The sequence below is a fragment of the Squalius cephalus genome, assembly GCF_949319135.1.
Source record: "Squalius cephalus genome assembly, chromosome: 21".
NCBI lineage: Eukaryota > Metazoa > Chordata > Actinopteri > Cypriniformes > Leuciscidae > Squalius > Squalius cephalus.
In genome coordinates, this window is record NC_137142.1 from 17,838,662 (window position 1) to 18,122,456 (window position 283,795).

Here is a 283,795-nt window from a genome sequence, read left to right on the forward strand (position 1 = left end):
TGTTGTACGACCTTAAAGTGTTTTTATATTGTTGTGTGTTGTTTTAATAGATTATCAAGTACAGAAACAATACCAAAATGTTGCTACTGTAGGAGAATGACTTATACACTTCAATTTTAAACGGTTATCTCGGGAAAATATTATTACCGTTATCACTATACGCGCTGCCATCTTGCCAACAACATCTCGTTCGTTCTGACATATCGTGCGGTTCTGTGTGATTTGGACAACTTCAAGTTACGCCCCCTATTTTTTTAAATACTTGCAGGTTCGTCACATCATTGTATCTTTATATAAAAAGGGACTATTTAGATTCTATCCCACTGAGTTGGAACAATTTATTATATCTGCTACTTCGGTTAAGGGGAAGATATCTCACTTGTATAAAATTTTGTCTGAAAGCTCCCAGAATTCTTTTTCTTCTTTGAAAACAAACTGGGAATTAGAGTTTAAAAGGAAGTTCAGTGAAAAAGAATGGTTAATTTTGTGCACTGAACTGACCTCACCTTTGACTACACATATTACACTGTAAAAAGTGAATAGTAGGATCAACTTAAAAAAAATTACTTCAATTGGCAACACCTAAAGAAATTAAGTTTTCTCAACTTAAATTATCACGTTTTATCGTGAAAAATCTGATAATTTAAGTTGAGAACTTAATTTCTTTAGGTGTTACCAATTGAAGTAATTGTTTTAAGTTGATCCAACTGTTCACTTTTTACAGTGTAACGTTAAAGAAACTAATTATAAATTTCTGTATAAATATTATATAACTCCAGTGAAGCTTAATACATTTTATGATACAAATTCTCCTATGTGTAGAAAATGTGGAAAGGAATTAGGAACATTTATGCATTTATTTTGGTATTGCAAAGCTGTTTACTCTTTTTGGGAGAAGATTCATAAAGTAATTCAAGATATTTGTAACTGTATACTTTTGAGTTATGCCCTATGTTATATCTGTTGAATTATGATGTGGAAAATAAGTTTCCCTATACAAAAAGATGTGTTTACAATGTTTTCTTATTTCGCTAAAAAATGTATACTCACTACATGGATTTCCCAGTCAGGACCCACTTTGGGTCAATGGCTGGAGCAGATAATAGACTTGTAACCTATTGAAGAATTAACAAATAAACGGCATTTAAGACTGCAAGATTTCCAATCCACATGGTCCTTAGTATTGAATTATATAGAGACTATAAAATTGATAAACCCACATTGAATAAGGGTTAACCCACAGACTGTGGTAGTGTAGATTTTATTTATATTTATTTTCATTTATTTTTATATTCATTTTTTTCCCTCTCTTTATATGTCTTATATAAGTCGATATATTTAGCAGTATTGTCTTTACTGTTTGATGTGTTGTTTTTGGGTTGTGTGTGTAATATGTGCTAAATTGTGAATAATAATAATAAAAAGTTACGCCCCCTGTAAGTTACGCCCCTCTCTTGCAGTCCGCAGACAGACCCATTCTGCAAGGCTGCTGCCATGTGTACATAAGTTGGAAGCTTTGGAACTTGCAGGGGAATGGAAGCTTATCTGCAAAGGGAATTTGATATATGCTATACTTTGGAGCTTCTAACTGTGGCTTGAGATATCTCGTAAACCGTGAAGTGGAATAAAGCTTAATGAATACATTTTTATTTCTGACTTGCATGTGATCAACGCTACACTGAACTGCCTCGTTATTTAAACCATGTTCCTGACTTCCCTGCGACGATGCTTTGGCTACTTTTGTGCTTCGCGGATGCTCTTGTTGTGGGTAAGACTTACATTTAATTAATAGAAATCGCAGGACGTTATAATAAACAAGTACAATTACTTTAAAAAAAAAAACAACAACAAAAAAACTTTTAGATGGGCTACTCGTGCTATCTTTGTGGGTGAAATAGCGCCGTTTTTAATAATAGCCTAATTTAAAAAAAAAACAAATATGGTCGGTTTTACTCCATGAAGATTGAAATATATTGTCTTCACACTCTTTGTTTTCATAGTTTTAAACGTAATAATTTATAAAAAATAAAGTATATTTTTAAGTAGCTATACTTTATCTAGGAAGTAGCCTATACTAGAAGTGTACTTCAATTCAATACTACTTAGGACTAAATTGGCCCACTTTTTAATACAAGTATACTTTTAAGTATACTTTAAGTGTAACAGTAGTAAACTTTGAGTACACAACTAGTTTACAACTTAAATTTTTCGTTTCTACCCAACTATACTAAAAGTGAACTTATAGGTAGGGTATACTGATAGTCAAATACTTGTAGCACAGTTTATAAAAGTACACTTTGAAGTTACTCTCAGTAAACTACTAGTTTAGTAGTTTTATATTGCAAATATACTTGTAAGTTTTCTTTAAGGGAACATAACATCATACTTATAGTTTACTATTTATATATTATTTTTGCACTTTACTATTATGTTTCTATTAAGGTATTATTTTTTTTATTCTTGAAATATACCTTTAACTGTACTTAAACTGCATTTAAAAAACATTTTATTCTAGCTTCATGTTCCTTTATCAACACTTGAATGTGGGGAAGTTTAATACACAAATAAATAAGCAACATTTTCAAAAAAAAAAAAAAAAAAAGAAGCTGAGAAAGTTGTATTTTTGTCAAAGACTACCTCCGGATCGGATTTAGAATGATGATCAGAACATAGATGGAGTAGATCGAGCCCAACACCCCCAAACCTTCACAATCATTAACCCTTTCTGGGTCTACATTTCATTCAGTAACGTTATATGCTGTTTAATGTTTAAGGATAGCGTTATTTTACATTTGCTTAAGCAATCTTCTATCACTTGTTTCTGCTTCTTCACCTGTGTTTTGATCTGGAGATTTTGGCTGGGAAAGACTGAGTAAAGATTCCTATGTACACTTCCAGTGGACTAGCCTACACAATTCAGATACTCAGAATTAGGAACATATCTCTTTCTTTATAATCAGTATTTTCAAACAATGTAAGTCTATGAGACAGTATGTAAAACTGTGAAAAAAGGATTTAATAGGCTACTCATTTTAAAGGGTAACTCTCTGCAAAAATTAACCTAGGCTCATTTTGTTAATCTAGAGTCAAACTTTTGTGTAAAAGCATAATTAGAATGGAAACGCCACTTAAGATTGACCGTATTTTTGTTTTAGGTAAAAATGCCTTTTGAATGGGAGTGCATGGGGCACTTCTAGGATAGCATCAAAATCGCTATTTTTAAAACACTAAGAAGGCTCGACACAACATAAAACTGTGCTTGAAGTATCACAAGGGGCTCTATGCATGAACTTCAGCATTGACTACATTGTTTGTGTACACAAAGTTTACTAAAAAGAAAGGTTTTGTACGACTCACTTTATCAGTTAGTGTTTCCGGCGGCTGGAATTTTGTCAGTATGGAAACAAGCTTTTGGAGCTTTCCATCTTTACTCTCCTCATGTTACGTTGCATTCGGAGATCGACTTTTGACTGACAAAATTCCAGTAACTGATAAAGTGAGTCGTACAAAACCTTTCTTTTTAGTAAACTTTGTGTACACAAACAATGTAGTCAATGCTCAAATTCGTGTGTAGAGTCCCTGGTGATACTTAAAGCACAGTTTTATGTTGTGTGGAGCCTTCTTAGCATCAAAATCGCTATTTTTAAAACACTATCATAGAATTGCCCCATGCACTCCGTTTCAAAAGGCATTTTGACCTAAAACGAAAATACGGTCAATCTTAAAAGTGGCGTTTTCATTCTAATTATGCTTTTACACGAAAGTTTGACTCGTGTAGATTAACAAAAAGAGCCTAGGTTCAATTTTGGTGGGAGTTACCCTTTTAAAGAGTAAACACAACTACAAGCCAAGCATACTTGGAATACTTAATTATACTTAAGTATATCTCGATCTAAAGATAATTATAGGCCAAATATACTTAGACTTTTCTGTCAGTATAAGTCAAGTATACTTAAAGTGCAATTTTAAGTATATTTCTGAGAACTGAAAGTATACTTTCTTATTTTTTAGTTTAAAGGAAGTATAATAATAGCACACTTCTTTTTTTCAAACTTCTTTTTCATAAGGGCCATGGAAGTGTTTTTTCACTAAATTTGTTTTTGTGATGCTAAGATGTTAAGTAGTTAAGACTGCACATTCCTTCAAAATAGGAAGGAAGACTTGATTTCTCATGATAATGACTCCTTTAATCTAAATATTTGTATTACCCAGCAGTGTTTCTTCAAACAACTCTAAATTCTTCTTCCTGCCTCTTTCCAGCCTCATTTGAAGTGATTGCCACTGATAAGCATCTGCTGGCAGTCCGGGGTGGTTCACCTGTACTGGGCTGTGAGTTCACACCTGATCCTGACCTCTCCAACTTGGTGGTTACCTGGCAACGATCGGAGGACTCACAGGTTGCCCACAGTTTCTATTATCAGCAGGACCAATTGGGCAGACAGAGTCCAGAATTCCACAATCGGACGTCATTATTTATTTCAGAGCTTCATAAAGGAAATGCCTCTCTTAGAATTGCAAAAGTTAGACCAAAGGATGCAGGCCAGTACCTGTGCATAGTGAGCAATGCAAAGGGAACAGGAAAAGCCTTGATGAAAGTGACCTATGGAGGTATGTGTGTGATGAATATTGGAGTGAATGTGTTGTACAATATCCTGTACAATTTCCAGAATCTCCCAACTTTTGTTGAATTTTGTTGATCATATTCGTTTTCTCTACAGAAATGAGAGCTAAACAGTCTTTTTTTTTTATGGTTTTGGAAAAGTTATTCCAGTGATTAATGTAAGTTTTGGAACTGAGAACTGGTTCCTATTCAGAATCAGTTCCATTGTAAAAAAAACAAAATAAAATAAAAATAATTATATATACTGTATATAGCCAACCGAATGACTGTTCCTGCATATGCATTCTTCCATCTATGTGGACGGATCACCCTACGAAAATGCTCAGTGATTCATTCCTGTACTTTTCTTTAACACTGCTACTGAATTTAAAGTATTTACTGAATTTACTGACCTCCAATTCTAGTGTAGTCTAAGAATTGATTTTATGAATTGATTCATTTACATTTGATACAGAGTAAACATAAACAAATTAGCTATTCATCTTCCTGTTTAATTTTATCTTGAAATTTATTTTTGTTTGAGGATTAGGTATCCTGAGAATTGAGAATATGTCAGCAGTGGTTTTCTGTGTTTTGCCGTATCATGTTTTCATGGTCATGAAAAGCCTTGAAATATAAAAAGTGTGATTTCCCGTGAACAGTGTCCTCGCTATGATTTGCTGTAAAATAAATTATATAAGCTAGAAATTACTTTAGTGATTAAAACAATCAATATTCTTTTTACATTTTACTTCAGTCTATTTCAATACAACACAGCTGATTATGTGTTTCTTTCTCAGCTCTTTACTCTGAGCCCAGGTTAAGCATCCACGTAAACTCCTCTGCATTGACAGTGCAGTTTGAGACGGAGGGATTCCCCAAACCTGAGGTGATCTGGCTGGACGAAGATGGCCAAAACCTCAACTATCACCTGGAGCTCCTCGACCAGACAGAAGATGGGCTTTATTTAGTTAAGAGCAGCTATGAGGCCCAGAAGCCGGCGGTTAATGTCACATTTACACTGAAGAACCACCTCCTGAACCAGAACCTTCAGAGACCTGTGTTCCTCAGCTATGGTATGACTTTCTGTGTGCAAAGTGTGTGTGAGGCGGTGGCGGTTAGAGGAATGTTATCCGTTACTCTATGCATTTAAGGCATGTTTGACTTGTCTCAAGTGATTTGTTGGCATAATTTTCATTGTATTTAACAACACAGAACTCCTTTGTCTAGATTAGGTTGGATCCACACCACAAATAAATAAGGAAATAGTAGAACAGTGATTCAATTGATTCATCTACAGACTTGACTTTTCCAGTTAAAAAACTGATGTAAGACCATTGGAATTGCATAGCTGATAAAAAAACGTAATTAATGAGAAAGGTGTGCAAAACGGTTTGAGTCATAGAGGTTGACAGATTGAGAGATTGCGCATAATCGCCCACTTTTGCCTAATGTAGAAGAACCCAAAGCAAACTACATTTATCTATTAAGTCTTTTAAAGAGGCTTGGATGTTGGTAAATAAGCTGAATTAAGCTGCTGAGCTGTTTACTAAGATGATTAATTTTGGCTGCACCCCTTATTCATAACCCAGAAGGTAATTAACAGCTATTTAAATGTATTTAAACTGAGAATGATTCAGTGTTTTTTGTGGACAAAAAATGGTTTGTCAAGATTAAGATCAGACTTACTATAATTGTATAAGCTGTTCATGGATCGGCACACACAGGGTTTGGAAACACTTAATTATAGCAGTGGGTTTTCCCTCAAATATTATTAAAATCTTTCAAAGAAGCATTGTGTTGCTTGATTACATCTTACATGTAATCATGGAAGCCATTTGCCATTGTTGGGCATTTTATTGGCAAACACTGATTTTGTCTCAATTTACTTTATTATAAGACTGTAATCTCTAACTTAACTTAACTCTAACTGTACATGAGTGGCCTGTTTTTCCCTTGTTAAATATTTGTGCAGAAGCCTCTGTAACCTAGATACAACTACATTTTCCATTAGTGGAGCTCCAGAGAATTTCTACTTTAACGGACATACATTTCTAAAGGTTAACTAGTGGACAGAACACAGATGGCATTTTAAACAAACAAAACAAAAAAATCAACTGTAAATTCAGTGCGTCACATTGTGATTACAGAATGCGAACAACATCATTTAGTTAATTCACAAATATACTAGCATAAATGTTTTTGGTTAGTTGTCTTGTCATCTGAATGACTAATTGTACACCTCCAATATATCCATATATTGAATTTCAGGGTTTGAAAGCTTTTTGAAGGCTTTTTATTATTAATCTTAAATGCTTTTTATTATATTGTGAGATATGTATAATATCCATCTCAATCTGGATTTAACAGTGCATTTGACACATTCTGAAGCACTTACCACATTAAGCAAAGCTTCTTTTTCTGTTTCAGATAAGGACACAACTGCAAATCAAGGCACCATCGCTCTTGTCCTGTCCGTGGTTTGCGTTTTTCTGATCATTGCTATAATTTGGTTTGTGCGTAGACGAAAAAAGCGGGGACCTTCAGCTGTGAACCATGTCAATTAATGATTCTGATTTGAAGCTGCGCCTAATGCTTTGCAAACATGTTTCGACTTGTTGCATTGCTGTGCTCATACATCACTAGCCATGTGGAACACAAAAGCAGAGCAAATGTCTGTTCAGTGTACATGCAATCAAATTCTTCAGTCAACGTCAGTTTTACGCAAGAATGCTTGAATGCTTTACAATTTACACACATGCCAACAAAAAAGAGACTGTAAAGCCCCTTTCACACAGCGATTCCGGAAGATACACGGACAATGTGTCCCGGGATTTGTCCCGTGTTGTGGCGAATTTTGACCCCCCTGCCAAATTATTACCCCCCTCGTTGAAGTCAGTTCCTGATTGCCTAATCCTAACCCTTATGTTTATGTTTAGATACATTCCAGTCAGGTTTTAGGACCTGTCATAGTACAGAATCGGCACTGCTCAAGGTTACTAATGATATATTATTATCGTTTGACTCTGGATCACATGTTGTTCTGGTTTTATTGGATCTGAGCGCTGCCTTTGATACAATAGATCATGAAATTCTTCTCAATCGTCTGGAGTGTTGGGTTGGTGTGCAGGGTATAGCTCTTCAGTGGTTTGCTTCGTATTTAAAAGGCAGGACAGTTGCTGTAAATCTGGGAGACTTCTCTTCCACATTGGACCCTGTAGTTTGTGGTGTCCCTCAGGGGTCGATTTTCGGGCCGTTGCTGTTTTCGATCTACATGCTTCCTTTAATCAGTGTATTTCGAAAGTATAGCATTTCATATCATTGCTATGCAGACGATCTCCAGTTCTACTTTCCTGTGAGGCTAGATAAAACCTGTTCGTTGGACAAAGTGACATTAAACTCTGGCTATCTAGCAGCTTTCTCCAATTAAATGAGAGTAAAACTGAGGTTTTGATTGTAGGCTCTCCCGTCTCATCTAGCTTTCCTGATCATTTGGGTTCTTTATCCCTAAAGCCTGAGAATCATGTAAAGAGTTTAGGGGTAATCATGGACTCATCACTTAACTTTAAGAAACAGATTGGTGCCGTTGTCAAAGGAAGCTTTTTTTAACCTGAGATCAATTGCTAAAGTAAAGCATTTTTTATCCAGTAAGGATTTAGAAATTGTAGTTCATTCTTTTATTACATCTAAGCTTGATTACTGCAATTCTTTATATATCGGTCTCCCCCAGACTCTGCTTGTCCGCCTACAGTTAGTGCAGAATGCAGTGGCAAGGCTTTTAACGGGGGTGCGAAAGAGAGAACATATTACTCCGGTACTGCAATCCCTACATTGGCTTCCGGTCAAATTTAGGATTGATTTTAAAGTTCTCTTGTTTGTTTACAAGGCATTGTCAGGCCTTGCCCCCCAGTACATCAGTGATCTTATAGTTCCTTACTCTCCTTTTAGAGTTCTCAGGTCCTCCGATCAACGACTTTTAAAGGTACCTCGTTGTAATTTAAAATCAAAAGGAGATTTTTCCGTGGTGGGTCCCAAACTCTGGAATAGTCTCCCATTCCATGTGAGGTCAGCTCCATCGATTACAACTTTTAAGTCTTATTTAAAAACTTTTGAATAAAGTACGTTTGTTTTGTTGTATGACTTTCATGTTATTATTTTAGAAAGCACTTTGGGGCAACAACTGTTGTTTAAAAAATGTGCTATATAAATAAAGTTTCTTGCTTGCTTGCTTGCTAACCCCTCCCCCACAACTAATCCTAAACCTACCATACTAGGGGGGTAATAATTTGGCAGGGGTCGAAACTCGGCACAACACCTGTATCAATCCTGGGACGTATTTGCGCTCACACAGAAGACACTCTAGCAATTTAACGGCAATTTCCCATGATCAACACGCTGTGTGAAAGGGGCTTATGAGGGAGTTTATGGGCCGAAAGTCATTTCTTTGTATTCACTGCTTATTTATTTTTATGTTGTGTATTTGTTTTTGTGCTAAATCTGTCATATGAAATTTAACAACAGGGAATTTACTCACACTCTGAATTTTCAATTAAATATTTAATGTTTTAACTACTGCAATAATCATGATACTGTACGGCATGAATAGACAATTGAGTTAATATTGTGCTTACCTTGACATAAGTAATACACAAAAATTCTGCATATCTTGAAGTTTGTACAGGATACTTAGAGCAGTAATGCAAATATGGAGCATTTACCTTTTGTGTAACATGAAAGAGCCGGTTCAGATAGTCATGTTCATACCATCCATTAGTTACAAACCCAAGCCAAACATGATTACAACCTAACCAAGTCTAACCGTTGCACTCTGTCCTTACGCCTTTCAATAATAAGCATCTAGATTCCTTAGAAACCCAGTGTTTACTGTATCAACTGTCCACCTTTTAAGGGATTTTTTTCTGGTGTTGTCATTGTTGACACAGCACTCTCTGTAATCTATAGATTTCTGTGCAACTATATCAATAAATAGGGAGGATACTGCCATGATGACAGCATAGGTGACAGCCTTTTACGCAAGTAGACTGCATAATCATGGACCATAAATAATATTTGTGGTTTTAAGGGTTTGTGAGGATGATAACATGGAAACCAATATGGAAAGCTGATGAGGTTCAAAGGTAGGGTTTTATTGTTTTAAATCGTAAAAGCATCACAACAGCAAAAAGAATGATGCTTATTATTGACAGAGAAATTATTGCTGCCATCTTCCAGCTTTTACCTCCAGCCTCATTTGAAACTGAAAGAAAAAAACAGGAAAGGGATGATCAACAGTGTCATTGTTCAGCTGAAGTCAGTTGAGTGTTGATCCAGTTCAGTTCAATTACTGCAAAGTTCATGTCATCATTTAGCTCAGTTCAGTTTGCATCTGATAGTGTCAATGCAATCAAATCATTACTGGATATAAAGCATCAATTCTACCTCAAACCATAATTAATTCATTATTATTAAGATTATTATTTAGAGGATTTAGCACCAAATTGAAATCAAGCTTCAGATAATACAAGTAATACTTGAAGAAAAAAATCCAAAAAAAAAAAAAATATATGTGATACATTTAATAAATGTTGTTTATTCAGTCCAAAAAGAAAATTTAGTGTCCTCAGAAAAGGTTTTCTTGTGTTTTTGGTTGAGTTTCTTTTACTAAATGTGATCATGATATTTGCATTTAAATCAATGACACAAAGTAACTTGAACGACAGTTAGTCTACTGATCAAACTAGGTTTTCAAACCGAACTAGTTGTACTAGTTGACTGTGTAACATAATCATCGCGAGTAACCTGATGCTGATAGCTGCTTTTTCCCACACATTATTTTTTAGAAGAATTCACAACAACCCAGCTTCTGTTCTTCCTCGTGTTAGCTTATTTGAGTATGGTTAAACATTATATCTATCAACTTTGCATTAATACAACATGTTGCAGTAATTTCATCTGATATTTTTCTCAGTGCATGGTTGAGCAAGTAAAACTTGTGTTAAAACACTATGGGCTGATCAATGTTTCCATTTCTTCTTTGTCTTGGTTGACAGGAAAAACTTGGTTTAAAGAAAATACATTGAGTTAATTACCTCCTTTATAAGTTTATTATCTGATGTCAACTGTTCCTAGCAAAACTGGTTTAAAAATATACTGTTTCATTCTTTTATGGTGATGTGAGAAGTGTTTTTTTCCCCTTGACAGTCAATGGACTATTATTCTTATTAAAATAAACATGACCTCATGCACACTGAACATGTGCCTGCAGAACTGGAATGAATTCACCAAGCCTCTCACATGTCATATTCAATGTCACTTTCACAGAGACTGTGAACATCTTATTTTATACAGCCTTCATTAATTATGGATAAATCATGGCTATTATGGCTATTCCATTTTCATGGTGAACAGGTCTGAATTTTAATATCACAATTTAACTTCACTAACCCCAGTGAATACCTTCTGACATGCACTTAGTTCAGAGTGAAAGAGGGTCTTTACCATAGCTGAGGAACACGGGTCTCTGAAGGTTCTGGTTCAGGAGGTGGTTCTTTAATGTAAATGTGACATTAACCGCCGGATTCTGGGCCTCATAGCTGCTCTTAATTAAATAAAGCCCATCTTCTGTCTGGTCGAGGAGCTCCAGGTGATAGTTGAGGTTTTGGCCATCTTCGTCCAGCCAGATCACCTCAGGTTTGGGGAATCCCTCCGTCTCAAACTGCACTGTCACAGTTGTGAAGTTCACATGGATGTTAAACCTAGGTTCAGAGTAAAGGGCTGAGAAACACAGAGAGTGAGTTTAGTATCCTCAGGAAGCAAAGATACACCAACAGTAACTTTTAGTTGTTTTAAAAACCTCGTAAAGAATGTCCTTTTCTCCATGACTCTGTACTTAATAAGCTGTCTTATATGTTTTACTGTTACAGGCATTTGACTATACAAATCTACACATATTCAAATAGGCTACAGATAATTGTATATACTGTGTATCAGTTAACATACTGAAATCACCATTGAAGTTCAAAACGTTCTTTTCTTTTCCAAGCTTTAATAATAACAAGGCATAAAAAATAATTTCTGTTTATTGTAAGTGCAGCATACCCCCGTAGTCCAGCTCTATCTGAGCTTTTCCCGTCCCTTTAGCATTGCTCACTAGGCACAGGTACTGACCCACATCCTTAGGTCCAACTGAATTTATTCTAAGGGTGGCATTTCCTTTACCAAGCTCTGAAATAAACAATGATGTCCGATTATGGTATTCTGGGCTCTGGCGGTCCAGTTGGTCCTGTTGATAATAGAAGCTGTGGACAACACGTGAGTCCCGTTGCCAGGTAAGCACCAGGCTGGACAAGTCAGGATCTGGTGTAAACTCACAGCCCAGTACAGCTGGATGACCCCGGATCGCCACCAAAAACCTGTCAGGAACATTCACCCTAAAAGAGGCTAAAAGAATGTGTTCTGACTTAAAGTTTAATGTAAGATTTGTTCTCATTTACAAAAACTAAAAATAAAGATTTTGTAGCTTCAGGGTTGAATCAATATCATGACCACCAGTAGCCTAAATTAAATGATAAAAACACTAACAACAGCATGCCACTTAATGGGATCTCACTCAAGGGATTCACTTTAACAAAGTAGAAAACTTTTAACACAAAACTTTTCTCGACATCAATAATCAGATGACAAATTTTTTATCTTTATAGCCTACTTAAGAGTGAAATGACTCTCGACTGTAATAATGATTTAGCCTACTTGTAAAATTAATGATTGTAAGGTTCATAATAATTAAACGTTAAAACATTCGATTATAAATAAGCTTTTCTTACCAGCACCGATGATCCACGCGCAACATAAAAGAAACATCTTTGAGATGAAACCGAAATACAATTTTTTTTTTTTTTTTTTTTTTTGTAGCAATACGTGTCGAAAACTCCGTTCCTGGTGTTATCAGAGGAAGCCTTGTTTCTTCAGACGCTACAAGTAACAAAACAAGGAAATCTGTCCGGTCTAGATCATGCAGGTGACTCAATCATGGTGACTCCAGCTTAGAAAGCATAATTATGTTCACATAGTTTACATTGTACGTTTATTATTTTTAATAATATAAAAATCAATAAATGGGCTTTTGTTAACAGTGCATATTTAGGACATTAACAACAACTGTATGTGTGTTCTGGTTAAATAATTCCACCAACAAGTTTAGTGTGGGCTAATCAAACTGCAACTTCAAACTGCAATGTGATGGAAACAAACCATCGTTAATTTATTAACGCAATAACACATAAAACATGCCTTATATCTTATTTTCCTAGCACAATAAACCAAGTAGCCTACAGCGTTGACTAAATATGCAAATCACTGTAAAATACTTACTAGATGTACCGCATGGCGGTACAAAATATGACCGCCGCTCAGGCCTGCACTGGCTTTCCACAAAAATAAATGACGTGGAGCAATTTGGCTGTATTGCGTGTTTATGTATAGGCTATACCTAAAAAAAAGTAGTAGTATGTGCATGTCTGTGTGTGTTTGTGTATGTGTGTGTCTGTGTGTGTGTGTGTCTGTGCGTGTATGTATGCGTGCGTACATGTGTGTGCGCGTGTGTGTTTGTGTGTGTGTGTCTGTGCATGTGGATTTGTATGTGTGTGTATGGGTGTGTGTCTGTGCGTGTGGATGTCAGTGTGTGTGCATGCTTGCGTTTGTTTGTATTCCTGCATGTGTGTGTGTGACAGTTAGGGTTGCCAACTTCAGAAAAGGAAAATGCGGGACAATCGTGGTTATTTATAGGAAAATGAGGGACACTCAAAATATTTGTACTGTATCACACAGTGTACGTCATTTCAGTGTCTGCAGTTAAGTTTGTGTTTAAAAGGTTATCAGACATAAACACATTTGTATTGCTTAACCTATTTATGTATTCTAAAAATAATTTTAATGTCATACATGAAAAAAGTCACATTACAAACAAACCATAGTTCAAAATAACAGCATTTATCTAAAATAGAAAGCTTTTTTAACATTATACACTAGGCTTACAGTTCAAAAGTTTGGGATTAGTAGGCTAAGATTATTTTTGGGGGGAAAAATAAAGAAAGTAATTGCCTACTTTTATTCAGCAAGGATACATTACATTAATCAAAAGTGACAGTTAAGATAATGTTACAAAAGCTTTCTATGTACTTTCTAAAAGCTTTAAAACATTAATAATAATCAGAAATGTTTTTTGAGCATATTATTCCCTCAGGTAGATTACATGTTTTCTTGCGTGGCTGGATGTTAGACTCATGAACAATAATCACGTTGTTTGCATTCGCCAAAATTGATTAGCCGAAATCAAAACGTGGACAGTGAAAGGAAATTACCGTCAGCGCGAGACGAGTCCCGCTTGAAGCGGAAGCGACCAGACGGCAGAGGATGTTCGCAAATCAAACAATGATTTGTCTCAAAACAGTGATTAAAAAAAGCTGTGATTGGATGATGACAGGTGTCGGTGATCATTCTCAAGTGTCGTGGTCAGCACTGCTGCTGTTGCTGTTGTATCAGTCAGTGGTTTATCAGCTTGTCAAAAAACGGGACACGGGAGGTCACGCACGGGACAAATAAATTAGGCCCAAAATACGGGACGTCCCGCCTAATTCGGGACAGTTGGCAACCTTAGTGACAGTATCAGTATCATCCTAAACCAGCAACCCTTCGCTCAACACCACCATCTACAGGCCGATGAGTGTACAGTCACTAAATGTGCACATAAATGAATTTATTTTATACCCCCCCCCCCCCCCCCCCCCCCCCATGGATGAAATTCTACGAAACTTAGCATACCCCCGGGGACCAAACGAAATTTGTCCGTAAAAGTCTAGTGGGGCTACATGCCCACCAAATTTCATGTTCCCTGGTGTTTCGGTGTCCCTGGTATCGTTGACGAAAAATTCAGTAGATGACGAAAAAAAAAATCCTGTCTTCAGGATTACTAATGCTGCTGTGTTACTAATAATTATGACCGCCGCTAGCATAGCTAGCGAAAGCGGTCATATAGGGATTGTCAAAGGTTTTTTTGTTTTTTTTCCCCGTCATCTACTGAATTTTTCAATATTAATGCAATATTATTCTGCTTTAATCACCCCTATCTTCAGTTGAGATGTTCAGAACTGCACCATATTTCATGTGTATGATTAACTTGACATACTCTGGGGGTATGCTAAGTTTCGTAGAATTTCATCCATGGGGGGGGGTATAAAATAAATTCATTTATGTGCACATTTAGTGACTGTACACTCATCGGCCTGTAGATGGTGGTGTTGAGCGAAGGGTTGCTGGTTTAGGATGATACTGTCACTAAGGTTGCCAACTGTCCCGAATTAGGCGGGACGTCCCATATTTTGGGCCTAATTTATTTGTCCCGTGCGTGACCTCCCGTGTCCCGTTTTTTGACAAGCTGATAAACCACTGACTGATACAACAGCAACAGCAGCAGTGCTGACCACGACACTTGAGAATGATCACCGACACCTGTCATCATCCAATCACAGCTTTTTTTAATCACTGTTTTGAGACAAATCATTGTTTGATTTGCGAACATCCTCTGCCGTCTGGTCGCTTCCGCTTCAAGCCGGACTCGTCTCGCGCTGACGGTAATTTCCTTTCACTGTCCACGTTTTGATTTCGGCTAATCAATTTTGGCGAATGCAAACAACGTGATTATTGTTCATGAGTCTAACATCCAGCCACGCAAGAAAACATGTAACGTTAATCTACCTGAGGGAATAATATGCTCAAAAAACATTTCTGATTATTATTAATGTTTTAAAGCTTTTAGAAAGTACATAGAAAGCTTTTGTAACATTATCTTAACTGTCACTTTTGATTAATGTAATGTATCCTTGCTGAATAAAAGTAGGCAATTACTTTCTTTATTTTTTTTCCCAAAAAATAATCTTACTAACCCCAAACTTTTGAACTGTAAGCCTAGTGTATAATGTTAAAAAAGCTTTCTATTTTAGATAAATGCTGTTATTTTGAACTATGGTTTGTTTGTAATGTGACTTTTTTCATGTATGACATTCAAATTATTTTTAGAATTAAATACATAAATAGGTTAAGCAAAACAAATGTGTTTATGTCTGATAACCTTTTAAACACAAACTTAACTGCAGACACTGAAATGACGTACACTGTGTGATACAGTACAAATATTTTGAGTGTCCCTCATTTTCCTATAAATAACCACGATTGTCCCGCATTTTCCTTTTCTGAAGTTGGCAACCCTAACTGTCACACACACACACATGCAGGAATACAAACAAACGCAAGCATGCACACACACTGACATCCACACGCACAGACACACACACATACAAATCCACATGCACAGACACACACACACAAACACACACACGCATACATACACGCACAGACACACAGACACACACATACACAAACACACACACATACACACACACAGACAGACATGCACATACTAGTACTTTTTTTAGGTATATACATAAACACGCAATACAGCCAAATTACTCCACGTCATTTATTTTTGTGGAAAGCCAGTGCAGGCCTGAGCGGCGGTCATATTTTGTACCGCCATGCGGTACATCTAGTTATTATTAGTTTGACAAGTTAGGATATTAAAAGGATATAAAAAGTTTGACGAGGCAGGATATTGTAGCACAAAACCCTGAAATGTATTAAACATAATACATATTCAATACAACTTACTTATTCAATACAACTTAATACAACCTGATTTAAAACAAATAACAAAATATAACAAAATAACAACAACAACAACAAAAACAGGTGGAGTAAAATAATAATAATAACATTGATCCATCACAGGGAACCGAGGTTACAACAGTAACCGGAGACTTCAACATTGCGTCAGCTTGATGCTGCTGGAACTGTATATAATCCTGCCGTGAGAGGTGAAGATCAGGTACGGTAGGAAATGAAAGAGGCGAGAGGCGTCTAAGCTTACGATACTCCTACATCATAAGTCATACACGCGTCATGGGTTACTCTTGTGGCGCAAGTCGACTTGCGTAGCGTACGGTCGTTTGGCGGAAGCTAGTTATTTTAGATTATAAAGTTATAAACATGGGTATTTTTCGTACAAAAACCCATGGCTTCACTTCAGAAGGCCTTTATTAACCCCCCGGAGCCGTGTGGAGTATTTTTTTATCATGGATGGATGAATTTTTTTGGGCTTCAAATTTCCTCCAGCCATTCACTCCCATTACAAGCTTGGAAGAGCCAGGACATTTTTTAATATAACTCTGATTGTATTTGTCTGAAAGAAGAATTTCATGTACACCTAGGATGGTTTGAGGGTGAGAAAATCATGGGGTAATTAAAATTTTTGGGTGAACTATCCCTTTAATTTTTAGACGAACTGTTCTATAAATGAACATGCATCCCAGGACATTGTGTGAATGATTATTATTATAATATCTTGTATAGTGCCTCTGGCATTTGTATTTATTTCATGGATGCTTTAAGAGAGAACTACTAGTTAATGTAACCCCACCTATATCGTGTCTCCTATCTAATTAATGCTCATTTAACGACTCACACTTTAGTGGACATCACCTCCTCATAGAATGCAGTGTGTGTTTGTTATATTTATCGGAGTATAAATGGACACAAACTGCCAGACCTGTTCTAACCATTCTCCATAAGGGTCATAAAACCTCCCAACAGAGGAATTTCACCTTTCTCATTGGTCAAGCCAACCCTGAAAGGTGTGACTTGTCCTAGGCTTTATAGAGCATCCACACAAGTTCCTCCCTCTCTTCTTGCTTCTGCTGGTCGCTGTGCGTGTGTGAGACCGGAAACCCGGTCTGACCACGCGGTTGCGGGCCGGCAGGCCCAACACATCAAGCCATGTGCAACTTCCTCGACCATGACGGTGTCGAACTAACCATGCAAGTTCATCATATCATACCATTTTACGCATGTCTGTGTGATTGTGTGTATGTTTAGATTAGTTGTTTTCATTATTTAGTTAATAAAACTTGTGCACAATATATGTTTGGTTTTGATTCTCTGCTTGCCGCAAAGTCAATTTAAAGGAAATTTTTTTGTAAATTTGGAGTGCTGTCAGTACAGAGAACAACGACAAAAATCGGTGTTGCCTACACCGTGTTATCCTCTTTTTAAAATTTGCACCCTGTTGACTTCAATGGGGCAAGTTTTAAACCTGCTTTTAGCCTCTTAACATCCTTGATGTGTCATTACAAATGCCCAGCCATGTTGAGTGATTCCTTCAGAGTGAACACGGTGAATCTGACTGCAGTAGATGTGAAAGATATTAATAAAAGTGATGTTAAATTCAGCCAGCGCACATAACTGTATTTTTTTCCTGTTTTCGGTCGAAGTCCACAGTAGTCGATTGTAAAGTTCACGCGCGTGATCATAGGTAACTAAACCTATGCGCGTGAACTCGAACTCCACCAAGAATGCATGTAAATCTCCTATGTGCTTAGCCGAAGCAAGGGCAAAAAGCAAGAGAGAGCTCCTTAACAGCAATAGATGCCAAGGGCTCGAACGGGGGTAGAGAGAGAGCCTTCAGAACCAGCACTAGGTCCCACGGCGGCATGGGGAATCTCCTTGCCCCTCTGAGAAATCTGACCACCAGCGCAGGCCTCCTCATTGATTGCCCGTCAACTGGGGAATGAAACGAGGCAATAGCGGCCACATAAACTTTTAGCTTGGACGGTAGGCTCCCGTTATCCAACCTGTGCTGTAGGAAAGACCCCCCTAAGACCCCTGAAGTAGCATGAAGGCTCCATAACTCCAGGCTGGAGTGCCATATCGCGCAGTTAGCTTGAGACAGCAGGTCCCTCCTGAGGGGAACCCGCCAAGGGGGAGCCACAAGCATCTCTCTCAGGTCCGGACACCAAGGCTGATTTGGCCAGTTCAGGGCGACGAGGATCACCAATGTTCTCTACTCCCTGATTTTGCATAACACCAGAGGCAAAATCTTCACAGGAGGGAATGCGTAAAGTCTGGCTCTCGGCCAACACAATGTCAGAGCGTTCCCCGCTAGCAGAGAATGAGACAGCGAAAAGAACAGTGGGCAGTGTCTGTTCTCGCTCATCGTAAATAAATCCACCTCTGCCCTCCCGAAGTTGTCCCAAATCATCCGTACTTACCCGGGGTGAAGCCCCCACTCTCTGTGGGTAATCCCTCTCCTTGAAAGACTGAAAGACCTGCAGCACCGCCATCATGTTCAGCGCGAATGCCGCTTCGCCAGCGGAGGTGTAAGCCTTGTCATGGAGATGGGTGGTCAGTCTGCACGGCTTGGGCGGTAGGCTGAGATCCACGTCAATCGTGGCCAAGGAAGGGCATAGATGCGCCATTGCGCGGCGATGGTCTCCTCGACGGGGGGCATGCGCACGTAACCGTGGGCTTCCGCCCCGTCCACGTGGGAGAAAATGGCCTGTGTAGTGTGTGGACATGCATGGACTGGGGTGCGCAGACCACGATTTCACCATGTGCTCATGGACATCAGGAAAGAACGGGGTCCTTCTCCTCGAAGCACCCTGCCGGTGGCCTGACTGGAAGTACATGGGGTCGTGCTTATTCCTAGTGGGCTCTTCTGGAGCACTCCATGCGTGGTCGAGCGCCATAAAGAGATAGTTCACCCAAAAATGAAAATTACCCCATGATTTACTCACCCTCAAGTCATCCTAGGTGTATATGACATTCTTATTTCAGACGACTCCACACGGAAATAACCACACGGCTCCGGGGGGTTAATAAAGGCCTTCTGAAGCGAAGCGATGCGTTAGTGTCAGAAAAATATCCATAGTTAAAACTTTATCGACTAAAATAACTAGCTTCCAGCAGACACCGAGTCCTCAGGACGTGCACTGGCACGTCGGCGCAGTGCCCAGTCAGACTCGGAGAAAGCAGCCTCAGGGTCAGGCCCAGACAGGCGATGCAGTATTTGTGTGAGCCTGGCGGGTCGATGGCGCCCGCGCAAAGTCGGCAGAAGGAAGCCGTTGGATGCGGTGAAGAAGTTTGTTCTGTTGTGTCTTCTTCTGTTGCATCTTTGACAGTGTGAAGGAAAAAAGATTATGACACAATGTTGCTTCTTCACATTTTATACTGCCTGAAGGCTCGTCGGTATTTGCATGTGATTCGCATATTTCGCGACAATTGGCCAGTTGTTTTACTGGCATTATCCTATAAGGTTTCAAGAATTTTGGAGAAGGGGAAGAGTTCCCACAGCGTCAAGCTGACACAATGTTGAAGTGACATAAAACTGGTACGTCGTGTGTTAGCTGGAAAGGATTTGCATGCAGATATGATGTTCATTTTATTCAGAAGCAGTTTCATTAACAGTTCATGTTAGTATTGTGTATTCACCTTGATAACTGTTGTTTCCATAACCCCAAACCATGTCATTTTCACTTTGTGTCATTTTGTATATTTATAAAAGACTGTGGTGGCTCATACCAACTTAATTGTATTAACAAAAACTAGTTTGGAACTGCTATTCAATAGCCTTATCCTATAGGCCTACTGTTTCTTCATCAGTATTAGTCATATTCTTACCATTTACGTGTATGTTAAAGTGGGACGGTACTTGTGTGTGTGTCAACAATCTTTGTGAAATAAATTAGTTTTTTTTAAACAATTGTACATATGTATATATATATAGCCTTAAAAAGTAGGTCACGGCTTGATGACCATGGGGAAATATGGGTCCCATGGCCAAACCAGTTGAGAACCACTGCTGTAAGACGAAACTATTGAGGATATACTTCTGCATTGAGCAGTAGCCTAGGCTATTTACCAAAGAATGAGAGGAGTTGATTAAGAAATTGAAAGATATAAGTTTAATCAATTTCAATCTATCAAATCTATTAAGTTGCCTCAACAGTCAAGAATACAGAGAGAAATACTTACTTATCTCAAAATAACAGAATTGGAAAGTAGAATTTAAATGACATTTCCATGGCACAAATTTAAGGATTTTTTTTGTTTTTTTATTTTTTATTTATTTTATTTCCTCATGATTGTTTTGTTTTTCCTTCCGTTGATGCTTCACTCCAGTCCAGTTGGTGGCGGTAATACACCAAAAGTTGGATTATCAACCGCCCTTAAACCAAACCATACAAGAAAAAGGTAGTGCCAGTTTCATTTACTTGAAGAAGAGTAGGATGGTGTCAGCAGGTGAGACTGTCGTGTATGCTGTCCAAAGGTTTAGAGCTGAATTCGGAACTGCATACTAGTAACTTACATTACTCTCGTACTACGTTTACCATTTCTTTCAATGGCGGAATGCGATTCTGAATTCAGCAGTAGTATATCTGTCTTCCACAAGTGTGTCTGCATATATTTATATGGAATCACTATGTTCCGTCTTGTTTATATTATATAAATGTGTTGAATTGTCCATTAAAAAATATCGCATAAACGTTCTCTCCAGGTGAAGTGCTTTGTCTGTTGTTGGTCTCGATATTGTGGGGAGGAACAAACCCCTTCCTGAAAAAAGGCTCAGAGGGCATTGAAGGAGTTCAGAGGGACAACAAACTCCTCCAGTTTTTGGCCGAGATCAAATTCCTTTTTCTTAATCTCAAGGTGTGTAATTATTTTATGCATGTAGTCTGTACCAGAATTTTTGTATACTTTATTATATAATTTGCATATATTATTTATGTTTTAGTATTTGGTGCCATTCTTGTTAAACCAAAGTGGATCAGTAGTTTTCTATTTCACTCTCGCTTCTACAGGTGAGAAATTTCTAGGTATTGACAACTTATGTTAGGATTAGCATATCTTACTATTTCTTCAGTATATATGATTCTCAATCATAATGAGAGAATATTATTGTAGTGTTGAGATTTTAAGTGCTGTTTGTTTTGTAGATCTATCTCTGGCCGTGCCCATGGTGAATTCCCTCACATTTCTGTTCACATTACTAATGGGGAAATTGCTTGGAGAAGAGTTTGGAGGAAAGGGTAAGGTATTAAAGTACCTTTAATAACATCACTCAATATCTCTATACAGGTCTTTCACTCTCTGTCTCTCTGCTCATGTAGGAGCTCTGCTGGGAATGTTACTTGTCATGTCTGGAGTGACTGTGTGCGTCCTGAGTTCTGTCTCTGAGACGGACGGCACAGGGCTTCGTAACACAAGTGACCACTAAAACATGCCACTGGACTGGAAGGTGAATGAGGAGAAAGCTCGGCTCCAGCCATGTTGTCAAACCAATTCTCCTCACTGAAAACTGACACAATATCTGTACTGCTTCCTTTTCTGTATATACCGTGAACCTTTACCAGGAGAAAACGATGTATAACTTAAAATCTTTACTTGAACTGTGTTGGTGAAATCCAAATGTTTTGCACTTTAACTGCAACTGTGGGAAGAGTCACTTTTAAGCGCATGTGGATTGTGGAACATACAAAATGTTTGTACTTATTGTATTATTATCAGAAGTTTATATGGATTAATAATGGAAAAGTGGCTAGTGTTAGAAATACCTTTATTTTAAATATTTTTATATTCAGAGGTCATATTTGGTTAAACATAAGAAATAAAAAAAGCATATTTTTCACTGAATCTCTGCATGCTGAGATCACTGTTACTTTGAAGGGTACATTATTTTAAATGCCATTTTTCACCAAAATAATGTCAATTTTATAGCGTTCTCCATGTTCAGAGCATGTGTGTGGATTGGGAAGGTGTGTCTCTGTGTCCTGCATCATCTTCAGCCTGGAGAGGGCGCTCAGCATCCCTGTCTGTCTGTTCCTCATGGGAACCCAAAGTCTGATACATACACAAAGAGAGCAAGACAAGGTATATAAATGATTAATGTTTACACATAATTCTAATAATTTCTAAATACGCAATCCGATATTAGACTATAAAAAGATGCATTGAGTATTATTGGCTACCACAAGCAATTAGATATCAGGCCTTTACTAGAGATGGCACTACACAACATAATTTGCATTGAAATATTATGCATTAAATATATTTACAACTCATAAACTGACTGGTTCTTGCTGTGTTTCTTCACTTCGTGGGGAATGTTCAGAGACCCTGAGTGATGATGATGATGAAGATCTGAAATGCTGTGTGTCTGACTCCTAAATGGGAACGAAATGAAAGAATTATGCTGACCTGAAGAAAATCTGCATCATTTTATGAGATTATATGATAATCCCTCTTAAAATGATTAAGACTAAGTGAAAACACAAGATGTAAAACTACAAAAAAAAAGTCCATGTTCAATGCACAGTGTCTTACAATGTCATGTTTATTCGCATCAGGCTGAGACTCTATGCTGGACGTGTATCCCTGCTGTGTTTCTCTCCGCAAAGCTGACGTATCGTCCCATGACTCCTTCTCGGACACTACAAACTCTTTCTCTCCGTTTTCACTGGAAAGATCATCTGATGGACTGTGTATTTCACCAGAATGCATCTTAATTGGAACAAATAGTGTTATTTCATGATTGAGTTGTCATTACTATCATGTGCATTTCACACACTCACATGATTTGTACTGGCTGGGTCAAACAGATCTCTTTCAGGAGGCTCTTCATCCTCCACAATATCTGCTTCTCTCTGAAATGAAAACAATTTTAGAAAAGACTAGATGAGATGAGATGGGACAAAAGAGGGGAGAGGTGTACCTGGTCAATGGGAAGCTCTACAGTTGTGTTTTCATCCTCTGCGACCTCTTCAGCACCTCGAACCTCCTCTCTCATACTGTTCTCAGAGGCCTTAAACACACTGTGCTCATCTAACACAATTACACAATATCACAAGAGAGACTGCAACAGGTTAATAAACAAAAAAAGTTACATTTTATTTAGTAAGTATATTTTATTTAATTGTTCAGCATTCACCTGTTGTGGCTTTAGGTGGGGGTCTCTGTGTGTGTGGGTGTCTGCGAACCCTCACAGGTCTGGCGTAGAAAACAGAGTTCTCCTCTCTTTCTCCTCTCTTTCCTCTCCTCTTAACCAGCTGAGGGGAACTCTCTCGCTCCACCTCATCTCCTGTGGACTTCACACGCCTGCCTTCCCTCTGAAAGCAGACACCATTTACACAAGATATGTTCAATATAGTGGGTGAACAATCTGAAGCCTTTTTGGGTTCGGTTGAACGATGACGCTCTACTTTAAAGCACAAAAAATGTGGATTTTAAAAAGTGCATTGTTTACGGTGTATAACAGAGGGGGGAAAAAGGAGAATTAGAAAAACTGAGTATTTGGTTTTTACCTCTGGTGAATTCAGGAGGGTGGAGTCACTGTGGCTGTCCTGAGGAAAAATCTTTCTACTCTTGAGTCGGATCATGATAAAAGAACATTAACGAACTTCAATAGAACAGTTTGTCTTATGAAAATGTATTAATCTGACACACTAAAAATAAACATACAGGGGGGCTCCATACGTAAGTCTGAGACTAAAAAGTTAAAATCTAATTTAAACCTCAAAATATATTTATTATATGATTTTGTAATGATTTGTAATATATTTTTTAATAAAAAAGAAATATTTAAGATATATTTACTTTAACTCCACTATATATTAGTGTAAATAGTACCTTAATTCTTCTCTGTAATCCTCTGTCTCCTGCAAAATGTCTAGAGTGAAGACAAATAGATCCTATTTAACATGATATAATTTATACTTACACTACAAGTCAAATGTATGGGATCAATAAAATTGTAATAATTTTGAAAATAAAGAAATAATACCTTTATTCAGTAAGAATGCATTCATGGATCAAAATAGAAAGTAAAGACATGTATAATGTTACACAGCATTTCTATTTCAAACACTGTTCTTTTGAATGTTCTATATCAAAGAATTCACAGCTGTTTTCAACACTGATAGTAAAAAATGTTTCCTGAGCACAAAATATTATATTAGAATGATTTCTGAAGGATCATGTGACACTGAAGACTGGAGTAATGGCAGCTTTGCAATCACCGGAATAACTTACACTTTCAAATATATTAAAATAGAAAATAGTTATTTTATATTGTAATAATATATCACAATAGTACTTTTTACTGAATTTTTGATCAAATAAATGCAACCTTGGTGAGCATGAGTGACTCCTTTCAAAAATATAAAGTATAAAAATATTTTTTTTATTCAGTAGTGTATGTACAACATTAGAGTATTGTTCATCTCAGTTATCCACCCTCATCACCTGTCCGCGCTGCTGCCTGATGCTTTGTTCAGCAGTATCTCCACATATGGGAGTTTCTTGAACCTCTCTGTTCCAACAGCAACATAGCTTTGCCCAGACTCCAGCTCCTCTGTGGAGGTCACTGTGAAGCCCTCCAGAGTACAGAGCCTGAGAGGTCAACAAAGTGAAATGATTGCAGGAATCTCACCATGTATGAGGACTTGCTTCATACGTTCATCGTAACACATACAGTATGTATATTTTTTATCACCTGCGCACAGCTCCTGTGCGAAGCATGGCCTTTTCCGAAATGAGCCTCAGGATCTGCTCTAGATTTTTCTGCATGGGTCTGGGAATGATCAGACGCAGGGCAGGACTGAGGATGTCCCCGTTCCTAAATACACTGAATACGAGAGGGATAAGGAAGAATAAGTTTCAATTTCTCTGAAAGCATGATAAAAAGTGGTTTAACAGAGTTAAAGCATTATGTTTGTGCATTTAAATGTCTGAGTTCTCACTGTATGATCCAGGGCAGAGTGATGACTTTCCTCCATTTTGCAGACACATTAGGCCTGACCAGTGCTTTAGCCTGTAAAAAGAGTACTTATTATTAATTAACTTAATTAATTATATGTATTATTTTGTCTATAACAACAAGACAATCACAATAATACTATACAAACAATATTTTTTTGTATAGTGACCATTAAACTGTAAACTAATTCTCAGGAAACTAATTTCCCACACAGTCTCTCATCATGTCTCTCATATCACGTTGCATCCCCTTAATTCTCACATAATACAAAAACTGCAAATCAATATTAAATGTCCATTTCTTTATTTGGCAGGTACGTAGCTGTCTAATAAGCAGGATAATATGCAGTCAGTGATTTTCCACCAAAGTAAATCAAATATGTTGTTGATGCTGAGTCAGTGTCCCCTGCTCTCAAGGCTATTATTAACAGTGGTTTTAGCAGCTCTGTGCGCAGCATTAAGGGGTCAGGCTCTTAAACATGTCCTAACAAGCTTTCTGATCCGATAACACTAACAGCGTGTCTCCCCTGGCCTTCTATTGTTGGAAGGGACAATAACACCCCTTTCTCCCTCTCCACCTCTTTATGACACACTTCAGCAAAACATCCACAGCAACAAAACAACAAAAAACACAAACACAACATAACACGCCAGTACACAGACAAACAGGTTTGATTTTTGATGCATAATTACATATATCAACTTTAGAATATTGTACAATTTTGATTCATAGCTTAATTAGATTTAAAAAGCAACAAATCAGTAATAAGTACACAACTGATGTACCTGTGTTGGTTCCACAGCTCTGAACATTGGACCCTTCTTCTGTCCTGTACTCAGATAACTAAACACATACAGAAAAGACAGACAAATACTATGCAGGTTTTAGCCATTTATAATATCAAGCCTGGAATCTAGTTTATTGATGCATGATCCTACTTTAACTCAAAGTATTTATGAAAATTTTGATTTTTTTAAAGATATTTTCATCTTAATTTTGGTTTTAAAGTCCCCCTTAATAACTGTATCCCTTAAAACTCATATTTGATCACCAACATGACAAATTTAAAAGTTGTTTCCTTCATGCCTTAAAATAGCTTGAATGTAACTCTACACCCTTGCCTCATTTAGTATACACGGTTCAATGAATATTTACACTCACATCCACTCACTCACACCAGCGATTTCAAACCGCGATTTTGAGACGGTCTTATATGGTTTGTCTTAATGCACATAAAAAACACCACATAGACATATAAACAACATTAAAAGCTTGATTTTCACCACAGGGGGACTTTAATAATTTTGTTATGTGTTATTAATTCATTTGTTAAGTAGTTATTAATTTGTATATATTTTTTGTATTTTAGTACTTCAACTTATTTAACATTTCATTTATTTCAGTTAGTTGCAACATTTATAAGTTTTGTGTAGGTTTTTTAAGTTTAGCCTAATCTTTTCATCTAATACTTATATTTCATTTAATTTTAAGCTTTGTTTCAATTACTGAAAATTATTTTTAATTTTAGTTTTAGTTAACATTGACTTTGAAGTGTTGAGTCTCAACATCAAATTGTTCCCTTGATGTAAAGGACAGTGTAATTCAGAATATTCTCATTCTAAATGAATTCACACTTACTCCAGTTTCTTAAAGCGCTCAAACCCTGCAGCCACATACTGTGCCCCTTGCTGTAGGTCAGTGAGGTCCGTGACCCGGTGGCCGCAGCGTGGCGTATAGAGAGTTCGAACAGCCAATGGAGCTCCGATACTGAGAGTGATATCATTAAGAAATGCATCCATGTTGGAGATTTGCCTCTGGTTGACCACAAATCTCCTTCCTGATCCAAAAAGACATACACATACACACATATATGAAATGACTCATGTCGTTTTATTTCAGAAATATACACAGTATATATTCAATTCAATATTCTATATACACTCACCTAAAGGATTATTAGGAACACCATACTAATACTGTGTTTGACCCCCTTTCGCCTTCAGAACTGACTTAATTCTACGTGGCATTGATTCAACAAGGTGCTGAAAGCATTCTTTAGAAATGTTGGCCCATATTGATAGGATAGCATCTTGCAGTTGATGGAGATTTGTGGGATGCACATCCAGGGCACGAAGCTCCCGTTCCACCACATCCCAAAGATGCTCTATTGGGTTGAGATCTGGTGACTGTGGGGGCCATTTTAGTACAGTGAACTCATTGTCATGTTCAAGAAACCAATTTGAAATGATTCGAGCTTTGTGACATGGTGCATTATCCTGCTGGAAGTAGCCATCAGAGGATGGGTACATGGTGGTCATAAAGGGATGGACATGGTCAGAAACAATGCTCAGGTAGGCCGTGGCATTTAAACGATGCCCAATTGGCACTAAGGGGCCTAAAGTGTGCCAAGAAAACATCCCCCACACCATTACACCACCACCACCAGCCTGCACAGTGGTAACAAGGCATGATGGATCCATGTTCTCATTCTGTTTATGCCAAATTCTGACTCTACCATCTGAATGTCTCAACAGAAATCGAGACTCATCAGACCAGGCAACATTTTTCCAGTCTTCAACTGTCCAATTTAGGTGAGCTCGTGCAAATTGTAGCCTCTTTTTCCTATTTGTAGTGGAGATGAGTGGTACCCGGTGGGGTCTTCTGCTGTTGTAGCCCATCCGCCTCAAGGTTGTGCGTGTTGTGGCTTCACAAATGCTTTGCTGCATACCTCGGTTGTAACGAGTGGTTATTTCAGTCAAAGTTTCTCTTCTATCAGCTTGAATCAGTCGGCCCATTCTCCTCTGACCTCTAGCATCAACAAGGCATTTTTGCCCACAGGACTGCCGCATACTGGATGTTTTTCCCTTTTCACACCATTCTTTGTAAACCCTAGAAATGGTTGTGCGTGAAAATCCCAGTAACTGAGCAGATTGTGAAATACTCAGACCGGCCCATCTGGTACCAACAACCATGCCATGCTCAAAATTGCTTAAATCACCTTTCTTTCCCATTCTGACATTCAGTTTGGAGTTCAGGAGATTGTCTTGACCAGGACCACACCCCTAAATGCATTGAAGCAACTGCCATGTGATTGGTTGATTAGATAATTGCATTAATGAGAAATTGAACAGGTGTTCCTAATAATCCTTTAGGTGAGTGTATATATATATATATGAAATATATGACACATATATGCAATGACACATGTAGTTTTATTTCAGAAATACTGTATCACAGGGGCTAAAATTAACACTCACTCGCCAAGCACCAAATGCGTGTAAAAATTTGGCATTGGCGAGTATATGAAACGGTGTCAATTGCCAGTTGTCCGGTAACATTTTTATGAATTCTAACGATCCAATGTTACGAAAGTTTAAGCCTTGCCAATTTAAATATTCAAAATTGCCAATTTAAATATTCAAGTGCAAGATGTAAAAAGGAACTCACGCGTTGTGTGGGATATTTAGTGTGCGCTAAAAACCAAAGTGCGCGAATACTGAAATAAGCTCTGTTTTACGTCTTCTTGCACTTGAACGGACATATTCGCACAAAATTATGTAAAAAAATGCCCGTCTCTGTGAGTATATATCCTAGTAAACACAATATGTAATTTCTTTAGTGAAAGTAAAAAGTCGAGAAAGAAAGCGCATGTGTAGTACAATCACACATTGTGTACAGTAACAGTATATTGGATCTGTGCAGGTGTTGAAGTGACAACATCCTAATACATTTCTGCTGCTGTCTTTATGTATTTTTAATGTCAATCAAACAAAAAAGAACCAAGAAATGGTGTCATAAATGGCTGTTTTTGCTAAATCAGTTTAAAGTCGTTATGAAATAAAAATGTACCCTTTTTACTTTGTTAGCACACATTACTAGTCTTGTTGTAAACAATGAATCTGTGTTAAACGTTAAAACACAGAAAAAAATGTGTTTGTCGTGGTAATCTTTAATCGAAATCTGAACATTTGCTTTCTTCCCTAATGACGTCAGTTTGATACCTTGGGTTAAATATCCTTAACCACTCCCCCCCCATCCGTCAGTTTTCTATGAGCGAGGGATGGCGAGGAAGTGAGCTAAAGTGAAACCCCGCCCTCTATTCAATATTCCGTTTCACTTGGAAATACGTCACAAATATAAAAAATATTTCTGGCTGGTAAATTTTCTAAAGTCACCAGCCATTGAGAGTTTAGCTTAGTTTTAGGCCCAGTGTATATATATATATATATATATATATATATATATATATATATATATATATATATGCTTTGACTGTACTGCAATTATACAGAAAACTGTTTTAGAACCTGTTCCAACCTGAAAAGAAGGGGTCTCCATTTCTGTAGACCTTTACACTCTTGACTGGAGGCAGGTGACTAGAGACACCAGTGGATGCCATGACCCTAAACTAGCCACATTAACACACACCTGTAAAATAAACACAAACAGAGATTACCCCCCTAAATACGACACCTTATTTATGCCACCAAAATGTAACCATACATTTGTTAACACAGCTGTAAAAGTACAGATCCAAACCTTATTCATACACAAGAATACACAAATTGATTCATTTAATACAGATCAGAGATGCACTCACATCCTTATGTAAATCCACACACACTCACAAAAAAAAAATACTTACAAAGGAAATTTATATTATCCAGTTGATCACCTGGAAAGAAATATCATCTGGTCTGTTACTTCCAGTTTTTTAGTGTTTATTTCTAATAGTAAACCACTGAGTGTGAGAGACTCAAATACCTCACCCAGACTCCCTCCCTTTCGCACACAGACTGAAGTGAAGTGTTTCCTGGTTGCCATGGGAGCATTACTAACTATGGCGGCGGCCTTTGTGGGGCTTTACAATCAGTAACAACAAGACGGAGAGGGTGAGGGAGAGAGAGAGAGAGAGATAGAGATAGAGAGAGTGTGTGTGTGAGAGAGAGAGAGAGAGAGAGAGAGAGAGAGAGAGAGAGAGAGAGAGAGAGAGAGAGAGAGAGGGCAACAGAAACACTTCAATTTATTAATTACACTTACACCACCAACACCATTTACCTCTATTCCTCAATAAATTCAAATGAATCGCTTACCTGAATTAATAAATAAGTTAAGGAAAAATAAATAAGATTTTTTTCCCCCTCAAACGGCTATATCGAGGGTTGTGTGTGAAGAAGTGTGAAGTGTTTGTTCGTGTCCTCGGAGAATTATGTCCCTTATCATCACTACAGACCAGAGAGCAGAAACCTTTAAACACAGTGACGTAAATAACCTCTGTGGAGTGACAGTGAAGAAAAACTGCCTTTCGTTTACCATTTCCAATATAAATATAAGACAGCAACCCTGAACTTGGAAGTTAAGTCAAATCATGAAGTTAACGTTTATAGGCTACCATAGGCTATTTTCATGCCTTATTATAGTCGGGTTTAGATTAGAGATGGGCGATAAAATAGTTTACATTTTGCGACGATATAAACAATTGAGTGCGGTTAAATCTTAATGTAGCCCACTATATCCAACTTTAAATTTATCGCTGGGCTATAATACTGATTATATTTTGAGACTATATAAAGAATCTGTACAATAGATGCAAATAAATTTTGCATAAAAGCACAACGCCCACTTCTTAACAGAGATGGGGGACTCGAGTCAATGACTTGACTCGAGTCAGACTTAAGTCGCAAATTTTAGGACTTGAGACTTGCTTGACAAATATTAATAAAAGACTTGACTTGACTTTGACTTGATATTCATGACTTGAGACTTGACTCGGACTTGAGGTAAATGACTCGAAATAACTTGTCTTTTTAAAAATAAATATCTGTATTTGAACGCACCGCAACAATCACGTGACGCAGCAGGAACGCTCGCTGTGTGAACAAAAGCCGCATGTAGTGATGACGCTGAAGCGCGGGATCGTTCGCCTGCTGTGAAACGGTATGTAATGCGCAAGTTTATGATAGAATCAGAGAGGGAAAAAAAATGCACAAGCATGGTTTCTCGAGAGAGAAATCGCAGCTCATAAGCAAACTTAAGACGCTGCTGAGACATTAAAGTCACACCGATGTCATGTGTCTTTACGGGATTTTTACGGGTTGTGTGTGAACGCACTCTCTTATTCCGGAAAATCACTGGCAGTGTGAATGAACCAAAATCAAACTAACCCGAGTCAAATCTCGGGTCACTTTATCCGTGTATTTTCCGGAATCTCTGTGTGAAAGGGGCTTTGGTCACACACCCTGACGAAGGCTCATTAGCCGCAACGCATAGGTGTGCAAGTATACTACTTGTCACCTGATTTTAAAATATTAAAGCCATGATGAAATAAAGGCTTTCTATATATATTTAATAATATTCGAGTGCCTTGGATTAATGTTTTTTTTATGATCTGAATAATCCCTTACATACAAAAGCACAGCGAAAAACAAAACATTTCTTGAAAATTAAAATCGGGTTAAAATATGCCATATTCCAGTTTTTCTTACCTGCATACATCCCTTTGTACTGTCTAGTTATATGCTACCAATATAGTCTGCTATCCCAGGGTTGACTTGAATGTTAAAAGAAATATAATAAAAATGTAACTGTAATTTAATAATAATTAATAACACATTGGTACAGAGTCGACCGTTCTCTGGGATCTGTTTTCATGATAATCGAATGTAAAGAGTTTTATCTCTAAAAACTGATTTGCTTATAACGCTAGTATATAGGGCATAGAGTAAGTAAAAAGAAATCGCTAGTTAATACCACTAACAAGCACCCTCATTATGCTACCGTGTTAGTGTGGGGCCATTTTGAGCCTTGTTAGTGGTATTAACTAGCGATTTCTTTTTACTTACTCTATGCCCTATATACTAGCGTTATAAGCTAATCAGTTTTTAGAGATAAAACTCTTTACATTCGATTATCATGAAAACAAATCCCAGAGAACGGTCGACTCGGTTCCCATGTGTTATTACACCCCAGGTTCATTTTGCGCCGGAGTTGTCCTTTAATAGCATAATAGCATGTGTACAGTGTCTAATAATTGGATAGTTTTTGGGGATGCACATAAAAGATTGTAAAAAGACACCTACACACAAAGAAAAAAAAAACATACAGACTATCGAACCGAACCATGCATACACAAATAAACAAAACAAAAATTCAAACTTGCAAGCACAACCATGCACACATGCAAACAAATAATACACTCTTCACTCATACACACGCACACACATTCACTCACAAATATTAATGAATCAATTCACACTCAATCAAATCACCTCTCTCTCTCTCTCTCTCTCTCACACACACACACACACACACACACACACACACACACACACACACACACACACACACACAGAGAAAGTCAAACACAACCATGGACATGCAAACAATACACCTTTCACTCATACACATGCACACACATCATTCACAAATATTAATAAATCACTCACTCACACAGATTAATAATGTACAATAGTCAACCCACCTGATTGACAGGTTTAAGTTTTGTGTCAATTCAATTATTACTGTTTTTTTCTTGTTATTCTTTTGTTAAAAAGGAAAGATCTAACTTGTTGTTAAGGATGTGTTCATGTTCCATAAAGGGGATGCCAGTTTGAAGAATGCCATTTGGTATCATAGGAACCATTATACTTGAATTGTGAATTGTTTAATATCTTTTAATGGTCTACTGCAATGTTTGAGGCATATTTATTTTTCATGCTTTAATGTTGGCCTAATTTCAGTTACATTTACATTTTAGGCTATGTAGTTTGAAATTTTATTTCTTTTTTTAGATTTTTAACCACTCAGCTGTATGTGGAAATGCATATTTAAAAAAAATGTTGCAAATAAAACCATAGTCCACAACTTATGTAGTTTTAACTTATTTTAATATATAAATTCTGTGAAATCATCAAACGTTTGTATGACTTGCCAGTGACTTGTGACCCAAGCTACGACTTGACTTGACTTGCTTGACATAAAGCAGTGACTTGACTTGACTTGACTTGCTTTTCACAAAATTGACTTGGACTTGCTTGAGACTTGAAGGTTAAGACTTGAGACTTACTTGTGACTTGCACATGTGTGACTTACTCCCACCTCTGCTTCTTAATAGCATACTACTATACATATATAAATATACATAACATTGTACGTATTTAGTACCCTGGTGAAGTTTTATCCAAAAACTTGGATAATGGAGATAATGGTCCTTTCAGAATTAAACATTAACGGCTTAATTGTGATACAGGAAAACAAATCTCTCCCCCTTCTCGATATATGTGCAAGTTTTATTTATTTCTGAAATGTCATAATACAAAAATACAATCTCTTCTTTAACACAGACACATTTATGGACAAAACAAACTTATAAATAAACAGATTTACAACAATTCTTAAACATTCTGTAAATGTTACAAAGAAATTACAAAAACATCTCTCAAAATGTTGGTCCACTTCAGCCCTGGTCCAGTATCAGTGTGACACATCCATTCTCTGTTTAAGGGAGAGATACTGCAAAGGAGCAGAGCAGATACATTTTCAGACATATATTTTAAACATTAATGTTAAAAATGATCAACTTTTCTCACTTTCTTTCTGCTACTGATGGCTTGCTGGATCCACAGCAGCTCCATGGCCAAAGTGCTCCGCTGCTGCTTCAGAGAGTCAGGAGTGTGTGCAGTGTCTTTCCAAACCGAATGCAAACTTGGTCCTGCCAAAAACAAAAACATAAAGTCCAGCTGTTTTTTTTTTTGTTGTATTCTTTATTTTTGGGGGGTATTTTGTTGCCAAAGTCTCTTCTCATAGCACCTGTCTGAAATAAGCTGCTGTGGCAAACATCTGAATTCACAGCACTGCAGAGTGTAGTAGAATAATCCGCCAGGTTTTGTCCGACTACGTTCTCTCCTCTGTCGTCCACAGGTGTGGAAGTGTCTCTGCTGGCTGTTTCAGGAGCTTCGTCTCTCTCCGGTACCTGGATTTCAGACTGTGAGAGAGTTTTCTCACCGTCCTCATTTTCTATCTTCTGTTCCCTCTCAGAGTCATCCTGACGGTCATGGCACTGAAACCTGGAGCGTTCATACTGCAGCAATAGGCTTTTCTATAGATTACATTATACACATTCAAATCTATTATTATGCAATGTGAATATTGATACTCAATCGATTAATCATCAGATGAGATGCTTTCGATGGCTAAATAACACAAACAAGACATTATCTGAAAATCTTAAATAAAAGTGATAATGAAACTTTAAGGCATAGCTTCTGTGACATATGTAGTTCTTAAACAGCAGTAGACAGTATGAGAAATGAGTAATGACAGAGAAGCTCACAGTGTCAGTAAAGTGAGGTTTGGGAATGATGTTTCCTCTCCACTGCAAGTGATCCAATCCTCCATCAATCTCTCGCACGATGTCCTCAAACTGAGTCTGAACCAAACTCAGACCTTGCCTCATCACATAACCGCGACACTGAGCCTGGAGAACACAATACACAATGTTAGCTTTACTTTCCTGATACTGGGACTAAACTGAGATCAACTAAACCTCTGCACATGTTAAAAAGCATAATCTACAGAACGTCTGTTGTTGAAAAGTTCATTTAAAGACATGTACTGTTCAAAAGCAAATTTTATTTGTTATCTTAAACGGTTTTTAAAATGTATTGAAAAGAACAGACAAGGTCCTCACAAAAAAAATATATGCTGCAAAAATGAAGATAAACAAATTAATATGAATAACGACTGTAGTGTAAACAAAAATGAACTTGCCTAGTTACTCATCAGACAGACGTTTAAACAAATTATTTATAAAATACATGCACATCAACTTTAGAAACTGAATCAAAATAATAATAATAATACCTGAAATTGAGTTAATATCTGAATCCATGTCTGTTCGTTCATAGCGCCGCTGTTTGAACGGCTGATTGTGCATTTCTTCCCCAACAGGCACAGTGAGGATCAGACAGGATTTCAGCTCGTGACCGCCACCCGCTGTTTGGAAGAGGTTTTGGTAATGGGGTCATTCCTAGAATGCAGTACTTTCATGTCCCTTTGACCCCAACATGTACAGTACCGGTCAAAAGTTTGGATACATTACTGTTTTTAATGTTTTTGAAATCAGTCTTTTATTCTCATCAATCTTGCATTTATTTGATCAAAAATACTGAAGGAAACAGTAATATTGTGAAATATTATTACAATTTAATATAACGGTTTCTATTTTAATATATTTTAAATATACTTTATTTCTGTGATGCAAAGCTGAATTTTTATCAGCCATCACTCCAGTCTTCAGTGTCACTTGATTTAATCATTCTAATATGCTGATTTGATACTCAGTTATTATACATTTTTGGAAAAAGTTGTGCTGCATAATATTTTTTTGGAACGTGATACTTTATGAATAAAAAGTTTAAAAAACAGCATTTATTCAAAATAGAAATCTTTCCTATAATGATATAAATCTTTCACTTTTTATCAATTTAATGCATCCTTGCTGAATAAAAGTATTCATTTCTTTCAAAAAAAAAGAAAGAAAAAAATTACTGACCCCAAACTTTTGAACGGTAAAAATATTTCTGTTTTAAATAAATCCTGAAAAGAGTATCACAGGTTATAAAAATATATTAAGCAGCACAACAGTTTCCAACAATGATGATAATAAATCAGCATATTATAATGATTTCTGAAGGATCATGTGACACTGAAGACTGGAGTAATGATGCTGAAAATTCAGCTTTGCATCACAGGGATAAATTATATATATATATATATATATATATATATAGTAGAAAACCACTATTTTAAATTGTAATAATATTTCAAAATATTAATGTTTTTTCTGTATTTTTGATCAAATAAATGCAGGCTTGATGAGCAAGAGACGTAGTAATGTTAAAAATAGTAATGTTTCCAAAATTTGACTCGTACTGCATACGTTTTAATATATCGTATAAAATATTGAACCACCAATTTAAATGTTTTTTTTTTTTTCTTTAGCACAATTTAATGATAATATAGGTGAATTTAAAAAAAATTTCTTTGGTTTGAGCAAATGTTGTCATTTTGTCACATTTAATGCTTTTATATTTCTAACATATTACAACAAAAAAATATATATCTTTCCCCCCCTTTTTCTATAATCAAAATGCTTCACACAATACTGCATTTCTTGTGTTTGATTTTAACAAATCAAACTGCTTACACTACCTATTACTTGATATAGCAATAGTAAGTCACAAAAAGTCAAAGTGAGTTAATTGTTGCATTAAGTTTTATTACTTAAAGCACACAAATAGAAAATAGTTTCTATGCACTGATAAACAAAAGACATGGACAAAAAGCAAAAGACACAGCTATTTTCTTTTTCAAATAACTAAATAATAAATAATTCGCAGAAAGAATACAAATGTCATTTTTAAATGATTATTTCAAATGCTTTCGACTACAGCCTGTACGTGCAGATGCAGGATGAGATCCTGCCATGAATCAATCCTATATAGACTTCAATTGCAACAGTGCTGATTCTCTATTGAAATAGTTGGAGGTAGGCATAGCGGAGGTCAGCAGTGAAATGTTACTGCATTATGAAAAATATATATAAAATTCAAACGGGTGTTTCTTTTACTTTTCTCTAAACTTGTCCATTTGTTGTGCTGATGTTTTATAAGTGAAACTGGTGTAAAATGAGAAGACTGGCTTTTCATAAGGGGTTGTTGTTAGTAAGCTTGTACACGTATTATGGACGGTGTAACATTTTTTGCAGCAGTTTTGATCCACTGCAGATCTTTATTAGATGTTACTGCACTGCTTTTGTGCTTTGGGCTGGAGACTATACAAATCTACAAGTTTCAAATACAATCTTGTGCTCCATGAAGAAATGGGGGAATTCTCGAGTCAACTCCTCTCTAATTCTAGAATTACCCAAATCTCAACTTTTTTAGAACCTGAAATTTGAAATGCCCGATTCCATTATGTTTTCAATTTAGTTTATACAAAGATAACACACACACACACTCACAAATCCTGTACATTTCCATCAGTTCCATTTAGAATAACAAACAACTTCTATCATTATTGTTCCTATATCAACATAGATATTTAAAACTCTAGTTTACAAACATGGAATATAACATTATATGAAATAACCGTACTTCAATTTTAATGTACAAGCATCTACAAAAAGACTCCATTCCATCATTTCGAGAGTCCCATGAAGACCTTCCGGTAAAACAATCAATGTAATCTAGAGGCTGAGAAGAGGCACTAAGATCAATGATCTCAAGCAGTCCTGAGTGAGTTTATAGCTACTCCACAGCCATTTACAACATCATTCCAGAGAACACCGACCGATAACGAAAAGAAAATCCATTGTGTATGTGCTGATTGACAGATAATCTAAGTGTTAATCTTCTCCTTCACTGCTTTCATGGTTGATCTAATAATTCTAGATCTCGGGTTTCTCAAGTCTGTTCTTGTTTAACTGAGTTAGCCTTTAGCATTGATGAATGAACCTGTGGAATCAACTCATTCAAACCCTAGAGGAAGTACAGTTACTATTTATCCCAATTTAAACACTTCAAAATCATTGGAATTGTTAAATGCAAAGACTAAAATATTTAGACAAACAAGAAGTGCCATTTTTGCTGTTGAATTTCATTCACATGGAGAATGTGCTTTGATGCTGCTGCCGTCACTTAGCATTGCATTAGTCACGATGATGGCGCTCATTAACTTGCAGTTGAGTTGTAGCCATGGCAACTTGGGCTTTGGTCTGCACAGTGATTTGATGGTCGGCTGGGTTTGGTTTCTTGCTTCAGGTGTTGGAGGTCTTGGGTAAGTCTTGATTTTCTGCCAGGTGGAGTTTCTGTCTGGTTAAACAGCATTAAGGAGATATGCACTGCTAATGTACATCTAATGTACAAGGTCTGGAGGTCCTATTACATATAAACATGCTGACTCCAGTATTCTTTCTGCACATGTAATGCATGTACCTATTTGGCTTCCATTGGGACACAACTGACCTAAGATGTTTTGAGAAACACAATCCCTGCACTTACCGAAACTAAAACTAAGTGCTTAGCTGAGAACACTGAGAGCTTTCAGTCCTACACAAACCCTTTATGGATGAACACCATTTTTTTTCCACAATATATTTTACTTGAGAGAGAGAGTTGATTAAGATTAAAAGTCAATAAACATTGTATTTTATAATTCTTGCAATGTACAACACATACAAACCATAGAGTGGAAGGATACATGGAGCTGCTCAATTCTTCCAGCTATATGGGACAAAACAAAGATGCATTTAGAAAATCAATATAATTTGCTGCTTGTGTTTCCTGTGTTTCTTGTGTTCATGGTTCGGTGTTGTATGGTTTCCCCCTGCGTTTCTCCTGGTTCCTGAATGTTTGTGATTAAAGTCTCCTGGAATTATTCCTCGTCGTGCAAGTTTCTAATATACCACGTTACGTAACAATTATTTAAATTGTAAAATATATCATGGTGATATTTGTTATGCTGCTGATTAAAAAATAATACATTAAAAAAGACTAGTACAGTAATGAGAATCAATAATGGGAATTTTTTAAGTAAAATATTGCATTATGGAGAGTGGAGGGGATGTGCTTAATGAAATTACTGTCACAATGCAAAAGTCTTAATAGTCCTAAAACAAGCTTAATGAAAAAAAGTGGGATAAAAAGTACCTGAACTCGGTTTTATACGATTCAAATACACTCTGTTATACTGAGTGAATCATCAGTAATGAAACAGTTCACACTCTCTCTCTCACACACTCTGGGCTCTCTAGCACATACCACTGAGCTGACAGCTAGAAGGGAAATACTATCAATAGTAACTGTCCAGCCCTTCACAGGCTGATGAAAGAATTCAGTCAGAGGGCGACACTTGGACTTGGATAATAATACAAGATTCAGCCACAGGCCTGTATTGAGATACAGGGTATTATTGTGTTCAGTCCTGGAGTATTTGCGTGTGAGAGACGCTCAGAGTGCTTGAATAGTGGAGAGAGAACAAATAGACTGGTGTTCCATATCCAGTCAATCCAGATTCCACTAATGTGTGTGTCTACTATAAAGTACAAATATACATTTGCATGTGAAAGCAGAATAAATGTCCATGGTTTAAGCTTCGGTATGAATGCATAAGAGATTAGGGCTGCACAATTTGGGGGAAAACATATAATTTCATTTCATTCGTTTCCACTTGATCCCACACAAAGCCATATCACTATTTCTGTGTTATTTCAATTAACCGTGCAGCCCTACAAGAGTTGCATGATAAAATGAGGTGAAGTAATGTCTCACGTTAGAAAGCAGGTGTTCAAGATTGCGGTCCGAAGCGTTTTTTCTCTGGTCTTCAGACAGCTCCTCCACATGACTGTCCAGACTGAAATGGAGCCGGGCCAGACGTTCCTGCATCTCCCTCACGTGCTCTAGTTGCTCAAAGGAGCAAACCTTACCTGCAAACACACCGTGTTATACACATAGAAACTGAGATAGTACCTTACAAGACTCGTAAAGCAAATCTATATCAACTCACTGATGAATTAGATGGTGTAAATGTGCCACCCTTACACACCTTTGCATTCCTCAAAAATGTCCCAGCAATTAAGATTCTAATTACAGCCCAAACTATTAAAGCTTCTGAATAAAACCCTAGCGCACATGTGTCATACCGAAAGCCTGCAGTTTTCCAGAGTGAAAGTCGTTGAGCAGGTTGAGCAGTCCTCCCTCCATCTCTCTCACATCGGAGACGTCGGTGAGGAATGAGTGCTGGAGCGGTGAGGAGGACTGGGACACGCGACTAGGTCCGGCGGGCTGAGGAGCTCTGGGCTTCTCTCGGTGAGGCCTGTATCGGTACAAATAGAACCAGAATCACTACTAGACTATTTTGTGGCACAATTTTTAAATGTCGAATAAAACCACTAAAATCAAACTTAGGAGAACAAGCACACAAACCTTGTGTTTTTAGGGGGAACCTCAGGAACGGCAAGAGCTTCTTTAGATGGACCCATTGCCCCCACCGATCTCTTGCACTTTCCCCTGGGTTTGGGGGAGGGAGGATGGGGCAGACCCAATGAGAATGTGGCGCTCTTACTCGCCGGGAGAACGGTGAGCTTTCGAGGGTTGATTGGTGGAGGAGGGGGATGGGGAAGGGACACTTTGGGACTCCTTTTCTTCCTCTTGTCCTCCATGAGGGCACTGGCACTTTCTAAGAGACACAGACAAGAGCTTTCAGCAACTGAGATGTAGGAAATACAACATGATCTGATCCTGCACTCTTAAAGGGATAGGAACCCTAAAATTAAAATGAAGTCAAACATTAAAGGGGGGGTGAAATGCTCATTTTCACTCAATCTCCTGTTAATCTTGAGTACCTATAGAGTAATATTGCATCCTTCATATCTCCAAAAAGTCTTTTGTTTTATTAAATTTTTAACAGAAAGATAGGCTGTACCGAGTCTTTCCGGAAAAAACCGAGCGGCTGGGGGCGGGCCCTGTGGGCGAAGCTTAGCTGTGCTAACGCGCCGAGCTAGTGACAACACACAGAGACATTTGTTCAACAAACAGTTTTACTCACCGTCCGGTTCCAACGCACGACCGCGAACCTTTATCATTGTGACTGCTCGATCCTTAAGCATTAGACGATCTGCAAATCCGTCGATATGGGCTTTGTTCATAAAACAATCATCGTCGAAATGCAGGGAACAACAGTCTTACACAACTCCGTTTATGCTCAGGAAAACAAACTCCATCCACGGGTTCCTTAACGCTGGGTTCTTTGGGAATCTGTGCAGGGTTGTCTTGCCCTGGCAACCAAAAACACACTTCTTTGGTGACATTGACTTCCCAAAAGCCGGGCAGGGCGCTTTGATGGCGAACTGCTTTCACTCTCTTGCTCTGGTCTGCGAGTGCGCGCGCGGCCGCGATCTTACCGGAGAAGTGCCCTTAGGACCCATATAAGGAAATTCCGCCCTATCTTACGTAAGACAGAGCCATACTCGAAAAAAACTTTCCGAAACTTGTGACAAACCGGAAGGAGTATTTTTGGAACAAAAATACTCCTTCAAACGTACAACTTAGTTTTTGAAACTTTGTCCATGTTTAGCATGGGAATCCAACTCTTTACCAGTGTAAAAAACTCAGTATGCATGAAATAGCATTTCACCCCCCCCTTTAATCACCCTTGTGTTGTTCTAATGCCATATTTCTTTTATGAACCACAAAAGGAGAATTTAAGAAAAATTCTAACCCGTGCTTGTTCATATAAAGGCAGTGAATAGCGACCAGCATCAAGCTTTTTAAAAAAGATGCAAATGTATCACAGAAGGTTGCAACACGTGTCATAGGTATTTCAAGTGTTCTGGGAGTATACGATATGAACAACATTATTATTATTTAACAAAAATCCTAACCTTGGCCGTTAGTCTTCAATGCATGGCTACGCGACATGCTCGTTCTGACTCTGTTAGCACAGCAGTTCACTCCGTCTCGCCCCAACAAAAACGGGACAAGAAATACAATCCATCATGTACACTTTCTCTGAGGTGAATATATCCATTGTGTTCAAAATAACAAGAAGTTATCGCATTCACATCTGTCAACAGAGTTCCGACCCCAGAACACATGGAATATACAACAAGTGTTGCATCATGTGATCATTCTGTGATACTTTTGCATTTAAAAAAAAAAGAAGCTTAATGCTGGTCGCTATTCACTGCCATTATATGGACGATTGCAAGTGAGTTTTTAAAAAAAAATTATTATCCTTTTGTAGTCCATAAAAGAAAGAAGGCCATACGGCATTCATCCATACATTCTTCGTTCAGACGAACACAATCGGAGTTATATTAAAAAATGTCCTGGCTCTTCCAAGCTTTATAATGGAAGTGAATGGCTGTTTCTGTTAGGAAGTCCATCAAAGTGCATCCATCAATGATAAAAGTCCTCCACAAGAATAAGTTTAGACGCCTCTCGCGGTTCAAACAAACAGTGCTGGGAAACAAACTCAAGCTCCTCCGACATTTCTCTTTAAAAAAATGTGTTTTGTTTCTTTCCTCTGCGCTCGTCATTACGTTTTGCGTCAGGTCAGGGGTCACTCTTCCACCGTAAATCGATGCGTACGGCCGTCTGCCGGAAGCTAGTGATTTTAGTAGATAAAGTTTTAAATATGGATATTTTTGTGACACTAACGCATCGCTTCACATCAGAAGGCCTTTATTAACCCCCCGGAGCCGTTTGGAGGACTTTTATCATGGATGGATGCACTTTGATGGACTTCAAAACAGAAACAGCCATTCGATGTCAATATGAAGCTTGAAAGAGCCAGGAGATTTTTTAATACAACTCCGATTGTATTCGTCTGAAAGAAGAATGTCATATAGCCTACACCTAGGATGGCTTGAGGGTGAGTAAATCATGGGCTAATTTTCTTTTTTGGGTGAACTATCCCTTTAACGGAACATTCCATTTTGCAAACATTATGGGAACATTACTTTTGAATGTTCTTTGGACATTCTGAAACAAGTAGTAACATTTAAAATGTTAAACGAACATCCAATTAAAACATTTTAAAAAAATGCATGATGAATAGATAGTTAATGATTTTGTGCTAACGCTTTAAGAACATAATTAAAGACTAAACAACTCTGAACAAACATTCTATTAATGTTACTGGAAAAACATTTGTTTATAACTTTGAGAGAACCTTACCAGAACATTCCCTGTTAGCTGGGGAAGAACTATTTTTGGACCTCGCTCCAAATAACCTTTCAGGGAACCATTTATTTTCTAAGTGTGAAAACATTTTAATAGTCTGAAGAACCCTTAAATAACCTTTGCAATGGAAATGTTCCATAGATGTTAAAGGTTCTGCATGGACCATAGATGCCAATAAAACCTTTATTTTTAAGAGTGTGGAGTAAAGTGGAATAGCACATGATGTCAAAAAGGTGAAGGTAGAGTGTGTTATTTCTTTTGAGTCACTGAATGGAATTGCAAAAATATTGTTATATGAAAGAGTGTTACCTGAACATTGCTGTCATCCTAAAGCATTAGCTATCTACTTTTTTAATGGGAAAGGTACATGTTCAGGCTCTCTCTGCTTTGTTTTGGTTGGGAAGGCAAACAAGAGCATTACATAATAATAAGTGCCCCCGCCATAGAGATAAATTAAATAATGTGGGGGGCCCAAATATGAAGGTTTGTCACATGCCTTGAGAGTCCTGTTGGTATCACTGAACTCAAGTCAATTTCAGCTTTGAAGCGAACAGATTTCAATCATTACAGCAGGTCGAAGTGAGAGCCTGCGTTAAACATTTAGCAGTTATTAATGTCTGACCTTGAGCTTCAAACAGATGGAATGGAAAATTCAATGTTTTGAGTGACTGCATGAAACATGCTTGATAAATGTCATTGGTAAATGTATATATGAAAATCGTACTTCTAATCATCCTAACTTTGTGGGGTTGTTTCAACCTCCACCAAAACTATAGATTGGTTCTTATGGATAAAGTAAGCCTCTCTGCCATTCTCCTGTTCTGTTTCTCACCCTGTGTAAAGAAATACCTTGTTATCAAGCTTTTTCTTAGAAATTGCAATTACTCGGATCAGGTTTCTTGCACTCTGGCATCAATTCAACCATCTGTATATAAAAGTAACATGGCAGCTGTAAGAATATCACTGACCTTTTTGAAAATATAAGCAATATTTTGAAGAAAAGCATTAAACTGTAGGCCTATTATTTTATTCCTAATCCTAAACCTAATAGGTTGGAAAAAAGCAATAAATTAATTTCTGACCAATTTGTATGTCCCTGCCAGCCTTAATTCCATATAAATGGTGGATTCTAAATAAGAATCTAGATTTTATAAATAAAAATTCTATATAAAATAGCCTAAATTAATTATGAATATATGAATTGTACATACTTATATTATAGATTCTATATTATAATAGCCATTTAGATGAAAGATTATTCATTGTCAGTAAGTACTAAACAATCTGGGTCAAAATCTCAATTTTAATGAATGCACTTTATATTAGGCTACATTACGTCTTTTTTACGCCATACTCCATTTTTTTTCTTTGCAATTATAGAATTGTAGCCTATGACTTGATATGTTTACCAGTGCGAGATCTACTGCATTTCTCATTTGGGGAAGAGGTTTTACACAGAATGAAAAGGATTTGCACAGGATGCCCCATGAGGCGATGCGCACATCGTCATATATAGCTAAACACAACGATTTACTCACCGGCTGGCGGATAAGGATGGGGCTCTTTGAGCTTTCCAACGCAAATTTAAGACGCCCGTGTTGGTTTTTCCATTCCAATGACATATGATTTATACGCGGTCCGTTTTAAAAGCCGACATCAAGTGCGAGCTGTGTCCAGCGGGAGCTCTCCTTGGTCTCCACTTCCCGACGGCGATTCTGCAACTCGTACTATGGTGAAGCTTGGTTATTAATATTCATGAGATGCGCTTTCGCTATTGGAAGAAGCGTCCTAACTACATAATTAATATTCAAGAGCCGAGCCTCAACAATGGGTACGCTTATGGGCAACGTCAAAACAACAACATTATTATTCATGAGCTAAACCTTCGCCATACTAGGAAAGTGGTCACAATAGGATGCAAGCTAAGCTCTCGTTTAAAGACACAGAGCATCACACTAACTATTAAAACCTCAACCACACAGCTGGCTATTTATACAACGTAGTATAATGGCATATTATTTGTAGTATAATATGCCATTATACTACAAAAATAAATGGCTCTATAATGAATTTCTGCATATTGACCGAAATCTGTAGCCACTGAGACGTGTGTCGCCATCTAAAGGCGAAAGTTGTTTGAATTTAGTATTTTTTTTTCCATGTCATTACATTGTTTTAGATTATAATTAAAAAAAAAGTAAAAAAATATATATATATTTTATTAATATGTTATGCTATGTCCACTTTTTTTTTCATTCACCAATCAATTTGTAGGTTTCATGATTTTTTTATTTAAACAAACCGGTGTATAAAGATGATTCTCAAATATGTTATGAAAAATATAACGGAATGGATTAATATACCATTTTACTTTATGCAATATGTGGGTAAAATGGCCATAAATGTGTAGTCCCATTCAATACAATGTATCGATACACTATCTAATTTGCAAAATAATGTGTTCTTTAGGGCAACATGCAATGAAAAAAGAAGTGTAATACATAATGGGAGAATAATTGGCAACATTTTCACAATAATACCTATTTCATAGGAAGAATATTATATTATATATATTTATGACAAACAGTTTGAAAATTTGTCAGACTCAAATGATAATTTAAAATATGATCCACAAGACTGCTAAATTTGATCACTAAATTAATATCAGCCATTTTTAAAGACCAAGGAGAAGTTGTTGTCGTCATGGTGAAACCTAACATTTGGCATATCTGAAAAGCCCTGATTGTGCCCTTTACAGGACATCCAGACTGTAAAACTGTGACATAAATGGTGTCAGAGAAATTGACTAAAATATAATGTCCACTACAGTGGATGGGTCCCAGAACCTGAGAAATATTATGATGATAAATCTAGGGCTTATTGATTTCAAAATAAATAAAAATATTTGAATTCTAGTAACACATTTGTGTCTGATTATGTCAGATGATTATGACAGCCATGTAAGAAGTGGTGCATTAATAAAAAAACTTCAGAGAAACAGACTTAATATAAAAATATGTTTCCTTTTTATTTCATGGCAAGTCAGAACATAAACAGACCAAAAAAAAAAATGCACTTGTAGAAAAAATAAACAGCTCTCATGCATGTTTTCTGCTCATCTGTGATGACTGACAATAATTTACGCTTGTCTAACTGACTTTCTGATTAGAGGCACTGGCTGAATACGAATATGCTTTTCCCAGAACTATTCTGTCTCTGAGCAGTTTGAAAAAGGCGTAATAATTACTGAATAATATTAGAGCTAATGATATCGTCTGATGCCATTTCTCTGAACACATCAGTGAATATAGCTGGTAGAATATCATTGCGCCTTCCAGGATTATGAGAATGTTCAATATTCGAAGTGGTTTGTTGAAGAAAAACTGTTAGGAGAGAGGGAAAAAAGAAGGGGAACAGTGGTTATTGCAATATTATTCCCATGAAAAAACATAATACATTCTTTGTAATGATATTTCTAATAACATTGACATTCATTCTGTTGAGTCAGCAAACAGAAAAAACGGCTACAGTTTATACTTACATAGAAACGATAATGCGAAACATCTGAGGGAACTGCTACGTTGTAATGGCCCATGGCCTTATAAACATTTTTACTGTGTTTTACTAAAACTCCCTGTGGCCACATGTACTCTTCTGTCCATCTGTAGGGGAAAAAAAAAAAAAAAAAAAGAGATTACTGTCTACAAACAAAAGCAAACACATTGCACCAAAGGTTTATAACACGATTTACCAATATTATATGCAAAAAAAAAATAAAAAAATTAAAAAAAATTATAATAATTAAATGAGAAAATGTTAATTTAGGAAAACAGAAAAGGGTAAAAGTAGTAAAAATAAAAGTAACAAACAAAAGTAAAAAATATAGAAAGCTAAATATGCTCTAGATGTACATTTTGAAAACCAATACATGTTCATGTTTAAAAACATATTGGTTTTCAAATAAATTTAATGAGCTATAAATCTTTGGCAAATTGATGGCAACACCTGAAATCAAATGTTGAAATCAAACACGTTGAAACATGCAACACAATGCAAACATTCTTTTAAGGGTGTGAACAAGAACTGAGCACTTCACTAAAAAGCATTTGGAATCAATCGGTCAGCACTTGCTATACTATTATATTGACCAAAATCCAGCAAAGACGCAAAAAAAGCTCTAACAACCTAAACTTTTGACATTTCTATGACCCCAGCAGTGACCCCAGGTCAGACGTACATGTGTTGGAGGACGTTTGAGCAGAGGGAGGGGTCCACCTTCTGCCAGCAGCCCAGGTGCGCAGCCGCTTTGTGGAGCAGGTCGCAGTAACGGGGAGGCAGTAGGTGCCGCATCAGAATGACAGAAGTACTGACGGACACCAGGATGAACAGCTCACAGGACCAGCGTTTATCGACATACTGAGTGCTCTATACAAACAGAGAAAAATGAAGAAAATAAAAAAATATATATATATTTTTGAGCCAAATGTGTTGGAATGTAAACCAATTCACTCAAACTCTTCAGGCTTAAAGGGAGAGTTCACCCGAAAATTAAACTCACCCTCAAGTTGTTCCAAACATGTATGAATTTCTATTTTCTGCTGAACTCAAAAGATAATATTGACTATTTTTTTTTTTCCATACTATGAAAGTAAATGGGGTCCATCAACTGTTTGGTTACCAACATTCTTCAAAATATTTTCTTTTGTGATCAGCAGAAGAAAAAATTAATTTAGGTTTGAAACAACTTGAGGGTGAGTAAATGATGACAGAATTTACATTTTTGGGTGAACTATCACTTTAAGACAAAATGTGCTGTGCTAGGTATTACAGAGTAACCTACAAACCTGTAATATTCCTTTGAGTATGTATTTAATATAATATATTTTTAATAAATACTTTTATTTAGCAATGACATTAAACTGATTAAAAAAATGACAGTAAAACATTAATAATCTTTCAAAAATGATCTACTTAAAATGAATGCTGTTCTTATGTACTTTCTATTCATCAAAGAATCCTGAAAAAAAACATTAGTTTACATAAAAACAATAATCAGCACAAAGTTTTCAACATTGATGATAATAATAAATGTTTCTTGAGCACCAAATCAGAATATTAGAATGATTTCTGAAAGTAATGATGCTGAAAATTCAGTTTTGCATCACAGGAATAAATTACATTTTAAAATATATTAAAGTTTAAAACAGTTATTTTAAATTATAATAATATTTCACAATTTTAATGTTTTAGCTGTATTTTTAATTCAATAAATGCAGCCTTGTTGAGCATTTGAGACTTACTTAATAAACAGTAAACCATCTTACTGCCCCGAACTTTTGTAGAGTTTTTGAAAGCAATAAACATTATAGGCAAATATAATAGCCATTTATTTGATTATTCATTATTTTTAAGCAGCTTGCAAAGAAAAACGATTTTTCAAAGAACATGTTGACAGATGTTCACACAAAATACATCCAGAGTTATGTCAACAGAACCCATGATGCTAAACCAAAGTTTTGCATTGAGGACAGATTGAAAAGCCATAAAAATAATAGCTGGAAAAATAATTAGCATGTGTTGGTTTAAATAAGAAGAATGATTTTTTTCCCCTTAGGCCAGTGGTTCCTAAACTGGGATACCCATACCCTGGGGGTACGTGAGGCGACAGAGGGGGTAAGCCAACAAAATGCTGAGTTGTACAGTTCATTTAATTCTACCCCAACTTAAAATAACAATAAAACCGAGCATGTATTTCTATCTGGCAAAATGCCGTAAAAGGTCATATACATGACATCCAATTAAATGAAATCCTCTTTTGCGGTCGAAACTGACTGCATCCACACAAGCAGCGAGCATTGCATGCAGAGTGTGCTGTCACAGCAAATCAAGCTACATTACTGCAGCTCTCGACAATGTGCCTTTGTAAAAAATTAACCACGTACTAGTATGGAGAACAAATATAGACAGACTGTGCAAACAGATCGATTTAAGACTCAAACTCTCTGCTATATAGAAAAAAAACCCTTGTGAGTTCTTGTTTTTAATGTTGATATTGTATGAGCAGCAAGAATGCAATTGTTGCCAAATATCCACGCGACTGCAAATGTGACATTGATTTTATACAACAGTTCAACAAACAGAAGTGTAATACTAAGTGATGTACATTTTGTATTGTTTGCTCTGTTTTGCAACAAAAAAATTGTTCCAACGAAAGCCACAGCAGAACTACAACACACAGCGGTGTTTTGTAAGTTAATCTGTGGCTTTGAACGTATTGTGAGTCAATGATTCAATGACCCATTCATAAATAAAGCCACTTGCTTCTTTTCTGAATATATGAATGACTTGATGGCTCACTCATTAAGACTGACTTACTGACTTAAGAATGACTTACTGCCACATACTGGCAGTTTTAGTTTAATATAAGTATCACTTTGATTTTACCATCATTGCACATTTCTCTACTGAGCATTTTATATTTAAAACATTATTTATTTGATAAAGGTATTTATAAAGGCAAAATTGTACTAGAAAATCAATTTAAGGGGGGAAATATTGTCCCTTAAAGACCTCCTGTGGTGAAAATCAAGTTTTTAATGTTGTTTATATGTCTATGTTGTGTTTTTAATATGCTTTAAGACAAACCATGTGCAAATTCATAAGTCAACACCATTGCTGAGTATTTTCTCCTTAAAACTGCAGTTTACCAAAGACAGTCTCAAAAACGCGGTTCGAAACCGCCCCTGTTCTCTTTGTTACAAAAATGGTGAAACCAATCACGTCAATGACAACGTATAGATGGGCTTTAGCATAACATCATCATTACTATGCTAAGAAGCAGGGAGTCTCAAGAGAAGCCAGGTTATCCTGGTATATTTTTCTGTTGATATGAAAAAGCGGGTAAATTTAGCAATATAGCGAGTGAATTAAGTGTATGATGTTATGTTGGACTATATGCCTTTCTCCACTGACGTTCTGAGTTGTTCAAAGCATTTCTGGATGCTGATTTTCAGAAGGAAGCTGTCTGACTCTGAGATAGCGAACGGGAACATGGTTTGTGTAACATTAGCAACACATTAATAATTAGCTGTTTGATAACGCAGTCAAGCAAAAGGCTAATCAACTTATTAAGCGTTATTTGTCCGACATAGAGAGCGATACATAAAACACATTACCATTCTGATACATCGACTTGTAGAAGAGCCTGTATAATTCACTCTTCCACTTCTTCTTCTGAACCAGTTTCTGGTTTAAACATATGTGGCTGAATTAAACCAGTATTTCCACTAGCCATTGTGTACTGTTCACTACAGTAAAGTTGACCAAGTCAAGCGGATCTCTGAGCGGGTGTGAGTGAGTGAAGGCGGAGACTACCATGAATATTCACTGAACCATGTATACTAAATGAAGCAAGGGCGTAGAGTTACATACATTCAAGCTATTTTAAGGCATGAAGAAATTATTTTAAAGGAATTCTTTTTAAATATGTCATTTTTGTGAGCAAAGATTAGTTTTAAGGGATTCAATTATTGACCACAGGGGGACTTTAATGGAAAAGGTGTGGAAGAGAGGGAGTATGAAGAAGGATGTTAAATGCCTCAGGGGGTACACCACTCTACAAAGTTTGGAAACCACTGCCAATCTGATCTGAATGTACTGACTTATTACATATGAATCAACTGTATTCATGAACAAAACCTGTTCTCTCAATTCACACATTATATGCCTTTATGCATATGCACGTGAGTGTACAGAAGACCTGTCAATGCACTCACCTTGACGAACCAAACAGGTACGAACGCTACATAGTAGGCACTTAGCATGGAGCTAACCAACACCTCCTTCATCCTCCAGTTGAAGTCCATCTTCAGGTACTCCACTTCTTTGCGGATGAGGTCAGGAGAGAGACAGCAGGCGTGGGTGGGCATGGGCTGAACATTGTACAGCTGACTGGTGTGCTGTTTCCATGTTTCCTTCAGGACGGAGAGATAGTCCCGCCCCCCACGTCCCAAAGCAGCCCCGCCCACCTCTTTAGAACTCATGCCGCTTAACGGGGACATGGATCCAGCCCTGCGGAAATCACAGCTGAGTCGGAAGAAAGGGATGTACATTCCAAACCTGACGGGGAAAGAAAGAGAAGAGTGTTGAAATATTAAAATATCATAATGGATAGATTTGATTATAAATTCTGACTGTCCACTTTAAAATCAATCAGTCATTCTATCAATCTATCTTTCTATCCATCCATCCATCCATCCATTGTGTGACCAACTTGAACCTGATGTGAAATGCGTGTGGGGAAATATTTCACCTTCACAAGAAATTCAAGACTACATGGATTCTTAAAGAAATTAGATTTTGCCTGCAAAACTTTGCAGAACAGTAAATGTGACAGCACTTTAATAAAACATTAGAATCAATAGCAGTGGATGTGCAGACTTTTACTCACGGATAGCAGAGGAAGAGCAGGCTGAGTACGGAATACGCCTTGAAGAGATAAATGAGTGAACGACACAGACCCCATCCTGCAAGAGTCAGGACGGCAAAACGAGCCGTCACCAGGAAGACAGAGTGTGGGAAGGACAACTTCCCACTTTGTGATGCCTTTGGAGCAAAGAAAGAAGGCAAAAAGTATGATACACTACTCGTTAATTTTTTTTTAAACTATTAAAATGACATACAGATCTAAAATAATGCACATTACCTCTTTTACAATGGCAGCAATTAGCCTGCGTGCCAGCACTATGATGGTGAACACCAACATATTATAGTCAATTAGGTGGAAGTTCTGAGAAAAAAAAGAAAAAAAAAAAATTCGCTTTGTGAAAGAATAAGATTGAATGCTTCTGTGGAGTTTAATTTCTGAGCCTTGAGATGTGACTCACCAGAGAGGTGTGTGAAGGTGGGTGTGATGGAGGGTACCACCACACGGTTTTGTAGATGTTGACGTAATGCACAAACAGTGCTATAAGATGGCACACAAACAGGTGGAGCTCAAACAGGACGTTCCGGTCCATGGAGAGTTCCGGAATCTTACAGTGCTTCAGTGGCACCACCGTCTGAGTGGCCAACGGAGGGCTGGACATTCCCGTTCCGGACCCATTCCTGATGACCACACAGATTTGAAATAGGTGGATTACATAGGAGGAGGATGTTACCAAAGCAATAGAACATGTGTAGCTTTACCCTCACCTGGTCCGTGACCTCACACCCGTCACAGGTGAGCTGGTGGAATGGTTGCCGTTGCCAACGGAGCCTGTCTCACTGCTCAGCGGAGAACGACAATATGTCGTTCTATTCGCTCCTCTTCTTCCTCCTGCCATTCCAGATCCGCCCTTCCCGTCTCAATTGGTTATACTTTAGATACCTGCAGGAAAACAAACCACAACAATAATCTCCAAACACATAGTAACACTAAATGTGACATTAAATCATATCATATAATCATTCACTCTATGCTAAGATTTTTATTTTTATTTTTAAAACAAATGTAATTTTTTTTTACAAAGCCCAGACTTTTGTTGAGAACTAGTGTACGCTTCCATCTTAAAAATCAGAATGAAACATCCAGGATTTTGATTATAAGATATTATAAATGTAATGCCAATCTCGTCATTATTTCATCATACAATTAATTAAGTTCACCATGGTTGTTTTGTGTCAATTCCTCTTTGTAAGTAATTAAATGCTTATTACAAATAAATAATTATTTTTTCTTACTATTTCTGCAGTATTCAGTATGAATTTAATGCTGAGTGTGCACATTAAATACATTTTCTTTGTGGATAAAATATATGGATAACCAACTTCATTTGACAAATTAAACATGCAAAACTTTTTTTTCTTGCACATGATTCAACATATAATGAGATCATATGACAGTAGTATTGCTAGTAATCCTGCTCAAACAGAACCAGAGACAATAGTGGAACACTTGCACTGGCAACTGAATTAATTCATATACCATTGTATATTTACACTTACCTAAAGGATTATTAGGAACACCTGTTCAATTTCTCATTAATGCAATTATCTAATCAACCAATCACATGGCAGTTGCTTCAATGCATTTAGGGGTGTGGTCCTGGTCAAGACAATCTCCTGAACTCCAAACTGAATGTCAGAATGGGAAAGAAAGGTGATTTAAGCAATTTTGAGCATGGCATGGTTGTTGGTGCCAGACGGGCCGGTCTGAGTATTTCACAATCTGCTCAGTTACTGGGATTTTCACGCACAACCATTTCTAGGGTTTACAAAGAATGGTGTGAAAAGGGAAAAACATCCAGTATGCGGCAGTCCTGTGGGCGAAAATGCCTTGTTGATGCTAGAGGTCAGAGGAGAATGGGCCGACTGATTCAAGCTGATAGAAGAGCAACTTTGACTGAAATAACCACTCGTTACAACCGAGGTATGCAGCAAAGCATTTGTGAAGCCACAACATGCACAACCTTGAGGCGGATGGGCTACAACAGCAGAAGACCCCACCGGGTACCACTCATCTCCACTACAAATAGGAAAAAGAGGCTACAATTTGCACGAGCTCACCAAAATTGGACAGTTGAAGACTGGAAAAATGTTGCCTGGTCTGATGAGTCTCGATTTCTGTTGAGACATTCAGATGGTAGAGTCAGAATTTGGCGTAAACAGAATGAGAACATGGATCCATCATGCCTTGTTACCACTGTGCAGGCTGGTGGTAGTGGTGTAATCATGTGGGGGATGTTTTCTTGGCACACTTTAGGCCCCTTAGTGCCAATTGGGCATCATTTAAATGCCACGGCTTACCTGAGCATTGTTTCTGACCATGTCCATCCCTTTATGACCACCATGTACCCATCCTCTGATGGCTACTTCCAGCAGGATAATGCACCATGTCACAAAGCTCGAATCATTTCAAATTGGTTTCTTGAACATGACAATGAGTTCACTGTACTAAAATGGCCCCCACAGTCACCAGATCTCAACCCAATAGAGCATCTTTGGGATGTGGTGGAACGGGAGCTTCGTGCCCTGGATGTGCATCCCACAAATCTCCATCAACTCCAAGATGCTATCCTATCAATATGGGCCAACATTTCTAAAGAATGCTTTCAGCACCTTGTTGAATCAATGCCACGTAGAATTAAGGCAGTTCTGAAGGCGAAAGGGGGTCAAACACAGTATTAGTATGGTGTTCCTAATAATCCTTTAGGTGAGTGTACATGTATACTCCATGAGTCAAAACACTTAATAAAATACCATGGTAAAGTCACGTTTGATTTATTGTCATGTCATTCAAGCTATATAGTGGCACAAAATGTAGTTTTACCAGGTCGGCAGGACAACTTACAGCCTGAGGGAAAAAGCTGTGGCAGTCTTTTGGTGTAGTAGACCAATATGCTGCAATATCGCATTTGTGATTTGTGATAAAACTAGCCTATGTCTGGACTAGTTTTTACTTGTTAGTAGACGCTAGCCAGTCTTTAAAATGTTTTTACTGTTAGTTACCACCAACACTACTGGTCTTGTACCAAATGAAATAACTAATTGTCTGTTCACAAACTCTTCCTCATATTATAAGGTTACTTTCACATGTACAACTTTCATTCTAGATGCATAGTAAAACCTTTTATGGTAGCAATTGTCAAAGCAGTGAGAAGATGCTTGCTGTCACAAGATGTGAAGGCTCAGAAACATGTGCATCGACTTCATGATCTGAACTGAAGGCTTGATGTTAAACCTGAAGATTACTAAAACGCCTTTACAATTTCTGAATCAAAACAATTTGCATTGAGTCTGACTGTACATTATGTTTTGTCATTAAAGGGCTCATTGCACCAGCAGATTTATACCAATACAAACACAGACAACCATACAGAGCTCCATCACCACTGGTCTCATGCACAGTTCACTGACAAAGACCCACATGCATGCAGCTTTATTGGCTTACCAATGCACGTGCCGCGATGGGGTCTGCCTATAGCGAGCCAAAATAATGCATTTGTGTTATGATTAGTATTTTACAGATTTTTTTTCTGCTTACAACGTTGAACAATCTTTCCTGATCGCTCTTGTGTTTTGCAGACCTGCCTTTATTGATAGCCAACTTTTGCGGAAGCGTTGCAGTTAAACACGTAACTTAGGTTAACTTATGTAGTTTTTTTTTAAAACCAAACTGCCATAAAATGCAACAAACATTTCTCAGCTCTGTTTGAGTCTTAACGCACAGAGAAATAAATGCATGCTCGAATATAAGACTGCGGCCTAGCACTGTTGCATTTGCACAATCTAATTTTAAGAAATCGGAAAAATGTCTCTTACCACTTTGAAGCGCGGAGTTTAGTCCGGATAAGGCGACTGTAGGATTTCGGTTGAAACGCACTCAATACTTAGGTACAGAATTAATTACTTTGGATAGTAAAGAGTTTGTTTTATTTCTGACAGTAAACGAGGAGGGCTCATTCTGTTGATGTTGTACCACGCACGCACGCGCAGCGCGAGCAGGGGGAGGAGGCAAGCGTGCGTGCGCGCGCGTGCATGAGTGTTCGGTGTGTGAGATCAAAGCGCATCGCGTGTGTTTGAGGAGCATTTTATGAAGTGTATTTTGTCACAGCCCATACATCGTGTTGCTGCACCTCAAGCACATAGCCTTACACAGAACCGGTTTGGAAGGGTTAATGAATCCAGTGTTTTTATGCATATTTATTGAACATATTTTTTTACTATATTGTACAGTATTAAACAGAACTGAGTCAGGCTATAATATCAACAGACTACTTTTTTTGTTGAGTGTACTTCTCTTCCTAGTTATTGAAATAAAACTATGTATAATGCCAGATTTTAAACAGATATCATTCAGATATTTGTTAGATATTATTCATAAAGTCATTCATACAGTCATTCATTCATTTAGTCAGTGATGTATATTATGCAAAACATTTATTTATATGCAAAACAGTCAAACAAATCTCCCATTATGTAATCTCCTCAGATAAGCTCCTGTTTTCTTTCCCTTGTATATAAAATGTTTTTTTTTTTTTTATATTTTTTATTATAATTATGGCAAATTCCATAAACAAACACTACTGTTCAGATTTTTTGGGGGTCAGTGAGTTTAAAAAGTTTATTGAGCAAGGATGCATTAAATTGTCCAAAAGTGTCATAAAGATTTTTAGCCTACATTGTCTTACAATATTTACAAACAAATTTACTAAAAAAAGAAATGCTGTTCTAATGAAATATTTATTTATAAAAGAATCCTAAAAAATGTATCATGGCTTCCACAAAAATTTTAAGCAGCACAACCATTTTCAACATTGGTAATAATAAATGTTTATTGAGCAGAAAATCATCATAGAATGATTTCTAAAGGATCGTTCATGTGACACTGAAGACTGGAGTAATGATGCTGAAAATTCAGCTCAAATAAATTAAAATAGAAAATGGTATTGTAGCTGTATAATAATATTTCACATTATTACTGTATTACTGTATTTTTGATTAAATAAATGCAGCCTTGGTGAGGACAGCAGACCTTAAAACCATAAAGACTTTAAACATTTGGAAGTTTTCCTAAATAGTCAAGTTAAGTATGTGAATTATTCACGATGTTTTTTTCTGTTAATTTGTCTTCGTATCGTGTTTTTGATTCCCTGTGGCATATTTTTCTGTTTTTCTCCCTTTCGTTTGGTTGTTTGCAATGATATCAGATTATGTTGTTACCTGAGAAAACCACTAGAGGTCACTGTGTGCTGTGTGATGTGTGTTGTAACATACAATGATAGATACAGAAGAAACTGGGCACATGTAGAAATAAAGAAACACTTATTGTTACTGCACTGCAGATTGTTTAATTAAGAAAGTATTAAACAAAACAGTGTCGTTCATTGTTTATTAATAAAGCCTATATAAAAATATCCCTCCTGTGTTCGTTCAAGAGGGCGGGTGTTGCTCGGCTGACGGATCGCTCTGATGTCCAATCAGAGCGCAGAGACCGATGCGCACGGGTGCGCGCCGGAAGAGCGCGGCCGCCGCTGCATTGCCAGTGAGAGCAGCACCAGCACACGGTGACGGGACTGAAATGGCGTAGCGTGCAGTCCACTGCCGCAGCAGCGCAGCGGGGCCAGGCTCACTGAACATTTCAGAGCCTGGCCCGTTGTACTCCAACCAACGAGTATGATAGGGATGACTTTTCGCTCCAGTTCACTCGCTTCCATACCAGCACGAGATCGCCGGAGACGGTAAGTGCACGATAAGCATTGACTTGTACTACAAGAGCTTGGCTTTGTCTAATCTTTGTGTTGCAGTTTCGCATTCCAGCACTTGCGTCACTAGGTAGATGGTCATGCATTGTGCAGGAGTCGAGATGCACATTATTTGATTGTGCATTAATATTCAACTTTTTCCATTCCTTCCATAAGTGCAGTAGAACTAATGGCTACATTGTTAAAGGAAAATGCAGATATTAATTAACCTGCTTTGTCTTATCAAAACAGTGGCCCTCATATGTCATAACAAGGAGAGAAAGGAACAGTCCGGAAAGGAACTCATGACCAGGTAGGTCAGTTTGTGCAGCAGAAATAACACAAGATACTTCCTTTTTGGGATTAGGTATTGACACAGATTTAATTTGATTCAGCTTCAAAAGCTCTTGATATGATTCAATTCTGATTTACATTTGATTCAATTAATTTGGAGAATTATCAGGTTCAGTACGTCAATTTTCAAGTCTCAACTAATTCTGTAAAATACACAAGCAACCCTGGCATTTGGTACATTACTATAATATTATAAGTTATAATAAGACATCACTAACAGGTTCAGTAAAAATATAAAGAATTAATATGTGATATAGTACATATATTTAGCATTTTAGTCCTTTTCTTTCAAGATAACTGACGAGTTATGGACATGAAATGCCTTTCCTGAGGTAAATGTAATGTTATGTGACATAATCATTGTTTCCGTGGTTGAAACAATGATTAAGCGATTACGGTTACGGTTTCTTTAACGTATCTTCTGTCACTCCACATTAAAAAAAAAGAAAGAATTTCATTCATTTGAAAACTGTTTCGTATCAAAAGTAACACAGCACAAAGCATATTGTGATTATTGAATTGGAGGCTTGCAATAAATAATGTTTAGAAAAGTTTTGTTCATGCATCAACAGAAAACAGCATAGACTAAAAGATCAATCTTTGGATTTAATAATCAATATCGGTACATCAAAATAAAAGATAGAGTAATCGATATTGTCATTGTTGGGCTTACTTCCTTGCCTTATCTGATCTGTTGCAGATGAGACCGTCTTGTCTTTGTTCTTCAAATTGCCCTCCATCCCGACAAGTTGACCTTCCTCCAGCGTTATTTCAGGGAAGTGTTTGTTCAGCATATCAACTGTCCCTGGTCTATGAACATATCATCTCTGCACTTTGAAGATGACAACTGAAGTTGTTTTTAATCATGAAAGAACCATAAACTCTTCATGTGTCCAAAAAACTTAAATAACAACATGATTGTGCCACAGTAAAGAACCATCGTCTGGTCATATTTGTTATAAATAAATCCAGTGGAGTATTTATATAGTTGCAGGTTGAATTAAAAGAAAGTGAAAATGGAAAGAGCAAAAGCGCACTTGATTTGCAGGTAAAACAAATGCACGTTTAAAAACTAAATCTTGCAAGAAAGATGAAGTAGCTTCATCCAGCAATTTTTTTTTCTGCAGACTAAGTGCCTAGACACGTCCCAGCTCCTGTCTCTCAATTGACTATTTCCATAACTTAGCTTAGCTTCAAACCTACGAGTAAAGCACTGCTCGGACATTTATTTAGTCTCTGAAAATGAGACGACAAACTGTAGACAGAAAGCTCTCTTAAATGTTTTTTTTTTCCTCTCATCTCTGAACTCATATTGGTGCTTTAGCAAAACCACGAACCATTCTTCATGTTTTCTATGTACTTGTACTGACATACCAAGATAGACAGTGGCACACTGACCCAAGCATAAGCATTATAAATTTCACAGTTAAACCTTTCTAGTGGGGGTGGGGTGCTGGTGAGATGCAGGACATAATGAAATATAATTATTTTACTACCTCAGAAGTTACCACAGCTCAGACCCACACAAGCAAGCGCTCTGATCAAACTATATTCAAATTTCATTTTCTCACTGTTACATAAATATAGTCATTGTCTGTAGCTAAATAGTTTTGGTGGTCTTATTAATAGGTGTAGGATTAGAGACCTTATAGTTCACTGGTTGTATATCTGTCCTCTATGTTCTCCAGGAGAACATGCAGGGCGAGATAAACACGTCACTTTCATCCAGTAACATTCTCATGGTTATCCTTCTCATTAGGCCTGAAGAAAGGCAGAAGAATGGTTACATGTTAGGCCCTGGTCACAAAGGTCGAAAATAGTTGCTAATAGTTTAGTATGTTTTTAATGTAACATCTCAAATAGTTTATAGCAAGTTGGTTTCTGGGTATCTGACACAGCCTGTGCTCGATCCTTAGCTACAGTGCACTGTGAAAATAGGAAATGAACTTCATCTGTAAGGAGAAAATGCACCTAATGTTTGTTTCGTTTGTATAGTAGTTTCTATCATACGGATTGGTAGAAATAAAAGTGTTATGTACGCAGTAAGAAGAATAGTGAGGCCTCAGTGTGGGAAATGTGCAATATTTGTTTATTTCCTTTGTCTTGTTTTGAGGTGAATATGTATATTGTACAAACAAGTGACAAGTTGTTCGCAAAAACAACAAAATCACCAATGTCTTCCATTAAATGATGTATAGTTTCATCCGCTTGCTTTAAGGTGGCGGGATTTGTAGTGCCAGCATAAACGTGGCCATGCATGTACGGTAGCGATGCTTGCTGAGTTTAATAGTCGTAGTGACATTCAGTATATGCTATAATAAAGTCGTTTAGAAAATAAAATTAGGCAGACAAAGATTTAGTTATAGTAACCACCATGGACGCAGCATCCACACCTGGATCGATTTGATTGAGAAGCGACTAGGTGAGTCATTTTCATTTGTTCAGAGTTAGTTTGTTTTAGTTTTTAATTGACAGACACGGTTGTTTATTCATGGGTAATCACTATTAGTTAATAATAATGTGTTGTAGCATGCTGAGGATTAGAACAATGGCGGTTGGTATTGGCGTGCGGCTAGCCATGCTGAAATACATATATGTTTCAAAAGCACTGTGTGAGTTTGTACTGTAAAAAATTAAGTTCTGGGCCCAAAATAGTGATGGATCAAAACGAAGTCTCTAACGGGCAAAAAAAAAAAAAAAAAAAGTCTTGTTAGCTTAGAAGATATGACATGTGTTGAAGAGTTTCATTCAATACCTGTTTCAAGATAAATCCTTGTTATGGAAACAAAGACTTTTACTAAAATGGTACATCCTGAAAGTTTTTTATTTTGTGGACTGGAATAATCAGACACACGGGAGAATACAGTACTCTCTTCCTGATTAGAAAGGGTAACCTAGAACTGTGTTTGTATTCATACCTCTAATATTGCATTTTCCATCAGGTATTATTGTCTCAGACTAGAGCTGTGGGTAGATTATTCCTAGTAGCAGAAACTCTTGATTTTAAAGTAACATGTAGAATATTAAGTGGCATAAAGCAATTATCAAAGCATTGTAATGTAGATAAATACCTCAATGACTGGAATGCAAACTATATTTTTAAATATACTCGAAGATATGCAAGCCATGATGTGTATTAAGTTCATGATTTAGAAGCAATAATCAGTTCATGCATGAATTATAGTGTCAGAACAGTTTAGTGGTGTTTGTGAAATAGAAATCTGTAGCATATTTGTGATAGTGGTAAGTGTTTTATCCAGAACATCCCATCACTCATACGGAACTATATACATTTCATAGAACAAAACAGCCCCATTTTTCACGGACACCAAATAAATATGTGAAGGTAGCACTGAGGGTGTGACAAATATTAATATAAAGAACTAGGCCCTATAATATATATATATATGCAGGGCCTATGCCCTTCTATTGAATTTGCATGTTTACATGCAAACCATTGTGGAACGCACATAAGCTGTATGCTTATTTACAGCTTATTTTCATTGTAAGCAATATGAGCAGTGTTCGGGGTAGTAGTTTGAGACACTGATGATTCATTATATCAGTGAATCCTGGGTAAATAAAATGTACCACAATACATCCACAAAACTGAGGATCCATTTGGGAATTTACATGTATTTTTAATAAGAGTGCAAAAAATAACATTTGCTGATGCATGGTAGAAGTGGATAAGAAATGTTTTGTGCTGCATGCAATAATTGAGCTTGGCTTGAACATATTTATGCAGAAATGTGATAACTAAATCTATGAGTGGACCAATGTTGTGACTTTCTTTTTCAAATGCATGAAATCCCAAAGGTTTATCTCTACTGTAAATTATTCACAGGTGTATTCATTAAGAAATTTTTCTTTTTGGATCTGAATGTTGTATGATGAAAATGAAATTGTTACGAGTCTGTGATTCAAGAGGCAAAGTCGGATACAATAAGTTTCTAGCAAAGCCTTAACAATTGTGAGTTTAAATGGTAAAAAACATAAAAAATAAAATTTGACAACTTATTCTTGTTCAATGCAAATAATCCAGTTTATATGCTTTGCTGACCTGATTTGTGTTGCCGATTTTGCCTCTGAATGTGGAACTCTATACTTAGTCTGATCTATGCACTCCGCATGATTTTGTACAAAATATTAAATTTTAGCAATAAAAAAGCAGCATGGTGCCAATCATAAAATGTGTTTCCTTTCTTCAGTGTTATATTTTTCGGTAGTGTAAGAGATCACAGACATTTTTCCTGCAATATTACATTTTTTATTTATTTATTTTGCATAATATATCTCTGAACAATGTAAATAAATGCAAAATAGTAACCAAGCTAGTTAATATTTCACACATTTTAAGCATTTTTGAAGAACCAAACTCCTATTCAATACATCATACAAATATATAAATACTTTATTACAATATATTATTATATTATCAGGTTAGAATAGTTCTAGTATATTGTTATTATTAATTATAGTAGCTATATTATAGTCTTGTTATATTAATTAGATAAGCTTATTTGGATTGCTTTGGAATTTTGGATCTGGACTGGATTGCTTTTTGATTTGGATTGCCCTTTTGGATTTGTTTGCTTCTTGTGACCTCTTCCTTTTTCCTGGAAATGGAGCCAGCAAGAAAGAGGAAATCCTCCCCTGTCTGAGCTCAACAGAAGCATCAGTATCCTCATTTACACCAGGTGGCACTGGCATTTTTATGTTCCCCTGCATCCTCTGTTCTTTGTGAAAGGATCTTTTCCAAGACTGGAGAGATTTTGTCCGAGAAGAGAAATCGTCTAAACCCCAACAACACTTGAAATAATTCTGTTTCTCAAATAAAAATCTATTGTAATCCTTCCAGACTATTCTGTTGCGGTTTACTTTATTACACTCCCTCCAACATAAGCACTGCACTCAACACAGTGTCATTTTTGTTGTTCATATTGTCACTATCCAAACAATTTATACATATTTTATATTATACACAGCACAGGTAATGGACAAATGTCTGCTCATGTCTTTTTATTATTGCAAATGAAAGGTTACAGACATTAACAGTGAGTAGAAATAAATAAATATTTTTGTTTCTAAAAATATTTTTTATAAACTGGTTCAGAATGAATTAATTTGTCTGCTATTTCTTATCACAGTAGCTTAGGTGTCACTAGTGAGCAATGCTGAATGAAGCTTCGAGTAATGAACCGTTGGCTGAAGCAATGGGATGCGAGGTCTTAGTGGTTCAGGAAGCCTCATTTTGCCATCACTACCGTTGGTTAAATTGTTCTATCCTCTTAATCCAATTGTTATGGCAGCCCCTAACTGAGCATATAATACTTTACGTATTTTACCGTTACAACTATAGAATTACGTCTAGAAACTAGCGTATGTCCTTTCAGCCGGAAGTTGAAGTCCCTCTCAGCCGGAAGTAAGATGACAAAATGAACAGAATGGCGTCACTCTTGTTGTCGTGGAAAATAAGGTGAATACCAGTGAGATGGTCAACATTATGTTATATTTCTGCATTTGGCATTAAGATTATCCACAATATGGATTTGGACTCGCTTAAATATGCGGAATTGCAGCGCCTCGCTAAAGAAGTTGGAATGAAAGCGAATATGAAGGTAAATCGCGTTTACTAAGTAGACTAACTTATAAGTGATGCAGTGCTGTTTGCATGCTCCCAACCCATGTGTAGGCTACTAAATGATCTGCATTATATTCACACACACACACATACATATGAGTGTATATTGGATTTTAACTCTTACTTTGTGACTGTATGTTTTCTATTTTCTAAATGCTTGGTTTTAATTGCTTTTAGGCTGAAAAACTATTGAAAGCTTTAAAAGAGCACTTTTCAAAACAACAAGAGCATACATCGGAAAATGTGAGTAATATCTTTGTTTACTGTTAGCCATAATCTGTTCGAAATGTGAAGATTTGTAATAACAGAAGCAGCACTGCATTGTTTGCAGGGGAATGATGTAGCCGACGCGCACGACGATGCTGTCCCGCCCGTTGACGCGCAAAGCGCGCACACGGCAACGTTTGTGACCGAGCGCCGAGGAAAAGGACGCACTGCCAAGAGAAAGCTCAGTGACTCCCCACCTGTCACTGCTCAGGTATACACGAGCATATGTACAGAAAAGATATTTTATTCTAATTTAAACAACTTTATGTAATTTTGTAATTAATTGTTTTTAATATGTAATATTTAGACTGAAGAAAAGCCGGCACAAGAGGAGAGCCGAAGGGGCTCCAAGAGAAGGAAGGTGTCCTCAGCCAAGAACACACAGACTCTGATTCCACCTGAAATCTCTACTAAAGAGGATACTGTGGAGAAAGCTCTAGAATCTGGGGAAACCAATCCAGACTCTGAAGATGCTTCTACAGAGCCAAGTGTGAAAGGTGAAGCTTGAAGAATTATACTCAATTTCAAGTTACTCGTGGAGAGTAGATATTATCAATCATCCTTTTAATTACAATCTAATAGATAAGGGAGTTGAGGAGGTTATTTATTAGTTTGTGTTTGTACAGTGTATGCGATGATGACTTTTAAAATGTATATCTTGCAGGTGTGGGGAGACGAACCGTGGGTAAAATCCCCTGGTCAAGTCAAGTCAAGTCAGTCAAGGAGCTGAAGGTAACAATTACGTTTTTTTTGTTAATTGAAATAAAATAAAATAGAAATATTAGATGAAAACTGAAATTAAATGAAAATGTAATAATTTTGCTTTGGCAGTTTACTGAAAATATTTGAAATAAGTTTAAGTTGATGCACTAAAATAAACATACAGTGGGGCAAAAAAGTATTTAGTCAGCCTCCAATTGTGCAAGTTCTCCCACTTAAAAAGATGAGAGAGGCCTGTAATTTTCATCATAGGTACACTTCAACTATGAGAGACAAAATGAGGAAAACAAATCCAGAAAATCACACTGTAGGATTTTTAATGAATTAATTGGTAAATTCCTCTGTAAAATAAGTATTTGGTCACCTACAAACAAGCAAGATTTCTGGCTCTCACAGACCTGTAACTACTTCTTTAAGAGGCTCCTCTGTCCTCCACTCGTTACCTGTATTAATGGCACATTTTTTAACTCGTTATCAGTATAAAAGACACCTGTCCACAACCTCAAACAGTCACACTCCAAACTCCACTATGGCCAAGACCAAAGAGCTGTCAAAGGACACCAGAAACAAAATTGTAGACCTGCACCAGGCTGGGAAGACTGGATCTGCAATAGGTAAGCAGCTTGGTGTGAAGAAATCAACTGTGGCAGCAATTATTAGAAAATGGAAGACATACAAGACGACTGATAATCTCCCTCGATCTGGGGCTCCACGCAAGATCTCATCCTGTGGGGTCAAAATGATCATAAGAACGGTGATCAAAAATCCCAGAATCACACGGGGGGACCTAGTGTATGACCTGCAGAGAGCTGGGACCAAAGTAACAAAGGCTACCATCAGTAACACACTACGCCGCCAGGGATTCAAATCATGCAGAGAGCTGGGACCAAAGTAACAAAGGCTACCATCAGTAACACACTACGCCGCCAGGGATTCAAATCCTGCAGTGCCAGACGTGTTTAAGCCAGTACATGTCCAGGCTCGTCTGAAGATAAGTCCTTATTATGGAAACAAAGACTTTTACTAAAATGGTACATCTTGAAAGTGTTTTATTTTGTGGTCTGTAATAATCAGACACAAGGGAGAATACAGTACTCTCTTCCTGATTAGAAAGGGTAACCTAGAACTGTGTTTGTATTCATACCTCTAATATTGCATTTTCCATCAGGTATTATTGTCTCAGACTAGAGCTGTGGGTAGATTATTCCTAGTAGCAGAAACTCTTGATTTTAAAGTAACATGTAGAATATTAAGTGGCATAAAGCAATTATCAAAGCATTGTAATGTAGACATGGGTTGTCAGTTTGGTTTGAAATGTGCTGGGGACAGAGACGCATTCGGAAGTGCATTTTCAGAAGTGCTGGGTACAATGATGCATTTTTTTTCTCTCTCTTTCGCGCAGGTCATGTTTTGAAAGACGATGTCCTGTAGCTTACTAATGTAAGTAAATAAAAATGTATACAAAAATGTGATGTCCGACTCGTTTTATGAAGAAGAAAGCCTTAAAAGCATTAGACATATGACCCACTATTCTGCTTCATAAGTACCATGTTGACAATGACATGACGTGGTTTAATTTACCTAAACAAAGATTACCAAATTTCTCCCTCATATTGCTCCTCATAACCACTGAAAACGGTCAAAAAATTGAACCGAAAGTCAAATTATTATGGACGTTATCTGACATTAAGCATTTCTGCTTCACATTTCAGAAGGGCAGCGGAGCAGCTGTGGGTTGACTCCCCACGGTTCTCATGGGCTTTATATAAGTCCTTAACGTGAAAAAGCTTTACGTGGTTTAATGTACCCAAACAACGATCACCAAATTTTCTCTCTCATATTGCTCCTCATAACCATCTAACCCAAAGTCCAATTATAACGGACGTTATCTGACATTTAAGTGTTCCTGCTTCATTGAGGCTTGTAGGAAAAAGCTTAACGGTTTAATGTAAACGATGATCACTGATCACCAAATTTCTGGTTAGATTTTTTGACAGTTTTAAGTGGTTATGATGAGCAATAATATGCATAATAATATGTACATGAGTAATAATATGTAACACTTAATACCAAAAAAGTGGTGGGTACAAAATGACTCATGACGAAATCTGGGTACGCGTACCCACCGTCCCCACCGAAATCGACGCCTATGAATGTAGATAAATACCTCAATGACTGGAATGCAAACTATATTTTTAAATATACTCGAAGATATGCAAGTCATGATGTGTATTAAAGGTGGTATCAGTGATTTCAGGCCCCCCAAAAAATGATCACATTCATCTAATCTTTCCTAACGATCGGCTAGCTGCCCGCCCCATAAGCATGCCGTCTCTGTAGGCAGCCTAGGCTCTGAGATCTGCACACAAAAACAATTGGTTTCACCAACCACTCAAAACCAAAACAAATAGTGTTCCAACCAATCACCGACAGGGGGAGGGTGTTGTGAGGTTTTGAGCCAGCTTCTTCTTCAGCTCCGACTTCGCGTGCAGCCATGCATGAGCACAAAACCTCACAACACCCTCCCCCTGTCGGTGATTGGTTGGAACACTATTTGTTTTGGTTTTGAGTGGTTGGTGAAACCAATTGTTTTTGTGTGCAGATCTCAGAGCCTAGGCTGCCTACAGAGACCCGTTTTTTTGACGGCATGCTTATGGGGCGGGCAGCTAGCGGATCGTTAGGAAAGATTAGATGAATGTGATTAAAAAAAATTGGGCCTGAAATCACTGATACCACCTTTAAGTTCATGATTTAGAAGCAATAATCAGTTCATGCATGGATTATAGTGTCAGAACAGTTTAGTGGTAGCCTGGGAAAACCCAGACAACTTCCGGCAAATTTAGAGATTTGCTCTGCAAGTAGTCTGGCAAAGAGCTCATTCAAGTCCATTTCCCCATGCCGAGAAATCAAGGCACCAATCAGAAACGTTGAGGCAGGCTTTACACATGACGATCGCTCTGATTGGTTTTAGGTCTACCCTATCCAATTGCGCCCAGAGGCATTTGAGCGACGTCCACTCCGACGTCCGTTGGTGAAGCGCACCAACTTTTAAATGCATTATTATATTCAAATTGCTAACACATGAGGACAGTCTCCATGAAAGACCCACTGGCAGATGAACGTGCTACTACATTTCTCTCCGAAACAGTAGGAAATTAAATTAGATTTAATAGAGGATTTTAACTGTGATAAGATGATTGACAGGGCAGTTTACGTGACAGGATGCACGCGACAGATCCGTCCGATAAAGATGACGTAGTATGTCCCAAAGTTGCCTACTTTTTTGCTACACATTCAAAAGTAAATACATTTTCTTCACAAAAAGAGTACATATGGCGTAGTGTAACAGGCGAATTGGGACGCAGCATATGGCTTTACACATGACGATCTCTGATTGGTTTTAGGAGTTTTAGGTTTATCCAATTGCGCCCAGAGGCATTTGGGCGACGTCCGTTGGTGACGCCCCTTTGGAAATGAGTTATTAAAGGAGCTTTGCCAGACCATAACTCAGTTACTACTGAGAATGGTCTGGTTTTAACCAGGCTAGTTTAGTGGTGTTTGTGAAATAGAAATCTGTAGCATATTTGTGATATTGGTAAGTGTTTTATCCAGAACATCCCATCACTCATACGGAACTATATACATTTCATAGAAAAAAACAGCCCCATTTTTCACGGACACCAAATAAATATGTGAAGGTAGCACTGAGGGTGTGACAAATATTAATATAAAGAACTAGGCCCTATAATATATATATATATGCAGGGCCTATGCCCTTCTATTGAATTTGCATGTTTACATACAAACCATTGTGGAACGCACATAAGCTGTATGCTTATTTACAGCTTATTTTAATTGTCAGCAATATGAGCAGTGTTCTGGGGCCCGTTCTTCGTACGTCGCTAACTCAGTTAGCTGGATTTGATTGTTGACGATTTGGCATGATCTTGGATTGTTTGGTTCTTCGAAGCTCATCCTGGACTTGCTGTCATAGCAACAGGTCTGTAAGCTTAAACCTGCTCGGGAGTTTACATTATTAATTTGTTGGAAACGCACATTTATTTTCGACTTGTCGAAGTCGGGCTTTAAATACAGCACAAACTGTTTGGTAAAACGCAATGTCATTACAATGCACTACACTCGAGAAAAATGTGATCAATAACTCATGGCAAAATATTTACATTAACATAAGTTTATCAGTTTTCACTTTCACAAGTCAAAGCAATTCATCATTACTCAAGATTTAACAGTTGAAATGACTATACGGCCTTAATTTAATGCAGCAAAAATTATTTTACAGTGTAGGCTAGATCTTTTCTTTCAAGAAATCTCAGCCTTTATCTTGGTTGATTTTATAAACAGACAACCATTTATTTAACAGTGCCTTTTATAAAAGAGACTATAATATAACTAAAAATTACCATTATGTAGAATAATTTTGTACTTCACTTTTATTTGTTCCCATGTTTGGTGACTCTGACATTACAATGAACAAAGTAATTATGCAATTATTAAAATACAAAAATATAGGCTAATAAGTGATAAAAACATCTAACATGGCCACTTCTAACGGATTTAATTGTCTGCTACTTTTTGCCAGCCCTCTCTCCTGGCTTTTGTAGACTTTGAGGTGTTCCCTGGCGTTTTGATTAAACATTAAAATTCCGAATAAACTTAGACTATTAGTTCTTGCTCTGCTGAGGAGAAAAACTGAGCGCGCTCTTTGACCACGCTGAGCAGCCAATAGAGCTGGTAAGTCCCGCCCATCCGTAAAACCCCAAGTGGACCTCTAGGTTGAAAAATCGTCAATGCAAGTGAATGGGAGAAAATAATTATTTTCTGGTCCCGTTTGAATTGTGTCATGAATGTGAACATATGTTGTCTGTGAATTTTTTATATAATTTTTCATGTTACGAGTTTGACAGTATATGGTATGATTCTTCGGCTAGCAGTTGTGGAAAAGACATAACTAGAAAGACTACATGTCGCCTATGTGACGTCACCCCATAAAGTTGACTTACCCGTGGTTTTCGCCAACCTCAACGATTTTGTCCTTTCCCTAAAATAAGGCGGTGAAGTGCACCAAAGACACAGCTATGTTTAGCGGGATCCGTGAGCTAGTGTCCGTGTGCGAGTGGTGGTGACGTTTCAAACGCGTCGAAAGCAGCGAAGAGTTGTAGTCCACAAAGTGCTCTCACACAAAGTCTAACCGTATCAAACTTCTACCCGCTAAATTGTAGCATTCTTCACACGAAAGATTATATAAAAAATTCACAGACAACATATGTTCACATTCATGGCACAATTCAAACGGGACCAGAAAATAATTATTTTCTCCCATTCATTTGCATTGACGATTTTTCAACCTAGAGGTCCAGTGAGGTTAGCGGAAGGGGCGGGACTTACCAGCTCTATAGAGCTGGTAACCTTATTAGCTAGATCATGATTAGCACGATGATATCATCTTGGATGTGTAATTTGATCTTGTTCCTAAGTTATTTTTGTATACATTGGTTTACTGGGTACTCTAACCCATAGATATCATAAAGGCTAGATGTCTTAAGGCGGAGTCACTTCCGGCATCACCGGCGGCCATCTTACCACAGGGCTCTGTGAATTAAGGTGAGTGATCAGCACGCACACAAATCCTCTTATCTCGCTGAAGTCTTGACGGATTTACAAACGGTTTGGTTTCTTACAAACGTCATTAACGTGGCTATAATTCTTTCATATGGAAGTCCATTTGTATAATTATTCATATGTATGCAGTATCATAGCTACATCTCTGACGTTTATAACAAACCAAACCGTTTGAAAATCGGTAGAAAATTGAGCAAGTTATGGTTATTTAAAAGTACATGCACCATGTTACGAGTGAGCGAGCGAGCACCCTGTGGCAAGATGGCCGCCGTGTGCGGACGTTGACCTCCATTGGCCAGCAGCGCGGACGAGACATCTAGCCTTTATATGATATCTATGCTCTAACCTGCAAGATGTCCTTTAAGTCATGCACAGATCCTGGCCATTTTGCTTTCACATTTGTGATATGGAAGATTTTAGTCAACTGCCTTTTTTTTTTTTTTGATATAATATTACTATTATCTGTAATATTAATAATCACAATAGTAACTGGGCTGCACATTTACATTGTGAACCCCCTTTCTGTTCACATAATCCCCTTCATTGAGGCCTTGATGGCAGTCTATGGTCTAGCCTAGTCTATGGTACCAATCACGTTAGTGAAGCCTGAGAGACATACTGTAATCGGCATGGTCATGATTGCATGATCTGCATTAAAAACTGAAAAAAAATGCCACACAAAAAACTGTTTTTTAAACCTAAAAGCGCCAGGTAAACTCCGAATGACACGACAGACAGCACTTTCCATCAAGTTCTCCGCATCTCCAATAGTGTAAAGGAAAGAGCCACTTGCAAATAATCTTAGGGCAATGCAAACAGTTTGTGCTGTAGTTAAAGCCCGACTCCGACAAGTCGAAAATAAATGTGCGTTTCCAACAAATTAATAATGTAAACGACAATCTCACGAGTCACGAGAAAAAAATATATAGGCTATATAAAAAAGATATATATGAGATATATATAAAAAATATATATCTCATAAATAAAAAATATATATCTCAGAAAGAAAAAATGTCATATATAAAACGTATATATCTCAGAGTGCACTATCGCAAACTTCCCGTATCGGACTTCCCGTATCACCTCCGCTTATGAAGCCGCAGTCTAATCCTGTTAACATGAAATAAGCCTGCTCCCGAGCAGGTTTAAGCTTGCGCACCTGTTGCTATGACAGCAAGTCCAGGATGAGCGTCGAAGAACGAAACAATCCAAGATCATGCCAAATCGCCAAAAATCAAATCCAGCTGAGTTAGCGGCGTACGAAGAGCGGGCCCCAGATTTGTGTTGCCGATTTTGCCTCTGAATGTGGAACTCTATACTTAGTCTGATCTATGCACTCCGCATGATTTTGTACAAAATATTACATTTTAGCAATAAAAAGCAGCATGGTGCCAATCATAAAATGTGTTTCCTTTCTTCAGTGTTATATTTTTCGGTAGTGTAAGAGATCACAGACATTTTTCCTGCAATATTACAATTTTTATTTATTTATAATATATTTCTGAACAATGTAAATAAAGAAATGGAACATAGTAACCAAGCTAGTTAATATTTCACACATTTTAAGCATTTTTAAAGAACCAAACTCCTATTCAATACATCATACAAATATATAAATACTTTATTACAACACTGTTACAACAAGAAAGCTGTACATATTCCACACCTGCCATTTCTTTAGTTTACATTGTGTGTGGACAATTTTTCCATCATTCCCTCCAGAATCTTCACCTGCTTCAGTTGAGCTTCTAAATGCTGCTTCAGCTAGAAAAAGGAGAAAGAAAATCCACAATGTTCAATCCAACTAAGCTGAGCAGCTGTTAAAGCAGCCTAAAATATAATTTAATAGAATATAATGTTGCTGTCCTTCTGTACAATAAGCAGTGAATGCATGAGTATATAAATACAAACCTCGTTAATATTTTTGTCCATGAGTCTGTGTTTGAAGTTGATTTTGGAGGCTTTAACACATGTGCCACTTCTTAGCATGTAACTAAAAATAAAAACATTTGTTAAAATAAAATATATGGCTGTCATAATAAATATATATATAACCATTAAAAAAATCTAACATTGAATCCTATGATTTATATTAAGGCAGTTCTGTTAGTGTGCACATTATTATTATTATAAACTACTCCCACCAGTTGATGAGCTCTTTTCGTAAAAGGAAGAGATTTCGTAAAGCAGACAGGTGCTCTGGGGTGGAGTGAAGAACCAGGCCAACAGTACCATGGCAACCAGCACAGTTAAGGACCTGGTAGGTGCTACAGTGAGAGAAATCACAATGGGACATCCAAAACACATGCTGGACGTGAGCTGAAGCGGCTGAGATCAATAGAAAGCAATACTCACGAGGAAGCCAGTTTACCCTTCAAACTCATATCCAGCTTTTTATTCACCCTCACATCCTCAGTAACATCTGCAAAGGGAAAAATTAAAATGTCTTTGCAGAGATTATTACAACACACCCACCCACGTGTTTGGTGTATTTTGCAAACCTTTTCATGACTGAATCTATATCTGCACCGTTTTTTGGTCTGCATGCTTTTAAAATTAGGTAAATTACAACTTACTCAAACAAATGATACTTTGGAGGCTCTGGACTTCCCCGCAGATGCCGAGAGAGTCTCCAAGCACTGTGTTGCATGTCATGCATTGGAGAACACTGCAATTCCTATAATCTACCATACACATTCCTGTGTCCGTCACTGCTCTTAGCTGATCTGCAATTGAGCTAACGTTAGTCTGTGTCGAGTCACATGGACCGATATCATAAGAGCCTTCAAGCAAACTTCGAGTGCTGTTCGACATCGTTAGCTAGTAGCTACTTTTGTCCTTGTTCTGCTCACACAAGTTCAAAAGACGCAACCACGTTAATTAATTTATTGGCTTGAACTCTAGGTGGCGCCCAAAACCACTCAATCAAACCCCGCTTTTGCCTAAGCCTTTCAGCCAATCAAAACCAACGAGACATAAACGCCACTTCTTATTGGGTGTAGTGCAGCGTCGTCATGGGCTTCTCAACCAATCATGTAACGGAAAGGGCTGTTTTTGAAACACGGTTATTTCATTTTTCAAACGGCTAATCACACCTAAACAAAACGATCTGTGTATACCAGTGAGAGGGTCAACATTACGTTATATTTCTGCATTTTGGCATTAAGATTATCCACAATATGGATTTGGACTCTCTTAAATATGCGGAATTGCAGCGCCTCGCTAAAGAAGTTGGAATGAAAGCGAATATGAAGGTAAATCGCGTTTACTAAGAAGGCTAACTTATAAGTGATGCAGTGCTGTTTGCATGCTGCCAACCCATGTGTAGGCTACTAAATGATCTGCATTATATTCACACACACATATACATATATGTATATATATATATTGGATTTTAACTCTTACTTTGTGGCTGTATGTTTTCTATTTTCTAAATGCTTGGTTTTAATTGCTTTTAGGCTGAAAAACTATTGAAAGCTTTAAAAGAGCACTTTTCAAAACAACAAGAGCATACATCGGAAAATGTGAGTAATATCTTTGTTTACTGTTACCCATAATCTGTTCGAAATGTGAAGATTTGTAATAACAGAAGCAGCACTGCATTGTTTGCAGGGGAATGATGTAGCCGACGCGCACGACGATGCTGTCCCGCCCGTTGACGCGCAAAGCGCGCACACGGCAACGTTTGTGACCGAGCGCCGAGGAAAAGGACGCACTGCCAAGAGAAAGCTCAGTGATTCCCCACCTGTCACTGCTCAGGTTGGTATACACGAGCAAATACGTACAAAACAGATATTTTATTCTAATTTATAAACGTTATGTAATTTTGTAATTAATTGTTTTTTAATATGTAATATTTAGACTGAGGAAAAGCCGGCACAAGAGGAGAGCCGAAGGGGCTCCAAGAGAAGGAAGGTGTCCTCAGCCAAGAACACACAGACTCTGATTCCACCTGAAATCTCTACTAAAGAGGATACTGTGGAGAAAGCTCTAGAATCTGGGGAAACCAATCCAGACTCTGAAGATGCTTCTACAGAGCCAAGTGTGAAAGGTGAAGCTTGAAGAATTATACTCAATTTCAAGTTACTCGTGGAGAGTAGATATTATCAATCATCCTTTTAATTACAGTCTAATAGATAAGGGAGTTGAGGAGGTTATTTATTAGTTTGTGTTTGTACAGTGTATGTATGCGGTGATGACTTTTAAAATGTATATCTTGCAGGTGTGGGGAGAAGAACCGTGGGTAAAATCCCCCGTCATGAAGGTCTGATGAAGAGGAAACCTACGCTGCGGCCGACAACTCCTAGTAATATGATCCTTCCAACTATATATGTGAAAATAAAATATATTTTCCAGTTCCTGTAATATTCAAATGATAGTTTCTTGTTTAGATGACTGTTGCGTCTGAGCTCATTTAAGATTTGTAACCAAATATTCTGAGCTCTGCCCTTCAGTAATGTATTTGCAAATCTCCATTTCCCAGATTTCAAAAAACTCCATGAGGCTCATTTCAAAAAGTTGGAGTCCATCGATTCTTATGTGCAAAGGAAGAACAAACAAATGGAGGTGATCAGGAATTCAGTCAAGGAGCTGAAGGTAACAATTACCTTTTTTTTGTTAATTGAAATAAAGCTAAAATAAAATAGAAATATTAGATGAAAACTGAAATTAAATGAAAATGTAATAATAAAATAAATAAAAACACATAAAGCTAAACATAAACATTAAAATACGCTAATTCAAAATATGAATTAAACTATAATAGTAAAAAAAAAAAACACTAGTTTGAGCATTTTTGAGTTCACACTTTATTTTGAGTTCCAAGGGTTTTATTTATTAGTGGTTTATATATTTATTTTTGTAATTTTAGACACTGTCAGAAAAAACGCTGAAGAAATCGGTTGAGACAAAGGCTCAAGCTGTAAGTCACCGAACAACTCCTGTCCGCTGTCAGGATTCACTTTTTGAATTCGCACACATCCTGATCATAAATTTGTGTCAAATATTTTTAGATTAAATTGACATATGAAGACTTCAGATGCAAATGCCTCGAAGTCCATCTAAAAATTGTGTTTAATGTTAACATTTTTATCAGGTTCCTATGTATAGGTTTCTACCCAAGTACCGGCATTTCTGAATGGGCTGAGACTGGGATTTAGTGAGTTTGAGAAAGTATTTGATGAACGTATACTATTAGCATTCACTCAATATTATTATCTCATTTTTGGCAGAGGTGGCTTTTAGAGACTTTGCATCGGAGGTCTTCATATATCTTTTCTAAAACAATGGAAAGAAATCTCACATCTTGTTGAATGACAGTTCTATTGTGTCTGAGTCAAACAAGTTTGTTATTTCTGGAAGAGGTTGACCTGAATCACAAGCAAGCTTTGGTATTGTCTCCCATTAGAAGGCGCCTTCTAGCCGAGCATCTCTCTTCAGTCCTGGAGTGCAGGAGAAGAAACCGGTGCCAGAAAGACGCAGACTCACTCAGCAGACTGCCAGCAAGTCTGCATTGAAGGACAGCGCCACCTTCAGGCCAACCGTCCTCACCACCAATAAAATCAATGTCAGGTAAATACATCAGTATGCTTTAATCCACTTACATTTATAATGATTTTAGTATTGATATCAAGTTAAATATAGGTGCTAAAGCAAAGCATTGACAAAGTGACTTTTCACCTAACTGCTGCGTTTCTGTCTCTAGGTTCTCAAAGGCCACTCAGGATAATGAATACAAGCGTTCTCTGGTAAAGACTCCAGCTCGTATGTCTCCTCTTGTCCCTCTCACCTCCACTCCGGGGAGAAAATCTGATGTTCATACCAAACCTGAACTTAATAAAAGTGTCAACACCATCAATAAAACGCCTGGTATGGGTAATGCCATTGTGTTGCGTTAATTTGTATACCGGTAACTGTGATTTTATGAAGTATTGGTTTCATTTGTTGTTGGTTTTTGCAGGAGTTACTCCGTTTGTTTTTAATGGGAACAACAGCATGTCAGTCACACCTGGTACCACCAACAAGAATAAATTTGATCTGAAGGCCAGTCTCTCTCGTCCACTCAGCTACAAACCACACAAAGGTTTGTCCACACTCAGACAAATATATAATGTAATGCCTGGGACTAATGTGTCAGGCACTCCTTTCTTGGATTTAATCTTGTATCTGCTTGCTATTCATTGTCATCTTTAATTTCTGCAGGAAAACTGAAGGTTTTCGGAGCTGCACAGGAGAACACAGAACTTAATAAATCTCAGACTGTTCCTTCACACCAGAAAAACTATAAACAGCACCAAGTTCAAACCAGGTTAGATGCTTATTTTGGTTATGCATTGAGAGATGCAATACTGTTTACTGTAAGATTTTTTTTTTATTTAGCAAGGATGCATTAAATCGATCAAAAGTGACAGTAAAGACAGTTATGTTTCTTTCTGTTTTTATATTTTTATATGCTGTTAATTCCAACATTTTATATATATAAAAATTCCATAAAAAATGTTTCCATGAAAACATAAAACAGCAAAACTGTTTTCAACACTGATAGTAATAAGAAATGGTTCTTGAGCACCAACTCAGCATATTACCATGATTTCTAAAGGATCATGTGCAAATTCAGCTTTGCCATCACAGGATTAAATTACATTTTAAAATATAATAGAAAATAGTTTTTAAATGGTAATAATATTTCATAGCATTGCTGTTTTTATATTGCATTTGGAGAACATGAGACTTCAAGAACTTTAAAAAAAATTGTACCGACCCCACTTTAAACTGTAGCGTGCATTTAAATTTGATCTGTCTCATAGACTGAAATAACTTTATCTCATTGAATATGCTTTGCCTTTTTTAACCTTCAGAGAGGAGCGACGTGTCAAGCACACAGTAGACCGAAAACAGAAGAAAGAGAATATGCTGGGTGCCAGACGAGGCCTGGTCATGGCCTAAATCCATTGTCTTTTCTGTTTTGCTATTTTAGACACTCACTGTACATGTTAACTTTTGTCTGTTTTGTTCCAAACATTTTTACTCTTCTGTAAACATCTGTTTATTAACATAGGTTAATGTGCGGTGAGGTTATCAAACAAAATCTTTCATTTCTTCAATCCATTTATAGATGAGGATTTTATATCTTAAACATTATTTTTGATTTATGTGTGAAGAGATGCCCTGGTGAATTGTATTTGGTATGAATGGTTAACATTTGTACTGGGACAAAAACAGTAGTCACTTAAAACATTGGTCACACAAAATGTCTATTTGAACTTGAGCGATATTCATAAATTATCATTTTGTACTTTGTCCTTCATGTGGTCATTTTTTGTGTGTATATATGTGTATGTGTTAAAGATATCGGCCTGCAAAAAATACATCCAATGATTTTTTTACAAAGTTTTTATTAATAAAACATTTGTTATCTGTGATTGCTGAATCCTCTTTAATCCAATTAGACCTCAGGGTTTCTCTTGTAAAGCTCATATGCAAACTCCTCTGTGTGGGCAAGGTCGTTACACAGACCAATGAAGTCGATCTCCAGCTGAAATGGACCGTCTGCTTTGTCCCCCAGTGTAAAACCAATACTCTTTACCTAAGCACACAAACAAGTTTTGAATCTGAGGTATGATGAATTTGCACCACAATACTCATAAATATATCATCAGAGGATATAGAAGGATAAATGATTCTCATCAGTTACTAGGTAAACTGAGGAAATAAAGTCATGCTGACCTTATCTAACCAGAGGACATGCTGGTTATCCTGTATTCTTCCTCGACTGGAAAGGAAAAACTTGGAGAATGGGATCTGTAAGATAGTGATGATTTTACAATTAACAAGCAAGAGATCTGGACTGTTCAAAAGTTTGGGGCATAGTAAGATTTTTTGAAAATAGTCTCATGCTCACCAAGGCATTTATTTGATCATAAATACAGTAAAAACAGTAATGTGAAATTTTAATAAAAAAATTATTTGAATTAAATTTCCCATACCAGGACCATGTATCAAAGCTCTAATGAACTATATATAAACAGATGCCATGAGAACTGTCAAAATATTACAATTTCTAGTAACTGTTTAGAAACAGTGGTACATTATTTTCAGGATTCTTTGATGTAAGTTCAAAAGAACAACATTTATTTGAAAAGGAATTTTTGTAACAATGCAAGTCTTTACTGTCACTTCTGATCAATTTAATGTTTCCTTGATGAATAAAAGTATCTTACTGACCCCAAACTTTTAAATGTAGTGTAAAACAGATTCATTTAAATGCACTTTCATATGAACTGCAGATGAAGTGTCTCTAGTAAAATTCTTAAGACATGCCTTAACATCCTGCCAGTACGGTCCCCCTCTAGTGTAGAGGAAGTAACTGTAGATGTCATCTCTCTGATGAGAAAAGAAGGTCTCAACAGACACGTTTACCATCCACGGTCTTCCATCTCCCCGGATCCGCATATGTAAAGTGTTGAAACTTGACCAGTCATATGTTTTTTTTCTGTCAAATGAGGCCTGCAGCAGAGAGGAATATTATAAGGTCAAATAACATGTTATTTCCCCTTTACGGCTAAATTTAAATCTATGTAAATTTATGCAAATAAACTCTAAAGCTGCGTTTCTAATTTCTAATGTTTTCTAATAACTTGCAACTCATGAATTATAGTGTTTCAATGTACTTTCATCATAAATTGTACAATTCTAAATTGAAAACACACCTATACAATACCGTTCAAATGTTTGGGGTCAATCAGACTTTTTAAAAAGAAATTAATCATTTTATTCAGCAAGGATGCATTATTAAATTGATCAAATGTGACAAAGACATTTATAATGTTTTAAAAGATTTCTGTTTCAAATTAAAGCTGTTCTTTTGAATGCTCAATTCATCAAAGAATCCTGAATTTTTTTGAATCAGTTTTCACAAAAATATTAAGCAGCACAACTGTTTTTCAACGTTGATAATAATAATAAGGGACGTTTCTAAGGACACTGAAAACTGGAGTAATGATACTGAAAATACAGCTTTGATCACAGCAATAAATTATATTTTAATATATATTAAAATAGAAAACATTTATTTTAAAATTGTAATATTTCACAATATTACAGTTTTTCTATATATTTGATCAAATAGATGCAGCCTTGGTGAGCACGAGACTTCTTTCAAAAACATTTTTAAAAAATGTACTGACCCCAAACTTTTGAACGGTATTGTAAATCCAAGATTCTGTCTAAACCATGTTTTCATGTCATTTGTGTCAGTTTAATGCACAATAGAAAATATAATTTTGAAAGGAACGAGTCATTATATTACAAATTCATTTAAACTTTTCATCCTAGCTATTCTCATTAATAACTTTAATCCCCACTGAAAAAAAAAGTCCTGTAGAAAGTTCAGTCTTTATTTATTATTAAACCAAGAAGACAGCAAGAAAAGAATTGAATAAGACATCTGAAATGTGATGAATAAGTAATCAGATTATGGATCATCAGACAGAGAGATGTACTGACCAAAGGTTGTTTGGAGCGCAGAGTGCAGTATCCACTGTATCGAGTCTCTCCATCACGAGGAGGCGTGGAGCACAAAGACCCGTACAGAAAACACGTGGTGTTGTTCTTTCCCAGTTTGGTGTATGCCACACTATGGCCCCCAATTTCCTGATCAGATGACACGACCCACTGATCGAGACTCTCCGGCCCACGGAACTCCCACTGGACACGGGTCTGTTCCAGCATGTGCTCTAGTAAAGGCCTTCCTTCTGGTCCAGTCCAGCGTTGGACAAACTCATCCTTCAACAATCCAATGTGCTTCTTGATACCCTCCACACCTTTGGAGAAATCAAAGTGTATCTTTTGCCAAGGCCAACGGGTGTCTGGTGGCTGACCTGGTCTGCGGTAATCTCGTTCAAAGACGCTCCTGGTGCTCAGTATAGCTGAGCATCCGAGCGTAGATGGAAACAACAGTGGCTGCCTGTGAGTGACTCCATAAACTCCTGACAGAGCTTTTAATGCTTTCCTCGATACAGCCATTTGGTACGAGTAGCTCTTGTGACCAGATCAGTGGAATATGCTGAAAAAATTAAAACATCATCTGAAAATGAAATGCCTTTTTATATTTACTGTCATATAACATATGGTTGATCTTCAGGATTCAAATGTTTTCACTTTTTAAATTGGGCTCTGGGGAACCCAAGGGGGTTGAAAATGTGAAAATAAATAAAAAATTAAAAAGAATCAAATAAATAAATACATTAAAATAAATAAGTGAATAACTAGATAATAATTAGAGTAAAAATAAATAATACATTTTAGATTAAAGTAATTAAGTAAACAATAAAATTGGGATTAAATTAAATGAGTAAACAAAAATGAGATTTAAATGCATAATACATTTAACAGTACAGTACTATAGTGGGTAAAAAAACTTAATTGATTGATACAAGATATTTTCCAATTAATATTTTAAATTGGTATGGTACATGGTATGTCCATTTGAATTAGCTTAAATTGGGTCTTTATACATGAAAACATACGGCTGCCCTTTAAACTTTAGCACGATCATGCATAAATGGGGGTCCGTGGAATCTAAAAGATTGAAAACCCCTAGTCTAAAGAACACCACAGGAGTACAATAACATGTAAAAAGCCCCTGAAAATCTTACATGTAAAAAGTCCCTGAAAATCTTACAGCCATCTCTCTTTTTTTATTTTCTTTGCAAACACTTACACGTTCACTTGACTGTAATAAAGAGCGATGGGACTGGATGACATTCAGAAGTCATACATGAAAAAGCCACTTATTACATGTTACAGCTATATGCTACAAACACTGATGGTGACCACATTTATCATATTTAAAACATAATAAAATAATAAACGTAAAATATGTCCCGAAAAGCAATTAATTTTTATTACTCATTTGTGCAATTGTAGTCCGTCATATAATCTGTCCTTACCTGAAACAAGCACACGTGCTTATGGTCCTACCGCCACCAAATATCTCTCGCAGGTGATTCCCACCCACATCACATTTAGTGATTAACAAATAATATTATAATTTAGGCTAAATAAATGTATACATATTATGTACAATTAACAAATACAGAACATCTCTGATCCTGTGTATGTCGTCGCTGATTTTCGGAGTGGCGTGTGCGCATGCGTAGTACAGCTCTAGCGCCTTTGTGTGGAGGAGCGCGGCGCTGCTGTTTAAACACACACACACAGGGGAGCCAGGCAGCTAACCATGGTGAATGTAAAGAAACGGAAAGGTCGGGTCGTGATTGACTCTGACTCGGAGGATAGTGCAAGCGATGATAATTTGGATCAGGTAGGAATATCATTCACGTGAATGTGATCCAAAAACCTCGCTGTTTACCGATCTCTGAGGCATTAAGGTGTCAGAACTGTATGTGTGTGTTGAAGTCCCATGCTAAGTGATGTTGGAGAGCTAGCTGGTTAGCAGGGGCCTGTATGGTACCGTCGTGTTGGTTTTAAGACAGTAACACCTGAAATTTTGATATTTTACGTGCTTTTTACTGTCGCCTGCAGCACGCGGCTATTTCGGCTTTACAAAAGTAGCCGCGTGCGTTAGAACCTTTTCTGTTTAATGACGTCACAGCGCCGCGGCTAAACTTCTATTTCGGTTGTAGCCATAGAAATATGACGAGAGACTAGAGCGGACAGACTCTTCTCATACAGTTCTGAAAGCAGTTTCTGATTGGACAGTTGAAAGTCACATGATGCATAAAAATAAGAATATGGAGGCCTATTCCAGTAATAAACTTTACTGTTGTGTCAAAAGAGCTTATGTAATTTATGATGTGCTTAACTGCTAATGGTCATTTGAAAATATCTTTTAACATTTTAAAAGTTATTTACAGGTTTAAAGTTTAAAATGTAAAAAAAAAAAGCTTAATTTAATGGTGATTATTTCTAGAAATATTCAGTTTTAGATTAATAATCCAAAATAGCACAAATAAAAATAAAAAAAATAATAATTTGCTTTTGGCAAGGTTTTCAATCTTTTAGGTGCCATGGACTCCTATATATGTGTCCACCCTTGTGTGAGGGACCCCCTAAAATTTAAAAGGCGTCTATGCTTGTATAAAGACTTAATATATACAGTGAAAAGAAATGAAAAGAAATATTATAAATATGTCTAAAATATTATTTGGAAAATATTTAGTTTATTTTAAGTTGCATTACTTTTTTTCTACTAACTACTACTGTACTGTTATTATTTATTAAAATATTTTTTTCAATTTAATCTAATCATTTGTTAAGTTAATTTTAATTTAATTGTTTATTATAATTTTAATTTAGTTACTTAAATAATTTAATCGTATTTTATATTTGTAATTTTTTTACCGTTATTATTTCATTACAAATTTACATATGCCCTATGCCTCCCTTAGATCTGTGTCCCCAGACCCCAGTTGCTTGGCGAACACATGAATTTGAACCATGATATGCCCCCTATAGGCAGTACTCCATACTACACTGCATGTCAACCTGTGCACTTGTTTTCATTTCGATGTTGTTGACAAATTTCAGAGCTAGCCAGCTAGCAGCTAAACAGAGCTCAACACAAACACTAACAGCAGTGTGATTACTGACACTATATTACTATACATATTATACATATATATATATTTTGTGTTGCATGTATGTGCTATGCTGAAATGAATTAATACTAACAGATTAATTGAGTACAATAATTATGCTCAAATGCAGGTCATATTTGGACTGAAAACCCCATGTTCAGTGGAGTTTGACATCAGTCTGTGCTTTGAAATGATTAGACCCTGTTCAGCCATATAGTGGTTGTTAGAGCATTGGGAGTGTTGGGTTATAACTATCCCAAATCCCTGTGTTATGTGTCTTTGTACTTCAGGATTAAATGAGCAGCACATAAGCAGACACCCTGACAGGCAATCTTATAGATCCCTCGCTATTTGGGTTCATTAAACAGAAAGAAAAGCTGCTTTTTCTGCTTTAAAACTAGCATTCATAAATAGCATATGTAGCATTATTTCTGCTGCCACACCTTCCCTTCAGGCTTCAAACATAAAGTGGAATTTTGTGGACATTATGACAGCCTGCACGTTTTCTGTTGGTTTTCAATGAACAACAAAGAGGGGATTCACTTTCTTTCTTCACCAAGTACAGGATTTTCACTTGGGAAAGTCTTAGCTGTCAATCTTCCTCTGCTTTTTGCAGGAGCTGCTGTCTCTTGCCAAGAGAAAGCGTGTGGATTCTGATGAACAGGAAGAGCCTGTTAGTAAACCTGCCGCCTCCACGGACTCGGAGACATCAGACAGTGATGATGAGGTACGGAGCTTTTCAGTTACTAAAGGTTGGTGCTGACTTTTTTGGATATTCAGGCTTTTTCCTGGGTCAAAAATGGTCTTTGGTGGAGGCGGATGGACACGGTCATCCACACACACACAGTTCAAGGTACCCTACCTATGTGAACTGTGAGCCCAGCACTGATAATAAATCTATAAAACAGTTTGTAAAATTAATCTATCCAATTTATTATTGAATCAAAAAAATAATCAGTCAGGACAGACGATACAATAAAGTGCTTAGAATTGTATATTTAATAATCTGTACATTTATATTAAAAAAGTCACTGAGTGTGAGTGACTGATTGAAACGTTTGTAATAAAATGAACAACTAAGTATCACATTACTTAGAAAAAGTGGTAGCTCTGCATTTACACTCTAATACTTACTACAAAGGTCACGTGACATAATGAAAGTATTCACGAGCGTGCAGAACTCGTGCTGAACAAAAACTCAGCCATGGTTTTGAGAAATGTTGAGTGGATTTTGTCTGACTTTAACACATCTGATTGCATATTGCGTTCACGCGCTCAACAGATATGTCTGTGACTGGCTATAAAGTTAAACGCTGCAAAAACGCATTGTAAATACTAAAACCCCTTGACGCTCTTCACAGAACACAAACACTCACGGGAGCCTTTGAAAGCGTCCGGCTATCAGCGGGTACTACAGAACGGCAGGATTAATCATATTTAATGATTAAATTAATCTTTGGCGGGACTGGCTATTGCCAATTTTTTTCAATGCAGGAAAAATCCTGCAAACATTATTTTGAACCGTCTAGAAAGGGTTGTGGTGATAGATGATAGTCAGAGATGCCGATCCCTTTGACCATATCAAGATGATAATTGGCTCATTTTCACATTAATGTATTAAATTATTATTATTATCATCAGGCTATTATTATCAAATTAATATTAGGGCCTACAATTCATTTGCCTTCCATAATTTCATGACGACTTCACCGCATAACCACAATTGCAAAAATGAATTTATTCTATCATTATTGTATGGTCCACAGGAGAAATATTAAGGCAATAAATTAAGATAGTCGATATAACGATATCAACATACAGTATGTTGAGGTAGATTCAGCTCTTAGAATTAATGCGGCGTTAATGTAGCAAAGAAGCCAAAAGCTCTGTCAGTTTTTGCTTTCACTTTCAGTGAATATTTGACTGTGGTTTGAGAGTCCTTTCATAACTCTCATGCACAGTTGTGATATCCACAAGCTCAGCTTTTGGGTGAAATACTTCTATGCGACATGACATTTTTTTCTTTATCACCAACTCCCTCTGTGCTCGAAAAATGTGCTCGAAAAAAAAACAAATTAGCAAATAAATAAGTAAATTAATGATCAGATAGTAAACCATTACACCCCCCACCCGCCGCGATTGATAATATTGTGTATCTGCGATCTCAAAGGCTGGTGATATAACTTATGTTAAAGAGCATATCGCCAAATACTAGTCTAGAAATATCATTCAGAACATTGAAGATCAGAGATGTGTGAATACAGTTGATCCTGCTCCTCTCAACAGGCCTTCTTTAGCTGATGTAATTTCCACATAGCAGGAACCAAGCCAATTACCATCTCAGTTTTATTGTAGTCGTTACTGCAAGTAAAAGTTCAGGATGTCTGCCAAATCAGTATCATACAGTGAGAATACGCTTTTAATCATCATGTGCATGTTTAATTTTAATTTTATTTTTTCATTCTGAAGTCAAAACTAATTTGATCAAAAATGTCATAAATCGATCGTCCAGTGAAATGAGACTTCAGACTTCTCTCTGGTGACGCATGCTGGACTTAAACCTGCCCTATTCTTACAATCAACTGCAAGTGTGCATTCAGATCTGGCTCCATCCAAACAACAACCGAGGACTTGAACCTACTCACTCATTTATTTATTGCTTTAATAATTAATTTCACTCAGTTGTACGTTATAATACAGAATCAAAAATCTGCTGCTACATTTCCATTCTGTTTAATATACTGTTCTGGTCTTATTCTGCATGTTATTCCACAGAAAATAATGTTAACCAATAGACAAATATTAGTTTTGGTGTTGTTTTAAGGTGTTGCTACTTTTGTAGCAAATCTTTCTGGTAGTTAATGTAATAATGTTATAAGGTTTCAAAAGGAAATAACGATAGATTTTAAAAAGAAGTTCCACAACTTCCACAACCAATAAGGTGAACTTGTTCCACAACCTGAGGTTAAAATCACACCGCAATCTCACTATTTTATTTTTCTCATTGATTACCATTTCATGTAGACTTTCAATGCAAATCAGAAGCTAGTGTAATGAGAAAGCACATTTTTTCCAAGCATATGTACTGCAGTAAGGTTGCAGAAATCTGCAGGTTTTTGTGGTTATTTAAATCTACTAACAGCAAAAAAAAGTTGTAGTTGTCAATTTAAGTCTTGATCATTTTGATGGCAAAATATACAGCGACATTTAGAACGTACCACAATTCTAAATACACAGTGAATCAGTTGTGTCTTATGTCTGATTAGGCGACTGAAGTGTGTGCTGTTGTACTTTTGAAAATATCCTGGGTCTGAAAGAAATCCTCAGTGTCCATGTCAAAAGTGGATTGTAAATTAAACTCCTTATCGATGTGTTCCTTTGATCTATTAGTGGACTGTTGGAGGCACTAAAACCAAAAAGAAGGGGAAACCTAGCAAAGGGCCTGAAAAGAAGAACACAGTCAAGAAAAGGAAGGGCAAGGCGGCTTCATCCGGCAGCTCAAATGGAGACAGCTCAGCAGAGAGTTCGGCTCCAGAGGAAGGTAAGGCAGAGGTTTGGATTCTGTAATGCTGTTTTCTGGAAAAGTACATTTCAAAAGGTGTTTATCCCTGCTTTACGTTTCATAAGGTGAGGTGTCAGACTCCGACAGTAACAGCTCATCCTCCAGCTCAGATTCTGACTCGTCATCAGAGGATGATGTTTTCCGGGATGGTTATGGAGATGATCTAATGGGGGATGAGGAGGACAGGGCCCGTTTGGAGCAGATGACGGAAAAGGAGAGAGAACAGGAGCTGTTTAACCGTATAGAGAAGCGAGAAGTCCTCAAGAGGAGGTGAGAGGAGTTTCAAAGCTCAGATCTGAGCAGCCAAGGTCTTGATTTAGTCGAAAAGACGGAACTGCGAAAATAGCTTTAATTAACATGTTTTTTTAGGAATCACAACGGGGTAATAAAAAGAGCATTAAAGTACTGCAATATTCTCAATGTTGTATTCAGTGTTATTTTAGTATTAATTATTTGCTATTATAGTATTTGTCATTTTAGTTTAGGCTTTAGTATTTTTTTTAAAGTGCCCCTATTATGCTTTTTCAGACATTACCTTTCATGCATTGTTTAACATAGCTTTTTGTGAGTGTAAAAGGTCTTAAAAGTTTCAAAGATCAAAGTGCACGACAAATAAAGTTATTATCTCCTAAAATAAAGAATCTGAACTGGCATGAACTTGGATTCTGAAATGTCAAAATGAGTCATCATAAATTTGCATAATGGCAGCCTATGGTTTTCATTGGCTGCCTGTGAATGATGTCTACTGGCCTCAATCACTAGTTGTGGCTGAGGCCTGGAAGAGTTTGGTTTATGTTGTCAACATGTCAAGAAGACACTGATTTCTGTGCTGCGAGTGCGAGTCCGCTTTGCATGCACTTCAAAAGGATGAGGACTCACACTAGAATTGATAGGAAAAAAACAACACCATTGTTACCATTCATATCACTGTTTATCAGATTCTGAGGAAGCTTTCAGAGCTAAAATTCAGATATGGTAATAGGCGTTTTGTTTTCAACACACTGTGTAAGCGGTAGACCAATCACAACAGACTGGGCCATCTGGCCAATTTCAGACTCATTGATATGCAATGTATATTATAAGAAAAATTAAAGTGTTTTTTGACCTTGGATGCATGTAAATCTATTGTTTTACTATTGTTTAAATCTATTGTAGCACTTTAAATATTTTTATATAGCTTTAATTTATTTATTTTTTATGCCCGGTACACATTGTTTGATTTTGGGCTGTCCCAGATGAAAGATGACCAATCGTGGCGATTTCTGTGGTCGTGACTCCTAAACGGTGATCCTACGTCGTACAGTGAGAGAGGTTCAAAGACGGCCGTTGTCACGGTCTTGCGAACAAAGATAGCCTGTGATAATTTTCTGACAGTGTCAGAAATTTAAATTGATAATCTCTGTGTGTTTGCTGCTACGACCTACGTCTACTGACTAGCCAATAAAATTGCAACATGAAATGGCGTATTGATCAACGCGACATAACTACTTGCCTCAAGCTCCATTTACAAAATTGGCATGCCAAGTTGGCCTCTTTTCCCTAGCCATGACTGCGTCCATATTCTCCTCTTTCGCTTCCTTCTTCTTTTTAGCACACATAAAAAACACAATTGCCAAGTTATCTTGCTCTATTTGTTTGCCACTACCGCATGCTGATGACGTTTTATTCTTCTATACTAACTTGCGCCATAGCCTACGATTCAATAGGTACATCATTGTACAGTCTACAAACATGTCGTACCCAAGTTTATTAGATCCATGTTGTACAGTGTGATTTGTAATGATCTTATATGTGATTGCCGAAATCGCTGTAGCAAGCATACGTCACTTTAGTACTGAAAGATATTTCAGTTAGTTTCCATTTTTCATTTTTGTTTAAGTATTTTATTTCAACTTTATTTGAATTATTGGGAAAAAAAATACATTAGCTAATGCATTAGGTGTCAATTACTGAATTGATTTTAATAGTTTTAGTTTATTTATAATAGCAACACTGGTTGTATTGTGCAGAAATAAATGTAATTTTGCCGCGAATTAAGTCAGATTTGACTTTTCAAATAATTTCTGAAGAAACTGTTCTTCTTATCAATAAATGTTTATTTCTTCCAATAAGGTTTGAGATAAAGCAAAAACTGAAGACAGCCAAGAAGAAGGAAAAGGAAGAAAAGAAGAAGAAACAGGAAGAGGAGCAGGAGAAGAGAAAACTGTCTCAGGTCCCTGATACTCAGGTGGTAAGTAAACTGTATAGCCAACAAGCCTTTTCTAAAATAGGAATGCAAATGTGGTTTTACACTCGTGTTTCCTTTCTCTATTAATGCAGGTAATGTCCCACAACAAAGAGAGGCGGATCAAGAGAGATGAGAAGCTGGACAAGAAGTCACAGGCCATGGAAGAGCTGAAAGCAGAAAGAGAGAAGAGGAAAAACAGAACTGGTACTTTTCTTATCACTTTCTCGTCGTTAATCAGAAGATTTTGAATAGACAGAATTTCAAATAGGAATTAATCATTAAAAATCCCAAATAACCCTATTTACTCAGATTCTAACTGGATGCCACTTACATGCAATGTAGCATATTATTAAAACATTTCTTTTATTAAGCCTTTTTTAAAAGCAAAACAATAAGTAGTATATCTTGTATTGTGCAGAAAATTAGCATTCTGTAGCCAGTCATGCCAGTATCTGATCTATAACTATTAACCTTTCAGCTGAGCTCCTTTCCAAAAGGCAGCCGCTGAAGACAAGTGAGGTCTACTCAGATGATGAAGAGGAGGAGGAAGATGATGATGACAAGTCTTCAGTAAAGAGTGACCGCAGCTCAAGGTCTTCATCTTTTGATGAAGAGGAGGAGTAAGTATTAGACGATTTACCTTCTTTACATTAACCTTCTTAGTCTGAAACAACAATTTGGATAAAATGTTACATTATCAGTTAAAAATGAAATAAAATTACATAATTAAAAAAATGTACTTGGATATACACTACCACTCAAAACTGTTTTCTATTTTAATGTAATTTATTCATGTGATTGCTAAACTGAATTTTCTTCATATTCGTATCAATGTTGTTATAAACTTTTTTCAGGAATCTTTGATAAATAGAAAGTTCAAAAGAACAGCATTTATTTTTCATTATTTTTCATTATTATTACATTATTTTTCTTGTCACTTTTGATCAATTTAATGCAATAAAGGTATTAACTTCTTCAAATCTAAAATCTTACAGACCCCAAACTTTGAATTTAGTGTATGTATACATTATGTAAATTGATGTATAGATTTTATAATTTATATACAGTACTTCTAGATTTTAAGTTTATAGATTTATAAAACAGTATTGGAATTTTTCTATTATTATTATTTATTTATTTTTAAATGGTGTGAGAGTTGTGTCCCTTTGTAATAAGCATGTTTATCAACTGTGCTCCTGTATTTCAGGAAAGAGGAGGCTCCGCCCAAGTCCCAGCCAGTGTCATTACCAGACGAGCTGAATCGGATCCGACTGTCCCGGCACAAACTGGAGCGCTGGTGTCACATGCCGTTCTTTGCTAAAACTGTTACTGGTTGTTTTGTTCGAATTGGCATTGGAAACAGCAGCAGCAAGCCTGTTTATCGGGTCAGTGAAAAATGTTACCGTTTCTCATCCATTCACGTAATAAACATCTTTCAGCTTTTGTGATACCTCAAACAACTGCAACCTGAAAACACACATTTTAAGATATCACATGGAATATACAGAGTTGTAAATGAACAATTTCTGAAATGAAATCCTGTAGGTGGCTGAAATCACTGATGTTGTGGAGACGGCTAAAGTTTATCAGCTGGGGTCCACACGAACGAACAAAGGCCTTCAGCTCCGGTACGTGTGCACAGGAAAACCGATTATATGTGCGTTCATGTCTTTGTCGTCCATGACTTGTGTAATGTATATTGCATGTTTGCAGACATGGAAATGACATGCGCGTCTTCAGACTTGAGTTTGTGTCCAATCAGGAGTTCACTGAAAGCGAATTCATGAAATGGAGAGAGGCGGTGAGTTTTAAATATGGAATGTTCATTAAAAAAAACTTAAAGTATGTGTTCTTTTTTTCCTTTTGTCTCATTTGCACTTAAACTTTTATTTACTGCCTTAAGCTAATTTATTATGGAAACTAAATTTGAATTTTAGTTGAATTTTAGGTTAATTTTAGAAGTGCTGTCACAGTGTAGCATTATGGGATGTGCATATCCAGTAGTAACCTTGTTGCTGCCCCATAGATGATGTCAGCAGGAATGCAGTTTCCTACTCTAGATGAGATCTCCAAAAAAGAGCAGTCCATCAAGGAGGCGGTCAACTACAAATTTAATGACAAAGACATTGAGGATGTACGTCCCACTGATGTCATTTCCTGTTGTCCTTAATACAGGATATTCTGATGGTTATCAACTTAATGATTGTATTTATGTGAAATATTTTTAATGACAGATTGTCAAAGAGAAGGACAGATTCCGAAAGGCGCCACCAAACTACGCCATGAAGAAAACACAACTTTTCAAAGAGAAGGTTGTAATGATTAGATGCACTACAAATAGATATGCCCTTGTGTCGTTTAAGTGTCTACTTGTTCTCATGCTAATCATGCATAACTTGTGTGTACAGGCCATGGCTGAGGAGAGTGGGGATGGAGAAAAGGCGAAAGTACTGCAAGATCAGTTGAATGAGCTGGAGGAGAGGGCAGAAGCACTTGACCGACAGAGAACCAAAAATATCTCTGCTATCAGGTCAGAAACGCACATTCAATACTACTATTACTCAAGTCAACCACTCAGTAGTTTGGGCTTTGTAAGATGTTTTGAATGTTTTTGAAAGAAGTCTCTCATGCTCACCATGGCTGAAGTTACTTGATTAAAAAAAACAGTAAAAACAGTAATGATGTGAAATATTACAATTAGTGCTGTCAAATCAAGTAATCAGGATTTAATTAATTCTAAAATAAAAGTTTGTGTTTATATAATATATTTGTGTAAATATTATTATATTTCTATATATTGTGTGTGTGTGTGTGTGTGTGTGTGTATATTTTGGAATTGATTAATCGTGATTACTTGATTTGACAGCACTAATTACAATTTAAAAGAACTTTTCTATTTTAATATATTTTAAAATGTAATTAATTTTCTGTGACGGCAAAGCTGATTTTTTTAGTATCATTACTCCAGTCTTCAGTCCAGGATTCTATGAATAGAAAGATCAAAGCAACAGCATTTATTTATAAATTAAGAACTTATAAATGTCTTTACGGTCACTTTTGATCAATTTAATGCATTCTTGCTAAATAAAAGTTTTTAAAAATCTTACTCATCCCAAACTTTTGAACAGTAGAGTACACACACAAACCCTTTAACCCCTCCTCTTCATAATCATTTTTCTTGTTTTTTTTCTTTTCCAGCTATATCAACCAGAGGAATCGGAGTTGGAATATTGTGGAGTCTGAGAAGGCATTGGTGGTAGGTGTTCCCGTCAGGATTTATTTATTTATTTAGCTGTTTCTCTCCTAAAGAATCTAAAATGTCTCGGTTGTGTTTCAGGCAGAGGGTCAGAACGCGAAGAACCAGCAGATGGATCCATTCACCAGACGGCAGTGTAAACCGACAATGGTGTCCAATGTGAGGCATCTTTCTGTCAGCTTTTCTGTTCTACTTTTCCTTTATTCTCATCCGTTTTTGATAATTTAAAAAAACTGAATTGTCTTAATTTTTTTCAAAGGCAAGAGATCCCTCAGTGCACGCCGCTATTTTGGCTCATCTTAACCAGAAATACGGTTCAGGCTCAGGCCAAGACAACAGCCAGCAGGCTAATAAACAGGTAACACACTCTCACAAACAAGCCCACTGCAGCATGAGCCTGTTCTGACCCAGAATTCACTTGTTCAACTTGTTTATTATGCAGGGCCAGGCTAACCAGAAAGACAAAGACGTTACCAAGCAAAACAGTGACCTCTCAGAGGACCTTTTCAAAGTTCACGACTTTGATGTCAAAATTGATCTACAGGTTCCTAATGCTGGTAAGTCACTTAAATCACCTTTCTTCACCATTCTGATGCTCATTTTGAACTTCAGCAGGTCGTCTTGACCATGTCTAGATGCCTAAAGGCGATTTTTGTGCATATCCAATTGGAATCCGATCATATTTAGCAAGTGTGAATGGCAAAACATCTAATCGGTTTGAAATCGCATTACTGGTTTATGTGACTTTCTCACGCCACGTAAAACATAAACATGTCAGATGTTGTAATAGAAAACATGCTGAAAGTCACTGTTTTGAAACCAGTGGAGACAATGGCGCAGAATAAAGCCACAGATGCCAGCCTCCCACGTTTCTGCCGCTGCCTCAGTGCACTTAATCGCTCTAGCGCGCGGCGACACTTTGAAAGCACTTAGCTTACCCCAGTATATTCAATGGTATCTAGCAGCAATGAATTTAGAAGTTACCAAACGCATCAACGTTTTCCCTATTTAAAAACAGTTACACGAGTAGTTATACGACCAAGTATGGTGACACAAAATAAAACGTGGCGCTTTTCTAAGCGGGTTAAAAAGGATAACTATAATGTATGGCGGAATAGCACTTTTGGAAGTACTTCGACTCGGCACAGTAAAAAGTCACGCCTGATCCTCTTCCTAGTGGGTTCCTAGTGTGAAGAAGATCAGGCGTGACTTTTTACTGCGCCGAGTCGAAGTACTTCCAAAAGTGCTATTCCGCCATACATTATAGTTATCCTTTTTAACCCGCTTAGAAAAGCGCCACGTTTTATTTTGTGTCACCATACTTGGTCGTATAACTACTCGTGTAACTGTTTTTAAATAGGGAAAACGTTGATGTGTTTGGTAACTTCTAAATTCATTGCTGCTAGATACCATTGAATATACTGGGGTAAGCTAAGTGCTTTCAAAGTGTCACCGTGCGCTAGAGCGATTAAGTGCAAGCACTGAGATGAGAGAGAGGTATTTATCAACTCGTCTTAGTTAAGGGAATAACATAGTTTAATATGAAAAAACGGTGGAGTATCCCTTTAACGCAACGTCATTGCCACCTCGTGACAATGAAAGAGCACCTCGGGATGCACAAATCAGATCCAAACAGTTGCCAATGCCATACACAGTGTGGACAGTCAATAATTTAGATTATATTCTAATCGGATTCACAAATAATCGGATTTGGACTGACAGTGTGAATATAGCCTAAATGCATTGAGCCATGTGATTGGCTGATTAGATATTTGCATTAACAATCAGTTGAAAAGGTTTACCTAATAAAATGTTTGGGGGAAAAATTGTGTGTGTGTAAGACCTTTATAATGTTAAAATATTATTTTAAATAAATGCTGTTCTTTTGAACTTTGTTTACTAAGAATCCTGAAAAAATATTTATCACACTTTCCACATATATATTAAGCAACACAACTGTTTTCAACATTGATAATAATTAGATGTGTTTCTTGAGCAGCAAATCATAATTTTAGAATGATTTCTGAAGGATCATGTGACACTGAAGACTGGAGTAATGATGCTGAAAATTCAGCTTTGTCATCACAGGAATAAATGAATTTTTTCAACTTTATTAAAAAGGATATTTTAAATTGTAATAATATTTCACCATATCAGTATTTTACTGTATTTTAATCAAATAAATTCAGCCTTAGAGAGCAAGACTTCTTTCAAAAGCATTAAAGAATCTTACCGACTCCAAACTTTGGAATGGTAGTGTATATGAATCTGATCCTATGATGTGATATCTTCAATTTTATTGTTTATTATTATATTAATTTATTATTTATTTTAATCATCAACAGAATCAAAGTCTTTGTCGGTGAGTTCGAATGCATTGCCTGTTAAAGATGGGGCGCCACGCCGATCTCTCAACCTGGAGGACTACAAGAAGAGACGAGGACTCATCTGACCTACGTTTTTATCCACCCCTGCATGATTGGACACCTGTTCCAGGGGGTCTAAAGCTGCGGCCACCCCTGTGTGTGTGAGTGTGTTTGGAAAAGTGTGTGTGTGTGAGAGAGAGCGTGTATGATAAAGAGAAAGAAAAAGTGTGTACCTTTAAGGCTGAGCGTGTCAGAAACCGTATGAGTGTGTATGTAAATGTTCCACCTGTTTGTAAGAGGAAATATTCATGAATAATGAAAACTTTCAGGTCTTTTCCTGCAAAGGGTCACTTTTTGAGAGGTGAAAATTTCTCTGCATTATTTACGGCGTGTGCCGGCGTGAGAACAGAAATGCATTACCTCTGATTCTCCTTTTCTTACCAATGTATGCAGCTTATTTTCTCCCTCTCAGACCCTCACAGAAACGACCCTTTTATATCCAAGCTTGTGAACGACTATCTCCAAGGACACTATTAAAAAAAGATGACACAAATCTTGGGTTTTTTTGAAAGTTTTTTTACTTGTCAATGATGTGATTGGGTCTGCCTTGTTCCTCTTGAAAACTCTCGAAAGCTTTTCTTCACCCCGACCCATGTGTAATGGGGTTGTTAGAACAGCCCTGCTCAACTCCGCTTTCTGGTTTAAAGGCTGAGGGGCCAACCAATCAGAGGGGGAGTTAGGCAATGTCATCACACTCCCTAAAGATAGACGTTTGTTTCATGTAAGACAATGATCAAAATAAACGTGTCTGCCATGGGCAAGAAAACATTGAGAATTGATGTATCTTTTTTGTTTTTACTGCTCCTTTTCTTCCACATCCCTCTGTCTCCCTCAGAGCAGATGTAAGTGTTATTGATCATTAATTATTGATGAAGTCTTTTAGTCAGTTCTCGTATAGTTGTGGCATGCCTTGTAAATAAGCGATCTTGAGTGAGCGCTGCTGAATAAAGGAGGAGCTGTTTCATAATCCCTGTGTTTGTGTTTTTACTGTTCTTGCTCGTGTTTGTACTGAGGTTTGAAGAGAGAATTGCAATTTCAAATTCCAAAGCAGTAAACATTTAAATACATTATATATTCACTTAATATCACAATTTGGTGAAAATAGGGGTGGATTTTAAATTGTGAAATAATATATCCATGTTCACAAAATGTGAATTAATGGGGCCATGAAAAATTACTACATGGTAAGAAGGAACAGAGGCTATATATATATATATATATATATATATATATATATATATATATATATATATATATATATAACATTACATTACAGAAAGGGACTTTGGAATGACCCAATTGCAATCAGGCAGAGCAACAACATGCAACGTTTTTTTCAGTCAGGCAGTGTGCAGGGCGCACTGTTATGGGTCCTTCGTGGAGTTCCTGGTCCACGTCGGTCTGGATCAGAATGAGAAACTGGATAAATAAATACAGTCACCGATGATCAAGACATCATTTCGCCTGATATTCTCTAAAAAAAATGACCCTGCAAGATTGATTTACTTTCTGAGAGATCGGAGCTCCTTCAGGTACAAAAATAATGAAACCTTAAATGCAGTTATTGGGCAGAAGACGTGAAACTGACAATGCGATGCTCAACATTACTCTCATTTTGTTAAGAGGATTTACTCTACAAATGAGCACATGTAATGTACTCGATAACTAGACGAAATGTAGTACATAGTGATTTTAAAGTGACAGCTGACAGTTTTGTGGAAATACACCGTGTTAAGTGGATTTGGACGCAAATGTAAACAAATATTGTTCAGAAATATGTCAAACTATAGATAAACAATTATTCCTTTAATATGCTTAGTATAATACATTCATTTAGTGAAAAAAATGTATACATTCGACATACTTTTAAATATATATATGTTTCATGTTAGAGAATATCAGCATTGATATAAATGAGAGGAGTTTAAAAGCCCTGGACGTGGATCCAGAGTATACTTTAAGGGATGGGTCTTGTTTTCAATTCGTATATGTATTTGCATTGAAGAAGTCAAACATAACAGATCTGACTGATCATGTGATGCACGTTGGCATCTCAGAATAAAAAAAAAGAAAAATAAATATATATATGTGAAATATGGGCAAGTTGTTGAATGCAAGAAACGGGTGACATGACATAAATTAGCATGACAGGCTAGCAGACATGTCTTCACTTTAACATCTCTGCATGCATGCTTTCTATTCCAGAGGATCTTAGGATGTCTTGGCTTGTTGATCTTGCCGGGAAGGCCGAGACCTTCCTGAATAAAGTGGACCAGGGTGCAGCCACCGCTTTGACAAAAAACGCTCATCAGTCCTCTCTGTCCTACAACAGCCCTGACACCAAAGATTCAATCCAGTACAACTCTGCAGCTTACAGCTCCAGCCATGATCAACAGCACAGGGACTCCATCTCTGCCTCATCTCTCGGAAATTCAGCTTTCATCTCTGCAGCTGCTGGGAACATAAAGAAACCCAAAGCCACAGTTTTGGCCGGTACAGCTAATGTCTCCAGCACTATGCCTTTGGGTTCTAGCAGCAAAGTATCATCCAACTTTGTGCGACCCAAAAAGCCAGAAGTGAACGACGATTTGCTCTTTGACTTCTTGAACAGTTCGGACCCACCGCAGAGCGAAAGAAAGGAGGTCAGGAGAGAAACGGCGTCTAAAGCTTTGGGACCTACGGGGGGTTCAACTCAGACCCAGATGCCCCCTCTCTCCGTGGCCAGCGATCTCCAGATGGGCCCTTCTGTCTCTGCAACCCCGTCCTCCACACAGGGCCTGTCCAGAAATTCTAGCCTCAGCTCACTCTCAAACAGCTCACACAGCGTTAAAACAGAGGATGGCTCCACTCGAGATCAAAGCCAAGGTACAAAAGATGCATCGTACATTGTGTGTTCTAACATTTGGTTAATTTCATTGGTCTGAGGGCAAGAATTTTGGCCTATTTAAAATTTTGGACCATTATAGGTTAATGACAGAGAAGAGATGAGCCGCTTAGTTTAATGAAACTCAAAGATCTTCCTTCATTTGATGTAATAAGGTTTTAACTGAACTGCCATACAATGCTGTATCAGTGTGGAAAAATATTTAAATTTGATTTATTAATGTTATATAATAATGCATAATTTTAATGGTAACAATAATACAAATAAGAATATTAATTAATACATGGTAAATTAATATAACATTCAAGTAGCCCAGCTCCAAAAAGCAGGATTGTAGATTGTGGATACAACTAAAATGGACCATAATGAGATCTAAGGCTACTTTTTAGGCCAGGGACAGAGTAAATGTAAAGACTATTTTGACTTTAATTCTAAACAAGTAGAATTAAAGAATTTTCCATAGAGTTTGTATATACAAAATTGTTGAATTTTATTAAATGTTTGTATTTATTGAGGCTGTATTTGCCATGAAATATCCTGTGAAGCTGTAATGGCAAAATGGCAATGCACTTAAATATTATTAAACATATTATTTTGGCTAAATAAAATAATTGTTTCTATTTTGTCTAAATTAAACACTAAAAACATTTTTTTTTTTTTTTTTTTTTTTTTTAGAATTTAGGCACACACCTTTACTTAAGTTTTGATCTCATGTAGTTCTTATTTCATATCTTTTGTCCAGCTGTTGTTCCAGAGAGTTTGAACTCAGGGCTGGATGTTCCCGCAGAGGATCAGCCAACACCGGAGATCCCACATCAGGACCGCCATCAAGAACTTCAGCAGCAGCAGGGCCAGGAACAGGTGATCTCCAACCTTCGTCTCGAGAACCAACTTTTACGCAATGAAGTCTCTTCTCTTAACCAGGAGATGGCCTCTCTAATCCAGAGAGCCAAAGCCACGCAGGAGGGTGAGCCAGAGAGATTTCTGACCTGTTTTTTGTTGAACTGTATGCTATCAATCAGTATTAGTTAAATACACTGCCCAGCCAAAAAACTGCTCCCTTCCAACCATTCTGATGAGCCTGATGAGTCTTGGCTTTATCATCCTGGAATATGGCCATGATGTTTCTTCCTACATGGTTGTTTTGCAGTATTGCAGTGTTTGTTAGAAATGATTTATCCATACACATTGTTTTTTTTATTCATGTGCCCTCATAATCTATCAAAATAATTTCCCATCACTCTTGCAACAACATCTCTTCTAATCTCTGATGAGACGTTTACTGTTGCGAAGGCGGGGCAACCTGTCACTCACATGAGATCGACCAATACCAAACGACAATGATCCAACGATCAATCAATTCCCGATGGACAAAATCATGTCCCACCCCCAAAAAATTTTTTCTCATTGAAGAAGCCATTTCACTTGGATATTCATCACAATAGGGAATGCTGATTTCAATTAGTATTTTTCATTTTCTAAGCCAGCAGTTTTTGAAGTTTAAGTTTTTCATCTAATATTTATTTTATGTCAGCTTTATTTCAATTACCGAAAACTATTGTTAGTAGTTTTAATTCAAATAAATACAGAAGCTAATGCCAGGTACAAACAACACGATTTTAGCCCCAATTTTCACTCGTCGACAGTTTTGTGAAAATCACTAGCAAATGGGTGAAATCAGAGACAAATCAGTAAGTAGTGTGTGTTATCAATGACGTGATCTGACAAAAGCGCTCGTGCCCACAGCCCTAAGATAAACACAGTCGCCACTCTTCTGCATAATGGTAACCACAAAATTCAAAAACATTACAGAAAGTCCTCTAAGTTTCTAACATAACTGAATATTAAACACTAACATTAACTAACAACATCTTTCCATTTACAGAAAAAAACATAAAATAACACTTTAATCCCTAAATTTACCCTCCTAATCCAGTCCCTTGCAAAGCATGCTGGGAACTACAGATCCACTGCCCAGTTAGTTGTCAACAAAAATGATTCATGTAGTTTTCACACAAATTAATTAAGTAATTTGATAAATTAATTTGATAAAGTAATTTGATAAATTAATTATAACTTCAGTTTTAAATATATTAGGTTGATTGAACACAATTGAATTAAGTTGTGACAAAATATTAAACAATCGTGTTACTTTAGCTTATTTTTATTCATTAAATTTAACAAGAGGCAAAAATAATTTTTTTGAGTGAACTTGGATCGCAAGCTTCTTGCAGGCTACTGTTTTTAACAGAAATAAATCGCGCGTGATTTTACGTTATTTCTTGTATCAATTTTTGCGTGTGTTTGGTTGTGAAATGTAGTTTGTACACCAGTCAGAGTTGTCTGCAATTCTTCCTATTGAAATGTATTTTAATGTGTAACCCCCTATCGCCGATCCGTCGTGTAATGTGCACACAGCAGCAACTAAATGGTATCCCAGGCAGTTGTGTAGTTTGAGAAGAACAGCGATACGCTAAAGCCATTAAATGATTATTTCCTCCACTTGTGTAGAGGTGAACCTTGCCAGAGCTCGTGCTGACAAGTGGAACTCGGACCAGTCTCGCGTTGATCGCACGGTTCGAGAGCTGAGCTCGCAGGTCGATGACCTCACAGAAGCCCTGTCGGCAAAAGATGGTCAGCTGGCGGTCCTGAAAGTGCGACTGGACGAGGCAGATCAGCTACTGAAGGCCCGAAGCTCAGCCCTTGAGGAAGCTCAGAGCGAGAGGGTCAGGTTAGTCTCTTCAACAACTCAAAGAAGCAGAACATCATTTCTGGTTTAGTTGACCATCTGAAGTTAATCCATATCTTCTCTTATGTGAATAAACAAACATCTAATGCTATTTGGTGTTTTTTGTGTTTTAGGATTCTTCAGGATCAGAGTGAGGGCAGCAGTCTTCAGTCTCAGGCTTTACAGACACTACAGGAAAGAGTAAGAGACTCAGACTCAGCAATTAAGAGAGAACAGGAGAGCTACAGACAGATGCAGGTGAGGCCATAAAAAAACAGGATTTATGTTGCAATCCCTATAGGTCCGAAGACATTCTTTCGGACATGGAGATTAACAGATGGACCTGGTAGGTCTTAGTTACGTGCCATTTTCTCACAGAGCGAGTTTGCAACACGACTGGCGAAGGTGGAGGCCGAGCGTCAGACATTGGCAGAGTCTTTAACGAACGCAGAGCGTCGGGTGACGGAAGAGAAACAGAGAGCTGAGGAACTACAGCAACAGGTCAAGAGCGCCCGATCTGCAGCAGAGTACACCAAACAGGAACTACAGGACTACAAAAACAAAGCCTCACGCATACTACAGGTATCCTTCTCTCTTTATTTTCATGGAACTTTTTATGTCTGTTTTATAAGCGTATGAAGTATCATGGGGGTGTGTGTTGTTGTTCCTCCAGTCTAAGGAGAAGCTGATCAGCAGTTTGAAGGAGGGCTCAGGTCTGGAGGTGCTGGAGGGGGCCGGGGCTGGAGTTGAACTCGAAGAGCTACGTCATGAGAAAGAGCTGCAAAGAGAAGAGATTCAAAAACTACAGGCTCAAATACAGAGCTTGCGGACAGAGATACAGGTGCGCACACACACACACACACACTCCAAAAAGAAATTCCAAAATATACAATCTCAAATGTAGATTTTATTGATACAAGTTATTTAGTGTTTCTCCTTATTTTTGTTAGTTTGCTTTTAGATTTCTTTAAAGGCTGAAGAACCAAAAATTATACCAAACACTAAATTAACTAAAAATTTGATTTAATTATTTTAATATATATATATATATATATATATATATAATACATGTTTATAAATAGCAATATTTACTTGTTTATTTATAATTTATATTTACTAAGATATTCTAAGATGAGAAATGGCAAAACAGTTTATGTATTTTTTTCCTCACATTAATAAAAGTATAGTTTAAAATCAGAATAATTACAATGTTGCTTAATTTTAATTGCCAGTAAAATCATTGGAAATATATCAATAGATCATGTTATATTTAATTATATGCATTTATATGCATAACTCTAATAATACATGGTAATAAATAGCAATAAATGCTAAACATTCCATTCTTTCACTTAAAAAATGTTTAAAATCTAAATATTTACAATGTTGCTTAATTTTAGTGCCGGCAAAATTATTTAAAATATATAATGAATGTTTGATATGTATATCGGACAGCTCTAATCTAGATGTAAACACACACTAGGTATCTTCTGTTTTCTCTAGGATCTGGAAACCCAGGCGCTCAATGAGACAGAGAACTGGAGAGAACAGCTGGCTGAAGTACAGGAACAACATGCCCAGCAGATCAGAGCCAAACAGGACATGGAGGCAGAGCTGGAGAGATCCAAACAGGTACTTGAGATGGCGCCATTCAGGTTTTTAGAGAGGGTGTATTGTGGTTGAGGAATATGCTGAATAGTGAGTGAATGTTGATTAATTTTAATGCAGGAACTGCAGTACATTGAGGAAGAGCATCATCGCACTAAAATCACCCTTCAGGGTCGCGTCAAAGACCGAGAAGATGAGATCCAGAAGCTTAGAAACCAGGTACCCCACACACACATGCGTGGACATAAATTTATGAGGACGGAATAGCAATTGAGGTTTTACAAGAAGCGTGTTCAAAAGAAACCTCTGTGCACTCACTCCAAGTTTTCTGAATTTTAATTGCTAGCTGACCAATAAGGCTCTTAGCAACAGCAGTCAGGCGGAGCTGGAGGGCCGTTTGCACCAGCTGACAGAGACGCTGATTCAGAAGCAGACCATGTTAGAGGCCCTGGGCACCGAGAAAAACTCGCTGGTGTTTCAGCTGGAGAGGCTGGAACAGCAAATGAAGAGCCTGCAGGGTGGTCAGAACAACGGCTCACACATCAACATGGCTGCCATTGAGGGACCAGGTCAGTGCACTGCATGATGAGACTGGATCAATTCAACTCAAACTTGTTTGAATGGAACTATTTAATTTCTGACAGCCCGGCATGATTGTGTGTGTACAGGTGCTAGGCAGAGGAACACACCAATCCTGTTTAGTGATGCAGACGGACCGGGTACAGGAGTGTATGGGAAGGTTCGTAAAGCGGCCAGCACCATCGACCGCTTCAGGTAACTGCATCCCTGGAAATCTGCTTAATGTATTTTACGGTGTTCCAATAGCATTATAAAAATGTTTGTTTGTTTCCCTTCAGTATACGGTTAGGAATCTTTCTCAGACGTTACCCCATGGCCAGGGTCTTTGTTATTATTTATATGGTGAGTTCACAGCGTTTCAAGGAATGTTTGAAAGTAAAAATTAAGAATTTAAACTTTCAGGGAAAATTTTGTATTTATTTATTATGTGTTGAATGTATGTTTTTTGTTGCAGGCACTACTACACCTTTGGGTAATGATTGTCCTTTTGACATACACACCGGAGATGCACCACAGTCATCCTGATGGGAGATGAAGGACTTTCAATCTATAATAAGACAAAATAATCTGTTTGTGATTAGTGAAAGTTAATAAAGGTTAAACTTAGGGAGATTTCAGGCTGCTGTACAGTGGCTCAATATGCATTCATATACAATTTGCACAGACATGTTGTTGGCCGTTTTCTCTCTCTCTGCCTCTGTTATACTCCCATTTCCCTTCATTCCACCTCATTAATTTTGTCTTGGCCCATTTTCAGTAAAGTTTGGTATGAGTGTTAAGAGCAGTATAAAGTGAAATATTTAAGGTATAATGTAAAGGTGTGGTTTTATTCGATTAAGAATCTGTTTTCTATTAATCATCTCTATTTCACGCAAATGTAATCATAATTATTTTTGTCATAGGAAAGAACAGAATGTATTCCTGACACTGTAAAGCAGATTTATCTTAATAAATATTAACACAGACATAATCTTTATTCTCCCAGCTGTTTTTATGACTTTGTTATGTAGTAGTACAGATGGACACCGGAGGGGAGATAATGAGGAAAATGTAGAAGTTGCTCAAATATATTATAAATTAATATTTAAAACATATTATTGATTGGGGTCAGGAAGATTTTTGAACGTTTTGAAAAGAAGTCTTTTATGCTCATGGAACCTGCATTTATTTGATCAAAAATACAGTAAAAAAAAAAGAAAAAGTAATACTGTGAAATAATATAAAACATTTAAATATCTATTTTCTTTTTAAATATATTTTAAAATGTAATTTATTCCTGTGATGGCAAAGCTGAAGCTTCAGTGTCACATGATCCTTAAGAAACCGAATCAACACTGAACTAACTTCAGCTGAATATTGACTATTTTCTTTTAGAGCTGCTGTAAAGCCTAAATGAACTCTGTTTGCATCATTGAATCATTTTCCTGTTATCCCTGTAAAGCTGCTTTGATACAAATCTGTATTGTATATATAAAGCGTTATATATACATAAAAGTGACCTGACTTGACAGAAATCATTATAATATGCTGATTTGGTGCTCAAGAAACATTTATTATTATTATTATCAATTATCGATATTTAAAAAAGTTCTGCTGCTTAATATTTTTAGGATTCTTTGATGAATAACAGCTTCAAAAGAACAGCATTTATTTTAAATAGATTTTTTATTAAAAGTCTTTGCTGCCACTTTTGATCATTTTAATGCATCCTTGCTTAATTAAAAGACAAGTATTAATTACCTGAACAGTAGTGTATATATGATATAACCTAATTATACTAAATATATCGTATGTCATAATGTATTAATATTATCACATTTGCTGTCCCAGAAAAAGTATATTCAGACAAAAGTTGGAGTAGGTTTTCTCGCTGGGTTGCAGTACTCGTTGTGTCCAGTGGCGTCGCTGTGGATGCGTGGGAAGTGTGAGCTGCATTATGTTGGTCCTCCACCGTCCCACAATCCATCTGTGCTGTCCACGTCCCCTGACTGATGATCATCTGTGATGGCCGCGGTTGAGCTGGCACTTTATCCGCGTGAAAACACAGCGACCCAAAACAACCCCGTACCAGAAACCAGCCTGACCACATGTGGATATAACCCGGCGACCAGGTCTTCGTATTTGCCGTGGATTTAACGCGTATAATCCGGCGTTTTGTCTTTGTTTATGTCATGAAGTTTTGAACCAGCTGGAATCCGGATCTGCTGCTGATTAATGATTATTAAACAAACCGACATAAAACGCTAATCTTTATTAGTTAGCCTGAGAGTACATGAAACCCTCGTCCGCACGGTTCTGTTCTGTGAAAGGCCCGGGTCGGTGATTTAGGGTTAGATCCGGTTCGGCTCGTCATGTCATCCTGGCTGGGAGGTTTGGGCTCTGGCCTGGGTCAGAGTCTGGGTCAGGTCGGGGGAAGCTTGTCTTCGTTTACCGGACAGATCTCTAATTTTACCAAAGATATTCTTCTGGAAAGCGCAGAGGAAGTGGGAGGTGAGTTGATAACAGTCATGAATATCATAAATCCCCATACAGACTTTTAACGTTTTTGTACCGTCGGACAGCTGTTTTGTCAAATATGTGTTTTTTTGTGTTTGTTTTAGTACGGTATTTATTATGCCTTTATATTTAGTGAGCACAACTGTAGGCTAGACTGCTGAATGTGACAGTTTTATGTTGATTAGTTTATGGATACAGTCAGTCCAGAGATGCTTGAGAGTTCATTTCTCTGTAAAATGCACTAGTTGATTTTGTCTGATTGTTGAGATATGATTGTTTTGTCAGGTTTTTGAAGATGTCATTTTGTTTACATTGGCATCTCCTAAAAGAAATTAAACTTATTAAAGAGAAAGTCCTCTAAGAAATGATCATTGCTTACATTTTGATATTCCAAACCTTAATGACTGACTTCCTTCTGAGGAACACAATGAAATGTTAGGGACCTGCATCTTCCTTTCTATGCATTGAAAGTGAATAGTGACTGAGGCTGTCATTACCTTGACATTCTCTGCAATTGTCATATGGTGCTACAGTGCGCTTATATAATGGGATGAAGTAATTATAGTAAGACGAGTAAGAGGTTTGTTTGCATACAGCCGTTGAATCCCTATCAGAGATGTAGCTGTGGTTGGGTTTTAGTCACTCTAGTCTATCTTAATCCAGAAAGTGCTGGAGTTTTCTTAGAACTTCTGTGGTTTCCTCTGTTTTCCCTTGTGAATGGGGACTTAATAATGAAGTAGACCTACTACGGTGGGTATCTCTGTTTTGTTCCTTGATGTATATCTGCTCTATTAATTATGCAAACACTAAAAAATCCAAATGTACCAACAAAAACTGGTGTCATAAGTAAATATGCCCTTTTTGACCATTGGAGGAGTGGAACACACACTGAGAACTTTGATCAGCAGCTTCCAGCAAAGCAGACAGACCTTGAGTCAATCTGTCATGTCTCACGATGCATCGACCTGCGTGTTAGCACTTTCAAAACAGATTATACTAAATAAAGCCTAAAGGTGGTGTGGCAAAAGAGTTCTGTTCACTAACTGTACATTAGGCATTATGAAACTATTGAACATAATTTATTAATATAGGTTAATATTAATATAATTTTTTGTTCATTCCTAATACATGAATAATCATGTTAATGATTTATTTATTTTCATTAACTTTAAAAGTATTGTATTGTATTTCATGTCATATTGCATTGACGACGTAGAGAAACTTATTGTAAAGGCGTTACAGATGGTATAGTAGTAGCAGTTCTTTGGCTGGCTGCCTGGAAGTGGCAGGTGTAACACCTGGTAGGGGTTTGTCCCGTTCCACAACAACAGTGGCCACCTACATGCAGTGTGCCCTTGAGCAAGGCAACACTTCTGAGGGACTGTCACTATATAAGTGGACTGTTGTTTGTTGCATTAGATAAAGGCTACATTGAAGTGACTTCATCACTGTTTATGTTATACAATATAAAGTAGTTATTTAGTAGGTGCTGTTAACTTGTGTGGTTTTCTAGCTAAAATGATTTCTGGTTCAAGCCCCACAAAATTCAAGCAATGAGCCATGGCCATTGTGTCCTTGAGACAGGTTTAGCTTCATGATTCTTCAAGTGGATAATCTAACCAATAATGGACTTTTAATAAAGTTATTGCACTATGCTACGAATTTCCAAATTTCATATTATATTTCCAAATAATGAAAAAAAAGTTAGCATTAGGCTATGTGTGTTAGATTTGGCAGTGTGGTTGAGACAAGACATGCTTTGTGTGTAAATGTGTCTTGTTTGTCATGTGAACCTGAACTGAACCATAGCCTAACTGTTTAGAGCTTGCAAAGGTGCTAAACATGCCTTTTTTTTCACTCTTAAGAGTTTTAAATACAGTATATTGTGCTCTTACTTATTGTTATTTACTTAAGAATCCTACAGAATCCAATCTGTACTTATTTCCAAGTGTACTCGTCAGTTATATACGTGTAATATTCTGCTCTGGCTGTGCAGCTGCTGGGAGGAACTTGATCCTCCATGTCCTCTGGAATGTTGGTATTTAAAGGGACAGTCATGCAACAATTGACAATACTGTTCATGTGACATTTTTGTAGTCTCTGGGTGGATTTAATATGTCTCTACTCTATACACTTGGCAAAGATTGTTCACCTATAACCAGTGAAGTCTTGTAGTTAGTCAGTGTAGTTAGTCATCTTCATCTCTTCCTATGACTTGGAAATGTTGGACAGTTTACAGATGAACAGAAGGTCCCATAATATTTAAAAAAAAGTTTTCTATTTATGGAAATGGAAAGCATTTGTCTTAATTGCTGTACAATTGAGCTTTATGTACAGATGTAGGCTCAGCTATTTCAGAAACAATGACTTTATCTTCCTTTCTTACAGATTCTGCGGCATCTGAGCTGCAGGTGTCCAGCTCTAGATTTCAAGAACTGGAGACTTCATATGTAACACAAAAATCTGAGGTGATTAATTTAGCACACAAAAAAAATATTGTCTGCTAAATTATGCTGATATTTTTCTATTCTATCACAAGACAATGTTTTGTGTGCTTTAAAAGGAAGACATTTCTACTTTAAATTATGTTGCGTAATGGAGTACAATTGAATAATTACAGGATGAGTCATTTCAAAGCATTATGAATGAATGCTAAGATTTGTAAATTAAAAATTGCCTTTGCATGTTTATTTTTGTGTGGTTTAGTATGAGCGCTTGCGGAGACTCAACTCTGAGCTGGAGGAGAAGCTAGAGGCAGCAGAGATTCAGATCAAACAGCAGTCATTGGAAAACAGAACCCTCCTGCAACAAAAAGAGGTTTGGGTCAAAACTAACTTCACTTATGCTCTATTTCTGACTTGAACATTTATCTAATATTAGTGCAAAAATGTACATTAAAAAAGAGAAAAATTTTGAATCATAGTGATAATTTTATGTGTGTGTTTGCTGTGAAGGTGGAGATCAGTCACCTCAAGGCTCGTCAGAGTTGTCTGCAGGAGGAGGTTCAGAAACTCCAACACTCTTCTCAAGCTGCGACCAGCTCATCCTTCACCGATGCTGCTGTGCTTCCCGTCACTACTGCTGCCACTACCACTACTTCGTCTTCCTTTCTGCACCGGTCCTCAGCTGTCCATCAAGGCTTCCATGGCGACGAGGTGGACCTCAGTGATGTCCTGTGGTCGCAGCAGGAAATTAACCGTCTTTCCAATGAGGTGCATCGTCTAGAGGCTGATGTGGCCCATTGGAGGAGAGTTGCACAGGTCACTTTTAATTTTTACCTCAGATACAGTTTAACATATGTCATGGTATAGCTATCGAACTAGAAATTTTTCTTTTAATTTACCAGGCATCAAAGCTGCCAGGAGTTGATGGGAATGGAGACCAGGGTGAAGTTCTGAAAATGCAAAGAACGATCAAGGTGAAAAATCTTTTGAACTGTAACATAGAGTTGGAGCTCGGAATCAGGTTCTGTTTTAAACCTAATTCACGTTCGGACCCAAACAGGAGCTGAGAGAGGGAATGGCAAGGGAGGTGGATGAGCACCAGCACGAACTGGCAGCTTTGCAGGATGCCCAGAGGCAGAAAATGGCTGAAATCTCAAAACGGCACAGGCAGGAGCTGGCAGAGTATGAGGAGAGAATTGAGGAGCTCGAGGAGCAGCTTCAGAGTGGTGAGGACCTTAAAATTAGAGTCTGGACCTTTTTGTATTTTTTAAATGCAGTTGAAATTAGTTTTGAATTGAATTTGTATTTAACTTTAAAATGAACAGTTGAACTTTGAGTACAACGTTGTGTTTATCTCCCTCTTCCCCAGATGGTGGAAGTGCTGTCAAATCAACCACAGTGCAGGACTCCACCAAACTTCAAGAGCTGCAATCGACCATTCAGTCTTTACAGGAGGAGGCAGAGCTTCAGCACAAACAGTACAGAGACCTAATGGTCAGATTGGAGGAGGCAGAGCATCATAAAGTCCAGATAAAGCAGGAGAAGGAGGTGGCCACCGCAGAAAATGCAGAATTGTTGCAAAATTACAGTCGCCTTCAGAAGTCTGTAAGTGAACTCCAGGATCGAGTCCAGGAACAGGAGGGGAAGTCTATGCTGAAAGCCCAGCAAGACAATGAGATACAAACCCTGAAAAAAGCTCTGGCAGGTATAGAGAACCCCAGAAATTGTGTATGATCATTATGACTCTATGTTCATCATATATTGTTCTTGAATGGGAAATTCATAAACTGCTCTCTATTTACTGTTATATTTTTGTATTTTATTTTTAGGTGCAGAGAAAGAGATGGCTAGATTGAAGAGTCTCAGTGAGGTAAATATGCTGAAAACCTTCCTCTGCACAGTTTAGAAGTTTGTGGCCCAAGAATATTTAGACATTTTTATTCATGCTTAGGATTTAAAGTGGTCATTGGATGGCCATTTTCCACAATTTGGTATGATTCTTTAGGCTGTTCATGTTTGTAGCATACTTTGGTTAAAATTTCCCAATGGTTGTGTAAAACAACACCCTTTTACCTCCCCAAAAACAGCTCTGTTCACAGCGACCTGTTTCGTTGCATGTCTCTTTAAATGATAATCAGTAACTGCTCACCCCACCCCTCTCTTCTGTGGGGCGTGTTGACACAAGACATATAAAGTGTATATGAGCGGAGTGGAGCGGCAACAATTTTCCCTTCGCACTCAAAGCATTTAATAATCACTCCGCTCCGGGTTCACCATTTACCGCTCCCCGCTCCACTCCTCACTCACTGATATCAGAAACACCGCTCCGTCTTCGCTCCCCAAGGAAATTGCGTTTAAATTATTGCTTTGAAATCTCGCAAAAGTTCTGCTCATAATATATAGCCATATTAAATAAAAAATAAATAAAAAACAATACTAGGAGAAAAGTTTCAGTGTGATTTATTAGATAGTGTGCAAACTTTTCCTATGACATGCTAAGCTTATTACATATCAGCATTAAAAGTTAAATAACATTTCTGCTTTTTGCAGTGCACATTTTGTTTGGAAAGAAGAAAATAACTATGTTTTCATCAGTTATTTTATCTACAGATCGCTACATTTCTTAAGGATTTCTGCTGATTCAAAATCAAATACAGACAGCACTGTAAGATTACATTTGTTTGAATGCAATGGATTAGTGAGAGAGCGATTGCGTGTGTGAATAAGTGTTACATGTTTAAAATGTGCTTTCACCCGATCCAGCCCGATCTCATGAAAGTGCGTATCTATAGCATGAATTTTATTTCTCGTACCATTTATACAGCAAAAATAGTTTTTGTGTGCATATGTAGTTTTCGTGTGCATATGATACGCACTTTATGGCGTGTAATACACACGCACTCCACACCTCTAATCCTACCCAAGGGGTTTAGTGCCTATCATTTGCATGCAAAAACTATTTTTGGTGTATAAATGGCACGCGAAATACAATTTGTGCTATAGATACGCACTTTCATTGAGATCGTGTTGCCCAATCATATTCAGCTTGAGAACTATAACCTCCCGCAGCTACTCATGTCCATCGGCGTCATCATAACTACATTTTTTTCTGATTTGAGTGATCTATCTGTATCATGCTAGCTAAATGTTTAACGTGTGAATTCTTACTAAAAATGCAGTTCTATAATGGGCCGTTGGCATGAATTGTACTCGTGATGGAGCGGTCGTGACTCGTGGAGCGCTTTAGGAGCGAGTGAAAACCATGACGCTCCGACTTTAAAAATCCATTCAAAATCACACCGCTCCGCTCCCACTCCACTCCGCTCACATACTCTACTTGGCAGACAGTATACAAACAGAATATGACCGAAATATGCTAATACGGGACAGTCCGTCAGTGGTCGTGGGCGGAGCATGAGCAATATGACATCATATTGCTCAGAAAATCCAAACAGCTTGATTATTGAGAGTGTTTAGGCTTTTTGAGGTTTCAAAATAAAGGACTGAATGAATTTTGATGCCATTGTATGGTGGTTGTGTCTACACACTGCAAAGACACATTTATATGCATACACCATATAAAAGTGAATTTTTACATCCGATGTCCCCTTTAAGAATAAAACAATTAATTTGTAAATTTGTGTTTAAAAGTAAACACCTGGGCTTATTCTTCAAATGGCATAATACTTTTTACATCGTTTTTTTTTATTCAGAGTGGTCCTATAGGAGAAGTGGAACATGCTGACATTCTGGAGCTCAACACCATCATTGATACCCTCAGGACAGAGAAGGAAGAGATGGAGAGAGAAAAGGTTTGTATATGTTAACAAAATAATACAAATTTTTTCTTGTTTTTAATCAGAAGTTGCAGTTGCAGTTTTGAAAGGACACTTGTGTGCTATCATGCAAAGGGTAATATGTGCGGTTACACTTTATTTGAAGGTGTCATTGTTACAGTGTAATTATATATTTAAGTACTGAGTGATATTAATGAACTACATGTACCTACTATAGGATTAGGGTTTGGTTGAGGGTTAGTTGCATGTAATTATGCATAATTTACTGTTATTACTATGGTAAGTACATGTAACGTTATGTAACAAGGACAGTGTCAAATAAAGTGTTTCCATATGTGCTTATCAGACAAACTAGTTTCATACAATTTTTATTTTTAGCTTGCGTTAGTTGAGAGACTGACCCTGGCCGAGGAGAGACACAGGACTGGAGAGTCAAAGAGTGCTGTGGAACTGTCACAGGAAGTTTCAGACCTAAAGAGCCAGCTAGACAGACGGGACCAAGCACTAAAGCAAGCCCATGTTGATATAGAGACACTCAGTGCTGAACTGGAAGAATTGGACAAGCAGAACCAAGAGGCCACACAGGTATTATTTTTAAGTCAATGTTCCATGGTTATAAGACATTAAAAAAAATTTATTGGATCTGTTAAATGTGATTCAAATTTAAATTAATATACTGCATACTTACTCTATTTTCCTTCTCCAGCATCTTATTGCAGTGAAGGACCAGCTGTCCATGCAGAAAACACAGGCTGAGGCAGAAGAAGCCCGTCTTCAGTCAGATCTCAGCTCCTCTCTTGACCAGAGACGGACTCTTCAACTGGAACTGGAAGCCCATAGGGAGAAGCTAAGTCAAAGTGCCTTCTCCTTGAATGAACTGCACATGACAAAGCAGCAACTGGAAACCACACTAAAGGAGTTGAGGGAAAAGTTGTGCAAGTCACAAGATCTGGGCAGAGAACTGCGGCAGGAGTCCTCCGACCTCAAGAGGGCACTTCAGGAGAGAGAGACAGAACTTATTGCACTTCGTGAGGAGTTAAGTCATTCTGGGGAGCAAGGGAATGAGTTCGAGGGACACAGGAAGATACTTGAGGCAAGGGATAAAGAGATTCAGGACTTAAGAACAGAGTTAGCAGAAATGAAGACTTCCTTCGAAAGGTCTGCTTCAGAAGACTTTGAATTGAAAATTGAAAATAGAAAGTTGAAAGAAGAGAGAACTCAGGCTTTGGACAAGATAGACCATTTGGAAAGACAGATCCAAGATGGTCAAGCCTCTCTAAGCAGGATGTCCCTGGAGAAAGATACCCGCATTGAAGCCTGGAAACTAGAGAAAAGCCAGTTAGAGTCTGAGCTGAGTCAATCTGAAAAGCGACTATCAGATCAGGCCAAACAGTATCAACAAACCATCGATGAACTGACCAGAGCACGCTCTATGGATGCTTCTGCACTGCAGACCGAACATGAGCGAATGGTGAAAATGAATCAGGAGAAAGATCTCACGATTGCACAGCTCAGGCGTGAGATAGAGCAGATGGTCTCTGACCACAAAGACACAAGCGAAATGTTAGACATCACTGTGGCAGGTCAAAATCAACTCACAGCGCTTCTGCAGGAGAAGGACGCCTTTGCCGAAACCCTGAAAGCTCAAGCTGTGGAAATGCAAAAGGAATTAGAGGGCAGTGTCTTGAGAGTAACTCAAGAGTGTGACTCTCTGAGAAGGTTAGTGGAGGAGAAGGACAAACAGCTTGGAGCCATGAAGGAAGATAACAGCCATCTGAAAGAAGAGATTGACCGTGTGAGGGACCAGCAAAGCAGACCGCAGTTATTGTCAGAGCCTCGGACACTGGACATCATCACAGAGCTTGAGGCCGAGGTGACCCAGCTCAAAGCTGCCAGAGATCAGCTCGAAGAAGAGGTCCAAGCTCTGAGGACGGTATCAGAGGAGCAGCAGGCCACAACGCTGCAGTCCCAGCGTTCTCTACAGGTGCTACAGAGTGAACTAGAGCAAGCACGGTCAAGACATGAACAAAGCTCTCTCAATTATGAAAGACTCATCAGTGCTAAGGATGAGGAGATTGTACTGCTTCAGTCAGAAGTGGAGGGCCTAAGCACACAAGGACAGAGTCAAATACAATCCGTAGAAATCCTACAGGAGGACAAGACCCAGTCATTGAATGGTGAAAATGGTAACGAGAAACACGACCTTTCAAAAGTAGAGATTGAGAAACTAGTGAAAGGGATCAGGGAGAAAGAGACTGAGATTAACCAGCTAAATGAGAAAAACCTCTCTCTAACCAAGCAGCTTGACCAACTTGTGGTTGCTCAAAATGAGCTGGGAAAACTGTCACAAATGGTCCTTCAAAAAGATCTAGAAATCCAAGCGCTGCACGCTCGAGTGTCTGGTGGCAATGGTCAAGATGTGGTGTTCCTGCAGCAGCAACTGCAAGCATATGCGGTGGAACGTGAACAGGTGCTGGCCGTGTTCAACGAGAAAACCAGAGAGAACAGCCAACTGCGCTCAGATTACCATCGAATTATGGACATTGTTGCAGCCAAGGAAGCAGCCTTGTTGAAGCTCCAGCAAGAAAACCAGCGGCTCTCCACCATGAGCGACCCTTCAGGCAGTCAAGAGATGTTTCGAGAGACCATTCAGAACCTCTCCCGCATCATCCGTGAGAAGGATATAGAGATTGACGCCTTGACTCAAAAATGTCAGACCCTGGTCTCTGTCCTTCAGACAACTGGCGTCAGCGATTCCGTGAGCGGTGGCTCAGGAGGCGTTAGCAGCAACCAGTTTGAGGAGCTCCTACAAGAACGTGACACCCTTAAACAACAAGTGAAGAAGATGGAAGAGTGGAAACAGCAGGTGATCACGACGGTGAGGAACATGCAGCATGAATCTGCTCAGTTGCAAGAGGAGCTCCTCAAGCTTCAGGGGCAGGTTTCTGCCGACAGCGACTGCAGCTCAAAGCTCTCGGTGGATTACACCAGACTTATTCAAAGCTATGAGCAGAAAGAGAAAAGGCTGGGATTGTTGAATCAAGAGCTGGCACAGGTGCAGCAGACCATCAGCCAGCTGAGCAGCACCAAAGACGTGCTGCTTGGGAAGCTAGGCAGTGTCAAGCAATCTCCAGAAGTTTCTGCTATGATTGCTACCCAGGCTTTTGCTCCTCCAAAGCTGAAGGAGGCAGCACTACCAGGCCAAGATGAGAGTGTACATCAGGAGTTGCAGTCAATGCAGAGAACATTAGCAGAGAAGGAGAGCATGATAAGAACTCTGCAGGAAAACAATCATCGCTTGTCAAATTCTGCATCTCTGTCTGAAAGTGAGCAGAGAAGCCATGTAGAGGAGCTCAAGCATGCCAGAGAGAAGCAAGAATCGCTACACCGCTCCCTCAGAGAGAAAGATCTACTCATTAAGACCAAGGGAGACCAGCTCAGTCAGGTGACTTACAATTCTGATTTCTTGAATGGATGGTAGGGAAAGCTTTAAGATGTGCAGTACCTTAGATAGAACCTTGTGTGCCTTTTTTTTTTCCTGTACACTCTAGGTGAGTGAAAATTTACGTAACCGTGAGAATGACAACGAAGTCTTGAAGCAGGCTGTGACGAACCTCAAAGAGCGTGCGCTGATCCTGGAACTGGATGTGAAGAAATTAAAGGAGGAGAATGAAGCGATAGCAGCAAAAGCTCGTGAGAAAGAGACCGAGTTCCGTGCCCTGCAGGAGACCAACATGCAGGTGTCCCTGTTGCTTCGGGAACGAGAGTTTCAGTTCAGTGCTGTGAATGAGAAGGCCATTGCCATGGAGAAGATGCTAAAAGATAAAGAGCAGGTTTGTTTGTTTGTTTGTGTGTGCTGTTAAAATATCTTATCCTATCCTAAGTTAACTCTTTCCCCTCCAGCGTTTTTTTTAAAAGTAGCCAGCCACCGCCAGCGTTTTTGATCATTTTCACAATTTCATGGCCCCCAGAATATATTGTTGTATGAATAAAGAACAGACCCTCTGCTTTCAAACAAAAACAACTTTTTAGTCTAGCTTTATGCATTCTTTTTTTATCAATACTTGAATGTGTATATTTTTAATTTAAAAAAAATAATAATTTTGAGCAAAATCGTTTTTTTGTCAAAGACTACATCTGAATCGGATTCAGAATGATGATAAAAACGTAGATGGAGTAGATTGAGTCCATCAACACCCCCAAAGCTTGCATAGTCCTATAGCTCATCCTGGGTCAACATTTCATTCAGTAATATTAGGCTGTAACATCATCTTTGCATGTGTTTTGATCAGGAGATTCAGTACTCTCCCAGAAGATGTGTAATAGCGCCCCCTACCTTATAACAAAGAAAACATGGAAAGCCAGAAAATTCCATCAATGGAGGGGAAAGTGTTAACATCCAGAGATGACTGTATGGTTTCGTAACCATGATTATTTTAGAAATTCCATTTTGGTTCAGAAATTACATCATTTAACTTTTTTAAATTTTATGTTTACTTGGAAAAAAGATTGTCAGATTTTGAAGCTTATTTAAAAAGTGTTCAACATTGATCAATTTTACTTGATCAAGTATTAGAATGATTTCTGAATGATCATGTTAAACTAAAGACTAGAGTAATATCTGCTGTAAATTCACAAGAATAAATTAAATTTTAAAATATATTAAAATATACACGCCCCAATCTTTTGAATGGTAGTAACTTTTGAATTTAATTTTACACAACTTTTGCTCTGGTTTTATGTGTGTTGTGAAGTTAATCTGTTCTGCCTTTCTCTGTACTGTAGGGTAAATCTGGTGAGCTGAACCAACTGTTGAATGAAATTAGGTCCATGCAGGACAAGGCAGTATTGTTTCAGCAGGAAAGAGATCAAGTGATGATGGCCCTCAAACAGAAACAAATGGAGACGTCTGCTCTGCAGAGTGAGGTAACAGAGACCAAGATTACACATCATTACTGTGCTTTATTGCCTTTCTGAAGTGCTGAAAATATTAACTGCTACAGTCTCCCAATTATCTTTAATACCCATTGCATCCATTACAAATATATTAATACTAATAGAGGAATTATTGTACTCCCATGTTCTTTTTGTGTAGCTGCAACATACGCGTGATAAAGAGCAGCGCCTGAAGCAGGAGGTGGAGCGTTTGCGCAACCACCTGTTAGAGATTGAGGATTCGTACACACGTGAGGCTTTGGGAGCTGAGGACAGAGAGGGAGAGCTGAAACGCAGAGTGGCACTCCTAGAAGAGCGGCTGGCGTCTTCCTCTAATGCCGTGGAGAGCGCAAGGTGGGAGTAAGAGGGTTTTTGTCTGTTGGCAAGACTGTTTGCTCCTAACCAGAGTTTGTTTCCAACACACTCCCTCGCTTTTGCTTTCACACCAATTCATACCAAGTAGAGCAGCACGATTCTGGATAAATTGAGAAGCATGAATTTTTTTCATTTTTTTTTTTCAAATAGAGGTCACGAATCTCCTATGACTCTGAACAGACAACTAAATAAAACTAGCAACTTACTGCAGTCTATTTAAAAATGTTTAAAAACTGTATGCTTGCAGCCAATTTTTTTTAATGTACCCATTGTATTGTTTATGGCTTCACCAATGTCTCTATGTGTGTGCATGTAGTCAGCAGGCAAGCATGCAGGTGGAGTCTCTTCAGGAGCAGCTAAATGGTGCTGTCAGACAAAGAGATGAGGCACTGATTCAGCTCCGTTCCACTCAGGATCAGGTCAACCAGTATGCAGTGTCACTTTCTAACCTGCAGATGGTGCTAGAACAATTTCAACAAGGCAAGAGTGTACATTTATTTTTGCTTTTCCATTTTTGGTATAATTTATGAAGCAGTTTTTCTTGTATGGAATGATGACCATTAAAGCAATTACAAATGTTGATTAGAGTGTACATTTTCAGATTTTTTTTTTCTATCCTTTTTTAAAATGTTTGAATTAAGAGAGGAATCTGCAATAAGTCTTCAATCCTGAACAAAGTTGACATCTGTATCTCTCTTTACAGAAGAAAAAGCCATGTACTCAGCAGAGCTGGAAAAATACAAGAGAGAAAAAGAAGAGTGGAGAAATAAAGCAGAAAATCTTGGGGATCAGGCTGCCGCTCTGCAAGTCAGTTCAAACCTCTGTTCTTTCTGCACTCTGCTTGACACAAGTATTTATATCATTGCTCAATGTCTGTGTGTAATCTTAGATAAACCTGGATGAAGCGAACGCAGCTCTCGAATCTGCCTCCCGCCTCACTGATCAGCTGGACCTCAAAGAGGAACAGATAGAAGATCTGAAGAAACAAGGTGAGACAGTATGTCATCAACTGAATGACTGTTGAAATCAGTGCTGGAGAACTTTCTTTAAAAAAAATCAGCTCAGCATTTCACCTCATTGTGTAACTAGGGCAGAGCTTCTCAACCTTTTGACTTGCAGGCACCAGTTGTCCGACACAATATTTGAAAAAGGAAAAAAAATTGAAAATACAGAAAAAAATTAGAAAAAAACTAACACTGAGTATCAGCATTTATTTCCTGATTCAGTTTGATTCTAATTAAGAATTTATTAACATATATTTCTCTCCATAAACGCATCCACTGTACTGTGGAGATGAGAGTCGGCATAGTCATCTTCATTTTTGTCACCGTCACATCATTGGGGGCAAATTTTTATTGCATTTCATTTTGTTACCTTCATGATCCTGTGCTGTACAGCACTAATAATATATCACACCAGACACAACCCCATAAAATGTTGAGACGTTGAGAGTGCGCCGCAAAAAGACTTGTCTCAAGCTCAGTCACCACAAAACTCATGACACATGATCTGAGATTCGGTTTGTAGCACTGTAGAGTCTTGTGAATGTCAACAGGACTAGGAACATCAGGAACCATTAAATTATGTTTGACTCTTTGAGACTGTGGTTTAAGTTTGATTAATATCTGTGCAGAGACTGCAGACACTAAAACACACGTGTGCGTTTGTGAGAGAGATGCCAGGTCTGTAGATGGTATAGATGTTTAGCATTCCTTTGCATCCTCCTTTCTTTCAGAGAGAAAATATTTATGGCATGTCAGTAGCCAAAGTGTGTAGACAAAGATTCTCTTTTTCCATCCACCCTGCCTTTCTATCACAGCCATCCCTTTCTTCTCTGTCCGTATCAAGCCCCAAATCAACAATGCGGTGCTGTCGGTCTAAGAGGGAGAGGAAGGTGAGGGATGAGCGCTGGTATTTTTACTGCATCTGTCAAAGAACGACTGAGGAGAACGTAGACAGAATGATCGAGAACGGTTAATTTTTGCTTAGCAAAGCACAAGTGCAGCCGACAGACATTCCAGGGTGTTTAGCGCAGACAGGAACTCTCTCACCCTCTCTTATCGCTGAGTTCATGTGGTCTCTGGAGGTAAAGTCTCAGAGGAAAAGAGTTCTCAAGAGCCGAACCGCCAAACCTGCTGGACCAGTGAGGGGTGTCGGTGATAAAGGCATTTAGAGCACGTCATACTCGCACACTTCCTTGTCATTACTCCATGAGACATTCCCAGACACACTTAACCCAATACCACTGTTATTGCTGTTTATGTTAAGGTGCGCACACACATACTTATTAGTTCTATGCAAACACTTGTTCTCGACTGTTTGCATTAATGGATAACAAAGTCATACCACCTTCTGCTGAAAGCTCTGTCTGCATCTCACAAATACAGTGTCCAAAATGAACTCTCGCCAAGTGCAAGTAAAATTGACTTTGGCTCAAAATAAAAGACTTACTTGCCGGTGGCTCGTAACTTTAAAAGGAACTTAATAGTGGTGTAATTCATTTTGACTTTTATGTTTTTGAAAGAAGTCTTTTATGCTTTCCAAGGCTGCAATTATTGGATCAAAATTACAATAAAGACAGCAATATTGTGAAAAGTGTAATAACTGTTTAACTGTTTTTTATTTATATATATTTTAAATTTGTATTTATTCCTGTGATGGCAAAGCAAAACAGTCATTACTCCAGTCTTCAGTAAAAAGTATTAATTTCGTACATTTTGTTACTGACCCTAAAGCTCTTTTGAACATGAAAACACAACTGTGTGTGAAATTCAGTTATTTTAACTAACAAAAAAATCACTTGTTGTGTGTAAAAAGGAAATGGACCCTACACACACACTTAGACACAAGGCCTTATCTGATAGAAGCCAGACATTATCAAAGTAAATCATTTCTTTATTAAGGTGCTGGTTTTATGAATTAGCCATAATTCATGACCCAAACTGTGACCGCAATGAAGGATAAAATAACACATGATACTCAAACCTGTGCTTGTGTCTGTTTTGCAGTGGATGTGAGACAGGATATGTTGGAAGAGGCTCAGAGGAAACTGATGAACCTCCTGAACACCACCGAAGGCAAAGTGGATAAGTGAGTCCAAAACACAGTCTGCACTGGAAACATATTTCATATATATTTAGATCCAAATATTTTCAAAAGGGTGTTCCTGTGAAAAATCATCTAACATCATTAATTGCTGACACAGGGTTCTGATGAAGAATCTTTACATGGGCTATTTTCATACCCCCCGAAACAAGCGCTCTGAGGTGCTGAGGCTTATGGGTAATGTGCTTGGGTTGGACCGAGATGAGGTGGGCGAGGTAGGTCAGCGCTCTCTGCTTCTCATCATGTACATTTCTTTTTATCCTCCCTTTTGCATTCACTTTTTTTAATGTATTCGTCTTCACAAATGCAAATGTGCACGTGCCTTTGGATTCACATTCAGTGAATATTGTTATGTCCAATTTTTCAAAGAGGAGGAGCAGCCTCCTTCACTTTTTTTCATTTCCTCCTCCTTTCTGTCTTACCCTTGTTGTAAAATTCCTTTGACTTTTCATCAGTCATCATGTGGCTCTGCTCCAGACCTCATCTCACCTCTGAAACTTGATGGTTAAACAAGTGTGGATTTAATATTTGACCTCCTGATGTTCGGTTCTCCACCCAGCCTTGTTTTTTTTTTGTTTTTTTTCAACTATCTCATGTTTGATGTCAGCATTGAGGATGTTTATCAGATGTTAAAAAGATTTTTCCACTCATCTTACCTCATGTGTTTAATTTGGCGCAAACCTCGAGCTGCCCACGCTGGTCTTGTTGAAAAAGGTTCTTGTTTCGAGTTCTTTGAAGGATGACTTCAAGTTGCGTTTAGTCTTCGTTGGTAATCAGGGTATAGAGACTTCTGCTCTTCCAGCCTGTGCTAAATGACATGTCAGCATCCCCGGAAACCCTGCACGCATATGACCACATTCATTTGGCAGACTGCTAATAGGGCTGATTTGTTTTCTATTCGAATATCTGTTTTTCCGTTTTGATCCTGGTGGGGCTGAATTTCTCAATAACTAGGACAGATCAGGTCTGATGATAAAGCAGGATGTGGCTTAATTTTTTTCTTGGAAAAGCCGTAATCTTTTAGCCACTATCCTCAAAGGGTCAAAATCAGTATGGAATTTTTTCTTTTGCAATGAATTACGCTGCAATTGTTCACAACCCTTTTTACTTGAATAATTTCCATATTTCCGAGTGAAACGGGATATTCAGCAAGGGGGGAATTGTGAATTAAAGGGATAGTTCACCCAAAAATGAAAATTTATAAAAAAAAAAAAAAAAAGAGTAACACTTGACAATGTATGATGTAGGATGTAGGAGTAGCGTAAGCTTTGACACCTCTCGCGGTTCAAACAAATAGAGCTGGGCAACCGCGTTCGTCATTACGTTGTGCGTCAAGTTCAAGCTAAGGGTTACTCTTTTGGCGTAAGTCGACTTGCTAGTTATTTTAGTCGATAAAGTTTTAAATATGGATATATTTCTTACTCGAATGCATCGCTTCACTTCAGAAGACCTTTATTAACCCGTATGAGCCATTTCGAGAATTTATCATGGATGGATGCACTTTGATGGACTTCCAAAAAAATACACCCATTGACTCCCATTATAAAGCTTGGCATGTTTTTATATAACTCTGATTGGATTCGTCTGAAAGAAAAATGTCATATACACCTAGGATGGCTTCAGGGTGAGTAAATCATGGGCTAATCTTCATTGGATTGTTCCATACCAGAATGGAATCAGACTGAATATGATTTTGCTGAAACAATACCTAATTTGCCATTTTGCTCAGTGTTTTTTTTTTAGAATCATTTATATAATTAATTATTCATATTTCACTTTTGAGCTAATTTGCTACAATAGTATAACTAGTTGTAATTAATTATAAATATTTGGATCAGTTAATAGAATTAACTTGATGAAGCAGAATTGATATTACAATCTATTAACCTGTTCATCCAGTGAACTCTCAGTATTAATCGTCTATCAACGTTTGTGGCCACAGAAAAATAACTTTCTTTCTTTTGTGCTACTCAAGAGCATGTGGCTGTAATCACATCGTTAAAGGGACTTGCAAGCAGTGACCACAGAATCAATTCTCGCATGAATGTGCACAAAAATTTGATTTAACTAAATCACAAATACATAACTAGTCTAAACAAACACATACACACAAGTATGAAGTTGAAGTCAAGTTCTTCCGGGTTGAATGAAGAAATGGCAAACTTGCGATGTTAGCCTGACTCTGTCGTTGTCGGGAGAGAGGAAAGTTATGACGTAGCTTGATGTGAAGGCTCTGGCGGCACGGGTGCGCTGGCTCCAGGACCAAGTGAGGTCCCACACAAACACCAACCAGAATAAGAGCAGGAGAGTGTGTGGCCACTTCCGCAGAGGTCGAGTTGGGCTTGACCTAATGCGAGAGGTGTAATTTTCAAGTGGGAAAAGTTACTTAATTTAGAATCTGACTTGTTTGCATAAGAGTGGGCTGGCATTTTGTGTCCCTTCATACTCTGAATTAATATAAGCATACAATGCATGTTATGAGGAGGTGATGTACACTAATGTGTAAGATGCTAAACGAGGATTATTGTGATATCAAGCATGATATAGATGTTACATAGTAGTAGTTCTATCATAAGGCATGCCTAAAATATTATACAATACAAAAAGACAGTAATGATACACACAATGTCCTGGATAAATGCATGTTAATTCATGGAAAGGTGTGTCTATGAATTAATGGAGAGAAGTACATTTTATGGGCCTATGTCTATCTTTCATATGGCCTGTGCTGTTGCATTTGGCCTCCTTCCACATTTTTTTGTGTCGTCTTATCTCGCTGGCGTGCCTTTGCTGCCATGGTTACCAGGGCCCTGTTCTTCCCTTTTGGGGGGGTTGTCACAGACACCTTGGCACCTAGTTTTGTTGTTGGGTGAGGGGGTTTTCTGGATTATTCATTAAATGTAATGAATAATTGTGTTTGATTAGTGCCGCCACTATCCTCTTATAGTCTTCATTAATATACTGAGTAAGCAATAGTAGATGAACAGACAGTAGGCAGAAATCAGGAGTTACAGAGGAAGAAAGAGAGAGACTGCCTGGGAGACGGACAAATACTGAATTAGATGATGGGCCCATGCCAATCCTGCACCTAAAGCATTTCCTTACCCACAATCCCATAGAAGTAGTCTGGGGTCTGGCAGGAGAGACTCCAACTATTCAGTAAGTGGTGAGCAGAATTACCCAACAGCCCCAAGAGAAGAAAGAGAGAGAAGGAAAGTAATTGTGTGTGTGTGTGTGTGTGTGTGTGTGTGTGTGTGTGTGTGTGTGTGTGTGTGTGTGTGTGTGTGTGTGTGTGTGTGTGTGTGTGTGTGTGTGTGTGTGTGTGTGTGTGTGTGTGTGTGTGTGTGTGTGTGTGTGTGTGTGTGTGTGTGTGTGTGTGTGTGTGTGTGTGTGTGTGTGTGTGTGTGTGTGTGTGTGTGTGTGTGTGTGTGTGTGTGTGTGTGTGTGTGTGTGTGTGTTTCTGGGTCACACAGTCCACTTTCCATTTTAACCCATATTTTCTTTCTCCACTCCTCCCCACACCTACACATTAAGTTTAAGTTTCCACTCAAGACCTCTTTGTTTACAACTCTAAAGGCTAAAAATATTCCCGGTCTGTTTCTTTTCTTTTTTGGGGGGGGGGATAAAGTCTGATTCAGTGGTTTTATTTAAAAGATAGCATTCATTTGCTCTAGTCTGAGTGCTCTGAGGACAGTGTTTTTTTTCTGTATCAGTATTTCGCTGAACTTTGTACAGTGAGAGGGGAAAAATACAACTCTCTGAAACACAACCAAAGACAGCACACACATAAACACTCTCTCTGACTAACTGACTTATGACGTCTCTTTTTGCAGTTGTTACAAGAAGAGGGCAAGAGTGGGATGACCGGATGGGTCTCGAGTTGGCTGGGAGGCAGAGCCGTTCAGAGTGTACCCAACACCCCCCAAAGGCCTACACACGCACAAAACCTTAATTCGGTGGGCACACATGCTAATGCATGCACACATACATTATTACACAAGTGTATCTTCCACTTACACTAGTGTCTGTGTTTAAAGTCCTTCTCTGAGATGTTCGTGAAGTTCCTGGAAGTAGAGTCTACTCCTGCACTCCCTGCCCCTAAACTGCCTGTTTATGACATCAAGCCCCTGAGTGCGCCCCCACCTGGCCGGAGTACTGCTAACACACCTGCATCAGGTATAACGTCTCATAAATATAGGGATGTGCGATACATTGCTACCATATTGGTTATTTCTTTTAAAAAAAAAAATTGGTACTGGCTTATATGTGAGTTTATATTTTAATGGATCAGTATCAGCCGATATTATATATTTAAATGTGCATGATAATGTCCCCTATTTTTACTTTTAAAGGTAATTTTTTAAGATTTGAGTAAGTTTTCTTAAGTAACACTGTTAATGTTTAATTTTTCTTTTTAACTTATTCAGACAAAATAGTATAGACCATTTGTCAGTTATCAGCTATAACATGAATATCTATCTATGAATATCCCATTCACACTAAGGACAATAACCATAAAGTTTTAATGATCATTATAATTCCACGAGAATAGGGAAATCCACACCACAGCTATAACAATACCAACACAGAGGAACAATATTGTTAAAAATGCTTTCAGAATGTTTTTTTTTTCTTCTGATGAACGATAGAAACATTGACAGCCAATCAGAATCCACCCCAACTTAAAAGAGCATGAGCATTTTAAGCGACGGACAGCTACAGCATGCACTTAGACTACGTCTACTTTAATCCGCATACATTTGAAAACGGCGTTTTTGTTTAAAAACTTTCCGTACACACTAGCGTTTTCCGATGTTTCAGTGTGGATGAGAAACATTTGGAAAATGCCTGAAAACGCTATATTCAACTTACTGCACATGCGTAAAACCTCACAAAAGCTCTCTGAGATGATACAGATGGAAAAAATAAATAATAAAGTTATCGCGCAATTCCTCTGGCAAGATAATTTTATTTAGCAAAATATCTCACCTTTACTGATGCGTCCAGGTCGCACTCAGTCACCATATATTTGGTTTAAAACGCAATTGCTCTCATGTATTGCCGCAGGACAGCAAATGTGAGTACATTTTCTGTCATCTTTGCAGGACTGTGATATGAAGAGTGTGCAAAGTAATATATTTTAGCAACAGTGTGAAAGTGAATAGCACATAACAGGCACGGTATCGGTATAAACATGAATATCTATTGGTACAATATGCGTCACATGACTAAACTTATGTCATCGTTTTTAAATAAATCTACCCACTTTGGAGAGCGTTTTCAAAAAGCTTAGTTTTCATTAATAAAAAACGCCGTCTCAGTGTGTAAGAAAGGCCTAAACGTTTTCAAACGAAACCATATTAATGTGGAAAAGGCCTTAGTGTAAACGGTGTTAACGTTATAGTTACCATTCTTTGTGTGAACAGGCCTGTATATTTGTGATCGCTTCTAACACTGCTCATGTTCTTTCAGGTGTTTCAGGCCCAGGTAAGCGCACTGGGGATTCAAACCCTTTCCTGGCGCCCCGCTCTGCTGCCGTACCCCTTCTCAATCCCGCGGGTGCAGGCAGCACTGCAGGAGCTGGGGGACATCTGCTTATGAAGCCCATCTCAAACGCCCTGCCAACGTTCACACCTGTACCCGTGTCAGCTGAGTCCAGCGGTGGGGCCGTGCTGAAAGATTTACTCAAGCAGTGATTGTCCACCTGCACTGCCACTCACAGCACTTTAGCTTATCAGGACACTACGTTCCAGCAGATGGAACAGAAACTGGGCCATGTCACGGATTCAAATATTTACTAAAATGGCTGATTGCCATTAGAATGAAAAAGATAAAGCATCTAAGGGCTGCCCGGGCTCGTTAAATTTGACTAAATTGAGTCCTAAGTTTGACAGAATCAAAGATTACATTATCGAATATTCTTGTGACATTATCCCAACATTTATTTAATGTCGTGCAAACATTCAGCGTCTCATTTTTAGACAAAGAGAGGTGTTTAATGTTTTTCTAGTGTGTTGAGAGACTGTCTGATGCTGTCTGGCATCCACTACACAAATGGATTTATTAAACTGTTTCCACTTCTGCAAAACTACCTACTCTTTCAAAATCCTCCCTTTTTAAGTGCTATGAATGGTTGGCCGTTTGGTGTGGCAGGTACAATAACAGTTAATCAAGAAGTGACATTTGATCTTGGGTTTAGACCGCTGCACATGCTCCCATGCAGTACAAGTGTGCAGTTATGTTATTTATTTGTACATCGATCATCATCATATTTTTCACTGCTTATGCAGTGGGGATAAGCTAAAATGTATCTGCAATTTTCAGATTTCTTTCTAAGGTAGAAAGATAGATTATGTATATACAATTTGAAAAAAAAAATATTGCACACATAATGGAAGTATAAGAAGGAACGAGAGGATTAAAGTGTAAAAATGACCTGTACATTTTAAAATGGGTGTTAATAGATTAAAACAGCGGACTTCAAACCAAATATTTCTTTGAGGCCTAATATAAAGTGGATTTTTTTTAATAGAGAAAATGGCCTTAGTAAATCTCTTTTTGGTTACTATATCTTTCATAACAGTTAGGTGCACTTGATTATATAGATTTAGGATAGATTTATACGTTTTGCGCTGGTGTTTATTTAAAGTTTTGAAAGATAGCTCATGAAAGTGATATTCAACAACAGTGTTTCTCTTTTCTGCAGAATAAACTCTTCTCTACATATTTTTGCATTTTTATGTTTTCGCTCTTGTGCTTGTCTTTTAGTTTTATTTATTTTTTTAGCACTCGTCTCTAGTGCTTTTTTTATATTAAATTATGGTTCCATTTTAATAATTGGTGTTTTTCTTTAGAAATATATCTCATGATAGCTATGCAAAAGGAACTCTTGCTGTTTGGTAATTAATTTGTAAATCCTCTAATCCTGAAATTGTATTTCCATATATTCTACGAGACTTATAGGGGTATGTTGATCTTTGCGTCTGTTTTTTCTTTTTTTCTCCTGCAGACTATGTAATCGCAAGGCTGTAATTTAAAAGTCCTTATGGAGGCAGTGGTGTAGAGCATTATCAGACCAGATTAACCTCAAAAGGGAATGTCCGTCTCTCCCAATATGTCTCCAGGGAAAACCCTGTCTGGAATTCCAATTGTAGTGTAACCGCGTCTAATACAGCGGTCTGTTCTCTGTAATCTGGTGCGTAGATTCTTGGAACATTTAACCAGTTTAAATCTATATTGATATTGACATCCAGCTGTGGATATACAGTAGTGGCCAAAAGTGATGTCTGGAGGGGATGTGTTTTAATGAACCTATAAGTTTGATTAAATCGTCAAAATATGAGGAAAATATTTTATATTTTTTAAATATGAGGGAAGAATAAAACCCTAAACTTGGTCAATGTGTTTATCTGACCAAATTATTTGCCAAAAAAAGAAAAGCGGTTTTATTGTACTATGCAAACAGGTTACAGGTTTTGTTTTACTATGCAAAAAAATTAATAGAAAAACAAACAGCTCACAGAAAAAAAAACTCATGCATTGGCTGCAACATTATCAGTTATTAATATTTTGTTGGTTCTTGTTTTTGCATGTGTTTGTAATTTTTGCAATATTCATGTAATTTAATTATCTTGCTACTAATCCTTTTGCTTGCTTTATTCAGCAAGGATGCATTAAATTGATCAAAAGTGAAGAAAAAAACTTAACATTATTACAAAAGAAAATTCCTATTTCAAATAAATGTTGTTCTTTTGGACTTTATTCATCAAAGAATCCAGAAACAAGCATGATGTTTTCCACAAAATCATTACTAACTCTGATATTAATAAGTGTTACTTGAGCACCAAATCAGCATATTAGAATGCAGCAGATGCTATTGATAATTCAGCTTTGCCATCACAGGAATAAATTGCATTTTAAAATATTGAACTGGATCAAATAAATGCAGACTTCATGAGCATAAGAGATTCAAAATAATAATGTATGTAATGATTTGAATGAATGAGGGATTTATTTGGCACTGTTATCATGGTGTATTATGTTGCAATGTGTTAAATTCAGCACAAACATACACCATGTAAACAATTACTTTGCTGTAATGGCACATTTGAATTCTAGAAAGTATCTGTGGTGCTCTGAGGCAAATCCGTTGCACTATGGTGGAAACACTCCCAAGGTGTTGGACATAGTGAATGTAAGCAGGTGTCAGATTTTAATGTGAACGTTGCTCACACAGCACTCACAGAGCCAGACAAAATAACCCTGCCCTCACCAGGGAACACCTGCTTCAGCCTCCCACATTCCTTGCAGACATTTTTTTTCCCGCTGTTAGATTGTGTACATTTGAACCGTCATAACTCTGCTGTCTGTTTTATCAGCGTCAGATCAAGTCTAAACCTTTTTTATATCTCAAGATCTCCACCCAAATGGGCTTTTGCCCAGAGGGTGTGTTAATCTGGCAGGCTTTGAGCACCCCGAGCCTGAAAATATTTGTATTTCAAAGTCTAATGAATGTCATTAAAGAAATGTGCAGGAAAATCACTGATGCATTTAATGGCCAACTGAACTATTAACTGATGTAACTCTCGAAAAACTTGTCCTCTTCTGCCTCACTGTAGTAAGCCTACTGCCCAAGTTCACTGTTGACATTGAACGGTTGAGTTTATTTCCAGTGTGGCAGTGTGCTGCCTGTCGATGTGACCATTGACTCCATCTTCTTTCCTTTATGCATGCCAAAAAGCTCTGATAAAGTGTCTCAGTCTCTCAGCAGTCTTCCCCGCTGAATTCAGTTCGCATCTGGCTTGCTAGATGCTGCCAAACCTACTCTAAACTCAATTAATCAATTGACAAAAGCAAAGTTAGTTGATATAAAAGGAGACAATAAAAACAAAGTTTGACTGTGTATGTGCAGCCTTCCAGTCAAGTGTGTGGGCCGAGTGTGTTACAGCTCAAAGGTTAACGGTACAAGGTTATTTCAGCATATTTACTCTAGGCAATAGCTAATAAGATGCAGGTCAAGGTGAGACTGTGGTTATGGCCTGCTGTCCAATCACTGGGCTGCAGTGAACTTTTATTATTTTCTATATTAATTTCACTAACCGCGCTATATGTAAGCTATGTTTGTTAATTAAAAATATTTTGTGTTATAGACTATTTTTTGTAATAAATACTATTGTGATATGCACATTTTTAATGTTTACAAGTGAAAATTAATTATCGACGAGACGCTAACACTTGTCGCACCGGCAAGCGCGAGAGCAAATTGTTTATTTGATAAATACGTGCCTTGTTTTTGACTTAGCCTAACGTTACTTAATCAAACGCAGTTTGTGTGTGTGTGTTTGGCGCGAACTTTTTAAAAAACTTTTTTTTCTTTAAAGGGCCCCAGCCTTCGTTTTGACTTCCTTTGGTCCAAAATATGTTGCCCTGACATCGTTTTACACACCTAGTTAAATTTTAAGACCATAATAGTTTTGTTTCGTTAAATTAACTACTGTTTTACTTTACTTTTAGCCTGAACAACTCTGTTTAATAGTGAATATGGTTAATGGGGTACGCCGGACGTAATGACTCGACACCAGTAGGCTACACAGCCTCCTTCTAAATTTAAGTTAATTATGCGTCGTTTTATAGATTCTTTGCTCGGTTTTCCTCGTTGTCGTCTTCCTTCTCGTTTTGAGTCTGTGGCAGCTCCCTGTGCGCGCTTTCGTTCCAAAGGGGGCTGTCTATCTTTGATGGGATCCAGCTGTTGGCCAAGTGCTCTGGGGGCCCGTTTATTTGCATTGCTAAACAATCCGTGGAGTGGGCCGAGTACGGAGAAATACAGCAAGATTTCTATTTTTTATATATAGTAGGACCCTCCTCTTACTATTGGTCAATGTTCTCACACGTTCTTGCGTCCGGTCGACAGGGCGGCCGCAGCGGGTAACCAAAGCCAAGTGTCTCGACATTCAAGTGAACGCGCGTACGCGGAGGGGGCGCTTTGGGCACTTCATTTTGCGCATTGGGTCCAGCGAGCCCGTAAAGGTAGTGAAACCACAAAGATCAACTCTTTTCCTATTGCGAGGAGTTTACGGGTTGGTGGTGTGACGTTCGTTCCAGGGGAACCACAAGGATCCACATAAACATGTTATTTGAACTACGTGGCTTGAGTTGGTCGACCAACAAAAGGTGAGTTTAATTAGTCAGCTGGTGCTGTATGGCAAGCCGTTTTAGCATACATTACTTACAACTGACTTATGCCACTTATTTATGATTTGCTAAGTAATCCTATATTGACTAGCCTAGTACCTTTACTTTTCATTAGATACTAGAGTGACTTATCTATTCAATTGGTCAATAATATTAATTAATTTGCTATGTCTCCATGCCAGTAGTGACAAGTAAATATTCCATTGTTACTGGTGACAAGTTGCTAATTGCCATTGCGGATTTGTGGTTCATTTCTTAGTTCTAGTAACTATTCCAGTTGTTACTAATTATCTAGTTTATTTATTATGGACTAGTATATGCCAACATTTAAAATAAAGTTGCTGCCTTAAATTAAGTACAATAAACTTGGATGTTTAAGTAATTTCAACTTAAATTACATTAAACTGACTTTTTAAAAAATGAGTTGAATCTTGTATAACTTAAAAAAGCAGTTTAAAATTGCTTAACTTATTTTGAGTTAAAGCAATGTAAAAACGCATGTTGTCATAACTTATTGATCATTTCTTTTTTTTCTTTTTTCTTTTTTTTTTTATACAGTGAATTGTTACTATAGTAACATCAACTGTGTTTTGCATTACTAGTAATATTACTATTAACATTGTCACTATTGGGATGGTAACTAGTTGCAAATAAATAAGTGTTAGTATGTAATAAATATGTACTAGTCACTGTTGAAATAAGAACTAGTATCTAATAAACAAGACTCTACTAGTGACAAACTGAACAGATATTAGCCACTATTGTATTTTTACTAGAAAATAAGAGCTGGTAACAAAACAGACACTAGATATTTTTAACGATTTAATGTTAATGTGCATTTTCATAGTACTTTAAAAGATTATGTGAAAAGTAATCCAACTTTTTTGTCGATATTCCTGGTTTTGAGTGAACATTTAGTGCTTAGTAAATGAACCCTTGAAGAATTTCAATGTTTGACATATTTTGTTTTTTATTTGTAGAATGTTGTCAATTTTAATATGTATCATATGCTGCATTCACTCTGGGAAAAGTCAGGTAAGTGATTTTCTTTTTTTCTTTTTTTTGTCCTTGAGTCATTCAAGCTTGCCACTGTTGTTTGATGCGTGTCGTAATAAGAGTGCCTTTCTTGTTCTTTTTTGATTATTTTTACTTTTTTCCAGTGCTGTTGTACATCTTAAGTACACATAAACATATGATAGCAATGCCAAACTACTTCAAAAAGCCTTCTTGCTGCACAGAATGAACTCTATAAAATGTTGTTTATCTACTGGATTGATTATGAAATCCCTATTTTTCTCCAGTCGTGCACAGATGGATTTACTTATGACCGCCGTGCCCGACAGTGTATTGGTTAGTGGCATATCAGCTGTCATGATATTATTATGTTCATCAAGAACTTGTATTTCAAATTCAGCTGTTAATGGCATTTCTCACATATACTTTCAGACGTTGATGAATGCCGAACACTGCCAGACCCGTGTCGGGGTGACATGCAGTGCGTAAATCAGAACGGTGGATACCTGTGCATCCCCCGTGGACTCTACTCCCAATCTTACGCCCGCAGCAGCCCACGCTCCTACCCTGAGGCTTCCTATCCTGAAGAGTCCTACCCTGACAGATCGCTTGGATATCCTGAACCGTTCATCCCTAACAGTCCTCCTGTGGGAGCAGGCACTGGTCCAGGCCCTGGTCCGAGCTACCCAATAGTGAGCCGGTCCACCCCCTGCCTTCTCGGATATACACTTGGTGTTGATGGCACTTGTGTTGGTAAGTTTTGCCTTATGGTTCTATACATTTCAGCATCTTACAACCTTGTTGATAATGGAGGTGTTGGTTAAAGATGTTTTGAGGTCATCAGAAATTCAGTCAGGTGTCGGGAAACCTTTATCTGGTAGTGTGAATTAGCATATATGATAATATTTTGCCATATTTCACTCCAGAGATGCAGCCAATGTAATAATATGACAACTAATGACAGATTAGTTTATTAGATTAGCTTTAGTTGTAGCAACTTTTTAAATGTGCTTATACTGTATGCCAGACTGAGATTTTGTTTTGAAAAGTACCTAATTCAGGTTTTGTGAATTGGGATGGTGACTAGACTAGAAAAGTAATATTGTATCTTGTCTGTAATGAACAATGTAACTGAATAGAAGCTACTATTATCTAGTATCTAATGAACAATAAGGCCCTACTAGTGACAAATGGAGTATATATTAGTCACTATTGGATCATTTACTAGAAAATGAGAGCTAGTAACAAAACAGATACTAGTTAGTTTTAAATGTTATCATGCCTTGCATTGTGTTTTAGAAGAATATGTGTACTAATTATTTGCACATGATAAAGTACCGAATTCAAGTTTAGTTCCCAAGAAGAACTTCATACATTCTGCCATATATAAAGCCAGTTCTTTATAATGCATAACACAAGCTAAGAAGAACTCTTTGAAACGTGGTCAATACTCACTCTGGGTCACATCAGGTTGTGGTCTTATGTTTACTTCATTTTCTGCAATGGGCCATGGGTCTTCTCGCTTTGAAATGAAGCAAAGACTCAGTTCTGTGCTGGACTGTAATTTAGTAACGGCTGTGGTGGGCTGAGTGGCATCTTAAAGACTTCAGCAGAATGAATCTCGTAATTTGGACCGGATCAGTCATTAGTGTGGAACCACAAAATACTGTGGAACCTCAGAACAAACTACATCTTGTGAAGGGGCAGGAAGACACACAGGACCTGGCATTCAGCCCTGCTCACTGTTCCAACTTTACAAATACAACGAGACGGTTTTTGAGTTCCTTATTGGCTGTCATAAATCATCAGTTTGTAACTGGCTCTATGTGGTCTGCTTCTGTTGAAGTTGTTGAGCTGAATGTGGTGATATCTCCTGTGTTTTACTGCTTCCATCTAGATGGGTGTTATGTATTGTGTTATCGGAGTCTTTATTTGTGTCAGCATGTTGACCTATTTCACGTGCCATTTGATAAATGGTAGCACAAATAACTGCAGTGCTCTATTTTTCGATATGGTCTGCGGATTTGTCTCGAGTTGGTGCCAGCCTTTGCAGTTAATGCATTCTCCAGTCTTCTCTTACTCCTCCGAAGAAACACAGTGATAGATTTGTTACCTTTTGAGCCCAAGACGGTCGTGTTATAAAGAAGATAGACGCACAGATGCGCTCATTAATGCGCTTTTGCACATAAGCGCATATCCTGACCTGCGAAATACTTGAATTGAGTAATGAAGATGAATGTTATTTCCTGTGCTACATTTTGGACACAGAGTAAGGTCTTGTAGAGCCACTGAGACATTCAGTACAGCAGCATTTTAAGCTTGGATAAATCGTTAAAACTCCTAAAGACAAACCATTGCAGTCTGTCAGCATCTGTGGTCGTTCGTGCCAAATGTGAGGTCATTTGTTGTTGAATGAAATCTGTCATTGACCAGCTGTGCAACTTGTGAGCTTCCTTTGTACAGTGTGTGTTCAGTATTTATGTATGTTAAGGGATGCTGTTATGGAAGAGTAACTGTACAGGAAGTGTGTTAAACCATTCCATCATTCATCTTACAGGTATTGCTGTGGTGTTAGCGACGTGTGTGTGTTTGTAAAACTAGGGAATGCCCACTCCCTGCCAGTGGCGCTAAGATGTGATGGACCAAAACGGTCAACCCAGTCAGTGCCTAAAATGTGTCCATCATAAGTCCCATCAATCCTGTGTTTAGCATCTGTACTTATAAACCTCTGAAAGACAGTTCAGTTCAGTTCAGTTGAAACTTGAGAAAATAAGATCTAAAGCTCACTTATTATTCTGGAATGTGGATGCTTTGCGTCAAAATTAAAGAGCTTAAATTATCTTATTCTAGGTGGGACCTTGAAACAGTTTCAAAATGTTGATTTGTCAAGTTGAAACTTGCCTACTCAGGCTGTGGGACTGTAATGTCTGTCAGCAAATGGGGAGTAGGTGTAGTACCGCAGACTAATTAATGTGTTTTAGCTTAGTGGGACGTCTGGAAATTGTAGTTTGATGTCATTATTAGCTCTGAGTCACTGAACTTAACTGTACTAACTGTAATGCTATTTTTAACAAATGTACCGTTCTAATGTTTGGGGTTGGTAAGATTATGTTTCGTTTTGAAAGAAGTCTCTTATTCTCACCAAAGCTGCATTTATTTGATCGAAGAACAGTAAGAACAATATTGTGAAATATTATTATACATTTGAAAGCTGTTTTCTATTTGAATGTATTTTAAAATGTATTCCTTTGATGGCAAAGCTGAATTACCCCAGTCTTCAGTGTCACATGATACTTCAGAAATCATTCTAATATGATGATTTTTTTGCGCAAGAAACAATACTTTTAATCAGTGTGTAAAACATTGTTCTTGTGCTGCTTAATATTTTAAGAAACCGTGATACTTTTTTCCAGGATTCTATGATGAATGCATTGATTTGAAATTGAATCTTTTGTAATTATAAATGACTTTACTGTCACTTTTGATCTAGGCCTATTTAATGCATCCTTAAAAAAATATTTTCTTACTGACCCCAAACTTTTAAATGGTACTGCAAAGATTTCATTCATTTACACCTATTAACCATTTATTTTGTACTTACTGAGTCAGTGTAGAAGGTCATGCTGAAAGAGCAGCTGGAGATATTTCGGATTCTACAGGTAAAGATCTGCCTGGTTGGTTAATTTCAAATGTCCACATGCTAATTGTACTTTTTGCGATTGTTTTACTGTATTTTTCTCCCAAAAAACCTCTCCTTGTGGCTGACCGCTTGCACTAGACATTCCACACTAAACGTAATTACTACCCTGGCTTGCTGTACACCTCACGTTAGTACAATGATTCCAGCTAATTCACATATGCTGTGTGAAGTGTTGCTTGACCGGGCCGCTTGAACTATTGCAGTGGTGGATTGTAAATGCCTTTGATATAATTTAAACAACCAGTGTGTGGCAACAGATCACGGGCATTAAATCTCTGGAATGAAGATGTGCGTATAGAGGCAAGAGCTTTGAGTTGGTGCCAGATTCTTGGGTCCTGGATTGACCTCAACATGTTTGTTCATATTAATCATCTACAACTGCATGCCTGAAAAGTTTAGACATGCATGTTTCTTTGTTTAATTGTTTTGCTTTAATATGACAAGCATGTCCTGACTTATGAGTATGAATTCTAACACCTGTCAATCAAATGATTTTACAAATTCCCCGCCCTTCATCTGTGTTTTATTAAACATTTGTGCAATTTGATTTTGCTTTCACCTACAATTTAGAGTGTTATGAACTCAGTTTAACATATTTTAGCATGTGTAAATCCATTTCATAGAATTGCACAGATTTTCCAAATATGATGAAAGTCTTCAGATTCTGTCTGGGCTTGCTTTTAAGGGATTGAATATCTCTGATATGAAGCTTGGATTTAAAGACCTCAACAACATCTGGTATTTGGACCCCTTGTTAAGTTTAACAAATTGTACCATAGTAAACTTGTTAAAGGTGCAGTTAAAGTCTTGACTCCGACCACATGAATGATATCACTGATCTCTTTTTCTCTTTTACATGCAGACATGTTTATCTCTCTTTCGTTTACAACCATGTCTTTCCTCTGACCCTTATTTAAATCATGTGCAGAATTTTCTGAAGTCTCTTTTTGCTTTTCCCGGATCAGATCTGATCCCAAAAATGCTGGCATTCCCAGAATCCCTCAGATCAGACGTGTGTGATGGTGCACATGTAATCCAGATGCTGTCCTGCTGGGCCTGAGCGGGTTTTCTGTCTCATGTGGCCTGCATCTCTGCTATCTGACCTGGCTGTAACGATTCCACCTCTTAATAATGCTTAGTGATATCGGTTACCAACAAACTGTGTAATTGTTAAGGATCTGAGCTGCTAACACATTGTTTCAATTCCAGGTAATGCAAAACATGTGACTGTCTTTGTGATTACTGTACAGTAAGGCACTTTCGTTGAAATGTCAAGAGCAAGTGAATGGGTCATTTAAAACTCATTTAAACATGTGCAGTTCCTCAGTAAAGCTGTGTTCTTGTCTTGCATTTGCTTTTTTGTTGTCTCGGTTTCACCTTAGGACTTTTTGCCAACTTTTGCCTGTTTGGATTATTGTGGCTTACGCACCTAGACTTTTTGGACTTTTCAGGCTTTGTGAAGTAACTTAAGGAATTTCTGCTCGGTTTGCCAGGACCCATTGCATCACTCTACCCATATAGTAACAGTGGGACTGTTGGCAGCTTTGACCAAAGAAACTATAATTATCTGGCTTTCACACGGTCCCCAACCCCCGACTCCATCATGCCCTCATCACTTTTATAGTAACATTTGCTTTCTTTTAAAACATGTGACTTCATGGTCTGAGAACCGAGGGTGCTTGTTCGGTTATTTAAGGCATATAATGCCCTCATAAGGAATTGTGCTGATAATGAGCGAGCGAGAGTGGAACGGGGAGATATGAATTCCAGTTTTGGAAATGTGTTGTGTAAGACTAGTTATTTGTGTAAGATGTGATAGTAAGGTTAGATTTATGAGGTCAGGGATGGAGTTCGAGAACAGACCTGCTAAGCGTGAAGTAAAGAACATCGGTCCACATAGAGCAAGCTATCAGTGGGACAGATTAATGCAACTTCATAAATCAGAAGAGCTCATTGTAAGTTACATACACCAAGGGAAACCGATGGATTGTTTCAGGTGAGTTTCTAAATTGGACAGCGGTGGGAAAAGCACAAGTGAACTGAACTGACAGTGTCTTTCTTTCATTTTTTTTAGATGTTGACGAATGCGAGACAGAGTCTCACCAGTGTAACCCGACTCAGGTGTGTATAAATACAGCCGGTGGATATACCTGCTCATGTACTGAGGGCTATTGGCTGGTGGGTGGACAGTGCCAAGGTAAGATTACGAATGCCTACAGGCCCTAGTTTGATGTTGCATGCTTTAATTAGTGAACTCTGAATGCCAAGCGACACAACATTACATTACACAGTTAGTCCTGTAATAATCCAGTTTTCATGATTTCAATGTTAAAGTACACTACCAGTACCCACAAGTTTAGGATCTTTTTAGAATACTATTAGCATGGCCACATTAAATTGATTGAAAGTAAAGATATTAGCCAACAAAACTGTTTTCAACATTGCTATTAATTAATAAGAAATGTTTCTTAAGCACCAAATCAGCATATTATAATTATTTCTAAAGGATCATGTGAAACTGAAGACTGGAGTAATGATGCTGAAAATTCAGCTTTGCATCACAGAAATAAATGTAACATTTTAACATATATTAAAATTTTTAAAAAAACTGGTATTTTTTTTAATTGTAATATTAATAATATTTCACCATATCACTTTTAAATTTGATCAACCTTGGTGATCATAAAAGACTTCTTTCAAAAACATAACAAAATCTTACTGACCTGAAACTTTTGAACGAGAGTGTATATTAAAATCAAATGACTTGTTTAACAGTTCAATGGCATTACAATTCCGTTATTAGAATAGTTGAATTGACAGTTGTTTTGCGTATTTAGTGCTCTCTAACTCACCTTTCTTTAGACATTGATGAGTGTCGCTATGGTTACTGCCAGCAGCTGTGCGCTAACATCCCTGGCTCATATTCCTGCTCCTGTAGTCCGGGATTCCTCCTTAATACAGATAGCAGGACATGCCAAGGTGCACACATACACATGAACATACTCATTACAGTTTAGCTTAAAGTAAAGTTGTTATTCACTAAAAACCTTGACGGATGCCATCTTCTTCCATCCTTCCTTCATTTTTCCTTCTTCCTTTTCCTCTCTCGCCAGATGTGGACGAGTGTGAGACAACCCCATGCTCTCACGGCTGTTTGAACACCTACGGCTCATTCATGTGCACCTGTGACGAGGGCTTCGAGCTCGCCTCTGATGGGACCACCTGCAATGGTAAACAGGGGAGGAGAAGAGATGATTGAAAAGGAGGAAGATAGGGGACAGAAAACAGGACGGTTTAGAGGTTTTAGAGATAGGTTTAAAGGAGAACTCCGGTCAATTTTAACATTGAGCTCATTTTTTTGTAAATTTGGAGTGCTGTCAGTACAGAGAACAACGACAAAAATCTGTGTTGCCTACACCGTGTTATCCTCTTTTTAAAATTAGCACCCTGTTGACTTCAATGGGGCAAGTTTTAAACCTGCTTTTAGCCTCTTAATATCCTTGATGTGTCATTACAAGTGCCCAACCATGTGAGTGATTCCTTCAGAGTGAACGCGGTGAATCTGACTGCAGTAGATGTGAAAGATATGAATAAAAATGATGTTAATTCAGCCAGCGCAAATACCTGTATTTACATCCTGTTTTCGGTCGAAGTCCACAGTAGTCGATTGTCGAGTTCACGCGCGTGATAACCTATGCGCGTGAACTCGACAATCGACTACTGTGGACTTTGAGGCTAAAGAGGCTAAAAGCAGGTTTAAAACTTGCCCCATTTAAGTCAACAGGGTGCAAATTTTAAAAAGAGGATAACACGGTGTAGGCAACACCGATTTTTGTCGTTGTTCTCTGTACTGACAGCACTCCAAATTTACAAAAAAATGAGCTCAATGTTAAAATTGACCGGAGTTTTCCTTTAAGATGCGTGTTGCCGGTATTTGTATGTGTGAGTTTGTGCTTTGACAGTGTGTAATGTGTTTACCTTCATCAATACATTGTTCCCAGATCTGGACGAGTGCAGTTTCTCAGACTTCCTTTGTCAGCACGTGTGTGTGAACACGCCAGGATCATTCTCCTGCGTGTGTCCGCCTGGATATTATGTGTATGAGGATGGAAGGAGCTGTGAAGGTAACAGTACAATTTTATATTATGTGCTTCTTCTCTAGTGCATATTTGTATAAATGTTTATTTCGCCTTCTAGATGCACTCGGGGAAATATTTCTCACATTGAACCAATAAAATGAAAATATGTCACACACATACACACACACGTCTGGTTCACTATCTTTGAGGGGACTCTCCATAGGCGTATTGTTTTTTTATACTGTACAAACTGTATATTCTATCTATCCCATCACAGGAAACTTTCTGCACACTTGCACACTAGAGTGTTTTGTATCTACTGCACAATTTAACTTCCTTTACAATGATGGTTTTGTTGTTATTGTTGCTGCTGATAATGATGATAACCTGACTCTGTTGTGTGTTTGATTTTGAAGATCTCAATGAATGTGAGTCTGGTAACAACACCTGTACAACAGCACAAGTGTGTTTCAATTTCCAGGGAGGTTACACATGTCTGGACCCTCTTAGATGTGAACAACCTTACATAGAGCTCAGTGACAAGTGAGTTTATGATGCTGATGACAGACAACTTGTTTGCTGTAATCAAAACATGAAGTCAGTCATTTGACTTGTTGGTTTATTGTCGAACAGATGCAACATGTTGTTACGTTTCTCTTTCTCTCTTAGTCAGTGCATGTGTTCTGCGGAGAATCCCGCATGTCGGGAAAAACCCTTTACTATCCTGTACAGGCATATGGATTTGTCTTCTGGCCGCAGTGTTCCTGCTGATATATTTCAGATGCAGGCCACCACACGTTACCCTGGAGCATTTTACATCTTTCAGATCAAGTCTGGCAACGAGGGGCGAGAGTTTTACATGCGGGTGAGTGAGTGGTCTTCTGTCTGCACAGTGCGTGCAGAATTATTAGGCACGTTGATTTTCTGATCATTTTTTTTTTTTCAGGCACATTTTACCAATTCCAAACCAAATTAATCTTAATAATTACTATTCATTTTGTATATAATCATTTATAAGCGATATATACTTGTTCATGAAGGCTAGAAATGAAAAATGCCTTATATCCATGTGTGCAGAATTATTAGGCACGTTTTCTTTTACAGATAAAATAAGCCAAAAAAGAGATTTAACTAAGATTGAAAAGTCAAAAATTATTAAATCCAATACTATAAATGGCAGTTAGGGCATGACCATTGGACAGTGAAATGCTCATTGGGTCAGCAGGGTCAGACAAATACAGGTGGAGAAGAAAAGACACATGTTAACTGCAAAAGAATTAGGAATTAAGGTGAAGAATTAAGTGTGAAACCATCAGGAACCCTTTAGTCTCCAGCGCCACCATTTTCCAGAACTGCAAGGTGTTAGGATCTCAGAGACTTAGGTTAGGTTTAGGTAGCTTATTTTAAATTGTAATAATATATCACAATATTACAGTTGTTACTGTGTTTCTGATCAAATTAACACAGCCTTGGTGAGCATAAGAGATCAGTTTTCTTTCAAAAACCGTCAAGAATTGTACCAACCCCAAACTTTTGAAGAGTAGCGTATATATAAAGGTGACCACTAGAGGGAGCTGTAGGATTTCTGTGGAAACCTTCTGTCAAAATTACTCCGGAGCCAAACCACAAAGTCTTTATTGGTCCTGTGTCCCTTAATGAATAAGCTGATGAAATCTTGTCAAAGTCAGCATTCATTTATAAAACATGAAGTATTTATTGTAATTTCAACACCTGTGCTGTGAAATGAAATAAAAGTACACTTTAGTTTAGGGACCAATTCTCACTATTAACTAGTAGCTTATTAGCATGCATGTTACTAGGATATTGGCTGTTTATTAGTACATATAAAGCACATATTAATGCCTTATTCTGCATGACCATATTCTACATCCCTTAATCCTACCCAATACCTAAACTTAACAACTACCTTACTAACTATTAATAAGCAGTAATTAGGAGTTTTATTGAGGCAAAAGTCATTGTTAATATTTAGTTCATAGTGAGAATTGGACCCTAAACTAAAGTGTGACCAAAAATACTTTTCTTATTAACTTTTCTTTCTCTCCACCACAGCAAACCAGTAATATCAGTGCAACTTTGGTTCTGTCCCGACCCATTAAAGGACCAAAGACCATCGTTCTAGACCTAGAGATGGTTACCGTTAATAACGTCATCAACTTCCGGGGCAGTTCAATCATCCGACTCACAATATTTGTCTCCGAACATCCATTCTGAGGCTTTACAAATGAATGAACCTCTGACCTCTCACCTCTTCATGGCCCCATACCTCCATCATGGACTTCCTGTTACTGCACTACCAATCAGGCAGCTGCATTTCTTCATTGTTTTGTTCTGTGGTTCTGGACTCTCATGTGGTCATCACCCTCTCTGTCTGCTCTCTCGTGGGCGGAGCTTGTGTTGATCTTTGATATTTCATGATGCAGGTTTTTAATTAGGCTGCCTGGCTGTCGCAGTCACACACATGTACCCGTAAACAGAAGAATATTTATGTTGTGTTTCTTTTGTCTCATTTGTTTGTATTTCCCATTGTGCTTTTTCTTCCCCCAATTGCAATTTCTTTTTTTTCCATTTTTTTTTGTTTGTAAAGCTGGATTTGCACCCGTTCTTCAGCACCCGTTACCCAGGAAAGTTTCTGAAAAACTCATTTGTTTGAAAATTATCATTGCATCTGTGCAGAATTTCCTCTGTGTATCTGTTTTTTATTTGACAGGTAAAGAGAGCCTGGTCAATCAATAAACAAAAATTTGATGACCTGAAATTTTGTTTGTGTTCACTTTTAACAAATTTAGACTGATGCATAGAAACTTAATGATGGCATTAAAGGGTTAGTTCACCCAAAAATGAAAATTCTGTCATTAATTATACTAACTCTCATGTCGTTTCAAACCCGTAAGTCTTTCGTTCATCTTCGGAACACAAACGAAGATCTTTTTGATGAAATCTGAGAGCTGTCTGTCCCAGACTACCACTTTGACACTTCAAAAAGTTTATAAAGAGATCGTAAATCTATGAATTGAGTGGTTTAGTCCAAATTTTCTGAAGAGACTTATTGCTTATAAACATTTAATTTAAGCTTTTATTCACATTTAAACATTGGTCAGTGGAAATAAATAGAAGCTTAACCAAACCTGCTTAATGAGAGAACAAACCTCATGCTGAAGCTCAAACGTGCTGTGTAAAACACGAACCTCATTGGTTTTTGCAGAAGCTCAAACGTGCTGCATAACACACAAGAATGAACCTCATTGGTTCTCGCATGTCAAGCGAACATGCTTGAGCTTTCGTCAAAGTGGTAGTTGCGAAGCTGTCAATGGAGGGACAGAAATCTTCAGATTTCATCAAAAAGATCAAAAGTTTAACGGGTCTGGAACGACATGAGGGAGAGTAATTAATGACATTTTTCAGTGAGCTATCCCTTTTAGTGATTATAATTAATAGTAAGGCGTTTAATAAAATGAGACAATTATATAACAAAAGCATTAAAGAGAGAGAGAGGGGCGAGGTTGGAGCGAGTCACATACATTTTCTATAGGGTTAAATTCAGGATAATTGTGACATTTTCCCCCAGTCATCTCAATGGCAAAAAGTGCCCCAATACTGTAGCTACTTTGCCCCGGCGGGCACTAGGACCCAACCGTAGGCTGAAGTTTCGTCGCTCACTGGAGGCTTCAGAAGCACCTGCTGCACTCGCGCGCTCAGCTCAGAGGTTTCAGCTCCTCGCGGACAACAGCACAGGTATGTAGGCAAAAGCATGATTCATTAAACGCAAACATAGTTTTCTTGTTTATAAAGGAAAATTGCTTTAATGTTAATTGTTGAAATAATTGTAGTTTTATCATTTTTCTTATGTTGTGTATTTCTTTAACTTCGGGCTATTCGGTCACTTTTATACCTCAGCTTACCCTGTTGTTAAATGAAAGTATCATTAAAACTGTGTGGGGAATTTTTTGCCCTTCCTTGCTCATTTATTTTTGCAAATTTTTAAATGTTTTACTTTTGTCTCAGATCTTACTATGAAAATTCATTATAAAAATTGTTTTAGAACGTCGATAAGCAAAATTTAAACGGAAATAAATTGTTAGTGGAATATTTATTGAATGAAAATGATTTCATTATGAATGTGCCTTAGTTGTGGGGTCATTTCCACCACAACAATTAATTTTGCCATTAATAAGGTTTGCTCAAACTTTTCTTGTTTACCAAGGAAATAACAGTGCCAGTGAAAAATATGCTTATGAGGTGAAGACATCAAGGTTTAAAAGAAAATATGAAATATGAAAACCAAGGTCATCATCAACATCACAAGTGATTGAATGAATTTGATCAAAATATTTTTGATTGTGTGTCACTTCCATTCAAGCTTTAGTCCTTAGCAATACAGGAGTCGGATGTTTTATTCTAAAATAATTTCTATCATAATCTTTTCCACCACAAAATTGTATTAACCACAGAACACGTTATGGAAATTACATTGTGTTGGAAATGTTGTGAATTCAGAATTCTGTCGTCGACTGTTGGACATTGTTATATAATTATTTGGTTACTTTGGCCTAGATTTCAACTAACTCAGTTTTAGCAGACTGTTAGGTTAGGGTTAGTAGGGTAAGTTGACATGAACTTGTGTAACCGGTCCTACTTGACTCGATCCGGGGTCTCTGGCGTTGGAGGCGAGCGCTCTAACAAGGACGCTAAAGACCACAGCCTCTAGCACACCTCTTGAGGCTAGGGAGTGAGGTTTACACACACTGGCTTATGTCTGTTAGACTCACTCCCTTAAGCCTCACTCTCACCCAGGTCACGGCACCAAATGTAACCAGTCCTACTCGACCCACTGTGAGTGGTATTCGAGCGGGGTCTCTGGCGTGGGAGGCGGGAGCTCTTAAAAGCAGGCTAAAGACCGCAGCCGCTAGCATCAGTTTCTAGAGCGCCTCTTGAGATCAGGGTAGTGAGGTTTACACGCACAGCTCTTACTGGCCTATGTCCGATACTCTTGCAAAGTTGCTCATCTGTCTGTTTTGGGACCATCAAAATAATGTGTTAGCAGATTAAGCAGACAGTCTACTAACATTCTTATGACTTGTTGACATGTCTAAAGTGGATGGACGAAATAAAGTGTTACCAATTCTTTTTATGTGATTGGTGTGTGCAGATCCTCAACATGACAGAATGTGTCAAAAACTGCTGCAGGACGTTTATGTCCAAGGAGAGAGAACCAGAGATTCAGAGTGAGTCTCTCTCTCTCTCTCTCTCTCTCTCTCTCTCTCTCTCTCTCTCTCTCTCTCTCTCTCTCTCTCTCTCTCTCTCTCTCTCTCTCCCCATCACTTACTCACGATTGATGAATTATACACACAATATATATATAAATATTAATACATACATGAATTATGAAAGATGTATTTGTATTTTTTTTTTTTAGTGATTAAGGTTCGACCTCCTGGTAAATTAACTGTTGAGTCTACTGTAAAGAGGAATGTTGGCTTATCAGAGGATTATCTCCTGTCTAAACTGCCTCCGGACGGCCAGGAGGTTCCATTCATCATCCCAACCTTCAAACCCTCCTACATCCAGCCGAGAGGGGCGCAGTACTCTGGCTACAACATCGGGCAACAGAGTAAGCAATATTAAGATGAGATTTATATGTTAATCACAATTGTGTTTACAAATTTGATATGATTGATTTCAGGTGCCACAAGGAGCACTTACGCAGAAAGGAAGGCAGAGCTCGCAGGAGCCAGTCAAATGTATGATTTGAACGTAAACAGCAGTCATATGATCAGCTACGTGTCACCAGGCTCACTGAGACGGCCCACTCTCAAAAACAGACCCAACAACAGCCCTGGCACAGGTGAGATACCTTTAGATCTGCCTAAAACACGAAGCCAGACGTTACATGGGACAATATTCCTTATCTGTGCGTGATGTTTAGAGAGTCCCATTTCACTTCCTTGTAGCATCATTCACCACGTAACTTCTCAGCATGTAACCTCAAATATTTACGTTCCTACACACCTGTGCATAATCCTTTTGTTTTATTCCTGCTCCTAAATTCCCTATTGTTCATGGCAGATTTGCACTGACAATGTCCCAGATTGTATTGTTGACAGGCCACATTCAGATGATTCTAATGCTTTGTTTTCAGTGGCTGAGCATGACACAATTAAAATATCAAACTGATGAAGACATTTTTAATGGAATTATTTTTTATACATGACAACATAATCTGAATCAACAATACTTTTTCTAAGATTAAAATTAAAATGATTTCTTTCACAGGTTTAGAACACAGTGGTAAAGAGAGACTCAGTCTCTCCCTTTTCGATTTGTCAAACCCTCAGGGCCATGTACAGGTGAGTTGTACACACATACACGCGCACACACACACACACACACACACACACACACACACACACACACACACACACACACACACACACACACACACACACACACACACACACACACACGTTAGGTTTTCATGTTTTACATTTTGTCCCCACAATAGGGAATACCTGAACCACACACACACACACACACCATAAAACTGTATAATAATTTAAACCGCAGGTTTCACGAGCAGCTGAGATCCCGTACACCTGTTCACACATGAGTTATTATTATATGATGTATATAAAGTCTTCAGTGTCACATGATCCTTCAGAAATCATTCTAATATGCTGATTTGGTGTTTAAGAAACATGTCTTATCAATATTGAAGATGTCTGCACTGCTTAATTTTTTTTTGAAACCGCAACACATTTTTTCAGGATTCTTTGATGAATAGACAGTTCAAAAGTTATATTAGTTTCTTTGTATTAATTGTATAATTTGGAATAATATAATAATTGTTACAAATAGTAAACATTATTTATGATATTATTTTATCATTATTTAATTCAGAACTGTTCTGTTGCTTTTGTTACTGGAATATTTTTAAATAATTTAACATTTTTAACATTGTTTATATATGAATTAATGACTTTAGTTAACATACTTTTTCCATGCATAGTCAGATCACTATTACCATTGAGAACTCTGTGAATTACAAATCAGGAGTACAATTAAGCAGGAGTTTGATTTGAGCCGTGTGAAGTTTTTATTACAGTTCATGTTAAATAAACTGTCAGTTTGTGGCCTTTTACATTTGCATCAATCAGAGCTGATTAAATTCCTGAATTAAATGTTGTGTATATACAGTACACTAATACTTTGCTGTTTAATGATTAGCAGAGCTGTTGTTTAGTAACATTTCTTCCTCTTGTTCCTCCAAGCGTTATGATTCTGTATCCAGTGTCCAGAGCAGCACATCCTCCTTTCAGGATTCCTTTGGGAGCAGCCGTAGTCTAGGTAACCATTCATGACGGAACACTGAAGTCGTAACCGCAGACAAGCGCATTCCAAAAGAACCCTGAAAGTTCCCTTCCTATAGAACTCCCTAATTAAATTCCCTGGAATTTCCACTACAGTTTCATTTGTTTAGTTTTCCTTTAGTTTTTTTGTTAGGGTCTTTTTGGACCCTTTAAGTCTCAACAATCTTACTCCCTCTCTCCTCACCCCATGTAAACATGCACACACACACACACACACACACACACACACACACACACACACACACACACACACACACACACAGGACAGACAAGATCACGGCCGATTGTGAAATTGTAAAGGGCAGACAGTAATTACTTCCAAATGTTTTCCCTGAGGTCCAGTACACAAGTACTCCTATAACTCTTAGAATGTAGAGAGGATCTTTACACGCACAAACACAAAACACAAATAAACTGAAAATATATTTTAATATAACAAACATTTACTATCCACCAAGACATTTTTATACAGTAGGGTTTAAACATTTGAGACCACTAGAGAAATGCTTCTATTTAGCATTTTTCTAATGTAATTGAAAGTAGCAATTAGCAGCACTGAAGCTGAATATTAATTAACAGAATATTATTTATTTGTTTTAAATTAAACTATGTGCAATTAACGGCAAAAGGAATGTTTGAACATGTAAACTGATATTTCCCTCTGATACACTACAGCAAAAGATTTATATATATATATATGTGTATATGTATATATGTATATATGTATATGTGTGTGTGTGTGTGTGTGTGTGTGTGAGAACATCTGTTAAATATCTGTATACATTCATCACACATATACACTGATAGACGTGGACAATATTTTGGATTGATAATATTTATGTTTCTCGTGGCGTGTGTGTGTGTGTGTGCATAGAGTCCATCACTCTGTCTGGTGATGAGCGGGATCGTGAGCCGGGAAAAGTGTGTGTGCACCTGAAGTATGAGGAGGCGGTGGAGCAGGTGTGGATCACCTTAGTGAAGGTATGATTTCAACCAGGAGAGGCTTTGCTAGTCTACAACAGACCATTGTGTCCCACCTAGAGACCAGCTGAATGGAGCCTCTGTGTCACTGTAAGAGAGCTTTAACAAATGATCACATTTCCAACAAGCTATTTTAAATCTTTCGTTTTCAAATAATTGAAAAATAACTATGTCTGTAGATGACTGTCTTCACCTCTTTATTTTACACATAATTTGATATCAAGGGTATGTGGTGGAATACTGAAATCAAGCATCATATATAGTTAGCACACTGTTTGATCTCATATTTCATAATGCTTATTTTATTTTTGTCAATTACTTTCTAATACAATTTTTTTAAAAGGTCCTGGCTCTCTTTCCTCCTCTGAGAAAAATCCCCTTGTTGACATACAGTGGTTTTAGTGGTTATAAAAGCTCATAAACAGCAGGCCTACATGTTGCTTTCAGCCTCACTTTACTGTTTCTCAAATTTCCTCCTCTTTCCTCTGTGGTACTTTTTCTTAGTGTACAGACTTGAGTGTGTATACTGAAGGGGTGGACGTGCAGAAGATTGGGGTCAAAGGGGTCATCACCATGACGAAGCCAGTGCGATTTAAGAGCACAGTCAAGGAAGCATCAGCAGTGAGTGAAATCCAGCAGTCATAAAACTACAACACCTAAGATAATACAATTGGCATATACTGAGCTCAGTTAAACCCTGCTGGTAGATGCTGGAACTACAACATCTGCTTTTATAAAGTGTCGTTCTCCATTGACAGCCTTTAAAAAAAAGCCATGTATTCTGATTAAATAAATTATTTTGCAAGCAATATACACTTTGGGGTCAGTAAGATTTTTAATCAATCGAATACTTCTATTCAGCAAGAAAGTATTAAATTGATCAAAAGTGAGAGAAAAGTTGTAATATATGCTGTTCTTTTGAACTTTCTATCAATCAGAGAACCCTAAGAAAATGTATTACAGTTTCCACAAATATATTAAGCAGCTCAACTGCTTTCAACATTGATAATAATAAAAATGTTTCTTGAGCAGCATATTAGAATGATTTCACTGAAGACTGGAGTAATGATGCTGAAAATTCAGCTTTGCCGTCACAGAAATAAATGACATTTTAAAATGTATTACGATAGAAAACAGTCATTTTAAATTGCAATGATATTTCCCAATATTACTTAATAATAAAAATAATAAAACCTTTTCAAACCCATATTTTTTCCCCATTGAATCACAGACCACTTTGATCGATATAACACAAGAAGTTTATTGAGATTGGCTGTTATGTAATCATTCAAATTAACTGTGATGAAATTAACTTCAGCCCTCCCTACAGTCCCTCCTGTGTTTCTCGAATAATGAACATTACGGCAAGATTTAAAAAAGTCCCACACAACCAAAGATGCATAAAAAACATAATCCGTCACATAAGTAAAAATATGTAGAGCGTGCAGTATTGTTTTATTTTACTTTGCTTCACAGATTCAGTTTGTAACTAGTTATCCCTCATTATATCTCAGTATATTGTCTATTTCTCTTTTAGGACACTGTCTTCATGGAGACATTTGTGTTCACACTGAACTTAGAGCAAATCCGCAGATCAGCACTGGTGCTGCGCCTGCAGGCTCACACACCACGTAAGCGGACGCTGGGGGAGTGTGTGTTATCTCTGCGAACCCTCGGACCGCAGGAAACAAAGCACTGTCTGGAGTTCAAGCCTCACTCTAAAACACACGTGAGTCTTCATCTGCTACATCTCATTGTGACCGCATGTCTTGTCCCAAATTTCTTTCCCTTACAGGTTCTTCCTGGTTTTGTCTGTAAGATTCTTTGGAAAAAATCTTAAACTTCCACCTGCAATTACCTACAATGACCACATTAAACAGCTGCTCTACTTCTGCCCAGGCCTCTTCTGTGATATTTAGGTCACTGGGGGTTCGACAGACAGACAGAGCTCTCAGAGAGGAAGAAATCAATATACCAGCCATTTCAATACTGCTGAAAGCCCTTTTTGAAGGAATTAGCTAGACCCTTAAAAAGCTGATCTCTCCGAAGCTTCCTGTTAACACACACAGACACAAAATGTTTACTATAATTCTTCAAGTATTGTGGGCAATTCAGAATTTAATTGAGAATCCCTTTTAGATTTTGATTTATAATTTGTGTACACACACATGTATTCAAAAATGTGTGGTCAGTAAGATAAAAAAAACAACTTTTATTCAGCAAGCACACATTTAAATTGATCAAAAGTGACAGTAGAGACATTTATAATACTGCCGAACATTTCAAATATATTACAATATTAAACAGTTATTTTAAATTATTATAATATTTACTAATATTGCTGTTTTTACTGTATTTTTGATCAAATAAATGCAGTCTTGGTGAGAATAAAGCATTAAAAATTAATGTTACTGACCCCAAACTTATTAAACATTATATATATATATATATACAGAATAAACAGATATAACAGAATGTGTCACATTATCATCTTTATACTTCACATCTCACTGTAAGTAGGTTAGGCCCTGTTAAAACATTGTTTACCCTACAGAAAGCTGCCATACACACAAACAGATATCAGATTTGGCACAGTGAATAACTTTGAAAAATGTGATTTGTGTTTTGCTTGTGTGTGTGGAAAATAGTTTTTTTTTTTTTTTTTTGAGTACAAAGTCTTTTTCTCACTAGTGGGGTGTTTGAAATGGACTGAACTGTCAAGAGGAAGTTTTTTTTCCAAATAAGTAACAGCTGTTTGTGTGTTACTGGGTCAGAAATTGGTTTGTGTCTCACTTATAAATCAGTGAATAAGTCGCAGCAGGTATAGTCTGCCCTAAAACACACACACACCACACACTCAACCGTACACGGCACCTAAACCTAACAGGGATTATTTTGTGTGTGTGTTTCTGTAGGTGTGTCACGCAGAGCTTCAGCTGGCCTTGTGCTTCCAGCCAGTGAGCAGTCGAATTCAACTCCAGATCCTTAGTGCTCAGAACCTTCCGTCATCTTCCTCACCGCTCACACAGAGTGAGTCCTATTATGCTTTTTTACATTATCAGCTATCTTTACTGTGTAATGTGTCTGTTTGAGCATGAAAAAGGGCTGCAAAGTTACAAAGTCCACTCCAAAGGGTGTATTTTTCCATATCAGGGAGCACTGTTTCTGAACTCCCTGAAACGCCTCGAATCGATTGTAGTCTTGAGTTTTCTTCTGGGAACATACACATCTCAATATTCCTCATTTAAATAATTCCTTCCCAAAGCATACGTAAATTAAAGGGGTCTAGGCCTTTTTTTTTTTAAAGGGATAGTTCACTTTGAAATTAAATTTTGGTATGTTTTAGCTTACCTCAAGGGCATCCAAGATGTAGGTGTCTTTGTTTCCGCAGTAGTTTCAATTTTGATATTTTTAGGTCAAACCGTTCTTGTCTGTCAGTCATATAATGCAGGTCTATGGTCACTATCTGAAAGAGCATGCACAGAGTCCAAATTAAACAATTCCCCATCGTAAGTACACATTGATGGCCTAAGACACGAAACGAGCGGTTTGTGTGAGAAAACGAACAGTGTTTATATCGTTTTTACCTCTACACAACCACGTCCAAGTGATCTGAGGGTGCGCGCGCATCCTGGTGTGTGACGTGTGCGCGCGTTCTGGCTTAGTCTGCGCAAGCACCGGAAAGTGTACAAGAGGTAAAAACGATATAAACACTGTTCGTTTTCTCACACAAACCGCTCGTTTCGTGTCTTAGGCCATCAATGTGTACTTACGATGGGGGATTGTTTAATTTGGACTTCTCTGTGCATGCTCTTTCAGATAGTGACCATAGACCTGCATTATATGACTGACAGACAAGAACGGTTTGACCTAAAAATATCAAAATTGAAACTACTGCAGAAACAAAGACACCTACATCTTGGCTGCCCTTGAGGTAAGCTAAAACATACCAAAATTTAATTTCAAAGTGAACTATCCCTTTAATTTTCCTCAGTTAATTGTTGTGGAAGAGTGAATAAGACAAATATGACAATGTTGATTAAATGAACTGTGCAAATGGACGTTCTCTTTAGGTTTCTTTGTGAAGGTTGACTTGCTGAGTGAGGGTAAGGTCTTACTGAAGAGGAAGACGAAGGTGATGAAGTCATCTGGGAGGCATGTTCAATGGGAAGAGGTGCTTCACTTTCCCATCACCAATCAGGACCAGAATCTGCAGCTGTCAGTCAAACTCTTCAGCCGTAGCTCTGTCCGGAGAAAACACCTGCTCGGACAGGTCAGTTTGGAGTGTACATATACATATTACAACACACTACATTTAGTATGCATATCAACACATGTTTAAATTTAAAGTTGATTTATTTGTTAAAAATACCATAAAGACACTGATATTGTGAAATATTATTACAAATAAAAAGAAACTTTTCTATTGTAAAAATGTAATTTATTCCTGTTATAGCAAAGCTGAATTTTCAGCAGTCTTCAGTGTCACATGAATCTTCAGAAATCATTCTAATATGATGATTTGGTGCTCAAGAAACATTTAGCACAGTATTATTTTTGTAGAAACCGTGATCATTTTTTTTCCTCAAGTTCAAAATAACAGCACTGATTTCAGATCAAATTTTTTGTAATATCAGACATAGATTTACTGTAACATTTTACCAATTTCCTTATCAACCCCAACGTTTGAACAGAAGTGTATATTCCATAAGTTCCCGTCTTTGTGTGTATTCCTTCATTTTTAGGTCCTCTTGGGATTTGACGGCAGTTCACCTGAGGCAGTGGAACAATGGAGGAATTCCATCACTCATCCTGAAAAAGCGGTGACGTCATGGCACAGAGTTACTCGACTCTAAAAGAGAGAGGATGAAGAAATTAGATTTGTGATTCAAGTGGATTTTAAATGCAACTTCCAAAAAAGCCCCCTTTTTTAATCTTATATAAGTATGTTTATTTTAGGTTAAAAAAAAGTTGGGAAGAAATCACCTATTTAAATGTCACCCTCTGCAGATCCTAGTGTAGCTAATCATGTATTAAAGCTGTTTGTAGATTTTACATTCTCTGTTCTTTGTGTAACTTTGAGAACATGCAATTGTCTATGTACAACTTAAGTAGCACAGATTCAAGAACAGGAAACATACAAAATACCATTATGTGCAATAAAACGTGTTATACATTTTCCAGTATAACATGGTCAAATAAAGAGCAGCCTTTATTTGGTCAACTTTTGAATTACTTTAATTACAGAATTCATTAATCAAGTATTATGTTCAGTATTCTTCTCCATCATCTCCATAAAACTGCAGCACTGCTGAGTTAATGTCAAAGTGTATAAACAGATATTTGCATTTTCTGAGCAGTTTGGTGATGGTTATTTCTCTCAGAGAAAGACAAACTTGTTTCAAAGTGCAGTAAAAACTCTGTTGTTTGGGGAAAAAAGCTTTTATTTTTAGGAAGTTTAGAAGGGTTTGTATTACATGTGCCATTCAAATGGAATTCAATCCTTCAATTTGTTCCACTATTTCCTTTCACAAGCACAAGAAAAAGGGAAAGGCCGTAAGAGTACAACAAAGAGACTTTTGTTAACACATTTTACTTCCCTGCATCCTTTGTGCTGCCCTTAATTCAAGGTGACCTAACTTTCTTGGCCTTGTCATTTCTACGAATTTATTTTTGCACAGGTGACACTATAGCTAGTCTAAGAGTGTTCATTGTATTCATGTTTAAGTATATTGTGTTTAGTAATTCTGTAGTTCAGTGGACATGTGATATTATGTAAGACAGATATTTTAAAAGGCAAATATTTTGTATGCATCGACTGTATTTTGTGCGCATACACAAACATTGTTTGATCACAGTCTGGCATCCTGATGTTACAGAAATAAAAAAAAGAGATAAAATTGCTGGAAAAGAATCAGTTGTATGAAATTGTCATGGGACTTTGTGTGAGTATAGGTTCATAAAAGACACTTTCATTTATGTTTTATATGATTTGACAACTGTACTATGACTTGATTACAGTATGTGGTAATTTATTGGCATCGTTCTCCAAACCCAGAGGAAACACTATAAACAGAAAAAGGATGTTTATGTGGATCTGAGTGTTTGCGCTCCTTTACTTCTCTGATTGTGCGGCTCTTTAAAAGGTTCTTCTACATCCGGGTGTGATTTCATTTACGTCATAACTTTCGGGATGGCTGTTTGAACAGTGTTAATGGTTATTTCTGAAGACACACCCCCAGCACCCTGCAGCTGATCTTTGTGTGTGAAGGTATTTGTGTAATGTTTCGTATCGATAGCAACCACACAATCAATTACTAAAAATGGTCCATGCAATAGAGAACATAAAACACCCTTAGCAGCAAAAGTCAAGTGACAAAATAAATAATAATAAACTTAAAATCAATAGAAGAAAGTCAATATGGCAGGAATGTTCTTTCCTTCTCTCTGGCACTCACACACAAACAGCTGTGACCACGAGGGCCGTGTGCATATGTGTGTCCTGTGTGTTTCAATTAAAACTGGATCAGCAGGTCCGGGATTTTAGCTCAGTATCCAGGATCTGAAATCCTCACAAACTTCTTTAAATTACAGATTTACACATCTGCATCATAACACTGCTACCTCTCCAACAAACTTGTTTTACAATGACATAAAATACGAGCTGCTTTAAAAAAATATATATATAAATTGATATTTTGATTCACAGTGTTTAACATTTTCTGAAGTTTTCATTAGTATTAGTACCCTAATCAATATAGAGGGAGACCTGGGATGAAAGTAACACCTTATGTTTGAGCATTTGTAACTCAGTGGTTGTTTGTGCTATATCTCTCAAAATTTGATACATGGTAGCCACATTTGTCTGCTACAAATATAACTCACTTTGACATGTACAACACAATCACAGATTATGTGAGATAATGTCAAACACAAGGAGTTCCGCTGTTACAACCTACCCCACTACTGTGGTGAGCTGTAACACTAGTTGGGGATAATGTAACACTGAGAGGTAATTTGCTGAAATAGGATGCACACATTGCAGTTTTTAATAAGTGAACAACTTAAAGTAACAAAAACCATTTTATTGTATTTCTTTAAGGACTTTAAATTTAGCACAAAACAATTGCCGTGTGTTTGTGTGTGCATTTTGTATTCCTGTCACATAACAGTTCAGTCACTGATGCCATCCACCTATTTTATTTGCATTTTGGGATATCGCATAAAAAACGCTGTATGGAAACGCCAAGATGCGCATAAATTCTTATGAGTTTCTATTTTGTCTTAACAGGGATGTGATTGATCACTGGAATTATCAAAAGGGATTGGTTGTAACATTTTTAATGAGCTGTTACAACAATCTCCACCCCAAACAGCTGTAACTTAGCTAACTGTTTTAGCATGGGTTTGAAGCTAGCATGAATGTAAAGCATCAAATGGTAGAATTAGCTACTTTAGATTATGCAAGTCAAATAACTGTATACAATGATTGCTAGGCAAAAAATTATCTTAATAAAAATGGTTACTTTGCAGAAAACTTTCCTTGGTCATAAAATGTATAATGTTGCTCACAGTAACATGCCACTTCTCCTGTGAGCTCAAAAAGGTGACGTGAGTGTATGATATAGATGACATCAGTTACATGTCATCTTTACCATGGCTGGTAAACTCACATTATGGGGACAAAATGTCTCCACAAAGATGGCAATATCCGAAAGCCTTGTCCTTGTGTGGAAATGTTTTGGTCCCCATGAGGAAAACAGAGTATAAGTCATACTGTGATGTTTTTTGAAAATGTAAAAATGCAGAAAGTTTTCTGTAATGGGTATGTTTAGGAGTATGGTTAGTGTAAGGGGATAGAATATACAGTTTGTACAGTATAAAAATCATTACGCCTATGAAAAGTCCCCATAAAACATGAAAACACAACAATGTGTGTGTGTGTTTTAACCAAGGTTCTGCAGTATTGTCTGGTAAGTTATACCAGTCTGGTATTACTATTTTCAGGTGTAGCCATGTGTTCTGAGATGTCTAACATAAAATCTAGTGTACTGCCATATAATTTATTTTACTTAATGAGACGGTTTCATTTTCAGATCATTCAACAACAGAAAACAACTACAAAGTCCTACTAATCTACTAGTCCTTCTCAATTGCTGTGCGAGATCACCATCTAGTGCTCTACAGTAGAAGTGAGTGAACACTGAGAAAGTGACTGAGGTTTGGCCGTGTTCCCACCATTAGTTTACCAACTTTTCACAGTTCATGTAGGAACATGGCCGATGATTTTTATATGATCAACACACATATTGTGTAAGAGTGTCTCGGCTCAACTATGTCTGCCAGCTGGCAAATTCCAGTTTTAGCCATGTCGTAATAGGCCCTATGTCTGTTTATTTTTGTACATAAAGAATGTGTTTAGTTTATTCTGTATGTATACACTCTTAAACATAACATTTCCAAAAGGATCACAGAGATGTCATTTTTTGGTTCCCCAAAGAACCTTTCAATTAACAGTTTTTAAAAGAACTATATATATATATAATGTGAAGAACATTTAAAAATCTAATAACCTTTTTCCACTATAAAGAACGTTTTGTGAAATGGAAAGGTTCCATGGACGTTAAAGCTATGGAGGAACCATAGGCTACTGTATGCCAATAAAGAACCTTTATTTTTAAGTGTTTTAATTTAGTCAGTGATACTTTTCTTTTCAATCAGTGTACAGAATGCAATATGCTGAAAAAAAGTTAAAAGAAGAATGTGTGCAGAGTAGCTCCCCCAACAAATCTGAATTCAATACTAACATTACACAGAATTAGGTGAGCACAGAATTATTCTATGTACATAATACAATCCTGACAGTCTTGAAGTCTTGACAAAGTCGTAATTAGTTTGGACTAGGCTAATGGAACAAAATGTTAGACTAGGCTACATTAGATTACATTTTCAAAGTTATTTCCATCGCAAAGTTGCACTGCCATAGCAACAAACATCCGGTCACTGAATTGAATTTCAACCTGAACGATGACTCAATCTGACTGCGTCTGTCTTGACTCATGAAAACTGTGCCCTGTGGCAATAGTGATTTCCCGTGGGTCGTGTCTGTGTAGAATTGTCTGTAAATTGTAAGATCTAAAAGAATCACACTGAATTGATTCTATAGGACTTTAATCAAACTTTACAAGTCCGTATTATTTAATAATTTATCTAATTTTTAATGAATTTAATTCTCACCAATCCCACGCCCAGCCCAGGCAAAGGTTTCTTGCTCAGTGATTGTGGGATGCGCCGATAGGGATTGCGCACAATGACGCACATTACAAGGAATTTCTGCGGCAGCTATAAAACACCTGAAGTGCTGATACCTGCCTAGTGAACCTACACTGCTGGAGTTAACATGGGCACCGAGTCTGAAAATAACGGCGTCCTTAAAGAGGGTTTTTTGGTGAAAAGGGTGAGATAGATTCTTTTGAACATTTTATCCATACACATATGGCAAATTAATTCCTACTTTAGGCTACTGGATTATTAACAAATGATGTTCGTTTTTATAGGGCCACGTGGTTCAGAACTGGAAAGTTCGTTGGTTTGTACTTAAATCGGACAAACTTATGTATTATAAATATGAAGGCGGCAAACGGGATTCCTGCCATCGAGGGACGATACATTTGATTAACTGCAAAATCACCTGTCCTTGCCTGGAGTACGAAAACAGACCGGTAAGTGAGAACAGTCAAAGTATTCGACGTTTTTTTTTTTTTTTTTTTTGTGTAGGCCTATACAAGTTATCACAAAGTTATATAGTAACTTGTATGTAGTCTAAGTTACTTAGTCTTATCTGGGCTTGGCTTGCTTGCTTGTTTTTTTAATAACAACAAATTTTTTTATATTTTTTGGAAAATGTAAAGGCCATTACACAACAAAAGTGAAATGTAGAAGCCTCAGGCTGAATGAAATTCAAATTCACACCTGTTAATGTTAATTATTAACATTATTATTTAATTTCAGCATTAATTTGGTTATATACACAGTCTACAAACAGATATCATTGGGAAGTGGCTTATCAGCGGTCTAGTTCTACACCTTGAACACTAAACCAAACACTGGGAGTGTCTCAGTGCTTTAAATGTTCACAGCCTTAGGTTACACTTCATATGAATACCTTTCATTATTTTGTTTTGCATTGCTCGCATGCACTAGCATGTCAGGAGCACAGCTTTTATTTTCCCCAGTCTATCTTTGCAATGTCTTTGATTTATATTCCACATTGAGTAACCGCTGCAGTCAATGCCAGGTTCAGAGTGATGGAGTTTGGCATGTTTGTGGCAATTTCCTTTATACGTTCTTCTGACGCAAAAAGTGCTGCACTTATCACCAATAACTTAAAATGTTTGTTTAGGGCGTGACTGAAGGCTGTTGTCATATTAACCACATTTTACACCCTGTAGTTGGTGCTGAAGCTGCAGACCAACACTGCAGATGAGCACTTTCTGGAGGCTTGCATGAGGGAGGAACGTGATGAATGGGCATCAGCGATTGGTGCAGCAATACAGAAGCTTAACCCACGTGACGCACAGACCCCCTCCCCATCACAAATTAAAGGATCTACGTCACTCCAACTTCACAATGTCAATCTTAGGTAGCTATGTGTGCATTTTGTCAATATATGCGAATATGTGTTTACAACTCTAATATGTGTTTACGATATCTAAACGTATATCTGTATATCAGTCAGGTGCTGGACTCCATGTATGATGTGCACACTGGTATCCGGTTAAGCAGTCATGTTGAACAGGGCAGCTCTTACACCAACTGTTTCTCAGGTTAGACACTCATTAAAGCATGAATGTGCATTATTAAAGAAATTCTGTCTTGTTAAGGTTTACACTGCTGTTCAAAATTTAAGGGTTGGTCCACAGCATCATTACAGTCTCCAGTGTCACATGATCCTTCAGAAATCATTCTGGGGCCGTATTCACAAAGAATTTTAAGGCTAAAAGTAGCTCCTAACTGGCGAATTTAGGAGCAACTCCTAAAAATAATGGGCGTGTCACTTGTAACTTTAGGACTCCTAATTTTTTTGACCCGCGTTACAATCATCAGCCAATCAAGGTGGTCACTTCAGTCAAGCTCGTGCATGAGTAATGACGTCATCCATAGCAACGAAGACTCGCTCTTAGTTTAGGAGTTGTCATTTTTCTTTACTAAGAGTCGGTCTGAAAGGCGTTGTGAATAACTTTTAAGAGAAAACTCCTAGCTAAAATCTTTTAGTGCGATTTAGGAGTACTCCTAGTGGTAAGATAAAATGCTTTGTGAATACGGCCCCAGATATGCATCATTATGATATGAGTTTTAGTTCAAAAGAATGAATTAATTTAAAAAACGAATTTAGCCTATTTTTTTTAAATAAAATAGGCATTACTGTCAGTGATTGCTTGCTTATTAAAAATATTCATTTCTATCAAGAAAAAAAAAAACTTACTAGCCCCAAACATTTGAAAGGTTGTGTATGACTGAATATGATCCCTTACCTTTTAGGGGCACCATGATTTTGCCAAGACAGACGTATTCCTGGATCAACTTTTGTTGATCCTTTAACAACATTCCTGTCTTATCCCTACCCCTACCCCTAAATCTAACCCTGCTCATAACTTAAGCCCTAAAATCAGAGGGAAATGATAGGTGAATAAGAATGGTGTAGAAGTCCCTAATACTTGGTTATAAGACTAAACTTGACATTAACTATAAACCTATCCCTCAAATCTGATTGAATGATTGGAATGTTGATCCAGGAACATGTTTTTCATGGTGAAATCAGGTTCACCTACCTTTTAGACATAATATCGGCATTTTTTCTTTCTTTCTGAAACGATCAGTCTCTTTGAACAAATATGTTGAGTGAAAGATTCAGTCACTTGTCGCCACCTACCGGCGATACAGTATAACCTGCAGAAAGAGTCATTTGTCACTACACACTATACACATACTGTCAGTCTGCCTGGAACATGCAAACAACACATAGAAGCAGAGTGAATCAAACTATGAACTGATCCAGTGCTGTTGGTCTGTAAATCAGCTCTGGTCAATCAAAGTCAAAGATCGGAAGTGTTTCATATTTGTTTGTGTGTGTGCAGGCTCAGCAGTGGTGGACTGGCTTGTGTTTAATAGGCTGGCTTTAACCCGTGTGGAGTCAGTAACATTAGCCTCTGCGCTGCTGGATGAGGCCTCCCTGCGGCCCATCGGGATCAGGAGCGCAGACGCCCTCCGTAACGCTGCTCTAGGAGAACAGTTCCTCGATGACTCCAGTGCACTCTACTGCTTTGTAAGTTCTAATTCTCTTTTTTATTTATTCTTTACTCAACTCTTTTGTAATCACATCATATACTAGATATAAAAATAAGTTGTCCTAATTAAACCGAACAAATATGATTTCTCAAACAGTCCCAAAGCTTCCAGAAGCGAGGCAGCGTGAAATCAGAAAAGTCTCGGTCTGCGGTGGAGCTGAGTGGAAAGGTGGTGAAGAGAGGTTACCTGCTCAAACAGGTGAGCACTCTTGCTGAAACTGGAGGTTTTGAACTGAACTATAGGCTACTTATTTGTGGTGCTAGCGGTCTGTGTGTTCACTCACCTGTTTATCTGTGTGTCAGGGGCACAAGGTGAAGAACTGGAAAGTAAGATTGTTTATTCTGAGGGCAGAGCCTGGTTTCCTGCACTACTATGACCCCAGCAAGGTGAGAAGAACGCTGATGTGGTATATATATATATATATGCTAATGTCTAAAGAAATCATGTGATGTTTATTTTTGTACTGACTTGTTTACTTCCTGATGGCCACCTTTCTCAGGATGACATCACTCCGGTTGGCGGTATATCTCTGCGTGGCTGTCTGGTGTCTGCCCTCGATGATAACGGCACACCGTCAGGTGAGTCAGACTTTTGCCTCTTCTATGAAAGTCTCTAAGGTGTGATGATGGCCTGATCCCACAAATGAATATTTACAAAATAATCACACATATTAATCAGAACTAAGGAAAGACTTAACTACTGCCACTGACTAAAAATACTAAACCGTGATTCAGGTCTTGTCTTGGTAGCAGCAATATTTACAGGTAAATACTGTAAACACAGAAACTAATGGCCACTTTCTTGTAATCTTCAGGTGTTAAAGGTAAAGTCCAGGGGAACCTCTTTAAAATCATCACTCAGGTGGAGACACACTATTACATCCAGGCTCCAACACACGAGGAGAGGATGGACTGGATCCAAGCTATTAGAAAAGTGACTTAATTATGCTACACATCGCACTTTCAAACAATAACACTTCTAGTTCATTTTTGGTGTTGTTATTATCTTCATTGCTATTGTTAAGTGTTAGTATTGGTATTGTTGTTAATTATATATTTGTATGTTGGGTTAGTGCAAACAAAATAAAATATATACAGTGTTATTTAGCAGCTTTATATGAATAATACAAATATTAATAATAATAAAATTAATAAAACACATGGGGCCAGCATGAGACCTCATTCTAGTTAGCATATAGAATATTTGAATAGAATTCAGATTTTCCAAGAGTTCAGTGCCCCTGATAGTCTTTATTTTGTGCATGAGTTAATGTTTGATATATTTGAATGTGGTAAAGCTTATACATTCAGTGAATGTACTATGAAAGTGTAAATGATGATAAGTGAATTTGTTTTTTATGTCAAATTTTATCAACAAAAAAAAGAAAAAAAAAATAGTATTTGAATAATTGTCATTTGGCAATCATGTCCTTGATGTCCATGTCTGCAGTTTTGTTGTGAACCGTTAACATGTTTTTACCTGCCTTCTGTTTGTCTACCAAGTTGTTAGTTAACCGAACTGACTTCATGTCTTGCACAAGCCTGTTGATTTGTTGCTATGGTTTAAAAACACACACACTGTGCCTATGTGTATGTTTCTCTCTCTCTCAAATGCTCAAAAACACATGTCGGGTTTTCGTGTGTTATGGGGACATTCCATAGACATAATGATTTTTATACTGTACAAACTGTATATTCTATCCCCTTAACCTACAATAAGTCTACACATAACAGAAAACTTTCTGCATTTTTACATTTTCAATAAAAAATAAATTAAAAAGATTACTTGGTATGATGTATAATATCAACACACACACACACTTGTATATGTGGTTTAAAACCTACCCATCGCAGAAATCTTTTGGCATTTTAATTAAAAACAAAATACAGTTTAGTATGTGTTAAAGTACAGTTTAGTTTAGTACCAAAGCCATTTGGTTCGAGAAAGTATCGAATACCCATATCATAATGCATATTTGTGTCCTCATAAACCATACAAGGACACACACACATTAAATAAATCCAATAATCAGATCTTCTTAAAAGTTCTTTAAGAAAAGTTTACTGTTTACAGTACATATTGCAATTATTAGGTGTTAAAAGATATTCAAGTAAACCTTTCTATGAACCTAATCATTAAAGTTATTTTATACATGCTTCATTTGCAGCATCAAGTGTTTAGATTGACAGCACCAAGTACAGGCTTCAGATGGACTTTGAGTCCTATTTCTTCAAACCAATTCAATCGCAGCGAACTGCATTTTAAAGTGAACATTCAGGTGTCAGTTATGAATGCTTAGGTTAAACTGTTATGCGGTACATTCACATGAACAAAAGATTAACAGAAAAACTATTCTCTTATGAGTTATTCTGTTGAAATGATTTAACTAATTTTTCAGACAGTCAAACAAAAGCATGTTGTTGTTGATACATTCCTGTAGCTCAAACATTCAGGCATGCCGCTAGCAATGCTAGCATCCTGGGTTCAATTCCCAGGGAATGCATGAACTGATAAAATGTATAATTTAAATGTAATGCAAGTTGCTTTGGGTAAAAGCATCTGCCAAATGTGTAAATGTAAATACAACAATTACTGCTACAGCACACCTAAAGTCTTCTACGTATAAGTGCATCTAATGGAACAAATGAAGGCACTTTTGCTTCTGTATCAAAGAGCCAAATAAACGAACTAATATATCTAATAATCACAAAGCAAACAAAAAAGTTAGGTAGTACATTATGTATTTTAAAAGCTATCTTCTATCTGAGCTAGTTAATTCATTCTTAATTTGAATTTTGATTGGAACATTGAGGATATTTTCTTCTACAAATGTGTCCAAACAAACACAAAATCATCTTTTTAAAATGCTAACAGGCTCATTTTCCACTGCAAATAAAAAGAACTGGAGAAACTGTAAAAAATCGCCAATTAGCCTATACCAAAACAAATGAGTTGTAAAGATTTCAAATGAACTGATGGAGCTCTGGAACTTTACAACAATTGTGTACAGTACGCTCAGGGTTATAAAACCTTAGTTTAGTTGCTTCTATGATGAGTCTGTCATTATGGCAGGCGATTCCTCTCTTTCTCAAGCCACTTTGGTGAGCTGTAGGTCTCCGTGAACTCTAAGAGCAGTGAGAGATGCTAGCGGAGTCAATCTGTGAGAAAAACCACACAACGGCTGCCCATCCACCAGAATACGGAACTGCTGGTGCTCGCACACAATCTCCATCTGGGAGAGATAAAGAAGGAAACAACATTATTGTGACAAAAAGGTGTGAGATTACCAAAGAGTTTAGCTTTATCAGATGTGATCACACACTCTAGTCTCTACCTTAAAAGGCTCTCCTGGAGCAAAGGGGAAGAAAGACAGGGCCGTCTCTGAAGCGCCCCACTGTCCCGAGAGACGAGCGTTACGAAGCACAGCCTTTTCTGAAAAGTTCACCTTTAACTCCAGACCCACATCACCCTCGATTTCCTCATCCCCCTCTCCTTTAGACTGGCATGACACTAACACTATCATACTAAAGAGACAGACAGGAAATTTTTTTTTGCAGGTTTAAGAACAAACATCATTTTAACAGACCGAGTCAGTTGCATGGAGTTAGTGCCTTGCCCTTTTGATCTGGGACGCTCCATACCAAATCACATCATCAACCATTAGTTTCTGGATAACCCTTGCCAAATAAGGCCAGAATTCTCCTTTTTTTTCCCTTCTAGATCTGACCAGCGAAGCCTTCATGGGAATTGAAGCTTTCCCACGCTGGCAAAACAGAAGTGGACAATAACAGCTGGAACACACATTGCACTATATATGTAAAAAAAGTTAAGATTGAAAACAAATGTTACAGTAAAACCTTAATTGTAAGGTTCCTTAACATATACACAAAACATCATATCTTACAAGATGATACATATAAGTATGCATATAAGTATAAATCACCTTAATTTGTGGAGAATTTTTTTTTTTTTGCCAGAATTCCCTTCTCAAATTACATGTTTTATTTAAAATGTTAGATATGTCTTTATATATATATATATATATATATATATATATATATATATATATATATATATATATATATATATTCTATACAGTATACGTATACTATATGACATAAAATGCAATGCACTACAAAACACTTGATTTCTTCTGTGTATTCACGGTTGGCACCCATGTTTTCTTCTGGTTGAATCCCCGAGACAACTGGCTCATTGTGTAAACGCACTGAAGGCGCGTCTCATTCTCAATGAACCGAGTCATTCAGGATGCGCGATGTGCCATTTAATAAATGAACGCAAGAAACACAAACAGAGAGACAGACAGACAGACACACACAGACAGACAGACAGGTGTGTCTGATACCAACCTTTTGGGCTGCTTGTGAACAATACCCATCACTATCAGCCTCATGGTCGGCCGTAGACCCCCTTTGATCTCTCCAACATAGTCCTCCTCCTGCAGGAATAGTGTTTTACTGTCATTCAAACATATGATGCTATACAGGCCAGGCAAAACCCGAATAATTAGCTATTTATTAATGTAGCCTACTGATTTAAAATCAACACGATTTCTTAAACCCAGTGCTGCGAGACAATAAGGAAAAGAAAAGGTTCTCAGACCATTCTTCAACCCTTTCTCAGTTTACAGTTTATTCATGCAGATTACCGAGTCGCATCATTTATCAAGTCATTTATATGACATATTAATCAGCGTGGTCAAATATATTTAAGCTCAGCGTATACGTCACTGTTTCAACGCAATTTACAGTCTTAGTGGCTGATAAACTATAAAATAATCGTCATCATACTTACGTTTCGGATGTTACCCTTATCTGTCATGCTTTCTTCTGGCGCTTTAGTTTAACGTTAGTCGTGCAGGTGTTGCGTTTCAAGCGCGAGGACAATAGCTGTCATGCACGGGATTGATCATGGCAGAGCGCGAGACCGGTGTTGAATTCGCGAACCCCGCCTCGCGCCACCGCGTTTCCATAGAAACCAGCACAGGCAGGGAGTGATGATGATGATGATGATGACAAAAATACAGTAGTGACTTCAGCAGATTTCAAAATAAATTAATGAATAAAGTATATTGTTCAATATAAGAACAAGTCGCCATAGGCTAGTCTCGTAATTCCACACGGTAAAAAAAAGATTTTAATGTGGTTAATGTGGTTAATAATTAATGTGGTTCAGATAACATATGCCTAATATATTGAGTTTCTATTTATTAAACCAATCTCCTTGATTGAATTAACTAAATTCATTCTATATATTTTTTTTTTTTTTTTTTTTTTTTTTTTTTACAGTGGAGAAATTGCCTACGAATAACCTATGTAAAACTACGTAGTAAGTTTTATTTGAATTCTGCATTTGAATAATTACAATGCTTAACTTCATACATTAAAGTGAACTTCTATCAAGATAAACACTAATTCACTTGGGAATAAGTTCATATAATGATGGAATCACAAACATGGGCAACACACTCAAGAGACATAACACATGAGGTGTCGCTATTGTTTCACATTCCCATCTAACCAGTCTGGCACTTTGTTTCTGCAATATGTTTTTACCACCCAGAGAGAGTTTCCAGGGCTTATAAGCTCCTTATTACTGATCAAATTTCCCTGTGTCAGTCTCAATGTTGTCTTATACACTAGCATGGTTAATTCTGTCTGTAAGTACAATTTCTCATTGCTTTCTCAAGTCAAATTAAAATAATATAAATATGAAATAAGACTGCGGCCATCACGATGTAATGTTTAAATAAACACGTGACATACCTGTTCAGACCACATTCATGACTTCATAAACCTTCATAACTGAATGAGTGACTGTGCTCACACTTTACATCTACGTTTAGAGACTGTAAAAGGTTTATACGCGTCACAATCAAAAACATTTTCACAATAAATCCATACAATTTCAGGTCACAACAACTATCCACCAGCATATAAACAAAAATAAAAAGTGAGAGATGAGCCACTGGGATTCAAATCTTAAAATCTTGAGTCGCATTCAGATCTGTCAAAGCTTTTGTACAGAATGTGTAAGAATTTAATTTTCTACTTAAATTTAATTGGAAATCAACTACAGGAATAGCTATAAAATGGTTTTTAAAATTCCTTATCACAAACGACTGTGATTGGCCCATCCTTCCAGCGCTTAGAAAAGTATCAGGTGACTACATCAGAAAAAGACAGAAACGACTTTATATTGGTAATAGTTACATATGAATAATGAAACTTAATGTCACCAAAAATGAGAATTATTATTTAATTAGAACGCCAGCCCGTTGTGATAGGCTACATGTGATGTAATTTAATCAACCCCCATATTTCATTCCTATTGTTTTGACCCTTGAACTGACAGCTCCTGGATCAGCTGATTGAGTCACATGACTCGGCTCGCTCATGGCCACATACAGCTGATGATGGGAAGCGCATTTGAACGCGCTGATCTCTAGTGCGAGATAAAGAAGGACAAACCCAAATCGTAAGTGCTAATTTAACGAAATACTTATTTTTGTACACTAGCGTAAAACGATGTACAGAATTTTGATAGTGTAGTCGATTCCCTCCCCCTTTCCTAAACTATATTAGGTCGGCACTGGGCAGTGTCTGTTGTTTTGCTGTCAGTATTTGACTTTTAACAGCTGATATAACTTACATAAACGAAAGTTTGAATCACACTGATTGCAATGTAAGCACATTATGGAAGTCGTCAAAAGCTTAAATGCTGACATGTCTTCTGTAACTTTAGAAACATGTTCTTGCTCTTTCTTCTTCTCACGTGAATCACTTAAGTCAGTACAATTTTGTTGATTTTGGAATGTATTGAATACATGTAACGTTATACATTAATATTTCAATATCCGTGTAGCAGCAAACGGAAATGTCTTATCAAAAAGTGTGCTTGTATTTTGCTTTTGATTTTATCTCAGTTATGATGGTTACAAAACCGGTGATGATTTTCTTTCATTTCCCACCCCCTCCAGTCTTAGATGTCGAATACTTCATAACACACCCGAGGCCAGTAATCTTTCCGTGGACCTCAACAGACTGCTGAACTATCGGACTGTCTATCATGCATCCGTTTGGCCGTGAAGAAGAGACCTCCAGACGGGAGCTCTTCGGTTTCTTCACGCGGTGTTTGCGGCGCGGAGAGTGGGAGCTCGCGGCAGCCTGCGTGCGTCAGCTCGGCGACGAGCGCGGAGATGATCCACAAAGCCCTCGGGACATCGTTAAAGCCATCGTTACCCACCCATATCTGCTTAGGTCAGTGAAACCCTGACAGAAATCAATAGGAATGCTTATTCAAGTCATAATAAACCACATGAGCCTATGTCGAAAACAATGTAAACAAATACATTTTCCTCTTTCTGTGGATGTTGCTTTAGTTATAGTCTATTTATGATATTTTAGCGGAAACTGTGGTTGTATTGGTAAATGTTTATAAGTGGTACTCAATCTCATTATCGAGAGAGTTCAAGAAACTAAAGTTGAGAGATTTTAAGAGACACATCTGTTATTTTTCTGTTTATACACAGGTGGGAAACAGTGGGCAGCCCTCACAGATTGGCCTGGTATTGGCTCCAAGTCCTGGAGAAACGGACTAAAATAAAGGTGTGTTTTCTGCTGGAAATAATTTTCCCATTGATGCTTCTTCCATGAGGAAGCACTCATCTCACTTGCTTTTTCTAATTCAAAGTATGGGTAATTTCTCTGCAGGTGAGCGGGTCTGTGAAGAGAGAACTGGAGTTCTTGTTACTCTTAGAGGAGCTTGAAGATGTCCCACAGTCTGTACTTAAGGTAGGACTATCTCCAACTACTGTATGTTGCCTTCACAGCCCTGACACTGTTGTAACAACTTTATGGATTTATGTTGTCAAAGCACAGATTATTTCCTTTGAACTCTGATAAGCTAGACATGTAATAATGCTTTCTTTTTGCTCTCCTTCTTCCATTCCAACAAATATTGAATACCCTTTCCATGTTAAAGAGTTATAATCCTTGACCCAAACCAACCAACTTTGAGATAAATCACATTTAATTAGATTTTTTTTTAAAGTTTTGTGTGGTAATAATCTACTAATATAATTTTCATTGCAAAATTCCCAAATGCCGAATTGCAAATTAAACAACAAACAAATTCTTATTTTTGGCTAAAATTCTGAAGGTTGCATTGGGCAAAATGTCTTGGCTATTGGAAATAGTGTAGTGATGTATGAAGCACAGCTCACAGAGAAGTCGCTTTCAAACCAAACAGCTTTCTATTGGTCAGCGCTGCAAATCTGCATATCCAACTTGAACCCGTTACAAAACCTTGTGAAATTCCATGCTGTGTGAAATCCTATTGAGTTAAACAAACAACAACAAACGTGACTACACCTTATGGCAAAATTGCATGTATCCTTGGTAGAGAAGGAAATCCCAGAATGCACTGCAATAAGCTTATTGAGTTAAAAAGTCCAAAATGCCATACCAGTGGGAAAAAAAGTCCATTATAGTGCTTATATTTCAATCAATATTAAAAAGTATGAATAAATGTGCTACAGTATGTGTTTTTGTGATTATTAGTTTTAAGTAATTGGCTTAGTAACCAAGCATCTTAGATAATGCTCATCTAAGCTTGTGTCATTAGCTAATTGAATTCCATAAGTAAGGATTTTATAAATTATTTTGCAAATCTTAGGCAATTGCGCATTTTACAAAAATGTGTATCATCTCTTCGATAGTCTATAGACATCATAGATCTTTTGTTAGATCTATACACTATTGTTAAAAAATTATTTCTTTGTTGAGAAAGTGGTTTTTAAAACCACCAAAATGGACAATTCCTATTATGAAATGTTGTAGTGTTTTGTTTATAAATTATGTATTTGTGCACATAATATTTTTTTTTGTATATGTTGTCCTTTTTCATACTGTTACAATGGAATACAAAAGAGAAAAAAAGAATCAGGAGGAAAAGAATGCAGCGACTGAAAAGAGCTCCTGCCATAGAAATTCTTGTTATACTGTCACATTAAAATAACAAGCGTTACATTATTCTCATGAGGTCTTGAAAATAGAACATGAAGGAAATTTACAGCTCATTCAAGATAAGGATTATTTGTAGCACAACCTTATGATTCAAATTGATTATTTTCAGTCTTTTTGAGTGGAACTTCCTCAAACCGAAAGTGCCTCCCATAATCTAAAACGCAGTAGTCTCTTTAGGAAAAAGGTGGATTGGCAGATGAGTTTAATCCTTCCCTTCTAGCAACCTGTCACTCACATACACTCAGCAATTAGCAAATGGCAATGATCCAACAATCCGATACATTTCCAATGGACTGAACCAACTGTCGCCCTACATTTATTCTTGTACGAGAAGCCGTTTCACTCAGTTATATATAGGGTAGAAAAAACATTCACAATTTTCATTTCATGCCATCTTTAACTTCCAAAATAGTTCATTTTGTTCTTCCACTTTGTCCTATATCTTCCATAGGAGCTGCATGAAGCCTTCCTGTACTCTGAGGAAGTAAAGGGAAAGATTCCAGGTGATTCTACTCCTCCACTGAGTGCTGCTGTTCTATCCTGCTTCCGTTCTCTTTTAACCCGCCAGCAGCCGCGGCTCTGCCACTCTCTCATCAGCTTCCTTCAGCACGCGGACCACTCCAGAGACCATGCCTTACAGGACGTCTTCATCCAGCACCTCACCGTGAGAGTGAACGTGCCTGTGGAGGAGAGGAACGAGAAATGGGTGGAGGAGGTGTGTGCAGTGCTGGCCTTAGCACCATGGGGGTCCGAGAGGTCAGGTGCTGAGCTAGAGACACTGTGGAAGGGATTGTGGTCGGCTAGAGAAGGGCTCATGACGGAGGAGAGGATTCTGGGATGTCTATTGAGGCCACAGGGCAACGCTCTGTTGACTGCATACAGCTCCACAGCGCTCAGATTGCTCAAAGAGAAACTGCTGGGAGAGGCTCCACACACACCGGGTGAGTCAGATAAGTTTACTGTAGTCATGCAAACAACCAGGTAAAGAATCACATTTTGTAGCCTTAATAATGTCATATTTTTTTCTATGAATCATGTAGCCAAATCCTGACACTGCAACACTAGTAACAGATTTGTCTGTTTTGTTAATGATCAATAGCCGCTTTTCCACCGTTGAGCCGAACGGTTCTAAGAACAGCAAGGAACAGTTCCAGTTATATTTACACTTGAGCCTGGTACAACACGGCACGATTACAAACCGCTCTCGGCCCGGAACCGGTTGGCTAATCGTGCTGAACCATGCTGGTAGAATGCATATAGCGACGTCGCAACTCAGGATTGGTCACTTGTCTGTTGTCTGGCTACCGGTTTCTCTGTAGCTGGTTAAGTGCGCTATTTGAGCAACATAAATACAAATTAATAATAAAATTAAAATAAATATATGATCATCCTCCATAATGGTCGCTATTTACATCTCATATCGTCTGTAAACTCTTGCATTACCAAGGCAACGACAGACGCATTAGGATGCTGCTGGGCCGGATCGGCACTGAATGAACTGGTTAAGCAAAGAGAATGGTTTGGCCTGACGGTGGAAAAGCGGCTAATTTGTTGAATGGATAAAAAAGCATTTGGAGACCTATACCACACCTGAAAATGTCACAAGTAGGCAGGCAGACACATTCCCATTTACACCTGGTGTTTTAATCCTTCTCTTTTGTCCACTTTCGACCACTTCTGTCCTTATTTTTTTCAAAGGGAGGGTCTATGGGTGGGTAAATATATGGGTGTTTTTCAGATCTTTTGATCTAATGGACAAAATAAGCTTACATACGGAGACATAAAAACATACGGAGAGCAGCAGCTTTCGTTTCTGCTCTGATAGCCACAAGACCATGCTGCATGTTGTGAGTGCGTGTTAGAAATCAGGAATGGTGAGAGAACATTGTTTAGTACGTTTTTCATCTTCAAACCAAACTGGGATCTTCAGTCATCAAAGTTTAAATCCCATCTGGCTAGCATGCTTCCCATAAAGTTTATGCATTAGGTCAGTAGACAGAGAGTAGGCGATCTTTTGTAGATGTTCGAACACATTCGACCACACGAGCGTCTAGACTACGAAAGCAATCCGGTCGAATTCGTTTTCGACTACCTCTGAAAGTGGATGAAAGTGGACAAGCTCAAAAGACCCCGTTTACACCTGTATTTGGCGTCGTCCACTTGTGATCTGATCTATGCTTAATCTTTTATACTAGGTGTAAACAGGGCCAAAGGGTTAATTCAAGTATTTATTTCTTAAAAAAACATACTGACACCACTCTTTTGAACAGCATTGTATCTGGAACCAAAAGCTAGCTAGTATTTAAAAGGTAAATCTGAACCACCAAAAATACTGGTATTGGTTTCAACATTCGTGTCATGTTTTAAGGAAGTGAAGGAAACAGACTGTTCGTGGTGTGTTTGCCACCTCCTTTACTGTTGACTTAACACTTCTGCTCATGTGGTCCTAGTTCCCTCCTAAAATGTTCTCAGTTGTCACACCATTTGCATGAGATTGTTTTTTTGATCAGACATCATTTTTTTGTGTTCTTGATGCATGTCTGAAACTCATCTCTATTCCCTTTTAGTTGACTTGCCTGATCTGGAAAGGGTCATGCTTGGCCTGTGCTGTCATGGTGACAAGCGTTTGGTGTGGAAAGCCATTTACTTTGAGTGTTTGAGCAGTGGAAAACACTTTCTAGAGCAGGTCTTGGTAGGTGTACACAATCAGGCAAACAGTAGCCTGCAAATAAGTGTGTATATCATTCAAATGTAATTTGTCATTCTTTTTCTGCACTATCACCAGTAGCTATGTTTCCATCCTCCTGTTTTTATATGCATTTTGGGATATCGCACTATTATGCGCTCTGAGTGGGATACATTTTTTATCCAATAAGAAAACAAGCACATAAACTACGATGGAAAAACATTTACCAAATAAATTCATTTTGGGATGGCATAACTTGTTGCACTGCATCTGAAATGCTGTTTTGCTCATTCTGAAATGCCTGAGCAATGTCTGTCGTCAAAGTGTTTCAGTATAATTGAACTGTCTTACATGACTGCATTCCCAAACAGCAGGCATCCATCTCGGAAAGCAAGATAACATGGCTGTTTATTGCGTTTCATCTGCGTGCTCTGAGGAGTAATATATTATAGGCCTATATTATATACAGTGACTTCTGGATCAACTTTTTTTTTTTTTTATCACCAGTTTATCAGGAAATGACGATTTGTTCTCTTCGACTCACTGGATGGAAACAGTGCTTTATTTGCAAATGATTTTTGCGATATTCCAATTTTTTGCATAAGCTAAATTCGCAACTTTGGATGGAAACATAGCAACTGTCTTATAGTTAATCAACGAGAGTCAAGTTTCTCTCCTTTAAAAAAAACATGTATAAAAGTGTATAGATGAAAGCAACTCAAAGTTTCCTTTAGTGGTATAATTGCAATAATCCATCCTCTGTTGTTTGCAGCTTACTGGTTTAGATCTCATAAAAAGGGAGGAATTCTCCAAACTGGAAACACTGTTGCAGACCGAGTTTCAGCCTTTGTCCCGTCTCTTGTTGTTGCTGGGCTGGACACATTGTCAAAGCCTGGATTCTGCCAAGAACCTTCTTAGAGTCCTGCATCACCAACAGGTTTGTAGCCAGATATTTGATTGTCAGTACAAAGTCTGGTCCATTCTGCTGATCATTCTGGCCAAGAACAACTCACTATGACAGATATTTCATTGATATGTACTGTATGAGTTGATAGAACAATAATAGACTGTTGTGGCAAAAATAGTTGCACAGAAATGTTGGCCTCTGACCAGCTACACAGTAAACACTAAAAAATCATTCATATCAGCAACCCAGTATCTTGGTAACACAACATTGTTAATAATAAAAAATAAAAAACTGCCTGAAAATGGCAATGTCAGCTAGATTTAGTCATTTTTTGTTTAAAATAACCTTCTTTAAAGGCTTTCAATTCCTGAAAAAAGAACATATACTTCAAAAATCCCCTCCAGCTGAGGTGTGATCATGACATGCACTTCTAAAATATGCCATGTTTGCACATGCAACACTTGTGATTGTGAGCATTTAGTTTGTCTCCATTTCAAAGCTGTGGCCTGGAGATATATGATATATTTTCTCTGTTTTTTTTCTTATATATGTTTATTTATGTGTCATATGTGAATGATTACACATTAGTTTATGTAAATGAATGAGTAAGCCTTTCTTTCTTTCTCTCTGTAGCCCCAGACCACTGATTCAGTATTGAGTGAGTTAGCCTGCACTCTGTCTTCTCGACTTGCTGTACTGGAATGGTGCGATCAGAACAGTCCGTGAGTTAAAACACTGTACATTTTCACATAAAAATCATTTCCCGTTATAGATTAATAGCTATTTGTTCACCTTCACTACAGTTTAAAGGTTTGGGTTCGGTAAGATTTTAAAATGTTTTAAAAGAAGTCTCTTATGCTCACTAAGGTTACATTTATTTGATACAGTAAAAACGGCAATATTGTGAAATATTATTACAATTTAAAATAACTGTTTTCTATTATGTTTTATTTACTCCTGTGATGGCAAAGCTGATTTTTCAGCAGCCATTATTACTCTAACCTTCAGTGTCACATGATCCTTCAGGAATCATTCTAAAATGATTTATCTAATACATCATTTTACTATGCTGATATGATTGAATTTCTTGTTGTTATCAATGTTGAAAACATTTTATATTTTTTCAGGATTTTTTTTATAGATAGAATGTTCAAAAGAGCATTTATTTTAAATAGAAATCTTTTGTAACATTATAAATGCCTTAAAGGGTTAGTTCACCCAAAAATGAAAATTCTGTCAGTAATTACTCACCCTCATGTTAACTGTCGCTTTTGATCAATTTAATGCTTCTTTTTGCGGAATAGAAAAACCTTACTGACCCCAAACTTTTGAATGGTGGAGTATGTTCTTTTTTTGTTCACTGGTTTGCATACTTACACAGAGGGATATCCCATGAATCCTTGCTGAGTCACTTACACATGCTGGACCATCACTCTGCACTGTATGTGCTGCACTGCCTGACACCCCTTGCCAAGTACGAGGAGCACAAGGTGCTTGAACTACTGCAAAGAACAGGTAAAAGAATCATGCTGTCACAGGGGGTTCATTTAAATTCACACACATCTGCTGAACATTAAAATCTTTATTTCTCATTTGTAGGAAATCCTTCATTAGTGGACTCACCCAACTTCTCTGTCCAGCGAAACATCACTCTGTTTCAAGGCTTCTGTGCCATGAAGTATGCCTTGTACGCCATCTGTGTGAACGCACACATGCATACCGGCTGCCTGGACTGTGAGCCTCGGCATCAGCAGCAGACAGAGGCGGGACAGGGGGAGGAGCCAGCTGAAGGTGACTGCTGCTTTTTTCCTCTAGGAAAACAAAAACTTGTTAGATCAACCTTAATAAGCTCGTGATAATATACACTATACCAGTTTAAAAACTTTCATACATTAGAGTGAATTTAATATGATCTTTCCATTTAATTTTCACATTAAATGAGAACTCCGGTCAATTTTAACATTGAGCTAATTTTTTTGTAAATTTGGAGTGCTGTCAGTACAGAGAACAACGACAAAAATCGGTGTTGCCTACACCGTGTTATCCTCTTTTTAAAATTTGCACCCTGTTGACTTCAATGGGGCAAGTTTTAAACCTGCTTTTAGCCTCTTAACATCCTTGATGTGTCATTACAAGTGCCCAGCCATGTGAGTGATTCCTTCAGAGTGAACACGGGTGAATCTGACTGCAGTAGATGTGAAAAATATGAATAAAAGTGATGTTAATTCAGCCAGCGCACATACCTGTATTTACTTTCTGTTTTCGGTCGAAGTCCACAGTAGTCAATTGTCGAGTTCACGCGCGTGATCATAGGTAACTAAGCAACAGTGGAGAACTCGACAATCGACTACTGTGGACTTCGAACGAAAACGAACTATTTAAAGTGAGCAAAAATATGATTTAATCACCAAAATTTTGCTAACTACATACTTCCCATACTCTTATTTGTGTTATTTCATAGTTTTTATGAATTCATTGTTCTAAAATGTGGGCAGTAGTGAAAGATTTAATAGGTGTGTCCAAACTTTGACTGGTAGTGTGTTTCTTTTTTATTTATTTTTGCGTTATTAATTTTGTAATTATTTTTAAATACATAAACAAAAACATTTCATTGCATTATTTGTATTTATTTATTATGGTTTCAATGATTTACGAAATGCCATGGTGCAGGAATTCGGTAATTATTCAGTACATACATCATTGTACCACTTTTTGCTAAATAACTTTTTTTTTTCTGTTTAGTTTTTATAAGAAAATGGACAAACAAAGTGTGATGTTTCATACTTGCTCTTCCCTTTAATTTCTTACTCTTCCCAGGATGCTGCGATTTGTTACAGCACTACCTATCAGAATGTCAGCTGTACCTAGAAGCTGTTCCGGCATTATTCCGTTTGGAGCTCTTGGAGAACATTTTCTCCCTCCTCTTCCTGTCTGACACTGACTTCAGCCCACAAGCAGATCAGTCTAGCACCGGCCCAGAAGCCCAACCAGACACAGAGAGAATAAAATCAGACAGTACCAAAGCTGTGAGTATGGCTGAGAGCATCTTAAAAGTAGAAAATGTTGGAAAGATGGAGGGATTGAAGGAAGAGGTCCAGGATGGAGAGTCTGATCAGATAAACCCTGAACTGGGCCACCTGACATCAGGGTGTCGGGGGTTTCTGGTGGATTTGAGTGTGATGGAGCGGATTCTACGGCTGGTGAGGGAGGGCTTGGAGGGTGTGTGTGGGGTCGGGCAGGAGGACGGCAGGGCGCTTGCGGCCGATGTGGAGTTGGCAGAGAGTCTGGGATGTTCTGTTACTGCGGAAACATTCAGTGCCCGGTTACAGAGATTGTCTAAATACACAGCAGAGGCCCAATGGAGACTGCAGATTGTTACTAGTAACAATGGCAATGGGAATGGTGAGCAGTTTTATGTAGGATTTTGACATTCTTACTGTGTGTTTATTTGAATCAAAAGTGATAGTAAAGACATTTATAATGTTACAAAAAAAGATTTCTGTTTCAAATAAATGCTGTTCATTTGAACATTTGAAGAATCATGAAAACATGTATAATGGTTAAAGCAACACTAATGAACATTTTTTACCTTCAAATAATGTTTCCAAAATCGTATCAGTGGTTCATCAAGTCGTAACAGGGTGAAAGGCACTCCTGGATTCGCTTTGCAGCCCTATATCTGCTATAACCACACTATGCAAGTTTGCCAAACCGGGTCGCGTTTTGTAGAAAACTACAAATTTGACTTGCTTTACGTGAAGCGTTACAATAGTCATTATTTAGTTTTTCTTCGTTTCTGGTGTCGTAATACATCATACTTTCATGAAATCATGCAACATACTCTACCTTGTCTGTGGACATCGTTCATTCCAAAGCCGGTGCTAGATAAACAGCGAGCGTGCGTGCGACAGTAGGCTGCGGGCGGCGAAATTATTTACGACAGCGGTAATGGACAATTCCGCTTCCAACCTGTAGGGCGACCGAAGAGGAAAAGTTCCTTAGTGTTGCTTTAATGTATCACAGTATTAAGCAGCACAAGTGTTTTCAACATTGATGATGATGTTTCTTGTGCACAAAATCAGCATATTAGAATGATTTCTTTCAAAAACATTAAAAAAAAACATTTGAACAGTAGTCTTTGTATTCACGTCTGTGTGTGTTGTGTTTTATAGATGGCTTGTACCTCCCATCTCCACTCCCCAGTCCGGCACTTCCTCTGAAACGCGAGGGTAGTGGCAGCAGCAGTTCAGGCGTACGGAAGAGGAGAAAAAACCACCGGCATCGCTCTGAACGTCCCGTCTCATCTGAACGACAGAACGGGGAGGTCAGCACCAGCACCTCAGGTCAGTACACACACACACACCTACAAAAGCTTCCTTACCACATCATGGCTAAATACTAATGTTGATAATTGGTCATGCTGCCTTGCAGACGGTGGTGTGTGTGCTGGAGCTGCTTGCCGTGGAAGTGAAGCGTGTCCGTGTGGTGGACCTCACAGCTGGCTGGTTCCTGCGATGCTCTCCCCTCCTGAGTCTCTCCTCATCGCATGCATACGCAGAGGCAACAACATAGAGGCCCAGCAGGTGAGATATGATGTCATAGATGATGGTGAGATTTTTGAGAGGTCTGTAAAGAAGCAGAGCCTTAAAATGATTGGCGATCCAAGCCATATTCTTTATAAGGAGTATGAGCTGATGCCCTCGGGCAGGAGATATAGGGTACCGACCTGTAAGTTGAATAGGTATAAATTCTCTGTAATTCCATTATCAATAAAATTATTGAACAGTAAGTAATTATTGGTGTGTGTGGGTGAGGTTAGATGTCGTGGAATGTGTTGGCTATTGTGTAATGTCTTAGGTGTAGGTATAGTGTATTAGAATTGTAAATGTCATTTGGAAATGTTATGTTTTGGGTTGTATGGATGAAGTGTGACTGCATGGTGGATTGTTGTGTGTTGACCTTGCTCTCTCGATTGACCAAGAAAAAATTATCCTAAGTGAGACAATAAAGGATAAACTAACTAATTAACTAATGATGTCATTCCAATTATGTTGAAGTCACTGTCTATTGACATTGTAAATATGTTATTCAGCACAATCTTATTCTGTGTGGGCCTGCTCATTAGTCAGTGTTAGTTCAGATCCATGTTTTTGGGCTTTTTAAATGGCGTGTGTATGTGTTATGTTTGTTTATTAGGTGATTGCGATGTATGGTTTGGAGAACTCTGAGTGTGCAGGTGAACTGGTCTTTATGGACCGGTACCGGGAGGTTCTGAACGAGCTGGCTCAGGTGGAACAGAAGATAGAGAGCCAGTCACTTTCTTCATCGTCCTCGTCTTCAGAGGGTATAAGCACAGTGGTTGTTGCTCCAGTGGGCAGGACCAGAATGGGAAGCAGCAGCAGATTCACACTTAAGAGTATTGGGAGCGCAGCAGCTGCAGGTATTACACACACACACACACACTTATGAATCTAAAGAGAAAATACCATAGACTTCTATTTTGCTATAACGCTATAATTTCTTAAGGCCAAACCCCTTAAGAATAAAGTGGGCCATGTTATTGTGAATTAAGGATGTCTGTACTAGACCCCCTTGTTATTTTTCTTTCCTCAGGCATGGCTTTTTATTCCATTTCTGATGTGGCTGAACGTTTACTTAGTACCCCAAGCCGGCCGATACCCTGTCTAGAGGACAGCTACTGGCTGTCCCAGTGCTCTATAGACTCCCCTGACCTCGTACGACCCCTGGTGGAAGAGTTTAGCCCTGCAGCTATGGCGGCCTTTGACCTCGCCTGCTGTCACTGCCAACTGTGGAAAACTTCACGGCAGCTGCTTGAGACTGCAGAGAGAAGACTCAACATCTTTCTGGAGGCCAGAGGTGAGATTACATCAATCAGCTTTATTTGGGCCATCCTTATTTCTGAGCCCTGACTTATTTTACATATATTTTTCCTACTGCAGGTGTACGAGTTGATGCAAAGGTTCCTCACGCCAACGGTATTAGAGGCTTCCCTTCAGTACTGCAACAAATCAGCAAGGTCCTTAACAGAACCTCCGTCAGCAAAGGCACAAGTAAAACAGGTCTGAAGTATTCTTCACACTCATGCACACATACATATTTTTTTCGTTATTCCTTATATAACATCTTTATTTTAACGTCTTTCTCTCTCTAGATTGTAATGGAGAGGAGAATGCTGTTTACTGCCCCTTTGGCTGTAGTGCCCAGGAAGTGCTGCTGTCTTGTCATTTAACATTAACGGAAGAGAGTATGGCATCTCGTCTAAACCTGAATCAGCGTTTAGAGGTCACGCTTCAAACCCTGACCTCTGCCACCAACACCTCAGGTACTAGCAAAGTGAGCTAGCCATTGTTTTTGTGCTTGTTTCAGCATGCCCTGAAACTTTATGGCACACTGAAAACCCTCAGTGTTTCTTTAGTAACCCTTTTTCTGGCATAGATTTACATTGACTCAAAAAATGTGATGTTTTGCAGCTTATTTTCAGTAAATGGGAGGGGCTTTTTAATTTTTCGATTTCTATGGCATGTCCCCTTTGAATTTAATTTATTCATTTTGTCATCTTTTGTTCCCATGTTGTAGACGCTCTGGCGGGGAGCTCTCTCCTGACAGCGCTGGCCGAACAGGCTGGTCTCAAGCAGTCTGAACTGGATTCCCACCCGATACGAACTGCTATGAAACAACTCCTGCAATATCTGGACCAGCTCTGCCCGTTTGAGCCTGACAGCGCCCCTGGCAGACCAGATTACATACGCAACTTCCTTGATTACGTCAACGTGTTGGCTTCAGTACTGGTGCGCAGTTTATGGTCAGAGGGTAAGACCAAACATTCTAATGAACAGAATTATTGAAAAGTAATGTCTATAAAGTATTATGAGCTCTGAGTCTGATATTTGTGATCTGATCTCAGATCAATCCATGGAGGTGAAATTGGGAAATCCTCTTTTACTATTGCTTCAGTCACCTACCCAGCTCCTCTCTCTCCTTCTGTTCGACAGACAGGTGTCACCTGACAGGTAATGAATGATCTGTCTTTCCTGAAAGTGCTGGACTTTACAAATGTACAAATATTTATCATCAGTCATATTCTCTTTGCAGGGTTCTTTCTCTCTTGCAGCAGGAGCAGTTGCGTTTGAGTGTGCAACAGGTTATAGTTCAGCGCTGCTGTGAAACTCTCCCTCTCTGGGATTTTAGGGCTGTGACCTTTTCTCAGGGGCAACCGAGGATTGCAGGGTTCAACGGCGGGGCGTTCTGCCCGGCCAGCATTGCCTCAATTTTCCAGCAGCACGCTCAGGAGTGCGCCCCTTCCCTTGACCTCTCTGACCTTACCACATCCTCTGACCCTAGCTCTGAGTCTGAGGTCTCACTGGAGGACACATCTGCTACATCCACAATCCTCTCCACCTCTCCGCCCTCACCATCTTCATGTCCTCCTTCTTCTTTTCTCCTCACTCCATCTGCGCTGTCTTTTCTGAAGTCACGTTCCCCCCTTGTCGCCGCGCTGGCCTGCCTCAGTGCCAGTCGGGGTGGCGTGATCCGGGCAACTTCCTCTGGCTGGTCAGGTTTGCCTTCATATTTTCGCGGATCTGGACGTAAAGAAGCAGTTTTGGACGGAGACCAGATCGCAAGAGAAGGGGAAGCCCTGCTTAAAAACTTCCCGATCCTGAGAATGTACCTCCGGTCCATGGCTGAGCCAGTTCTGGGGGTCTCGTTGGAAGCAGAAGAGGGTCTTGGGCTGGCTCTCTGTGGGAAGCCCGTCGTGGGAATGCTGTTTTCTGGCCTGCAGGGCAATGCAGCGCAAGCAATGGCTGCTGAAGCATTCCAGCAATCCCTAAATGTTGGCGATCTGAACAGAGCCCTAGAGCTCCTAGAGCTTTATGCACAACCCTGCAGCCAGGAGGGGGCCCTCCGGGACAAACTACTGGCATGCACTGCTCTACAAGGTAAGATTCCTCTCAGATTTACAGTACCTGCAACAGAATACCAAAATACCTCAGAGACTGTGTAAAATTTCAAGGCAAAAAATGCCTAGTCTATTCTATTCTGGGTTTTGTGACATTTTAGTGACCTGCAACTGCAAGGTATCTTTATTCTTTTTGTCTGCATTGTCTTTATTCAATATCTTTTAGGTGGGTGATGTTAAAGTCGCAATAAAACTGAAGTAGGGACATCTTTTCATCTATATTGTGATGTAAATGGATTATCAAAAAGGAAAATCTATAGAACGAGGACTTGGTTCTATGCACTGGTTGTTGATTGGATGTTGAGATGTGGGTGTGGCACTCGTATGGAGGCGAGCTTGCAAGGGCAGGGTTTAACTAGACTAAATGATAGGAGAAGGCCTGCATACATTACCAGAGAGAAGTCTTTTTTTCAGTTTTGACATTTTGATTAAATACTACAAGGTGTAAAAAAATGAAACATTTGCACAGATGAATTTTTCACAATAAGATCTATAAAATATGTTTAGAAAATATACTTTAAATATGCAGCTAATAAAAGTGTCTTTTGATTTGGGAAAAACGCCTTGATTGTTATGATCACGTGCATTATTTGCAACATCTTTTATTTTGTAGGTAATTGTTCAGATTGAGAAGTCATTTAAATCAGTTGATTCAGTATTTGACAATTATGTTGTGTTAAAAATATTCATTGAAGGTACAAAATGCCCCTGAAAATATATTTCTGGTGGGCATTGTCCCATAAATAATACAAAAAAAGAGGAAGTTTAACAGGTAACTATGTCTTTTTGTAAAGAAACCAGCGGTGTGGAGCAGTTGTTTCGTGTAAGGGACTGGGAGCTGCGTGGACGTGTGGTTCTGCAGGGTTTGGACCGATGGCCTTTACAACACTGTTTAGAGTTGCTGCAATTCTGTCTCAGTGACCAGAACACCCAGGATCCTCTCCGAGAGCAGCTTCAGCAGAGGAAACAGGAGCTGGACATGTACCAGCGGGTCAGTCTGACACAGCAATTCTCTACTGAAACCTTATTTACTCTTGTGGCAAAAGGAATTCTCTGTTTAGCAGTTTGCTTGTATTTTAGGTTGCCATGACTAAAGAAAATCTTTGACACTTTGATGTGCAAAAAACATGTCAGCATGTCAACAAGAAAAAACTGTTACACCATTTCATTTTCTGTCTGTGTTTATAAGCTCCAGACAGAAGCTTAAATTGCAATCAGTGCAAGTTTATGCACATAACTGTAATGGCCATATACACATCAGAAGTTGTCTGATGACATTGTTTTGTTGTTTAGATGCTGAGTTTGGAGCTACCGTTGCCGTGTGAGACGTGGCAGGAGTTGAGGGAGAAGTCTACAAAGGATCCTGAATCTGTCTTCAGTTTAATGCTGGAGGCCAGGGTGAGATTATAGAACCATTCAAATAAAACAGTCTTTGATTTGGGCATCACTCAGAGCTACGACTGAGATGTCTGGTTGCATCTAAATTATGTTTACATTGTAGTATATTGACTCGACTGTACCAACAATACGTGGAGATTAATTAGCCTTTTCCACAGTTTTGTGTTTCTGGCTTCCAGATTGGTGCTTGCAGAGTAAACTTATTTTCAATAACAACAATTGGCCGAGCCTAACAAGTATAAGTTTGGGTGTCTTTGTTCGAATTAAATATTTAGAAAATGTTTGAACTGCTGTGGTGCTGAAAATCCCACAACTATGACGAAGACCCAGGACTATATTCACTATATTATATATCTATATCACTATATTACTATATTTTGAGCCAGCTTCAAGCCATCACAAATGCTAGTTTGTTTAATTCTAAATGGTGGCACTAATATTAAGTAATTTATGTCATTCTATGTGTGTTTTTGGTGCGACTGCATTGTTAAACTCTGTGTGAAAACTTTTCGAATCTGGTCAATGAATTCAACAAGGGAGCATAAAAGAGGTTATGAAATTTGAACTTTAGTGACCCTGCTGTTTGTCTGCAGCTGTTTACATAAGACCAAAATGCTTTCTAGAGTATAAAACAGGAGATTAGAGTGAATTTGGGTAGCAATCAAGTCATTTTGTGTGAAATGGAGGAGGTTACGGTTTTCAGATGTTGTAAGATACAGTGTCCCTGCTGAATATCTGCAGCTCTTTATATCAAAAGTGTTATTTAGATAATAGCATGCTAATATAATAGGTGCAGACCCAGAGTGGAACTAACTTGCACCCTGTGCAGTGACATTTCAGATTCTAGTAAAAAAGGCCTATAATACGAATGATCAGTTTGTGTGTTCTCAGGAGTTTGAGTTGTGTGGCCAGTGGGTGCAGCTGTATTCAGTTTCTGATCAGTCTCGGATGCAGCTACAGACCGAACACCTGCTATTCCTCCTAGAACAGAATTACACAGAAGATGCTTTTCAGGTATGTATATTTTATGATTTCTCTTGGTTTCAATTTTTGTATTGTTTAGAAACATATGAATACCTTATATCTGTATTAAGTTGAAAAACTTAGTTAAAACTGTTTTTACTCTGTCAGTGACTTGGACCCAAATTGGGCCTTCCATATGATCCACATGAAAGCATATACTGAACACTACCATTCAAAAATGTGGGGTCTATTGGCTTTTTTAATGTTTTTTAAAAGCAGTCTCTTATGCACATCAAGGCTGCATTTATTTGATCAAAAATACAGTAAAACAGGAATATATTAAATATTATTAATGTAACTGTTTTCTATTTTAATATATTTTTAAAATGTAATTTATTCCTGTGATGGCAAAGCTGAATTTACAGTGTTACATGATTTGGTCCTCAAGAAACATTTCTTCTAATCAATGTTTAAACAGTTTCAACATGCTGTTTAATATTTTTGTCGAAACTGTGATGCATTTTTTTCAGGATTCTTTGATTAATAGAAAGTCCAAAAGAACAGCATCTATTTGAAATGGAAATATTTTATTACATTATAATTTAAATGTCTTCACTGTCACTTAAGATCAATTTAATGCATCCTTGCTGAATAAAAGTATAACTTTCTTTAAAAAAAAAAAACTGAACTTTTGAACTGTAGTGTATATTCCATATGAATAGATTGTCTGTGAAGTTGAATATTTTGCAGCTAAATGCAATTTGACTCCGTGATTTGCTTTGTAAAGCTTTATCCAAACAAAATAGATTGCGAAAAAAAGACTCTCTCTGTACCCAGCTTTTGGAAGCTCTTTCTGATTCGATGGGTTTGGAGGTTAGTGAGCAAGCCCTCGATCGAAGACCTGGATTGGCTGCCTGTCATTTCCTGTCAGATTACCTCACCCTACACTTCCAGAGTCAGATGACTCTTGCTCGGAGACGCCACATCCATGCCCTGCACCTTGGCTCAAAGGTAACAATGTTTGACCTAATCAAATAACACAGATTCAGTTACCAAAAGAAATACTCTCGAAACAATAATACGTACCTGTCGCAGGTTCTACTGACTCTGCCGCAAGCATCTCGTCAGGATTATTTTTCCCTGCTGTCTGATCCGCTTCTCATGCTGGAGCAGCTACTGATGAATCTGAAGGTAGACTGGGCCACCATTGCCATCAGCACTCTACGGAGCCTTCTTCCGGCTCAGGACGCTGGCATTACAAACCAAGACATTGACACCCTACTGGCAGATTATGCCAGAAAGGCTCTTGATTTTCCTTATGCACCCAGAGAGTGGTCGCGTTCTGGTGAGTTGGAGCAATGGATCAATTCATTGCTATATTGCTAGCTGAAAACAAACATTTATGTCCATTCTTTGTGTTATTAGAGATTTGAGATCATTGTATAAAGCATTGCACCTCTGTTCTCCCTCTCTTCTTCTGTCTCAGATTCTGTCATTAGTCTGCAGGATGCATTTCTGCAGTGTCCAGCCCAGGAGAGCTGCCCATCTTCTCCAAGCCACACCCCTCCTCCATCTACAGGTATAAGCCACACCTCTTTCATTGACCACACCTTTTCTTTCTCAGCCACACCCCATTTAGCATGTAACAGCACTGGGGGGACATCTAGCTTTTAATTACTGGTAATAGTAAAATAGTTCAGTATGTGGCATTAAAGGCTGGAATACATACACACCATTTGAAATTGGGACAGATTTTAGGCACCATTTTAGACTGGGCATCATGCACTTAACAACTGAGCATCACACTAACAAACTAAGTGCTGGAAAACACTACATGATTTTTACCCCGATTTACAATCTGGAGAAGTCGATGCTAACTGTCCATTGAATGCGCACTTCAAAATCTTTAGTAGTAGTAGTTCACCTGGGTAATAATTTTCGCATACTGTTTTTCGAATACTACGTATACTGGCATACTTCTCTGTTGGTGTACTGTTTTTTTGCATACTGTATAATAGGGAGGTATTCTATTTCGGATGCAGCATGTGTTCTAAAATCGGCTCAAAGTATCAAACGCATTTGATATCCTCCGACTGGATGGAATCTGGAATCTTCTGCTGAACACACAAGATGATATTTGGAAGAATGTCGGTAACCAAACAGTTGATGTACCCCATTGACTTCCATAGTAGACTTCCATAGTAGGGAAAAAAATACAATGGGGTACATCAACATTTGGTCAACATTCTTCAAAATATCTTCTTTTGTGTTCAGCAGAAGAAAGAAATTCATACATTTTGAAGTAAACTATTCCTTTAAGGGGCCGTTCACACAGAAAGCACATTCATAAGAATATTTCCTCCATAAGAGTCTTGCTAATCACAGACTTGCTAAATCCAGTACACTGGAGATGCTTATTGTTATCATTATTCTATGATGACCCCATAGTTTAGTTGGAGTCATGTTTGCACACTTTTATTTTTCAGGCAGCACACCCATGCACACACCCTCCAGTGAGAGACGTCCCAGTGAGAAGAGGATCCGGCAGCTGGCCACACCTTTCACCCCTCCGGAGAAAACACCTGACCGCAAGGACTGGATCCCAGACCACAAACAGCACATCTGTATGGTCTGCCAGAGGGAGAGATTCACCATGGTGAGAGAGACATTGTGAGATGGGTTGTGAATAAGCGGATGTGATAGGATTAGGTCCTGCTGTGATTTCCTGTTCTGTTAGTTAGGCATCTCTATAAGAATTTAAGTCTTAACGTAAACCTTATCCTGTGTCAGTTTAACAGACGGCACCACTGCAGACGCTGTGGCAGGCTGGTGTGTCATTCCTGCTCCAGCAGGAAGATGGCCTTAGAGGGCTCTGAAGAGCCTGTCAGAGTCTGTGACCAATGCTACAACTTCTTCCACACGGAGTAAGCACACATGCCTATAGCACATTTCAGAAGTGCATAAGGGCTACAGGACTTGTAGATGTTAATAGGGTTGGCAACTGAAAACCGATTGTTGAAGAGTAGTACGATTCCCAATTGCATGACTCGATCAGTTGATTCTTTTTAGTGAATCAAACACGTACATCTTACAATTTATTTAAATCAGTGCAGTTACTGACTGGTTGTTCATATGACAATGTGTATTTAACAGTGTGTATTCCAATTATAGGATTGCATTTATGTCACCTTTAAAAAGACTGAAAAGTCATTATAAAGTCTGTGTAAACAATAATTGTTTTAAATGGATTATCTAAATGAGCTCATCATTTGACAATAGTTACATTTCTATTTTTTACAAATGCATTACAAGATTAACATTACACTTTATTTCTATGATCCACTTTAGACACTCTATACTATAAGTATATCATATTCTGATATATATCCTATAAGTATATCCAACTATAAGTAACTTTGCAGCTACATGCCAACTATCTCTCAGTATTGGTAGACTGTAGTAGATTTTTAGTAGACTGTTAGGCTAGGTTTAAGTGTTAGGGTTTGAGTTAGTTATTTAAAATATATTAAAATATTAAAATCTACTATTTAAAATTGTACAAATATTTCCCAATATTACAGTTTCACTGTATTTTTGATCAAGTAAATGCAACCATGGTGAGCTGAGCATAAGAGATTTCTTTCAAAAACATTAAAAATATTCTTACTGACCACAAACCTTTTCTCTTATGTTGTGTTTATTGCAGCTCAGATGAGGAGCTTGATCAGGGGGAAGGTAAACTTGTCATAGACACAAATAATGTGTTTTACATACATTTCTTCTGGTTGAATGGCAAAATGTTGGTGCCTTTATTCAGATGATGGTTACATGATTATAAACTAAACTTTTCTTAGTAGCTGGCAGCCCTGCATCTATTGACGGAGTCCTGAATGGGGTTCTCAGTCTGCCTGAGGTTCCACGAAAGCAGTATCGCCTGAGTCCAAACCCAGCAGAGAACCAGCGGCTGAAGAGCGAGTTCTACTATGAACAGGTGTGATTCACTACTCACACTGGAGCTGAACAATTGGTTGTTTTTTAAGGAACGATAGTAAAATAAATCTTTGTATTTTCATTTACATTTCTTAACAATGGACACTTTGTGTGTTGAAGGCACCCAGCGCATCCCTGTGTGTCGCTATACTGACGCTACACAGTGATCACGCAGCCTGCGGGGAGCAGCTTATTGGCCACTGCCGCTTACTCTCGCGCAAACTGACCAATCCTGAGGTGGATGCGCGTCTGCTGACAGATGTGATGCGGCAGCTGCTGTTTAGTGCCAAACTGATGTTTGTAAACGCAGGATGCACCCAAGAGCCGGCACTCTGCGACAGGTAAGACACACACACACCTTTACTTGTGTAATCCGAATGTAATATCCGTTTAATATCCGAGTGAGGCAGAATCAAATTTATAAAAAGTCTCTTTTTGCTCAACCAGGCTGCATTTATTTGATCAAAAATACAGTAAAAATTGTGAAATATATTTAAAATAACTACTTTCTATTTTAATATATTTTAAAATTCTAATTTATTCCTGTGATGGCAAAGCTGGATTTTCAGCAGCATTTTGTCCAGCCTTCAATGTCACATGATCCTTCAGAAATCATTCTAATGTACTGATTTGGTGCTCAAGAAACATTACTTATACATTTATTATTATTATCAATGTTGAAAACATGCATTTAAAATGTTGTGCTTTTTACATTTTTTGTGGAAACGCTAATACTTTTTTTTCAGGATGTCTTTAATGAATGGGAAGTTGGAATGAACAGCATTTATTTTAAAGCGAAATCATTTTATAAAACCTTATAAATGTCATAATACTCTAATTTTTGATCCGTTTAATGCATCCTTATTTTGTATGAATTTTGTTTTTACTTTTACTGTCCTCAAACTTTTGAATGGTTATGTATCTTTATTTCACTTGTCTTTAATTCATTCTTCTCTCTCCATTCATAGCTACATCAGTAAGGTGGATGTGTTGAAGATCCTGGTCAGTGCAAACTACAAATACATTCCATCTCTGGACGATATTCGGGAAACGACTGCAGTGACGCGCCTGCGCAACCAGCTTCTAGAGGCCGAGTACTACCAGCTGGCTGTGGAGGTGAGACTATTCACTCAAGATTCAAAGTAATAGTTCAATCAATGACAAACTCACACTCATGATGTCTTTGACTCCGTGGAACACAAAAGCAGATTTTTCATGCCTGTCTTTTCCAACAAGTGAATGAAGTTTAAATAGCACAAAATAAATAACAATTACCAATCTAGTTGCGTGTCTTGATTTTGGGTTCAGCTGTTTTTCTGCAATCTGTTTTTGTTTATAATGCTCAGGTGTCGACTAAGAGTGGACTGGACCCGAACGGGGTTTGGCAGGCGTGGGGTATGGCGTCTTTGAAGGCTGGAAATCTGAGCGTAGCCAGAGAGAAGTTTGCCCGTTGTCTCAAACCACCAGTAGATCGTAACCAGCTCAACAATGGAGTGAGACTTTTGCAGGAGATCGTTCAACACCTGGAGTCCACAGTCAAACCTACTCTTAGCACGGTAATGCTACGCCCAGACCCTTAAGACTGGACGGGCATCTTGACTTTCCTTACTGGATGTTTCTAAACCCATTGTGTGTTTTTGTTTGATGTAGACTGTGGATGAGGACATCTTGGCTTCTTTGCGTGAGCTGGAAGAGGCTCTCTCTGATTCTGCTCCTCTAGATAGTGCAGAGAGCAAAGTTCAGCGGTCTGGATACTATCAGGAGTGTCTGTTTTACCTGCTCACCTACGGCACACACTTGAGCCTCATCAGCTTTTACCTGCGCCACGACAGCCTGAGAGATGCACTAACCCACGTACAAAACAAGGTTCTGCAAAGTTACAGAGCACTTTGCATTATTGTACATTTATTATCAGTAGGATTTTATTTTATTTTTCAGCAAGGATGCATTAATTTGAAAACATTGTACAATAAAGACATTTATTATGTATATTTCAAATAAATACAGATTTGAAAATTCTCTATTCATAAAATAATCCAGAAAAAATGAATGCATCACAGTTTCCACAAAATTGTAAATATAGAAACTGTTTTCAACATTGATAATATTTAGAAATGGGTTTTTTTAAGCACCAAATCAGCCTATTAGAATGATTTCCGAAGGATCATGTGACACTGAAGACTGGAGTAATGATGCTGGAAATTCAGCTTTGACATCACAGGAATAAATTACATTTTTAAGTTTATTAAAATAGAAAAGTTATTTTTTATTGTAATAATATTTCATAATATTACATTTTTACTGTATTTTTGATGAAGTAAATGCAGCCTTAGTGAGCATAAGAAACTTCTTTCAATATTTTTTTTTTTCAAACAAACCAAATCCTTTCTACAGTTACTAAATATGTATGTTTATGTTTAATATGTATGTTTATGCTCTCTCTCTTTGTCTCTGTCTGTCTGTTTCTAGAAGTGTACAGAGGATGTGTTTCTGGAGGGCATCTTTCAGCCCTGTCTTGAACGTGGGCGGTTGGGGACTTTGCAGAGTCTGTTAGAAACTCTGGACCCCACACTGGAGACTTGGGGCTGTTACCTTCTTTCAGCCTGTCAGTCACTGCAGCGCAGGGGACACTACCACTCTCTGTACCAACTCCAACAGTTCATGATGGTACCAACACACAAACACGCACACATAGGTCTTCATCAGCATGCTGTTATTAAATTTCTCCTTCCGTCTCTTTGTAGGATCACGTTCGTGCCGCTATGACGTGCATTCGCTTCTTTTCTCACGGTGCTCAGTCCTACCTTCAGCTGGGAGAACAGCAGCGCTGGCTGATCCGAGCCAAAGAGCACCTGAGAACTTACCTACAGGAACAACAGAGCCGGAGGAAATCACACAGCTCCTCTTTCAGGAAGAAAATGAGCTCCACTGATGTCTCAAGGTAATAAAAGGGGGGAAATTAAACAGTACTATACTATACACAGTAATAGAATTAAATACTATTTATTTTCATTATGTATAACTTAAGTGTTATTAAAATATTATATAGTCAGATACTGAAATACAGTTCCTCATTATTTTGGCTGTGGTATGTTGCAGACACGTACACACAATCGAGCTGCAGTTGGAAGTGACACGCTTCTTGCACCGCTGTGAAAGTTCACCATCCAAGACAGCTGTAGGCCCCGCCCCCACAGGGAACAGTGGCCCACCCACTCTGTTTGGAAACAGCCCTATGAAGGTGGATGTGGCCTGCAAGGTGAGCTAGGAAAACACGCTCTTCTGTACACACAGTTTAGTCCTTATTGTTGCGTCCCCTTCCATATCTCTGTTTCTAATGGTGCGGTTACATAAGTGAAATTTCGGAAAACTTTTAAAGGCAAGAAAGGTGCATCAGTAGTGTAGTGATGTATGAATCCTGCTCACACAGAATTCTTTCTGCTTGTCAACACGCCAAATCCTTGTGACCAAATGGAAACCATTGTGAAATCTGTGTGGTAAAAGAACTTCTCAGTCGTTTGGATTCCTTTTGAAATGACTGGATTTCACCCATGAAAATTCCCAGAACAACAGTAAATGTTCTGTGGTAAAGCACACCTTAATTTTGTAGGTTGCATTTAAGAGAGTTCTTCACATCTTCATTTATAAGATAGAGTCATTCTGAGTGGAAAGAGGTAATGGTGCATAACTATTCAAATGAAAATAAGTGAAAAACATTCAATGTTTATTAAAATAAATAAATATTTTTTGTTCTTTTCTGGTCTGTATTATGTGTGTATATTCTGTTTGTAAGTGTTTAACTGTAAGTATTTCCATGAATGGATTCCACACATTTCAGTTTGAGATGATTGCTTGTTTTGAATCATGCAAGACTAAGTGTGTGTGCGTAATGCACTTTGCAGGGAAATAGATGCATGTGGTTAACAGCATTAACTTTACAGAATGTTGAACTAGAAGCAGTGTTATATACATTATCTGAAAAATTATCCTATTTCCTAACATAAAATGCACATCATGCTTAAAGTGCTGTATTTTATATTTGCATGATTTGATTATTTTTCATGCTCTGATATAATGTATCAGATAATCAGATTCCAAAAATTCAGATGTTTTTGCTGTTTACACGCATGTTACAAGATCCAGTCTGTGCCAAATATCTACACTACCTTTTAAAAGTTTGGGGTCGTTAAGAATTTATTTATTTATTTATTTTTAAATATTTGACATATTTATGTAATTTATTCCTGTGATGAAAAGCTGAATTTTAAGCATCATTACCCCCAGTCTTCAGTGTCACATGATCCTTCAGAAATCATTCTGATTTGCTGATTTGATGCTTTAATGTTGAAAACAGTTAATATCTTTGTGGAAACCATGATGCATTTTTTTTTCCAGGATTCTTTGCTGAATAGAAAGTTCACAGTAGTTAACAACATTTATTTTTAACATTGTAAAAGTCTGATTAAAAGTGTTAGTTTCCTTCAGAAAAAAAATCTTACTGACCCCAAACTTTTGAAGTGGGGTACATACAAAAGTCAAAACTGGTTGGCATAAATCTAACAGAGACTATAGATGAAATCTGATTTAAACAAACAGCATAATCAAATCTGGCTGCATTTTGCACAGGTGATGCTGGGAGGCAAGAACATTGAGGAAGGATTTGGCATAGCATATAGAGTAATACAGGTAAGCGTTTATGACACTTCTGTTATGGTTTGAGTCCTTGTCTCATTCACATCTCACTCTGGTTTTCTTTCACGTGGTGCAGGACTTCCAACTGGAGGCACTGGCAGTGTACATAAGGGTCGGCCAGCGCCTGGTCCGGCAGCGCCATTACCCGTCTGTGCGGCAGCTGCTGAAGTGTGTAGGGGAGTCTGGGACGGCCTCTAAACACGACTGTGACGCCATTGTGCTCAGCTGTGTCTCTGTGGCTGATAAGAGTCCTGCAGATGTGAGTCCCCAACCTAATGATCTCTTTCTACTCCAATTGTGTTTCTGCTTTGTAAATATTTGCATATATAATTTTATAAAAATAAATAATTCAATTTAAAAGTATTAGCCTAAATAATTGGGTTTTTTTTTGGCTCAGGCTAAAGAACTAGAGACCCTGATTCTGGAGTGTAAGAGTTCAGAAAACAAGGTTAGGTTTCTCTTTTTCTCAGTCTATATTTGTTTTCCTCTCACACACTTCCTTACCTTCATTCACATTCTTTTCTCTCTCTCTCTCTGTAGATAAAGGCATATCTCCAGTGCAGTAAGCTGCGGGCAGCGTATCTCCAGGCTGTGAAGCTTGAGCTTGTAAAGGCGACTCCTTTAGTACAGGATGTGATGCGGGCCGCTGAAAGCTCAGGTGACTCCGTCATGCACAACATCTGCCGTCAATGGCTTTCGGAGCATCATGAACAATCTTCACGGCAACGACACGCCAACAACTAATAACCACTACCAATCCCCATTGTGAACACCACAAGTTATCCTGCTCTGCTTTGATTGCTTAGAGTGAAATAATAATATGCCAGGAAATGAATCACCACTGTGCCACTTTTGCTGGTCTCTATCAGAAAGAAAACTGTCCCAGGTTACCTTAGGCCAGAGATAAAATTAAGGATAAAACGACATTCACATCTGTGTACTTCTTCGGTATTTGACTTGGCTTATTCTCCTACCTCAGGAAAATATTTTTTTCTTTTCATCTATGTCAAAAAGACTAATCACTGTGTCTAAATCTCATCCTGATGGAATGAGGTCATATGGTAGTAAAATTATTCTGCATGTGCCATGATATTAATTCTTATTTGAGTTCATGGCAAGTTTACAATGCTTTCTCTATAAATTTTGTGTCTCTTCAGCCTTAAAAAAAAAAAAAAAAAACTAGGCTGTTTATTCTGGTCCTCACTGAGAGATTGCACAAAAAACGTATTATTAAAAGGGAAGGTGTGATTCACAGGCATTATGATGAGTGAGCTCTGTGAACAAACATAAGCAGTATCTTAGATATTGCAAAACTTAAACTAACAGTTACAACGGTAAAATAAGGGATTCTGGGTAGAACATGGCAATTTGAAATATACTGTATCAGTAAAACATTGCTTACGTGTTTGTCTATAATACAAATTACCCTACAATTCACACCCTGAAATTATGTGCACTCTTTATGAATGTGTGTGTGAGAGAGTGTGTGTATATACTGTATGTTAATCAGATTAAACTGTCACTGACCCTCCTGTAATTTGTTTTATAATGTGGAATGTGTATAAATGTTATTGTGTAAAGTAAATCTCTTTTTAGGGATGTTACCCAAGTTTACTCAAAAATGAAAATCTTGTCATCATTCACTCCATGTCATTCTGCTAAACATTAAAGATGATATTTTGAAGAAAACTAGCAACCAAAAAACACTGGAGCTAATTGGCTTCAATTGTATGGACAAATAAAACATTGAGACATTTCTCAAAATATCATCTTTTATATTCCACAAAAGAAAGTCATACAGGTTTGGAATGACACGAGGGTGAGTGAATCATGACAGATTTCCTTTTTTAGGTGAACTATCCTTTTAAGGGACTATGTCTGTTTTTTTTCTTTAGAGAATAGAAAAAAAAAATCTGAACAAATTTGGTTTACAGAACCTATGCGCATATTAAAATGAATAAAACTGTTACAGAGATGTTGCCAAAGAGACAGATGTACTCATGTCTGAATCCAATTAGAGTGACAAATAATGTCTCCTGAAGGGACATATTAATTTAAAATGAGTTAATAAATATGTATTTAGCTTTATAAAAAGCCATTTTCAAAAAAAAAACAACAATACTGACTTTTTCTGGTTTCACAGAGAGGGCTTAGATTTATTAACGTGCCTTAGAAAAAACATTATTGATGTGCATCTTGAGACAAAACACTAGCATTGACATATTTTAAGATATGCCAGTGCAAGTTGCTTACAGTTAAAACAGCTCAAACATGCATTTTAGTCTGGGACTAGGCTTAAGCCTTGTCTGTGAAACCGGGAGATGAAATAATAAATCTCAGTTTTTAGATTAATTTTGTTTGAGTTAATTTTTTTAAATACTTGTGTTTTAATAATGAACCTCTTGATCATAGTATCAAATATCTGTCAATATTATTTGACACAATATCCTTGTGTATTTGTATCTTTTAGCAAATAAAGAAAGGAAAATACAAAAATGACACTTTTTTTTCACTGTATATATTTAAATATTTATCTCTGGTCATGATTGTTCCACAGTAGTTAAAAGCACATCTGTATAAAAGACTTCAATATGCAGCTTCATGTGAGAATACTGAGATGGGAGTTAAAGCAGCGTTCAAAATACAAACGGTGAAATCAAAATTCTCCACAGATTTGTTCTAGAGTAGAAAAAACTCATACTTGCTTGTCACAAGGGCATGATAGAAAATTGGCGAAAAGGCATAAGATGGATTGTGCTATTGAAAGCATAGATTAGAGAAAATGTACATAAGGGTTTCAACAAAACCAAGCAAAACATAAGAAGTGATCACTGAAAATGTCTAAGAATAAAGGGTGGAAGAGACATTAAGCGGGTCAAATGAATGTTTCAGTCCCACTCAATGCCTAACAATTCACAGCTTACATCCCACAGATTCCGTGCCGTTTCCTCACTCCGTCCCTGAGGGGCCACAAAAGCTGGGACACAATCACTGTGTGGGAGACACAAGGAGAGAGAGAGAGAGAGAGAGATGTTTAATAATATGCCAATACCAAATTAAATGCATGAGCTGCAATTTTTTTTTTAGTAAATAATAATTTAAATATTAGTCTGTTTTAACATAAAAGGCTATTATATGACTTCAGATGAGTTGGAATATAGTGAAAGCACTGCATGGACTGCTTAAAAAGGATAGTTCACCCAAAAATGAAAATTCTGTCATTTACTCACTTTCATGTCATTCCAAACCTGTATGATTTTCCATAGAAAACAAAAGATGATACTTTGAGAAATGGTTGGAAATAATGATAAATTATTAAAGGTGAACTATTCCTTTAACAATTCGTTTATGGTGTTTATGGTGTTTGACCCCCCGTCCCCGTCCCCATCCACTTTTTTATATGAATAACAATATTCAGGATATCTTGTAAAATGTACCTTCAGCGTCAAGCAACCGTTCTGAAGTGTGCTGTACCTGAAATGTTTGCCTGAGATTGACTGGAGCTCCTCAGCGACGGCGCAATAGACAGACGTTTGAGCTCCTTCCTTCGGGGTCTTGAGGAACATGGAGAAGACAGCAAACAGCAGCGACATTGCAGTAGAATGACGCACCAGCTCCGACCTCACCGTCCCCGGGTGCAGAGAGTTCACGGTCACATTTGACCCTGATAAAATACAAGTCAAACAGGATACAGAAAGTACTATTTCTTTTTTTTTCATTTTAGATCCTTGTTTGATCCACAACAGCACTCACCGTGGAGCCTGCGAGCAAGCTCGCGTGTGAAAAGCACGTTAGCCAGCTTGCTCTGGCAGTAGGCAAGCCCGCTGTTGTAGCTGCCCTGACTGTGCAGGTCGTGGAATCGAATCCAGCCGAAATTATGTGCCAGGGAAGAAACAACCACGATTCGTGATGGCGCGCTACGCTTCAGCAGACCAATGAGGAGATATGTCAGCAGGAAGTGACCTGAATGAAGAGGTGCAGGCGTGAGTCCCCTCCGCATACTTTAGGGGGTCTGGTAAAACTCAATGGCCTCAGGGGAGGCAAGAGAGACGAGGCCTCCCGCTGTAATTTTACTTGCTTTTTAATGTCACATTTTGTAATATTTGCGTAAATATAAGTATTATTCACACTCACCCAGATGATTGACCCCAATCTGCATCTCAAAGCCATCGGCCGTTTTCATATAAGGACACATCATGACACCAGCATTATTGATGAGGATGTGCAGGTGATTTACCTCTAAATGAAGAGACCATATACATTAACTGTAAACTTAAATATCTGGGGCTTGGAAGACTCCTTGTCTGAGATTGTTGATATACTGTATATATTTGCTTTGAAGTGAGGGTGGTTGAACTGCATCAGACATAATAAGGCAGTACCTCGCAGGAATCTCTGAGCGAAGGCCCGGATGGAGCAGGTGTCGGCCAGGTCCAGTTCTCTCACCTCCACTTTGGCTCCACCCACTCGTGTACGGATTTCTGTCGCCGCCTCTTCACCTTTCTCCACATCACGACATGCCAGAATCACACGTGCACCTGTTAGCAAACAGGTCTGAACTGTTACTTCAGCTGTACAGTAAGCCAGTTTATTTAAACTGAATTAAATTATTTTATAAGATATAAGGTATTTAGTAAAGGTGTTGAGGAGTTGGACAGACCTCGAAAAGCTAAATCCAAAGCTGTTTCCTTCCCAATTCCTGAGTTTGCTCCTGTGATCAAGGCAACTTTTCCATCTAACCGTGCTGTGGATCGACACATTCCTCCTGCTGCATATTTCCTGCACAAACATGGAAAGTTAATATAAAAAGATTTATTTATCAAATACATTTAATGTTTTATCCTGTCTTGTATCAACGGTTCAGGCTTGTGGTGGTGTAATGGTGTGAGGGATATTTTATTGGCACACTTTGGACCCTTAGTACCAATTGAGGATTGTTTAAATGCCACAGTCTACCCGAGTATTGTAGCTGACCATTTCCATCCCTTTATGACCACAGTGTATCTTCTGATGGCTACTTCCAGCAGGATAACGTCCCGTCACAAAGCTCAAATCATCTCAAACTGGTTTCTTGAACATGACATGAGTTCAAATACTCAAATGGCCTCCACACTCACCAGATCTCAATCCAATAGAGCACATTTGGGATGTGGTGGAACGAGAGATTCGCTTCATGGATGTGAAGCCAACAAATCTGCAGCAACTGCGCGATGCTATCATGTCAATATGGACTAAAATCTCTGAGGAATGTTAACAGCACCTTGTTGAATCTACTTCACGTAGAATTAAGGCAGTTTTGAGATTGGGGTAGGTACCTAATACAGGTACACCTAATAAAGGACAGGTACAACTAGCAAGGTGTACCTAATACAGTGGCCAGTGAGTGTGTGTTTATGTCTGATATATTAAACACCAGCTCTCACTGTATAACACAGCAATCCACACATAACCAATAAGGGAAAGTCTTCATTCATAATTGGAAATGGATGTTTTAATGTATTACGTTTTTTCCGCACAATGTGCCCAAAGATTTAAATATCAGAATATCATAAAACTTCCCCATTGTTAACTATTGCTTTAAGTTAATGAGAGCTGCTAAATCAAATTTATTTATTTTTAATAAAGAAAATTATTTTATTTTATATAGATTGCACTCTCAAAGCTATTTCTTGCCTATTACTTGTATAATAATATAAATTATATAAGAATTCTCATATAAATTATAAATTACATATATAACAGGCAGTCCTAAACTATGATTATATGCATTTACCCGTCCCACTGGAGCCAATGAAGCAGCGCGGTTACGCTGAGAGGCGGGGCGATCCGCCCATGCTGTCATTCTATTGGTTGGTTTCTAGAGCAGATCATGTCAAGAGGAGGCGGGTCCACCAAGAGGCAACCTGTCCTGAACATTCATCAACACTGCTGATTGCGGCGCTCATTTTACAATCGCTAAATAAACTCGTGTAACGTACAATGTGATATCAATTATTAAAAGGTCGAGTTCGGTTAGATTAACAGCTGTGACTATTTAATATGATTATAAGACTGGACTGTCTTACGCTGGGCTCTACGCTTCAGTGGCTACAATGCTTTCTTTACATTCATAGACTATTTCTGTCTCAGTCTCCCACATCATAATGTTCTCGTCTCTCATGAACATTATGCTCTTGTTTTACAGAAAGAATGAATGTTTTCATGCATAGTCCTTTTATAATAAATAAAACTGAATAGCATTTTCAAATCTTTCTCTTCAAAAAAATAAAAAAAGAGAGGCAGAATTGCTTACCTGATTTGAGGGGACAGCAGCCTTAAAATCAGCGCGACCAGCCCTAAACCAGCCGCAAACACTACGAGCATAAGCATCATGACACTGTGTGCTTTACTCCCGTCCGTCTCTGTCGGTGTGAATGTGTTCAGCCTCCCACTCACATCTACAGCTGTGGTCCCAGGGAATGATGGGATTGTAGTTTCCATTGTCTGGACAATTTATTCTGAATATTCATTAATGTCTTGCTGTTTTATTTTAAAATTATTATTTTATTTACATTTACTTGCACCTTAATTTTTATTTCTAGGCTATATAATTCATCTCTCTCTCTCTCTCTCTCTCTCTCTCTCTCTCTCTCTCTCTCTCTCTCTCTCTCTCTCTCTCGCTCTCTCTCTCTCTCTCTCTCTCGTGTGTGTATGTGTGTGTGTGTGTGTGTGTGTGTGTGTGTGTGTGTGTGTGTGTGTGTGTGTGTAAGAGAGAGTGTTGGTGTTTTTCTAGTATTAAATAGCAATAAAATGATTTGAAAATGAAACTGAATCGTTTTTCAGGAGCTAAAATCAATAAAAGGAATGTGAACACATGATTCTTCTTTAATTTGCGTAAAGCAATTTTAATAAGTCATTTATGCAAGATATAATTACGGATATGCGATTTTTCAGTCTGCTGGAGCTGCGACAGGCCGATCACATTTTCAAAACCAGTTTATTTGTGTTTTCTGGAAAATGTAAACTACAGATCCCACAATGCATTTATGACGCAAGCTGTCTATGTGTGTGCCCTGTTGAACTGTTGCACATTTTTGTTAGATTTTTCAATATAACGCATCTTAAATTATAATTCATACACGTGCATATTAGTAAATCACTGCTTTTTAGGTGTTAAGATTTAAAAAAAATAATGGCTTGGGTCTTTCGCTCCTTTTTTGTTTTCAGGCTAAATCAAAACCACCTATAATCACGAGGTCTGACACGGAAGCATCAGCTGCTGTCCCGAGGATCTTGTTATTGCCTGAGAAGCCGATTTTATTTTCATTCTCATTTATTCTCATTCTATTGATTTCGAAAAGTAACGTTTATTTGCTTTAGGTTTGGTTAAAATCGCTCGCAATATGTCTTCTGAGGAGCTTGAAAAGCTGCATGAGATGTATAAATCTCTATATGAAGAAGTGAAGTTGATGCCTGAACGGGTGCAGAGGTGCCAGGGAGGTGAATAAACTCTTTATATCTACAACTGAATCAAGACTAGAGAGTATTCAGACATTTTAGTGTAGGACAGGAATATGGTTTGGGTATTTTTTAAGCATACGTCTTATTTTACTAAAAAATTGTTATTATTGTTAAGTCTCAGGAGGTTGCAGATGGAAACTGTAAGATGTCAGTCTTCCCCTGATGTCTCCCATTGTCAGTTGTCTGGCATTCTGGACTAAACCTATCTTTTTCACTCTTTTTGTTTTCCAGAGGAAAGGAAGAGGATTGTCAGGGACTTTGATGAGCGTGTTTCAGAGGCTGAAGAAGTGGTATGTTACAATGTTAACTTTGATGTCACTCAGCCTTCTTGATTCACATTATAGATTAAAGTTTGCACACAAAACTGTGATTACTAGGCCTAGAACAGTCAAATTAAAGAGTCATATTAATTTCTATAGAAAATCCTAAACATCTTCTATAATTTAGATTATTATATAAATAACAGGCTAGAATTTTATTTATTTATTTATTTTTTTGAGAGTTTAATCTCAATAAAAACCAAATGACATTTGATTTGGCAGCTGTCATATAACTTCAAGCAATAGTTAACGATGGGAAAGTTTTATGATGTTCTGATATTGAAATGTTTGGGCATTGACCCAGTACTGTTGCATGCAATGTACTCTAAAAGAGTAGGAACCTTGATGAAAATTACATGACATTTGAATTTTCATGCAAAGTTTTTTAGAAACTTAGATTAGGAAACAAATTAATGTTCTCTATAAAAACCAAATGACATTTGATTTGGCAGCTGTCATTAACTTCAAGCAATAAATTAATGATGGGAAAGTTTTATGATATTTTGATATTGAAATTTTTGGGCATTGACACAGTACTGTTGCATAAAATGTACACTAAAAGAGTAGGAACCCTGGTGAAATTGACATTTTCATGCAAACCATGCAAGGTTTATTAGAAATTTAGATTTGGAAGCACATTTTTTTTATGGTGTCAGCAGATAGGGTGGAGGATGGCAGCTCAGTCCACTAGAGAGGTGCAGAGAGGGTGACAGGTTTGGAAATTCAGTCTCATAATTGTCATGAAAGCTTTGATTTGCATTGCTCAGTTTGTTTGAAACAGTTTGAGACACCAGGTGGCAGTAGTGCTTCAGACAACCAGTGAATATCTGCCTTGTTAGGACATACAAACCAGTGCTAAGTGTTCTGAATCAATTCCATTATGTGTATTATGTGTATAACATTATCACTGTAGTAATAACAATACACAGTACACTAGCTAATTAGTATAATTCTTTAACTACCTAACACTTAACTGTTGAAGTTTGGGTCAGTAAAATTTTTTTTTTTTAAAGAAATGTATACTTTTATTCAGCGAGGGCACTTTTAAATAGATTAAAAGTGACAGTAAAGACATTTATAATGTTACAAAGGATTTCTATTTCAAATAAATGTTGTTCTTACTGTTCATCAAATCCTGATTTTATTTTGTTTACTGTTTTCAACATTGATAGTAATAATACATTTTTCTTGAGCACCAAATTAGCATATTAGAATGATTTCTAAAGGATCATGTGACACTGAGCTCAGCTTTACCATTACACGAATAAATTACACTTTAACATATGAAAATAGAAGCTATTTTAAATTGTATAAATTATTTCAAAATCTGTGTTTTTACTGTATTTTTGATCAAATGAATGCAGCCTTGGTGAGCATTGAGCACTAACTGACTGAATGTGTGATGTCTCTCCTAGCTTCAGGGCATGGAACAGGAGCTGTTTGGCGCTCCGTCATCCTTCCGAACCCCCATGTCAACAAAGATTCGACTGTACCGGCGAGATTTGGCCAAACTGCAGAGAGACATACGCCTCTCAGCAACACCAGGGTTTTCGAGTCACATTGGAGACAGCAGACAAGGGATATACGCTGCACAGAATGACCAGAGTGTAAGTCTTACCAGTCCTTCATTAGAAAGGAGTAGTTCGCATAATATTGAAGATTCTGTCATGAATTACACACAGTCACATGCATATGAAAGGGTTTGGATTAGAAAGTTATTGTTAGCTATTGTTGTTTAAATTTAAGCTACTCTTCCTTGATGACACTCAAGTCTTGCTCAATGGTACTATGATGGTAGAGAGTTTCTACATCTCTCCAGTGGGATCTAGTTTTCAACAGGCTAGAACTGGTTACCACAATTACCACAAATTTGTATCCCAGGAAATTCTTAGTACATCAATATTTTGAATACTAGAGATCTCTATCTTCCCTGTGTGTTTTTTAATGACACACCTTGCCAGCATTCCACAAGTGTTATGTAAGCTTGTGTATAAGACGTATAGTGTGTTCTTCAACAAAAGAAAGGTTGATTGATGCCAATATGATTGATTGATTGATTGAGGTGAGTCTTAAATATACATTCAACGTAATTCATTCTATTTATCATGTTATTAAAAAAATGTCATTCCACACATGCATTTGTTAACAGTGTGAGATGCAGGTTCACTCCCTACCACTGTTCAAACAGAGATGCCTGTTGCGCTGGGGTGGTATGACTTTTTTTTTTCTATTACGCACACAGGAGGTTGCCTTGAGCAAGGTCATGCAGTATGTCCCAAGAGTTCCTGAACTCTCTGAAACTGAGGAAGTGAATCATTTGTTTGATTCAGTGAGGGAACAGTTACTGCTCACTTTTTCATCAGTCTTCAGCTTCATACATATTTTCCCGCATTCATTCACTTCAGTCGTTCTAAGCCTGGAACCAAATCAACCAGCAGTGAGATCGATTACAACATTACATATTTTAAGTTAATAAAGTATTTGAAAATCAGACAAAAATACAAAGACTAAAGTAATTAAACTAGGGCTGTCAAACGATTAATCGCGATTAATCGCATCCAAAATAAAAGTTTGTGTTTACATAATTTATGTCTGTGTATGGAGTATAATTATTTTCTATATATAAATACACACAGATGCATATATATATTTAAGAAAATGTGTTATTTATATATAAAATATTTATATATAATATAAATTATATATATAATATAAATATATATACACAGTATATACATGCAAATATTTCTTAAATATATATACATGCATATGTGTGTATTTATATATATAGAAAATAATTATACTCCTTACACACACATGTATTATGTAAAAATAAACTTTTATTTTGGATGCGATTAATCGCGATTAATCATTTGACAGCCCTAAATTAAACCAATAACACTGACACTGGTGTTCAAAAGTTTGGGATCGGTAAGATTTTTTCTGTTTTTAAAAGAAGTTTCTTGTGCTCACCAAAGCTGCATTTATTTAATAAAAAACAGTCATATTGTGAAATACTATTACAATTTAGAATAACTGTTTTCTATTTTAATAAATTTTAAAATGTAATTTATTTTTGTGATGCAAAGCTGATTTTTTAGCATCATTACTCTAGTCTTCCGTGTCACATGATCCATAAAGACATTTAAAAATGTTATAAAATATTCTATTTCAAATAAATGAAATATAACTTTCTATTCATCAGAGAATCCTGGATAAATAAAAACTGTTTTCAACATTGATAATAATAATGAATGTTTTTTGACCATCAAATTAGCATTTTAGAATGATTTCTGAAGGATCATGTAATGTCTATTGTAGTATTACCTGTATTTGATGTCAGTTAACCAGATCAGTGATTATGGCCAAAGATGGACACTGGTATTATAAGTGAGAATGCAGCAGGTCTCAGTTAAAGAGTTACTAATTGTTGAATTGTTATGTTTGTTTTTGCAGACTCATCTTCAGTCACAGCGTGCTTTGCTCATCCAGGGGACAGAGTCTCTAAATAATGCGTCAAAAAGCATTGAGCGAAGTCAACAGATTGCAGCAGAGACTGACATGATTGGCACAGACATCATTGAGGAGCTTGGAGAACAGAGAGATCAACTGGACCGCACAAGAGACAGAGTGAGCAAGAGATATCTACGTCATTCCACCATTATTGTTACTGTTGAACAAGCAGATAATAAACTACACAAGTGAAATGCCTAGAATGAATTCACTTCTTCTCTCTTTCTCTTCTATTACTCCCTCATCAGTTGGTTCACACTGGAGAGAACCTGAGCCGCAGCAGGAAAATCCTGCGCGCAATGTCCAGACGGTGTGGCTTGCACTCTTACGAAACGCATTTTACATCACTAGAATTATTTCCAAATTTATTTCTGAGAATATACTCAATCAAGCCTCTTCCTTTCCTGTCATTTCAGACTGGTGACGAACAAACTGCTACTGTCAGTCATTATCATCATGGAGCTGGCCATCTTGGGGGCGGTGGTCTACTTGAAGTTCTTTCGCAAGTAGGCAGAGGCACACAAGACTGTATAAGACTCCACCTCTCCCCTTTCTTCTTCCTGATGTTCACTGGTGTCTGTCCCGGTGACAATGTACTGGAAGCTTTCGTGACTGTGAGTGTCACATGGACATGTATGGGCGGTTATTTTAAGCGCTAAACTGTATTTAGCATAAGTAGTGCTCTCAGGGTGAAAAGAAGATGGTGACCATGGTGCATTCAGACTGCTGGAGGATCAGGACTTGTATAAAGAGGAGAGATGGCCTTACTCCCTCCTTAGCTGTCTTAATCAAGGTGCCATGGTTATCTAGAAGATGTTTGGACAGATGGATGGTGTAAATGAAGCAACCAGAGTGGAAAAAGAGTGGAAAAAGAATATATGTATATATAAATATGCAATCTATCTGCATTCTTATATACATCAATCACTTTAAAGGGATAGGACACTTAAAAAAATGATAATTCTGTCATCATGTCTTTCCAAACCTTATTTTTGTGTCCCTAAAGAAAATCACTGGGGTCCAATTGACTTTCATTGTATGGACAAAAACATTCTTCAAAATATCTTTTGTATTTTATTGAAGAAACAAAGTCTTACAGGTTTGAAGAAACTTGTGACAGATTTTTTATTTTTGAGAGAACTATCCCTCTGACTATTACTGAACTTTTAACTTAGTGATCTGAATTACATTGTGTACAAGTGTTAACATGGCATTAAAGATAACAGCTCGTGTTTTTCCTCCAATCAATCAAAACAAAGCTGAGTGTACTCCAGGCCAAGAGAATGACAGCTATACACACGCACGTCACTTGCTTCATAAGCCGTGGTTGGTGGAGAAAGGGGTGTGTTTAGCCTTTCAGATACGGGGGTAGACATTACTGTAAACACGACTGAAAATAAGGTGACATGAACACCTGTTAAAGTAGAAATACCAGTATCCATGGCTGTCAGGTCACCTTGACATATTGACATGTTGCCAGCTGACTGTTGGACAAAACAGCAGAAGTATCAGTGGAGACCAGTCATTCGCGATCAAGTTTGTGAGTGATTTGAGGTGTGAGCATGTCATTCACCTTTTACATGTTGTTTATGATCTGCATCTATAATCCCCATCACATTCCCCAATCATAAGCAGATGTTATTATGTGTTGAAGGGATTATAAATGGGGCATTGCCGGTGAATCAACTGATTACAGCTTCAAATCAATCACAAACCCAAACAAAAAGTCTATTTGTAATTGCATTAGGCGGTTTCATTTATTAGGGGCGTTCATGAAAATAAACGTCATTGTTACCAATACTCAGGGTGAGGGAGTTGAACAGTTGAATTGTTCAAATTAGTAAACCTAACCAATAATTGAGTATTAAATCAAGATTAATCCCTTATAGAAACGCTCATGTTTTGTCATACAATGACAGAATTGATTAATTAAAAAAAATGCAAACATGAACAGTCGGGAGTGTGATTATAAGGTGTGTGTGTTCCAAATACTTTGTGTTTTAATGTGAATAAAAATTAAGATTAATTATGTTTGATTGCACAGCCTAACTGATTAAAAACTGCTGATCATATTTGCCAGATTCAGTTTTACTATTTGGCATCATTCAGCATCTATCTAAGAAAAACAAAGCATAACTGTTTATTATAAACTTTAGGTGTTTATTTAATTTACACATGGTTCCTTTAACCTGTTTGTTTATGTTATTTTAAGAAAGGCTGCAGTTTCTTTATTACTTTTTCTCTTGCTGAGGTTCAGGGGGTTCTGATCTTAATGGGCCTATTATGATAAGTGTCTTTATAAGCCATCAAATAAAACCTAATACCTTAGCATTCTTGATTACAGGCAGAGTATTAAATATTATGTTATGCTTAAGAATATGGGTGGTATGATCAAAATTCTGGGTATCAATAACTAATTCTATTTCACGGTAACAGTATATTTCACAATATACCGTAGTTATTAGAGGCCAAGCACTGAAGGTTGCGTAGGCACCTATTGAAATTGTTGGCCTTCTTCTTCTTCTTCCGCTCTGGGAGTCTATGGCAGCCCATAGAACCGCTTACGGGAAAGTTATAAAATTTGGCACACTTATAGAGTACAGTCTGATCTGTCACCATAGCAAATGTGGAGTCTCCAAATCAATTCCTCTAGCGCCACCAACTGTCCAAAGTTTCACACATGTTTATGCAAATAACTTTTGAACCATAAGGGCTAGAAACAAAATTGCTCTAGACGATTCGATTGCACTCTATGACGTCATTTTCCGTCATGCAAATTTGTCCGCCATTTTGAATTCTGCGAAAAACCTACTTTTTCGAACTCTCCTAGACGGTTTGTCTGATTTTCATGGAAATTTAATCCGATCTTCTTCAGATAGTGATGGAAAAAAGTTATTAAAAGCTTTTTGATAAACCCAACCATTATTGAATAACAAGCAAACTAATTTTACGTAGCGCTTGCGAAAACAGACGTAAGGCTGTATCTCCACAATGCTTTATCGTATTCAGACCAAACTTGGTACATGTCATCACAAGCATGACCTGAGGCTACATGCTACGTTTCGGCACAGCGCCACCTACTGGTCCGGAGATACGAAAAATGGCTATTTTTGCTTATAACTCTTCTGAATGGTTTGCCCAAAAAGCAGGGCAATGATATCCAATCGAATGACATCCAATTTTACCATATCAACCATTTTGAATTTTGTGCTAAAATGCTGTATTTTTAAAATGCATGAACGGATTGTTACAAAACTTGGTATGGGTCATCAGTACGATGCCCTGAAGGAGCCTGAGAGGTTTCGGACCAGCACCACCTAGTGGTAAAATCCTTTTTTTTCAAACGCTTATAACTTTGGATGTGGTCAACTTATTTTCACGGGAGTAAATTTTTTCAGCTCCTGAATCCTTGCCGAGTCCAACGATTCCAAACATGCTAGGTTTCATCTTACAGTTTGTGTAGCGTTGTGATTTAGCGCTTAAAAAACATTTGCCAATATCTTCAAAACCGTTTGACCGATCGAGACGAAACCACCGTAGGAAAAACGGAAACATAGGTCGCTGGCTCTTTGATAAGGCCCAAATGCGAAAACATTGATAGTCAGTGGCATAAAAATGCAAACAAAGTCAGGTGTGGGTCATTTTTTATGTGTTTATACATATAAATATCTATAACTCCAAAACGAAATTATATATTTTCACCAAATTTGACAGACACATGTATGGGCTCACTCTGAGGACACATAAAAAAATAGTGGGATTGTGCCTCTTTTTGGCGCCATAATAGAACAAGACATGAAATTGCCATTTTACCTCAATACAGTACTGTGATATAAAATGCTATACTTTATGAATGCATTAGCATATCGTTACGAAACTCGGTATGAGTCATCGACACCATGCCTTGAGGGTACTCAAAAAGTTTCAGGGCAGCGCCACTTTGTGGTAAAAAAAGTTATAACAACATGTTACAATGCTAATAACTTTTGAATAAATCTTTCCTATTGTAATGCCATTGGTCTTAAGGTTTGTCATTGTCACCTCACTCTGACCACACTACATACATTTCGTAACTGCGCCACCTACTGGTCGAAAGTGATAATCCATTAAATCATATTTTTCAGCCATTTTGCCTAAATTCATCTTTAAATGTCTTTAATTGCTCCTTGCTGCAGTTGGTCTGACATTCCCAGCCATGTTAGCATGTCTTATCGTCTTCTTTGCGCTTGGCCCCATTAATGGCTGCTTGCAGCTATATTTTATATCCTCCTGGGACCCAGGAATAGACTTTTGTCCACTGTAGTGGACATTTTATTTTAGTGAATTTCTCTGACACCATACATGTCACATGTCACAACCTGGGTGTCCTGTAATGAGCACATTCAGGACTTTTCAGAGATACCAACTATTTGGAGGTTTCACCATGAAAACAACTTATCCTTGGTCTTTAAAAATGTCTGACATTAATTTAGTGATCAAATGTAGCACTCTTATGGAAATATGATAATATATTGTAATTATAATTTAAATCAGACTACTTTTCAAATTGTATTTCATAAACCAACATCTCAGGAAAACGTTATGGGGTTTCAAATCAAAAAATGACTTTCTGTTACAGAACAGGGCATTGATTTCATACTTGTCCACTGTAGAGGACATCAGGACTTAAATCATGTTTATCAGGCATTTTGGGAGACACAACAAGTGAATATGGAAATAAGTTATACATCAATATTCCTATGAAATATTAGATATTATTATTAAAATGTTGCTAATTATTACTCCAATTATTACACTTATAGATACATTGCATTAAATGGGAATATTAATGTATGGCCATTTTACCCACATATTGCATAAAGTAAAATGGTGCATCAATTCATTCCGTTATATCTTTCATAACATATTTGAGAATCATCTTTATACAAATTTTAGTTAAAATAAATCCTGAAACCCCAACATTTATTGGTGATTGAAAAAAAAAATCCCATTGTTTTTGCCTATACATATCATTTCATGTCATTTTAATTTTGAAATTTTAAATTGTCCTGGTGTCCACTACAGAGGACATAGCATAACGTATGAATGAAATATCATTTTTCAAAAATGTTTTTTTTTTTTTTTTTATCATTTGTTTCTTATGCTCTAAACAATGTGATTGCATGAAAAAAACTAAATTCAAAAAATATTTTTTTCTGTGTCTCAGGAGGTTAAATGTAGTTATTCTGGAAAATCGACAAAAAGGGAGTTTATATAATAAATCTCAAATACTTTAGAAATTAAAAGTACTTCACCTTGTTTTCTTTTTCTTTTCTTTTGTAAACTATATTGGTCGCTAAATATAGTAAACGAAACAACCAACTTTTAGATGACCTTCCCCCAACTGATTGCTGTTATTAACAATAACTGATAACATGTTATTGTTTTACTTCATCAATCAATTTATAATATCTAAATATTTTATATTGAACTATTCCATTCATAATAAATTACAGTTACTTCCTTTTAATTTTGTAGGATATCACTAAAACTATTTATATTGGTTAAATGTGTTCCCTGGTACAGTTTTGCCATGTCTGCTTATTAAACTGCGTTTTTAAAGGGCTTGTTTTGCTCTTTTTGTGATAACTGGCAACTCTTCACCTGGAGCTTTAATCAAGAGAGGGAAGAGTTCAGAAGCAAGTATGCTAACTGAATAGCAGCGACTGTTAAAGTGTTGACTAAGTAGTTTAAGTTATACACACCTTGTAACCGCGTCATTATTTTACTATAACCTGGTGAAGACTGTCACACCGCCGCTCACGGTGCACGCGCGGGTCTTTTGCATCATTCATATGCGATCGGTTAATTTGAGCGTCAAGAGAGACGTATCGAATCTAAGGAAGATTTTACCAGCTGGTTCCGATCAGTGGCCGATTGTTTGGAGTTGGAAAAATACAATACACGCTGCTGCATTCTCAATATTTAGTAATTTACCCTTACATACAGGATAACATTAGCTTAACAAACAGGTATTGTTCATTACCACGGCAACCGCTTGCGCGTCCACGCTGAATGCGAATTGTGTGTAAAAAGTAACAGTACACATAAGAGACGGAAAGATGACGATAACTATACATTATGTAAGGCTATTTCTATTCGTTAGGATATTGATATATTAACTGTTGTTGTCAAGTAAGCTTCATTCATAATGCTTTCCCCGTTGCGAGCATGTGCGCTCCTCTAAACTGTCCGGGTAAAATATAAAATCTGTTGGTTGACATTTTATACCGTGGTAACTATGTAGGCTATACCGTCATACCGCCCAGCCCGATTCTCTCATTTAATGTAGTTATTGATAGGTCATAAGGAGTTTCAAACCACTCAGTCAAGGACAAGTCACAGTCTGTCTCCAGTACATTAGTTTATTGCAACAAAACATTTTTATCGAAACAGAGAAATGCAACAAATCAACCCTCCATTCCTTAAGATACTGGTACTGGTGGTGAATACAGATCTGAAAAGTTGTACGAAATGCATTCATACATGATTTTTCAAAGGTTTAATTAAATATGTATGAAAATTACTAAAATAACTTATCCACTATTTAAAAAAAAAAAAGATCACTAGGTCTCAACCCAACCAAACCCGTAGGATTAGATTAGCCATTAAAAGCAGTCCTACTATACAAAAGAAAGAAACAAACAAACAAACATATAAATACAACAAAACCAGTTCTGGTCCAAAAGTGCAAACAGGTTTCAAATGAAAGTAAATTCAATCAGTCCACCACAGTAAAGAGTCACCTCAGCCTTCAAAAAAAGTCCCAGAGTGTGATCAGGGGTTACCTACTAATCCCATGACAGCTGACAAACATTAAAAACCATTTAATTTTCAGACAGATTAGTCCTAAAATACAGAGAATCCAGATCTCAGCTTTTTAAAAATATATATATTTTAGCAAATCTGAAATTAGTGGCAGGTACATAATAAATCTCACCCATGCGCTTAAAGCAGCACTTTACCAGTGAGGCAACAATTTTTTCTGACCAAGACTACTGTAACCTTCAAATTAAATCTTAAGTCTGGTGCTCAGTCTCGGCAAATCCTTCAATGTTTTTCTTTTAGACTTTGGAATGCGAAGTGGTTCGTTTGTCAAAGTCCTTGATTAGCTGGTGCTTTATATCCGCAGCTCAGTGTCCTCTTTTGGTTCTGGAATCTTCGGGAAGGCGACATGCGCACCTTCACGCGTCTGACCGAGAGCAGATGCGATGACGTCTACGGCTAGGCTGGATGTGGCCTCCACAGCCTCAGGCGTGGCTCCTAGTGTTGGGTTCACTTCAACCACGTCCATCACAGAGAGTAAACCTGTGTAGTCCGGAAAAGGTAGTATTTAGCACCAGTTTTAGGATTTATTTGATTTCAATTGTGAATTGTAGATCTGTACCTGTGTTGTGGATCTCCTCTGTTACATAGATGCCCTCCCTATAGGTCAGTCCTCCATTAACAGGAGTTCCAGTGGCGGGAGCCAGGGATGGGTCAAAAGCATCAATGTCAAAACTCAGGTGGATCGGCCTTTGTTTCCTGATATTAAAACAAGTAACAGTGACAAATGACATAGGTTGTCTTGTCTGATTGTGAGGTAGCATACGCAGATTCAACTGAGATACAGTGCCACATAGTATTCAAAGGTGACATACAAGTCAGGTTAAATAAAGCAGCTTGTGATATGACATTGGTTCACCCAGAAAACTATTCCACCCCCATTTAAAGAGTTTTACAGTACACAGAAGGTGGTTGTTTACAGAAGTACCACTACTAATTCAATAAGTGTGTATGTTTTTCGCAATATCACTATACCTTGCCAAGAGGTGATCTAAAGTGACCTCCATTACTCTCTGAATGCCCATTCTGTCAATGTCCCGCATAGAGAAGTACTGAATTCCCAGGGTCTTCAGGATTATACTGAGATGAATAAAATCAAATTAGTAACAAGTAGTATTAATGCAGTTTTGAATTGTGTATGTCTGCTTTGTCTCCCTCTCATTGTATTAAGGATGCATTTAATTAAAAGTAACAGTAAAGACTTTTTTTTTTTTACATAAAAAATAACTTTTGAACTTTCTAATTAAAGAATCCTGAAAAAAATGTATCATGGTTTCCACAAAAATATTAAGCAGCACAACTGTTTAATATTTATAATAATAAGAAATGTTTTTTGAGCAGCAAATCATCATATTAGAATGATTTCTGAAGGATCATGTAACACTGTACAAATTAAGCTTTGCCATCACAGGAATAAATACAATTTTCAAAAACAGTGTAATAATATTTAACAATATTACTGTTTTTACTGTATTTTTGATTAAATAAATGCAGCATTGTTGAGCATAAACAAAAACAAAAAAGAAAATCTTTCTGACCCCAAATGTTTGTACAGTAGTGTATATATACCAAATTGTAAATGTATTTATACTATATATTACAGTCTAATGTTGACTTTTATCATAGATCTTTCTGCTTTGTGCCCTAGTGGCGGTTACAGTTAATGCCAGTTATATAAATAGCATATGGAATGACAATTGGTGATTTAGTAGCATAGGCTTTAGAACAGGTTACAGGTGGCAAATCCTGGATGTGATTTTGGGAAAAAACATAGTGTGCTTACTGCTCGCCTGGATCCACATCTCTGAGGCCGATGTAGACCAGATCTCTGGCAGACAGGAAGGGTTTCATCCAGGAAAATCCAGGAACCTCTGGCATCTGCAATTTACAAGCAGAATATAACGGCTTTAAGTTTAAGTAAAGCTTATCAGATATTTTCTGGAGACATATTACTTTTAATTGGAAAAAAGTCAGCTGCAAGTGTTATCTTCTTTGAAATACAGGAATTTAAGTCATGTCAGAGATTGCATAACATCAACATATCTTTTGTGCATGAATGCTAATCACCTTGTTCTGCAGGTCCTTAAGTAAGAATGCTACAGACTGGCCGTGGAGGTTTCCAGAAGGTGAAGTCAGAGGAGTGTTGATGTCCGCATGAGCGTCCACCCAAATCAGACACAGGTCAGGGCACTGCTGAGCGTGGCCTTCCACTGAACCAATCGCTAGGCTGTTGGAATGAAAGCATCACAGATGTTATCACAAACACAGCCTTTCTTTGCTGATTTTGGCCTTTATAGAACAAGTTCAACACAGTCTGAGATTACATCGATTTCTTTTATTTATCAGACTAGTTTTGATCGGAAAATTTGGGATTCAGCTAGATGGAAATACAAACAACTTCCCGCGACTAAAGGAAAAACCTTGATCTTTTAGAAGCGAAGTGAGAAAACTGGCTTCAGCTTAGCCAGACTGCCACAGCATTACTTCATGGTTGTGCCAAAAAGACAAAACTGGAAAGACTTGAGTTGGAATAGGCAACTAAATATAAACTCTGACATTTTTCCATTGGCAATGACTCATAACTGCATACTAACCATCATACATGAATCAGATTTTTTACCAGATAAATGAGAAAAATGCCCAGTAAAATTGTGTGTACCTGTGGTCTCCCCCCAGCATGATGCAGGTATGTCCCGCCCCCACTGCGCCGCTCACAGCTCCCGATAGCAGCTGATTGGCACATCCAACTGTGCGTGGGAACGGCACGCGCATAAAGTGTTCATCTTTTTCCAGATGCTTGAAGGTCAGGTCTCCAAAATCATGCACAGGGTAGTCTACAACAAGATAGGACATATAAATAAACTGACATGTCACTTGACAATTATTATTAACACTGTCATTAAAACTTCCACACTTTCTGCCAACTCTGACGAAACGCTCGCTTCTTTCCCACACTATTTGATTGGTAGGTCGAAGCTGGCAGGTGACAGTTCTGTCACTCAATCGCAGCAAGAATCTGCCCAAGTCTTGAAGTGGGCATATAGAAATATAGGTTGAAACTCCTATTGGAGGACAGTAGTGAGGGTCTAAACAGCTTAAGGGGCCCAGCATGACAGAACCAGACCAGCCTCAGTGACAGTGAATGACTCATCAGATTTTAAAGCGACCTACGATGTACAATCCAGTGGCCTCTGAACAGGAATAGACGCGAACACAGTTGACCCAGTTAAGGTTTAAATAAGTATACTTAAAAATACTAAATGTGTTTTCTGTTTGAAAATAAGAAAACTACAAGGAACTTAGGGAGTTGGTCGTCATAAGCAAAGACAGATATTAAGGTTTAGTTCGTAACTGCATTTGAAAACGTATGGTTCATTTGCAGTTCTTGCTCCACCAGATTTGGTGTTTTTGTAAGCAGTGAGCATGTTTTATCAATCATTTAACTTACCTCTCATATGTAACTAGTTAAACATCTTGCCATATGCATATGACATACACAACCAACAGTTACTAACTGGAGCAAGCATCTATATTTGTTGCATTGGATAAGGGCTGATATAGTTTAGTCAAGAATGCTTGCCATATAAGGTGTTTGGTTATTTCCACAGCTCCAAACACGTGATGCCAAGCGTCTGTAAAAGTGATGCAACAAATCAACATCGCATCAATAGATTATAAATATATTTTATTTTAAATAAATAATATTCATGATTAAATAAAATTATGCTGAACGATTCTAAAAATACATATCTTTTCTTTAATCATAATAATAATAATAATAAAATAGGAACGGAGGTCATAAATTCAGAAGAGTGTATACCTTTAAGGATTTTAAGGTATTGGTTTTTTATATGATGTTGAAAAATACGTCATATAAGACAAAAATACAAAAATATGTACAGCGCATTATATACAAATTTTCAGGGGAAAACCTCCACAGCTAAGGTGAAACAGGGTCGTCGAATCTATCTCATAAGTAACTTATGCCGTTTGTTCATAACCCTCGACGGAAAAAAACGTTCAGGCTTAAGATAGCAGGACATATCGCATTACATGGAGAACATGTAGTTACGTAAAGCGGCCCTGAGCTTGGCACAATGTTTATGTAATTAACAGCTGGCTGACAGTAGGCGAGACTCAAGACGTGACTTGTACATTCCTATGAGCAACTGTGGAATTCCAGGATGACTCAGAAGAAGCAGAAGACTGTAAAGAGGAATTATTAGTAGTAGGTCCTGATATTCACGTCAAAAGCATACTTTGTTAGCAGGTCAAAGTAAAAGATAAAGATACGATAAGTAAAGATACCAGTATTTCAGCTCTTACATGCTTGCCTTACTTTAAAAATAATTGGTTTTTGCTTAGGTATGGAAAAATCGGTAAATTTTACTGCTATGGGATCGTAGACAGTGAACGTTTTTTTCCCCTTTCCACCTCATTCTTTCCAGACATGGATAAATACTTAATGCGACATTCATTGTTTATTTAGCTTTTAAGGCATACTTAATTATGGAAACTTGTAATTAAAAACCACGAATGTTCCCCTGTAATCTGAAGCCAACAGTCCCAGAGCTTTTTGTGCAGAGTTCTGACGGGGACCGCTTTCATATTTTACTGGCATTGGATAGTCCACGACAGATGACCTCATCAGGTTCATTTCTGACTATCCCGGACAAACACGAAACAATATCTCTGCCTGCATCACATTCCGTAAAAAAAAAAACTACATTAAGGTCAACATCATTTTTGCATGACTCATCTGAAACGTTACGACGAGCCCAATAGACTGATGAGGCCGTTATACAGTATAAACAACGCTTGCTGCGGTCTGGCCTGCCTCTCTCTACAAGCACGTACTCTTTCTGTTGTGTGAATGCAAAAACGTTTTCTGTGTGAAAAAGTTGCTTCTGATGGATGAATAAATACATGTAAATGCAAGATCCCTACTGAGCCATCCCTAGGCTTTTGTTTATGACATAATACCCTATTGTTATGTGATGTGGCAGCGGGTTGTCTCATGGCATCTGTGAACTGCACGCATTTACAGTAACTCTAGCCCCTCCCTCTCTCTTTCTCTGCGGCCAGACAACATTCAAAACTCCTTTATTGACCAAAACGCTTTCATTTAAAGTTTTCAAGCATTAAAAAACACATACTATGGAACTATGCTACAAACAGATGCGTCGTTGTAAATTCATTCATTCGTTTTTTGGTAACTAACAGTTGGATGATGTAACAGCTAATGCAGTGCCCTCTATCTGATTCTCGGCAGAGCTCGCGAGGAATTTATTTAAAGAGATAGTTCACCCGCAAAATGTAACTTGTGTTACTTCAAACAAACTGAATGTCTTCAAGTATTTGATGAGGCAGAATGACAATCATAATACATTCACTTTTACTGAACGGAAAAAAATAATGATGCAATAAAGGGAATGGTTATTAAAGCTCCCTAACATCCTTTGGCGATTCAGAGGGTAACCTACATGAATGATGAGATAATTTTATATAAATATATTCCAGTCTTAAACATCTAAATAGAGAGACATATAGATGATACAAATACTATTGATGTACTTACCGAGATTTGAAAGTCTCTCCACCAGACCCGCATCCCGGATGGCTTTGGGTCCATGCTCCACCCCTCTCCTTTTCTGGAAAATGCAGTCACATTGATGTTATACATCGGTGAGTTTATGAGAGTTCTCATTGAATAAATATATTAATTATATATTACCTGTCCTTTGGAAAACGGAGCTCCCAAAATGGCAACAGAATGCGATCGGTTCTGCTGGCAGGAACTCAACGTGGATCTCAATAATCTTGACAGTGGTCCTCTCGATGCCATGCTGACTCAACCGGAGAGTTATGAAATTAAATACAAAAACGCAACGGAAGGTTTGTCTCAAACAAGTAGTCTGTCGACCGGTGTGGCTTTTTAATCCTCTCTCTCGGAACTGGCTGTTGAATCTCAAAGAACTGCCACGACGTTTTTCTTTAAGTTTTTCCACTTAATTCATATTCATGAGTAAGTGAATAACGAAAGTTGAAGCTAAAGTTTTGGGTGAAATCTCAAGACCGTCCCCCCCAAGAACCCAACAGTCGTCCAGCATCCAGTTGTTTCTTATACAGCTTCGTTATACATCCGCTCATCGCGGCGCGAACCACGTTTTTCTATTCATAGAGCGGCCAACCTACGTCACACCCTACGACACACCTTCATCCCAGCCAATCAGAAGCTCCGCCAGGGTGGGTTTGTTTTGATGGGCGTGGCTTGGGCAAATGAGTGGCGTTAGAGATGGTGTGCTTTTTTTGTGGTGTTGGAAATTTCCATCTCTGCACCATCGACTGCATATGGTTTTTTTTGCTCGCCTACTGTCTCGTCAACAAATTCCCATCTTGCTTATTGAAAAACAGATCCAGTGTCCATAGCATGACTGAAGATCTATGTTCTATAAAAACGTCTAGAATACCAGTGTGATTCCAAGTGGAGGTGTCAGGTGGTGCCAAGTTGTTGACAACATAAATTGTCCTTTGGCCTATTTTCAGTGTGATACCAACCAAGAACAAATATACCTATGTTGACTCAAATACACCACCAAATACTGTTCATTTAGATGGTTGATTTATTGTTTGGTTAGTTAGCTCATGTCACTGATGATACTGTAAGAGATATGTAGTCCATATTCTCTGCACTTTGGCTCCATCTGGTGTTTTGTTTAAAGATGCTGTATGTTTTAGACATGTCTCTACACTGCTATTAAAATAATATGGCAGAGTTCTGTGGCATTTAGTGTCATGTTGAATTCGTCTGTGTTTATGTCAAAATGCCAGAATGCATTGTTTGTGAGATATTATTGCGTCTTTGAAATATTTGACTATTTCTGCATAAAATAAAGTCCGCTTGACGTTTGGTGGCGCTGTAGCATTGATGTAATGTTGTGCGCTGCATGTCAAAGCAGTTCCGGGTCATTGTTCTCATTGGGCGGAATGTTATTAGTTTTTTTTCAAATACACAAAAGCTGTCTTCCTCTAGGAGGCGTTTGTGGGCTCAAAAAGTATCCCATAATGGTTTTATCCTACTGAGCGTATTATTAATCTAAAAATATTTAAATTAATTAATTAATTTCAACGATTTACATCTGACATAGTCTTCTAATAAACATAATCTATCTCGAAAAAATGAATAAATACCCGTGGCCTTAATCTGGAATAATCCAACGCCGAGGCCGTCATCTTGCTATTTCAGATGCATATTCTTGACAATAATTTACACCCTAATAAATTACACTTATAACTTTAATAACAACTGAATTTAGAATTTCTAGTGAAGACTTAAAACATGAGAATAATCATTTTAAGCAACCATACCAGGTCACTAAGCCCCGCCTGTCTGTAACTCCAGTTTCATGCTAAATTGCCATTCCTGACGCTGACGGTTTTTCTTTGGGTTTTCAATGGATGCTCGTTATTATCAGAGGAACGCATGACCAAATCAAAAGAGAAACATTAGTTATTTTATTGAACGAGTTGTTCATCCATTCTTGTGGCGGATAGGAGGTCACATTATTTCCAGCGGAGTAGATAACCGAATTTGGTGAGTCTTAATCAACAATATAGTAAATACAGAGCTTTTTTTTCTTTTCTTCCCAGCTGGCCTCCTAGTTTAATTAGGATATAATGGAGTGTAGTGATTTTATTTTGCTCTCAAAATAAATGTGGATGCAATGGCTGTTTATGCAAATATTGTGTTTCTTCCGCACAATCTCTTGGGTGGAAAGACAACTGGCTTTCATATGATGCAGGACAGAGATAAAAACATGCATTAGTTATCAAGCTGGTATAGAATGTGCAGCATCTATGTTCACTAACGTTACATGTATTGGTTTTATTCATTTAAGAGTGAAATCCCAGTTAGTGTGACTTTGTATGGTCAAACACTTACATATTTCTCTGACAGGTCGGTGTATAAGCAGAGATGTCATTCCCTCCTCACCTGAACCAAATAGCCCAGTTACCCCCTGGCATTTCCCCCACACAGTTTGCTGGCTTTCCCACCACTGTGCCTACAGGTAAGTCATGGAGATGAAAGAGCATATAGCCATATGGAGTGCTTATGACTTTATTAATCTTTATTTATTTATTTATTTCCTCAGCAAGTCCAATAATGCCAGTCCCTGTAGGAATGATGACTTCATCTCCAGCGGTATGTACCAAGACTGCTGAAATGTTTGTTTTGGTTTCCTGAGAATTAATATTTAGTCCAGATATCTGTTTTGAATATTAACCCTGTTACCAGGATGAGAGAACATGTACAGTAGGTGTAACTTTTTATTATGTTCTGTTATATTGTGCTGTACATGTGTAATGTCCTGTTAATTTATATACGAGAAATTTGGAGACCCTCATGACTAATTTACATATTAATCACCCCCACCCCCCTCTTCTATCTTGTTTTTACTTCTGGACTTTATTTTCATTTATTATTTGTCATTGATCATTGTATTTTTACTTTTAACAATGTTAATGATGTGATAAACAACCCATGCCTTGTGAGGGGGTGGGGGGCATTGGTATGTATTTATGTTTATTTATTTTTTCTCTTTTCCTGTTAATTGTTATTATGAAAAAAGGGAATGTACTGTTATTTCTTGTGCATTTGCATATTTTACACCTGTATGTATATTCCCAATGAATAAATCGTTTTAAAAAAGTCAGAAAATAAATTTGGATGTTATCTTATAGGCTATGCAGTTCACAGGTTCTAATTACAGAGAGACCATGTAGGATCTCATGGTGCAATATAATAATACATTTTGTTTATTTGGCGCCTTTCTGGACACTCAAGGTCGCCTATTTTGCTTAGGCGAATATGCTTCCATTTTCAAATAGTAAACAACAAGTCTGGTTTCAAATTCAGATGCATGAATCTGTGAGCCAGGTATAGTCTATTACATGCTATAAATTACTCGCTACTAATTGTTCCTTAAATGTCTCTCAGGTTTTCGTTCAAACTGCAGTGCCAGTGGTTCAGAAGCTGACTCAGGAAGCCATTGCCACCCGTAACAAGGTCCCAGAGGAAGGTACGGGAACCAGCACAGGGCCGACCACCACAGTGTTTGTGGGAAACATCTCAGAAAAGGCCTCAGATATGTTGGTGCGGCAGTTGTTGGCGGTAAGTGTGGGGACTTTATTCTGCACAGTTATATTAAATATTTTAGACCCCTTTAAATGGTTAATTCTCCCAAAAATTAAGATTCTCTCATCATTTAGTCACCTTCATGCTGTTTCAAATTCCTGTTTGAAACACAATTAAAGATATCCCTCCATTTAAAGTCCATTCACACAAAACCCAAAACAGACTTGAGCTTATATCATGAACAGATTTAATTTATGCTTTTATTCATATATAAACATTGATCAGCGCACATAAATAGAGCACATCAAGTATGGTGAATGGAAGCTCAAAAGTGCTTGCTTGATGCACGAGCATCTATGTATAGTACGTGCATTGATCAAAAATATCTTAATTTGTGTTTTGAAGATGAATGAAAAACTTTGGGATGGGATGTCAAGGGATCAATTTTTTTTAACTATCCCTCTAAGTTGATTAACACATCCATTACTTGACCTGATGTTCTTTGGAATGTCTGTGATATGTATCATTTAGTTCAGGATGTTTTCATTAGTCAGCTTTTCTCAACATATTTTTTTCTTCTCTTCTGCAGAAATGTGGTTTGGTCCTCAGCTGGAAAAGAGTTCAGGGGGCTTCTGGAAAACTGCAAGGTATAAAGTAACACTATAATAACCCTCAGCGCACAGCCTGTCAGTAGTTTGTAGTCCACCATTATCAAGAAACATCTTATTGGGGAGCTCTAGCCATGCCATTTTTTACAGACTTGGTTATTTTTTAATGTATTGAATACATTTTCTGAAGAATCCTTCTTCATGATTGTTTTTATAATTGTAAACAGGAGCTTTCTTTGACGAGAGTCCTCTCATCTGTTTTTCTATCCTATAATAGCAATTTATTTATAGTTTTTCTATAAAGCAATATGTTTAAAAAGATCACACCTTTAGCTATCTAAATTTGTGTAATCTGTCTCACCTGATGTTGTGAAATTATAAAATTTTTACTTGTTTGTAGCATTTGGTTTCTGTGAGTACAAAGAGCCAGAGTCCACGCTAAGAGCTCTCCGACTGCTTCACGAGCTGCAAGTGGGTGATAAGAAGTTACTTGTGAAGGTGGATGCAAAGACCAAAGCTCAACTGGAGACCTGGAAGGCCAGTCAGAGGAGACGAAACGGGGTAAGATGTCCTCCAGGACAGTCAGTAATTTTTTTTTTTTAATTTCTCAAGGAGACATTAGATTGATCCAAAGTGAAAGTAATTAAATTTTTAATGTTACAAAATATTTCATATAAATGCTGTTCTTTTGAACTCTCTATTCATCAAAGAATCCTGAAAAAATGTATCACGTTTCCACAGAAATATTAAGCGGCTGTTCAAAATTTGATGATGCTCAGAAATGTTTCTAAAGCACCAAATCAGCATATTAGAATGATCATGTGACCCTGAAGACTGACATAATGGCTGCTTTGCCACCAGGAATACATTTTATATATTTAAAATAGAGGAGTTATTTTAAATTGTAATAATATTACTGTTTTTACTGTAGTTTTAAATTAATAAATGTAGCTTTGGTGAGAATAAGAGACTTACTGACTCCAAACTTTTGAATGGTGGTGTACTAATATATATATATATATATATATATATATATATATATATATATATATATATATATATATATATATATATATATATATATATATATGTATATGTATGTGTGTGTATTGCTAGATACATATAGCACACACACACACACACACACACACACACACACACACACACACACACACACAGTGGTGGCCAAAATGATTAGAACACCTGACAGATCTGAAAATATTGACCTTTGTTTGCCTCCAATTCATGATATTTCATAATGTTGAACAAAAATGCAGATGGTTGCTCTGAGCATAACAAATATCTGATGAAGTGAGTCGTACTGTTTCATCCACTTTTATCTTTAATATTTGGTGTGTCCACCTTTTGCAGTAATTACAGCATCACAAATCTCTGACATAGTGTCTATATATTTCCTCAGAACTTCAACACTAGAACTTCAAGGCTTTCCTTTGAATGTACAATAGTCTGTCCAGTTTATTTTCCAACTCGCCCCAAATTTGTTCGATGGGGTTGAGGTCTGGACTTTGATGGGGCCAGTCCATTATTTTCAATATTCCAGCAGATTCCATCCGTTGCAGGTAGTTCCGGGAATAGTTAGAAGAATATTTAGGGTCATTGTTCTCTTGAAAAATAACAACTGAAACCTCTTAAATATGTTATGTTCTAATAATTTTGGCCACCACTTATATATATATGATATTAATTACTAGTATTAAAGTTTAAAATGAATGCTCCTCACCTGGTTCATTGATTGAAAGAGCTTTTGTGGATCATGTCAGTCTAAATTTCTCTGTTTAGAGGAGGTTGTTAAAAAGTGATAAGTATCAGATGTAACAGAAATACATATCCCCTATACAGGCTCCTCAGACTGGAGAAGAGCCTAAAGACGAAGAGGAGGAAGAGGTTCTGGATGAGGAGACGAAGCGACGTGATCAGATGGTGAAGGGTGCCATAGACAGTCTGATCCGGGAATACTCCAGCGAGCTCTCGGCTTCCTCACAGGATGCTGAAGCCCATCAACGCAAGAAACGGAGAGAGAAGAAGGAGGTATTTAGGCTCTCGCTATGTATATAACCATACTGACCTGGCAGGCCTTTCATAATGACATCACTGAAATACTAGGACATTTGGCAGAAAGTTTCGCTTAAAATATTTTGACATAATTTATTCACTCGCATGTTGTCCCAATCCGGAACACTTACTTAATTTCTCAAAAGTCATCATGTGACTTCAGAAGACTTGGAATATAGCACTTAAGTCATATGAACTGCATTTATGATTATTTGTATACATGTTTGAAGCTTGAAAGCTTGAGTCTCCCTTTATTATAATTGTATGAAAAAGATCAAATGGCAAATCTTTTAACATGAGAGTGAATAAATGGTGACAGAACTTTTATTTTTGGTTGGTCTGGAAAACTAATTCTGATTATTGCTCTTAAAGTTCATATTTTTAAACGGTTGAATCTATCTGCTTCTGCTAAGATGGCCTTATAGATTTTACTATAATACTTTTCCCCAGGATGATATAAATGCTATGGAGCTGGAGGATGACAAGCGAGACCTGATTTCCAGAGAGATAAGCAAATTCAGAGACACACACAAGGTAACACAATCCTTTTCTCCTCCTTTCTCTCTGTTCTTTTCTTTACCTAGTCTGTGGACTGAAGACGGCCACATCTAGAGTACTCTAAACCCACATTATTATAACTGAAACTACACCTGAATAGAGTAAATTCACACAAATAAATCCGTAGTACCACTCTGATATAACCTGCCCATTTTAGACAGCTGTGTTGGGCAATTTTCTTATCCAAGAAACATCATTATTGACATTTATTACAAATAATGCCACTTTTGTTGTGTTTTTTCCATCTAGCAGCATCTAAGCATAAGATCTAACAAAATGGAGGCTTAAAAATGTGTTAGATGACAGCATTAGAAGCTGTTCTCTAGAATGGTTATAGAAAAGATAGGGCAGAAGCCTCTTAGATTGTTCCCACTCAGAGAAACAGTGGCTGCAGATGCGCAGGACCAGTTCAGGCTAGTTTTACCACACAAAAAAAGTGCATGAACGAACTGTAAACCTCCCTCTAAAGCTAATCTGTTCATTAAACCCCACCATTACGGTAGAGGTCATATGGTGACTAAAGCAAGATGAATCTCAGAGCTTTGGAAAAAGTTGCTGGAATAGAGGATGTAAGTATGAGCCCCCTCTTCTATTCTTCATATCTTGGGCGCCCCCTTCTGGAGGACAAACAAAGGCGCAACTGGCTCTGGGCCTCAGAGATGCTGCACTGAGGATGCTGTAGTGTTAAAATGACCCGCTGAAATGTAACACACTTTCATATCTTGACCTCAGAAGACAAACAGTAATCCTGAGTGTGTGTGTTCAGCGGAAGTTGTTCGATAAACCGTATTTTTGGAAGTTGTTGTGTGGGCAGAGCTCAGTGAACTTTTGCGAGTCCTCTGTGTAAAAGAGTGGTTTTGGTGAGAAATGCAGTACTGAATAACCACTGCAGTATTTTTCACTGTAGTCCGAGGGGGGCGCCATTTCACAGCACGCACAAAGCTGAAGATTGCTCAGGTAAGATTGTCATATTTCTGTCTTTTTTCATTCCCTCTTTCTCTCCTTTTCTATCTATTGTTTTTGTGTTTTTTTTCTGTTGTTACATTACATTTGATACAGTGATACATTACAACTGATACATTATCAGATTGAATTTGCCTATATCTGTGGCATATTTAAGACAATCATATCACAAGTAATCAAATTTTCCTTGAACTTTGAGAGAAAAGCTCATTGTATGATGGAAACAGAATGATTAAAAATGTCTCTGTTTTAACAATGTAATGCTGACTTTTTCAAAGAGACTTGTTGAAAATAACTTAAGGTAAGCAAAATATGTGAAGAGGGCCTTTACATATAATCTTAAAGGCACAGGAGGACCAAAAGGCCCTAAGGGTCAGTGAGAGGGTAGAAAGTGATTTTTTTATTTTATTTAACATTATAAGTGGAACAAAATTTATAATAAAAAGTATGGTCTATGACCCACCTTAAATTAAGAGATATAAAAAAATAATAAAAATAAAAGGTATTGTCTCAACCCGTTTTCATTGTGTTTATGTAGTTAAGTCAATCAAAATTAAATTTTTGGCTTGTTAAAATTCAACGAAAGGAAAGTCAGTTCCATACAATTCCACTTCTTAAGTGCTCATCTTTTCATCTCTCTTTCTCCTTGCCTTTCCTCTTTTCTCAGCGTTCACCATTCAGAGCAGAGAGTCGCTCTCCACAGTAATCATTCAATATCTTTTCTATTGTCACAGCTATTTGAAACGTTTAGTGTTTCTGTAGCCTCTCCGTCTCTGGATGGTCAGCGTCCGTTTCCGTCTTTATTTGTTTATATTTGTTGGTCGACTGAGGCCTGAGGGACAACAGAAGACGACCCTTGGGTGAGACTCCACCTCTCTGATTTCATTCATTTTGCCAAAGTGAATGTATTTGGATGGTACAGTGTATTACAGATCTCTGCAAAACTGATTTAAAAATAAATCGGTGAATGGAAATAATGAACACTGCTTTAAAATCCGCTGTTGCACTATGAGAGAAATACACAGTGTGTGTAGAGATTAATGATGTACCAGGTCGATACTAACACCAAAAAGTGTAATAATGCAAGTCAAATTGGTACCCAAGGGCTGTCTGACAGGTGCGTATATATGTGTGTGAACAGTCACTTCTTGGTCAAAATGGACGTTTTGGAGAGGGATTCATTAAAAGGGTCAGTTTTATAGGAATGGACAAAAATATATTTGTGGTGTAAATGCAGCCAAATAGATGTTGCTGTGTATTTTATTAATATTAATCGAACACTTCTGATTACTCCAATAATTGGGCTAAAAATGCTTTCCATTGTTTTATTTTAATTTAATATTTATATTCATATTTTTACTGTTTAAATAAATGTGCGTAAAGTGTGCATATATTTATGTTTGTATATAAATGTATGTGTGTATATATACACTACCGTTTAAAAGTTTTGGGTTTAAGATTTATTTTATGAAAGAAATTAATACTTTTATTCAGCAATAATGTTTTAAATTGATCAAAAGTGACAGTAAATACAAATAAATCCTATTTCAAATAATTTATGAACTTTTGTTTCATCAAATAATCCTGAAAAAGGTGTCATGGTTTCCATAAAATATTTGCACAACTGTTTTCAAATGATAATAATAAGAAATATTTTCTGAGCATCAAATCAGCATATTAGAATGATTTCTGAAGGATCATGTGAGACTGGAGTAATGATCTAAAATATAACTTTGCCATCACAGGAATGAATTACATTTTACAATAGAAACTGAATAATAAAAAAATAAAATGAATGCATCCTTGGAGAGCATAAAATACTTTTTTCAAAAACATGAAAAAAAATCTTACCCCAAACTTTTGAATGTAGTGTATTTATTAAGCATATTTGTTTTTGCTGTGGTAATGAAATTGATATTGATTGGTACTACAGACTACAAAAATTGTATCACAACAACCCTGGTAGGGAGAATGTTTCAATATATTTGTGTGTCTGTGAACTAACCCACCTTTCCTCCTTAAGGTCTAGTTTTAATGTAATTTCGGGCAATGAAGCAATCTCTGATCACAGAGAGAAATGTCTGCCAAAGACAACTGTGAAATCTTTTCAGGTCAATCAGAGAGAAAGTATCTTTTGTGCAGTGTGGGCTGTGTAACTGCAATCAAAATGATTACTCTATTTTAAATATTTCAGATATTATAAATAGTCCATAATCATGTAGAATGATATTTTTAATGAAGTATCCAATAAAATGTGTACAATGAAACTTTATCTATGAAACTTTATATGGAAGAGGAATACTGTGTGTGCATCTGTTGAGTGTAAGTGCTGAAATCATGAGATTTTCATCTGGCTTCATTATTTTAAACCTCATTCTGTTTCCAGGGAGATTCTGGAACTTTGCTCTTTTTCTATATGTGTGTTCTCACACTTACATGAACTAATTTCTCTCTTTCCCCACCGGAACACTGCAGAAACTAGAGGAGGAGAAGGAGAAAGAAAAGCAGCAAATTGAGAAAGAGAGGAGAGAAAGAGATAAAGAGAGAGAGCGAGAGAAAGAACGACGTGACCGAGAGAGAGAGAAAGAACGGGAGAGAGAGCGACAGAAGGAGAGGGAAAAGGAGCGAGAGAGAGAGCGAGACCGTGAACGTGAGAGAACTAAGGAGAAAGAGCGGGAGAAAGAAAGAAGTCGTGATCGCAGTAAAGACAGAAGCAGATCAAGGTGTGTATGACTAGAATCTTTACAAACATCTGTATTTGAAATTTGACTGACGCGTTACTTAATGAAGATGTGCAGTTTGCAAGATTTAAAAAAAATATATATTTTGACATTTATTTCCCATATTCCGTTTCGCTCGGAAATGCATCACATTACTTAATGCGACTGTAACCATGGTTCCCTGAGAAGGGAACGAAACGAGACTCCTTCCAAATCAAGTCCACCACCTCAGGGTGCAGTCTCCAATGCCCAGGCCTCAGCCCCTGCCTCGACAGGATGTCCGCTCTCTGGTTCAGGTGCCCAGGGATGTATATTGCTTGCCCTGGGACCACAGGAGGATCTGGTGTGCCAGTCTGCAAAGAGGGTGCGACCGCAGACCCCCTGATGATTTATGTACGAGACTACCGATGTGTTGTCTGAGCGAACAAGAACATGATAGCCTCTGAGGTCTGGGAGGAATAGCGAGGGCATGGGGGAAACTGCTTAGTTACCAAATTTTCTTTCTCATTAAAATGTATAGTCTTTATCTTCAGGGAAAACTGAAGCAAACAAACCTAAATAATTACTTTATTTGTATAGCACCTTTCAAACAGTGTTTCTCGTAGTGCTTCACATGACAAAGATTATACAGAACATATGAAGAGTTCAGATGCAAAAGCCTCTAAGTGTTAGCCTGACTACGTCAGACTTCGTACTTCCACTCAATTTCAGTTCGCTTCTGTACTCAGTCTGAGATAGCGACCTGTCTTTCAGTTTTCCTCCGGCCTCAAAACAGCCGGCCAATCAACGAACAGAGGGCGGGCTGAGAGCCGTGTAGATTTACTGTGTAGATGCGTAGATTTACTTCACATAATCTGCAAAAGTCATTCACAGCCATGTTCAATTCACTCCGGTATTTCGCATCATACATGTGTTTACAGTGGAAGTTAGATGCGGCTGAGCCGGCGCATAACACACTTCTTAACCAAACATTATGTGATTGGCTTACGGGTAACCAATGATTACAAGCAAGACAAGCACCCCCCCCGCCCCCCCGCGAGAAAGAAAATGCTTTTCTCTTATGCCCTTCCAGACTCTGTCTACGAAGCAAAGCGAAGTAGCAGAGTTTGGTATTACCAGGCTATCTAAGTGCCATCTGAAATTTTCTTCTAGAATGATCATTTTTATCAAGCTCGTATAGTTCAGTAATTTCACTTAAATGGCAATGAAAATTACCAATTAATTGTCATTTAAGTGAAATTACTGAACTTAAATATACGAGCTTGATAAAAATGATCATTCTAGAAGAAAATTTCAGATGGCACTTAGAGGCTTTTGCATCTGAACTCTTCATATGCAACTGAAGTAGGACAAATTAAAAAGCAGTATTCACTAAAACATAAAAAGGACATACAACATAGGCAAATAAAACAAAAGCAAATATACAGTGAGGAAAATAAGTATTTGAACACCCTGCTATTTTGCAAGTTCTCCCACTTGGAAGTCATGGAGGGGTCTGAAATTGTCATCGTAGGTGCATGTCCACTGTAAGAGACATAATCTAAAAAAAAAAATCCAGAAATCACAATGTTTGATTTTTTAACTATTTATTTGTAAGATACAGCTGCAAATAAGTATTTGAACACCTGAGAAAATCAATGTTAATATTTGGTACAGTAGCCTTTGTTTGCAATTACAGAGGTCAAACGTTTCCTGTAGTTTTTCACCAGGTTTGCACACACTGCAGGAGGGATTTTGGCCCACTCCTCCACACAGATCTTCTCTAGATCAGTCAGGTTTCTGGGCTGAGAAACACGGAGTTTGAGCTCCCTCCAAAGATTCTCTATTGGGTTTAGGTCTGGAGACTGGCTAGGCCACGCCAGAACCTTGATATGCTTCTTACAGAGCCACTCCTTGGTTATCCTGGCTGTGTGCTTCGGGTCATTGTCATGTTGGAAGACCCAGCCTCGACCCATCTTCAATGCTCTAACTGAGGGAAGGAGGTTGTTCCCCAAAATCTCGCAATACATGGCCCCGGTCATCCTCTCCTTAATACAGTGCAGTCGCCCTGTCCCACGTGCAGAAAAACCCCCCCAAAGCATGATGCTACCACCCCCATGCTTCACAGTAGGGATGGTGTTCTTGGGATGGTACTCATCATCATTCTTCTTCCTCCAAACACGTTTAGTGGAATTATGACCAAAAATTTCTATTTTGGTCTCATCTGACCACATGACTTTCTCCCATGACTCCTCTGGATCATCCAAATGGTCATTGGCAAACTTAAGACGGGCCTTGACATGTGCTGGTTTAAGCAGGGGAACCTTCCGTGCCATGCATGATTTCAAACCATGACGTCTTAGTGTATTACCAACAGTAACCTTGGAAACGGTGGTCCCAGCTCTTTTCAGGTCATTGTCCAGCGATTTCTCACCTTTCTTAGGATCATTGAGACCCCACGAGGTGAGATCTTGCATGGAGCCCCAGTCCGAGGGAGATTGACAGTCATGTTTAGCTTCTTCCATTTTCTAATGATTGCTCCAACAGTGGACCTTTTTTCACCAAGCTGATTGGCAATTTCCCCGTAGCCCTTTCCAGCCTTGTGGAGGTGTACAATTTTGTCTCTAGTGTCTTTGGACAGCTCTTTGGTCTTGGCCATGTTAGTAGTTGGATTCTTACTGATTGTATGGGGTGGACAGGTGTCTTTATGCAGTTAACGACCTCAAACAGGTGCATCTAATTTAGGATAATAAATGGAGTGGAGGTGGACATTTTAAAGGCAGACTAACAGGTCTTTTAGGGTCAGAATTCTAGCTGATAGACAGGTGTTCAAATACTTATTTGCAGCTGTATCATACAAATAAATAGTTAAAAAATCATATATTGTGATTTCTGGATTTTTTTTTATTTAGATTATGTCTCTCACAGTGGACATGCACCTACGATGACAATTTCAGACCCCTCCATGATTTCCAAGTGGGAGAACTTGCAAAATAGCAGGGTGTTCAAATACTTATTTTCCTCACTGTAATAAATAAAGTAAAAATAGTATAAAATACCTACATATTTGTAGTATTTGTAAAACCATTTTAATGGGGTCTTTAGAGTACGTAGTTCCATCGAAAAGCTTCGTCCAAAAGCTTTGTCTCTATATCCTTTGTAAGTGTTGTTTATCTTCTGTAAGTAGTGTAATTGCTAGTTTCTAATGTACGGAATAAATGTTGTGTGTGGGCGCGATTTTGTTTTGAAGGGAGAAGAGTCGAGAAGAGAAGAAAAGGGAGCGAGAGGAAGATGAGGAGGAGGCGTACGAACGACGGAAGCTGGAGAGGAAGCTTCGTGAAAAGGAGGCAGCCTATCAGGAGGTTTGAAATCTTTATCTTTCTAGAAGACCATAAAGGAACATCACAGATAACGTGATTTCCTTGCTCTTTGCGAATTAAGAATTTTATTTACTTTAAATGTTCATGTTGAAATTAAATGATTAGGTTTTGGGTCCATAAAGCTGGTGAGAGGATATCTGTGCCGTTTCCGGAGCACTGCTTCTGTCTCTGGGGCTCTGTAGTGTCCTGCTTCTAAATCACCTGACCTCCTTATTCTCAAATGCCAAACAGGACAAACAGAATTGTGCTTGAAGCCGAACACAGTAAAATACTGAAATGTTTGTCTTTCACAGCGCCTGAAGAACTGGGAGATCAGAGAGAGGAAAAAAGCAAGGGACTACAGTAAAGAAACAGAGCGAGAGGAGGAAAGACACAGAGAGATGGTAAGAATAAATGGATGAAAACCAATAGTTATCCGAGTGTATTATACATGATGATTCAAGTAAAACATCATGGGGGTCACCAAACTAAATGATTTTTTTTTACTTGTTGTCTTGCTTACTAGGACTGCATTTATTTGATCAAAAATACAGTAAAAACAGTAATTTTGTGAAATATTACAATTTAAAATGACTTTTACTACATTACATTTTAAAATATGTTCCTGTGATGGTAAAGCTGAATTTTCTGAATCATTATGCCAGTCTTCAGTGTCACATGATCTTTCAGAAATCATTATAATATGCTGATTTGGTGCTCTAGAAACATTTCTTATCAATTTTGAAAACATGGTGATGCATGCTTATTTGTAATATTACATTTATATATAATGTAAAAAATGATTAGTAAATTCTTTACTGTCTGCAAAGTTTTGAACAGAAATGTTCATATTTTTACTAAAACATTTTTGCCACATTTTGCCTGAGTAAATTAGTCTAGCACACACAGGAAACTTAACGGCCACATAAAATCATCTTAGATATTGTGTGAGTATTCAATATATCACTCTAGTGGGCAGAGAAAATGATGCAAGTAAAGCTTTGTGTTTTTCTTCAGACTAAAGAAGCCAAGCGCCTGAAAGAGTTCCTGGAGGATTATGATGATGACAGAGATGATCCCAAATACTACAGGTACAAACCTATAGAAATGATGGTATTGCTGCTTTTTTGACATGTCAGGGTAATTCAATAACAGTACTGCAATTTTTAAGTTTTGTAAGAATACACAAAAAGTGTGAAAATATTATTGAAATGTTATTTAATATCTTATAAAACCCACCAAAATTACACCTTTCACCCTGTCTATTTTACTTGTCTTGTTCTCTCTCTTCAGGGGCAGTGCATTGCAGAAGCGATTGAGAGATAGGGAGAAAGAGCTGGAATTAGATGAGAGAGACCGAAAAAGAGAGAAAGATGAGTTGGAGGAGATCAGAAAGAGACTCCTAGCAGAAGGACACCCAGATCCTGATGCTGAACTTCAGAGGGTACGTATGTGTGTGCGTTTTTATGTCTGCATTTATCTGTGTGTGTGTGTGTGTGTAACTGTGTGTGTTTTTTTGTCTTAAAGATAGAGCAGGAGGCCGAGAAGCAGCAGCAGCCTCCTCTAAAGCAAGAGCAGAGTGAGGAGGTGCTGCAAGTCTCCCGTGAGGAGCATCTGAGAAAAGGAGGTGTGGAGAAGGAGGCGTACTCGGACAATAACATCACCGACCAAGAGGAAGATGAAGAGGAGGATGATGATGATGAGCGAGAGGCCAAGCCATGCCTGAAGCCCACACTTAGACCTGTTACCACGGCACCCTCTGTCTCTTCAGCCAGTGGGAACGCCTCACCCCTCACACCCATCAGCGAATCACCTCGCGACAACATCGCTCCACATGAGAACTCTTCACATGAGGCCCCACCCACAGAAGAGCTCCGGCCTAAGATAGGCCTCAGTCTCAAACTAGGTCTGTGTGTTATTAAAATTACTGTCACAACAGCATTTGAGCCGATGTACAGTACCGCTCAAAAGTTTGGGTCAGCAAGATTTTTTTAATGTTTTTGGAAGAACTCTCTTTTGCTTACCAAAGCTGATGTTTTTTTTTTTTTTTTTTTACAAAAATGGTCAAAACAGTAATTTTGGGAAAATATTACAGTTTAAAAGAACTGTTTTCTGATTTAATATATATATTTTTACATTTTTTTTTATTTATTCCTGTGATGGCAAAACTGAATTTTCAGTATCATTACTTCAGTCTTCAAAGTCACATGATCCTTCAGAAATCATTTGAATATGATGATTTGGTGCTCAAGAAACCTTTCTAATTATTATCAATGTTGAAAACAGTTGTCCTGCTTAATATTTTTGTGCAAACCATGATGAAAAGAAAATCAGGATTCTTTGATGAATAGAGAGCTTAAAAACACATCATTATCATTGTCTTTACTGTCAGTTTTGATCAATTTAATGCGTCCTTGCTGAATAAAAGTATTAATTTATTAAAAGAAATATTGACCCAAATCTTTTGAACTGTATTTTAAATTAAGATTTAGTGAAACCTTGAATAGTTACTTCAGCCTGAACCACTTAGTAAAATGATTCAAATTTTTTTTATATATCATTTTAGCCTTAGATGTGATGCGTTATTATTATTTTTAATCTTCTAGTTTGCATTGATATGATGTTCAGCATTCAATATCTAACTGACAGGTGACATCGTAGTATTTGCATACTGAACTGCATTTGGTCTTTTGGTTTACGTTTACATACTGAACTATGATTGGCCGTGTCTTTCTATTTAACCATCTATGGCCACTCACCCATCATCTTTAAATCACAAAAGTTTTTCTTATTTTTCACATTATGCTTTTTTCCTCTCAGGTGCTGCAGGAAGTCCTAAAATGCCACAGGCAGTAAGACGAAAGGCTCTTGCTGTGGTGGACAGCGTCTTTAATAAGTTTGATGAGGAGACAGAGGAAGCACCCAAGAAGAGGAAGCTTGTACCTCTCGATTACAGTGAGGATGAGAGGGGAGGTCTTAGCCTAGATGGAGCAGAGGTCACGGGGACACGACCTGGTGTTAACACAGAAGAGAAACGAAAACATATCAAGAGTCTGATTGAGAAAATTCCCACAGTCAAACAAGAGCTGTTTAATTATCCACTGGACTGGAACATGGTGGACACGGTGAGAGAAAACACTATTAGACAAGCCTATAATGTGGCCTGTAATTACTCAGCCTAGATATTGATCAGTAATGTGTGTGGGTGCAATGTATCAATGACACTTTTTCCCACACAGACATTGATGGACAGGAGGATCCGTCCCTGGATCAATAAGAAAATCATAGAATACATTGGAGAGGAGGAAGCCACACTAGTCGACTTTGTCTGTTCTAAGGTATGTTTGTGTTTCTATCTGGGTGGTAATGTTGTCTGTTCTCCTTTCTTGGCATTAGTTTGTTTTTTGTCTTGTTGCAGGTCATGGCTCACAGCACACCAGAGGGAATTCTGGATGATGTTGCCATGGTAAATTGCACACGGAAAACTGTCTACACTTTATACACAAACACACAAACAAACACCTAATAAATATTATTGGGTGAATCTCACAAAACTTGTAAAGTCAGTTATCATATTTCTCCCCAAATTCCTTATATTATATTATATTATATTATATTATATTATATTATATTATATTATATTATATTATATTATATTATATTATATTATATTATATTATATTATATTATAGTATAGTATATTATAGTATAACTATTATGGTTGTTTGCATTGTGAAATTATTTTCATGACACTTAAGCACATTTATCATTACCACAGTGCCAAAAATCTTATTGAATCCTATCAAATTATTATTATTCTCATACCAGTACCAGTAAGTAACCACAAAAACTATAAAGCAGATATATCAGATTTTTATAGTTTTTATAGTGATAGTAATACTTTTGCTGTGTGGATAATCAGGGATGTGTTTTCTACAGGTACTGGATGAAGAAGCGGAAGTCTTTATAGTGAAAATGTGGAGACTTCTGATCTACGAAACAGAAGCCAAGAAAATCGGCCTGGTAAAATAACATGAACTGAGAGAGAGAAACAAGCAGGAGAGAGGGTGAAGTAAGCCTGGCTTCTCCTGCTTTTAGAGCCTTTAAATTAAAGTATGGTGGATGAACACCACAGACTGATGCACTTCAACTCTTCCTATATACTCTAGAGGATTAACTGCACAGCTATGTGTGTGTATGTGTGCATGTGTACACTGGTGTGAGGTAGAGTGTGTGTCTGTGTGTGTGTGTGTGTGTGTGTGTGTGTGTGTGTGCGCGTGTGTACACGTGTGTGTGTGTGTGTGTGCGCACGCGTGTGCATGTGTACACTGGTGTGAGGTAGAGTGTGTGTGTCTGTGTGTGTGTGTGTGAGTGCGCGCATATGCATGTGTCCACTTGTGTGTGTGTGTGCGCGCGTGTATGTGTACACTGGTGTGAGGTAGAGTGTGTGTGTGTGCGCATGTGTACACTGGTGTGTGTGTGTGTGTGTGTATATAATAGGCATGTGGCAGTTGGTCTGAAAGCATTGCCAAAACTGTGTAAAAGTTGAAAGTTTCTTTCATGCCCAGATTAAACAGGGAGTCTAGTTTGGCTGGCTGTTTTCCATTTCACTTAGTTGTAGGTTTTATTTAATTCTCTTAAGTCTCAATTTTAGCACAACCAAGTTCAATCAGCTAACGTTTTTTTTCCCCCTTTTATTATTTACGTGAACTCAGTTGATTTTTACCGTCTACTTGCCTCATTACAGAAAAGTATGATTCTTCTTGTGTGTGTGCTGTATCAACAAAAAATAATGTTTAAATAGGGATTAAATATCTAATTGTAAACGTGCTGAATGAAGCCATACATGTGGAGAAATGGGATTTTCTCCAAGTTTGTCTGGTTTTGCAGCAGTGGTTTTGAATGTGGTGTATTTTGCACATACCAGCCCATTTGAAGGTTTGTTTCCATGGTGATTGCTTTGACTTTGAAATATTAAAATGTTTGATTTTCTAAACTGGAACCAGTACTTTTTTGCTACTTTTATCTCATTCTCTCTCTTTTTTGTTTGTTTGTAGTTCTCAGATCTAAAATCATGCCGATACAAGTTGCTTTGAGATTTCACACTGCCATGTTGACCACAGATTAGTAACAAAGATAAGTAACATTATATAATGTATTTTTATGACTTATTGGTTAACGCTTAACAGATCAGTGTTTCATATATTTACCAATGAATTCTGGAGAATGGGGCAAGTTGTCAAGTGTTGCCTATATTTTAAGTCAAAGGTAAGGTATATTTTAAGTCACAATTTTTTCTCTAATTGTGTTCTCCATACAGAGTATTTTTCATAAATGCCATTTGTATGTTTTGCATACAATGAATTTTTCATCTAGCAGTTTTATTAATTGTTTTGGCCTTCATATTTTTTTTTACAGTTTACATTTAGCATAAAAGCCATTCAATAGTAGCTAAATAATATGGAATTTAATAGCAGCCTCCCATTGTGACAACTTACTCCATATAAAAGCATGTCAGTATAAGTTCATTACCTGGGTGGAAATGGTGGAAGTGTTCAAAAGTATTTAAAGGGACAGTTCACCCAAAAACATCACTTACTCGCCCTCAAGTTGTTCCAACCCCAGGGCCGGATTAACCATTAGGGCAACTGGTCACTTGCCCAGGGGCACATGACATCTAAGGGGCACTGACAGGTAGGAGGAAATACACAGAAATTTAATAAAGTTATCAAACACTTTACAGTCTTCACTGCATAAAGTGCATCTACGCGGGTTCACGCAGACTTTCCTCCCTCCCCGCTGAACGCCAGCGATTACTAATTCGTGAAATGCACTCCCGCTGGTTGAGCGCGGTAAAGTTCGTTTTAGGTTCGATATTAGCCGGACATTAGTTCTATAGGGTCGGTAGTCTAACAAATATATCAATAGCAAGATTAGTTTTAACATTATTTGACCATGTATATCGACATGATGAAAATATTCATTCAAAATCTTCAACAGAAGAAAGAAATTCGTACTGGTTTGGAACATGAGGATGAGTAAATGATAACATCATTTTCATTTTTGGGTGAACTATGCCTTTAATTTTCTTGGTTAAAACAAAACAAACGATCTGAGTACGTCTATGCTGTCTATTATTGTAATTCTACTAAAATTTCTAAGGGTGGCGCAATTACTCGGGATGCAGGTTGTCGCCTCTCTGAGAAACGGGAGAACTGTGATTGAGTAATAGCCTACTAATTGAGAAACGCTCTATTCAGTGTTTTTATTTAGCACAGGCGTTCTTTCTGTGATGTACGAATCAACTTGAACTTGATGGAAATATCCAGGTTCTTGTCGTGCGCTGTGCAAGTATCTCGAGGTGAGTGAAGTGAACAACCAGTGTATTAATTATGCAAACTGTTCTACTCGGTGATTTGGTGTCATTTCCTCATGTTGCAACTGCCAGTGAGAAGAGAAAAAAAAAAAGGATGTTAATATGTTTTTCACCACTGTTGTCAAACATCATTTAAGTAATCACAAAAGTATAAGACAATATAGTCAGAGCCCATATTTTCACCTGTCGCCAAATAGTGAACTTATCCACAGTAGCAGTTTTAACATTAAATGGCATCTGACGCACAGAAGCCAGTGGCACATCCGGTCTTCATTGTCATCACTGACTCTGACATGGCACCTGACTGACACCGTGTCGCGGAACATGTCGCCGTGTGTAACTTGTGACACCTCCAGTGGTGACTGACAGATGAATAGAGCAGCTATACTGACCTAATTGTGACACAAAATCCTAAATAAAAAGCCTAATTTTGTGATATTTTAAATATCAATTAAACGCATTAAAGTCAGTAATATTTTTTCCAAACGTGTTATTTGTGTCACGTCTATTTGATTGACATGTGACACTGAATGTTTTGTAATAGCCTACCAGTGCTACTTTATGTTGTTTATCTCGCAAAGTCACAAACGGCCCATTCCAGGAAAGACACGAAATAAATATATCATGGGTCACTAGGAATAGCATTAACAGTCGCGTCCGATTTGGGGAAAATGTCATATTGCGATTATTGAGGTCAATAATGCGATTGCGATAAATAAAACAAATGGTTTCATGGGTCAACGTGCTTAGTTCTCAAGGAAAATGCGCACACATATTAGTGATATTGCTGAAATGTGTATTTCTCAACAGTGTTTTCAAATTAAAATAATATTTTTTACAACATTAAATAATGACATTTTTGCATTAATGCAAACTTGTTATTGTCTCAATAGTACAATAGTATAAAATATATACAAAAATAAATAAGAACATGTGTATGCTCATGAAAATAAGATTTTGAACATTCTGGGGCAAACAGGGACATTTAAGCAGGATGTGTATTGTGATTTTCATTCATTGTGATTATTAAGTTTAGTGACAATATGTTACAATGTTTACATGGTAGGCTACAATAACTGGTAGGCTACTGTTTTTATTATTGCTTGATCTTGTGATTTGATTCTGATCTTGATTCAATATCGATTCATTTGGATAAATATTAGGTAGGCTACAGTAGATACATGTTAATTTTTCTCAAGAAAAAAAATATCTCACCTAATGCTGTAAACATACAGAGAGCCCTGTCAGCTGGTATTATTATTAAAGGTTAAAAATAACAACTCAGATTAAATATAATTTGGTTTTTACTAGGCTATAATAACATTGTTACAATATTTTAATGATATAAGTAAAAATATAATAAATATTTAATATAGGGAACATATTTAGCAAAATACTCCTCTAATTTGTCTAGCCAACTAATGTGCTATCAAATGGCTTTCCTGAGGTATAACATTATGTGACAGCCTATTGTTCTCCAGCTGTTTTATTGACCTCTTTCCACGGTTGAAAACACTGATTGATCTATTATGTATGAGGCATAAACATTTCGGTAAGTTATACTGTATCTTTTAACACACCTATTGTTCATTCCTGTTTATTTACTATTAACTAGTAAAGAGTAGGCCTAAGAGATGTTCGGTTTACGACCACGATCTGTCACGTCACATTTACAAGCGGCAAAAAAAATAGAATTTCGTAATGAAATTGACAGAATCTGAGAGCTGATGATTTGTTTCATATCCAAAGAAACCTGCTCTGTCTGTCGGTGTCAGTGTCCTCTTTGGATCGCGATTTTTCTCTGTGTGAGAAATGGATGTGTGGCGTGTAAAAAGTGTCAATTGTGTGAGTCTCATTCTGAATGAGTGAGATTTGGCAGGGCCCTGCTCTCTCTGCTCAGTGTCGGTTAGCCAAAATATCGCCATATAACAGAGGTAGCTTTTTTTTCTGGCCACCAGTTCAGTGTCCGTCTGCTCGGCATCCATCTTCACCCGTTCTCCGCGCTGCCGGAAAAAGTCACGACGTGACCATACGCGCCACACGTGCCACTGCCTGAAACTGACTGGTCTTATTTTTATTAGCGGTGTAGAAAATGGGCAAACAGCTCTCAGGGAGAATGGGTTGTCATGTCCACACATGCGTTTATTTATTTCTTAAAATCGCAGCATTTTGCATGCTATAATAGCATGACATCACGATTGCAAAATGATTAATTGTGCAGCACTACTGTAAACCTTTATTTTTGCATGATGCGTGCGTCCGTGCAGCCAGTGTCAGTATAAGCCTACACTGGTCAGCGCAAGATTCTCATCTGTGGCGGAATTTGCGATTGGGACATGTCCCCACCACTTTACAATTAGTTTACAATTACAATTTGTGTTGTGAGAGAAACATTGCAACACCTCAATTACCCTGAAATCTGTTTTATCAGAAATCTCCCAAACAATATAGAGAGAATTCCTTAAAGTCCCCCTGTAGTCAATAATTGTATCCCTTAAAACCCATCTCTGATCAGTGATCACCAAAATGACATAAAAAATAGTTTAAATAGCTTGAATGTAACTACACCCTTGCCTCATTTCATATACAAGGTTATATGAATATGTAAATTATCCCTGCCTCCACTCACTCACACCAGCTCGTTGACGTCGAACTCGTTGAAGATCACACCTTGATGTGATTGGTTACAAGGTAGTTTGTGACGTCAGAAACACCAGCAATTTCAAAACACGATTTTGAGATGGTCTTTGGTTCACTGCAGTTTTAAGGAGAAAATACTCAGCAATGGTGTTGACCTGAATTTGTACATGGTGTGTCTTAAATCATATTACAAACACCACATAGACACATGAACAACATTAAAAGTTTTATTTTTACCACAGGGGGACTTTAAAATCTCCTACAGTTCCTTTAAACTGATGTAGGTAAAGGATTTTCTTTAAATTCGCACATTATTGACTTGATTTGTCGTAAGTTGCTCTAAAAGGCTGGAAATGCATGAAACGCCAGGCGAGTGTCGGGTTATAGAGAGAGAGAGAGAGAGAGAGCGAGAGAGAGAGGCGCTCATGGTGGAGGAGGGGGGAGACCTGTTACTGCTGTGCCAACTGCGCGCTTTCACTGCGCCAAAGCGCACAGATATCTGCTCGAATCAAGATATCAGTCTCCTGATTCATTTTCTTATCAAAGCTTTTTCTTATTTACACAACAACATGATTTAATTTTACTCTTTAGCATGTCTTTAGTATTTATGAAGTCAATCTGCATCCTCTTTTGACATGAGGATCCCGCGTCTCCATGCGCCTTTTCACTACTCACCGTTTCTAACATTTAACGCGATTGAAATGTTTTGAGAGCAGGACTGCGAGGATGTGGACGCTACCGAGGACCCGGTTCGCACACTGTAACGACTCGTCGAGCAGCGACGAGAAAGAAATCGCCGTGAACATCGGCGGCGTGCGGCTGGTGCTGTGCGGGGACATTCTGAACCGCTATCCGGACAGCAGGCTCGCCGAACTTGTGAATTGCTCAACTCGGAGTTTTGATGTCATTTCATCACTCTGCGATGATTATGACCCTGGGAAACGAGAATTCTACTTCGACAGAGACCCTGACTCGTTTAAATGCATCGTAGAAGTGTACTATTTTGGGGAGATCCATATGAAGCGCGGGATCTGCCCTATTTGTTTTATTAAAGAGATGGAGTTTTGGAAGATTGACTTGAGCTACTTGGACGAATGCTGCAAGAGTAACTTGACCGAGAAGGAGGAAGAGTTGGCGGAGATTGCAGACAAGGTGAAACTGATCCTGGATGATTTGTACCCTGACCCTGCCGTGAGCCGCAATGAGAGGTGGCAAAAGTTCGTCTGGAAGCTCATGGAGAAACCAGACTCCTCTCTTCCCGCACGCGTAATTGCCGTCGTGTCCTTTCTGTTCATTCTAATTTCATCTGTGGTGATGTGTCTCGGGACCATACCGGACCTACAGGTGGAGGATTCCGAAGGGAACCGCGTTGAGCACCCGACCCTGGATGCTATCGAGACGGCATGCATCGGCTGGTTCACAGTAGAGTATGTGCTGCGCCTTGCATCGTCCCCTAACAAGCTGCGCTTCGCTCTCTCCTTCATGAATATGATAGACTTCCTGGCAGTTCTGCCCTTCTACGTTGTGCTGGTTCTCACGTACCTCGGCACGGCCATGATGGAGCTGGCCAACGTGCAGCAGGCGGTGCAGGCTCTTCGCATCATGCGCATTGCGCGGATCTTTAAGCTGGCGCGCCATTCTTCTGGCCTGCAGACGCTTACATACGCGCTCAAACGGAGCTTCAAAGAGCTGGGTCTGCTCCTTATGTACATGGGAGTGGGCATCTTCGTGTTCTCCGCACTCGGGTACACCATGGAGCAGAGCCACCCGGAGACGTTGTTCAGAAGCATCCCGCAGTCCTTCTGGTGGGCCATCATCACCATGACCACTGTCGGCTACGGGGACATCTACCCAAAAACCACTCTGGGCCGGTGCAACGCGGCGATCAGCTTTCTGTGCGGGGTGATCGCCATAGCGCTGCCCATCCACCCCATCATCAATAACTTCGTCATCTATTACAACAAGCAGAAGGTGCTCGAGACTGCCGCAAAGCACGAGCTGGAACTCATGGAGCTGCGCGCGCTAGAGCTCGCAGTCAAAAGCGCCTCGCGCAGGTCTGACGCGCCCGGGTGCGCGTGGGAAGGTGTCTTGCGCGCATCGCGTAGCGATACATTCATCCCGCTCCTTTATGGAGCGCACAGAACTGAGAAGGAGCCCGTGAAGAAGAAAAGCCTGACTTAGGATAAAAATGAAAGAAACTCGATAGGCACTTTAAGTTTCACGAGAGCTTGTGTTTTTATGGTCATTGTGCGCTATAAACTGCTGTGCTGCAGTGTGACCGTCAAGCTGCTTGTGTTGTTTTCACTGGACATCAAAAATGAGTTCTTCTTCAAAGTGTTATTTTGTCTTAATTAAATAAAGTGCATGTCAAACTTCATGCGTATGTGTGTTTCAGATAATTATGGCACCTCTAAAATATGTAGACTTTAAGTTCAACATGATCAATATCATATTTAACAAACACACATACAATGAGCAACAGGTGTGAAATCAGTACATGCCCTCCTAAGTGTTTATAATAGAAAAATCAAGGATTTACAGGACAAACAGCAAATCTGAGGTAAAGTATAATTTAACATATTTTTATCATTTGAGTTGACTGAATTGGCAGCATAATAATTATTTTGAAGTAACTTTGTTTACAAAAATAAATTCATGCACAAAATGTAACATTTTTACACGTTTTTTTGTATTAGTGTTACCACTCTTCCCAGTAGTGGGGTACATTTTAGTATCATTACTTGTACTTGCATTAATTTATTTAAAAAAATGCATTTATTTGATCAAAATACAGTAAAAACTGTAATATTGTGAAATTATTACAATAATATAAAAATATAGGTTATTCCTGTGATGGCAAAGCTGAATTTTCAGCATCTTTACTACGGTCTTTAGTGTCACACGATCCTTTAGAAATCATTCTAATATTCAGATTTGGTGCTTGATTATTATCAGTAATTATGATTAGTGCTCAAATATTCTATGCTTATGTTCTTATTGTTATCAATGTTAAAAACATTTTTAATAACAGTTTTTTTCTGTTTAATATTTTTGTGGTTACATTCTTTGAATAGAAAGTTCAAAAGAACAGCATTTATTTAAAACTATTATTTTCTTTATTAGCTATATTGCTTATTTTGTGTACAGTGCTTTGAGAAGCTGCTTTTATAAATAGTTTTATTATTATTATTATTATTATTTACTGTCACTTTTGATCAATTTAATGTATCTTTACTGAATAAAACCATTACCCCTCACCCCCCACCCATTTTTAACGGTTACACAAAATGATGGTTTCCTCAAATATTGAGCAGCAAAAACGTTCTTTTTTTTAACATTGACAATAAGAAATGTTTCTTGAGCATCAAATCAGCATCTTAGAATATGTTTCACAATATTGCTGTTTTTACTGCATTTTTAATAAATGCAGCCTTGGTGAGCATAAGGAACTTCTTTTAAAAACATAAAAAATTAATTATTTTGTCCAGTTGTGTGTGTGTGTGTGTGTATGTATTGGTTGCTAGGAAGCTGTGACATGTAAACGTCTATTTTTATAATAGTGATGTGTTTTTTTCTTTTCAATTCTCAGTATTATAAGGACTTACAAGAATGTAGACATGAAAGACAGATATTCTCAGACATTCTTTACTGGGAGGAAGAGTAACTCAGGTGAAGGTGGAGCTACAGGTGAGTCTTACTGTACCTTCCTCAAATTAAAGAATTCACATAGTCTCTAACTTTCTCTTTAAAATTCTCTCTCTCTCTCTCATTTGTAATAGGCCTATGTGCTTGTTTTAATATTGATTTAAATAATATATTACGTGTGGTAAGGTTCACATATGGGCCACATTTGTTTTTATTATTTGGCTCGCTATGGGTGGAATTATGAGGCACTGTTTTGGTTTAGTTCTGGCTAAAAAGTAAGCGGGCAAGCAAACACGATCTAATCTGGGCCACACTTCAGCTGTTTATGTGGGCCAAATCTATGCCAAAGAAAATGAGCTGACTGGGAGGTGAGTCTTACCTTCCTCAAATTAAATAATTCACATAATCTCTAACTCTCTCATTCTCTCTTCTCTATCTCAGTGCTAAACACAGTTGTAAATGGGGTCCAAAACAGTTTGTGATTACTCACAGCAAATTCAGAGGTAGTCAGAAATGCACATGACCACATTGCATTTGTAACATCATGGTCTTTGTCGTTGCATTATAGTGTCGATCTATTGGCTGCAGTCTCTTTCTCCTAAAGTCAAGTGCACTATTTGTTCAGGTTAGCTTTAAAGCAGTGCTCCTGTGTAAACGGTCAGCACAACAGGTGTCTAAAGAAGTAGGCGGAGATTCTGAAATGTTGCTTTTGCATCTTGCGAGAGCTTTACTCTCATCTTTATCCCGATGTCCAATTCCTGACTCACCAATCCAGCACAGAGATAAAAACAAATGAGTCAGAATCCACACAAACATGCTGAAATTCAGCAAAGAGCCACTGGAGGCTAAGAATAGGACCTCTAGCATGATGTGGGCTGGTGTCAGTCATGAGAACCGATACAGAGCGTTTATGGATGGAATGTGTGTCTGGTTGTTATATAGAGAAGCATTTGAACATGTCTGCACGGCAGGGGGTTCTCACATACACCCTGGAAACGCTCCGACAAGATGCCTACTCTACAAGTGTGATGAGATAGCTGACATGGTTTAGATTCACAGCGGGAGGAGTATTTTCTGTGTGGGTTTGTGTGAATAGTTTGAAGGTTTCTATCGGAGTGTACATTTATCTTGTCCCCTGTAGTGTGTGCTTCTTTTGTATAACAGTTTTAAGTGTTCCTGAAAGTTTATATTGAATATTTTTGACGTGATTTCCATACATGTAGAGGTTTAAAGCTTTGATTCTTTCACAGTGAGTTGAGTCCACCTGTGCTGTTCTCTGATTCGTTGTTCTCCTATTTTATTCCACCAATCAGCTCTCTTGGGCCCCCATCACCATGGGAACTTAGAGTCCTCAGAGCATCTATGCCAATTAACAGGATCTAAACGAAGATCAGCCGCAATAATGCCACCAAATTTTGTTTCCGTCTGCAATTGTTGTGTGTGTGTGTGTGTGTGTGATATTCTGCTATTGAGAATAAGCGGTAGAGTGTGTTTCCCTAAGTCTGCGTGAAACTAACTCTGATTCTACCAATCAGCTTGAAATTCCTATTTTCTCTCTAGAGTATTAATAGAAAATGTTATGGAAATGTATTGATCAAAAGGTGTGGTAATCTATTTGCGGCTGTTATTAAAAAATTACTCAATGTACATTTCTTAATTTTTCTGGAATATTGCAGTATTTATTATAAAAAAATTATTTGTGCACATCGTTATCTTTTTTAAAAACGTGTGTGCCCTCATAATCTTTCATTCAAATCTCTCTTCTCTTCTCTTCTCTTCTCTTCTCTTCTCTTCTCTTCTCTTCTCTTCTCTTCTCTTCTCTTCTCTTCTCTTCTCTTCTCTTCTCTTCTCTTCTCTTCTCTTCTCTTCTCTTCTCTTCTCTTCTCTTCTCTTCTCTTCTCTTCTCTTCTCATTAAGAGTGTGAGTAAGACTCTCTCTGCATGTGATTATATTTACAATATGGCTGAAGCTACATGTATTGTACGTGTGCATGCGCCGCCTTTCACATTTCAGCTGTGCATTGGACCATGTGATTGAGTTCTTGTCCCGGCAGAAACATTCACACATTATTCTCATAGTGTTTGCATACTTTATAGCTGAATATTACACTTTCCAGTTAATGCTAACATGATTACAGCTATTCCACTGGTTTGTGTGCTGCATGTTCACAGCATGTTAATTATATAAGAAAATGACTTCCTCATGACTGTTCACAGGTTAGAAGCGTGAAGTGTGTTTGTGAAAGAGAGATAGAAAAGTAAGCAGCTGGGAGCCGTACAGTACAATAGATTCACTCAGTAAGTGTGTAATGACTCTCTACAGGCCGACAGCAGCAACCTCACACACTTAAATTGCATGTTGTTTTCCAATTTAAGAAATTTATAGCAATTTTTTTAGTCCTGTCAAATCGATTAATCGCATCTAACATTATGTATGTATGTGTATATACAGTACACATACATACATACATACATACAAACGCTTGTTAGATGCGATTAATCAATTTGACAGCACAAATATTTTTATAATCGCTCATATTTTGTAGGTTTTGCTCATATTTTTCTTTCAGTCACAGCAGAGTATCAAAGTGTTTGTCAAAGGCTCCAAGAGAATAATGCCCTGCTAAAACTTCCGTTCCTTTTAGTTAATGTCACAGCTGAAAAAAAAAAAAAAGCAATGTAATTTAGTCATTCTTTCCATTCTGTTATCCTCCGGCAGCGTAACTGCCATTATGTGACTCAAGTGGTTTTTTGACATTTAAACATCTAATTCTGTGTACTCTCAAGCACTTAATGGCATTTAATGTGTTGCTAAAAAATAAAACGCAGTGTGTTTTGAAATTATGCTGGATACAGTAAAAAAAATTCCAGCAAAGATGTTGGTATCTAATAAGCAATGAAGTTTCTGGAATTGATTCTCAGAATTCTGTGATAATGAGAAGTCGTTAAGAGAGTTAAAATGCTCTTAGTTTCTTGGGTGAAATCATCCGTTTCTCCATTCTCCATAAGTTTTATTTGGTTTCTTCAGCATCATATGAAAGATCTCTTTTACCTCCATCTTCTAGACTGCAATCAAAAGTGGAAGCTTTGTGTGACCAGACTTCAGTTCAGCCTCACTCACGCTTGTCCTCATTGCAAAGGTGACATTAGGAGCACAGCTGGCTGTTTTGTGATACAGAGCTTGGCTGAATGTGTGTGTTTTAGTGTAAAATGTATTGTCTGATTGTTAGTGTTCATTTGTAAGCACTGATCATGTTCTGCCAGCTCACGCCTACAGTTCGGCTGCTCGTTAGGGTTCTAACAGCAAAAATAATTAGTCCAAATCTCTGGCAATTCCAGTCCGAGATAATTACTCAAACACGGCACAGTCCTTCACACAGACAGAACAACTTGACCTTTTACTTCAAAGAGCACAACAGAGAAACGAGTAATGATTGTCTTTTAGATGATGATTTTTTTTTAATGCTTTTTCACATTGTGCTTTCAACCACCTCACCCATTAAGGAAATGATTATGAATGGAGGAAAAGATAGCTCTCAAAGGCAAGCTCTCCTCAGGGGCATTATGGGTATTGTCACTTTATCGTTTATCTGAATATGGTGTGGAAGATGTGTCAGGTTTTGCCATCATCGTGGGGACCGAATGTGCCCAAAAGGATAGTACAACCTGTGATCACCTGCATGGTGGGGAATGGCTAATGGTCCCAATCAGGAAAATGACTTAACGAAGCATAATGTCTTTAAGGGATAGTTCACCGAAAAAGGACAATTCTGTCATCATTTACACTTCCTAGTGTCCTTTAGAACTGGTTTTTTTTTCTTTCTTTCATAGACCACAAAAGGAAATATTTCCATTTTCAAATTTTCTGTATAATGAAAGTGAATGGTGACCAGGGGCTGTCAAACTCAAAATACTTTCTCCTGGGAAAAAAGTTCTCTTGGGTATTGACACACTAAACTTTGCACATGTGTCGTGCAACTTCTTTCCAATCCTCTTTAAGTTCTTCCCAAATTTAAGCTTCATTGGAAGACCGGCATGAGTTATCACAATTCAAGTGTCTGGGATCGTTATCATGTTGGAAAATGCATTTGATCTCCAAACAGATCCTCCATACTTCAGCAGGATTCCCAAGCATTTGTCCATTTTCAAAGTGGCAGCTTTGTAGATCCTTCCAACACCTGCTGCAGACATGCATCCCTAATACCATTATGTTTCCCCTGCCGTGCTTAATTGTGCCACGCATGCATTTGATATTAAAACACTACAGTCGTCTCCTACTAACATACCTGAAACGTTTTTTAAGTTTTGACTTGTCGGACTGCAGAATGCAGCTCAATTGTTCTATATTCAGGTTATATGTTCTTTTGCAAATGCAAGGTGTTTTTTTTGTTGTTTTTTTGCAGTAGATAAATAATAATAAATGGTTTCTTTTCTGGTGAACCACTTCCCAATCCAGCCTCTTATAGCCGTTGGCTATAATTGGAGGTTGGAGGTCTCATCCAGGTCTTTTGTGGTCCCACATCCTTCTGTCAAAATGCTGACTATTGTTCCTTGACCAGACTCAGTGCTTTACATTTTGCATGGTAGTGGTATCACTGTGCTTTGAAATAATTCTGGGGACATTGTGACCATGCACATTAGCAACATCCAAAATCCACATTTATCCACTGTATAAACTCGGCAAAAAAAGAAGAAAAAAGAAAAAGAAATGCCCTCTCACTGTTTTTTTCCCCCCAGTTTTTTTTTAGCTAATGTCCTAACATGTAAATATATGTGTGTATAAAAGTATTCATCAACTATTAAAGTAGCAGGCAATATTTGGTGTATCCACCAGCTGCTTTTAAGTCATACAGCGCATCTCATCATAATGGACTGAGCCAGATTTGCCAGTTCTGGCTGTGAGGTGTTACTCTACTCTTCCATCAGGCACTTGCAAGTTCTTGAACTCGTCTTGGGGGGCACACATGTTTACATGTGGTTTGGCACTGAAAGCACGATCAGCTGTCCTTTCTGTCTCCCAGTAGCACTGTCTTAGGTGTCTTAAATTAAGGACATTGCAGTTTATTGCTCTGGCCACATCTGCAGTCCTCATGTCTCCTGCAGCAGGACTATGGCATGTTCACGCAGGTCAGATCAGGAACCCTGGCCAGCTTTCTTTTAATGTTTTTCAGAGTCTCTAGAAAGGTCTCTTTAGTGTTCTAAGTTATTGGAACTGTGACTTTAATTGTCTACCGTCTGTAAACTGTTAGTGTCTAAAGGACTGTTCCAGGTGCATATGCAATAAGTGTTTGTTATATTGAACAAGCCTGAAAAACATTGTAAAAACCCTTTCCAAGAAAGACCTGTATAGCTTGTGAATGATTCATCCATGCATTTTCTCTTTTTTTTTTGACCATGTCATTTTTAATCAAAATGTAATAATAGATCTTCTGGTGAACAGACTTCTCTCTGGTGACATATGCCAGACTTCTCCAATAGACCTTATCAGGTTAGATGCTATATTGAATTTAACACAGATGAAAACAAGGCTGTGAGGGATAGATTTTTGAAAGAAAGGATCTGTTGCTACTTCAGTACCAACTTTAATATTAAAACTATTAATGTCACTACCTTTAATGAAAATGCAAAATGCGAAGAAAAAAAAAATTCTGTGAGGGAGAGGCTTTGGGTTAAGCAATAGAAAATATTATTAGCTTAGCTTAAAAACAGTTGAAGTCAAAGAACGTGTGTGTGTGTGTGTATGTATGTAGCAGAGAGAACTGAATACATGCTAGATGGAGCTGTGTTTGGGCTGTGAGAGAAAAACAGTCAGAAGGTTCAACTCATTGATTTATTAACTGATTCCTGGACAGACAGACAAAGAATAATGTTGGTGTTTGTTGACAGCCTGTATAGTGAGCAACAGAAGACTGAAAATGAGAAAAAAAGCAGCATTTCATTATCTCAATTTAATCTGGTATGTCTAAAAAGAGGCAGGAGATCAAATATTATACAGATGGACAGAACAATGAATAACCGATCACTTTAATTAACCTGTTTAGTGGTGCAGGAAGTGAGACTGTTGGGGGAACGATTGAAAGTCGCATTTAATTAGTCCCAAAGACTGTGTGATTACTTGCTTCAGTACCCAGCTGACAAGAAGTGGCAGTGAATAATCGTGCAAAAAAATACTGATACCATACTCTACTGGCATCTTGAATGGGGATTCATAGAGAAAGGAAAAAAGACAGAGGATTCACATTGAGATCAATGATAAGTTTTGAACAGCATGCAGGTGTTTTATGGACTGCCTAGACTTGGCAGGGCATGAAATAGCAGTGTAGCTTTCAGTATGAACACAGACACAGGGATGCTGAGCTCTGCAAAGATGCTGCTGGTTTTGGAAATGCAAACAGTAGGCGGGACTTAGAGGGAGTGGCAAGGTGGATCTGTCAATTATAATAATGTATAGGTGACTTGTTAAAAAATGTTCAGGGCTGATTGATGTAATTACATATATAATGGCTCTTTTTTCCCTGTATGCATCTCTCTCCACACTAAAGACCATGGATCCAGGATGATCAATACAGTCCGACATTTTCCTCAATTTAGGCATGCGCTGGCACGTAATGCACGTAATGCACTCGTGTTTCTACACTCGTAACCTGTGATCTGGATCATTAATTATTTCTTTGTAGTGAGAAAATACTGCGATTTAAAATTTAATTTTATTCAGTCATTGTTATTTCAGTTTGTTGATTTTGAATGCTAATTTAATTACTTTTAATTGGTCTTTGGAGTCTTGTTGTACTGTATAGTTTATGTTAATGCACTTTTTATGTACTCATGTAGTAGACTATAGATGGTGAAAAGCATAATCATAATCTATATCGCAGCAGATTCATCTATATGTATCCGTGCTGGACCATGTTTAGGTGTTACAATGTTGGATGTTCTCTGAGCCTCTGCTCTACTCGAGTCTGAGTGGAGTGGCTTCCCATAATCCCTTTCCAGATTGATATCTGCATCTTCAATCTTTTTTAAAGATTACACTTGTGTGTTGATTCTGAGTGGAGAGAGAGAGTGATTGATGGTGAACTGCTTGTTGAGTTAAAAAAAAAAACATTTCTGTTTGTGAAAAAGGAGCATTTTGAGTTTGATGTTATCCAGGGACTAAAAAACTGTCATCTTTACCAGCCAAATACAAACAATGCCTGCTCTGTTATCTAGTTCATTTACAAGTATATAGATTTTTGACAGTTTTGATATGTCTGAAATCATATTTTTACACTATTGTGCAAGATTGTGGTCTGTAAGATCTTAAAAGTATTTTAATAAAAGTATTAATTTCTTCTGAAAAAAGTTCTTACTACCCCAAACGTTTGAAAGGTAGTGTATGTTACACAATTAGCACATGTAAATTGGACAACAAACAATAAATCTGAGAAATGCATAATGGAATGTTATCATAGCAACCTGTTTTAAAATTTGACAGATGTGGACAACAAACAATTGGTTTGGTGGTATACTTGGTGTGACAATGTTAGAACCTTTTTTCCCTTTGTGTGTTTACCTTGTAGCTATAGTATTGACATCTGACCCGCAAGTCGACCAACCCACTGGGAAACGTCCCGGTGCTCCCCATGCTCAGCCGGCGTCCTCTGTCCTGATTGATTGGAATCCCCCCTCTGTCCAATGTCTTTAAGGTCCTGCTGTAATGGAACACACTATTTCATGCCCTCTGCTGCTTTGTATGTAAGCAAATCAAAGTTCATGTACACAAAATGCATTGAATTCTATAGTATTTTTCGGAAAACCCCAGATTGAAGAGAAATAATTTGTAAAATGTATGCTACTGTTTAAAAAGAAAGAAAATTAATACTTTTATTCAGCATGGACATATTATATATTATTATATATATATATTAACCCTTAAATGCATGAATGTTTCGCCAATCATTAGCGACTCAGATCTATATCTAATAAGGATGGCTCTCTACTTGCCGCTATTATATTGTAGCGTTCTCATACAAGGGCGAGGTGTTTTTAATAACCAGGGGTGTTTATTAGAGGCTGTTGTCGGCCACAGCCCACGCCGCACACACCCCGACTTATAAGAGAACCGCACTTGAACCAGCGAGGCACTCTATCTGACTCCTCTCTCTGTGGTTCCCCTCACAACTCCCCAGGGGGTGGAGCATTTTTCCATATTCAACTTGAACATCCAATCACACCAAATGAATAAAGTACAACGTTAACATTAAATGCATCCTTATTTAAAGCATAACAGCATTATGAACACGTTACAATATGTAACTCTTGATATTAGAGTAACAATGACACAAGAGTAAAATAAAGCATATTTTGTTACCTTTTGGAGCTTGGAAGGGTTCAGTTTGAGCAGATGTTTTATACCATCATCACTGTCCACGTCAGAGCTCATTTCCCAGTACACTCAGCATCTGGATCATATTCACCATCTCAAACATATTCTCAAAACTATCATTTTCAACATCTTCAAAATCAATATTTTGATTGCTAACAGCGTATTCACCAGATCCACCATCAAGTGACAGTGACACAAATATTTGACTGCGTTTAGTATTTGCTCTGCAATAAATCACTGAGCCATTTCAAGTTTTGCTGATGATACTTCCTTTTCTTTTGTTTTCTGCCTGCGGTAACATGAGTGAAACGTCACTTCATAATTGTGTATCAGACATTGCCAATTTATGGAATAAAAGTGAATTGCACATATTCAGTCATGAAAGATTCAATATAAATACTTCAAAATATACTGACACTTACACAGCTCGGGTCGTTAGTGACCCTATACAAATTTTACAAAAAACGGGCATTCTTTTATAAAAATAAAGTAAAATCTGATTATATTGTTTATAATGAATTGATTGAAGAACACTAAGAAATGAATGAGGAGGAGGGTAGTGAATGACATTCAGGGTCACTAAATACCTGAGATATGTGTTTATAGGTTATATTGATCAAAAATGACAGTGAAGACATTTAAAATGTTTCTAGATTTAAAAAAAAAATACTGTTCTTTTGAACTTTTCAATGCATCAGAAATATCTTGGTTTTTGAAGCAGCACAACTGTTTTCAGCATTTATAATAATAAATGTTTCTTGATCAGTAAATCAGCATATTAGAATGATTTCTGAAGGCTCATGTGACAATGAAAACTGGAGGAATGATGCTGAAAATTCAGCTTTGCCATCACAGGAATAAATGACTTTTTTATTATATATTACAATACTAAACATTTATTTTTAAATTGCAATTTTTTCCCCCAGAATATTACTGTTTTACTGTATTTTTGACCCCCTTAGTGAGCATGAGAGACTTCTTTCAAAAACATTAAAAATATGTACCGACCCCAAACTCTTGAACGGTGATGTGTATTCCTCCCCCTTAAAGCTGTTGCACAGTCCCTTTTTCTCTGGGTGTTCAAGTCATAAATTCCATTCTCATTCTTTTCTCTAAGTCTTCCATTCATGTATGGATTCTAAAGTGTGTAGATCAATTTCTGTCTGCTCACTGAATCATTTCCATTTGGGAGCAACAATGCCTCTGGAATTTGGTTGGTGTCTCCTCTCAGAGTGTGATTTATTTATTTTTTATTTTTTATGTGCTGGAATGCACTGAGATGGATTTGCTTAATCGCAAGCCTAGACAAGTATTTGAGTGACCTCGGAATTGTTGACCTCATCCATCTCTCTATTCTGTCATTTATTGATATTGCTTCTTATGTGTGATTCATTTGTGTGATCCGTAAATGCGCTAAAGGACAGCAGGGGCACATATGCGTTAATCAGAGAGCGATGTTGAGAAAACACAAGTGTGTGTGTGCGGGTGCATGTGTTCAAGACACTCATGTCATGTATCACAGAGATTTATGCTGGCTAACGGAGAGAGAAGTTCAACCAATCACTCATATTGATTCATTGGTAATCTCTTTGACAAACACATACAGAAACCCATGTGCTGTCCATTCAGATGGAGCTGATGTTAGATTAAAGCAGGAAGTATCATAACCAGGCAGAGGGAGTCTGTGTGTGTGTAGTTGGTTTGTCATTTATCTTTGTCTGTGTGTTATGTGTGCTGACCCCGAACAGCACAAGGAAGCAAAATCGGTGGGTTTTACACTTGTAGACATTTTGTTGAGTTTTTTATTGTCCATGAATATGTATGTGCTCCAACATGTGGATTGATTAAGAGTCTGTAGCTCAATGAACTATTTAATTTTGGTTTTACAAGCATTTTACAGTGGATGTGCACATGCAGGTACTCCAATGTGTGTGTGTTTGTGGAGTTGTTTAACCTATTGTGAGGACCAAATGTCCCCACAAAGATGGTAAACCTAAAATTTTTGACGCTGTGGGGACAAATCTTCTGTCCCCATGAGGAAAACCGCTTATAAATCATATTAAATTATGTTTTAGTATGCAAAATGTTTTGGATTAGCTTTAGGGGTTGGGTTAATATAAACTTTGTTCAGTATAAAAATAATTATGTCTATGGAGAGTCCTTGTAAAACATAAAAACCCAATGTTTGTGTGTGTGTGATTATTTCAGGGATACATTTGTCAATAGACATACAGGTGTGTCCTGAAATGGAAAAAAAAAAAAAAATATTATAAATTATATACATTACTGTTACTCCTCCTTTTTTTTACTTAGATTTTTTTTTTTTTTTTGAAAGAAGTCTCTTTTGCACACCAAGGTTGAATTTATTTGATCAAACAGTTAAATACAGTTAAAACAGTAATATTGTGAAATATTATTACAATTTAAATGTTTTATTTTATTATATTTTAAAATGTAATTTATTCCTGTGATGGGAAAGCTGAATTTTCAGCATCTCCAGTCTTCAGTGTCACATGATTCTTCAGAAATCATTATAATATGCTAATTTAGTGCTCAGGTAACATTTCTTAATATTTTTGTGGAAATTCTGATACATTCTTATACATTTATATATTATTATATAAAAATTTTTGATGAATAGAATGTATGAATATATAGAACAGCATTTATTTGAAATAGAAATATTTTGGAACATTGTAAATTTCTTCATTAAAAATTAAAATAATTGTATTTTTTGCCTTTATTTAAAGGACAATGGAGCAGACAGGAAAATAGGGAGAGAGGGGGAAAACACAGGTCACGTCTCAGGTTCTGTAAGCCACAGCTTTTGCGTTGTGAGCTAGTGTATAACCCACAGCTCTAAAATTATAAAGGTTTTAAAAATAAAATAAATAAATATATAAAATACAATTATTTTATTTATTATTTTAAGGTTAAGGTTAGAATTTTTCTGTAGTCATTATAGTTAGCTTTATAAAAAATAGTTGCAGGTATGTCCTAATATTTAGAGGGGTGTGTGTGAGTTTTAGGGAGGCACAAGCCCTTATTATCATGAGTGTAAAATAAAGGAGAAAAGTCTTATCACATAGAAACAGGTGTGAAAATGACATTGTGGGGGCGGAAACACACTCCCCACTCTACACTCTCACTCTCTCTCTACACTCTCTCTCTCTACACACTCTCTCTCACTCTCTCTCTCTCTCTCTCTCTCCACTGTGAACAGGCTTTGAAGCCGTTCTGCCTGCAGGCTCTCTGTCCGCCCTGATGCACATTTATTTCCTGGTAGCAAGTGGTCTGATTGGTGTATGTGTGTTTATGACAAGGTTTTTCTTCCTCCTTTCGTTCCTCTAACAATAGCGTACTGACTTATATTCACGTAGAAATCTTCTTTTAAGAATCTCAGCTCATTACTAAAGACCAGACGGACGTATTGAGTACTGGACTTACTCCGACGGAAGTCTGAGAGCACTAATGAAAATGCTAATTGATACAATCTTTTCGAAATTAATACATTTAAATTACATTTTTAGTTTGAGTGGAAAGTTGACGTGAAAATGTTTTAATGAATTGCAAAATGTCTCAGTATTTGGTTGGTCCCTCATTTGCTTTAATGACAGCATGAACTCCACAAGTTTTTGTAAACCTTGACGATCATGTTCATCAGCATAATTTAGGAATGAAAAGCATCCTCTAAGCACAGTTGTACACATTAATGTCACAATGTTTTGCAGAATCTGGAATATTTCTACATCTAAATCCGAATTCTTTATTTGCAGGTTTTAAGAAAGAAAATAAATCTCAGACTTTCTCAAACTCATCGCCAATTCGAAAACATGCAGAAATCTACAGGTGTGTTTGGACATACCGGAATGCTCATGGACTCCTGCTGTCTTTTGGGTGAAATCTGGGAGCAGCAGGTCTCTGACAGAGTGTTTGTTGACTCAACAGGGTGCAACAGGTCTTTTTATGGTTACTGGCAGATCCCTTGTGTTTCTCGGCTTGTGTGTGTGACAACCTTTGCCATTGTGTGTAGCTTTGATCATCCACCAGAGCTCTGGGAAGACAGAAAAAGCTCAAATACACAATACAGTATATAAATTACACAGTGAGATGCACGTCTCAATTTCACTCTCAATACGATGCCATCTCCCCCTTTCACTCTGCAACGCAGCAGTAGTTCGACACTAACGGTTTGGCAGCTCATTTTCCAACTTTTTAAACTTAGAAAAAAAAATCTGTAAATAGTAGTAGTTTCTTGGTGGAAGTTTTGCAATTAGACTTTTTTACTCTTGTGTTTTTAATCATTGATTATTTGGTTTGATACTGCACATGAATATCAAGAACAGCTTGGTCATGTAACAGTGAGCTTGTACAAAAGTACAAAATGGCTTAAAACTCTTAAACCGTTTGTTGCAGACTCAAGTGTCTTATATCATTGGAATCCTTGGCTCAAGAAAACGCAAAATGGATATTTTGGATTAGCCAAGTGTACCCAAAAGCCTATTGTTCCTAAACGAAAACTCGGAACTTTGCAAAATTAGGTGAGCACATGCGACATATGATTCTAAAGAAGCATGCAAACTTTTATGGAGATCGGACCATAGGTGGCGCTATATCTGTTAAAAAACTTTAAAAACATCAAGGGCCCTATTTAACGACATAAGCGCATGGTCTAGCACAGGGCGCAAGTGCAATTACGGCGTGTCCGAATTCACTTTTGCTAGTTTAACGACGGGAAAAATGATCGGCGTGCGCGGCGCATGGTCTAAAAGGGTTGTCTCTATTCTCTTAATGTGTAATGGGTGTGTTTTAGGCATAACATGCAATAAACCAATCAGAGTCTCATCTCCCATTCCCTTTAAAAGCCAGTTGCGCTCGTGCCATGGCAGATTGCTATTTACATGACGGAATTTGCAGGCGGAAAGACTGAACGCTTCTCCAGTGAGGAAAGGGATCTGCTCGTGCACAAGGTTAAAGCGCGCAAGCAGACCATCTACGGGACAAGCCGGATTCCACCATATCCTTATGTACACAATAATAATCTTTTACATTGTAATCCTTTTATTTTTAATATTTGGCATGTTTGTGTGCTTGCAGAGTGTACGCGTGTTTAGGACCTGTCTATAGGTGCATATTACTAATGTGACCTTTTTAAATAACAAAAAAATACTGCGCCATTGACTTTAGACCAGGTTTCAGTTGGTCAATGGCACAGTCTATTTCAGAATAGCAACGCGCCAACAATGCGCCTGTCCCGCCTGAACACACCTCGTTTTCGTTTTTCAGCAAATGCATTTGCTATTTAAACAACGCAGTAGCACCTCACTGCAGTACACGAGATCCAGGGGGCGGAGTTGGATCCAGATATAAGGGGTGGAGATTGGTAGGTGTTTAGGGATCAGGGGGTGGAGATGGGTAGGTTTAGGTATATGTAAGGTGGGAGGAGTCGGATCTGGATCCAACTCCTCCCCCTGGATTTCTTGCTCTGCAGTGAGGACCATCTCAAACAACGTGGCGCAGGACGTGAAAATAATAACTGCGACGGGCTGAAACTAGCAAAAAACACTTGCGTGGTGCCTGGCGCTGCATTGCGCTGGGTGTATGATAGGGCCCAAAGCCTATTTCCTTAGTAAATTTTCTGTATTAGTTGTAAATGGTCTTTTCCATCTCGGTTACAGACATACTATCTTTTTATTCATGTGCTTAAAGGCCTTAAAGCACTTGAACCCCATTAATTGCTGCTCACAGCTATATTTGTCTTTTCTCCTCAATGTTTTAGTAAAGCAATAAGCCACTCAAGCCAATGTGTTACAGTAATTTTATCATTGCTAAGGGTGAATTTATACCATCTTATTTGCACAGAACAAAGTTTGGAAACATTAATTTTTTAAAAATATTTTTGAAAGAAGTATCTTATGCTCACCAAGGCTGCTTTTAATTAAAATACTGTAAAACAGTAATATTGTGAAATATTATTACAAATTATTGAAATTTAAATTTCTATTTTATTAAATTTAAAAATGTAATTTATTCCTGTGATGAAAAAGCTGAATTTCCAGCATCATTACTCCAGTCTTCAGTCTAACATGATCCTTTAATATGCTGACTTGTTGCTCAAGTAATATTTATTATTATCATCAATGTTGAAAACAAGTTTTTGCTGCTTAACATTTTTGTGGAAACAATGATACCATTCAAAAAGTTGTAGTAAGATTTAAAAAAGAGAGAAATATTCATCAAAATGCATTAAATTGATCAAAGGTGACCGAGAATCCATAATGTTCAAAAGATTTCTATTTAATAATTGCTGATCAAGACGAGTGTTAGTGTGTGCTCACAAATAGAATTAAAAGTGTTTTCTCACTACTGATTGTGGAATGGGAAATGGAGCTGGAGAAATGTGTTACAGAACACTTTGCTCTCCCTCCACTTTCTTTCAAGCCCTCATACTTTGTTGAAAACAATGCTTGAACTTGGAACTATTTTAGAACTAGAATTCAGTTTTGGAACTGTCTAATTGTGGAAGAAATTGAATATGTTCTATATGTTTGCACCTTCTTATATTCATAGAATCTTAGAAACATGATAGATTGCATGTGGACTCCCATGATTTGCCACATTATTAGAACAAAGAACTGATATTAACCCTTTTGACTGTATGTATGTGTATGACCTTGTATATGTGACCTGACAAAAAGTTAATGTGTGATTAAGTGTATGACCGAGACAGAGGGTCTCTATTCAAGGGAATAAATGTTATAATGTATCCTCATATTGTCACACTCTGCAGGCACTTTGTATGACTATGATTGCTGACCTTTCCTCGCAAGGGAATAAATAATCTTTAAAGACAATTGATACATGTTTGTCTCTTATTCAGTATTAGAAAATTGTTTGCCACCACACTGTTTGATAATTTTTACAATTGTAAAATGATTGATTTATAGAAATACCAACTTACAATCCCCTTCAAGGTCCAACTGGCTTGGATTTACTGGAGTATCTCAACATTGGACCCACTCAGCGCTTTAACTGTTCAGGGCCTGTCAGTCAAATTCAATTACAGTCTCTTTAGCTCTTCTTGGCAAGCCAAATCAGATTTACTGATGTTATATTTAAATATTTATTAGATATATCTATCAGTCTGAGAAACACCAGCCATTAATCACAGCATAAACTGTTACATATGCAACATGCAACACAATCTCCAGCTGAGGCGACTGTGCAGAAAACCAAATAGTACTTCAATGTTCTGAACCCCCCGTCAGCTCTGTTGTGGCCCCTCTCAACAAACAGATTTTGTTTTTAGCATTTGCAATCTCTTCTCCCTTCACTCTTGCTCTCTCTACATGACGTTGCAATTATTTGTGCATGTGTGTGTATGATTGGCTGCATCCTCTTTCTACCTAACTGCTATCAACTAATGTTATTTTCTCTATCTAGGTGTGTGTGCAAGCTAATTTGTGTGTGTGCATCTGTCATTTTCTCACTTAATGAGGGCTTGTTTTTTTAGTTCCCATAGTAACGTCAAGATAATGATGCCTCTGTGTCTTGTCAAGATGTCCAACAACACGGTGGGTTGTCTGTGACATCCTAACTTTGTTAGGATGTGGGAAATGATGTGGGTAATGTCCCATGCGAGCTTGCGAGTGGCACCACTTCACTGGGTAAGGAGGAAACTAGAGGAACTCTAATATTTAAGAGTCTGTTAAAAAGACACAGCGGGACAGATAGAAAAGTACAAAGAGGGAGCAAGAAATAGAGCCAGAGACAGATATTTTTCTTGTAAGGTGTAGTAGTTATAGTGGAAGACTTGCTGCTTTAAATCATGACAGCTCTCAGTGTCTGTGGAGACCTTTTGCAAAACTACTGAAACGTACCAATACATACAATTCACTGCAGTTTCCACCAACACCTTTTATTCCTTTTCACACAACTTATGATTACAGGGCTAATTATCAATTAATAAAGACTTATTTTTATACTGTTCCTTGCATAATACTATAATGAGCTCAAAATGCTTTTATCATAGTGCATGATTTGTAAACTCATCATAGCCTGGCAAACCAGACCTACATCAAGATGTTGGGTCTGGCAACTCACCATAGACACGGCTCAATCCGAGGGGCGGGATAAACGGCTGTCTTTCAAATTCCCTCTGCACACAATAGGACAGCGCTTCAACCAACCAGAGCGTTTTCCCGACAGCGGAGCTAGTTGATAGATTCAACTTTTGAATCTGGCCGGCAAAACTACGAACACATCTTCCTTTTTTAAGAATGACTTAAGTGCCGTTCTGCTCTTTTCTCAAAGAAAAACTTAACTCCAAGTCCTCCAGAGTCGCGGCCAAAGCCGATTCGAAAGACTGTTCTCCAGCAGCTCCGCCATTCTTTGTTTTCAAGTAGCAGGGAACCGTCGCAACTCTGTCGTCATTATGTTAAGCCCGCCCCGCCTACTCTATACACGACGTGATTGGCCTGACCCAATTTAGGTTTTTACAGCTCCGAAAGTCAACGGAGAGTTGCTAGACTACCCTGGCTGCAAAATCAATTTTGCTGCCGCTAGGGTGCGTCTAGATTTCTAGGCTATTTGCATCACATAACCTGCTTCATATGGCTTTTCTGTCATAGTAAACTTCAGTAGCTCGCCTGGTATTTAGTAACAGCGCCGCTCACCAAACATTTTATTTTCGAACTGCTGCGATGTGTACAACAACCAATGTAATAAAATTTTGGCAGAGACACGTTCATTCATCTTTTTGGTTAAAACTGAACATGCTTTTAGTGCCAGTCACTGGACATTTTATTTTAAAAGCGGAAATGTGATTTTACATTTATTTTGCGGAAATGTTGCCACTGACTGGTTTTTCCAGTGTGCTTGGGTTGCTTTATATCTCTCTGTGTATTAATCAGAAATCGTATAAATTGTGGCCTAATCTCGTTTCTAAAAATCGTGTTTCCAGTAAGTAATTACAAAAGGAAACATAATAAATTTTAAAAAACACTATTTCAAAAGTAGTCACAAGAATTAAACATTAAAATCTCCCTGCAGTCAATCATTTTATCCCTTAAAACACATCTTTGATCACCAAAATTACATATTTCATTGTTTTTTCCTGTGAAAAAAAATGTATTCATGCCTTAAAATAGCTTGAATGTAACTCTACACCTTTGCCTCATTTAGTATACTCGATCTATGAATATGCAAATTAGCCCCGCCTCTACTCAGTCTCACCAGCTCCACTTGCTCAACTTTACTGTAGTAAACGCTGCACAATGGCTAGTGGAAATACTAGTTTAATTCAGCCATATATGTTGGAACCAGAAACTGGTTCAGCAGAAGAAGTGGAAGAGTGAATTATACAGGCTCTTCTACAAGTCGATGTATCAGAATGGTAATGCATTTTATGTATCGCTCTCTACACATCGGACACATAATGGTACTTAATTTGATTAGCCTTTTGCTTGACTGCGTTATCAAACAGCTAATAATGTGTTGCTAATGTTACACAAACCATGTTCCCGTTCGCTATCTCAGAGTCAGACAGCTTCCTTCTGAAAATCAGCATCCAGAAATGCTTTGAACAACTCAGAACGTCAGTGGAGAAAGGCATATAGTCCAACATAACATCATACACTTAATTCACTCGCTATATTGCTAAATGTACCCGCTTTTTCATATCAGCAGAAAAATATACCAGGATAACCTGGCTTCTCTTTAGACTCCCCTTCTTCACAGCAGTTAATGATATGCTAAAGCCCACCCCCCTCATGACGTGATTGGTTACAATGTAGTTTGTGACGTGAGAAATACCAATGATTTCGAACCGCGTTTTTGAGACTGACTTTTTTAAATTGCAGTTTTAAGGAGAAAATACTCAGCAATGGTGTTGGCTTATGAATTTGCACATGGTTTGTCTTAAAGCATATTAAGAACAACACAGACATATAAACAACATTAAAAATTACATTTTCACCACAGGGGTCTTTAAATGTGTCAGCATATGGAACTATAGTATGATAAAATGATTTACTTTTCTGTATAAGGTAAAGCTGTATACAATCTTTTAAGTTCAGTCTCATGACACTGCTAAAAATTCTGCACAATACACGCAATTAAGGATAACAGTAAGGGACGTGGTATTTATTTATTCCTCTTTATTCTAGCCTGTACTCCTCTGAGCAGTTTTGTAACTTTGTATCTTAGCACTTCTCATGTCATTGACTCCTCATCACTCTTTTGTAAGTTGCTTTAGATAAGTCTCTGATAAATGAATATGAATAGCTATAACAGATGTTCGTCCACCTAGAAATGTAATCCTTTTTTAAAAAGGAAGATTTAGAAAGAAAAACATGATATGCAGAAAACAAGACAATGAAAAATAATGATAGACAAAAGAAATCACCCTTTCTTGTCTTCTCGCTTTGGTTTTAAACTCATCTCTCATTTATATGCAGCCCAGTCGTCAACACAGTCCTTTCACACAGTCAGGCTGCTCACACTGATCTAACATCTGAGAAAAAAACGCTTTCATCAACACACCTGATATGAAACGCTGTGACAGTCCATTTTGTTTTAAATTAACAGGCGTGCGGTGGCAACGGGTCGTTTTTCAGTGCTCACAGGCAGAGCTATATCCACCAGTGAATCCAGTGGCGATTTAAATGCACACTCACGCACACACATGAGAGAAGAGGGAACATCGTCCCCTGAGTGAATCTTTCATGCTTCTCCTCTCTATCCTTCTAAATAAAACTCACTCTCTGCTGAAATATTGACGCTGTAACTTTTCAGCGCTACAGTTCTCTACTCTAAACCCTCAATAATGCTCCTTGAGATTCTCAGCAATCCTTGAAAGACTTTTTTTCTTGACTCATTCGCTCCTTCAAAGCACTTTTTCTGGAGAAGAGAAAGTATGAGTATATAAGACTGACTTTGTATGGGAGCTATGGGGTCACTGGCTGTGCTGCATTATAAACTAAGCCTGTTCTGTGACCCTTTGGTCCTTTTTGGAATTTTTGGTTATTATAATTCGATTTTTTTCCAAAAAAGCGCAGATGGGAGTGGAAAGTTCTGCATGTGATCTACTGACGATGCGCAAATGAAAGAACGCAGACGCAACCTGATCATTTCCATTTCGCAATCTGGACTGTTACGTTTTTTTTTTTTTTATTGACATGCAGGAATACTTTTATTCTGCATTGAATTGATCAAAAGTGACAGTAAAGAAATTCATTATGTTCCCCAAAAAAGTGTCAAATATTCTGAATAAACCCTGTTCTTTTTAACCTGAAAAAAATCATCATGGTTTGCACAAAAATATTAAGCAGCACAACTGTTTTCAATACTGATAATAACGTGAAATGTTACTTGAGCATCAAACCAGCATATTAGAATGATTTCTGAAGGATCATGTGACACTGAAGACTGGAGTAACGATGCTGTAAATTCAGCTTTGCCATCACAGGAATAAATTTCATTTTAAAATTGTAATTATATTTTAATATATTACTGTTTTAAAAAGACTCAAATAGAAAGGACTCATGGGACAAAAACTATTTTGAGGTAAGAAAGGACAATTTCACATCTGGTATCATCGCAATCAGCAGGCTTTCGTCTTTATTGTCCTATACAACAAAAACACAGGGCTACACACGATGAAACGAAATCTCCCTTGCTTCAGCAAAATGCAGCGTGGTGTGTTTGAGTGTTTGTTTGATCTCGCCATGACATTTGAGAGAAGCTGTGTTATAATAAGGGTTTATGAATGAGAGCTCATGTTGTTTTTTCTCTGTCATCCTGCAGGCTGAAAAACAACCTCATCTTCTGCACAACAAACAAATGAAAGACGCACAGTGTGGAGAACAAGCCGAGAGAATCCATAAAGCTATCCTCTTGACAGCAAGTCTCGAATGCACTTTGAAGTATATACAGTGTTTTTGTATTAGGAATAACAATAGTCTGTTCAGTTTGACTTCTATAAAATGGTTTCTTACAGGATTCACATGGTCCATGGTAGCTTCATTTCCTGCTTCAGGTAGAGCAGTTAGCAGGCGCGTTCACCACAGTATCTGACCTCAGCTAGCCTCTCTGCTAATTGCTTTATTTTTTGGTGTTTACATGCAGCCGAAACTGAAAAATTATGCACACGTATGGCATTTCTGTGAAAGGTTTTCTAAGAATGTCTCTTGCTTCTTTACACATCATATTTAATTCATTAAACTTCATTGTTAGTCATCTAACATTCTACCCTACAAACCGTGATAATCTCAATCCTTAGGAAAAAGTAAAAAAAAAACAAACAAAAAACACTGGAGTCACATGGATTACTTTAATGATGTCTTTCCTATCGTTTTGGACCTAATGTGTAAATTGCGTTGCTCCCAATGGAGGGACAGAAAGCTCTCGGATTTCATCAAAAAATATCTTCATTTGTGTTCTGAAGATGAACGAAGGTCTTACGGGTTTGGAACGACATGTGGGTGAGTAATTAATTAATGACAGAATTTTCATTTTTGGTTGAACTAACCCTTTAAAGGACCCCTATTATGCTCATTTACAGATTCATCAGTTTGTTCAGAGGTTTTAATGGAATAGATTTACATAAATGTTTCATGGTGGTTTACACAGACAATAACGGTATCATTTTCAAAAACTTGCCCTTTGAAAATCCGTTTTCAAAAGTTTGTGTTTGCAGGACCCCAAAACGCTGTTGTCTACTGTTTAGAACGTGTGAACGCCACTTGCCATAACCGAAAAAAAAACCAAAAGATGTACAAAAAAAAGGTTTCCTTGACATAGTTATAGCCTCTTTCTGAACATTGTTTGAGGGAGAACCAAAATTGCAAGAAGTTGTGCAATATGCAAATGTGTTACATGGTGACATAGCCACGTTACGGAAATAATAGCAGGACTACAAGGCGTTTCAGGCAGTGTTTACTTTTCGAAAGATTAACTCCCTTTTGGCATAGACTTTGTGCTTTGTGACATTGCAGATTGTTTACATGTACAAACAGCTATATAACAGACTGAAAGGTAAAAAAATAATACTTGATCCCCTTTAAAGGGAACACCAAAATTGTCATTTAGGCTACTCAACAGCGTTGTTACAAACCCATGCTATTATTTGTGTGTGTGAGAGTGTGAAATACAATAGGATAATCTTTGAAGAAAGCTTAAAAAAAACACCAGCCGAAAAGACCATAAAAGTAATCCACATGACGTATATGCTTTATTCGGGGTCTTCTGAAGCCAGAAGATAATGATAATGATGATAAAATGAGCAACAAATTGAAATTTTGTTTGTTATTCATTGAAAATCTTATTTCTGAAAGTCTATTTTTTTAATCAGGTTGTTGGTGGTTCATGTTTTATGTGAATCCGTGAGTGGGATGTGCATCAATGAAGCCCATGCAGATCGGATCAATTCCAATTAACTGTCCGGCAATTTCTGTATCGCAAGGCCACTAAGCAGCTGGGCATTTTAATCACATATCTCAAAGTGGCCGACCTGAAAGTGACCTCAAGTGGTAAGTGCTCGCTTTCAGCTCTAAACATGCTCGAGTAGAAAGGTAGAATGCAGTAAACATCATTGAACCATGAACAGAAAATCATCTCTTTTTTGCCCTTCCATTTTTATAGTCATACTTAAAGATCAGCCTTTTTAGGTGGCAGAAGTATATTCTTTGTGGAAGTATCAAACTTAAATGTCAAAAGGCTGTAAAAATGATTGGGGGAAACGACGGTAATCTCTTTTATTCTCCTTCTTCTTCTAGGTCTTTCTCTCCACATTTTCTCTCCACATTCAAATTCTGCTTTTCTCCCCCCCAACCCCCCACTTCTTCTTCTGCTTTAATGTCACTGTATAAAGTCAACATTAAAAATCTGCAACCAGTCAGCCAGAAGCTAATGAAGATAATGAAGATGATCTCTCTTCCTCTCTGTAAGATACTAAAAAGATGTACACAAATTAAGGGAAAATAAATGAGCTTCTTCACAGTAACAACAGCCAGAGGGGCCAAATAGAGCAGCTCAGTGATGAGAAGAGGAAAAAACAGAGACAGAAAAACGCACAGGGCAATCAGGTTTATCAGTTTTGGGGAGCCTACTTTAAACCTTGTCAAGCTACAAGCTGCTCATTATTTAAAGTAGTTCAACTACACACACTACAAGCTACATTGGTGCCATTGCCAATATTGTTCATATTGCTAGTGTCAAGTTGTATAATTTAAAGCAGAAATTCTTTCTAGCTCAAAATAATCAGGGTTTTTTAATTAATGATCAATATCAATTATAAACATAATGCATAAAAAAAGATCTACAAGGTTACAAAGCTCAAAGTCCACTCCAAAGGCCGGGAGATATTTTATTTAACAGAATCCACTTTCCAAGAACTACAACAAACGACTCGTTTAGACTTCAACACGTTTTTTTCAGGGCTTTGTTCAGTAACAAGTCATAATGTTACTTATTTAAATAATCTCCGCCCACTGAATTCGCAAAAAAGTGGACGAGGCCTGGTTAAGCTGCATTAGAGAAGACAGGGTTGTCGCTGTCAAAGAGACACTGTTTTTTCCACCCTGTTTCCAAAACTCTTTTGTTTGACCTTCCTAAGTCTGACAAACTTAGAGTGAAACAGATTTTAAACACTGTTCCTGAACATTATAACCCCAATGATCTTCCAGAACCACAGTGCAGGCTACACAAAAGCATCCTGAAATGGAGCAGTTTCCACTTTGTCAGGACAATCTGTTGTTTATGGATCACAACTTGTAAGTATGTCTTGTTATTAGTAGTTGTGTTTTCTATTAACAATTTTTACTTTTGTAAGACTGTTCACCGCCCCTTAGGAAAATTAACCATGATTTTGTGATCGATTACTGTTTGTATTATCATAGTTTTCTGACAAATATCATGATTTAGTGGTGTATAACATCGTATCTAAAATGTATACACATTTTTACCACAATCAGACTACCACTCTGAAATGTCCTGTGAAATACGTGCTTGCAAATTCCGTGCATGAACGGCATCTTTAATATTTACACCTGAGCAGATGAAACTCATGGTTATGGTAAAGGCCCGTTCACACCAAGCACGATAACTATAAAGATAACGATAAAGATAACTATATATACGTCCACACCAACGACCGATAACGGTCTTTTTATTCTAAGCACGCGCGTGCCCGGATGATCCAGATCCATTTTAAATGCGCGAGACCTTTAAATTAGAATGGATTCTGATTGGCTGTCAGTGTTTTATCGTTCGACAGCTGGAAAAAAATCGTTCTGAAAGTGATCCCAACGATATCGTTCCTCATATTTTTATCGTTATAGTTGTGGTGTGAACTCTGTTATTCTTTAATATGGAGAACGATTTTTAGAATTATATCTTTATTGTTATCTTTATAGTTATCGTCCTTGGTGTGAACGGGCCTTAAGAGCCGAGGCATGATGTTTCTCAAACACGCAGTGCCAATCAGTCACATTTTACTCACCCGTATGAATTCGTACGAATTGGTCGTTAGATAGTGTTGGTTCATTTACATAAATGGTCGAAACAAACCAATTTACTAGAATGAATTGGATTTTCCAACGCTACATACAGGTATGGTAGTGAGGAGGGCAGCTAGTAGCCTACCTTGCTATACTGTAACTGAAAGTATTTCAAAAAACGCTGCATCATGCAAAAGCAGTGACTTCAGTCAATGAAAGACTATATATTCCATTTCAGTTCATATTTCATATTTCTCAGATCATATTTCCCTGTCTTTTTAAGCCTCCCCTTACATTCATAATTCAGTTTTGCCCCATATTCCCCCCAGTATTAATAGATTGATTCAGCCGACTCATCCACAATCATTCATCTCTTGTGTCATTCACTTTAAGTAAAACAGGGTTTTTTTTAAAGCTTGGACTTGATTAAAGGCTGATGAAGAGTCTTTTTCACGTCTGACACTGTGACTTTAATAATCAGTGATGAGGAGTTCAAACAGTACATGAATCTGTATAGAGGACTCTATGAGACTCTAGAGACAGAATTGAGATTAAAGAACTGAGTTCATTACATGTCTCATTACATTACTTCATGTCTCAAAGCAAATAACATTACAATAATTAACGAATGTATACAGAGCAGTTACTTGTACCACCTGACTGCTGCAGATTAATTTTGCAGTTGATAGTGTTTTACAAAGAATCGCATAAATCCGACTTTCAGAATGTGAACAGCTCCAGGTAGATGGTCACAGGATGCCATCTCGTAATTACAGTTATGACATGGCATGAACGCAGCATAAGCTTATTGTTTTGGTTCAGGAGGAACTGTAAAAGCGCTCGGTGAATGTCTGTCTACAACTCTGCATAGCCTCATGAAATAAGGATGACGTGTGATTGCGTGGAGCTATGGAAATACCAGCCCGGGCTCGTTGGAAAAAAGTTCCCGTGGCAACATTTCTGCAAAATTATATTATGTCTTGCACATTTCGCGACAGTTTCAAAGTGAAAAGTCCAGTGAGTGACGTTAAAAGCATGTTCAGTTTTAATCCGAAGCAGATGAACGTGAATCTGGCAACGTTTCATTACATTGGTTTTTGTACGCATCACCACAGTTATGAACTGAAATGTCCGGTGAGTGGCGCAAAAAGGTTAATGCTCCATCACGTTTTAAAACAACGCACACCTACACTATACCCTAAACCTACTCGATAGTGTTAACAAAGGCAAATCTGACATGAAAACTCAATTGCTGAAGCAACAATACCATTTTAGCTTGTTTCTAGAAGTCTTTGAGCTCTTTTGTCGTAACTCGTGATTCACTGGACTCATATCTGAGCTCTCCGCATTCTGTACCAGCTGAGCTACCGAGCAAGCTTAGTTTGTCAGACAATATAATATTTAGCAAGGAGCCATGTGAAAATATGTCTTTATTAATTCATAATATGTAATTTCCCTGTAATTTTGTATGAAAAGGATTAAAGGTACTTGCAGTTTTGCTTTTTGCCTCTAGTGTTCATTTTTGTTGGAAACTGCAGTGATATATGAATGTATTTGTACGTATTTTGCGTTTTGCAGCAATGTTGCCACAGGTATGTTTTTCCAATGAGTGTTGGGAAATACATGTTGACAGGCAGGTAGGACATTGAATCATTGCATTCAGACCAAATGCAATGATTGGACAAACATTTTTTGGTCCTGAGACTTCTACAGAAGATATATGTACATGTTTTAAAGGTTGTCTAAGCGATCCCGGGAGACGTTTCTTCTTGTTGACATTCGAATTGTTGTCAAACAAAACGGAGGCTGGCTAGACCCTCCCTCCTCCTCATCCCGTCTCCTCCCTCCTCCCCTCCCTTCCGGCATAAAGGAAAGTCAAAATAGTCACTACAAAGTTAAGTTTTACTGATACTTCATTCAATGTGTAATGTCGCCAAGTTAGATAAATGCTTTTATATATTGCAGAACAGAATGCAGAAAAAGAGAAAAATTATCTTAAAATCGTTTTGCCACCTGATGTTATAAATAGCTCCCATACAAGGACGCAATGATAGCAAGATAACGTTAGCTTCGCGTTTCCCAGTGAGCATAAACAACGGCGGCGTTGTAAACCAATTTAGTCAAAGTTGTCAATAGCCTATAAATGAACATTCAAATTCACGACAAACCGTGGGTGAAAACAACCCTTAACTTACACAAATTGTCGCCCTACTGTGAATTTGCTTGATCATTTACAATAGAGATTGATCGCTGCTAGAAACATACATGTTGTATTCACCAAAGTTAACGCTGACAGCATAAATCTAGCTAATTACATCCTTGTGTTGGTTTGGCGAACATGACCGTCAGTTTAGAAAGAAAAGTGGATTTACCTGTTCTGCAAAAACAGAGCAACTGAATGTCGGATAGTAGCTAATCCCTTCTGCCGGCGGAGGTCTCGCCACATTTCAAAGGTTTTTCCGATGTAAATTCGGGACTTCGCGCGTTCCTTATCCTTGTCCCTCTTGCAAGTTGTTCTGTTCATCGGAACGTCGTCTCTTTGGTCGTGTGTCAGCCATAATTCAAACTTCCCTCTTCATCTCTCTCCTCCACACACCCACCTCATGTGCACGCGCACTAACCCCGCAAACGCGCAAACCCCACCCTCCAACACTTCTTGTCGGTGATTGGCTGGAGCTATGTTTGTTATGTTTCGTGGTGCGGGTGAGCACAGTTTGTTTTTGTTGCCGTTTGTGGAGCCTGTGGTTTCTACAGAGACCAGGGGCGAAAATTTCATCTAAATGTTGGGGGGGACAATAAACATAAAATTTTTCAAGAACAATTTTTGAAGGGGACACCAATAATACAGGCAAAATTGTACTTGCAAGGAAATGTGTACAGAGAGAAAAGCCTTACTACTATTATTAGTGTAGCATGGAGGCCATTCCACTATACCAAAGTTTCTTTCTGGTTCAATGGAAAAGCTGACTAAATTGACCAAAAAAATCTTCAAAATCATAAAAAGATTTATTGCAATGTTTTTTAAGTTGTTTGCACAGTCAACCCACCAAAATACAATGAAATTTGAACTTAACTTCAACATGTATTTATTTATATAGCACATTTAATAGCAACATTGTTGCTGTACAGTTATAATTAAATCATACAAAAACACTTACCATGCCTAGCAAATAAAGGCATGACTATACTCTTTTAGAAATACACCCTCACACAACTGTATAGTGAGATCAGTATAGACAAAAAAGAGAGGGAAAAAAATTAAATAAAAATAAGTTATTACTTCAAACTTAACTTTAAAAGTAATGAAAAACGTCAATATTGTGAAAGTATCCCTATATTAAACAAATCAAATTATTTTGTAACAAATAAAATTATTAGGTTATAGACACTGCTCTATATGTAGTAATAAAACATAGCTGTAATTTAAATCAGACTTGCATGACAGGACAGGCACTAAACAAAAGTACCAAATGTATTTTTCCTGGTATCACTTGGCCCCACAAACTCTTGGCATATCTTGTTAATGTTAAGGCTGTCCAGCCTGTCTTTGTGCACATTGCACACTAAAAGACTGTTGAGTCTTTCTTGGCCCATTGTAGCCCTTAGCCACGTCTTCAGTCTCCGCAGTGCACTGAAGCTCCTCTCAGCTTCACATGAGGACACTGGCACCACCAACAAAATTCTGACCAGGACCTCAACTTGGTCAAACAACCCCCGAACCTCCACTGGCATTCCTCTTAGGACCTCTGCTGCCTCTCCACTGCTGCTACAGGGATATTTCTGCCGAAAGAGGGGCAACTGTACTGAGAGAGAACCTCTATGCAACTCAGGATACTCAACTATTGAATCAGTTAACACCCCGGTCAAAAGGACACTCTCTAAGTTTTGCAGAGTCTTAAGACTGTCTTGATTGAAACGGTCACCAAACTGAACCTCCACACAATCCAATACTTTGAAGAACTCTGCCCTGTAATGATCCACTGCTTTGCCAGCAAAGCGCCTTGAATTTGCTGTCTCAATAGAGTCAACTGATTCAGTGGAGTTAACCAATGCTGTAGCTTTCTCATACAGTTCAAGATAGCTCTTGTCATTTCTCTTTCCCTGAAGAGAGGATAGGACACAATCTACTGCAGCCTGCATACCAGAGACAGTCTGGGTCTTCTTCTGCAGTGAAATGTTTAGGCACTCAAGCTCTCCAACAACAGCAGAAGCAAGTGTGAGGCCCAACACAGTCTTACCTTTACTGAAGTGCTCAAATAAACCACTGGCAGTTGAAGCTGTCCTAGATGTACTTTTTGCCATCTCCTCTAGGCTGCCAAGTACCCGCTCATACTGCCCTAGCACAGCTAATATAGCAGAATTGCGCACAGTCCACCTGGTTGGACAAAGGGGTTTCAGTGTGGTGATGGGTACATTTTCAGAGGTAACTATGTTTTCAAACATTCTCTTAAATTTTCCTGACTGGCTAAAAAGGATGCCTAACTGGTGGACCCAAGAAAGGCAGTCCCGAATCATTGGGGAGGCTGAGCAGCCAGCCTGTGTGATTAGACTGACACAGTGGGCACCGCAATGCACATAGAGGGCTAATGGCTGCTGTTCCTTCACTATTGCCTGTGCACCGCTGTACTTTCCTGCCATGTTTGAAGCGCCATCGTAACTCTGCCCACGTAAAGCAGACATGGGCAAATTGAGCCTCAACAGCACATCAGTTACCATCTTGGCAATGCCCTGGCCTGTTGTCTCTGATAAACTGTATAATCCAATAAATTCCTCATGTGGAACAAGGTCATGGTCCACATAGCGCAGACAGACACTTTCCTGCTCAACACCAGAAATATCCTGGGTACCATCAACTACTACAGAAAACTGAACAAGGGCTGGAGACCTAATCTCACTTGCAATATCTCGGATTATTGTATTGGCCATAATTTTCAGGATTTCATTCTGTGATTTAGGGCTTGTGTATGCAATGGTGCGATCTGTTAACCATTTCAATAAAATAGGATCATCCTCTTCTGCCCTAAGTTTCAGGAGCTGATACAGATTCCCACTTTCATCAGTATGGCCTCTTAAAGATTGTCCCTGCCTTGCCACATGCCGTACAGAGCTAACAATTCTCTTCAAGCAATGTCTTGCCACCTCCTGCTGTTTACCCCATGCACTGGATAACTGGGCACTGATTGGGTTTGACTGATGTGCACTCACAGTCACATAATGTCGGTGGGCTTGGGAGGTCTGGTGTGCTGTACATTTTTCAATGGCTTTTTTCCAATTTCTAAAGCCTGTACTAATGAAAGCCGCATCAGCTCTATGACCTAAAGGGTACTGATTAGAAACACCTTTGCTGCAGTAAAAACACAAGACCCCTCTTACTGATGGACTGTAATGTAGCCATGGAAAGTCTTGGTACCATTTCTCTTGAAATGCCAATGACTTGTTCTGAAGTATTTGTTTCTCGATACACTGGGGGTGTGGTTGGTACGGCTTTGTGCAGTCACTGAGATCTGAAATGAAGATTGTGTTCCTGTCCCCTGTGCTGGTGCTGGCAATATTGTCTCCTTGTGCTGCTTTCTCTGGCTCTCTCCCTGGTTCTGACCCTTCCTCTACTCTCACTGTCTCAAGAAAGTCTGACTCCTGGAACAGAAGATGTGTTGCATACTCCTAATAACTACCTCATCCAACCCAATAGCAATACTTCTAAATAAAGACTCTCTTTTTTTTCATAACACTTTGGCTGAATTGGCTGATCATACTATAAATTGTTGAGCCAGTGGTGCTCATCTGCTAAACAGACACACCTCCAAAAAACATTAAAGGAGAACTCCGGTCAATTTTAACATTGAGCTCATTTTTTTGTACATTTGGAGTGCTGTCAATACAGAGAACAACGACAAAAATCGGTGTTGCCTACACCGACCGTGTTATCCTCTTTTTAAAATTTGCACCCTGTTGACTTCAATGGGGCAAGTTTTAAACCTGCTTTTAGCCTCTTAACATCCTTGATGTGTCATTACAAGTGCACAGGTCATGTGAGTGATTCCTGCAGAGTGAACACGAGTGAATCTGACTGCAGTAGATGTGAAAGATATGAATAAAAATTATGTTATTTAAGCCAGCGCAAAAAACTGTGTTTACATCCTGTTTTCAGTCAAAGTCCAAAGTAGTCGATTGCCGAGTTCACACGCATAGGTTTAGTTACCTAGGGTGCAAATTTTAAAAATAGAATAACTCGGTGTAGGCAACACCGATTTTTGTCGTTGTTCTCTGTATTGACAGCACTCCAAATGTACAAAAAAATTAGCTCAATGTTAAAATTGACCGGAGTTCTCCTTTAACAAAAGCTCAACACACTTACCTGAGATTCTAAACCTGACTGTCCCTGGTCTCCCTGTCCCTCAGTACTTTCTGTATCCTTTGCCTGTGACACCGTGACGTTAGTATTTCCATAAGCACCCATTTTTATAATGATGTATTGCCTTAATTTTGTACTTACTTGGCGTTTTGGTGCACTGAAAAATGATCTTATGTCCGTTTTTCTTTTCTCTGTCATTTTCTCCGGCTAACAACACAAAGCAATTGTTGTTTAAATATGTGTTTATGTAAGGTTCATAGGTTCACCACACGGTAATATAATAATTATTAAATTATCTTGCGTCCTTCACATTGTATTTTAGGTTTCATCTGAGACAGACCTTTTACCTTTTATACATTCATTTTTAAACCTAATTATGCATGCATCATCTTTTGTGTAAATTTCATAAATGTAATCAAATTAAATTATAATAAGACAAAAGGACTGTATACACAAAATATTTGCAATGTAGAGGAAACACAGAAGCTGCATTTGAAGTGGCATTTAGATGCTTTTACACAAACATAAATAATATTTTGTTGTTTTAAAAATATTTTATTAATATTTATATTTGAAATGATTTAATTTTAAAACATGAAAATATACTTTTGATGTGAAATTAAAACCGCCAGTAGGAGGCAGCAAGTCACTGTTAATGAATGAGTCATTGAGATTCAACTGATTCATTCAGTAGGAAACACCTTTGTGTGTTTCTCAGAGACACAATTACAGTGCTCTGGCTTAGTTTTCAACTATTTTCGTTGGTGAAAGAGCTAAACACAGGCAAAGTGTTCTTTAAAACGTACATGACTTATTAACTTCTTGTTTATTAAACTTATAAAATCAAAATCACATTTGTTATCATGCTAATATCTGGAGAAAAACTGCACTGAAGAAAGAAAAACGAAGAAAAATTAAGAATGAGAAATGAAGAAAATCTTAATGTGATATTTTATTAGATTAACTATATTAAATTATATAAACCGAGTAACCGACTAAATCACAGTGAAAGCGTGAAAATCTAAATCTGCACCCGCACTAGTCTAATCTACAAGACTAACGTTACGTTAACTTTTAACACGTAGTGTGTGCGTCTATGGGGGTGTGTGAGAGAGATACCGGTATTAAACAAGCTAGGAAAACGCATAGCAGCTAGACTGTAACGTTATAAAACGGGTAACAGTTAAACGCTATTACGTTAATCGCTAACATGGCAGACTCCATCGGTGACAAAAGTACATACACAAGTAAAGTTACACAATCATAATTTTTGTTTAGATGATTTATTAATGACTCAGCATCATCTATATTAAAGAGAAAATAATCACTTCATCCATTGTTTAGAGTGAATAAAATAACATTGACTTACTGAAGTTCCACAACTATTCAAAAACTTTGTTCTCTCCCACCGGACTGTGTGTGTGTCGGTGGTGAGGTAAAAGTGGCGCTGGCAGTGAGTGGACCAAACCACTGTGAGGCAAGGGAGGGGGGAATCAAAATGTTTAAAACGTTTTTTGTTGTTGCTCCGTTTGCATTTGTATTGTTTTACTTCTTACACAACTTTTAAGTATAATCATTAAATTATTTTCAATACACATATTTTAATGATATTTTAGGGGGGGACAACCCTCAGATAGGGGGGGTCCTGACCCCCCCGACCCCCCCGCGATTTCCGCCTATGACAGAGACCGCGTTTTTTTACAGTGTGTTCAGGGGACAGGCAGCTAGCGGATAGTGAGGAGATGTTTGCTGTATGTGACAAAAAATGTTTTGGCCTCACATCGCTTAGACAACCTTTAATATATAAACCACTTCTATAATTGATTGCTATCAGGATGTGAAGAGAGTTTCAACCAGTATAACATAAAGTGTTTATAAAAAAATCACCATACCCTACCTTTAATCTTCAAATTGTCTGGATAACAGTCAGCTTCGCACTGGAAGTTCCTGTGTTGCACCCACTTAAGACTTCCTGTCAATCTGGCCACATTGCTGCACTGATTATTGACTGTGTAACAACATCTGCTTGGTATTAAAGCTCAGAAACTCAATACCACCTTTTAAGTCTCCTGGATGACCTGTTCAGAAAAATTGCTTTCCTATTTTTGTCTCGGTGTCTGATAAATGTGTTAATGAGAACCTTTTTTCAAGCTGGTCATGTAAAAGAGATTCTGTGAGAGAACAGAAGCTTTATTCAATGTTTTAGTGTTAGAAAGTAGACCTTGCACATAAGTAACAAAATATTATACAGTGGTAGTAGTACCATGGGTTTTTGGACATACTGTGGTAATACCATGTTATTTTTGAACATTTAATGTAATGAGAAGTACTTCAAACAGTATTTTTTCATTATTATTATTATAATTATGGTTGCATTTTATGTGTACTTGCATGTACTTACAGTGTACTTATCTAAGAAAATACTGGGTAATATAAGGTAACTACAGGGGTTAAGGTGTAAGCTCATGGTTAGTACCTAGTTATTACCCAGTTATTACTCAGTTATTGTAATTACTGTAATAAGTACATAGTATGTACTTACTATGTACTTATTACAGTCATTACAACAGGACTGTAAAATAAAGTGCTACCATTATTATTATTATTGCATTCGTTTAACTTATCACAATAATTTCTGTAATTTTATTCAGTTTTATGAGTTTGTTGTCTTCAGTCATTAAATTGAAATTGGTAAAAAGTGTAATGAACTTGCCACTGCACTTTGATTTTACCTAAAAAGGGATTTTGTATAGTCTGTAGTATCATGTTAATACCATGGTACATTAATAGAGTAATCACTCAGTATCAGTATCACTGTATTGTAAGGGTTACCTAATTCTGTGAATTGTTTTAGCATTAAAGGCTTTTGAACAGATGATGTCAGTTCTTTTTCTGCTTCTCTACAGCCTCTGTTTGGGCTTTGATGATAGAAATGAATAATTTGTACCAATCCAGAATGAAAATGTATTGTTCAGCACTAAAAGCTGCTCTTCTACGAGGAGTTATAGAAATGGACAGAGAGAGGAAGAGAGAGAGATGCTCAGGTACTTGTTTTGACAAGCAACAACTGGAACGTCTAAGCCAGTGGAGGTTTACTGTCTATTACTGCAGCGCACAAACACACACATGAAGTGTGAAAGTGTGTCTGTGTGTGTGTGTTCAATTGGATGTGTGAGATGCAAATTCCTGCAGTGTAACAGCTCTAACATTGCAAGACCTGCCGCAATGCAGTGCATGTGTGTATTTGTGAATTCAGACACCATAATATCTCTCCGATTTATTGCGAAACATAAAGTGTCATTATCTCTCTCCACGATCTAAATGAAATTAAAAATGAAAAAGTCCTGGTGAATTATTTAAACAATTTAAAATGATGGTCCAGCTGATTTTCCCACCCGCACAATGAAGATGATGATGCTTTTTTAATTGTTTCTTTGAGATGTTTCAGCCACAAAACAGATGTTTTATGAGCGCTGTGTTTGTTGATTTGATCTCAAGTACTTCTCAGGTTCTATATTGAGCTCGTAATTGACTGTAAACCCATCACGCCTTGAGTATGTCCTTTCTGAACTCATTACTGCTTGTGTTTGGAAATGCAATAAAATGGTTGTAGGATAGAGGAGTTCTAAGAAGCAATTTAGTTAATGTATACAGTTAATATATACATGTATACTGAAGATTTGTAAGAAGAAATGTAGTAATTTATTTTATACTATAGGGGTTGGACAATGAGACCACAGTAGACCACATTAATTTATTAGGATGTAGGGCTGGGCGATATATCGCATGAGATTGTTATGCGCATCTCGTCAGTAAAGCCAGTTCCTTGATTAGTAAATCGCCATCACCTGCTTTCAGATGGAGCGGCATTCACTACAAAGAGCCGTAGTTAACTGACAAGCTGAGCCATATCGCATTAATATCGCGGACGTATCGCCTGCGATAATTAATGCGATATGGCTCAGCTTGTCAGTTAACACCCCAAAGGGGCTCCTTCACTCAGTCCGGCTGTTAAGCCTCTTTGAGGCTTCTCCACTCCGTAACTCCCACGGATGTGGAAAAGACAGTGAAGGTGGACTCATCACAGAACAATACATGTTTCACATTGTCCACAGCCAAGGATTTGCACTGTTGGCACCAATGAAATCGACATTTGGCACTGGCACGAATGACCAAAGGTTTGGCTATAGCAGCTCGGCATGAATATTGACTCCATGGAGCTCCCAACGTACAGTTTTGTAGAAACCGGAGAATCGAGGTCCCTATTTAATTCAGCAGTGAGTTGGGCGGTTTTATGTTTTTTTAAAATAAATTCCGGGTTAGTATCTGGTTCGTATACTCCTGTTGGATGTGGTTCGTCCTTCATGGCTTTATGCCGACATTATTGTGAATACCACAGCTCTTGATAGACCACAAAGTCTTGCTGTCCTGGTCACAGATGACGCGCGCCAACAATTTGTCCTCTTTTGAACTGTGATCTGTTTCCCATTATATTGTGTTTATAAATTACATTATATTGTAATATCTGCAATATTTTTTGTAAAGTTGTGCTATTGCTCTGCTAATTCAACCTTCACGCATTTACAATTACAGGCCTGTTAGCTTTACATGAGATATGAATATAATTTTTTTTGTTACTGTGTGAAAGTGATTGTGGCAGAGGGAATCACTTGAGGATTTGTGAGAGATGCCATATGGTGCATTATTAATTCAGCATTAAAGTAATTATCCAATCTCGATAATCAGCATGGATACAAATGTCTTGCCCTGCTGATAATATTCATCATCATCTTAACTCTCCCTTCTCTTCCTCCTCTTTGCCTCCTCTTCTCACATTTTGCAGCTTCCTTTAAAGCCTCGGGGGAAGCAGAAATAAAAATTTGTTCAGATTGTCTTCAGGTTCGAAGCCAGAGATGGTTTTGAAGAGCTTGTTTCTACAGGAAAACTCTAACCACAGCACATGGAAGTTCTTTTGCCATTGGTATTTTGGGTTTTATATTAAGAATACTGAAATAGATCCGCATATAGCAGCGAGTCTTGGGTAAAGTTCATCTCATCCTTTAATGTCCCTGGAAATTAAAAAAGGAAACTTTCTTACCTTCTCCATTTCAACTCACACCACTGTTTCTATATATTGATATTAGAACTACATTAAATACTATATAATTCAAGGTATTTGTTGTATGACAGGTAACCTAATAAATACATTTAATTCACCCAAAAAGAAAAAAAAAAATCCATCGTTTACTCACTCTCAAATTGTTCCAAACCTGTGTAAATGACTTTTTTTTTTTGGTAAACTATCCCTTTAAATCCAATACATTTTATGACTTAAAATAGCGATATATGCTATTTACACTAAGTGTAAATATATTTTTTACTTTTCGATTAGTATCATATTTTTGTACATTTTAAAATAAATGCCTCTCTGAGCTGATATGTGATGGGAAAAGGCTGTTTTTAACTCGGGTTGCATCAAAGCTAAATCCACTGTCCTTGCTCTGTTTTTACTCTCAGTACATTTTCTATTTTCTATGGATTTTTTTGTGCATTTGACACTACGTAAAATAATTGCATACTGTTTACCTATTTAGTCAAAGTTCTCCATTCACAATCCATTTTACCTCCATAATCTGGTGTAATGGTTTAGAGACAAAGCAAGATAATGTTAAAAGATTACAGCGACCATAATTTTTCGATTTAGATTAGCATTAACTGTGCATAAAAAGTTCTATAATAAGCTTTACTTTGCAATGGAGGAAGCACATGCACTCTCTTGTTTTCTCTCTCTCCCTCTGTGTTGTTTGTTTCACATGATCTGTTAGAGGACAGCAGGTGAAACTGGATGGCTATTATATTTTGACCTTTACATGTCCTCATCCCCACCTCTATAACAATATCCTTCACTCTCTTTCCCTTCTGCCCTGCCATTTCATTGCCATTTAATTTCTCTTTCCATTTAGTTTCTCTGTTCAACAGCCTGGTGGCATTTGGAGTATCATGCTGTGCTGAAGAACATGTTCAGAAAAGAGAAAAGTGCTTTTTCTTTTCTTTTCATTCTTTCTCTTTTTTTATTTTGAGAAAGGGTCTATATTTTGTGACATGCATGCTCTTTACATTGATCAATAATCCATGGGCTCGGTGGAGAGGTTGCTGTAAGTGTATTTCAGTGAGAAAGCGAAGGACTGAATTCTCCGTTGCAGATGGACGTGGGGAGCAGCGGGAAGCCTTCTGCCAGTCCACTCAACCTTGGCACAATCATTTCTCTGTCTCCCAGACAGATCCAGACGACTCAATTTACATGCTTTTAATATTTAGTGAGAGTTTTCGGAGACGTTGTGTTGGTGGCTGCTGCAGCTTTTATAACATAACATGATGCGACAAAAAGCGATGCTCTTAGCAGATGCATTTCAAAACGTTTTACAAGAAAGTGCCACTGTGTGTTTGTGAATATTACTGTGTGTTGTGTTTTGAAGCAATCTGCAGGTCCAACAGGAAAATGGCCATGCTTATTTAGCTGATATACAGACATGATGATAATGACGTTTGCACTGGTTTACATTTTTAGAGGCAATAGGTTTTGATTCATTTATCCACGTGCACATTCCTGTATGTGCATGGCAGATTTCAACACAAAAAATATAAATAAAACCATAATATTAAAATTGCCAAGTTTTACAGCTTGTATATTATTTAGTACTTATTTGTGACTAATTTATATACAGAATACAGATACTGAGTATTAATTATTTGCAATTTATTGTGTTTTATAATTATTTCTGTATCATATTTTAATGGAAATATAATTTGTTGCAGTTATATGAGGCAAAAGAAGATTGAAACAACAAGAACTGAAAATGCACTGCCCTTCAACAGCTTCTGCTTACAGATCTCAAGACTGCTTACTGCAGGTAATCCTTCCTTCCTTCCTTCCTTCCTCCCCTCACTTCCTTCCTCTCTCCTCCTTCCTTCCTCCCCTCACTTCCTTCCTTCCCTCCCCCCTCACTTCCTTCCCCCCTCCCCCCTCACTTCCTTCCCCCCTCCCCCCTCCCCCCTCCCCCCTCACTTCCTTCCTCTTTCCTCCTTCCTTCCTCCCCTCACTTCCTTCCTCTTTGCTCCTTCCTTCCTCCCCTCACTTCCTTCCTCTTTCCTCATTCCTTCCTTCCTCTTTGCTCCTTCCTTCCCTCGCCCCTCACTTCCTTCCCTCGCCCCTCACTTCCTTCCCTCCCTCCCTCCCCCCCCACTTCCTTCCCTCCCCCCCCCACTTCCTTCCCTCCCTCCCCCCTCCCTCACTTCCTTCCTCTTTCCTTCCTCCCCTCACTTCCTTCCTCTTTGCTCCTTCCTTCCTCCCCTCACTTCCTTCCTCTTTGCTCCTTCCTTCCCTCCCCCCTCACTTCCTTCCTCTTTCCTCCTTCCTTCCTCCCCTCACTTCCTTCCTCTTTGCTCCTTCCTTCCCTCCCCCCTCACTTCCTTCCTCTTTCCTCCTTCCTTCCCTCCCCCCTCACTTCCTTCCTCTTTCCTCCTTCCTTCCCTCTTTAACCCCTTGTTGTTCTTTTACCTCAACCTGTGTTTTCCTATTTTTTCTGTTATCGCTGTCTAATTAGGTTCTGATACTGACCTTTCTGCTGCACAATCAGCAATGGACACGAATCAGTAATTAAAGCACATACACACAACATCATCATTAAATGCTTATCAAATTATGTGCTACATTCATGATGTGGAAGAAGGACAAGAAATGCAGAGCACCGCTTCCCACCACCACACATTGTGTGTTACACAATGTGTTTTCAGGTTTTATGGGGACTTTCCATTGACAATGATTTTTATACTGTACAAACTGTATATTCTGTCCCCTTACACTAACCCAACCCCTAAACATATCCATCACAGAAAACTTTCTGCATTTTTACTTTTTCAAAAAACATGACTTAGTACACTGTAAAAAATATTTTTGCAATTTAGTTATTTCAACTTATTTTTGTGAGTAGAGATAACTAGATTGTCCAGACAACAAGAAATTTTAAGTTTTCTTGTCCTCAACTAGACTGAAAGTTGAATGAACAACTTAAATTGTTATTTTAACTCAAAAATGTATGTTTAAACAACTGCACTAGATTGTCTGTTGAATTAACAAGTATTATTGTTATTTTAACTTATACATTTAAGTTGAAACAACTGCACTAAATTTCCTGCTGGTTTTACTTCAATTATATTCTAATGAAGTATAAATGACTTTAATAGAAGAAAATTTACTTTGTAAAGTAAACTTAGTAAACTAAACTTAATTTATCTATATATCTTGCTGTCTGGTAGACTGCATTAAAACCTAAACTTCAATTTTATTTTAGTGTGTAACGTTAGCCTACATTAAAAACATTACTATTATTTAAAATTATGAGCACAAATTAATTAAATTACACAAAAAAATTGTATAGCTGTTTCAGTTTTTATCTTATTCATGGTCAGATTCAATCCATCATGGGCGGATTTGAGCGATTCATGAAAATGAACCTCTCAAGATGATTCGGTGAATCATTTTTTTTCTCTCTGAGAATTTTCGAGAAGCCCGCGGAAACTGGATGATTTTCCCTGTTGGACCTTAGCTGCTACGTGTCTTCAGAAGAAGTGACACAGAGTAAGTGAAAGTGGATGCAAGGTTTTAGTTCGTTTTAGAATTATATTATCCATTTCGAGTCAGAGTGTTTTTGTACATAGAAGATTCGCTGATTTGTTTTACTTCCTTGTGTTCAAGCTTCAGTCAAAAGCTGCTCGTTCACCAACCGGAGTTACCGGACCAAACCGGATTTTTTTTTTTTTTTTTTTTACCTCAGTTTCATCTCAGTTGCAGAGCGCCAGATATAGGTAAGTTTTCACCAAAATATTTGAATTAAAAAAGTAACTGTCAAATTGAATCGATATGGGTGATAAATATCAAGTAACGTTAATACGTCTGTGGTTTGAAATGTCACGGTTTCCAAGTTAGGCTGCTGTTCAGTGTTTGGATTTTGCCGGCCTCGCGCCATTTCGTTCATGTTTTAAGAAATTTTGATAATAGGGTGAATTAACGTTACTCACGATGTTGTCACGAATTTAAGACTATTAAGTGTATTTTTTTCTGCACATAGAATATTCGCTCATTGTACTTTCTCGTGTTGACTCACAGGTTCAATCGACTAAAGCTTGTTCATCAACCGGAATTTTTTAAGTTACCTCAGTCACTTCAATTCAACTCAGTTGCAGAGCGCCAGATATAGGTAAGTTTTGACCACAATCTTTGAATTAGAAAAGTAAATGTTAACGTGAATCGATATGGGTGATGTAAAATTAATACGTCTGTGGTTTTAATGTTTTCATTATTACTAACGTTATTCAGAGTTTGGATCTTGTGCCATGTCGTCGCGCTTATGTTCATGTTTTAAGAAATCTTGATAATAGGATGAATTAGTCACGATGTTGTCACGAATTTAAGATTATTGAGTGTATTTCGAATCAGAGTGTTTTGCACATAGAAGATTATCTCATTGTATTTCCTCGTGTTGACAGGTTCCGTCAAGTTGACTAAAAGCTTGTTCACCAACTGGATTTTTTTACTTCAGTCATTAGGCTACATAACAGTTGCAGAGCACCAGATGCAGGTGAGTTTTCACTGTAATCTTTGGGAATTCTTAAAATTAACTATCAATTTGAATTGATGTGGGTAAAATAAGTAACTTATTATATCTGTACTTTTAAATGTGACTGTTTTTATTAATATGGGAAATGGTTGTGATTGACACGCACTGCATGTTATGCGTGTTTGAGTCACTTGTAATTTGAGAACACATTTAAACCATCTTCCTAAATTCATCATGTGAATCGTTTATAAACCTGTAGTCTGAAGTTTTAGGCATTTGAAAGCAAAAATATTTGGGTTAGTTCATTTAGGGTTAGTTCACCCAAAAATGAAAATTCTGTCATGCATTAATCATTTCTTGTAAAATAATTCTGTAATTACTCATCCTCATGTTGTTCCAACCCCATAACCCCTAATTTCCACCAACTGCGGAACGGCTGCAGATCTACTCCGGAACGGCGGCGGAGTCAGAAGGTTTCCATTAAACCTCAATACACACAAAAAATACACACAAGTTAATGTGTGTATTTTCATTGAATGCGGAACGGCTGCGTTCCAACTCCGGCGATCCGCAGCCCTCCGGAGCAGATACGCAGAGCTTCTATTTTTGCCAGATGCCGGAGAGCTCCGCAGCAATTCAGCACTTATATCGCGCGATCATATACTTAGATCTCGTGGGTCCTTGTGACCTCAGCTGTCAGTCATGGCCACAGCCATTCCGCAACAAATCCGGACCTGGTGGGTATTGAAGGATGATGGAGCACAGAGCCGACACGCAGCGGAGCCGATCCGCAGCCGTTCCGCAGTTGGTGAAAATCCGGGTTAAGACTTTCGTTCATCTTTGAAGCACAAATTAAGATATTTTTGATTAAATCTGTGAGCTGTCTCACTCCTCCATAGGCTTCTAGGCAATTTCATTCTGCCGGTCCAGAAAAGTTAGTACAAACATTGTTAAAATAGTCCAAGTGACTACAGTGGCTCAACCTTAAGTTTATTAAGTGACGAGAATACTTTTTGTGCGAAAAAAACAAACAAAAATAATGGCTTTATTCAACTCTTCATTTTCTTCCATGTGGGCCTCTGACGTGAGTTCACGAGAGCGCCACGATGCATGCGCGAGAACTGAGAAGATGTTGAAAAAAGTCTGGGGGGTTTTTTTGCACAAAAAGTATTCTCGTCGCTTGATAAACTTAAGGTTGAGCCACTGTAGTCACTTGGACTATTGTAACAATTTTTTTACTAACTTTTCTGGGCTGGCAGACATCGATTACCCAGCAGTCTATGAAGGAGTGAGCCAGCTCTCAGATTTCATCAAGATGTTCCGAAGATGAACGAAAGTCTTACGGGGTTGGAACAACACCTTTAATGCTTTTCAGAGTTTCTTTTTGAAAGGAATGTTGTGAACAGGATGTTTCATGTGTTGGTATGTTGTGGGAGTGGCATTTTAGAGTGTTTAGTTTAATTGATGAATTTGTTGAAGCTTGAGTGCATAAATAATTGGTAACTTAGTTGATATTAAAATGGCATTTAAGCCAATTCATAGGTCTTTAATGTGTTTAACAATGTTTAAACGGTTTCTTTTGGAGCAAAGGATGTTTCTATATTGAATGCTGTGGGTTGATCTTGTTTAATGTTATTTAACAAATTAATCCACAAGACATGCATTGAGACAGGTGTAAAACACCTTTCCATGAGGTTGTTTTCTGCAATTTCATTGCAAAAAAAAATTGTATTGTATATAACACCTGATGTACTCGTTACATCATAAGAAGAATGGCATCTACGCTAATGTTAGTCTTTGTTTATTCCAAGGTTTACTGAAGTCAGCCGGATCCGGGCCGTATCCAGATCAGGTGGTGGACCTGCGCCTGGACCCATCTACAACTCATCCCTGAAGTGCCAGCCTCATCAGCCCTGTGAAGGCCTCATCGACACGACAGCCATCAGCACTGATCCTCAACAAACTCGTATACATACCGGCGTGACTCCGACTTCCAACCAGATGGAACTGGATAAATATTCTGAATGTTCTGATCCAATCTGACTTCTGACCTGTAACGCTGCCTGAATCATAATCATACACTGTTCGTTCTTTGGCCAGAGGAGAACTGGCCCCGACTGAGCCTGGGTTCTCCCAAGGTTTTTTTCTCCATTCTGTCACCTGATGGAGTTTTGGTTTCTTGCCACTGTTGCCTTGGCTTTTGGCTTGCTTAGTTGGGGACATTTAATATTTAACAATATTATTGATCTGCCTTAATTAAGGTGGAAGATGATGCAATTTTCTTCTAGAAACAAACTTTGTTGTATTATTTTCATGTTATCACTGTGAAGCTGCTTTGATACAATCTGTATTGTAAAAAGTGCTATATAAATAAAGGTGACTTAACTATTGTAAATTGTATCAGTGATCGATAATTTTCCATTTTTTTTTTTTTTTTTTAATCAAATGTATTTTACAAATTAATGTTCTAGTAGTAATTAATTATTTGGTACTGCTGCAGGTTTCAAAATACTACTTTAGTTGGCTGAACTTATTAGATGTAGTTTAGAAAACTTAACTTTAGTTTGCTGAACTTATTGGATGTAGTTTAGAAAACTTAACTTTAGTTGACTTAACTTAAATTCGAAGTTAACTTAACTAAATTAAATCAGTTCATTGTACTTCATAACTTGTCAGGTAAACTTTTCCAAATTTGTCAGGTACACTTTTATAAATAAGTTAGTTTAACTTAAAAATATCCATGCAAAAAGATAACAAAAAATAATGAGTTAAGTCAACAAAATAATTTTTTACAGTGTATGATTTATAAGCGGTTTTCCAAAAAAATGTCCCGACAAGGATTTCGGATATTGCCGAAAGATGCTCTTTGGATGATTCTCAAATCATGTGGGTGAACATAATTTTCAGGTTTTACACAAACTTGTGGAGTTCATGGAGCCCGAGTGCTGCTATCATTTAAGCAAAATAGGGACAAAGCAAGACATTCTGGTAATTAGTAACTTTAATTTGAAATGTAAAAATATATCATAGAAGAATGCAAAAACAACAGCGTTTTCAGTGCTCTCATGCAGACTTCTGAACCCCATTTACATCTGTTCTGGTTTCCTCAGCTTAAAGATGGAGGGATGAGAAGATGGATGGTAATAAGCTCTCCTTTATTGTGTATAATAATTGAGGGCTAAAAAAATCACCTCCCTGCCAAGTAAAGCAACACGTCTACAGACCTCTGAAGTCACAGCTGTCTGATATGATGTTGAGTCATTCACCTCCCACTCCAACTGTGTGTGTGTGTGTGTGTGTGTGTGTGTGTGTGTGTGTGTGTGTGTGTGTGTGTGCGTGTGTGTATGAACTCCAGAGCATTTAATAGGACTGTCTATTTTCAGTGAGTCTCAGTGAAGAAGGTGGTCTGCATGGCGAGAGGTTAATGAAGGAAGGGAAG

The 283,795-nt window shown here is 37.7% G+C and overlaps 24 protein-coding genes and 1 long non-coding RNA gene across 40 annotated transcripts; 15 read left to right on the forward strand and 10 right to left on the reverse strand.

The window, feature by feature from the left end:
* Positions 1-1,473: 1,473 nt before the first annotated feature.
* Positions 1,474-9,263, forward strand: LOC307149633 (V-set domain-containing T-cell activation inhibitor 1-like). The gene is made up of 4 exons (XM_079856067.1): positions 1,474-1,768; positions 4,261-4,608; positions 5,401-5,676; positions 7,031-9,263. Exons 1-4 carry the CDS (start codon positions 1,726-1,728, stop codon positions 7,165-7,167), a joined length of 804 nt encoding a protein of 267 aa, XP_079712193.1. The 5' UTR covers positions 1,474-1,725; the 3' UTR covers positions 7,168-9,263.
* A 336-nt stretch (positions 9,264-9,599) lies between these two features.
* LOC307149634 (V-set domain-containing T-cell activation inhibitor 1-like) lies at positions 9,600-12,663 on the reverse strand. Of its 2 annotated transcripts, none has more exons than XM_079856068.1 (4): positions 12,424-12,663; positions 11,699-12,040; positions 11,099-11,374; positions 9,600-9,857 (listed from the first exon to the last, which is right to left on the reverse strand). In XM_079856068.1, the coding sequence occupies exons 1-4, from the start codon at positions 12,458-12,460 to the stop codon at positions 9,733-9,735; spliced, it is 780 nt and encodes a 259-aa protein (XP_079712194.1). In that variant the 5' UTR covers positions 12,461-12,663; the 3' UTR covers positions 9,600-9,732. The 2 variants fall into 2 exon arrangements, with proteins under 2 accessions (XP_079712194.1, XP_079712195.1); XM_079856069.1 differs by having other exon boundaries at positions 11,768-12,040; positions 12,424-12,496.
* Positions 12,664-20,702: 8,039 nt separating this feature from the next.
* Positions 20,703-22,604, forward strand: tmem234 (transmembrane protein 234). Of its 3 annotated transcripts, none has more exons than XM_079854570.1 (6): positions 20,703-20,785; positions 21,042-21,193; positions 21,279-21,345; positions 21,481-21,573; positions 21,655-21,782; positions 22,262-22,604. In XM_079854570.1, the coding sequence occupies exons 1-5, from the start codon at positions 20,773-20,775 to the stop codon at positions 21,759-21,761; spliced, it is 432 nt and encodes a 143-aa protein (XP_079710696.1). In that variant the 5' UTR covers positions 20,703-20,772; the 3' UTR covers positions 21,762-21,782; positions 22,262-22,604. The 3 variants fall into 3 exon arrangements, with proteins under 3 accessions (XP_079710696.1, XP_079710697.1, XP_079710695.1); XM_079854571.1 differs by having other exon boundaries at positions 22,278-22,342; XM_079854569.1 differs by lacking the exon at positions 22,262-22,604 and having other exon boundaries at positions 21,655-22,093.
* On the reverse strand, positions 22,085-30,525 carry dcdc2b (doublecortin domain containing 2B). Of its 5 annotated transcripts, XM_079854565.1 has the most exons (17): positions 30,392-30,522; positions 30,063-30,159; positions 29,944-29,973; positions 29,616-29,726; positions 26,937-27,135; positions 26,084-26,141; positions 25,282-25,352; positions 25,035-25,166; positions 24,785-24,931; positions 24,170-24,209; positions 23,845-23,904; positions 23,472-23,649; positions 23,256-23,365; positions 23,116-23,187; positions 22,868-23,044; positions 22,615-22,707; positions 22,085-22,384 (listed from the first exon to the last, which is right to left on the reverse strand). In XM_079854565.1, exons 4-17 carry the CDS (start codon positions 29,695-29,697, stop codon positions 22,274-22,276), a joined length of 1,530 nt encoding a protein of 509 aa, XP_079710691.1. In that variant the 5' UTR covers positions 29,698-29,726; positions 29,944-29,973; positions 30,063-30,159; positions 30,392-30,522; the 3' UTR covers positions 22,085-22,273. The 5 variants fall into 5 exon arrangements, with proteins under 5 accessions (XP_079710691.1, XP_079710690.1, XP_079710692.1 ...); XM_079854564.1 differs by lacking the exon at positions 29,944-29,973 and having other exon boundaries at positions 22,086-22,384; positions 29,616-29,706; positions 30,392-30,525; XM_079854568.1 differs by lacking the exon at positions 30,392-30,522 and having other exon boundaries at positions 22,258-22,384; positions 23,845-23,883; positions 30,063-30,096.
* Positions 30,526-33,561: 3,036 nt separating this feature from the next.
* Positions 33,562-35,274, reverse strand: iqcc (IQ motif containing C). Of its 3 annotated transcripts, none has more exons than XM_079855678.1 (5): positions 35,160-35,274; positions 34,630-34,773; positions 34,107-34,281; positions 33,887-34,008; positions 33,562-33,809 (listed from the first exon to the last, which is right to left on the reverse strand). In XM_079855678.1, exons 1-5 carry the CDS (start codon positions 35,199-35,201, stop codon positions 33,771-33,773), a joined length of 522 nt encoding a protein of 173 aa, XP_079711804.1. In that variant the 5' UTR covers positions 35,202-35,274; the 3' UTR covers positions 33,562-33,770. The 3 variants fall into 3 exon arrangements, with proteins under 3 accessions (XP_079711804.1, XP_079711803.1, XP_079711802.1); XM_079855677.1 differs by having other exon boundaries at positions 34,107-34,377; XM_079855676.1 differs by having other exon boundaries at positions 34,107-34,395.
* A 1,684-nt stretch (positions 35,275-36,958) lies between these two features.
* On the reverse strand, positions 36,959-44,776 carry ccdc28b (coiled-coil domain containing 28B). Its single transcript, XM_079855396.1, has 6 exons — positions 44,581-44,776; positions 40,283-40,535; positions 40,000-40,172; positions 39,629-39,783; positions 38,559-38,581; positions 36,959-38,170 (listed from the first exon to the last, which is right to left on the reverse strand). Exons 2-6 carry the CDS (start codon positions 40,516-40,518, stop codon positions 38,116-38,118), a joined length of 642 nt encoding a protein of 213 aa, XP_079711522.1. The 5' UTR covers positions 40,519-40,535; positions 44,581-44,776; the 3' UTR covers positions 36,959-38,115.
* A 1,270-nt stretch (positions 44,777-46,046) lies between these two features.
* On the reverse strand, positions 46,047-55,519 carry tmem39b (transmembrane protein 39B). 2 transcript variants are annotated; one of them, XM_079854574.1, is made up of 10 exons: positions 55,343-55,514; positions 53,588-53,644; positions 52,235-52,409; positions 51,928-52,147; positions 51,747-51,830; positions 51,492-51,646; positions 50,818-51,160; positions 47,280-47,467; positions 46,584-46,704; positions 46,047-46,425 (listed from the first exon to the last, which is right to left on the reverse strand). In XM_079854574.1, exons 3-10 carry the CDS (start codon positions 52,363-52,365, stop codon positions 46,192-46,194), a joined length of 1,476 nt encoding a protein of 491 aa, XP_079710700.1. In that variant the 5' UTR covers positions 52,366-52,409; positions 53,588-53,644; positions 55,343-55,514; the 3' UTR covers positions 46,047-46,191. The 2 variants fall into 2 exon arrangements, with proteins under 2 accessions (XP_079710700.1, XP_079710699.1); XM_079854573.1 differs by lacking the exon at positions 53,588-53,644 and having other exon boundaries at positions 55,343-55,519.
* A 1,490-nt stretch (positions 55,520-57,009) lies between these two features.
* LOC307148808 lies at positions 57,010-61,815 on the forward strand. Its single transcript, XR_013819487.1, has 3 exons — positions 57,010-57,261; positions 57,517-57,577; positions 58,319-61,815. It is a non-coding gene; the product is annotated as an uncharacterized lncRNA (long non-coding RNA).
* Positions 61,816-62,794: 979 nt separating this feature from the next.
* LOC307149743 (nucleolar and spindle-associated protein 1-like) lies at positions 62,795-65,720 on the forward strand. Its single transcript, XM_079856289.1, has 6 exons — positions 62,795-63,239; positions 63,440-63,505; positions 63,594-63,740; positions 63,837-64,026; positions 64,194-64,261; positions 64,728-65,720. The coding sequence occupies exons 1-6, from the start codon at positions 63,165-63,167 to the stop codon at positions 65,142-65,144; spliced, it is 963 nt and encodes a 320-aa protein (XP_079712415.1). The 5' UTR covers positions 62,795-63,164; the 3' UTR covers positions 65,145-65,720.
* Positions 65,721-71,351: 5,631 nt separating this feature from the next.
* oip5 (opa interacting protein 5) lies at positions 71,352-72,813 on the reverse strand. The gene is made up of 5 exons (XM_079856290.1): positions 72,466-72,813; positions 72,245-72,311; positions 72,034-72,156; positions 71,801-71,882; positions 71,352-71,653 (listed from the first exon to the last, which is right to left on the reverse strand). Exons 1-5 carry the CDS (start codon positions 72,701-72,703, stop codon positions 71,567-71,569), a joined length of 597 nt encoding a protein of 198 aa, XP_079712416.1. The 5' UTR covers positions 72,704-72,813; the 3' UTR covers positions 71,352-71,566.
* Positions 72,814-72,924: 111 nt separating this feature from the next.
* On the forward strand, positions 72,925-77,125 carry nusap1 (nucleolar and spindle associated protein 1). 2 transcript variants are annotated; one of them, XM_079856285.1, is made up of 12 exons: positions 72,925-73,143; positions 73,348-73,413; positions 73,502-73,648; positions 73,751-73,940; positions 74,112-74,195; positions 74,373-74,485; positions 74,760-74,810; positions 75,297-75,460; positions 75,594-75,757; positions 75,849-75,971; positions 76,091-76,196; positions 76,747-77,125. In XM_079856285.1, exons 1-12 carry the CDS (start codon positions 73,069-73,071, stop codon positions 76,832-76,834), a joined length of 1,371 nt encoding a protein of 456 aa, XP_079712411.1. In that variant the 5' UTR covers positions 72,925-73,068; the 3' UTR covers positions 76,835-77,125. The 2 variants fall into 2 exon arrangements, with proteins under 2 accessions (XP_079712411.1, XP_079712412.1); XM_079856286.1 differs by lacking the exon at positions 74,760-74,810 and having other exon boundaries at positions 72,962-73,143.
* A 44-nt stretch (positions 77,126-77,169) lies between these two features.
* Positions 77,170-81,049, reverse strand: ndufaf1 (NADH:ubiquinone oxidoreductase complex assembly factor 1). 2 transcript variants are annotated; one of them, XM_079856287.1, is made up of 5 exons: positions 80,839-81,049; positions 79,394-79,952; positions 78,209-78,394; positions 77,615-77,689; positions 77,170-77,474 (listed from the first exon to the last, which is right to left on the reverse strand). In XM_079856287.1, the coding sequence occupies exons 2-5, from the start codon at positions 79,910-79,912 to the stop codon at positions 77,334-77,336; spliced, it is 921 nt and encodes a 306-aa protein (XP_079712413.1). In that variant the 5' UTR covers positions 79,913-79,952; positions 80,839-81,049; the 3' UTR covers positions 77,170-77,333. The 2 variants fall into 2 exon arrangements, with proteins under 2 accessions (XP_079712413.1, XP_079712414.1); XM_079856288.1 differs by having other exon boundaries at positions 80,610-80,840.
* Positions 81,050-81,056: 7 nt separating this feature from the next.
* On the forward strand, positions 81,057-94,522 carry rtf1 (RTF1 homolog, Paf1/RNA polymerase II complex component). The gene is made up of 18 exons (XM_079856284.1): positions 81,057-81,212; positions 83,105-83,215; positions 85,879-86,029; positions 86,116-86,320; positions 88,163-88,280; positions 88,370-88,481; positions 88,756-88,897; positions 89,485-89,662; positions 89,823-89,905; positions 89,991-90,078; positions 90,304-90,411; positions 90,512-90,589; positions 90,686-90,807; positions 91,476-91,533; positions 91,615-91,692; positions 91,793-91,891; positions 91,976-92,090; positions 93,879-94,522. The coding sequence occupies exons 1-18, from the start codon at positions 81,129-81,131 to the stop codon at positions 93,983-93,985; spliced, it is 2,037 nt and encodes a 678-aa protein (XP_079712410.1). The 5' UTR covers positions 81,057-81,128; the 3' UTR covers positions 93,986-94,522.
* An 805-nt stretch (positions 94,523-95,327) lies between these two features.
* On the forward strand, positions 95,328-102,943 carry golga5 (golgin A5). The gene is made up of 13 exons (XM_079855537.1): positions 95,328-95,491; positions 96,165-96,824; positions 97,586-97,810; positions 99,355-99,574; positions 99,706-99,829; positions 99,950-100,153; positions 100,245-100,412; positions 101,075-101,203; positions 101,300-101,398; positions 101,526-101,748; positions 101,848-101,953; positions 102,037-102,100; positions 102,213-102,943. Exons 2-13 carry the CDS (start codon positions 96,176-96,178, stop codon positions 102,291-102,293), a joined length of 2,292 nt encoding a protein of 763 aa, XP_079711663.1. The 5' UTR covers positions 95,328-95,491; positions 96,165-96,175; the 3' UTR covers positions 102,294-102,943.
* A 792-nt stretch (positions 102,944-103,735) lies between these two features.
* trip11 (thyroid hormone receptor interactor 11) lies at positions 103,736-125,636 on the forward strand. Its single transcript, XM_079855605.1, has 22 exons — positions 103,736-104,248; positions 106,643-106,722; positions 106,961-107,071; positions 107,209-107,514; positions 107,601-107,672; positions 107,759-107,924; positions 108,068-108,403; positions 108,528-108,568; positions 110,412-110,510; positions 110,874-111,080; positions 111,202-113,940; positions 114,047-114,328; positions 115,281-115,421; positions 115,591-115,784; positions 116,122-116,285; positions 116,509-116,612; positions 116,695-116,794; positions 118,814-118,895; positions 119,011-119,125; positions 122,744-122,866; positions 122,948-123,086; positions 124,383-125,636. Exons 1-22 carry the CDS (start codon positions 104,110-104,112, stop codon positions 124,604-124,606), a joined length of 5,964 nt encoding a protein of 1,987 aa, XP_079711731.1. The 5' UTR covers positions 103,736-104,109; the 3' UTR covers positions 124,607-125,636.
* A 2,814-nt stretch (positions 125,637-128,450) lies between these two features.
* Positions 128,451-140,670, forward strand: fbln5 (fibulin 5). The gene is made up of 11 exons (XM_079855397.1): positions 128,451-129,080; positions 130,082-130,136; positions 130,403-130,451; positions 130,548-130,868; positions 135,890-136,012; positions 136,678-136,794; positions 136,929-137,045; positions 137,817-137,939; positions 138,311-138,437; positions 138,564-138,759; positions 139,968-140,670. Exons 1-11 carry the CDS (start codon positions 129,037-129,039, stop codon positions 140,127-140,129), a joined length of 1,434 nt encoding a protein of 477 aa, XP_079711523.1. The 5' UTR covers positions 128,451-129,036; the 3' UTR covers positions 140,130-140,670.
* Positions 140,671-141,601: 931 nt separating this feature from the next.
* Positions 141,602-152,358, forward strand: tc2n (tandem C2 domains, nuclear). Its single transcript, XM_079854853.1, has 12 exons — positions 141,602-141,650; positions 143,065-143,140; positions 143,332-143,526; positions 143,599-143,760; positions 144,189-144,262; positions 145,184-145,259; positions 146,157-146,263; positions 146,768-146,884; positions 147,801-147,992; positions 149,179-149,293; positions 150,337-150,536; positions 151,009-152,358. The coding sequence occupies exons 2-12, from the start codon at positions 143,074-143,076 to the stop codon at positions 151,117-151,119; spliced, it is 1,416 nt and encodes a 471-aa protein (XP_079710979.1). The 5' UTR covers positions 141,602-141,650; positions 143,065-143,073; the 3' UTR covers positions 151,120-152,358.
* A 3,219-nt stretch (positions 152,359-155,577) lies between these two features.
* Positions 155,578-160,370, forward strand: plek2 (pleckstrin 2). The gene is made up of 9 exons (XM_079855887.1): positions 155,578-155,720; positions 155,821-155,985; positions 156,715-156,905; positions 156,998-157,089; positions 158,401-158,588; positions 158,708-158,809; positions 158,914-158,997; positions 159,111-159,189; positions 159,426-160,370. The coding sequence occupies exons 1-9, from the start codon at positions 155,664-155,666 to the stop codon at positions 159,551-159,553; spliced, it is 1,086 nt and encodes a 361-aa protein (XP_079712013.1). The 5' UTR covers positions 155,578-155,663; the 3' UTR covers positions 159,554-160,370.
* Positions 160,371-160,439: 69 nt separating this feature from the next.
* On the reverse strand, positions 160,440-163,602 carry LOC307149535 (galectin-related protein B). Its single transcript, XM_079855888.1, has 4 exons — positions 163,427-163,602; positions 162,982-163,070; positions 161,946-162,135; positions 160,440-161,843 (listed from the first exon to the last, which is right to left on the reverse strand). The coding sequence occupies exons 1-4, from the start codon at positions 163,451-163,453 to the stop codon at positions 161,700-161,702; spliced, it is 450 nt and encodes a 149-aa protein (XP_079712014.1). The 5' UTR covers positions 163,454-163,602; the 3' UTR covers positions 160,440-161,699.
* A 1,408-nt stretch (positions 163,603-165,010) lies between these two features.
* On the forward strand, positions 165,011-193,078 carry zfyve26 (zinc finger, FYVE domain containing 26). Of its 4 annotated transcripts, none has more exons than XM_079854445.1 (41): positions 165,011-165,109; positions 165,612-165,891; positions 166,164-166,239; positions 166,345-166,425; positions 168,110-168,599; positions 170,226-170,350; positions 171,117-171,281; positions 171,885-171,973; positions 172,633-172,766; positions 172,851-173,042; positions 174,069-174,653; positions 175,424-175,594; positions 175,683-175,834; positions 176,448-176,691; positions 176,865-177,128; positions 177,212-177,331; positions 177,424-177,594; positions 177,849-178,082; positions 178,177-178,282; positions 178,365-179,209; positions 180,024-180,220; positions 180,523-180,627; positions 181,519-181,641; positions 182,428-182,601; positions 182,686-182,935; positions 183,077-183,169; positions 184,077-184,246; positions 184,381-184,514; positions 185,297-185,325; positions 185,445-185,581; positions 185,701-185,921; positions 186,549-186,696; positions 186,927-187,136; positions 187,231-187,446; positions 188,050-188,247; positions 188,325-188,521; positions 188,680-188,839; positions 190,207-190,266; positions 190,349-190,531; positions 190,670-190,720; positions 190,813-193,078. In XM_079854445.1, the coding sequence occupies exons 2-41, from the start codon at positions 165,701-165,703 to the stop codon at positions 191,014-191,016; spliced, it is 7,695 nt and encodes a 2,564-aa protein (XP_079710571.1). In that variant the 5' UTR covers positions 165,011-165,109; positions 165,612-165,700; the 3' UTR covers positions 191,017-193,078. The 4 variants fall into 4 exon arrangements, with proteins under 4 accessions (XP_079710571.1, XP_079710573.1, XP_079710570.1 ...); XM_079854447.1 differs by having other exon boundaries at positions 185,448-185,581; XM_079854444.1 differs by having other exon boundaries at positions 177,424-177,593; positions 177,845-178,082.
* Positions 191,136-197,245, reverse strand: rdh12 (retinol dehydrogenase 12). Its single transcript, XM_079854448.1, has 8 exons — positions 197,188-197,245; positions 196,565-196,755; positions 194,933-195,051; positions 194,655-194,810; positions 194,407-194,511; positions 194,026-194,235; positions 193,747-193,936; positions 191,136-193,263 (listed from the first exon to the last, which is right to left on the reverse strand). Exons 2-8 carry the CDS (start codon positions 196,750-196,752, stop codon positions 193,161-193,163), a joined length of 1,071 nt encoding a protein of 356 aa, XP_079710574.1. The 5' UTR covers positions 196,753-196,755; positions 197,188-197,245; the 3' UTR covers positions 191,136-193,160.
* Positions 197,246-197,492: 247 nt separating this feature from the next.
* vti1b (vesicle transport through interaction with t-SNAREs 1B) lies at positions 197,493-205,618 on the forward strand. Its single transcript, XM_079854449.1, has 6 exons — positions 197,493-197,751; positions 198,004-198,062; positions 199,508-199,699; positions 201,549-201,722; positions 201,854-201,915; positions 202,022-205,618. Exons 1-6 carry the CDS (start codon positions 197,655-197,657, stop codon positions 202,113-202,115), a joined length of 678 nt encoding a protein of 225 aa, XP_079710575.1. The 5' UTR covers positions 197,493-197,654; the 3' UTR covers positions 202,116-205,618.
* Positions 205,619-207,991: 2,373 nt separating this feature from the next.
* On the reverse strand, positions 207,992-214,940 carry arg2 (arginase 2). The gene is made up of 8 exons (XM_079854450.1): positions 214,204-214,940; positions 214,048-214,120; positions 211,129-211,303; positions 210,537-210,696; positions 210,253-210,347; positions 209,445-209,549; positions 209,032-209,168; positions 207,992-208,952 (listed from the first exon to the last, which is right to left on the reverse strand). The coding sequence occupies exons 1-8, from the start codon at positions 214,312-214,314 to the stop codon at positions 208,765-208,767; spliced, it is 1,044 nt and encodes a 347-aa protein (XP_079710576.1). The 5' UTR covers positions 214,315-214,940; the 3' UTR covers positions 207,992-208,764.
* Positions 214,941-215,897: 957 nt separating this feature from the next.
* On the forward strand, positions 215,898-232,884 carry rbm25a (RNA binding motif protein 25a). Its single transcript, XM_079856282.1, has 18 exons — positions 215,898-216,063; positions 216,427-216,538; positions 216,623-216,672; positions 217,468-217,641; positions 218,195-218,252; positions 218,614-218,774; positions 220,074-220,262; positions 220,737-220,820; positions 224,283-224,530; positions 227,757-227,868; positions 228,180-228,269; positions 228,883-228,956; positions 229,159-229,309; positions 229,393-229,771; positions 230,686-230,990; positions 231,105-231,203; positions 231,284-231,331; positions 231,805-232,884. The coding sequence occupies exons 2-18, from the start codon at positions 216,445-216,447 to the stop codon at positions 231,895-231,897; spliced, it is 2,409 nt and encodes an 802-aa protein (XP_079712408.1). The 5' UTR covers positions 215,898-216,063; positions 216,427-216,444; the 3' UTR covers positions 231,898-232,884.
* A 4,369-nt stretch (positions 232,885-237,253) lies between these two features.
* Positions 237,254-239,251, forward strand: kcnf1b (potassium voltage-gated channel, subfamily F, member 1b). The gene has a single exon (XM_079856183.1). The coding sequence runs from the start codon at positions 237,608-237,610 to the stop codon at positions 239,060-239,062; it is 1,455 nt and encodes a 484-aa protein (XP_079712309.1). The 5' UTR covers positions 237,254-237,607; the 3' UTR covers positions 239,063-239,251.
* The last annotated feature ends 44,544 nt before the right edge of the window (positions 239,252-283,795 follow it).

Excerpts from the sequence above, each read along its gene's own strand:
- LOC307149743 (XM_079856289.1), top strand. The coding sequence starts at position 63,165 with ATGGATTTGGACTCGCTTAAATATGCGGAATTGCAGCGCCTCGCTAAA. Across the intron at positions 63,506-63,593 it reads AAGAGCATACATCGGAAAAT|GGGAATGATGTAGCCGACGC; the intron begins GTGAGTAATATC and ends CATTGTTTGCAG. Across the intron at positions 64,027-64,193 it reads TACAGAGCCAAGTGTGAAAG|GTGTGGGGAGACGAACCGTG; the intron begins GTGAAGCTTGAA and ends TATATCTTGCAG.
- zfyve26 (XM_079854444.1), top strand. The coding sequence starts at position 165,701 with ATGCATCCGTTTGGCCGTGAAGAAGAGACCTCCAGACGGGAGCTCTTC. Across the intron at positions 166,426-168,109 it reads TCCCACAGTCTGTACTTAAG|GAGCTGCATGAAGCCTTCCT; the intron begins GTAGGACTATCT and ends TATCTTCCATAG. Across the intron at positions 173,043-174,068 it reads GGGGGAGGAGCCAGCTGAAG|GATGCTGCGATTTGTTACAG; the intron begins GTGACTGCTGCT and ends TACTCTTCCCAG.
- golga5 (XM_079855537.1), top strand. The coding sequence starts at position 96,176 with ATGTCTTGGCTTGTTGATCTTGCCGGGAAGGCCGAGACCTTCCTGAAT. Across the intron at positions 97,811-99,354 it reads AGCCAAAGCCACGCAGGAGG|AGGTGAACCTTGCCAGAGCT; the intron begins GTGAGCCAGAGA and ends CCACTTGTGTAG. Across the intron at positions 100,413-101,074 it reads GCTTGCGGACAGAGATACAG|GATCTGGAAACCCAGGCGCT; the intron begins GTGCGCACACAC and ends TGTTTTCTCTAG.
- kcnf1b (XM_079856183.1), top strand. The coding sequence starts at position 237,608 with ATGTGGACGCTACCGAGGACCCGGTTCGCACACTGTAACGACTCGTCG.
- plek2 (XM_079855887.1), top strand. The coding sequence starts at position 155,664 with ATGGGCACCGAGTCTGAAAATAACGGCGTCCTTAAAGAGGGTTTTTTG. Across the intron at positions 158,998-159,110 it reads ACTACTATGACCCCAGCAAG|GATGACATCACTCCGGTTGG; the intron begins GTGAGAAGAACG and ends CACCTTTCTCAG. Across the intron at positions 159,190-159,425 it reads TGATAACGGCACACCGTCAG|GTGTTAAAGGTAAAGTCCAG; the intron begins GTGAGTCAGACT and ends TGTAATCTTCAG.
- trip11 (XM_079855605.1), top strand. The coding sequence starts at position 104,110 with ATGTCATCCTGGCTGGGAGGTTTGGGCTCTGGCCTGGGTCAGAGTCTG. Across the intron at positions 107,072-107,208 it reads CCCTCCTGCAACAAAAAGAG|GTGGAGATCAGTCACCTCAA; the intron begins GTTTGGGTCAAA and ends TTTGCTGTGAAG. Across the intron at positions 115,785-116,121 it reads AATGCCGTGGAGAGCGCAAG|TCAGCAGGCAAGCATGCAGG; the intron begins GTGGGAGTAAGA and ends GTGTGCATGTAG.
- ccdc28b (XM_079855396.1), bottom strand. The coding sequence starts at position 40,518 with ATGGAGGACAAGAGGAAGAAAAGGAGTCCCAAAGTGTCCCTTCCCCAT. Across the intron at positions 39,784-39,999 it reads TGGAAAACTGCAGGCTTTCG|GTAAGGTTTGCTCCTTTGAG; the intron begins GTATGACACATG and ends GTGTGTTTGCAG. Across the intron at positions 38,171-38,558 it reads GAAGAATTGAGCAGCTCCAT|ACAGAAACTCCACCTGGCAG; the intron begins GTATCCTTCCAC and ends CTGTTTAACCAG.
- ndufaf1 (XM_079856287.1), bottom strand. The coding sequence starts at position 79,912 with ATGGCTGTATCGAGGAAAGCATTAAAAGCTCTGTCAGGAGTTTATGGA. Across the intron at positions 78,395-79,393 it reads TGCGCTCCAAACAACCTTTG|GCCTCATTTGACAGAAAAAA; the intron begins GTCAGTACATCT and ends TCTCTGCTGCAG. Across the intron at positions 77,475-77,614 it reads ATGTCCTCTGGTTAGATAAG|GTAAAGAGTATTGGTTTTAC; the intron begins GTCAGCATGACT and ends TTGTGTGCTTAG.
- dcdc2b (XM_079854564.1), bottom strand. The coding sequence starts at position 30,122 with ATGGCAACCAGGAAACACTTCACTTCAGTCTGTGTGCGAAAGGGAGGG. Across the intron at positions 25,167-25,281 it reads ACTCTGCCCTGGATCATACA|TGTATTTAGGAACGGGGACA; the intron begins GTGAGAACTCAG and ends TCTCGTATTCAG. Across the intron at positions 24,932-25,034 it reads CGCACAGGAGCTGTGCGCAG|GCTCTGTACTCTGGAGGGCT; the intron begins GTGATAAAAAAT and ends TTGACCTCTCAG.
- rtf1 (XM_079856284.1), top strand. The coding sequence starts at position 81,129 with ATGGTGAATGTAAAGAAACGGAAAGGTCGGGTCGTGATTGACTCTGAC. Across the intron at positions 90,412-90,511 it reads ATGACAAAGACATTGAGGAT|ATTGTCAAAGAGAAGGACAG; the intron begins GTACGTCCCACT and ends TTTTAATGACAG. Across the intron at positions 90,808-91,475 it reads AAAAATATCTCTGCTATCAG|CTATATCAACCAGAGGAATC; the intron begins GTCAGAAACGCA and ends TTTCTTTTCCAG.
- rdh12 (XM_079854448.1), bottom strand. The coding sequence starts at position 196,752 with ATGGAAACTACAATCCCATCATTCCCTGGGACCACAGCTGTAGATGTG. Across the intron at positions 194,811-194,932 it reads TTTGGATTTAGCTTTTCGAG|GTGCACGTGTGATTCTGGCA; the intron begins GTCTGTCCAACT and ends GTTTGCTAACAG. Across the intron at positions 194,236-194,406 it reads GATTGGGGTCAATCATCTGG|GTCACTTCCTGCTGACATAT; the intron begins GTGAGTGTGAAT and ends CTCTTCATTCAG.
- LOC307149634 (XM_079856068.1), bottom strand. The coding sequence starts at position 12,460 with ATGTTTCTTTTATGTTGCGCGTGGATCATCGGTGCTG. Across the intron at positions 12,041-12,423 it reads CGCGTGGATCATCGGTGCTG|CCTCTTTTAGGGTGAATGTT; the intron begins GTAAGAAAAGCT and ends ACATTCTTTTAG. Across the intron at positions 11,375-11,698 it reads GATAGAGCTGGACTACGGGG|CCCTTTACTCTGAACCTAGG; the intron begins GTATGCTGCACT and ends TGTGTTTCTCAG.
- iqcc (XM_079855676.1), bottom strand. The coding sequence starts at position 35,201 with ATGAACGAACAGACATGGATTCAGATATTAACTCAATTTCAG. Across the intron at positions 34,396-34,629 it reads AACCTCACTTTACTGACACT|AAAAGCCTATTGCTGCAGTA; the intron begins GTGAGCTTCTCT and ends TGTAATCTATAG. Across the intron at positions 34,009-34,106 it reads CAGCAGCTTATTTCAGACAG|GACCAAGTTTGCATTCGGTT; the intron begins GTGCTATGAGAA and ends TGTTTTTGGCAG.
- rbm25a (XM_079856282.1), top strand. The coding sequence starts at position 216,445 with ATGTCATTCCCTCCTCACCTGAACCAAATAGCCCAGTTACCCCCTGGC. Across the intron at positions 217,642-218,194 it reads TGGTGCGGCAGTTGTTGGCG|AAATGTGGTTTGGTCCTCAG; the intron begins GTAAGTGTGGGG and ends TCTCTTCTGCAG. Across the intron at positions 218,775-220,073 it reads GTCAGAGGAGACGAAACGGG|GCTCCTCAGACTGGAGAAGA; the intron begins GTAAGATGTCCT and ends TCCCCTATACAG.
- fbln5 (XM_079855397.1), top strand. The coding sequence starts at position 129,037 with ATGTTATTTGAACTACGTGGCTTGAGTTGGTCGACCAACAAAAG. Across the intron at positions 130,869-135,889 it reads TGTTGATGGCACTTGTGTTG|ATGTTGACGAATGCGAGACA; the intron begins GTAAGTTTTGCC and ends CATTTTTTTTAG. Across the intron at positions 136,013-136,677 it reads GGTGGGTGGACAGTGCCAAG|ACATTGATGAGTGTCGCTAT; the intron begins GTAAGATTACGA and ends ACCTTTCTTTAG.
- oip5 (XM_079856290.1), bottom strand. The coding sequence starts at position 72,703 with ATGTCGAACAGCACTCGAAGTTTGCTTGAAGGCTCTTATGATATCGGT. Across the intron at positions 72,157-72,244 it reads AAGGGTAAACTGGCTTCCTC|CACCTACCAGGTCCTTAACT; the intron begins GTGAGTATTGCT and ends CTCTCACTGTAG. Across the intron at positions 71,883-72,033 it reads CGAAAAGAGCTCATCAACTG|TTACATGCTAAGAAGTGGCA; the intron begins GTGGGAGTAGTT and ends TTTTATTTTTAG.
- vti1b (XM_079854449.1), top strand. The coding sequence starts at position 197,655 with ATGTCTTCTGAGGAGCTTGAAAAGCTGCATGAGATGTATAAATCTCTA. Across the intron at positions 198,063-199,507 it reads TTTCAGAGGCTGAAGAAGTG|CTTCAGGGCATGGAACAGGA; the intron begins GTATGTTACAAT and ends TGTCTCTCCTAG. Across the intron at positions 201,916-202,021 it reads CTGCGCGCAATGTCCAGACG|ACTGGTGACGAACAAACTGC; the intron begins GTGTGGCTTGCA and ends CTGTCATTTCAG.
- nusap1 (XM_079856285.1), top strand. The coding sequence starts at position 73,069 with ATGGATTTGGACTCTCTTAAATATGCGGAATTGCAGCGCCTCGCTAAA. Across the intron at positions 73,144-73,347 it reads GAATGAAAGCGAATATGAAG|GCTGAAAAACTATTGAAAGC; the intron begins GTAAATCGCGTT and ends AATTGCTTTTAG. Across the intron at positions 76,197-76,746 it reads CAGCACCAAGTTCAAACCAG|AGAGGAGCGACGTGTCAAGC; the intron begins GTTAGATGCTTA and ends TTTAACCTTCAG.
- tmem234 (XM_079854570.1), top strand. Across the intron at positions 21,346-21,480 it reads TTTCACTCTCGCTTCTACAG|ATCTATCTCTGGCCGTGCCC; the intron begins GTGAGAAATTTC and ends TTTGTTTTGTAG. Across the intron at positions 21,574-21,654 it reads AGAAGAGTTTGGAGGAAAGG|GAGCTCTGCTGGGAATGTTA; the intron begins GTAAGGTATTAA and ends CTGCTCATGTAG.
- LOC307149633 (XM_079856067.1), top strand. The coding sequence starts at position 1,726 with ATGCTTTGGCTACTTTTGTGCTTCGCGGATGCTCTTGTTGTGG. Across the intron at positions 1,769-4,260 it reads CGCGGATGCTCTTGTTGTGG|CCTCATTTGAAGTGATTGCC; the intron begins GTAAGACTTACA and ends GCCTCTTTCCAG. Across the intron at positions 5,677-7,030 it reads ACCTGTGTTCCTCAGCTATG|ATAAGGACACAACTGCAAAT; the intron begins GTATGACTTTCT and ends TTTCTGTTTCAG.
- tc2n (XM_079854853.1), top strand. The coding sequence starts at position 143,074 with ATGACAGAATGTGTCAAAAACTGCTGCAGGACGTTTATGTCCAAGGAG. Across the intron at positions 146,885-147,800 it reads CAGTCAAGGAAGCATCAGCA|GACACTGTCTTCATGGAGAC; the intron begins GTGAGTGAAATC and ends TTTCTCTTTTAG. Across the intron at positions 147,993-149,178 it reads AGCCTCACTCTAAAACACAC|GTGTGTCACGCAGAGCTTCA; the intron begins GTGAGTCTTCAT and ends GTGTTTCTGTAG.
- arg2 (XM_079854450.1), bottom strand. The coding sequence starts at position 214,314 with ATGGCATCGAGAGGACCACTGTCAAGATTATTGAGATCCACGTTGAGT. Across the intron at positions 214,121-214,203 it reads CTCCGTTTTCCAAAGGACAG|AAAAGGAGAGGGGTGGAGCA; the intron begins GTAATATATAAT and ends TGCATTTTCCAG. Across the intron at positions 209,550-210,252 it reads GATGTGGATCCAGGCGAGCA|TATAATCCTGAAGACCCTGG; the intron begins GTAAGCACACTA and ends TATTCATCTCAG.
- tmem39b (XM_079854573.1), bottom strand. The coding sequence starts at position 52,365 with ATGGCAGGAGGAAGAAGAGGAGCGAATAGAACGACATATTGTCGTTCT. Across the intron at positions 52,148-52,234 it reads GGTGTGAGGTCACGGACCAG|GAATGGGTCCGGAACGGGAA; the intron begins GTGAGGGTAAAG and ends TGTGGTCATCAG. Across the intron at positions 51,647-51,746 it reads TTGCTGCCATTGTAAAAGAG|GCATCACAAAGTGGGAAGTT; the intron begins GTAATGTGCATT and ends TTTGCTCCAAAG.
- LOC307149535 (XM_079855888.1), bottom strand. The coding sequence starts at position 163,453 with ATGACAGATAAGGGTAACATCCGAAAC. Across the intron at positions 163,071-163,426 it reads ATAAGGGTAACATCCGAAAC|GAGGAGGACTATGTTGGAGA; the intron begins GTAAGTATGATG and ends CTATTCCTGCAG. Across the intron at positions 162,136-162,981 it reads GTTCACAAGCAGCCCAAAAG|TATGATAGTGTTAGTGTCAT; the intron begins GTTGGTATCAGA and ends CTGTCTCTTTAG.